Consider the following 232,301-nt stretch of genomic DNA (forward strand, 5'->3'; position numbering starts at 1 on the left):
ATGATCAGTATCATGTCAGTATCATGGTCAGTATCATGTCAGTATCATGGTCAGTATCATGGCAGTATCATGGTCAGTATCATGTCAGTATCATGTTCAGTATCATGGTCAGTATCATGTCAGTATCATGGTCAGTATCATGGTCAATATCATGGTCAGTATCATTTCTGTATCATGGCAGTATCATGGTCAATATCATGGTCAGTATCAGTTCTGTATCATGTCAGTATCATGGTCAGTATCATAGTCAGTATCATGGTCAGTATCATGTCAGTATCATGGTCAGTATCATGGTCAGTATCATGGTCAGTATCATGGTCAGTATCATGGCAGTATCATGGTCAGTATCATGTCAGTATCATGTCAGTATCATGTCAGTATCATGTCAGTATCATGTCAGTATATCATGGTCAGTATCATGGTCAGTATCATTGTCAGTATCATGGTCAGTATCATGTCAGTATCATGGTCAGTATCATGGTCAATATCATGGTCAGTATCATTTCTGTATCATGTCAGTATCATGGTCAATATCATGGTCAGTATCATTTCTGTATCATGTCAGTATCATGGTCAGTATCATAGTCAGTATCATGGTCAGTATCATGGTCAGTATCATTGTCAGTATCATGGTCAGTATCATGTCAGTATCATGGTCAGTATCATGGTCAATATCATGGTCAGTATCATTTCTGTATCATGTCAGTATCATGGTCAATATCATGGTCAGTATCATTTCTGTATCATGTCAGTATCATGGTCAGTATCATAGTCAGTATCATGGTCAGTATCATGTCAGTATCATGGTAAGTATCATGGTCAGTATCATGGCCACTGGCCAGTATCATGGCCAGTATCATGTCAGTATATCATGGTCAGTATCATGTAGGGATGGGTATCGTTCACCTTTGAATCGATACGATACCTTTTTCGATACCTGGGAATCGATACGATACCCTTTTCGATACCATTTTCGATACTTTTGAGGTGATGATGATGATCACACAGTGTGGCGGAGCGGAGAGTATGGACGTTGGATAATCATCATAATAATGAACATTATAGGCTATTGTCGGCTATTTTCCACAGTAACGAGTGTAGCCTACTAAAGCAGTCATTAAACTCTCAGTAGCCCAACTGTTACAGATGCGACCGGCCAGGGGTGCGTTCCAGAGTATCGAAACGAGGTATCGTTCGTTTTTACGTGAACCGATACCCGATAGTATCGACGTCATGCGATCGATACCATTAAAAGTATCGCAGCCGATACCCATCCCTAGTATCATGTCAGTATCATGGTCAGTATCATGTCAGTATCATGATCAGTATCATGTCAGTATCATGGTCAGTATCATGTCAGTATCATGGTCAGTATCATGGCAGTATCATGGTCAGTATCATGTCAGTATCATGGTCAGTATCATGGTCAGTATCATGGTCAGTATCATGTCAGTATCATGGTCAGTATCATGGTCAATATCATGGTCAGTATCATTTCTGTATCATGTCAGTATCATGGTCAATATCATGGTCAGTATCAGTTCTGTATCATGTCAGTATCATGGTCAGTATCATAGTCAGTATCATGCTAAAAAATGATGGGTTGTTTTGGCTGGGTTAAGCCTATTGGGTTATTTAATTGGGTTGTTTTCATGCAAATGGGTATTCTGATAACCCAATTCGCTGAGTTATTTCTGTTGGGTATGGTGTTATTAGCTGTTGGGTTGTAATTTCCATAGAATTTGTTGAGTTATTTTGGACTACCCAACACGTTGGGTAAATACGTTGGTCACCATTGCTTTGCATAACAATGCAAAGCATGCTGGGTAAAGCATTTCCAGTGGCATTTTAAGCTTTTAGGAGCAAAAAATGCTAAATGTGTCAATGACACTGTGTGGATATGACACAGTGTCATATCCAAGTGTCTGCCAAGGCAAGCTGACTGACATTATGTCAGAATTTGATTTGTCAGTATTTGAGCTTCAACCATAAGCTAAAGTGCTAGGGTGCTAGGTTAGGGTTGAGCTCCCTCCCCCTAGAGGTGAAATTGGATGCAGAACCTTTGAGGACTCTTGAAGGTATGGCCTCTGAGACCATGCTATTCTTCCATGTATTGTCTCATTTTGGTAATGTCAATAAATTAGTTAATATTGTAACTTAACAGGGAAGATTAGCATAGGCCGAATCGCTTCGCCCATGCTTTGTGATAATGTGATTGTTTAATTAAATTGACAACTATCAGTTGTTCCGATGAAATTTCAATTTAAAAAAGGAACCACCAACATAATAGTAATATATAATAATGAGGAAATATAATACATTTTAAATAACCCAACACATTGGGTTATATGAATAACCCAACATGTTAGGTTAAATTAACCCAGCGATGGGTCGGTCCAATATTTAACCAGTGTTGGGTTGGGAAACAACCCAAATTGGGTTGTTTTTAACCCAGTGTTTTTCTGTGTATCATGGTCAGTATCATGGTCAGTATCATGGTCAGTATCATGGCAGTATCATGGTCAGTATCATGTCAGTATTATGGTCAGTATCATGTCAGTATCATGTCAGTATCATGTCAGTATCATGTCAGTATATCATGGTCAGTATCATGGTCAGTATCATTGTCAGTATCATGGTCAGTATCATGTCAGTATCATGGTCAGTATCATGGTCAATATCATGGTCAGTATCATTTCTGTATCATGTCAGTATCATGGTCAATATCATGGTCAGTATCATTTCTGTATCATGTCAGTATCATGGTCAGTATCATAGTCAGTATCATGGTCAGTATCATGTCAGTATCATGGTCAGTATCATGGTCAGTATCATGGCAGTATCATGTCAGTATCATGGTCAGTATCATGGTCAGTATCATGGTCAGTATCACGTCAGTATCATGGTCAGTATCATAGTCAGTATCATGTCAGTATCATGGTCAGTATCATGTCAGTATCATGGTCAGTATCATGGTCAGTATCATGGTCAGTATCATGGCAGTATCATGTCAGTATCATGGTCAGTATCATGGTCAGTATCATGGTCAATATCATGGTCAGTATCATTTCTGTATCATGTCAGTATCATGGTCAGTATCATGGTCAGTATCATGGTCAGTATCATTTCTGTATCATGTCAGTATCATGGTCAGTATCATGGTCAGTATCATGGTCAGTATCATGGTCAGTATCATTTCAGTATCGTGTCAGTATCGTGTCAGTATCATGGTCAGTATCATGTCAGTATCATGGCAGTATCATGGTCAGTATCATGGTCAGTATCATGGCCAGTATCATGGCAGTATCATGTTCAGTATCATGGTCAGTATCATGGCAGTATCATGGCAGTATCATGGTCAGTATCATGGTCAGTATCATTTCTGTATCATGTCAGTATCATGGTCAGTATCATGGTCAATATCATGGTCAGTATCATTTCTGTATCATGTCAGTATCATGGTCAGTATCATGGTCAGTATCATGTCAGTATCATGGTCAGTATCATTTCAGTATCATGTCAGTATCGTGTCAGTATCGTGTCAGTATCATGGTCAGTATCATGTCAGTATCATGGTCAGTATCATGGTCAGTATCATGTCAGTATCATGGTCAGTATCATGTCAGTATCATGTCAGTATCATGGACAATATCATGTTCAGTATCATGGACAGTATCATGTTCAGTATCATGTCAGTATCAATGTTTTTTTATGATACTAACATGATATCTGTATTTAACTAAAACTAAAATGTAAGATCAAAATTATGTTATGTATGTAATGTTGTCATTGTCAGTTGTGAGAGGGAATTCATTTTACACTGATGTGTTAAACACACACACACACACACACACACACACACACACACACACACACACACACACACACGCACACACACACACACATGCACGCAAACACCAGGTGATAAAATGTACAATTCTTTTTTTATTTAATTTGATTAGATTTGAATTTCTCTCTCTTTTTTTCAAAATCAAATAAATGACATTCACAACGTAAATAATATATTTGAAAAGTGCAAATAGATCAACAGTACACGGTGCATGCTAAGTTGTGGACTTGTCCAACATTATGTAAAAAATATGAAAAATAGGATGGACTTTATCCAAAGGGTTTAAAAATATATGATCAGCATGTAAGTGTCTGACACATCGTTGCTGTCAGGACATACATGGTTTCCACCCGACAGTGAGAATATAATGAATTTTAGATACACATTAAGTCAGACATGGTTACACAGTGGACATACTGTAGTTATCTTTACTGACCACTTACACCTGAGGAAATGCAATTTATAAAGAGCTGCTCTGTTATGCGGAGTCCATTGACCAGGGCTCACGTTACACTGGCATTACTCATGACCGCCATTTCACAAAGCATAGTTTGATTGATTTACCAGGAAACCATTGGATTCAATTCATTTCGGCACGCTGTGAATATGAACAAATATTACTTAAACTAGCTGTTGTAGATCTGAAATTGATCACGATTGAGCAACTGTATGGCATGTTTCGTACATATAAAATGTAATCAAAATGTGTTTTGGTTGGACAATACAGTTGTTCATTTTCTAGACTTCAGCATGAGCGTTTTTCCCCATAACCTGGAGGGACGATTGCCATTTGGCTAATCTGTTGTTTAGGCCAACTGAGGACAGACAACATCCCATGGCCTGGAGGGAATATTGTTCTGTGATTGGCTAGTTGGTTAAGCGAACCGGCTGACCGATGGTGCAATGGGAGGATTCTGATGTCTCATTACTTTGACTACGTGGCTACGTGTGCTGTTAGGGTTAGAGATTGGGTTAAAAATGAGGCGAGTCCGGGGTCACGGTGACGCAGTCGGTAACGCTGGAGCCTCACAGCTACAGTTTAAGGTCTAGGGTTCGATTCCCGCCGGGGTTGCTGTGGGCGCTGGGGGAGTGTTCCCTCCTCCGCGTCATCAGTGCCCACACCCTAGGTGGGGTTGGCAAAAGGGCCTTTCTGTGTGGAGTTTGCATGTTCTCCCCATGTCTCCTTTAGGGTAGATACCCTCACAAAAACATGCAGTAATCCTGGTCTCTATAATGCCTCTTCCTGGCCAGCCAGGGCGCCTGATGGAGGGGAAAGGAACTGGTTGGAATAACGCGTTCCTTCCACGCGCTGTCCAACCAGGGAAGCTCCACCCTGTCAGTTGAAAAGAAGCGGCCTGCTCACTCCACATGCACTGCAGGAAGCATGAGCTCAGTTCGGGGCTCTCCCCAGGTTGGCAGAGGGAGAGCAGCGCCCAGGATTACAGCTTAGGCAATTGGCACTGGGTGAAAAATGGGTAACAAAATCGTGGGTTCAAAACATTTAGTAAAAAACAAATGAGGAGTCAGACGAACACAACAGAGTATCGTGTGTCGGAACAACGCTACACACTCTGGTGCAACAGTAATCAGTCATTGACTCTGTGACATTCTCATCGATAGGGCTGGTCCTGTGGTCCAGACAAAGCTATCAACAGGTATTGTTCCAAAATCAAACAAATGGCGGTATACTTAAATCCCGTTCAATGGGCTAAACATGGTACATGCCACTTTGGTCCCTTAAATCAAGGGTTCCCAAACCTTTCAGGCCACGACCCCCCAAAAGAATCATATTTGACCCAGGGACCCCCCAGCCTGAAAAGCACTTGGAATTGGAGGCATTACATTTAGTTTGACTCGGTTCCACAGTTAAATATTGTAAATAACTGAACTACAAGCTCACAACTCCTCGCCTCTTTCTTGCGTACAGTAATATTTGACAATAATGGTCAAAAGGTCTTTTGACCCCTCACAAAATAATTTGGGGACCCCTCTGGAGGTTCTGACCCACAGTTTGGGAACCACTGCCTTAAATCACTGTTTATCAACATGGGGTCCATGCAGGGACCACCAGGTGTCCAAATGGATGGAACTTTATGGTTCTGCTACTCTGAGAATGCACGCCAGTGGAGTGTAGTCCCACTCCCAGAGTTAAAAAGGTTGAGAATCACACATTGTTAACCCATTTAGGCCTAGAATTATTGAATGCTTTAACCATTGAAAAATAGCAGATATACAAGCTCACAGCGCTGCGAGCTTGTAGATCTGCTATTTTGGGAAAAAGTCGTGAAAATGTGTGCAAATCTTTGAATATACTGTATGTATTTTCAAAGCGAACGTTTGTAACTCAAAATTTTCTTCTGGGTGGTCCTTGGAACTAAATATTTTGAGATGGGGGTCCGTTGCCAAATACATATCATTTTGGGGGTCCTTCACATGAAAAGGCTTGAGCACCACTGACTTATTAGTCTCTCAAGAACAGACTAACTGAGCTCCAGTTAAGTGAAAAGGACCTTTTCTTTGACAATAGCTAGCCAGATTGCTGACATAGAAACATAGGGTTTTTCCACACTTATAGAATCGGGTCAAAATTCTAATTGTCACGATTTTTCAAAAATAGCAGATCTACAAGCTCGCAGCGCAGCACTCGGTGCCGCACTGTGAGCTTGTATATCTGCATTTTTTCAATAGTTAAAGCATAAAATAATGATACACAATAATGTGTACCCGTTCTAAATATTAAGTCACGTTCCAATTACACGCAGCTCCAGAACGGTCCCAGGCACAGCGATACATTTCTCCTGTATCAGGTGGTCTCAATGGAGTTGTGTAGCATTTGGTCCCATTGGAGTTGTAGTTGATATCAAGTGGTCCCTTTGGAGCAGGGACGTGCTGGCCATTGGGAAAAGCGGGACAACTCCCGAACGGCCGGTTCATTCCCGGCCGGTCCAGGCCGGCCATTAGGAAAAAAATTAAATAAAATGTCGGCCTTCGTTCCATTTTGGGGGCTGGGCGGCCAACAAAGTCAATTGTCACTGTCGGGCAGAAACCTTGTATCTCCAAGTTTCAAATTCGTACATTTTTTCGCAAAGCAAAGCCCTGCTTCATCATACAAGGCCGTCGCACAAAAGTAGTGAAAACAGCAGATCTACAAGCACACAACACCTCGCACCGCGAGGCGTTGTGTGCTTGTAGATAGTTTAAATCATTTTTAAAATGATAAATACAAAACAAACGGTTTTGGACTTACAAGTTTTCCACCCGACAACGACGAAATATAACTCATGTAATTGGCCCACTGGCTTGTCACTTGTCATGATCTGAAATGGCAAATCTTTGAGTAGCAGCAGCACTATAGAGAGATCTCTCTCTATAGCGCGCAATGAGGGCCTCTCCAACTCTTTTTCCTGGGCTGAATCAGGGGCCCAGCACGTCCCTGGTTGTGTAGCATTTGGTCCCATTGAAGTTGTATTTGATATCAAGTGGTCCCATTTGGAGTCGTGTGTGATATCAAGTGGTCCCATTTGGAGTCGTGTGTGATATCAAGTGGTCCCATTGGAGTTGTCAGGGCCATGTGTTGTGGGTTTGGCCACGGTGGCACTGTGTCTCCTCTGGGAAGGGATGGCGGGGAGCACCTGGACACTTCTCAAGGGCTCCAGGAAGAACCCCCCCGACTGACTGTGGGTCAAACTTGACCTCTGGGACTTGGAGTTCATCACAGGTGGCGGGAGCGCTCCTACACTCGGTCCAAGGGAATGCAGACGAAGGGATTTGGACTTCTTGACTCCTTTAGAAACCTGGTCCGGCGGCAGAGAGACTGCAGAGAGGCGGGCGAGACAAACATAATGGACGTTCATGTTGGAGACCCATCGCAGCAGTGTCCCAGTAAAGCTCTGTACAGACCGGCGAATTAGCGAAAGCGACGTGAATAAGCGAACCAAAAAAGCGAAGTATTCGCGATTCGCCTTTTTCCATACACACCAAAAAGCGACGCGAATATGCGTCTAATATTCGCTTAAAGTAACTAAAACTAGATTTACTTGAGTAGCCTGTACTTGTAGGTATTTGTACTTGAGTCCAATTCCCAGTACTTTCCTTCTACTCCACTACATTTCTGATCCTATTGTATTTAATACCAAGCGATTTATTTTAAAACATTAGTCTTTTTGCAGATATAAATTAACAATAAAACATACATAAACCATGCTTTTACAAGTAGACATTCGAGTACTTTTTCCAAGCAGCCACACAGACGAGAGACACGGAAAAGAAACACTGTTCCCCTCGGCCTCAATGCAAAGGGAAGGTCCCTCGACCATGCTCTCTCTCTCTCTTTAAGTAGGATAGAGTGAGCTTGATTTAATACATAAAGAGAGAGGAGTTCACCAGCGAATGTTCGCTAAATTCGACACAAGGGCGAATAAAAAACAGACGCCTTTTCGCTTTTTCTAAATTTGCGTTTGGTGTGGACGCTTCCATTGACTTTATAAGGTTTTAAAAAAAAGCAAATTATACGGTAATTCGCTATTCGCCAATTCGCCGGCGGTGTGTACGGAGCTTAACACATGCATGTATGCGTGGCCACTTATAATTTACAATTCATGCTCTTAATCCAGAAAGATTCATAGTAAGCATGGACAACACACAAGGTAGTGCATAGCTCAGATCATAAGCCAAGAACCTATCATCAGTCAGTAGAGTATCCAAACAAATCAATAATCTGTACATTGAAACTATCCACACTATAGCATGCCAGGTCAACAATGACCTAGCATCACAATGACATAACATGCTGTCTAAACGACATCTTAGCCTTTGCTAGGGCATTCACCAAATATTCGAATATTCGAATATCAAAGTCACTATTCGACGTTGTTCATCGAAGTTGAATATTCGCTTATTTAATTTTTTTATTGTTTTCTCTTTAAAAAATATATAGTTTATAAAGCTTGGCTAGATAGGAAGTTATAAGAATGAGTTGTCAATGCCCCTGGTGGATGAATTTCTTAATGCTCTACCCCAGGGCTTTTTTAGGCCGTGACACCCAAAATAAACATATTTGAACTGGGGACCCGCACACTGAGAAGCACTTGGAATTGTAGGTATTAATGTGACTCGGTTCCACAGATAAATATTGTGAAAATAGCAGATCTACATGCTCACAACGCCTCGCAACGCGAGGCGTTGTGAGCATGTAGATCGGCAATTTTCACAATGTTTTGCCTCTTGCTTACTTAATATTTGACAGTTTGGCCAGTCCTGTGGAATATTCGACTATTCGAATACTTTGAGGTCGAATAATTTGAATACTAAAAATCACTAGTCGTGAATGCCCTAATTGCGTCGAGGCTAGGGCGAAGGTGGAGTCAGGGGAGGTGAGCCTTCAGATTGCGGCTGAGTCTTGGGAGTGAGTCTGCACTTACATCGGTGCGTGCAGTGGTCTCTAATGGGAGCCAAGCAGTTCCTCGTTAACGAGGTGTCTCTGGTCTTTATCCTCTCTAGAGGTTGCAGCTGTGTGTTCGGGGCTGGAATTCACAAAGAGCTGAAATGACTGAGGTGCAAGACATGCATGAACTGCAATGCAATGAGTGGAGATTTAGGTGCCGGCTACACGAATCTGGATATTTCTGAAGCTAGACATTTCTTTGTGCGATTGGGGCTTGCAGCCACACGAAGCTGGATATTTCAGCCGCGAAACTGGATACTTTTGAAACCGGATAAATAAGTGAAGATATTGAAACATATCCGATTCACTGGATCCGTGTAGGCACGGAACACGGAACACGGATATCGCTGAATACTCTACTGTGTGTGTGCTTGTCCCCCTAGTGGAGGTCTGGGGACTCCGATTATGTTAGACCTAGATATCTTTGTCGTGTGGACCTAGATATTTTTCTATGTGGATATCTGAAAATCTGGGATATATGAAATATCCAGATTCGTCTGGCCTAGGCCTTAATGTAGACCGGCTGAGATTTGGTATATAGTTTTTTTTATTGGCCGAAAATATTGTCTATATACATACAGTCATGAATCCACCTGCTGACCACCTGTCAGCATTGAGCAATTTATTTTATAGGAAAAAAATACCCCCAAAAATCTGCTTTAAGTAGCATGTAGCAAGTAGCAACACTCTTCACCAAAAATAGCAGATCTACAAGCTCACAACACGTCACAATGTGACACGGTGTGAGCTTGTAGATCGGCACATTACACGGTATATACTGTATAGCTAAAATCTAAAATGACACTGATGCTTTTAAATAGGATAAGTTAATTCACGTTATGTCTGGAAGCGTTGCTTACCTGCGTCGTTCTTCTGGCAGAGTCCCCGTGCATGGCAGAGTAGTCCATGCACGGGGACGGAGGCCTCGGGCGTGGCGGGCGGCACCCACGGCCTGTGACCCGGAACCGACTTGTCGGGGTGTGTCTGCCAGGCGTCGCCCGCCAAGGCCCGCCCCTCCAGCTGTCCGTCAAACAAATCATGCTGGCTCTTGCTCCGCATGGACTGCTGGGCGCCCGTCTTGTGACACTGCTGCACCGCGGCATTCTGGGAGCAGGCCAGCAAGGCGTTCCCCAGGGTTATAGGCGGAAGACTTTGCGTCCGGATGGGCGGCAGCCCCTTACAGTGCTTGGCGGGCTGATTGTGCGGTTCGCTCGGTTGCGCGTTGGCCTTGAGGCCGTCTTTAAGGCGGTCCTTAAGGTCGTCCCTGAGCCCCTCCTCTCCCGGCTCTTTGGCGGCGGCGGAGGAGGCGTCCATGACGGCACCGTCAAACATGGCGATGATGTCGTCCACCTCAGACGTCTCGTCGGCGCAGCTCCCGTCGCAGCTCGCGTCTCCCTTGCGGCCGTCGGCGCGATCCTTTTTCCTCTTGCAGGAGAAGATCTGGTTGAGGGAGCGGAACTTTCCCTCGCTCCTCTGGCCCTGCTCGCTCCCCTGGGAGGGTGTCTGGCGTCGGGCCGAGTCTAATCTGTGGAGAGCAGTGGTGGGAAAAGTACTCCATTGCTTTGTTGTCCAGACATCAATATCTATACTGCAATGTAGAAATACTGTTACAAGTAAACGTCCGGAATTTAAACTCTAATGTTACTGCCGTCGAATTAGTTACATTATCGCCAGAAACAGTAACAGAATAAAAAAATACTAAAAATAAAAATACTATACATGTGGCGGAGAGAGTTGCAGCCCCAGCCTGAAGCCTCAAAAGTCTAGTATCTGCCCTCATTCCATAAGGATATCCCTTTGGAGTAATGGTTAAGATATTGGACTTTCACGTGGGAGACCTGGGTTCGAAGCCGGGTGGGGAGGTTCGGATCACCTCCGTTACATTGGTGCCGTGACCCGGATTCGGGCTTCCCCGTAGGAGGAGGTCAAAGGGGGGTGAGTGTGGCGGAGAGAGTCGCAGCCCCAGCCTTAAACCTCAAAGTCTAGTATCTGCCCTCATTCCATAGGGATATCCCTTTGGAGTAATGGTTAAGATATTGGACTTTCTCGCGGGAGACCTGGGTTCGAAGCCGGGTGGGGAGGTTCGGATCACCTCCGTTACATACAGAGCCACCTCTCCGACAATGTCGCAATAGTTTTCCGACCACAACACTTTGCTACTCTATACTGTCTATATCATGCTTGCACATTGGCCCGTGGCTTGACACACCTACGAAAACTGAACACACTCATCAATGTGTTTGGTGCCGTGGCATGCCATGTTCTTTAACCTGAACTGGAAAGCAAACTGGTGTCCCCCAGCGGTCTATACTTTCCCCTTCCACAACCAAAAGTAATCTACAAGCTCACAATGTGTCATGTTGTGATGCCATCCATGTGTCCCCAAGAACAGGGACACTGGTGTGTGAAAGTGGTTAAAGGTGAATCAAAGAACCATTGAAATGTGTTCTTTGACTGAGGCATAATTTCTGGTGCCTCAAAGAACTTTGAGGCACCATATAGCCTTTTAAACATACCATTATGTTTGTGTGTCTACCTGTTGACATCGGAGAGCAGCTTGATGCAGGCAGTGTGGCCGCAGTACATTGCATATGTGAGCGGAGTGTTTTCATTGATGTCTCTTGGCGTCGTTTCCACTCCCAGCTGCAGTAGAGCCTGAACACACTCCTGTTTCCCCGCTGCTGCCGCCCAGTGGAGAGGAGTCCTATAGCAACCATGGAGCACATGCACAGAACATGAGTTATAGACAGTAGGACAGTAAACAATACTACTGTACACAGCTTGGTTGTAGTGTTGATTTCGTTGAGTAAAACTAGCCTATGACAAAAAATGTTAGTCGACTACCTTTTTTTACTGATGAAAAATAAATAAAAACTACATACAAATAAGCTGTTGTTGATTAAAACTATGACAAAATATACTGTACATTTTGTCATCAAATGACACTAGACTAAAATGTTAAGGAGGGACCACTGTCTGCCTGACTGTGCTGCTTGGAATTTATGCTGTATCCAACACACGACAGCCATGTAAACAAACACACAATGTCATTTACAACGAAATCTTGCTCTCAAGAATGTTTTTGGAAACGAGAAATTTTCTGATTTCTCATTCTCGCTCCCTATGGGCTGAAGTGCAGACTGATACCGTGGAGGAACGTGAGAGTGAATCCATGTTATCAGTCTGGCTATTGATTTTCTCAACAATCAGCACCCCAAGACACCTGTGTTTTACACCTTACCTAAACTCCACAAAAATTTCGATAAACCCCCAGGCCGCCCCATTGTATCAGGAATTGACTCGGTGACTTCACCACTTTCCTCATTTGTAGATTATTTTATTAAACCGTTTAATGAACGTCTTCCCTCATATGTGAAAGACACGGGCCACATGATAACCATTGTTGAAGCCCTTGAACCAATTACTGCAGATACCATTTTGGTCACCCTGGATGTAGAGTCGCTGTACACTAATGTGCCCCATGAAGGCGGCATCCAAGCCCTGGAACATTTTCTACTAGAGCGTTCTACCTCAGCCAGACCCTCTAATACATGCATTGTCACACTGGCTGAGCTAGTCCTGACACACAATTATTTTTTGTTCCAGGATGACTATTTCCTACAAAAGAGGGGAGTAGCGATGGGTTCTCCTAACTATGCAGGCCTTTATGTTGGGTTCTTAGAGAAAACCAAGATTCTTAACTTTAATCAAAATCCTTTTTTGTCAAACATTGTTCTTTGGAAAAGGTATATTGATGATGTATTTCTTTTATTTCGTGGCACAAGAGAACAACTCAATAACTTTTTCTTGTTTGTCAATTCATGCTCAGATCATTTGAAATTTACCATGTCCTTTGATTTTCACTCATTGAGCTTTTTGGATCTGTTGATCACCAGGGGAGAAGATGATGTGCTGTATACTGACCTTTACAAAAAACCCACTGATCGAAATAGCCCATTGAGGGCAGATAGTTGTCATCCACTGCCTCTAAAAAACAGCCTTCCGTATAGCCAATTCTGTAGAGTTAAACGCATATGCAGCAAACCTGATGATTTGAATCTGCACTTAACTAGCATGCAGGCCAAATTTAAAGAACGGGGCTACTCCAATACCCAGATTGATAACGCCTTAGACAAAATGAATGAAAAACCTAGGTCAGAACTATTTCATAGACGGTCAGAAAACAAAGAACAGTCTACCATCTTCTCCACCTGTTATTCTAAAGTGTCTGAAACCTTCAAGCAGATTATCCATAAACACTGGCATATTTTGAGATCTGACACACAGCTAAATAACACCTTCTCCAAACCTCCCCTGATTGTGTTTTCCCGTGGTCAGAACCTCAGAAATCATTTGGTCAAGTCGGATTTACCCCCTATTATAGCCCCCACTCAACGCTTATCGGCACCCATTCCTAATGGTAACTATAAATGCGGCTCCTGTGCTCAATGTAACAGTACTCATAAATGTCAACAGTTTAAACATCCTCACACTGGTAAAAAGATCCCCATTAGAGGTGTAATTACCTGTACTACAAAAGGAGTCATTTATTTACTAACTTGCCCTTGTGGCAAAGCATATGTGGGTATGACGTCACGTGAACTTAAATCACGTATAGCAGAGCATCGCAGCACCATTAGGTGCAAGAACCTTAACTATCCTGTTGCCGCTCACTTTGTGGAATCCAATCACTCTGTCTCATCTTTGCAGTACATAGGCATAGAAAAAGTAGCTGTGCCTAGGAGAGGAGGAGAGATAGATAAGTTACTGCTAAAACGCGAGGCTTTCTGGATTCAGTCTCTAAAAACTTTAACCCCGTTTGGCCTAAATATAGATTTCGATCTTAAACCATTTTTATAACAAAAAACATTTTGGTAACTCTTTTAAAATAATGGTCTAATCCTGACATTTCTTTCCCCTCTCTGATTCGCAGGCTGCCCACCTACCTCAGAGGCTCCTACTCAGATTATTCAGGGGAACAGCTAAATTCAGGACATTAATAGTTCATTTCGTGATCGTATTTAATTGCTATTGTATGTATTCAAATATTTTCACTGTTTTCTTTTTGAATGATATTGTATTGTATTAATGTAATTTTAAAAAATAATTTTGAGTTGTCATAATGACAAGGAATTATATTTCCAGATTATCTCTCTCACCATGGGCTTATTCATGAGGTATAACTCCTCCCTAATCAGCAGCTGATGTGAGGCAAGATAACACCTGATCCCCATTGCCCTTATCACAGGGACAGGTCCCATTAGAACCCGTGTTCTTTTAGATGAATGTGATTGGTTGTATCTATTGCAGGCACCCTATTTATGTGTAACTTGTAATGTGCTCTGTATACCCTGAAGAAGGCAGTTGTACTGCCGAAACGTTGGTAATTAATCTCTGTGTCCAAACAATAAAACTTTGGCACTTTGGCTACGGTGTGTGCGGCTACTTTTCTGTCTTTTTAAGACACTCTCTGAGATGATTCTGCCGTGAGCCGGCACCACCACAAGGACCTGGTGTGCGTAGCATTCCCTTGCATCAGTCTGGCTATTACCTAGCCACCGAACAAAGCTATAATCAGTTTGGATTCCAGGCTACTTTCAAATCCTGCAAATCAAATGCCACGGTGTCTTGTACTACAGCAGACAAAATGACACAATAGGGGTGTCGTACTCGTACCTATACTGTTTCAAAGTATATTGTCTTCAGGTCTAAATTAAGTCATATTGTGTAACATTATTTTTAATAGTCTTTTCGGAAATACCTTTCACAGCTTTTTTATCATTACGGCATATGGCAATAGAGCCTGATGGAATGTAACAGAATGTTGTCGGAAACGTAATTTATTATCGTTAAAATTGGTTAAATATTACATTTCCAGGGTCGGGGCAGATATTTTTTTTACTTAAGAGGGTGTTTAGTAGTGTTAAGACAAGTTCCACATTCATGTGGAATGGTTATAGTGGAAGATTACATTAAAACATTTTATTTTTTTGGGTACCGTTCGTCCACGTCCAGGGCTTGCAGGTTGGTCTCGCTGAATCTGGCCAGCTCAAACAGGATGTCGCTGTAACCGGCCGCTGCGGCGATGTGAACGCAGGTCTTGCCATTTTCGTCGTCGTAGTTGATGACCGAGGCGCCCAGCGGGTGATCCAGGATCAGTGAACACATGTACCTGCTGCCGCTCTGGTGAAAGACAGTGACTAAATGCATTTAACTCAAGTACTGAACAGAACAATGTGAAGTACTTTTACTTTACTTATGTTCATTCTTCTAAACTTTGTCATTACAGTCTGTCACATGTCAGGGGCCAATATTGTACCTTTTATTCTAAAACGTTGGTTGCTAGTTGCTTTGTATTTTGTTGCCAGTACTGCCCGTTCACTCATTTAATCACATTAATTAATTACAGTTGGCCTTTCAACTTGGCATCCCTTTTGGTCATGTAGGCGAACATTTTCAAACGTTTTCAAAGATTTTCCCACGGCCACTGTTATGCCCTATAGACTCAGAGCATCGCAGTTTAAGCCCCGCCCGCCCTCACTCCGGCGTCGGAAGCGTTTTCCCCCATGCATTTCATCCGTAGACATTTCATAAAGTATTTATTTAAACGTCTTTTAAGCCTCTGACAAAGCCACCCCGGCTGGTGAGGAATCATGACAATAAACACTATTTTTTGCATGCAACGATTAATTAGAAAGCTGAAAAAAAAAGAACGAGGATAGAAGTTGTTGTGGGAAAAAGCTTCCGACACCGGAGTGAGGGCGGGCGGGGCTTAAACTGCGATGCTCTACCACCCAGCTGGTAAATGGTTTCAAAACAGCAACGCGGTACCTGCACGGCCCAGTGGAGGGCGCTCTTGAAGTCCTTGTCCACCAGCGTGGGATCCGCCCCCTTCTGCAGGAGCGCTTGCACGTGTTCAGGGCGATTATGGAAGGACGCCCAGTGTAGAGCCGTCATCCCCTGCACCCAACACAATGTCCCCGCGACATCACTTGTCCATTAATCTGTCCCTGGCTGGCACAATGTCATGCCCTGCCCCTACACGACAAGCTGCCATACGCTGCCATCAAACACACTCATTCTCATCACTCTGTCCCCAACACAATGCCAGCGTCCCTCCTTCATTCCTCGTAGAATGAGTCAGGATGTTTTCAGAGGCGTCAATTGGGTATAGCTTACGGGTGGGCGATATGGAAAAATACGATATACCGATATTTTCCCAAGCTGTGTCGCGATACACGATATTATCACGATTCTTTTATGGTATTTTTTCAAGTTACTTAACAGTACAACCACCTACAAGGTAACAAAAACAAAGGTAAAGGAGTAACAGACCATTTAGACCAGTGGTCCTCAAAATGGGGTCCAGGGACTATCTGGATTCCTTTTGCAAGGTCTAAATTTGACCCTTACAAGTCTGTAAATCTGACAAATGAAACCGATTTGTAAACTGTCAGAGTTAAGGGGAGACCTTGACATTTTAAAGATTGAGAAGCACTGATTTAGACTCAAATGCAGGTTTAAATGAATTCTGCAAATTAATCTCTGTATTAACAATTCAACAGGATTTTTTATAAGGCTCCCTCATCGTATCACAATATATACGATGTCTCTGAAAAGGCATATCATGGAGACATTGTATCGTCTCAATGATATTTATCACCATATCGCCCACCCCTAGTATAGCTGCCATATCTTGGCTTCAGGAGAATAGCATAAATAAATAAATGTACTTCTTAATAAAGTAAATTCACAAATGTCTCTATGACTATCTGCGTTGATTATTCTGTTATTACATCACTTTGACTAACCACAATGCAAATTAGAACTATATTATCACTTTCACCAGGTATTATATTCTCCACACAACACTTCCCCCATCTTTTTTTAAATAATTTGAGTACCAGAGGGTTTTTAGCCAATTATTTTACCCCTTTTTTGCCCCCAGTTTAGTCGTTATACCAATTGATTCCTCCCCACACATTTCTGTGTTGTCACTGCTGTTGTATCCTACTGACTCACCTGCCAGTGAGGAGCACCCACCAGGAGGACGTAGAGCCTTCGTTCTACTCCTCCCATCCAACACTCCCTGCTGACAGGTGCCGCCCCAGCCCGTAGGAATACATGCAATGACCAGTATCACCCTCCCTGTCCGGCTTCCCTCCCCCGAACACGGACCAATTGTGATCGCACAGAAGCCCGACATAGCCGGTTGCACCACAGGGGATTCAAACCCACAACCTTCCGTGGTGGTGGGCAGGGACTTTACCACTGTGCCCCCCTATCTTGACTAATGGTTTATTCCCCCCGGTTCAGTAGGTCAGCACAGGTGCAAAGTATTATTGTTGTTATTAGCAGCAGCGGCTGATAGTAATCAGCATCATGCCTGTTGCTAAGGTATGGTAGCATGACGGTGCACACGTGCCTTTCATGCGTGTGCAAAACTCAATGTTTTGAATGTTTTGGAGTGTGTTGTGAACGTTCCTACCTCGTTGTCCTGGTGGTTGATCTCACACGCCATGGACTGCTGCAACAGCACCGACATCAATCTGGGAATTATAGTATATCGTCACTGTCGGGTTGAAACCTCGTAGCCTATCTCCAAGTTTCAAATCCTGCTTCATCATACTTTTGCTTCATCATACAAAAGTGAGTACACCCCTCTAATTTCTGCAAATATTTACTTATATCTCTTCATGGCACAACACTGAAGAAATGACACTTTGATACAATGTAAAGTAGTCAGTCTACAGCTTGGATAACAGTGTACTTTTATTGTCACCTCGAAATAACCCGACATACAGCTATTAATGTCTAAACTGCTGACAACAAAAGTGAGTACACCCCTAAGTGAAAATGTCCAAATTGGGCCCAAGTGTCAATATTTTGTGTGGCAACCATTACTTCTCAACACTGCTATAACCCTCTTGGGCATGGAGTTCACGAGAGCTTCACAGGTTGCCACTGGAACCCTCTTCCACTCCTCCATGACAACATCACGGAGCTGGTGGATGTTAGAGACCTTGCACTCCTCCACCTTCAATGTGAGGATGCTTCACAGATGCTCAATAGGATTTAGGTCTGGAGATATGCTTTATACCTTTACCCTCAGCTCTTTTATTAAGGCAGTGGTCGTCTTGGAGGTGTGTTTGGGGCTGGTGTCGTGTCATGTTGGAATACTGCCCTGTGGCCCAGTTTCCAAGGGAGGGGATCATGATACCAACATGATAACGGCCCTAAACACACCTCCAAGACGACCACTGCCTTAATAAAGGAGCTGAGGGTAAAGGTGATGGACTGGCCAAGCATGTCCCTGGGTCTAAAACCTATTGAGCATCTGTGACGAATCCTCAAACGGAAGGTGGAGGAGCGCAAGGTCTCTAACATCCACCAGGTTCATCCTGAGTGTTCCAGTCGTAAGCTCTGAAGCTCTGATGGAATCCGTGCCCAAGAGGGTTAAGGCACTGCTGGAAAGTAATGTTGGCCACACATAATATTGACACTTGGGCCCAATTTGGAAATATTCACTACCGTGTACTCACTTTTGTTGCCAGCAGTTTAGACAATAATGGTTGTTTGTCAAGTTATTTTGAGGGGACAATGAAATTACACTGTTATCCAAGCTGTACAATGACTACTTTACATTGCATCAAAGTGTCATTTCTTCACTGTTGTCCCATGAAGAGATAACATTAAACATTTGCAGAAATGAGAGGGGTGTACTCACTTTATGCCAATAAAGCTCCTTTGAATTGTATTGAGACATATCAGCACCATGGACAGCATCATGTAGTTAGTGTTAGTACTGAGACATATCAGCACCATGGACAGCATCATGTAGTTAGTGTCAGTACTGAAACATATCAACACCATGGACAGCATCATGTAGTTAGTGTTAGTACTGAAACATATCAACACCATGGACAGCATCATGTAGTTAGTGTTAGTACTGAGACATATCAACACCATGGACAGCATCATGTAGTTAGTGTCAGTACTGAGACATATCAACACCATGGACAGCATCATGTAGTTAGTGTTAGTACTGAGACATATCAACACCATGGACAGCATCATGTAGTTAGTGTTAGTACTGAGACATATCAACACCATGGACAGCATCATGTAGTTAGTGTCAGTACTGAAACATATCAGCAACATGGACAGCATCATTTAGTTAGTGTCAGTACTGAAACATATCAGCAACATGGCCAGTGCCATGTTGTTAGTATCAATGCAGTGGTTATCAATTTGGGTTCCGGGGAGGGGTCCCCAGCTAAATTAGTAATTAATAAAGTCAGTTTAACCTCTTTAAACCCATAGATAGACAAATCTTGTGTCGGGGTTCCCTGGCACAAAATATTTACGGGAAGTCTGTGTCCAAATACATATTCATTTGAGGGTCCTTCTTTGACATGAAAAAGTTTGCAGAACCACTGCAGTAGACACCTCAGCACCTCTGGCTGGGTACGCTGGTAGGAAATGACTAATGGTATCAGTCCATATCTCATATTACATATCTCAGAAACCCACGCATGGACTGATTTGCAAAGGAAATTACAGTCTGTGCCCCTTCATGCTCCCAAGTGGAAGGAGATTATTTACTTTTGGCGACGCCATGTACTTTCCATGCCAGGCCTTTGTTTGAGGAAACTGGGGAGATTTATAACCTTGGCAAAGGTCTTTTTTCTGTATTAATTGCTTTCATTGCATTTCATTTGCATTTAATTTTTTAACATTTTCAAATATTAATTTACTCGGATGCTATCAAGTTTTACATATTACTCATTTTAATCTAATGTTGATTATATAAATTCTTCTTAGATTATGTTTCAGTGAATATACTTCTTTGGACGATATGTAGAGATCTCTAAACCTCTTGCAAATTACAACAAAGCTATGGATGACAGATATAAATACGGTACTATATAATTATGATAGATTTGTTGTGTGTTTTTTGTCTTATTAGTTACTGTCACTGATGTAACTACAGTCCAGGTATGTTCCAGATCAGTGGTTGTCAAATTGGGGTCAGGGGACCCTCAGTTGTGTGAAAGGGAGTTCCTCGGGGTCCCCAGCAGAATGACTTAGCATCAAAATCTGTTTAACCCTACGTCATACTTTGGCTATTCGGAAAACTACAGATCTACAAGCCCAAAACAAATCGCATCAGGACATGTGAGCTTGTCTGCAATTTTCCGAAAAGTCTGAAACTGTTTAGGCATAATTTTCTCATATGGGGATCCCTACCGCGAGGGGGGATCCCACCGCGAGTTGTGTGTATTTTTTTAAATTATAAATATAAAACAAACGGTTTTGGACATACAAGGTTTCCACCCGACAAGGACGATATCTATTTGACATGGGAGTGCGTGAGTGTTTACTTGAGGTCGGTCTCAGCGGTGGCCGCGTGGAGAGGCAGCCGTCCGTTCTTATCAGGAATGCTTTGTTTGGCTCCGTTACGTAACAGACACACGCAGCCTTCCAGCCAGCCCTGCATGGGAAAGACACAGAGCAAACACATCAATACTATGACAACGAGAAAGGCTGGAAGAGGTAGCCTATACTCAGATTTAGTATTTAGTTTTTAACTCTTAAATGGGAGAACCACCCATTTTCAACATTGAACTATGTCATTAATATACCTTTGAGTTGTTGTGTGGAAATAAGTTGCCAAGAACTAGACGATTGATTGTGGGGTTTGGCTTTGCAAAGTACACCGGGATGATCACGGTGTAGGCCTACTTTGCAAGCCAAACCACACAATCTGCAAAAAAAAAGGGCAGGGCCATTAATAGGAACAGCAGGCTCAACGAGAACCCAGAAATATGCTTCAATTCCAGCCAAACAAAGCTAGCTCCATGGTCTACTCTATTTGCTTGTCCATGCATTTTTTGTTGTGAACACGCTGTCACTCGACTAGCCTCAGGATCCAGGCATTTCATTCAAGAACTCACTAACGAACGCTTGACACTTTTATGGCCCAATCAATTACCTCAGTGCACAACCCCTTTGAAGTTCAAAGGGAGCAATTAAGAGCTCTGGCCAGCTCCCGAAAACAAACAAGAGATCTGCTTTTGGCCGGAGAGATTCTCCGGCAAGTGTCTGTGTCAAAGAATGGCCGCTCTCTATCAGGCTATCACCGGACTAACTCACCAGGTAGGTGGCGAGCGACAGGGCGGTCCGCCCACAGGCATCCTGGGTGTTGATGGAGGCGCCCATCTTGAGCAGCAGCTTGACCGTGTCCACCTGTCTGCCCGACACCGCGTGCATCAGAGGGGTGGAGCCTGGAGGCGTGCGCACAAGGCACGTGCACGAGAGATGGTCAGAAAAAGAAAAAAACGTGGATAAGTCATGACGTCCTGTCAAACTGGGACATGCAGGAAAATTCCTCAGTGTTAAAGAGGCGGTGCCATAGTTTTGTACTTTTTCTGGTTTTCTAGGAGGTTGACAGTATTTCATTAGATGCCCTGGTGTGGTTCCCTTTGTATTTGAGGTTTCTTTCTGGAGGCTGACACCTTGTGGGTCAATCCAAAAACACAGATAAAATGACATCATAATAATCATCCCCTCCCCTTTTACCATTCACCCAACACTGTGGGTGTGGCTCACTTCAGCTGGGTCACCACCAACCATGACAACCAGGGATACTTAATGAACTGGTGGGTGTGGCCACATAAAAACCTAATTTTAACTCTTTCTGTACACTTTTGTGGAGGGGGGGGGGGGGATCATGGCACTTCATCTTTAATGTAAACCATTTGTAACTTTGTGAGTGTGTGTGCAAATGTAACCAACTGGACCCGTAACAGTCCCTTTAGTTACATGTAACCAAAGCAGCAATAGGCCGGACTGCAGACCGTAGCACTTCACTCCCCCTCTACCCATGCTGGGCTAGGCCTGTTGAGTGTCTAAACGGAAGTACCGGACTTTGGCCTAAGTAGTCTACCGCCCAAGACCATGGCGTTGACGCTTTACACATTCTCTGTGAATGAAATATTGTTTAGACTGCTGATGCCTACTGTACCTGTGATCCTAGTTTACACTAGGCACTCAGCGCTCACTTTCTCTGTGCATCATGTGTGTGATTACTTGGCTTATTGTATGTTTGTATGTATGTTTTTCAATTCTTTCACTGGTATAATTGATTCCATATAATGTTAATGTTTTCAGCAACTTTTCTAAACACTACTAAAAACCTCCGGCACCCGAGCCAAAATGATGCAGGCACCCAAATGTCTTTAATTATTTTACAGTTAATAAATACAATTTCTGATATTCCTGTTTCTCAGTATTCAAGTAAATGCCCTTTGTTTCGTGTCCACTACTGATCGTTATTACTTCACCTTCCCCATCGCAGCACTCCAGAATGGAGGGATCTTCTCGTATGATTGATGTGAGCGTGTTGACGTCCCCGCTGGCGGCTACTTGAAACACGACGTTCAGGTCCATCTCCTCAACACAATCTGAACACATTGAGACACAAGGTTCAGGTCCATCTAGGGCTGTCACGATATGACATTTTACATGACGATTAATTGTCACTCAAATAATTGGCGATTAACGTGTGTATTTGTCGTTGATAATTACATTTCTGTTTGGCTTTTAGGCTTTGAAGTTGCATATGGTAGATATGACACATAACCTAAATATACAAATACATTACTGACATATTTGACAACTTACTACTTAAAAAATAACATTGATAGTGGAAATAGCCGATCTACAAGCTCACAACGCGCCGCATCGCGACGCGTTGTGAGCTTGTAGATCTGCTATTTCCATTATTTTTTACATTAAAAAAATATATATGAACATTTTTCAACATGGAAACGATTATGACGATTATGAAAAATAATCACGATTATGTCAAAAAATCACGATTAGACGATTATGTAATAATTGTGACAGCCCTAGGTCCATCTCCTCAACATAATCTGAACACATTGAGACACAAGGTTCAAGTCCATCTCAACACAATAATAATTAACTCTCTTTTATTTTTGTTTTAATTAACAATATTGTATCCACTGATTTTACTCTTGCTGCTGTTTTTAACTCGTGTAAAGCACTACTGCATGTGACTCCATCTGGAAAAGTGTTTTACCAATAAATTCATTATCATTATCAATGTAATTATCATTCACCTCCTGGAAAGTTTGCACGCTGACACATAGAAGCCATTTTTCTTGCATCAATCATGAAAGAAAAAAATCTAGTTTGAAACGACCAAACTTGTCTACGGATGGTGTTGTTGGGATAGGCATGTTTCTTTCAGTCGTGGTTAAACGTATTGGCACCCAAGCATTTGTAAAACAGAAAAAAACGATCTTCCAGAAGTTTGACAAATGAAAACATATTTTGCATCATCATACAGTATTTGGTTTGCAGGGGAACACAACATAAAACTAGAATAAATACAGAATCCAAGCTCATTCTACACAGACATTTGCATAAATACACTGTACTTGAATTTCAAGCAGGCTATTCACCTGGAACTAGCCTGGGATCGCTTCCAATTTCGGGCTTTTGATCCGGTCGGGAGCGGATGACGTCCCACGTCATTTTGTATTCAAAACGGACTACAATTTGGCCGGAACTACTGACCGGAATCAGTTTTAACCTGGTTTTGCACATGCGCTAACTTGGATAAAACTGATTCCGGTCGGTAGTTCCGGCCAAAGTGTAGTCCGCTTTGAATACAAAATGACGTAAGATATCATCCGGTCTAGACCGGATCAGACGACCTGTTTAGTAAACGAATACCAGGCTTTCTCTCAGGAAAGCCTGGTGAGGCGAGGTTACCTGGAACTCACATGTGGTGTGTCCAAGTTGACTTTAATCTTTAGTAACCACTAATCCACCCAGTTTAAATGGAGTAAATCCCTCATTCTGCTGTTTTTGTGTCACACACTGAGCATGGAGCAAACAAAAAAGGACAGAATTGTCAGGAGGTCAGAGGTCAGATTGTAGCCAAGCATGGACAATCTGAAGGCTCCAAGTCCATCTCCAGAGACCTTGATGTTCCTTCACTGTGCGCAATCTAGACGATTGTGTGTTGTGTTTAACAAATGCAAGGGTGCCAATACTTTAGTAGAAGAGAACCAGTCGGGATTGTTCACCTCATCATAACATATCAACTAGAACTGCCCTTTGTCGAGGTGCCAGCTTGTTCCTTTTGCAAACAAGTAGGCCATACATGGCCAATATGTGCGCCAGCAGAGCGCGCCATGAGGTGCGCTCACCACTGGCATCATCACTGGCGATGCCAGTGACATCACCACTGGCATCGCCGGGAATGTTGGTCCCTCATTGGATTTCTTTTCTCTCTTTTTTTTTATGGAACGGTATTGGACATACAAGGTACTTCCGAATGTTCAAGGTTGGCAGCAAAATATAGCAGCCTGCCTACTACAGTTAATTCACTTTTCTTTTTCTTAATATGTATTATTATTATTATTATGTATCATTCTGTATGTCGTTGCTTTGCCAAAATAAGAATGCTTGTCATGCCAATAAACCGTTTGAATTGAATTGAAACGGTAGACTTGGCGTATAGAGGGGGAGAACAAGAAAGAAAGGAGGGGCCTAGCACACAGCCCTGGGGGACTCCCAATAAGGCTAAATGAATTATGTCACCATTACAGCGGCTTCGAGGGGTTAAAGATCGAATGAACCAAACAACAAGCCTCTCCTCTCCGCTCACCAGGTACCAGAGGCTAAAGTACACAGGGTTCCCATAGCAACAGGAGGCAACTCCATCCCCCACCCCCTGCCCATATGTGTTGCTTTGTGCCGTGCCTGGGTCCATAATATGGTGTGTGTGTGTGTGTGTGTGTGTGTGTGTGTGTGTGTGTGTGTGTGTGTGCGTGTGCGTGTGCGTGTGCATGTGTGTGCGTGTGTGTGTGTGTGTGTGTGCGTGTGTGTGCTGGTTGAGGGTGTGGGCAGGGTTCTCTTTTTTTAAGGCTCTTACCTTTGTGGTGGTCGAACACAGACGAGGTGCTGAGCTCCATCCCCGGCGGCGTCGTGAGCAGAACATGCAGCGACGAATGTTACACCGAGACGCTCTGTCTAAGAGGCTGCCGGACGCTATGCGTCACTCTGACAGACATCCTTGGTCCTTCTCTCTTCTCTTCTCTTCTCTTCTCTTCTCTTCTCTTAGTCTTCTCTCTCTCTCTCTCTCTCTCTCTCTCTCTCTCTCTCTCTCTCTCTCTCTCTCTCCCTCCCTCCCTCCCCTCCTGTCTGCTTTCACCACTGGCTTGAATGAATACTCATCCATTGTAACACATCACAACACAAAAGAGGAGGGAGGGGAGAGAGGGAGAGAGAGAGGGGGGGTGGACAATGAGAGAGACAGACAGACAGACAGACAGACAGACAGACAGACAGACAGACAGACAGGAGAGGAGAGAGAGACAGAGTGTGCGTGAGAGAGAAAAGCAACAGTTTGAAGCACAGATAGAGAAAGAGAGACAGACAGACAGAGAGGGATGCAGGAAGACATGGAGAGGAGGAGAGAGACAGCGTGAGTGCAGTGAGAGATAGAGAGAGAGAGAGAGAGATGCTGGTATGTTTGTCAGAATGTTTCAATGGAAGCTGCCCGCCTCCCCATGTGCGTTTTTGAGCGGTGCAAACCGCTCCTGTATACGTGGCTGTGCGTGTGTCCGTAGCCTTTTTCCTCAGCGTTTTGCGATAGCAAAATGTGTGTGCGTAGCATCATGTTTGTCAAGTGATGTCATATGTCGTATGTCTGTAGCCTTTTTCCTCAGCGTTTTGCCATAGCAAAACGAGCGGTGCAAACCGCTCCTATACGTGGCAAACCGCTCCTATACGTGGCTGTGCATGTGTCCGTAGCCTTTTTCCTCAGCGTTTTGCCATAGCAAAATGTGTGTGCGTAGCATCATGTTTGTCTAGTAGTAGTGATGTCATATGTCGTATGTCTGTAGCCTTTTTCCTCAGCGTTTTGCCATAGCAAAACGTGTGTGTGTAGCATAGCCTGTATATCCTAGACTCAAATCCTAGTCTGAAGACGTTATGCAAGCACGACCACCGCTCACTTCACATTGGGAGTGATTTTTATTTTTTAATAGGCCTACCACAGATCATTGACATGGTGAGATGGAGGAAGAGAGTGACCCCCAAATGATGTCCTGCACTGTGTCGATGTGCCAACTTGAGTCTTGTGCACTCGTAGCCAAATAGGTTTGGCTACGTTAAAGTTAAAAGGCCCTGCTCCCTCATTGTCTAATTGTGCCAATGCTTCTCCCGCATTGTCTAATTGGTGCAGCTTACAGGCAATTGGTGCAGCATACAGACAGTGCTGAGCACCCTACTTAGTCGGGGGCCTTAGGGCATGCTCTATTGATTTAGCTAGGGCGCCCGAGTCGGCGACCTTCGGGGTCGCCACAGCGGCCAAATCAAGTTGGGCTCCCATCGACTTTCTATACAGGTGGAAAATACCCAGACAAAAATCTGCTTTAAAGGAGTAGTTCACCCCCAAAATGACTTTTTTTCTATTGATTACTCATGCCATGGAGACTAGAGTTCGATAATATTTTTTGGTTTTTGTCACATTCCTAAGACAAAAATTCGATTTGAGTAAGTTTACCCCCATTGATTCCAGATAGGGACCCGTTTCGAAACGGGTCCCCATCCGGAACGAATGGGGGTAAATTTATTGTTATCACATTTTTGTCTTAGGAATGCGACAAAAAACTAAACATATTATTGAACTCTAGTCTCCATGGCGTGACTAATCAATAGAAAAAAAATCATTTTGGGGGTGGACTACTCCTTTAAGTAGGATGTGAGGGTCTAACTAGGGGTTTGTCATGATTCTGAATCCATTGCAAGCATTTGTTTTGCACATAAAACATGGCCCCAGAAAACGCCTACAAAACTGTGAAAAGTGATGACTCATCCCTAAACCATCGTTTTGTGGGGCCATGCAATGGATTCAGAATCACGACAAACCCCCTAGTTAGACCCCTCACATCCTACTTAAAGCGGATTTATTTTCCTCCTGTAGTATGGTGTATAGAAAGTCAAGCCCAACTTGCTTTGGCCGCTGTGGCGACCCCGAAGGTCACCGACTCGGGCGCCCTATAGCTAAATCATTAGAGCATGCCCTGGGCTACATTTGTGCAAAATTTGGTGCTTTTAGACTGATTAGCACGAAATTACCACTCTATCTCCCTAAGGCCCCCAACTACAGAGTCCGTCAAAAGGAAAGAAGAAATCACTTGGACGCCTGACACTGGTTACTGGTGTATATATTTGGGGAGTATAATAGGTACGGGGCTTCTGGTGACCTTGAACTCCTCGATGTAAGAAAGAAGCTCCAGAAAGTTGGAGTGTTTGTGGATTATGAGGAGGGTCTGGTCTCCTTTTATGATGTGGAGACCAGAGTTCATCTCTACTCTTTCACTTTATACTTAAAGGAGTGGTGACACCGGCCGAAATTTAACATTATGGTACAGTAGGTCACGTGGTCTTTGTTGAAACGGTTTGGAAAGGGGGTGGAGCTCAAAGTATGCAGTACAATCAACAGCCTATTCTCTCTGTGTTGCTGCCGACACGCCCATACAGCTACTGTAGCTGTATGGGCGTGTCGGCAGCATCATTTGATTGGATAATTTAACATGGGGGTACATGACATTCATTAAAAAAAATGCTAATTTGTTAGCCATAATTAGCTGTTTTGGCTGTGACACGCCCCCTTTAAGCTATTTTTAAATGGCACGTCTACAAGCTCACAATGTGCCATTTGTGAGCTTGTACTGTAGATCTGCTATTTTTGAATCATGGAGGAAAATGTCAAATGATTTTTTTATTGTATTTATTTATTTATTTTTGCCTATAATAACTTGCCTAAAATAAGATCACCAGCTTAAGTGGTTAAAATGTATTTTCTGTACGTGATACTGTTGATATTTATCTCTTGGTACAGTAACTTGATTGTATTTGATTTTATGTAATTCAAGTTTAAAGCAAACTCAACATTTAGTTCCTTAAAGGAGTAGTTCACCCCCAAAAATACTTTTTTTCTATTGATTACTCATGCCATGGAGAGTAGAGTTCAATAATATTTTTTGTTTTTTGTCACATTCCTAAGACAAAAAATGTATTTGAGTAAATTTACCCCCATTGATTCCGGATGGGGACCCGTTTCGAAACGGGTCCCCATCCGGAACGAATGGGGGTAAATTTATTGTTATCACATTTTTGTCTTAGGAATGTGACAAAAACCTAAAAATATTATTGAACTCTACTCTCCATGGCATGAGTAATCAATAGAAAAAAAGTCATTTTGGGGGTGAACTACTCCTTTAACGAGCAGCAATAATGCCTAACCGTATAAGAATATTTACTTGAATAATGACTATAGAAGAGTTAATTGAAAATAGGAAATGATTGTGATGTTAATGATTAGTTATTTCATGTAGCTGCATGTTCTTTAATAGAACTCATTTATGCCTGTTAACTGCTTCAATTTAACTCATTAGCGCAACAATAAACTTTAACCCATTTAGGCCTGATCACATTATGACGCAATATTTTATGCTTTAACTGTAAAAAAATAGCAGATATACAAGCTCACAGCGCGGCACCGAGTGCCGCGCTGCGAGCTTGTAGATCTGCTATTTTTGAAAAATCGTGAAAATTAGAATTTTGACCCGATTACATAAGTGTCTTTTGAATCCTTCTAAGATTTTTTGAAAAACCGATGTTTGTATGTCAACAATCTGGCCAGCCATCGTCAAAGAAAAGGTCCTTTTCACTTAACTGGAGCTCAGTTAGTCTGTTCTTGACTACTATGTCAGTGGTGCTCAAACCTTTTCATGTGAAGGACCCCCAAAATGATATTTATTTGGCCACGGACCCCCATCTCAAAATATTTTGTTCCAGGGACCACCCAGAAGCAAAATTTGAGTTACAAACGTTCGCTTTGAAAATACATATATTCAAAGATTTGCACACATTTTCACGACTTTTTCAAAAATAGCAGATCTACAAGCTCGCAGCGCGGCACTCGCGCTGTGAGCTTGTATATCTGCTATTTTTCACTGGTTAAAGCATTCAACAATTCTAGGCCTAAATGGGTTAAAGGATGAAAGGTATTAGTTGTATTTATTTATTCCTAGTGTGTAAATATCATTTTATCATATTTCAAACATGTTCACGACACGCTGTCTAAAGTCTCTCAGTGGTAAATGTGTTACGGTGACAATATTCAGTCATCAAACTGGTTCAGCGTTACCTGTTTCTACCACAATGTAGTAACACTGTTGCAAGTAAAAGTCTAGATTAAAAATCTTATGTAAAAGTATATTGATTATATTGTAATTAAATAATATAAAAGATGAGTTTAAAATTATTTCATTTACTTGTTTCTATTGTTTTTAAGAGATTCTTATTTCAGTGGTTGGGGGCATGCGTACAAGTGGCTAAATATGTCATTTTACTCAGAATAAGCCCATTCCCAAGATACAACGCAACCTTTCATGGTTGGATGTGACTTATAGGGGCTAGAAGTGTTACTGTAAATAGCAATAAAGAAACTGCTGGCTTATTGTGTCTAAAAAGACATATTTAGCCACTTGTACGCATGCCCCCATGCGTACGCATGCCCCACATTTTAGCACGGTAAACACAATAAAACAATAGAACAAAGCAAATGAAAACATTTTAACACTCACTTTTTCTTTTCTCTAACTACAATCTAAAATATGAACCCTTGTTGTAAAAAAACAAAGTTGTCCTTTAAGCAGGACCCTAATAATATTAGTTTGTTTTGGGCTGCCTTGTTTTTAGGGCCTTTGAGGTGTCGCATTACCATACATGGACTCCATAGTCATAGAGGGGCTGAATGAGTGCACTTGCTAGAGTCTTCCGTGTATTGTTATTGACCAAAGGGGTGATCCTCTGTAAAACCAACACGAGTTCATTGATTTCTTAACTGGAAAGATTAGCCTCTAGAATGCAACCAAAGTAGGTACTTAAGTTTTTTCGTGTTATTACATCGGCACCCACTTCGACTGTGAAGTTATCGACCTTGCTAAGGTTATGATTTGATCCAAAGAAGATGCATTCGGTTTTACCCGTGTGTATTGAAAGTTTGTTGTCATTGAGCCAGGTGCAGATCTTATCAGAGCCAAGGGCCTTTTCAACCTGCAATATGTCCCTGTCCGAGATGAGGAGAGCCGAGTCATCTGCGAACTGGAACAGGTTGCAGTCACAAGCAGATGCCATGTTGTTTACATTGTGTAGCCTATATTAGGAACAATAGAGGCCCTAGTATACTTTTGAGGGTATCAGGTCACTTCGCCAAAAATCCAACTCGCCAATGCTCATTGGCAGGCTTGCCAATGCTCCTGGATTTGCAAGGATGATTGGCATTTCTCCTGATTTCTCCTGGATTTGGTATCAAACTCCCAAAATTCACCAGAACACAGGAAATTACATCTGTACACCTATAGGCATTTTAACTCTTATTGTGCCAATCCCGAACTAGTTCGGCTTTATTTGGACCTTATTAACGTTCAGGGTGCCGATCCCGAACTAGTTCGGCTTTAAAAAAAAAAATAATAATAATTATAATTTATTATTATAATTATTTATTTTTTCGAGCCGGGCCGCCGACCGTCATCTGTTTACACGGCCCGCGAGAGCGTCGCGCCGCCGATATTTACCATCCACTCCAATGCAATCCAGGATCTTCAGAGCTCATTTTCTCTGTTCCATGCATATCCATGAGGTGTGCAAGGTTTAATCATGGCTAAATCGCCGAAAATAGGGCTTCTAAAATGCTTGGTGGCCAATAGCTAACTTCAAGCTAACTTCATCCTGTTCCTGTTCATGCACAAAGGAAAGTGTTCAGGCGCGTCATGGCTGCGCACGGCTTGTACATATACAGCGCTTGTCTATGGTGGATTCTATGGCCATTGGGCGCCCTCTAGTGGTGAAAAGGTGGCACTGAAAGGGTTAAGGCTGAAATTGTACGCATGCCAGTAAAGCAAGCCTGATAAAAGTATCAAACATGCACAAAATTCACCAGAACACAGGAAATTAAATGTACTATGTTCAAATGTTTCTGGGGGAGGACCCCCAGACCCCGCTTTAGGGGTGGGGGCAATGCGTGCAAGATCATATAGATGAAGTCATTATTAAAGATGTCTTACTTTGCTTCAGTCATCAAATCCGTACACCTATATTTGGCATTTTAAGGCTGAAATTGTACTCATGCTCAACAGAACACAGGAAAATATATATCTGTTAAGAAGTTTTGGGGGGAGGACCACCAGACCGGGGAGTTCCACGCACCCCCTAAAAAATAAATCTCCTGGATTCTGACAGTCCAATGTTGGCAACCCTGCTCATTGGCAGGTGACCTAGCAAGTTGATTTGGCGAGTTGGATTTTTGGCGAAGTGACCACACCAGTATTCTTTTTGAGAACATTCATAGGTCCTACCAGGCTACCACAGGTTCATTTAATACAAAGAAGTCCTGTGAAGAGCTCTAAAGTATCAGGTAAACTGACCTACAGCTGAGAGCCATGTTATTACTGTAACAGATCAAGCAATGGTTACAAGTCAATCAATAACTGAGGAGAAGATGGACCAGATCCTAGCTCTACAGGTCACATACTGCCACCGTGTGTCAGTATGGTGTAACTACAGTCATGCCAATAGTCATTAACCTCCATAGATTTTTAGGTCACATTATATACCACTGGTTTCTCAAAGGCGGTCCGGGGACCACTCTCAGAGTTATAACAACACATGACAGTGTAGATTGGGGTTTCCAGGGAACAAATATGATATCAAATGCCAGACTGTGTTCTAATGCACCTCACTGGGGGTTGTTAAAATAAAATAAAAAAAGTCTAGAATCAGTGCTGTAGGTGCAGTCATCTATCTATTCATGGGTTGCATTTGTAGTCCTACACCAGCCATTTTGAGGACCAACACAGGTGTTTTGATTAACGTAGAGCATTGGTTCTATGCCAATCAGACATGTAGACAGTGTAGGCTTACACTGTCACACCTGTGTTGATCCTCAATATGGCCGGTTTAGGACTACAAATGCAACCCATGAATTGTTTTTTATTTTTGCAGATCAAATATCATTGCTAAACATCGTTCTTCAACGTGTACAGTAACTGCTTTGCTTTTCTTATGATAATTTCAACTTGGTTGTTTTATTGTGATGCTCATTAATGCTTGTTTTATTTTGTTAATCTTCATCATTGTGATGGCTATTCATGTACAAAAGCGTTGCTGAAAATGAGGGTAACTTATTTTTATTTTATTTATTTTTTTGATCGATTGAACACTAAAGGCTGCTCACTCTACAACGCTGTTAGTTTAACGATGAAGACTAGAGTTATAAAACAATTTCTGGTGAACTTTGATAAGAACAACGTGGTTGACCAACGACAACACGCACAAAAAAGATCACATCTTTAAAGTGACGTGAAAGCATGACCACCCAGGAAATAAACTAATTAAAGAACTCTTCGGTTCTTCTCAGACATTCTATCCACCTGTGGACAACAATAATAAAATACAAATAGAATATCAATAACTAGTAAGACACCTGAGGGTGGAATGCGACCTCAAGGTGACATGCAACCTCACCCTAAAGGGCGAGGTTGCGCCAATTCTTGACCATCTGGCCAACCACAGCGTTTCTCTGACGATTCTAGTTGTTGTCATTCTGGGGGGAGTTTGTTCATGTTTTTGTGAGGGTATCAACCCTAGGAGACACGGGGAGAACATGCAAACTCCACACAGAAAGGCCCTATCGCTCACACCCTAGGTTGGGTTGGCGATAGGGCCTTTCTGTGTGGAGTTTGCCTAAACATGGAGATGTGGTACAGAAGGACTCATATATGGGCATAAAAAGTATGTCATGTGACATCACTTCCTGTACAGACAGTCAGACAGACAGCCATTGACTCCGACCTAACAATGGCTACTGTCTATGACGGTAGTTCCATATGACATATTGGACTAGACTATCTCCATATATAGTGTTATCCACATCTCCATGTTAGGACTCATATATGGGCATAAAAAGTATGTCATGTGACATCACTTCCTGTACAGACAGTCAGCCATTGACTCCGGATTAACAATGGCTACTGTCTATGACGGTAGTCCCATCTAATACATACAATTCAGCAAACACAAAGTGGTGGCAATTCTCAAACAGAATGTTTAGCTCCATTCTCTCACAACACCTCTCACAAACATAGCCACCACGTCGAACAAGCGTGAAAATGTTGCACTGTCCACATTTTAAACATGCCACTCTTTGAACCGCATTTATTTCAATTTAACAAAGTTTCACCTTTCGCCTCACGCAGAGCAGCCAGTCCTGAAGGAGTATCTTGACAGTGCTCATAAACTGGTCACCAGAGTATCAAGTTACAGAGGAGGGGGGAGGGGAGCTGAGCGGAGGAGAGAGAGAGAGAGAGAGAGAGAGAGAGAGAGAGAGAAAGACGGGGAAGGGCCCGGGGAGCTGAGCGTCCGTATACACCACGTCATCGCATCACCAATACCTTTCACAAAACTTTTTTTTTTTTCAAAAACATTTTTTTTCCAAAACTTTTTTTTTTTCTCAAAAAACTTTTCTTTTTCAAAAACTGAACTCTAGACTTTTGCGGCCCGAAGGGCCGCAAACTTCTAGTATGACATATTGGACTAGACTATCTCCATATATAGTGTTATCCACATATCCATGTTTAGACAGCCATTGACTCCGGCCTAACAATGGCTACTTTCTATGACGGTAGTCCCATATGACATGATGGACTGGACTATCTCCATATATAGTGTTATCCACATTTCGTGTAGCCGCCCTGTACAGGAAGTGATGTCACAACTCACTGACATCACACTGACATCACAGAGGATACGGAAGGACGGTCACGAGGATACGGAAGGAAGGTCACTCAAGCGACACGGTTCTTCAGAGTATATGCGACCTTCGGTCGCAATAATGTTATGAATTTATATTTTGTTAATTTGTTTTGAACCTGCTCACAGCATAAAATGACTCCAGTGAAACATTAACTTTTAAAGCTGACTAATACTGTATCTACAGTAAAACACACCTACAGCAGCGTGACAGCTGAGATCATACTGTGTAAACCTCACGTCTCTTCCCCCCTGCTCAGTTGTCTCCCAGGCGGACCCCCTGACCCCAGTTATGGGCCTGTCTCCTTCCGGGCGGAGCCCCGAAGCCCGACCCGCCGGCCGCTCTACTGCCGGGCAGCAGCCGTTGCAGGAACGCCGGCGTGGAGAGGAGGGAGCGCCCGCCCTGCTCCACGGGGTAGCGGAACATCAGGAACCAGTAGAGGTGGCCCACCAGGTTCCCCATCAGCTCGTTGACGACGGAGCCGTCCACGATGTAGTTGAACACCAGGATGACCCACGGCAGGTAGCAGGCCTTGAAGCGCGTGCCGAACCAGAAGGAGACGATGGTGTCCTTGTTGAGCTGCGCCCAGACGTAGAGCGCCGACATGACCAGCGGGATCATCAGCATCTGCATGTTGATGAGCGCGCCGATGCCGGCGATGCAGGCCCAGTTGAAGAGCAGCATGAAGGCGTAGTCGGCCGGCCTGCCGCCGAACTGGCCCGTCTCCAGCCGGGTGGAGTACTGGTAGAGGAAGTACAGGTTGACCAGGTAGCGGAAGCTCATCGGTAAGTACAGGGCGGCCGTCAGCGGCCTCCAGATGTGAAAGCTGCCGAAGATCTTCTCTCGCCATAGTATGAGGTTCAAGGGGCTGATCAGCCCCAGCCTCGCCGCCAACGGGAGGGCCACGGAGCCGGAGAACCAGCATCGGGTGATCCAGGGGATTCCTTTGAACCAGTCCACGAACTCTGACATTTTGAAAGAAGCTGGGAATTGGATGTACACCTGAAGAGAATAAGTACTGTCCAACACTAAAACTGGGCACCTCTCGTCTCGTATGTGTCTCTCTTGCTTCTGTGCTCTGTTCTCACTCCTCTCTGTCCTTCGGGGTAGGTCTGAAACAACAGAAATGCACTCTGGAGGCTGCCCGCAATGCCTCATATAGGCCAGCCAGAGCTCTGGTCTGATGTCATCAGGTAGTATGTGATGTCATCAGGCAGCATGTGATATCATGGTGACACATGTGATGAATCTGTGTTTCCTGACTTCCATTTATTCTACCTTACCTGGAGAACAAGGTTTACCACAGAATGTGTGTTCAGTTATTAATTGCACCAGCAGAGCGTGCAAGTACTCCGTTCAGCTGCGTATGGAGGTACACTCTAAAAACTGCTGGGTCAAAAACAACTCAACTTGGGTCATTTTTGATCCAACTCACGGGTCAAATAGGGACCGATGCCCAGTTTGGTTATTTTAACGCAAGACATTTGGTTATGAATGTTGACCCATAAATTGGGTCAAATAAATAACCAAATTATTTGTTTAAAATGACCCAAGATTGTAGTCAATATAACGCAAGTTTTGGGTTGAGTGGGCTAAATGAATACAACCTACTATTATGCATAGTCTGGAGAATGACAATGCCAATATTATCTGACATTAACATAATATCAGAAATGTTTCAGGGTTTCTTCACAGACGATCTGTTCAAAGTTTAGTAATATCAACATAAAAGTGCATAATTATATATATATGCAATAATGTTGATAATACAACAATCAGAATAGTTTAGAGAAAATAAACAAGAGAATCCCAAAATTACCATGAGTTCTTCTCATTCAGACAAGCTGGGGGAGGGAGCTCAACCCTAAGCTAGCAGCCAAGCACTTACGGCTATGGTTTAGAGTTTAGACTCAAATACTGACAAATCAAATTCAGACATATGACAGTCAGCTTGCAGAGACAGACACATGGATATGACATATTTAGCATGTTTAGCTCCCAAAAGCTTAGAAAATGTCTCTGGAAACCCAGACAAATGCTTTTCCCAGCATGCTTTGCAAACAGGTTTATGGTGCCTGTCCCCTGATTGGCCCAAAGCTAGACCACTGACCCAAGTATATGTGTTACCACTAACCCCCAAAACGGGTCACCCCCAGATAAATATTACCTACCTCGAACAACCCTGGAATTGGGTCAAAATAATATCCCAATAACTCAAGGAAGGGTTGTGGCTCTGAGAAATGACCCATGATTTGGGTCAAGAAATGACCCATGAGTTTTTAGTGTGTAGGTAGCTGTGTGTGTTTAAGCCGGTAGCACAATCAGGGACCAGCATTCCTGGTGATGCAAGTGATGTCACAAGCCGCAAGTTGGCACTTTGACAGAGTGCAGTTCTAGTTTATTTATTTATTTACATTCAAACTGTGATTGATGAGACACCATTTCAGTTACGTCTACAGGACTTCCAAATGGATTACAACAAATAATCAGGTTGGTGTGTATTGACATTTTACTATAGGCCGATGTCCATTGGGAATGAATACCCCCCCATTGTACCATTATACCCGTTGTCAGAGTAGCCTACTTATTACACGACACATTATCATAGTACTTCGAGGCCACACTACAGTGCTACACTACAGTATGACATCATATTGATGACATCAGGGATATCCATATAGGGGCATGACGTGGATATAGACAGACTGCAGACAGACATGCAGATACAAACATCTCCATCACGCAGTGAGTGAGTGAGTGAGTGAGTGAGCGAGTGAGTGAGTGAGTGAGTGAGTGAGTGAGGGAGGGAGGGAGGGCGGGCTAGGTTGGGAATGGGATGGCTAGAATGTAATAGGCTACAACAATACAATGCTTGACAACATGTTGACATCAGGGTTGCATTTTCGTGGAGCAGCAGAAAGTTTGTTTGTCTCTCAAGTCTCATCACATTGTGCTATGTATATAAACAATGATTGATTGATTGATTGATTGATTGATTGATTGATTGATTGATTGATTGACATTATTAGTAGTTTGCATAGTAAAAGGTACAGTTTCATGACAGTACAGTTCACTCGTACAAGGTCAACTAAAACTAAGGAGATACACCCAAGAAATCATATGGCTTGTTTGCGATCCTTTTTTTAAAAGTCATACAACATTGAATGACAGACAGATAGGACACAGTACTAAACCAGAAGTTGTCATACAAATTTAAAACAAAACAGAATGCAAAATAAAATGTATTTATAATAGAAGGTTCAGGGGGCAGTAAGGACAGGTAGGGATTTATACTCCTGTAAGGCCTTTGGTAGGGCGTTTCACATTTTAGCAGCATAGCAGGAGAACACATGTTCCAGAGCAGTGGTTCCTAAACTTTAGGGTCAAGAAAGACCCAAAAGAGAGAGCCCGGGACCCAAACAAGTGAAAACAGCAGATCTACAAGCACACAGCACGTCACATAATCACGCTGCTGCGTTGTGAGCTTGTAGGTCAGAACCGCCCAGAAGATCATGGGCTGGCCCCTCCCCTCCCTGGCCGACCTGTACAGGAAGACCCACAGCATCCTCAAAGACCTATCCCACCCCTGCATGGTGGGATAGGAGACCCTCTGGAACCCCCTCATGGACCCCTGGAGGTCCCCAGACCTCACTTTGAGAACCACTGCTTTACATGATGACCTACAGTAGTTCAGTTGAATTCATGCTCCATGTGTTCACACTTTACGAATATCCTAATAATGTTGGACTGTTTTTTATACCAATAATCTGCTGACAGTTGTGTGTTTCAGTGACAGTGATTTACAGACCTTTTTCCAGAGCACTGCCGTGTAGCTGCGGTGTCGGTGTACATAGCCGCACACACATTAGTGCTCGACACCACAATTATGGTTACCGCTCTGAGAAAAGTGCATGGCTTTAAGATGAAAAGTCTTCTGTGTATTATTGACCAAAGGGGTGATCCTCTCGTTGATTTCTTCACTGGGAAAGATTAGCCTCTAGAATGCAACCAAAGTAGGTAATTCAAAGTAGGTAATTTAGTTTTTTCATGTTATTACATCGGCACCCACTTTGACTGTGAAGTTATCAACCTTGCTATTATGATTTGATCCAAAGAAGATTTATTTGGTTTTACCCACGTGTATTGAAAGTTTGTTGCCAGGTGCAGATCTTATCTAGTTCAGAGCCAAGGGCCTTTTCAACCTGCAATATGTCCCTGTCCAAGATGAGGAGAGCCGAGTCATCTGCCAACTGGAACAGGTTGCAATCAAAAGCAGATGCTGTTTACATACTGTAGCCTATAGTAGGAACAATAGAGGCCCTAGTATACTTTTGAGAGTATCAGGTCACTTCGCCAAAAATCCAACTCGCCAAATTGTCCATGCTCATTGGCAGGCTCGCCAATTCTCCTGGATTTGCTAGGATGATTGGCATTTCTCCTGGATTTCTCCTAGATTTGGTATCAAACTCCCAAAATTCACCAGAACACAGGAAATTACATCTGTACACCTATAGGCATTTTAAGGCTGAAATTGTATGCATGCCATGTAAAGCAAGCCTGATAAAAGTATCAAACATGCACAAAATTCACCAGAACACATGAAATTAAATGTACTATGTTCAAATGTTTCTGGGGGAGGACCCCTGCAGACCCCCGCTTTAGGGGTGGGGGCAATGCGTGCAAGATCATACAGATATTCACTTAAGTAATGACTTAAAGATGAGAAGTCATTATTAAAGATGTCTTACTTTGCTTCAGTCATCAAATCTGTACACCTACATTTGGCATTTTAAGGCTGAAATTGTACCCATGCTCAACAGAACACAGGAAAATATATATCTGTTAAGAGGTTTTGGGGGGTGGGTGGACCACCAGAGCCGGGGAGTTCCGCGCACCCCCTAAAAAATAAATCTCCCGGATTCTGACGGTCCAATGTTGGCAACCCTGCTCATTGGCAGGTGTCCTAGCAAATTGGATTTCTGGTGAAGTGACCACACCAGTATTCCTTTTGAGAACATTCATAGGTCCTACCAGGCGACCACAGGTTCATTTAATAAGTCCAGTGAAGAGCTCTAAAGTATCAGGTAAACTGACCTACAGCTGAGAGCCATGTTATTAACAGATCAAGCAACATTACAAGTCAATCAATAAGTGAGGAGAAGATGGACCAGATCCTAGCTCTACAGGTCACATACTGCTACCGTGTGTCAGTATGGTGTAACTACAGTCATGCCAATAGTCATTAACCTCCATCGATTTTTAGGTCACATTATGCCACTGGTTTCTCAAAGGCGGGTCCGGGGACCACTCTCAGAGTTATAACAACACTGAGGATTTTACAGTGTAGATTGGGGTTTCCAGGGATCAAATATGATATCAAATGCCAGCAGGGACGTGCTGGGCCCGATTCAGCCCGGGAAAAAGAGTTTGAGAGGCCCTCATTGCGCGCTATAGAGAGAGAGAGAGCGATCTCTCTATAGCGCTGCTGCTACTCAAAGATTTGCCATTTCAGATCATGACAAGTGACAAGCCAGTGGGCCAATTACAAGAGTTAAATTTCGTCGTTGTCGGATGGAAACCTTGTATGTCCAAAACCGTTTGTTTTGTATTTATCATTTAAAAAATTATCTACAAGCACACAACGCCTCGCACCGCGAGGCGTTGTGTGCTTGTAGATCAACGGCCAAGGCAGATCAACTTGTAGATCAACGACCAAGGCAACGGCCTTGTATGATGAAGCAGGGCTTTGCTTTGCAAAATAATTTACAAATTTGAAACTTGGAGATACAAGGTTTCTGCCCGACACAGTGACGATTTACTTTGTTGGCCGCCCAGCCCCCAAAATGGAACGAAGGCTGACATTTTATTTTTTATTTTTTCCTAATGGCCGGCCTGGACCGGCCAGGAATGAACCGGCCGTTCGGGAGTTGTCCCGCTTTTCCCAATTGCCAGCACGTCCCTGAATGCCAGTGGACAATAATAAAATACAAATAGAATATAAATAATAATGCCATGAATGTATATTTTGTTTCTGCACCTTTGAACCTGCTCACAGCATAAAATGACTCCAGTGAAACATTAACTTTTACAAGGAGTGAAGCAAGCTGACTAATACTGTATCTACAGTAAAACACACCTACAGCAGCGTGACAGCTGAGATCATACTGTGTAGAAAAACCTCACAACAGGATTCTATCATAAGAAGTCTTTAGAGACATAGACAGGTGAGTAGGCCTACGATATGGATATGATTTACAGTACAAATGATCACCATTTGTCTATTCATATAAACGAGTAATTTCAATGAATTAAGAGCCATCTACACCAAGAATAATAAGTACAGTATTGATAATTTAATTTAAGCTTAACTTGATGCCTTGTGAATTCAGATAGAATACACACACACACACACACACACACACACACACACACACACACACACACACACACACACACACACACACACACAACATTTTATACTTAAAACTTTGTTCTCAGTGTGCAGAAATGGCATCCGCCAGCATTCTCCATGCTGAAGAGGAGTTCCTGTGTTCTATCTGTCTGGATGTGTTCACTGATCCAATCACCACTCCATGTGGACACAACTACTGCAACACCTGTATCACACACCACTGGGACTTTACTGATGTGTGTAAATGCCCAATATGTAACAAAACCTTCTACAGGAGACCAGAATTCTCAGTTAATAAAGCTCTCTCAGAGATGGCTGATCAGTTCAGGAAGTCAAAGCAGCAGAAACAAGCTTCCAGCCCAAACCAAGAACCTGCTAAACCACATGAAGTCTCCTGTGACGTCTGTACCGAGAACAAGCTCAAATCCCTGAAGACCTGCCTGGTGTGTCTGATCTCCTACTGTGAGACTCACCTGGAGCCTCATCAGAGACTCACAGCGTTAAAACGACACAAACTAATCGACCCTGTAAAGAACCTGGAAGACTACATGTGTAAGAAACATGACAAACCTCTGGAGCTGTTCTGTAAGACTGACCACATGTGTGTTTGTCAGTTCTGCACCGTGTTAGACCACAAGTCACATCAGATTGTTTCTTTGAAAGAAGAATGTGAAGCAAAGAAGGCTGAGCTGGGAAAGACAGAGGCTGAAGTTCAGCAAATGATCCAGGAGAGACAAGTGAAGATTCATGAGGTCAAACACTCAGTAGAGCTCAGCAAGAAACATGCAGATAGAGAGATAGCAGGCAGTGTGCCGGTCTTCACTGCTATGATCAGTTATATTGAGAGAAGCCAGGCTGAGTTCATTGGTGTGATTGAAAATAAGGTGAAAACAACAGAGAAACAGGCTGGAGTCTTCATTAAAAAGATGCAACAGGAAATCATTAAGTTAAAAAAGAGAAGCTCTGAGCTGAAGCAGCTCTCAAACACTGAAGATCACCTCCACCTCCTCCAGAACTTCACTTCTATCAACACCCCTCCACCCACCAAGGACTGGACAAAGGTCAAAGTCCTTCAGTCTTCATGTGGGGAGACGGTGAGGACAGCAGTGGCTCAACTGGAGAAGACACTCAGTCAAGAGATGAAGAAGCTGTGTGATGAGCTGAGGAGGATCCAGCAATATGCAGCGAATATAACTCTGGACCCTGATACGGCACATCATAATCTCATCCTGTCTGAGGATGGAAAACAAATGTGTTATGGAAATATAGCTAAATACTTCCCAGACAACACAGTGAGATTCACTGGTTGTTTTTCAGTCTTAGGAAAACAAAGTTTCTCCTCAGGAAGGTTTTACTATGAGGTTCAGGTTAAAGATAAGACTGATTGGTTTTTAGGAGTGGCCAGAGAGTCTGTCAACAGAAAGGAAGGCATCACACCGAAAGGTTACTGGACTCTAAGGTTGAGGAATGGATTTGAGTACCTTGCTCTTTCTGACCCCAATGTCTCGGTCCCTGTAAGAAAGAAGCTCCAGAAAGTTGGAGTGTTCGTGGATTATGAGGAGGGTCTTGTATCCTTTTATGATGTGGAGACCAATGTTCATCTCTACTCTTTCACTGGATGCACCTTCACTGAGAAACTCTATCCATTCTTTAGTCCATGTTGGAATGACTCTGCTCCTCTGATCATCTCACATATCAATCTCACAGATTAGACTCATTTAATCCTCAGCTTTACATGAACATTTTAATTTCATTTCAACCACATGAACCCTAGCATCCCTATTCTGGGGGTGAACATTCATCGGAAAATAACAGATCAACAAGCTCACAACGTGTGGTGTGTTGTTAGCTTGTACATCAGCTATTTTCGTCTTAGATATTTGATGTAATAGGAAATTCTATTTGTCCTATTCTAGAGCCCTGGGGGACCCGGTTATCCAAGTTTATATATTTGAACCCCAGGGGGGTCCAGGGGAAAAATACATACCCAAATTGGAACAGTTGTCGACACAAAACTACAATGATTCTGGCTACTCTTGACCCACCAAATGTAAGCTAACGGCTGAAAATTCACAAATGCAGTGTAAAACATCACATTCTCTTACCAAATTGTCCTGCTGTGATCACTTACCAATGAAAAGAGTATTGAAAAAGACCTCCGCCTATGGAAAATTTGCATTCTGAATAGTGAAAAAGACTTAAGACCTCATTGGAGACATATATAGTGAATAGAGAAATTGTCCATCAAGGTGTCATCAATTGATAGGTCAGTCAGTCATAGGCCTCCGTCGGTCAGGGTTGACCATGGTTTGCACATCCTACGGGTCTGGTCTGGAACAGGCTCTCTTATGACTGAACAGCCCTATGCGGGAGTGGCAGTCTCGGTCACAGAGATCGCATATGTATGTAGTTGTTGGTCTGTCTGTGTTGTCATGCTGTTTTCTTCCGGTCCTCTTTTCTTCCGCTGCGTCTGACAGTTTCTTTTCCCCTGTCACGAGGTGTTGGTGTATGGTGTTTCTCCACCTTGTGCGGTCAGATGCAAGAGCTTCCCAGGACGTGATGTTGATGTCAAGGGCCTTCATGTCTCTCTTGCAGACATCTCTGTAGCGCAGGTGGGGTGGGGACGACCTGTTGTTCTCTTCCCTCGTGCCAGTTCTCCATAGAGGAGGTCTTTGGGGATGCGACCATCCTCCATGCGATGGACATGTCCCAGCCAGCGCAGCCTGCGCTGTCTGAGCTGTGTGTACATGCTGGGGAGGCCAGCACGTGTCAGAACATCAGTGTTGCACACTTTGTCTTGCCAGGATATGCCCAGGATGCGGCGGAGGCTTCTCAGATGGAATGAGTTGAGTCTTCTCTCTTGCCTGGCATAGGTCGTCCACGTCTCGCTGCCATACAGTAGCGTGCTGACTACGCAGGCGTTGTACACTGCCATCTTGGTATTAACTGTCAGCTTGGAGTTTTCCCACACTCGCTTGGTGAGGCGGGAGAGTGTTGTTGCTGCTATCCCAATCCTCTTGTTGATTTCAATGTCCAAGGTGAGGTCATCACTGATAGTTGACCCAAGGTAGGTGAACTGATGAACGGCCTCCAGCTGGTAGTTGTCGATGGTGATGACTGGTGGGGCCTCAGTGTTTTGACCGAGGACATTTGTCTTTTTCAGGCTGATGGTCAGTCCAAAGTCTTTGCAGGCCTGGGAAAAGTGGTCCATCAGTTTCTGAAGTCCTTGCTGAGTGTGGGACACAACAGCTGCATCATCTGCGAAGAGCATGTCTCTTATTAGAGCTGTGCGAACTTTAGTCTTTGCTCTGAGTCGGGTGAGATTGAAAAGGCTGCCATCTGATCTGGTGTGGATGTAGACACCTTCTGTTGCATCACCAAAGGCATGCTTCAGGAGCAGAGCGAAAAGGATGCCAAAGAGTGTGGGAGCCAGGACACAGCCTTGTTTGACTCCGCTGTGTATGCCAAAGGGCTCGGAGGAGCTTCCGTTGAACTGCACTGTCCCCTTCATGTTGTTGTGGAAGGATTGGATCAGGCTGAGCAGTTTTGGTGGGCATCCTATCTTTGGAAGAATCTGAAAAAGCCCTTCCCTACTGACCAGATCGAAAGCCTTTGTTAGGTCAATAAAAGCAAGAAACAGAGGCATCTGTTGTTCTCTGCACTTCTCCTGAAGTTGGCGAAGGGAGAAGATCATGTCTGCTGTTGACCTACCAGCTCGGAAGCCGCACTGTGACTCTGGATAGACACGTTCGGCAAGCTTCTGTAGGCGAGACAAGATAACTCTGGCGTAGACTTTTCCCACGATACTGAGGAGGGAGATGCCTCTGTAATTGTTACAGTCACTTCGCTCACCCTTGTTCTTATACAGGGTGATGATCTTTGCATCTCTCATATCCTGTGGTACACCTCCTTCTTTCCAGCACTGACACAGGACCTCATACAGTGGAGGCAGTAGGGTGGTCTTACAGCGTTTTATCAGGTCCGGCGGGATGGCGTCGCTGCCTGGAGCCTTCCCTGCGGCCAAGCTGTCTATGGCCTTGCTGAGATCCTCTAGGGTTGGTTCTGCATCTAGCTCCTCCATAGTTGGTAGGGATGTTTTAGTGAGAGCAGTGCTGTAATATTTGTAATGTTAAAGTATAGGGTGAAAAATGTATAGGGTACAAAACATTTCAAAACGAAAAATACAAGCACACGTGTCCTCAGTAAGCTGAACACATAACCATTTGAATGGTGTTGAAAGGTCACAAGGTGTAAGCGTGTAGGAGATGAATCGCACCAAAGTTTTGAGGAGATACTGACTAGTATAGTATAGTATAGTATAGTATATAAATAAATAAATAATGAAGATAACATACGTGTGCTGCTGTGCTCGCCTTCCAGGCGAGCCCACAATAAAATAATATGTCTACGCCTGTCTGTCATGACTGTTGTTGTCGGCTTTTTGTCACAAGGGGGAGACAAAACTGTGATAGAATAAAAGGCAAACAAGGAAATGAATTCAGTGTGACACAAGAGAGTGCAGCCTCACAAGCCTCATCCTTGTTAGTCAAAGTACAAGAACTGAAGCTGTCGGATTTAGCTATTTACCTATATTTTTCTGAACTGAAATGCTTGCTGCTGTAGCATTCTGTTTTTGTTAAAAAGAATATACTAGTAAGATGCCTATAAGGGAGAAAAGCAACCATCTGTCTTGGTCATATATGGGAGAACGGGAGATTTACAACCAATCCATATATGGAGATCCATGACATCAGGGATATGGGCAGGTCAGCCATGGAGGCCAGTTCCAGAACAATGACGATTCCCAAGCTGTGATGCATAAAAGGGATGATGATGATGAAGATGATGCTGCATAGAGAATGTCTATGATTATTGTCTACAGTAAAGTCTTGCGGAAACAGGTGGATAGAATGTCAATGGGAGCCCAACTTGATTTGGCCGCTGTGGCGACCGCGAAGGTCGGTGACTCCGCACCCTAGCTAAATAATTAGAGCTTACCCTGAGCTACATCTGTGCAAAATTTGGCACTTTTAGACTGATTATTAGCATATAATTACTATTATATCTCCCTAAGGCCCCCGACTATTAGACAATAACCTTTCCAAAAATGTATAGTTTTGCAAATCCTCACAAATATCCAACAAAAGAAGCATAAGGGACCTGACTAAAATGATGAATGACTACGTTTAAATGTAGTCTATGTATTTACGTACATTTTTCCAGAAAAAATAAATATGGTTCTTATGTTTATTTATAGGGCCCTCTACAGGGTGTCGCTCAGAAAGGTATCTGCAGGTCACCTCGGTGCGTCGGCCGGGGTGACGTCACTCGCCGGTGGGGGTCTGGCCCCGCCCGCCGCACGTATCGCAGGCGTGACGTCACGTCGTTGAAGTGAACCCGTACGACGGCGGACGGCGTCATGGCGGAGGCCGGTGGTAGCAGCTAGCTTCTGTCTGCTCTCTGTTTATTACCGCTTTACGGGAAACGACAAACAACACGGAATACACGGGCCGATCGTCGCTTATCATCGGTGATCGGAGGGAAGAGCCCAACAAAACGCCGAGGGGGAGAGGAGCGGGGGATCCCGCTGCTCTGCATTGCTTCTCGGGTCGGTGTGTGTGTGTGTGTGTGTGAGTGTGTGTGCACTGTGCGCCCGGAGGAGTCCCGGGTCAAAGCTAGCTCACTTAGCCTGTTTAGCCGCTAAAGTGAGAAGAAGAAGAAGAGATCAAAGGAATAATCACTGATCCACTCGGAGGAAGTGGAACAAAACAAACGACACAGGTAAACAACGATGGTTAGACGCGACACACAAGTATGAGCAATAACAGAATGACCGGATCGGTGCCGAATATCGACGATCGGCCGGTTATAAATGGACCTCTGGGTTCCAGATCGGAGGAGATCTGGAGCCCTCTGGGTCTCCATGGAGCTCCGTTTACTGATCGCTACTGAGTGGCTTCCCCCGCCACCCCACACACACGAATCCACCGGGGTTGTTCCATCTTGTTCAACCCGGTTAGAGATGTCTCTGATCGGTCCTGCTGGATCGATCCACCCGCCCTCTCCCCGGTTCCGATCGATTCTGATCTGATCCACACTCAAAACACGACCCCCCTCCCCTCCCGTGATGCTAATGCTACCTGGCTAACTCAAAACACACGAGATGCTAACGGAGATGCTACCCCGCCAATATAGCCTCCTCATTAGCTTCGGCTAGCGCGCTAGCGTTAGCCCGATGCTAACATGCTATATGGGTTAGCCGCTAAAAAAAATAAACAAAACACGGGCCATCCCGTCGATGTAAACAAACGGATCGGCGTGCGCGAGGGCGGCGCGGGGAGGGTCGTGCGTGCGCTCGGCGGGGTTTGCGGGTCGGTGCTTGTGCGGGGCCGTTAAAGAGTAATGTGTGTGCGTGTGGGGTTTTATTGTTGTTGTTGTCGTTGCGGTGCTGCTGCTGCTGCGGGGAACGGGATGGATGGATGGATGGAAGGGGGTCCACGCAGCGCTTGCCGTGGCCGCGCTGGGCTGCGTGGATGCGGGGCATTGTCTACCGAGAGAGCGCGTGGGGTGACACGCAGGCCTGCGGGGCCTCTGCGGTCATAATAATACACACATACATGAGTTATGCGTGGACAGTACACATACACACCATGCCATGCCGAGATAGGCTATATAACACACAGTAGTAAAGTAACAGGGTATTTGTACTTTACTTGAGTATTTCCGATGTCCAATACTTTGACTTCTACTCCACTACATCTCGGATCCAAATATTGTGCTTTTTCTCCACTGCATTTATTTGAAAGCTTTAGTTACTTTGCAGATATACATTATAATATTATAAAAAAATACATAAACCACTTTATTTGAAATTAGGCTTATCTACAAGCTCATAATGCGTCGCATTACGAGCTTGTAGATCAGCTACTTTTCTAATATTTTGTACTTTGGTACTTAAAGTACATTTTGATGCCAGCACTTACATACTTTTACTCAAGTACATTTTGAATTACTTTTACTTGTAACAGAGTATTTCTACATTGCCGTATTGATACTTTTAATTATGTTTAGGCTAATATGTGAGTACTTTTTACACCAATGTAAAGTGATGGGAGAAGTAGCCTACTCAGTTCAGTTTCAGTTTAGTTTTATTTATAGTGCAATCATCACCCCAAGGGGTCTCTGTGCACTTCACAACAATTCACAACAAGTCATTAAAAACAGTCAGGCAGAAACATCAAAAACAATGATACCGCAAAACATTAGTTGCAAAACAACAAAAACAATACAATAAAATAAAATGTGCTACTCCCATTTGGTTAAGTGAAAGTAAAGGTGCTCTGTACAAGTAAACCAGTAAGACTCCCTAATCGGGAGATAAGCGACCGTAGGTCACTTATCTCCACAAATAGGGCAAATAATTGTTTTTCCAAAAACTTCCGGATCCATGTTGATGACATGAGTGTAGACATACTGTGTAGTGATTTCCGTGATTTGAGGGCCAAAACTGTAGGAGCAGTGGCCAAAAATGTGTTTTAAAAATCGGCCTGTAGGTGGCGCTAGAAGAGGGCCATGTGAGAAATGAGGGGTGGGGTGTCCGCGTTGCCTTGGCGGACGATTAGGTACCGGCCCCGGCTCTCCCGGACGCTCCTAGCCCGAGTTACGGCATTTTATGTGAGCTGCAGTGGCAGGGGGTCCTCCACTGGGGGCGCCACCACTTTTGCATCCGTTCTGGAGCACCAGGAGTGGGTGGTCCCCGGGAATTCCCCGTGAGCAGCCCCGTTGGGGTGGTCATTTGGTAATTTTTGCACATTTGGTATTTTTTTTACACCTGGGGGTCCCCCAGGGACCTGGGGGTCTTGGAGGTTGTAGTTTGGCAGGCAAGGAGTTTGTGTGGAAATTTTGGCATGGATCGGGCCAACGGTGGCCGAGATATGAGCAGGGCAAAAGTGTGACGTGTGAGGTGTGACTGACTGACGGACGCACGGACACCTCGAGCAGCTTTCTGTAGTAAGTGCGACCTACGGTCGCAATTACTTGTTCAATGCACAGCGGTGGAAGATGTACTTGTCTTTATTTACTTGAGTAAAAGTAACACAATGTGGAAAATCTGCTTTCTCACATTTAAAAGTAGGATACTCGCTCTTTGTTTATTTAGGTCAAATACTGAAACGTACTCCTTAAATATAGTATTTACTTGAGTAAAAGTAACAATAAAACAACATGTTGCTCTCTTTCTTACCAAGTAAACTTTGAGTAAACTACTTTTAAAAGGTACAAAGGTGTTGGCATCAAAGTATCGTCAGGGTACCAAATGTAAAAGTACTCATTATGCAGAATGGTCCATTTCACAAGCATGTAATTGGATTGTAATTAGTGAAGCATTAATCATTTATGAGTTAATCTCTTCAAGTGTCTTGCAGCTGGTCAAGGTGGGGCTGATTTGAATGGCTAAACTATGGATAATACATTGTTATGTTGTTACTTAATGTAGGTTTTGTATTAGTAACCTAAATTAACAATGTAATTAGTAACTAATGCTGTCAAAATAACTTAGTGGAGTCAAGTGATGGTCTATGTTGATGTGTGTGTGTGTTCTAAATCTGGTTTATTGACAAATTGTGTTCTTATGTGCAAGAGATTTCACCAGACTTGGCGCATTACTCTCAGACACATACATAATTCAATTAAATTAATACAATAGTAGTAAAAAGGTACAAGCACGCATGCATGTATGTATAGTCTCACAGTATATGTATATACATTCAAGAGGTTCATATTGACCTGCACCAAGCTTGTACTGACCCTGTAAAAAAGAATATATAAGCCACATTTCTTTACACACACATTGTTATATATCACTTACATTTTTTCATCTGTCTCAGAGCAATGCACCCGTATCCTTTTATGCGAAAATAACTGGCCATTAAACAGACTCAATGTGATGCTTGTCAGTATCAGTAACATCACATCACTGCTTTAGTGACTTATATTTATGTCGATGAATGTATGATGAATATACAGCAATGCGAAAGTACGCAACCAGTGTTTTCTTCAAAATGCTCAGAAAACATTGAACAGCGGCACCTTGGATAAGATTTCTCAACACTACGTTCATTGTTAGGCTTGTCATAATTAAGACATAATTGCCTAATCAATTATTTTGTGCGTATTTTAATCATAATCATTCCCATGTTGAAAAATGTTAATATATTTTCAAACATTTGCAAAAATAGTGGGAATAGCAGATCTATACGCTCAAAGCGCTTCACAGCTTGTAGATCAGCTATATCCACTGGGGCAGTATGGATTTTTAGTTATCGTGGTAATACATCACTCTTTATTTTAAATGTTTTTTATCCCACGATTTTTGCAACCCATTTTTCTCACCCGGTGACTACCTAACCTGTAGTCCTGGTTTCCGCTCTCCCCCTGCCGCGCCAGGGGACATTGGGGAGCACCCGGCTGGCTAGGGGTAGTATAGAAACCAGGACTACTGCATGTTTTTTGTGAGGGCCTATGCCCAAGGAGACACAGGGAGAACATGCAAACTCACCACAGAGAGGCCCCATCGCCAACCCCACCTAGGGTGTGGGCGCAATACATCACTCTTTACCTACAGCAGGGGTGGGCAACTTTGATGATGGCGAGGGCTACTATATTTCCACCTTCACTCCAGAGGGCCACATAGCATATTGCTACATCCTATTTTGTCATTCTAGTATCTCATTCAAAAGAAGCAAAAAAAATAGCCGATCTACAAGCTCAAAATGCATCGCAGTTTGAATAGGAATCCTGAATAATTCTTTGTTATTTTTTTTATTGGAATCCTGAAATGTAACATTTTGATTTAATTTCAAACACGTTTAATTATATACTCATGTTAACTTTATGAACTTGAATACAAATACATTGGACATAAAAAAAATATGAATACTAATATACTAGTCATTAAGCTACTAATATAGACTGAAGGAATTAAAGCAGGTCATGTTTGGAATTGTAACAGCTGAAATCAATAATATATCAGTTTTCCAGTATTAACCACATCAAGTGAAGGTGGGGGCCGCATGTGGCCCCCGGGCCGCCAGTTGCCCATGTATGACCTACAGCATAGCGGTATCTCCCCAAAGAAGTTTTGAATGGTAATAAATAAATAAAAAAGCACGGTATGCATTATCTTCACCCAGCATATCTACCCTGTGCACCCTTTGTTTACAAAGCCTAAAAGCTAAACAGATTTTATTTGATTTTATTCATAATGTTCCAATGTTCCATGACGGAAACACAATGAAATCGTTAATTGCAAACATCTGAGCAATTGATCTGCAAGTATTCATTGTGTTGAATCGTATGTACAACTACAGGGCATGTGTGACCAGGTCGTCGCATTACAAGCGTGCACTGACTGCTATTTTCATGTGTGTGTTATCTCTTTTACAGGGGTCACGTTGTACACCCTAAAGATACACCCAGCTATTGTGCTGAGGCTTTTCTTGGGGTCTTGAACATGGCTGGCCGCAGTGAGGATGAAAGCGTCAGCAACAGCAGTGGGGAGTCCAGGTAAAAAGATATATACATATATGTCTTATGTAACCACTTCTTAAACCATGCGTCTTCAACAGGGTATCCATGACCCCTAGGGGGTCTTTGTCGGTTAGGGTCTTTGTGGGTTAGGAACTTTTTTATTTTATTAATAGTTTAATACTTTGAATGCCATCATTTTGCCATAAGCAATGTAGATCAGCTGCCAAGGACTTTCCTATTGCATTTACCTGATTTTTGGCAGCTCCGTGCACGCAGCGCGTGCACATTGTGTTGCGCAAGGGTTCCGATTCACGGCCGCCGAAAGGCTCTTCCTTCACATGGAGATTAAGACAAAATACAACCGCGATGAACCGTGTGTAAGTTATGGTCCATGGAAAACGGCCCGTTTTGACCAAATGTGCGATATGGGAAAATAAGGCCAAGCACCAAAGCATTCCTTTTCTGAGGGGAACTTATAGGCCGAAAAATAGCACATCTACGGATGCAGCGTTCTTTGTTTCAGAGGTCGAGATTTTATTATTGTATGTAAACCAGGGCTTGACATTAAGACATTAAGAAAAATGTACTTGTCCAGTTGGACAAGTGGCTCTTGGTTTAACTCTTTCTGTGACGCTCCTAGCAGCTTTGTGTTGTAATCAGACTATGGACTGGCGCTACTATGGAGTGGAGGGAGCAAGGGTGATCGTTAGCAGTCCTTTTGTTATTTATTCTATTTCATTGTCTAACTCCTACACATGCATTTAAGATTACTGTCAAAGGTCCCATTTTTATCCCGACAAGTGTCTTTAGTGCCCGGACAAGTGCCTCAAAAAGTTATTGTCAAGCCCTGTCCTGATACTTTGGAAACGTTGACATGACCGTATTCTTGTTTTTTACTTGACTGTCCTTCATGCTTCATGTTATAATATTAAAGCCATACTGTGTAAGATGCCCAACTAGTGGTCATTAGCCCTATAGCAAACCGCGGTCGCGTCCGCGTCTTTCGGACGTTTTTCGTACCTTCAGACCCCCGCGTCTGCCTCCACCTCGCTGAGATCTATCTTTTAAGGGGTCCCTTGTTCCTGTGCGTTCAGTAATTCCAGAGATACGGACTCCTTCACCCTGCCTGGTAGGCGAAATTACCTAGAGAAGGGATGGTACAAACGGGCGACAACAAATATGGCTGCCATAGCGACCCCACTTCAAGATGCGCTGTGATTGGCCGGCAGTTGTATAACCCTCGCTGTGATTGGCCGGTAGTGTGATGACGCAATTTTGGCGCGAGATCCGGTCCACGGCAAGGATCTCAGTTTACATACAGAGAAGGCTTTACAGGCTGAAATTCACGGCGCGGATCTTCTAAAACTTTTGTGATTTAATAGTTAGGAGAATTTTAAGATTTGTTTTATAAAAAAAGTTACATAGTACAACTTTAAGCCTAAACCCAAGTTCTCCAGCATGACAAAAATCACCAGGTCACCGATATTGTTGTAATGCCGCTCAGTTAGCAAAATTGCGGTACATCGAATAAGATACCAGGAGTCAGGATTATTTTTCCATGAGTCTTCTAAATGTATTTTAGAGTCACGTGATAGATATATAGGGAATGCGCATGCATAAAGTACATGGCAAATTGAGTGGCAAAATGAGTGGCAAAGTGAGTTTAACATTGTTTAATACAATCAGATAGGACTTTTCCGTTTGGATGTATGGGCTGTCAAGGACAGAAAGTATTTTTTTGCCACTCAGTACGTGTTCCCGCATAACTTCCGGGTATGATGATGTCACGCGCATACCCTCTATATATCATAATAAAATCATAGTCGTACACTCGTACTCATAGATTAATTTTTTGTGATCGTTTTACCGTATAATACAATTTTGGTGGTACTTGCGTTGATGCATTGGAACTGATACCATCAATTAGCAGGTGATAGATTTGATCAATTCATCAGTACACCCACCCGCCCATCACTTGCTGCTTATATATTACTTGCTGCTTATATGATTCCTTTTAGAAATAAAAGGAACCGTATATTCATTAACGTTTTTACATTTCAATCCCCACCCTTATTGTTCTAAATCAGCCCGTGCACTGGCTATGGTTTGAATGGTGATTGGAGGCAGCATAGTAGAAAGTTAACATGTTCAATACAATTGGGGGTAGCAGCGGTGACTGCTCTCCATTCCGACATGTCTCCACTCCGACAGTTAAACCAGGGGTTGACACTAAGGTCTAAGAGGCACTTGCCCGTCGGGCAAGTACAGGTCATGTTCTACTTGCCCAAAGGTCATGTACACTTGCCCAAAAAGTAAATAATCCATTATAAAATGATAGGTAAGATTTTAATTACTACTCAATTTAACTCAATAACAATTTGTAATCATACCTCAATACCTCCAAATCCAAATACCTAGGTAGTTATGATTGCTATGGTTTCATACTTTGTCATTTTATATCTTTTTTTATGGCCACGTTCAGGTGTTTAGACAGATATCTTGTGTTGTTTATAGACGGTCGTGTCCCCTCTCAAATGAGAAATTGCCCAGTCGGGCAACCTGAATGCAAACTTCACCTGCCCCAAAGTTTCATTTACCTGCCGGGGGCAGGTGGGCAAGCCTTAGTGTCAATGCCTGAGTTACTTCTTATTGTCGGAGTGGCAGCACTTCCATAGAGGGTTAGGGTTAGAGATAGGGTTAGTGTCAGAATGGAGAAATGTCAGAAAGGAGACATGTCTACCCCTGTGTGTCGAAGTGTCCTTGAGCAAGATGCTGAGCTCCCGATGAGCAGGTTGGCCTTGCATGACTTCCTCTGTCATCGCTGTGTGTGAATGCGTTAATGTGTGTGTGTGTGTGTGTGTGTGTGTGTGTGTGTGTGTGTGTGTGTGTGTGGGTGAATGAGTGTGTGTGAATGGGTGAATGAGTGTGTGTGAATGGGTGAATGTGAAACACTCTGGAGAAAGTTATACAAATGGTAGTTCATTTACAAACGTTCTATGAGCTTGTTCTTTTGTTGGAACAAGAGATTAATGCATGGGCGTGAAAATCACATTTGCATTGAGGAATCACATTATCTTTAATACACATTTGATAAACATTAGGAGTACAGGGGATCAATGTAGCAGGACGTTATATTTGTTTAACTTTAAACCTGTATCCACACTGACTTCATATTCATTTCGTTATTGACATTTTTAGCACAGAGTTGAATGTTGAAGATGGCGAAAGAACATATATTTGTTTTGAAAAGCAGACTAAAGTCACTTTGTTAATGCACGGGGATTGTTGGAGAACGCCTCTGTAATTACAGGCAAAATGTGAGCAGTAAACTAACGTGTGTCGGGTGGAAACCGCACGTCCAAAACCTTTCTTACATTTCAGGATTTCAAATTCAAAGAGAGTCGAGTCTCAGGTAGACTTGAACTGCTTTAACCGTTATTTTATGCTTTAGCTATTACAAATAGCTGATATACAAGCTCGCAGCAGTGCCGCGCTGCGATCTGCTATTTTTCTGGGGGTCCCTGGAACAACATATTTTGAAATGGTGTTCCCCCGCCAAATACATGTAATTTTGGGGGTCCTTGACATGAAAAAGTTTGAGAACCACTGATTCAGGAGAAGGGTTTAAAATAGATATACAGAATGGGGTCGATATATTCAAAGACTTGCTCAAATTGTCGTGATTTTTCAAAAATGGCAGATCTACAAGCTTGTATATCTGCTTTTTTTTTTAAATAGCTGAAGCATAAAATATGGTTAAAGTTGTTCAAGTCTAACAACACAGATGGGTTCCAGGTTAAAACAATATTAAAGTACTGGAAACCGCCGATCTACACTCAGGCATGCGTTGTGTGCTTGTAGGCTATGTTCGCTATTTCATCGTATGGCAAAGTGTATATTGGGCTTAAAGTTGAGGATACCAAGTCGAATCTTTCATTACGGATAGAGTTAAACAGATCAAACATTTTGAGACTCCCTCAAGTCTAACTCGGCTCATGTTCAAGTGATTTGGGTTCTGGCGTCCCGCATCTCTGTCCCGGTACTGTTCTGAGAGAGTATGTGGTCAATGAAAGTTGTAAAAGTTGTTCTTACAGATCAATAGGCCATTTGTGGAATAAGACTTAGATGATGGATTGACTTTTTAAAGAATCTTGAACATATTTTCAAACATTTTGGTGTTGAAGTGTGAGGCCTGTGTTGGTATACAATAAAAACAACACCAGAAAATGTTTAGAAAACTGCTAAAAAAAAACACCCTGGCTGTCTTGTGCCTAGGGATGGGGACGATATGAAAATGTCATATCACCGTTTTTGTGACCAAAGAAATCGCGATTTACGATATTTTCAGGATAATCAAAATAGCCCCAACATCCATTATCCTGGGGCAGAACATTTGCAATGCGCCGCGTTGTGAGCTTGTAGATCAGCTATTTTTGGGCAAAGACATTTGATAGTGAAAAAAAGACTCTCTGTCTCAAGTACATACTGTATATTATAAGTACCGTTTACCAATTATAGAGGGTTTGAGTGGTACCGGATATGCAGCTAGGCAAATAAAAGGCGAACTGATCCCAGTGCATGACAGAGGACGATATCTCGATGAATTAAATCTCCACCATACGATTATCGTGAGTGTTTTTTATCATGATAAAGTATAATGACGCTTATGGTCCCATCCCTATCCCTAATCACGTAATTCTATGTTTGCAGCAATTCCGATGATGAGTCCAACTCCGGCTCGGGGTCGGGCTCCGGCTCCAACTCCAGCTCCTCCAGCAGCAGCAGCCAATCAGGGAGCAGCGGCTCAGGCAGTGGTTCCGACTCCGGCAGCCAATCAGATTCCGACTCTGGGAAATCCAAGGAGAAGGTGGAGCCGCCCAACAAGTCCAACATCGATGGTGCCGAGGTGAGACGGCAGCACAGGAGTATGACCAGAGATTACCAACCTGTGGGCCGCAAGGCCATTGCTTGTGGGCCCCCAAATAATTCACCCTTTGGTAGCCTTCTGGTTACCAAACCAACCAGCAGGCTCTATCGGTCCCACCCTAATATAAAGCCATAATAAGAAATAATGTGTTTGTAATTAGAAATATGTTCATTAGACAGAAACAAACACAGTTATACCTTAATTATCCCTACATTATGTTCTAATCAGAAATCGAGGGCTCGAACACACTGCATGACTTTTTGAGCCGACCATTTTTGGCGCTCACCGTCAAAAACGTCGATCTGACGCAAGATCAGGCTGCTCGCCGAGGTTTTGCTTGTTGTGTGTGAAAAGCATTGCGAGAAGATCTGGTTTGCGATTTATTCCTGAGCGTTTCTAGATATCTAGCAATTGATATTTGGCTCTGTCGCAAACTGGACATATAGTATGAAAGAGGTTGCACACCCTGAGAAGATCCGTGTTAAATGATTAGGCTTTATTATGACTTTATTCTGTCTTATTCTGTACTGTAAATTAGGGTGGGACCGCTCTATCTGCCTTATCCCACCCTGGTTACGCCTTTTATGTTGAATTTGCTAAAACGTAATTTTGTGGAGAAATAAAAACATGCGGAGTTGCTATACCGCCAGTGAGCAGCCCCATTTAACTGAAACCAAGTTTGAAATTAGAAACAGAATAACAATATGAAGCAACTGAATTAAAATGGTAGTGGATGGAGTGTCCCACCGAGTGTCCCACCAAGACACAGCAACCAATGGGTGTGAAGAGGCCAGAGTGGGACAACGGGCGGGACTTGACAAAGGGTGAATTGGCAAACACTGAAGATGAATTTGTCCAAAGGAGTAGTTAATAATTACTTATTTCTTTCTATCAATTACACACCCCATTAAGTCTTGAATTCAGGAGACCTTTTTTGTGTTGGGCGCATTCCTAAGCCAATAATTGGATTATTTAAAGCAGCAATAATGTGATGACCGGTGTCATTGATTGCGCCGGTCATCAAAAACAAATCTCCATGAATTCAAGACTCGAACCACTCCAAACCCTGTATACCTGACATTTTGACATATTTTGATTGTCAGGACGTTGTTATAATGATCATTAGGCTCAATCAGCTATCTCCCTTACTCCCTCCCCAGTCAGAATTATGTGCAGGATGTAATTTGCTGCAAATCAGGTGACTTCATTTAATTGACCGTGTTTAAAATAATATTTGATTTTAAAATAAATAATAATAATAATAAATAAATAAATCCTCTCTCACACTTCTGCCAGGGTGCCAGTGATCACCCTCCCCTGTGTCAATGTTGGCACCCGTGCCTAAGGGGTTGGCCTACCTCTGCTATATACAATGGCGTTTTGAAAATAGCTGATCTACAATCTCACGTCACGTCACGATGTGATGTGTTGTCAGCTTTTAGATTTGAAATGAAGTAAACGATAAGTGTTGTCTTTTTCCTTGTGTCCTGTGCAGTTCTGGAAGTCCAACCCCAGCATTCTGGCGGTGCAGAGGTCGGCCATGCTCAGGAAGCAGCAGCAGCTGCAGCAGCAGCAGCAGAGCTCTTCAGACAGCGGATCTGATGACGTGAGGAGGAGCTCGACCTTGTTCAGTTGCACCATTAACTCACTTAGCGCCGAGCGAGCCAGATTTCAATATGAATCTGCGCTTATAACGCCAGGAAATAGCTATATTGAATCCCCAAAATCACATTACATAACCAGGTACACGTGCCTGCGAATGCCACAAGATGACCACTAGAGTGAGCCATAGCCCATAGACTTTCCATGGTCCCATGTTAAGTCAGAATAAAAAACGAGGTTCAGGACATAACAGGATGGTACAATGACATGCTCTCCATTGACATTCAATGGACAGGCCGCGGGCCGCCATTTGAGCTCAATACTGCTCAATTCGTGCTTGATCGTCTCAAACCACCATTGGTATGGGCATCGGAACGTATATAGATGCCACACAGAAAGTTTCCGAATCAAAATCCGACCTAGTGAAGCTACGTGAGGGTCGGATGGTTTGCATTGAGCCTAGCGGCTAACAGAGGCCTACGTAAACAGGAAGCTATGGCTTAAAGGTGACGTCATAATCGTATCCTTTTTTTTCACGGTTTTCATCTGTATGCTAGTCGAAGGTAAGCTAACCGTTCCGCTCCGTCTATCAACCCAAATTAAAAGCTTAAACAATGCTTTTATATAAAAGTCGCTCCGAGTCGCTCGGCACTAAACGCCATCATTAGTTAGTCGCCCCGAAAGTCGCTCGGCGCTAACCCATTAAAACTGTCATTTTAGATTTTAGCTATGTCGTAAGCCCGACCTCGAATAGTCGACTAATCCAGTGGTTCTCAACCTGTGGGTCGGGGACCACCAGGTGTGGGTCCTCAAAAATAGCCGATCTACATGCTCACATGTAAATTGGCTATTTTCACAATAGAAGCGTGTTACAAAATGTAATGCCCCAACTCTTAGTGCTTGTCAGAGTGGGGGGGGGGGGGGGGGGGGGGGTCCCCGGGGTCCCCAGTTAAAATATGAAAAGTTTGAGAACCACTGGACTAATCGATCGAGGAAGGCTTAGTCGAAAAAGGATATATACAGTATCATGATTTTTTTTGGCAGCCGTGTTTGTTTACATTTGAAGAAAACATAATGGCTGCTATCTCATGAATGCCTTGACGGTCGGATTTCCTAGCAGATTCTTTTGTTTGAAAGCTGTGAACAGCGTGCATGATACGTGCACTATGAATTACATGGAAGTCTATGGAGACTTGGCAGCGTGGAACTTCAAAGAGAGTAACAAATGTGTTAAATTGTCATTTTAGAAATGTGCAGCTACCTTCTACACACTTTGTTTACTGTTGAGTAGTCTCTCAAGAACAGACTCTGAGGAACAAAACAGAGAGGGTGCTGTTTTTCCATTTTATTTGACAATGTTTAGCCAGATTGACTGTTGAGTGAGAAAACAATGTTGCACATTATTAAGTTAATTTTCTGGGGACCCCCCAAAATAATTTGGGGACCCCCAGGGGGGTCCCGAACCACAGGTTGAGAACCACTGATATAGAGTATTCTAAGGGAGTATCCGACTGTTGTTTCACCTCCACAGGCCAACTGTGGCTGCCTAGTTCAGGGTTGCATTACTCCATTCCATACTATAAAAATTTAAATTCTCTGCAAATGTTTTCCAGGACTCGTCGAGTAGTGACGATTCTGACTCCTCGAGCAGCTCCAAAAAGAGAAGAAATTCAGCCTCCTCAGATTCCGGCTCTGGTTCCAAGAGCGGCTCGGGCTCCGACAACAGCGAGAACAGCGCCGAGACGGCGTCCGACTATGAACCCAGTCAAAAAGTCAAAAGCAGAAAACCTCCAACCAAGTAAGGCGATGGGTTGTTATTATCGTTGGGATGTTGTCTTTGAAACTTCAGGATTTTCTTGCAAATTGAGAAAATGGTTAACCACATCCGTAGTGATATGTTCAAACAGTCAAAGGTCAGGGTTACCGTATTTTCCGGACTATAAGGCGCACTTAAAAGCCTTTAATATTCTCAAAAAACTACAGTGCGCCTTATAGTCCAGTGCGCCTTATATATGGATCATTCATTGACATTGACATTCCCTTTAGCACAGCTCCATCTGTTGGATGCATAACGCAACGGTAGCGTCTATTATGTGCGCCTTATAGTCAGGTGCGCCTTATATATGAAAACAGTTTGAAAATAGACCATTCATTGACAGTGCGCCTTATAGTCAGGTGCGCCTTATAGTCCAGAAAATACTGTAATCAAGATTAAGACGATACAGTACTTGAGTAAATGTACTTTGTTTGCTTTACACCAGGGGTCTTCAACAGGGGGTCCAGGACCCCTAGGGGGTCCTCAGAGTTACTACAGGGGGCCCTTCAAATCTTTGTTTGATAGAAACCTTTTTTCTCCTTTTTTATATTAACCACTTGAACCCCACCGCCATATTCTGAGAACTTTAGCCAAAAATAGCAGATTTGCAAGCTCACAAGGCGTTGTAAGCTTGCAGATCGGCTGTTTTCGGCAAAGAGGTTTGGTGTAGAGGGGAAAAAGACCAGACTAATTACGGAGTGAAAGGTCAAGTTTATTAAGTATCGACGGCTGAAGTGGTTACATATCCGATAACGCAAATTGACATGAATCCAAAACACACTGATGATTGTGCCGTCAAACAATGAAACTATATGGAATCTGGGGGTCCCTGCTTCATCCCTCTCTCAGCTAAGGGGTTGGCCTGAAAACGTTGAAGACCCCTGCTTTTACTGTTGAGTGAGAAAACAATGTTGCACATTAAGCTAATCATCTGGGGAGTCCCCAAAATAATTTGGGGACCCTCCTGAGGGTCCCGCCCCACAGGTTGAGAACCACCGCTTTAACACCACTGGCTGTGTCTCCTCCTCTCAGGGTGAACTCGCGCAACGGGAAGAAGGCCGGCGGCGGCACCGGCGCCCACCGGAAGAAGCAGCGCGCGCGGCGCTCGTCGGACTCTGACTCGGACGCCGACGGCTACCAGAAGGCGGCACTGGCGAGCCTGCGGCGCCAGGCCACGCAGAACGTCTCCTACAAGGAGGACGAGGACGCAAAGACGGACTCGGACGACCTGGTGGAGATGGTGGGCGAGGACGTCCCGCCACCCGAGGAGGACGAGTTCGAGACGCTGGAGCGCGTGATGGAGAGCCGCCACGGCAGGAAAGGAGGTCTGTACGCTGGCGTTTTATACCCGGAACGCATTATTACTTAAACCATTATTTTACGCTTTAACTATTAAAAAATAGCAGATTGTGCTTAACACTTTCACAGCCTGCCCAGAATGGCTGTTGGTGGACTAGCCGGAAATTTCTATTATTGCATTATGATCTGAGACAGCATTCATTTTATAAGACCATCAGCGAGATCCAACGTAACCTCATTCTTTTTACCGCATCAACATCGGCCGTTGTTTACTTACCAGCGAATTGGCTCAGCTCTGCATTGGCATATAGTGGGGCATCTCCCCCCCCCCTTGCGCTTCGCGTGCACGATCCGTGCACATCGAGGTAAGCGGTGGTTCTCAAACTGATATGTATTTGGCCTAAATTGTATATATATTATTGTAATAATCAATTACTAAAAGTAACTAGTAACTCAAGTTTTCAAATGAATGTAGTGGATAGGGCTGTATGGATTTTTAGATGTTGCGGTAATAAGTCACTGTTTACCAACGGTATTGCGGTATCTCCCCCAAAAAGTTGTCATAGCACGGATATCCATCCGTACTATCACAGATCTGTACTAATACACACAAAGTACGTATGAGTGGTTTGCACTGCTCAAAAATGTAATTTAAATTAAAAAAAACTATCGCGGTTATGAACTCGACACTGCGTTATGCAATTATAATATATCGTTTTTTGTATTGTCCTTGTCAAATAAACACTTTTGGAACCACTGACATGTAATTGTGCCGGTGTTTTGCCCACGCAGCGACGGGGGGAACCACCACGGTGTACTCCGTGGAGGCGGAGGGCGACCCCAACGCCAACTTCAACCCCGCCAAGGAGGCGGGCGAGACGCAGTACCTGATCAAGTGGAAGAACTGGTCGCACATCCACAACACCTGGGAGACGGAGGACTCGCTCAAGCTGCAGAACGTCAAGGGCATGAAGAAGCTGGAGAACTTCATGAAGAAGGAGCAGGAGAAGAAGAAGTGGTGAGTTAGGGACGGGACGATGCGCGATCTTATCGTTTATTATCGCGATAAAAAAAACACTCGCGATAATCGCGTCGTGGAGATTTAATTTATCGTGATATCGTCCTCCGTCATGCACTGGCGCAATTCACCTTTTATTTGCTGTGCTGCATATCAGGTACCACTTAAACCCTCTATAATTGGTAAAAGTAAGCCATTTACCATGAGAGGGAGTGGGTTGTTGGCTGATTTACCACTGTCTCATGGTTGTGGCACGAGGCGAAGCCACGACCCTCGAATGGTAAATTGCTTTTCTACCACTTCTACCTTATAAATGAAAGAAAACACAGTTGTAACTTGCAAGGTTATTTAGTTACAATCATTAATTGTCTGCAACACAACAGTGGGCGGGGTCCATGATCCAACTCAAGGTTGTTGACTGATTTACCACTCTTTTATTAAGCCAATCAGAATCCAGTATCTGAACATTTGACCACAAAAAGTGGTAGAAGGTACTTTTGATTTGCGAGAATTTACTGTAGCATTATCTGTGGGACACTTCCGGAGAACAGCAGACATACAAGTTCGCGTTGCAGATGCAACCGCTGTGAGCTTGTAGATCACACTCGGCTGACTCACACCTTCTGCGCAATGCACGATGGGATGTTGGAAAGTTGTGGATTTTTTTTTTTTTTTAATAACTTTTGGTCATTTTAACATCTAATCTAATCTAATCTAAAAAATATGGATAGTTAAGTCCTTAAATTGTCACTTTAGAAATGTTCATATACCCTAGTCCAGTGGTTCTCAAACTTTTTGGGCTTCAGTACCCCCTTTTTCCCCGATTGCTGAATGCAAGTACCCCCTTTAATCGACAACAACATTTTGACTAGAAAATACTGACGTCAAAAGTCCAGTTTTTATGTCAATATATTGAAAATAAAAGTAAGTAGCCCGTTTTCTATTCATTAAGAGTAAAATTCTTACTTAATTTGGTTTAAAGGAGCTATAGTCAACTTTTTGTCAGGCTGACACTTTGTTTACATTCTAGTCTATTCTTTGATAGTGTTAGACTAGGATGTAAACAAAGTGTCAGCCTGACAATGGCCAAAATGATTATTTTATCATTATTTTACGCTTTTTGTGGTCATTTTTGAATAGAAACACATTATATGAAGCTTATTTTTTTATAAAATATTTTCGAAACATTATTTTTATTTTAGCATCCGTTTTTCAAGAAAAAGTTGACTATAGCTCCTTTAAAGCTATACAGAGCAGCACGTTCACATACATTTGCCAACGTTTTATCATTAAACATAACAGTACAATACATTTTTCTATTTTCCATGTTCTTTCAAGTACCCCCTGTAGTACCTTTGCGTACCCCTAGGGGTACACGTACCCCCATTTGAGAAACACTGCCCTAGTCTACTGCATTGCCTACAGAAATCCATGCTATAGAATTATCTTCTTTGACGCCATTCTGATCATCACAGGATGAAGAGCGCGTCGCCGGAGGACATCGAGTACTTGAACTGTCAAGAGGAGCTGATGGACGACCTGCACCTCCAGTACCAACTGGTAGAGAGGATCATAGGTGAGCAGGCCTGTCACCAGTATTACATCTTCCTCTTAATCGCAATTATTTGACATAATCACGATTATTTTGTCATAATCGTCATAATCGTTTCCATTTTGATAAATGTTTATATATGTTCCAGGGTTCCCACTGTCATGAAATTCCTGGAACTTTTCCAGTACTGGAAACGTTTTGGAATTGATCAAGGGTCCTGGAAAGTCATGGAAAATATTTAGCTATGCATAGTTTTTGGCTATTGATCTTGTTAAAAACATTTTCTAAAACATGTATAACATTACAAGAAATATGTAACATAAGTAGTTTTTCGCCGAACAGCCTGCGTGATTGTAGCCTAATGTATGCAATGGCACCCAGCTGGGTGCCTCTCAATGTATTGGACAAAAAGAACAGATCTACAAGCTCACAAAGTTCTGCAGCATGACGCGTAGTTAGCTTGTACTGTAGATCTGTTCCTTTGTCACGTCACGTGACACATAACATGTGCTTTGCTGTGCAACCTATCTAATTTGAACTAGTATCCACAATGCCTGGGAAATGCGCTTTTAATAATTTGTGGCTTACAAAGCTATAAAGACTGGCTAAAGCTAGAAGTGGACCCGAATCAAGCCGGCTACCATTCTATGCTTTATTTGTGCTACACTGCCTGTCTTTGGGCATTACTCATAGGAGTAAGAGACTCATTATTGCGCTGAATGACTTATATAGGCCTGGAAATTGTTTTAAATATTGTGGAAAAGTTTTGAAAAGGTTTTGGAAATGCATTGGTAAAAATGTGTGGGAACCCTGATGTTCAAACATAAAAAAAAAAAAAAATAGTGGAAATAGCAGATCTACAAGCTCTTGTAGATCTGCTATTTCACATTACAAAGCGATGAGTTGTGAGCTTGTAGACGGGCAAATGTCTAATCTCTGTTTTGGGTCTCCACCCGAGAAGTTTTGGGAGCCATCGTTTCTATATAACATCCGTTGCTTGCTTTGGTATCAGGACATTCGAACCAGAAGTCGGCGGCGGGGTTTCCCGACTACCTGTGCAAGTGGCAGGGGCTGCCCTACTCGGAATGCAGCTGGGAGGACGGAGCGCTGCTCTCCAGAAAGTTCCAGAAGTGTATAGACGACTACATGAGCCGGAACCAGTCCAAGAACATCCCCTCCAGAGACTGCAAGGTACCCGAGCACAACCGTACCGTTGGATGAAGGCGCTATAGCAGGGGTCTTCAACGGTTTCAGGCCAAGGACGTCTTAGTTGAGAGACGGATGAAGCAGGGACCCCCACAACCTTTTCATAGATTCCATATAGTTTCATCGTTTGACAGCACAATCATTAGTGTATTTTGAATTGGTGTCAATTGGTGTTTCAGATATTGAACTGTCGAAACGTAATAGATTTGACCTTTCACTCTGTACTTAGTCTGCTCTTTTTCCCCTCTACACCAAAGCTCTTTGCCAAAAATAGCTGATCTACAAGCTCACAGCGCGAGGCGTTGTGAGCTTGTAGATCAGCTATTTTTGGCTAAAGTTCTCCGAATATGGACGCATCAAGTGGTTCAAGTGGTTAATATAAAAAAGAGAAAAAAAAAGTTTCTATCACTCATAGACTTCACCATTTAACCACTAGTTAACCACTGGTAAATCTGGGAACCCTTTCTGTAAAAAGAAGAAAAAAAAAACATACCAGTGTGAACTGAGCGGTGGTGTCCATTAATTTCAAGGCTGTGTGTGTGTGTGTGTGTGCGTGCGCGTGCATGCATGTACATTTCAAGGTTGCTCAACAGCACCTCTCTGGTCACCCCGCGAAGATAGCCACATTTTTCTACATGGCCTTTGAAGAATCGTCCTCAGGTCTCAGTGGATAAAATATTGTAATGGTGACAGCCCCACCCCTGACCATCTTTATCAATGCTAATGTGTTCCTACCAGGTGCTGAAGCAGAGGCCGCGGTTCGTCCCCGTGAAGAAACAGCCGGCGTACATCGGCGGAGGAGCAGAGGGCCTGGAGCTACGAGACTATCAGCTGGACAGTCTGAACTACCTGGCTCACTCCTGGTGCAAGTACGTCCAAACCCCCACTCCTCCCATGGCCCCATGTCTAACCCAGTGTTTCTCAGCCACTGTGCCTGGGGACCTTTGGTGTGCCCCTGAGAAGGGTCAAGTGTGCCCCTTGAAACTGCTTGGAAGCCAGTATTGTATTTATCATTTTAAAAATGAACCTGTCAAAAATGAAACTTGGAGATACAAGGTTTCTTTCCGACAGTGACGATATTTACACACCCGTATCATGTTGGTGTGCCCATGGATTCTTGAGACATTAAAGGTGTTGCCCATGCAGAAAAAAGGTTGAGAAACACTGGTCTAACCCCATAAGACCGGGAACGCTTCTTTGTTACCTAAGCAATTTAACATTTATTTTTTAAAATCTTTGGCTATTGAAAAATAGCAGATATACAAGCTCATATGAAAATAGCGGAGCTTCTATTTTCGGGCACACAACACTGTCGTATGATGAAGTCTAAATCGGCCTTATAGAGAGCTAGTTCTTCTATGGTTTAATGGCATTTATATAACACCTTTTTCCAGAGCACTTTAATGTGCATTAAATTCACACACATTCATTCACCGACGCCAGGAGAAACCATGTATTAATCATGTTAACTCATTTACTGCCCCGACACGAGAATCCTGAGGAAAAGCGGTTGGTCCAGGCTGCTCTGCCCGAGAAACCAAATAATTTAAAGTTGTACCATGTAACTTTTTTTATAAAACAAATCTTAAAATTGTCCTAACTCTTAAATCGCTAAAGTTTTAGAACACCCACTCCGTTATTTTCAGCTTCTGAAGCCTTCTCTTTATATGTTTTCTATGATCCTGACCGGGGTCCGGTTTTCACGCAAAAATTACGTCATCATACACTATCGGCCAATCACAGCGAGGGTTATACACTGCCGGCCAATCACAGCGCATCTTGAAGTGGGGTCGCTAGCTATCACAATAGGGCGGCCATATTTGTAGGCGCCCGTGTGTCTCTATCTATACTCGGGTGAAACACTCCGTTTCTCCGGAATGCCTGAACGCACAGGAACCAGGGACCCCTCTAAAGATAGATCTCGGCGAGGTGGAGGCAGACGCGGGGGTGACGCGGGGGTGTGAGGCCCGGTCCGCGGCGAAAAACGGCCGAAAGACGCGGACGCTACTGACCACTAGTTGAGCAACTTACACAGTATAGCTTTAATTTGATTTAATAATTTTTCCCCTCCCCTCAGAGGTAACAGTTGCATCCTGGCAGACGAGATGGGTTTGGGCAAGACCATCCAGACCATCTGCTTCCTGGACCTGCTCTTCCACGACCACCAGCTGTACGGGCCCTTCATGGTGGTGGTCCCGCTGTCCACGCTCACCTCCTGGCAGAGGGAGTTCCAGCTGTGGGCGCCTCAGATGAACGTGGTGGTCTACCTGGGGGACATCAGCAGCAGGACCATGGTACGTTAGCCATGGTCTCTATAGCTCTATAGCTCTTTACAGGGTTCCCACGGTCATGAAATTCCTGGAAATATTTTGAAATTAGAAGAAAAAAAAAATCATTACTGGAAAAGTTTTGGAATTTATCAAGGGTCCTGGAAGGTCCTGGAAAAAATAGCTGTGCGTTGTCTTTGGTTATTGATTTTGTTAATACCTCTGAAATGACAAATTAAACATGGGCCAAATTGTCAAATGTTAGAGGCAGAAATTGTGAAAATAGCCGATCTACATGCTCACAACGCCTCGCAATCGCGAGGCGTTGTGAGCATGTAGATCTGCTATTTTCACAATAGAAACGTGTTATACAAAATTCCTAAACTCTTAGTGCTCGTCAGGGTGGAGGGTCCCCAGTTAAAATATGATTGTTTCGGGGGCCACGGCCTGAAAAGGTTGAGAACCACTGGCATACACTACCTGTCTTTGGGCATTGCGCATAGTAGTAAGCGACCTGTTATTGAGCTGAATTATTGTTATATAGTCCTGGAAATTGGGTTAAATATTCTGGAAAAGTTTTGGAAAGGTTTTGGAAATGAATTGGTAAAAATGTGTGGGAACCCTGTCTTTAGTATACAGGACATTTTCAGGTCGGGATGCCAACTTTATCCACCCAGGAGGGGGACTGACAACAAGTGAAATTGTTAGTGATCAAACAAAGAAATGATCCTGTACCTCATCCGACACAATTGGAGCTGTAACACTGTCAAATTGAAGCTGGTAAATGGGTTTGACATTTAAGGCCTAATGTCTCAACCGGTTGCAACAAAACTTGTGGATCTCCAGTCATCATGGGCTTTAACACGATGGTCCTAGAATGATTCATCGTGCATGTTCAAATCGCGTATATTTTACATTATTTCAGAGCAAGAAAATAAAATTCCGAGTGAAAACATTTTGCTCATTTCATATTGAGGTGCCCACTCTTCCTGTAGCCTATGTGACATATTATGACTGTAGAGCTTACATTTTATATTTTTCAACATTTTTGCAAGGAGCAGAGCTTATCGTTTTATTTTATTTTACATTTTAGCTGCTCATCGTATGACAAAAGTATATACTGTAAGGAGTTAGGTTTTGTTCACAGTTGGCTTATTTATTTCTGTAATTGGAATATTCACACATTGCCATGTTTCCTCTTCTTTAATTTCAGATCAGAACACATGAGTGGCTACACGTGCACAACAAGAGACTAAAGTTCAACGTTCTTCTGACGACGTATGAAATCCTCCTCAAAGACAAGGTGAGCATGGCTGCTCCGCTGGCTGTCTGGTCTGGGAGTCAGAGTGCCAGTGTGTGTGTGTGTGCTGTGACTGTTTCACAGGTCACACATTAAGATCTGGAGTTATTTTATGCTTTTGCTATTGAAAAATAGCAAATATACAAGCTCACAGCCTGCAAGCTTGTAGATCTGCCATTTTTGTAAAATCTTGAATCTTTGAATATATATTTTTCAAAGCAAACTTTTGTAACGCAACTCTCTGCTTCCAGTGGTCCCTAGAACAACATATTCTGAAATGGGGGTCTGTGGCCAAATACATATCATTTTGGGGGGTCCTTGACATGAAAAGGTTTGAGAACCACTGACATAGAAACATGCGTTTTTCAAAAACCTTACAAGGATTTAGAGGACATTTTCAGAATCGGATCAAAATTCTTGAAATACAAATTTTCAAGATTTTTCAAAAATGGTAGATCTACAAGCTCGCAGTGCGGCACTCTGTGCTGCGAGCTTGTATATCCGCTGTTTTTCACTAGTTAAAGGACAACTTTGTTTTTTTGAGCGGTGGTCACAACGCTCCTATACGTGGCCGTGTGTGTGGGTCTGTCTGTCTGTCTGTCTCCGTCCGTGTCTGTCTGTCTGTCTGTCTGTAGCCTGCAGTAACCTTTTCTGACCACACATGTTAAGGGAGGGGCGCTGTCGCACACACACACACACACACACACACACACACACACACACACACACACACACACACACCACCGCTCAGTTCACACGAGTGTGATTTTTTCAACAAGGGTTCATTTTTTAGATTGTAATTAGAGAAAAGAAAAAGTGAGTGTTAAAGTGTTTTAATTTGCTTTGTTGTTTTATCGCGTTTACTGTGCTAAAATGTGGGGCATGCGTACGCATGGGGGCATGCGTACAAGTGGCTAAATATGTATTTTTAGACACAATGAAGCCAGCAGTTTCTTTATTGCTATTTACAGTAACACTTCTAGCCCCCATAAGTCACATCCAACCATGAAAGGTTACATATTTAGCCACTTGTACGCATGCCCCAACCACGGAAATAAGAATTTCTAAAACAATAGAAAGAAGTAAATGAAATAATTTGAACCCTCATCTTTTATACTCTATAAAACTAAAGTTGTCCTTTAAAGCACAACATAATGGTTAAAGCAGTTAAAATCGAACGTGAAACAAATGCGTTCCAGGTCTAAATGGGTTCAATCTCGTCCTTTTCCCCGGTTTGTCTCTCTCTCTCTCTCTCTCTCTCTCTCTCTCTCTCTCTCTCTCTCTCTCTCTCTCTCTGTACAGTCATTCCTGGGCAATGTGAACTGGGCGTTCATCGGCGTGGACGAGGCCCACCGGCTGAAGAACGACGACTCGCTGCTCTACAAGACCATGATGGACTTCAAGTCCAACCACCGGCTGCTGATCACCGGCACGCCCCTGCAGAACTCCCTGAAGGAGCTGTGGTCCCTGCTGCACTTCATCATGCCCGAGAAGTACGTTCTTGACAGTAGGGCTGTCACAATTATTACATAATCGTCTAATCGCGATTATTTGACATTATCGCAATTATTTTGTCATAATCGTCATAATCGTGAATGTTGAAAAATGTCAGAAATAGTGGAAATGGCAGATCTACAAGCTCACAACGCGTCGCGACGCGTTGTGAGCTTGTAGATCGGCTATTTCCACTTTACTTGTAGATCGGCTATTTCCACTTTACTTTACTTCCACAACTTACTACTTTTTAAGTATAAAGTTGTCAAATATGTCAGTCATTTCTTTGTATATTTAGGTTATGTGTCATATCTACCATATGCAACTTCAAAGCCTAAAAGCCAAACAGAAATGTAATTATCAACGACAAATACACAATTAAATCGTTAATCGCCAATTATTTGAGTGACAATTAATCGTCATGTAAAATGTCATATCGTGACAGCAAGTTTTAGTCATAACCTGTTTCCTCGTCTCACCGTCCAATCTCTGCGAAAACCTGAAAAGTTTTAGTTTTAGTCTAGTTTTAGTCGACTAAATGTCATAAGATTTTAGGCGACTAAATCTACAGTTGATTTAGTGGACTAAAGCGCGACGCGTGGTGAGCTTGTAGATCGCCTATTTTCAGCACGCAACACCTGAGAGCAACCAAAGATAAAATTACTCTCTTCTCCACTAGTCCCTCCCTAACGTTTTAGTCTAGTTTTTATTTTGTTGACGAAATTTTCAATATATTTAGTCTTAGTTTTAGTCGCCACAGCTTAGTTTTCATTTAGTTTTCGTCAGTGAAAAAAACACGGTCGACAAACATTTTTCGTCATAGTTTTAGTCGACGAAATCAACACTGACACACACGGCATATAGATTGTTCATCTTAAAATCGTCTCGTATACGAATCGTAGTCCAAAAATAAACAAACTGTATTGTCGGGGAGGTAGCTCTCTCTTACGATAGTCAGTCACTCTTATTTGATACAGTCTGTTTCTGGCGAGAATCTAACTTAATTCTGCTGTGTTTTCTCACCGTCAGTTGATTCTTCATATACATATGAGTCGAACCACCAAGACCATTTAGTTTATTTTTGGAACACAATTCTTATACAACGCGATATATATAAAAAAAAGTCTCCAGCCGACAAAATGTCAAATTAGACTTTTGAACAACCCGTGCAGTTGTAAACAATGTCCTGGTGGGGGTGCCGTTTCCCAGGTTCCACTCGTGGGATATCTTCGAGGAGGACCACGCCAAAGGCCGGGACACGGGCTACTCCAGCCTGCACAAGGAGCTGGAGCCCTTCCTGCTGCGCCGGGTCAAGAAGGACGTGGAGAAGAGTCTCCCGGCCAAGGTGGAGCAGATCCTCCGCGTGGAGATGAGCGCCATCCAGAAACAGTACTACAAGTAAGAGCCACACTACCCCGGGTCCGCAGTGCTTTCGAGGCCGGACCTGACCGGACGCCGCCAGGCCAATGTATTTCCCACATGCACGCGCAGGAGCGGCACGGAACAGTGCATGCTAGGGCATTCACGAATAGTGATTTTTAGTATTCGAATTATTCAGCCTCAAAGTATTCGAATAGTCGAATATTCGACAGGACTGTCCAAACTGTCAAATATTAACTAAGCAAGAGGCGAACATTGTGAAAATAGCCGATCTACATGCTCACAACGCCTCGCGTTGCGAGGCGTTGTGAGCATGTAGATCTGCTATTTTCACAATATTTATCTGCAGAACAGTCACATTAAATGTAATACCTACAATTCCAAGTGCTTGTCAGGGTGGGGGTCCCCAGTTCAAATATGTTTATTTTGGGGGTCACGGCCTAAAAAGGTTTGAGAACCCCTGGTATAGAGCATTAACAAATTCATCCACCAGGGGAACTCATTATTATGACTTCCTAGCTAGCCAAGCTTTATAAACTATATCTTTTTTAAAGAGAAAACAATAAAATAAAATAAGCGAATATTCGACTTCGGTGAACAACGTCGAATAGTGACTTTGATGTTCGAATGTTCGAATATTTGGTGAATGTCCTAGTGCAGGGGTCTTCAACAGGGGGTCCGCGACCCTCAGGGGGTCCGCGGAGGTACTGCAGGGGGTCCGCGAAATTATTGCTTAAAAAAATAAAATAAAATAAAAAGATTCCAAAAAATGTTTTTTTTTCTTTTCAATTTTCACATTTATGTTAAAAAATAAATCATGATTCTATCCATTTTGAATAGCTTGAATACATGATTAACATGCAATTGACAGATTGTTGATATTATTATATTCTCAGTTAATAAGTAGTAGGCCTAGGCTATGTTAAGAAATGGTAGTGGTACGGCCCACCCTGCTCGCTGTAACTTGTACATGTTTAAAATAAAAAATATGTCGTAGCCCCGACCCCCCCACCCTACGAGGTGGTAGGGGGTCCCTGCTCCATCTCCCCATCAGTTTGGGGGTCCCCGGCCTGAAAACGTTGAAGACCCCTGCCCTAGTGCATGCTAGAACCATAGAGTTATAGGCTATAGGAGTGACGATGCGCTATAGCCTATCTAATCAAATGGCTATTTGCATAACAAGTTTAGCAGTGAGTGGTGGGCTTGCGCTGCACATCCTCCATAGATTCACAGGCCCTAGTAGGCTACCCTATTCATATGGATAGGCTACTTTCCCTGGAACCAAATATTTCGAGATGGGGTTCCGTGGCCAAATGCATATCATTTTGAGGTCTTTGCCATGAGAAAGTTTGAGAACCACTGACATAGAAAGGTAGGTTTTTCAGAAACCTACCCTTGCGATTTTTCAAAAATGGCCGCGCTAGATCTGCTATTTTCTAATAGTTAAAGCATAGAGGAGAAGGCCTTATGCACACCTACAGGGACAGGTGCGTTGGAACGGTGACAATGATGAATGGAAAAGAAGAGTCCCGCACACTGTCTTCACTCACAATAGATTTAATACAACGTTTCGGTCGTTCAGATGCCTGATGAAGGTCTGAACGACCGAAACGTTGTATTAAATCTATTGTGAGTGAAGACAGTGTGCGGGACTCTTCTTTTCCATTCATAATAGTTAAAGCATAAAATAATGGTTAAAGTGGTGAAAATCGAACGTAACAAAGATGCGTTTCCTGGTCCTAATGGGGGTGTGTGTTCCAGGTGGATTCTGACCAGGAACTACAAGGCTCTCAGTAAAGGGAAAGGCAGCACCTCAGGCTTCCTCAACATCATGATGGAGCTGAAGAAGTGCTGCAATCACTGTTACCTCATCAAACCGCCCGAGGACCAGGAGTTCTACAGCCGGGCAGAGGCTCTACAGGTCTGTCAAGTCAAATTAACCCTCTAAGGCCCACTGTTGTAATATTACAACGTTTGTATTTTATCCAAAAAAAGGTTTAAATCATTTTATTTTAGCTCCCCCTACCACCTAAACATCACCATTGGATTCTATTGTTTAGTATTACAATGCCATTGGCCACGATATTTGCATATAAATACCCCCCACAGGGACTGACATTCACACCCGCCACACCCGCTGACATTCCAGAGTTTTGACGAACAACATCACACTTTTTCATGGAAGCTATTCCTCACAAAAACATAAGTAAAATGCCTGTACTATTTTTTTTGGTGATCATTAGAATGTCTAGAATATGTACATATGTTATTATTGTGAAAAATATCCCCCATATGTCAATTAGAGCATGATTTATGATTTATGATTTATGGCTATAAAACCTTACAAAAACATTTTTTTGAAAAAAACATTACATTTTCCTCTTATTAGGACTCCTACAACACCAACTGATTTTTTTCAATTTTTTATTTCAAGTATTTCTATATTTGGGCCTTAGAGGGTTAAAATGATAGTGATCATGGAAAAGCACAATAGAATCCGGACAGATTCGCTCCGTTCCCACGACTCTTTAAAATCCTCCTCAGCCATGATTCGGAGCGTTTTTTTCACCTACCTTTCTGCGTCGCTCTGATCCACGCACGTGTTGTGGCGTTAATTTACCGCATCTGATTCATGGCAGTGGGAATCTGGGTTTAAATGTGTTCTATCGGTTTTTACAGCATTTTATCCGTAGCAGTTGGACATAGGGATGGGACGATACGAACATTTCATATCACGATTATTGTGACTAAAGAAATCGAGATTTGCGGCTATTTTTTTGGCAAAGAGATTTGGTAGAGAGTGAAAAAAAGACTGTATCAAGTACGTATATTATAAGTACGTTTTACCAATAGAGGGTTTACTTTAAATGGTACCAGATATGCAGCTCGGCAAATAAAAGGTGAATTGATCCCAGTGCATGACCCAGGACGATTTCACGATAAATTAAATCTCAGCGATACGATTACCGTGAGGTCCCATCCCTAGTTGGACTGCTGGTTTTAAATGTGTTGCGTTGTGTTTTGGCAGCATCTGATCCGTAGCAGCGGGAAGCTGGTGCTGCTGGACAAGCTGCTGGTGCGTCTGAGGGAGCGCGGACACCGCGTCCTCATCTTCTCCCAGATGGTCCGCATGCTGGACATCCTGGCCGACTACCTCAGGAGCAGGCAGTTCCTATTCCAGGTTGGTATAGCTCGCTGTCGAGTCCTCAAGACAACCCTGAGCTCGAGTCTTTCTTTCTCGGGCCGCGTACACACATTTAAAACCCATTTAGAACGGGTACACTATGTTGTGTATTATTATGTTATGCTTTAACTATTGAAAAATAGCAGATATACAAGCTCACAGCGCGGCACCGAGTGCCGCGCTGCGAGCTTGTAGATCTGCTATTTTTGAAAAATGTCTTTTGAATCCTTCTAAGGTTTTTTTTTTGAAAAACCTATGTTTCTATGTCAGCAATCTGGCCAGCCATCGTCAAAGAAAAGGTCCTTTTTCACTTAAATGGAGCTCAGTTAGTCTGTTCTTGAGAGACTACTATGTCAGTGGTTCTCAAACCTTTTCATGTGAAGGACCCCCAAAATTATATTTATTTGGTTACAGACCCGCATCTGAAAATATTTGGTCCCAGGGACCCCCCAGAAGCAAAATTTGAGTTGCAATCATTCGCTTTGAAAATACATATATTCAAAGATTTGCACGCATTTTCACGACTTTTTCAAAAATAGCAGATCTACCAGCTCGCAGCGCGGCACTCTGCGAGCTTGTATATCTGCTATTTTTCACTGGTTAAAGCATTCAATAATTCTAGGCCTAAATGGGCTAAGGCACATGCTTTATTGCGACCATCAGGTCGCAGTTACTGTGGAAACCTACACCTGCTGTCTGTCAGTCAGTCCCTCTGTCTGTCCGCCACGTCACGGACCCCACCGAACCAGTGATGTAATTGTTGTCTTCTCTCTCGCAGAGATTGGACGGCGGCATCAAGGGTGAGATGAGGAAACAGGCGCTGGATCATTTCAACGCCGAGGGCTCCGAGGTAAGAGGCACACACATCTTTTTCAATTAAAAAAAAATCACTGCTGTTATATCCTACTGGCTCACCTGCCAGGGAGGATTCCCTGATATCTTTTTATTTGATTTGAGGTGTGAGACCTGAGGCCGATTCTACAAATGCCTTCCAAAACCAGTAGTTCTTTTAAGATTTTTTCAAAAACATGTTCAAAAACATTTTCAGAGCATGTCACTTCGTGAATAACCAAAACACTGAACTCTATAACAGTGGTTCTCAACCTGTGGGTCGGGACCCCCAGGGGGTTCCCCAAATTATTTTGGGGGGTTCCCAGATGATTAACTTGATGTGCAACATTGTTTTCTCACTCAACATACAGTATGAGTGTATCGAGGCTATCTGCACATTTCTAAAGTGACAATTTAAGGACTTTTTAATACCTTTTAAAATTACAAATTAAACATTGGCCAAAATGTTAGAGGCAGAAATTGTGAAAATAGCCGATCTACATGCTCACAACGCCTCGCAACGCGAGGCGTTGTGAGCATGTAGATCTGCTATTTTCACAACAGAACCGTGTTATACAATTGTAATGCCTCAAATCTTAGTGCTTGTCAGGGTGAGGGCGTCTCCTGTTAAAATATGATTATTTTGGGGGTTGCGGCCTGAAAAGGTTGAGAACCACTGCTCTGTAATGACAGAGATGCTTTCCCTGTTCTAACTGGGTTAACTGGCCTGTCCCTCCTCCTCTTGCCCGTCACAGGATTTCTGCTTCCTGCTGTCGACGCGGGCGGGCGGTCTGGGCATCAACTTGGCGTCGGCCGACACGGTGGTGATCTTCGACTCGGACTGGAACCCCCAGAACGACCTGCAGGCTCAGGCCCGGGCCCACCGCATCGGACAGAAGAGACAGGTACGCATGCACGCACGCACATCCAGGGACTAACCACTTAACAAGCTCACAGCGTGCCGCGCTGCAAGCTTGTAGATCTGCTATTTTTGAAAAATCCTGTTTTTTTTGCAAGTCTTTGAATATATCTACTTGAAAGCTAACATTTGTAACTTTAATATTTGCTTCTGGGTGGTCCCTGGAACAACATATTTTGAGATGGGGGTCCGTGGCCAAATACATGTAATTTTGGGGGTCCTTGACATGAAAAAGTTTGAGAACAGCATGATTTAGAAGAAGGATTTGGAAGTCAGGTCAAAGATCGGGTCAAATATATTCAAAGACTTGCACTCATTTTCATGATTTTTCAAAAATAGCAGATCTACAAGCTCGCAGCACGGCACTTGGTTGGTGCCTCGCTGTGAGCTTGTATATCTGCTATTTTTCTAAACTTAAAGCATAAAATAATGGTTAAAGTGGTTAAAATCTAACACGACTCAGGCGCGTTCCAGGTATTTGAGAGTTAAAAGGAATAGCGCGTTCCAGGTCTAAACGGGGTTTATGGACTAACATCGAGGGTTTGAATATCTCCAGGTGAACATCTACCGGCTGGTGACCAAGGGCTCTGTGGAGGAGGAGATCATCGAGAGGGCCAAGAAGAAGATGGTGCTGGACCACCTGGTCATCCAGAGGATGGACACCACGGGCAAGACCGTGCTGCACACGGGAGCCGCTCCCTCCAGGTAGTCACCTGACACATGACCATTCATTGTGTTTTTTAGTTTTTGACATTGAAATGTCTTAAAGGGGCCCCACCATGCTTTTAAAAATATATATTTTATATAAATATTGGTCCATAATACGGTTTTATACATGTTTTAGCCTAAACAACCACTTGGATATTAAAATGTCATCTGTCTCTGTCTCTAATTCCAAGCCATTTTAGATGCAATACCAAAATATCCTTTGTTGGCAACGGGGCACTGTCTTTGGGCTAAAATTGGAACGATACAGCGAATATAAGAGAACCACAATGAGAACCATGTAGAGTCACACACACATTCACTCACACTTTAACACACACATTCACCCATTCACTCACACATGCACACACGCCAACGGCAGATGAAACCATGGAAGCACCAACCTGCTCGTCAGGAGCAGTTAGGGGTTCTGTGTCTTGCTCAAGGACACTTACATGGCGAGCTGGTGGGGACCTCTGCCGAAATAAAACAATCTGAGTATGCATATCTGACGGGGGGGGGGGGGGGGGGGGGGTGTTAATTAAATACAGTGACCATGTCATGTTTTCATGTTACCTCTGTCTCTCCTAATAGTTCAACGCCATTCAACAAGGAGGAGTTGTCGGCCATTCTGAAGTTTGGAGCGGAGGAACTCTTCAAAGAGCCAGAGGGGGAGGAGCAGGAACCGCAGGTTAGAAAACCATCATATATGTTGATACATCTTGCCTCATGTTATTGAGGTGTGTTAGACATCCACATTTAATCACGTGTATCTGTGTTTTTGACTGTGACAATTCTCTGCAATGAAAATATTCCTGTGGCATAAGCCCAATTCATATTTGGCTGCACAACAAAAATCACACTCGTGTGAACTGAGCGTGTGTGTGTGTGTGTGTGTGTGTGTGTGTGTGTGTGTGTGTGTGTGTGTGTGTGTGTGTGTGTGTGTGTGTGTGTGTGTGTGTGTGTGTGTGTGTGTGTGTGTGTGTGTGTGTGTGTGTGTGTGTGCAACAGCGCCCCTCCCTTAACATGTGTGGTCAGAAAAGGTTACTGCAGGCTACGGAGACAGACATACAGACAGACAGACAGACCCACACACACGGCCACGTATAGGAGCGTTGTGACCACCGCTCAAAAATAGCCAACCTATAAGTTCACAAGTCGTTGAGCTATACAGTATGTGTATAATTATGTACTTATAATTTTATTATTTCTTTCATTCTGTGACTAATAACGACTTGACATGATATGCAACAGTCAATACATTAAGTGACGAATGCGTCGCGTGGGGAGCTTGTCGAGCGTCTGTTTTTGTTGTGAGATGAATGAATGACTTGGGCCTACCGTAATACATTTGTACATCTCACCTGCAGGAAATGGATATCGACGAGATTCTGAAACGAGCAGAGACCAGGGAGAACGACCCAGGACCTTCCACCGTGGGAGAGGAACTGCTGTCTCAGTTCAAGGTAAAAAAGGTTATTGAATGCTTTAAACCAGTGAAAAATAGCAGATATACAAGCTCACAGCGCGGCACCGAGTGCCGCGCTGCGAGCTAGTAGATCTGCTATTTTTGAAAAAGTCGTGAAAATGCGTGCAAATCTTTGAATATATATGTATTTTCAAAGCGAACGTTTGTTACTGAAATTTTGCTTCTGGGTGGTCCCTGGAACTAAATATTTTGAGATGGGTGTCCGTGGCCAAATAAATATCATTTTGGGGGTCCTTCACATGAAAAGGTTTGAGAACCACTGACATAGTAGTCTCTCAAGAACAGACTAACTGAGCTCCAGTTAAGTGAAAAGGACCTTTTCTTTAAAAAAGAAAACGTTTGTTTCCCCACTAGTTTCCCACATTGCAGGTTCCTCCAAACACAAGTGTTTCTAATAAAGACACTGTTATGGGGGCGTGTCCACCAAGACGTTATTTTCTTCTCGGCCAAAACAAAAAAAACGCTTCTAAGCGCCCGAGGTGAAAATATTTCGGCTTTGGCAAGCACGTGAAACAAGAACAAAAGAAACCTCGTCACGCTTTTGGGGTGGTCTCTGACTGAAAAGTTATGCTATTCTGTAAAAGAATGGCAGTCAAACATTGATATGACCGTGTGTGGATAGGGATGGGATGATTTGAACATTTCATATCACCATTGTGATCAAAGAAATTGTGATTTACGATATTATCGCGATAATCAAAATATCCCCAACATCCATTGTCCTGGGGAACATTTTCCAAAGAAATAGCAGATCTACAAGCTCACAACCCGACACTTTTGTGAGCTTGTAGATCGGCTATTTTTTGGCAAAGAGATTTGGTAGAGAGTGATATGCAGCTCGGCAAATAAAATGTGAATTAATCCCAGTGCATGACGGAGGATAATTTCACGATAAATGTAAATCTCCACGATACGATTTATTGTGAGTGTTTTTTTTTATCACAATAAACGATGATAATAGGGCATTCACGAATAGTGATTTTTAGTATTCGAATTATTCGACGTCAAAGTATTCGAATAGTCGAATATTCGACAGGACTGGCCAAACTGTCAAATATTAAGTAAGCAAGAGGCGAACATTGTGAAAATAGCCGATCTACATGCTCACAACGCCGAGTTTCCAAGTGCTTGTCAGGGTGGGGGTCCCCAGTTCATATATGTTTATTTTGGGGGTCACGGCCTAAAAAGGTTTGAGAAGCCCTGGTATTAATGCGTTTCTGGTCCACGTAACACTGATAAGAACTAGATGCGTGCGCAGGGTCGGTACCAAAATTAGCCAATGAAACCAGCGCTCCCCAAAACAACAGGTTTGGGGATTGGACGGAATTGATTACATGATACAGTCAGCTGTGCATTTAGTCTCAATGTTTGTAAACAATAAACCCGTCTATAGAGCATTAACAAATTCATCCACCAGGGGCATTGACAACTCATTCTTATGACTTCCTATCTAGCCACGCTTTATAATAACCTATATTTATTTTTAAAGAGAAAACAATAGAGCATCGCAGCGGAAGTGGATTCCTGGGGTCACTTAATATTCCCCATTCATTTTCGCCATAGACTTTTACAAAAATATTTATAACAATTATGTTAAGCCTCGAACCAAGCCATCCAGGATGGAGGTGAATCATGATCATATAACCTTTTTTGCTATGAAAAGAACATTTTGAAAATCGCTAAACAAAGGGTAGTTATTAAATGTAGTATATCAAATAATGTAATATTAAAATATGTTTTCACATAGGATCAAAGGTTATATGATCATGATTCACCTCCATCCTGGATGGCTTGGTTCGAGGCTTAACATAATTGTTATAAATATATTTGTAAAAGTCTATGGTGAAAATGAATGGGGAATATTAAGTGACCCCAGGAATCCACTTCCGCTGCGACGCTCTATAAAAATAAGCTAATATTCGACTTCAGTGAACAACATCGAATAGTGACTTTGATATTCAAATATTCGGTGAATGCCCTAGTGCATGACGGAGGATAATTTCACGATAAACGTAAATCTCCGCGATACGATTATGGTGAGTGTTTTTTTATCACGATGAACGATAATAACGATTATTCTCCCATCCCTGCAGGTGGCCAACTTCACCATGATGGAGGAGGAGGACATGGACTCTGAGCACAACCACCGAGGCTGGGACGACATCATCCCCGAGGAGCAGAGGATGAGGATGGAGGAGGAGGAGAGGCAGAAAGAGCTGGAGGAGATCTACCTGCTGCCCCGCATGAGGAACTGTGCCAAACAGGTACTATGCTAGATCTACCTGCTGCCTCGCATGAGGAACTGTGCCAAACAGGTACTATGCTAGATCTACCTGCTGCCTCGCATGAGGAACTGTGCCAAACAGGTACTATGCTAGATCTACCTGCTGCCCCGCATGAGGAACTGTGCCAAACAGGTACTATGCTAGATCTACCTGCTGCCTCGCATGAGGAACTGTGCCAAACAGGTACTATGCTAGATCTACCTGCTGCCCCGCATGAGGAACTGTGCCAAACAGGTACTATGCTAGATCTACCTGCTGCCTCGCATGAGGAACTGTGCCAAACAGGTACTATGCTAGATCTACCTGCTGCCTCGCATGAGGAACTGTGCCAAACAGGTACTATGCTAGATCTACCTGCTGCCCCGCATGAGGAACTGTGCCAAACAGGTACTATGCTAGATCTACCTGCTGCCTCGCATGAGGAACTGTGCCAAACGGGTACTATGCTAGATCTACCTGCTGCCTCGCATGAGGAACTGTGCCAAACAGGTACTATGCTAGATCTACCTGCTGCCCCGCATGAGGAACTGTGCCAAACAGGTACTATGCTAGATCTACCTGCTGCCTCGCATGAGGAACTGTGCCAAACAGGTACTATGCTAGATCTACCTGCTGCCTCGCATGAGGAACTGTGCCAAACAGGTACTATGCTAGATCTACCTGCTGCCTCGCATGAGGAACTGTGCCAAACAGGTACTATGCTAGATCTACCTGCTGCCTCGCATGAGGAACTGTGCCAAACAGGTACTATGCTAGATCTACCTGCTGCCTCGCATGAGGAACTGTGCCAAACAGGTACTATACTAGATGTACCTGCTGCCTCGCATGAGGAACTGTGCCAAACAGGTACTATACTAGATCTACCTGCTGCCTCGCATGAGGAACTGTGCCAAACAGGTACTATACTAGATGTACCTGCTGCCTCGCATGAGGAACTGTGCCAAACAGGTACTATACTAGATCTACCTGCTGCCTCGCATGAGGAACTGTGCCAAACAGGTACTATACTAGATCTACCTGCTGCCTCGCATGAGGAACTGTGCCAAACAGGTACTATGCTAGATCTACCTGCTGCCTCGCATGAGGAACTGTGCCAAACAGGTACTATGCTAGATCTACCTGCTGCCTCGCATGAGGAACTGTGCCAAACAGGTACTATACTAGATCTACCTGCTGCCTCGCATGAGGAACTGTGCCAAACAGGTACTATGCTAGATCTACCTGCTGCCTCGCATGAGGAACTGTGCCAAACAGGTACTATACTAGATCTACCTGCTGCCTCGCATGAGGAACTGTGCCAAACAGGTACTATGCTAGATCTACCTGCTGCCTCGCATGAGGAACTGTGCCAAACAGGTACTATGCTAGATCTACCTGCTGCCTCGCATGAGGAACTGTGCCAAACAGGTACTATACTAGATGTACCTGCTGCCCCGCATGAGGAACTGTGCCAAACAGGTACTATACTAGATCTACCTGCTGCCTCGCATGAGGAACTGTGCCAAACAGGTACTATACTAGATCTACCTGCTGCCCCGCATGAGGAACTGTGCCAAACAGGTACTATACTAGATCTACCTGCTGCCTCGCATGAGGAACTGTGCCAAACAGGTACTATGCTAGATCTACCTGCTGCCTCGCATGAGGAACTGTGCCAAACAGGTACTATGCTAGATCTACCTGCTGCCTCGCATGAGGAACTGTGCCAAACAGGTACTATACTAGATCTACCTGCTGCCTCGCATGAGGAACTGTGCCAAACAGGTACTATGCTAGATCTACCTGCTGCCTCGCATGAGGAACTGTGCCAAACAGGTACTATACTAGATGTACCTGCTGCCTCGCATGAGGAACTGTGCCAAACAGGTACTATACTAGATGTACCTGCTGCCCCGCATGAGGAACTGTGCCAAACAAGTACTAGGGCATTAACGAAAATGTCGACAAGTCGACTTAATTACACAAGTCGGCTCCCACCAGAGAAAGTCGAAGTTGAATAAAAATAAAAAAAATACTTTCTATTGTAAAAATAGCCGATCTAAATAGCAGATAAAACAGACAATCTACCTACCGTATTTTCCGGACTATAAGGCGCACTTAAAAGCCTTTAATTTTCTCAAAAAACTACAGTGCGCCTTATAGTCCAGTGCGCCTTATATATGGATCATTCATTGACATTGACATTCCCTTTAGCACAGCTCCATCTGTTGGATGCATAACGCAACGGTAGCGTCTATTATGTGCGCCTTATAGTCAGGTGCGCCTTATATATGAAAACAGTTTGAAAATAGACCATTCATTGACAGTGCGCCTTATAGTCAGGTGCGCCTTATAGTCCAGAAAATACTGTACTCACAGCATGCATGATGAAGCAGAGCTTTGCTTTACCAAAAGACGCACACATTTGACACTTGGAGATACAAGGTTTCTGCCCGACAGTGATGATATTTTAGTGATTATGTTGCAAGGAAAACGTTCAGATAATAGCCATTTTGGTTAGAACTGACTGAAAATAACTTTGCACTTCAAGTCTAAAATTATACAAAAAAAATGTAAGTGTCCAAATAAATTCCAAATATTATCAAATTATCTCGCGGCACCCCTGGACTGCCGTCACGGCACCCCAGGGTGCCCCGTCACCCACGTTGAAAACCCCTGCCATAGAGGACCACAATGCTGATGACGGGACCCTAGATTAATTGTGTATTTTTCCCCCCCACAGAGCTTTAACGGTAACGAGAGCAGGCGGAGCAGGAACAGGCGGTACTCGGGGTCCGACAGCGACTCCATCTCGGACCGCAAGAGGCCCAAAAAGCGAGGAAGGCCGCGGACCATCCCACGAGAGAACATTAAGGGCTTCAGCGACGCGGAGATCAGGAGGTAGTCTTTCAGGTTATCAGTGGATGCTATAGAGACCAGCATGTGCTATAAACCAGGCATCACCCTAAAGCCCTTTGCACACAGGCGCGTTTATCCGCACGGATAAAACGGACAATTTCACTTTTTAAAAAGAAAACAATGATTCTCTACGACCTCATGCACACCGGATCCGAATTAGCCGTGCGACGAGTGTCTGCCGCCGTGCGTCTTTTTCTCGATCGAACCCAGTTCGATTTGTGCGTCTTGTCGCATGCGGTAAAAAACTCATCACTCCTTTTATGACTACTTTTGGGATCCGCAGCGCCGATTCCACACAGCATTGCACACCAAATCCAATGCGTTTTATTCATGCAGCAAACGAAAAAAACGCAACTGTCCTGTGTGCAAAGGGCTTAACTCAACTTGGGTTGGTTTAAAGGTGTATTCAGTGATAATGAAAGTGGCCGGGGGTCATCTTGTCCCTTACTGGCCTTACAGCGTGGAAATGTTTAGTTTTTTTATAGATTTTTTACACCATTATAATGTTCTCGTTTTGATCATTAGACCCAATCACTGGATATCGGTAGGCCTACGTCTCCAGCTTCAGGATATGTATGATACTGGTTTACTACGAGACTGGCATTTTATGAGTTCAGTAGTTTACAATCTAGGCATTTAGCAGACGTTCTTAATTCAGAGCGACTGTGGTTCTCGAAACCTTTATTTTGACCATCATAACTAAACATCATAACATAACTACGGCCATACTCTACCCTGATTGGTCGAGGACTGGCTGGCCACCTCTGAAACCCGAATCTAGCTATGCTCGTAACACGAGCCATGGTGGAAGTCCTTATATGGTCAGCACACATTCTAGTGAGGAGAATGAATGGAAAATGTACCAATTATATTTTTATTTGAATGAAATACAATCACTGAATATACCTTTAAGTAAAACCCTTCAATAATAATAGATATTTAAGTTATTTTAAAGGACAACTTTGTTTTTTTATAATTAGATTCAATTAAACTAATTTACTGTTTTCTATCGTTTTAGCCATTTTAGCGATTTTTGATGCGTACAAGTTGCTAAATATGTCTTTTTAGACACAATAAGCCGGCGATTTCTTTATTACTATTTACAGTAACACTACTTGCCCCCCCATAAGTCACATCTGCCCATGGTGCATCTTGGGCAGTGCAATTTAACATTTCTTGATCTCTCACCAGATTTGTTAAAAGCTACAAGAAGTTTGGCGGGCCTCTTGAACGGTAAGTCCTCACAGCCTATTTGAACCAAATGGTTAAGAATCTCACGCGATCCGCTTGGCCGATACGTTGCTAAGGGTCTCTTCCCAGTGTTGTTGTTTTACAGCAAATTTTGATTTAGTTTTAGTCATAGTCTTTTGAATAAAATGTAATTTCGTTTTAGTCATAATTTAGTCACCTGAAAAGTATTAGTTTTAGTCTAATTTTAGTCGACTAAATATAAGATTTTCTACAGTTGATTTAGTCGACTAAAATGTATTTTGGCAGGCCTTGATGGCATCCTAATGACTGATTTTACACTTGGTTGTGTGATATATTGTGTGATAAAATAGCCGATCTACAAGCTACGAGCTTGTAGATCGGCTATTTTCAGCACGCAACACCTGAGAGCAACCAAACATAAAATGACTCTCTTCTCCACTAGTCCCTCCCTAAAGTTTTAGTCTAGTTTTTAGTTTGTTGACGAAATTGTCAATATATTTAGTCTTGGTTTTAGTCACCACAGCTTAGTTTTTGTTTAGTTTTTATTTCGTTTTCGTCAGTGAAAAAAAAACACAGTCGACAAACATTTTTCGTCATAGTTTCAGTCGACAAAATCAACGCTGCTCTCTCCCCTTGGGTTCTCAGGTTGGATGCCATCGCTCGCGACGCAGAGCTGGTGGACAAGTCGGAGCACGACCTGAAGCGGCTGGCAGAGACGGTTCACAACGGCTGCCTGAGAACGTTGCGGGAAAACCCCTGTGGCGCGGAGAAGACGTCAGGTCAGCAGAAACGCCTTTACACACTGTAGACTAGAGCAGTGGTTCTCAACCTTTTCAGGCCGCGACCCCCAAAAAAATCATATTTTAACTGGGGACCCCCCACCCTGACGAGCACTAAGAGTTGCGGCATTTCATTTTGCATAACACGGTTCTATTGTGAAAATAGCGGATCTATTGTGAAAATAGAGATCGGATATTTTCACAATTTCTGCTTCTAATATTTGATCATTTGACCAATGTTTAATTTGTCATTTTAGAGGTATTAAAAAAGTCCCTAAAGGAGTAGTTCACCCCCAAAATGACCTTTTTTCTATTGATTAGTCACGCCATGGAGAGTAGAGTTCAATAATACTTTTTGGTTTTTGTCACATTCCTAAGACAAAAATTTGATTCGAGTAATCAATAGAAAAAAAGTCATTTTGAGGGTGAACTACTCCTTTAAATTGTCACTTTAGAAATGTGCAGATACCCTCTATACACTTAAACCTTAGGTTGGTTTGTTGAGTAGGTATTTCATTTCATTACTGTTGAGTGAGAAAACAATGTTGCACATTAAGTTAATCATCTGGGGGACCCCCCAAAATCATGTGGGGACCCCCAGGGGGGTCCCGACCCACAGGTTGAGAACCACTAGCCTAGAGCAGTGGTTTCCAAACACCGGGTCGGGGACCCATACGTGGGTCGCCGACACATTTTTACGGGTCCCTTAATTTTTTGGTTTCCTGCTTTGTTTTGAATTATTATTTCAAAATATTTTCTAAAAACCTCCCCCAAAAAGCTACGCTTTTCATGAATTAAAGTAATTAGTAAACCCAAGTGAAGACGTAAAGTCAAAATGTTGCAATGCCGTTGCCTAAAATAAGTGTTTCTATAAGTGTTTCTATAAGTCAGGGGTGCCCAAACTTTTTTGACGTGAGATCTACTTTTAAAATGACTAGCTCAACATGATCTACCCATCCAAAATGTTTTAGCTGAGGGCCTGAGGGGGTCTTTGGAATAGCAGCACTGGTATTACTTTTTAGACAAACACACATACTGTAAGGTGGAAATAAATGGGAAATACTGGGAGAAATGTCTTCATCCCATTCTGTTTGGAAGTGGTAGGTTTTGGGGTTCTTTGTAATGCTACTGACTCCTGAACAAAGCATTGCATTGGAGGTTTGCCTACTTTAGAAGCCATGAAGGGAGCTGACAGGCCCTTCTTGATGTCATATTGACATATTCTTTTTATATTGTAATTATATATTTTTAGAGGCATGTCATGTGGTCTACCTGCCCACCCTTGGTGATCTACTGGTAGATCACGATCTACCTTTTGGGCACCCCTGCTATAAGTGTTTCTCTTTGGAGTATATAAACAGTGCTGCGGGCGTTCCTCTCCTTCCATTGTGGCTCCTGGCCTGAATATAGGCTTGAGATGTGCACACAATTCTGTCTGTATAAACCCAAGCGGAACCATCTCATGGTGGGTTTTAATTATTTTTTCTTGAATTGTGAAACTTTATTTTTTTGCTCCATATTCTCTCTCCAGGCGGGAGAAGAGGGAAGGTGAAAGGTCCCACGTTCAGGATTTCGGGCGTGCAGGTGAACGCCAAGCTGGTGATCTCTCACGAGGAGGAGCTGGCTCCGTTGCATAAAGCTATCCCCTCCGACCCAGAGGAGAGGAAGAGGTAACCGTTACACCCATTAACTCTTTTACTGCTGCGGCCGTTCCCGTTCGCCCCAACTTTGACCCAAGCGCACTGCCAATACACAGGGTTCCCACGGTCATGAACTTCCTGGAAATATTTTGAAATTAGAAAAATATTTTTCCAGTACTGGAAAAGTTCTGGAATTGATCAAGGGTCCTGGAAGGTCCTGGTCTTTGGTTATTGATTTTGTTAATACCTCTCAAATGACAAATTAAACTTTGGCCAAATTGTCAAATATTAGAGGCAGAAGTTGTGAAAATAGCCGCGAGGCGTTGTGAGCATGTAGATCTGCTATTTTCACAATAGAAACGTGTTATACAAAATTCCTCAACTCTTAGTGCTCGTCAGGGTGCCGGGTCCCCAGTTAAAATATGATTATTTCGGGGGTCACGGCCTAAAAAGGTTGAGAACCACTGCCGTACACTACCTTTCTTTGGGCATTGCACATAGGAGTAAGCGACCTGTTATTGAGCTGAATTATTGTTACTAGCCCTTACCCGTTCAAAGATATGAGCTCCAAAATGATGTGCAGTGTGTGGGTTATGGGATGTGCACTGTGCATACAGTATATGAGGGATGGAAAGTAACTTTAACTGGTGCTTGCATGATAATATGTAGGAGCATCAATGTAAGAAATACCCATTTCGTTTAATGGCTACCCCCCCCCCAGCCCGCCCGCCCACGCACACACCCGCCTGCCTGCACACACACACACACACACACACACACACACACACACACACACACACACACACAGAGAGAGAGCTGGTTAAACATGTTGCCTCATGCTAGATGCAGAATAGATGAGCCTCAAGCTAGATGCAGAATAGATATAGATACAGCATAAAAATGCTAATATACAGCATACGATTTGTGAAAGTGACAAACGGGCTTCACAGTTATGTCAGGTGTGTTCATATGGTAATGGTGATGCGATTTCAGATCAATTGCTCCAGCCACTGAGGAGAAACGCTGTGACAGACACTCACTCACTCAGACAGACATTCGCAAAATTATAGTATAGACTAGCCCTTACCCGTTCAAAGATATGAGCTCCGAAATGATGTGCAGTGTGTGGGTTATGGGATGTGCACTGTGCACACAGTATATGAGGGATGGAAAGTAACTTTAACTGGTGCTTGCATGCTAATATGTAGGAGCATCAATGTAAGAAATACCCGTTCCATGTAACGGCTACATAGATACTGTGTACCGATCTGCATGATTTTTGGACAACATCTGTAACAGGGCCAGAACCCCCCCCCCGCCCGCCCGCCTGCCTGCACCCCCCCCCCCCCCCCCCCCTGTGTGTGTGTGTGTGTGGGTTTGTGTGTGATTGTGCATGGCCTGAACAACAGCGCCCCTCCCTTAACATGTGTGGTCACAAAAGGTACTGTAGGCTAAATAGATATAGATACACCATAAAACTGCTAATATACAGCATACGATTTGTGAAAGTGACAAACGGGCTTCACAGTTATGTCAGGTGTGTTCATATGGTAATGGTGATGCGATTTCAGATCAATTGCTCCAGCCACTGAGGAGAAACGCGGTTTCAGACACTCACTCAGACATCTCCAAAATTATAGTATAGATATAGTCCTCGAAATTGGGTTAAATATTCTGGAAAAGTTTGGGAAAAGTTTGGGAAATGAATTGGTCCAAATGTGTGGGAACCCTGGAAAGATGACCGTTAACATGTTTTCATTTACTTCTTTCTATCATTTTAGTGATTTTAATGATTTTTTTTGATTTGGTTGGTTGTTCCAGGCAGTGATGCAAAGTACATTTACTCAAGTACTGTACTTAAGTACACTTTTGAAGTATTTGTACATTACTTGAGTATTTCCAATTTCCAATACTTTTACTTCTACTCCTCTACGTCTTGGATTCAAACATTGTACTTTTACTCCACTACATTTATTTGAAAACGTTAGTTATTAGTTACTTTGCAGGTGTAAATTATAATATTATAAAACACACATTAACCCACTATAGCCCTATTTTATACCGTGGCAATTTGAAAATAGCAGGTCTACAAGCTCACAGCGCGTCGCATCGCGACGCGCTGTGAGCTTGTAGACCTGCTATTTTCAAAACATTAGTACTTTTACTTTTGGTACTTTATGTACACTTTGATGCCAATACGTTCATACTTTTACTCAAGTACATTTTGAATTCTCGACATTTAAGGGCTTTGCACACAGCACCGTTGCGTTTCTTTCCGTTTGCTGCTTGATTAACTCATTGAGTGCCTATCCCGAATTAGTTCGGGATATACATCGCATCCCAGAGTGCCTATCCCGAACTAGTTCGGGATATAAAAAAAAAAAAAAAAAAAAAAAAAAATTGAAACAATTTTTTTAGAATTTTTTTTTTGGACCCCATCAAATCTAGTGAACATGATTTCAATCGCGATTTTGCATGTTCCACCCCCATACAAGCCCATCTAACATACAGGGCAGCCATGTTTGTTTACATAACATGTAAAACATAATGGCGATTATCTCAAGAATGCCTGAACGGATTTCCAATCGGATTTTTTTTGTTTGAAAGCTGTGAACAAACTGCACAAATCCACTCCAATGCAATCCAGGATTGCATTGGATTTTTTAGAGCTCATTCTTCTCTGTTTTTTTCCCATGCATGAGGTGTGCAAGGTTTAATCATGGCTAAGTTGACGAAAATAAGGCTTCTAAAATGCTTGGTAGCCAATAGCTAACTTCAAGCTAACTTCATCCTCTTCCTGTACATGCACAAAGGAAAGTGTTCAGGCAAGTCATGGCTGCAGGGCTTCTGCATATACCAGCATATCTCTATGGGATTTTCTATGGCCACTGGGCGCCCTCTAGTGGTGAAAGGGTGGCACTAAATGAGTTAAAAACGCATTGGATTTGGTGTGCAAGGCTGTGCGGAATCCGCACTGCGGATCCGAAAAGAAGTCATAAAATGAGCCAATGAGTTTTCACAGCAAGACGCACGAATCGAACTGAGTTCGATCGGGGGGAAAAAAAACGCACAGCCGCAGCCACCTGCCGCATGGCAAATTCGGAGCCGGTGTGCATGAGGTCATAGAGAATCATTGTTTTCTTTTAAAAAAAAAAAGAATTGTCCGCTTTTTCCGTGCGAAAAAAACGCGTCTGTGTGCAAAGAGTATTGATACTTACATTACATTTTGTACTTAAAGTACAAAATGTGAGTAATTTTTCCACCTTTGTCTCCAGGTACATGATTCCCTGCCACTCCAAGGCGGCCCACTTTGACATCGACTGGGGGAAAGAGGACGACTCCAGTCTACTAATAGGAATCTATGAGTACGGCTACGGCAGCTGGGAGATGATCAAGATGGACCCCGACCTCAACCTCACACACAAGGTTTGATCGTCTTTCCTGTTCGTATAATGATGTCCAAGACGCGTGTTTCCTAAACCCACCAGGCTTGAGTTAACACTTAAGTTGCAATCAATTAAATCTCTTTGAAGGTCCAAGATGCCATGGTTTCCATAGACTTCCATGTAATTCATAGTGCACGGATCGTGCACGCCCATGCCTAGATCATGCACCACGTGTGTGGTGCATTTTTTTCAAACAAAAAAATCCGCTTGGAAATCCGTTCAGGCATTCATGATATAGCAGCCATTATGTTTTCTTCAGATGTAAACAAACAGGTTGGAAAGAATGGGTTGGTATGGGGGTTAAACATGCAATTTCGCGATCGCGATCATGCCTAATACATTTCTGGAGGTCCAAAAAATAGCCATTTCAAACATAATAATGGCTGCCATCTCATGAATGCCTGAACGGATTTCCAAGCGGATTTTAGGCATGGGCGTGCACGATCCGTGCACTATGAATTACATGGAAGTCTATGGAGACCATGGCATCAGGGACCTCCAAAGAGATGTAATAGATTGCAACAAGTTAAAATGATATTAAATATTTTTTCAAGTGTCCAAATAAATTCCAAATATTATCAGATTACCTCGCGGCCACCCCTGGACTGCCGTCACGGCACCCCAGGGTGCCCCGTCACCCACTTTGAAAAACCCCTGGTTTAGGGTAACGCGTTGACGTCACGTTGCTCCCTCAGCTCCTCCCGGACGACCCGGACAAGAAGCCTCAGGCCAAGCAGCTGCAGACCAGAGCAGACTACCTCATCAAGTTACTCAGCAGGGATCTGGCCAAGAAGGAAGCTCAGAGACAAGCAGGGACTGTGAGTACCGTGTCTCTGTCTTTATTTGTAAACTGAACTCGGAATTAGTGGCCTTAACCCATTCAGAACGGGTGCACATTATTGTGTATCATTATTGTGTGCTTTAACTATTGAAAAACAGCAGATATACAAGCTCACAGCGCGGCACCTCGGTGCCGCGCTGTGAGCTTGTAGATCTGCTATTTTTGAAAAATCGTGAAAATTAGAATTTTGACCCCGATTCTATAAGTGTCTTTTGAATCCTTATAAGATTTTTTTTGAAAAACCTATGTTTTTATGTCAGCAATCTGGCCAGCCATCGTCAAAGAAAAGGTCCTTTTCACTTACAGGCATGCAAACGTGTAGCTTTTCGGCGAAAATCGCCGTTTTGAATCCAAATTGGTCATTTGTGTGAATCGTGCAGATTCGTTAAAAAAACTGTTTAGGGGGGTGGGGGGGTGTCGTATCGTCAGAGCAGCAGTGAGAAGAGGAGCGTTTATTTCTTATTCTCTACTCCGTCCGTTTTGTCAGTACAATTTTGTTGAAGGTGGATGGGGAAGTGGGTCGTTTTATTTTTTAACAAATCAAGCGCTCCCTTCTCTTGCACGCAACGTCAACTGCAGGCAGCGCTCAGTCAGAATGAGCCCAGCCAGCCACTGTACTGCGAGCCACAGAGCAGAGCGCTCAAACTCAAAGCTTGCAAAGTTGCTGTAGTGTGGTCGTGTAGTACTGTAGTTGTAGAGTGACTGTGGACTTATGGTTTTTGATTCGCTTCCATCGCGGTTGTGCGCTATTCTGCATCGATGTGTGACGTTATATAATCGATTGTAGCCTTGTTAATTTTACTCGACGATGATGCGCTAGCTACATGCTAACGCTAGTGCCGTGACTTGGGAGCGTTTCGCTGTTATGCCTCCGTTCATTCTGCCTACAGAATGACGCTGAGACTAGTCACAAAAAGTCTCTCAAGAACAGACTGAGCTCGAGTTACAAGTGAAAAGGATCAACCTTTTCTTTGACTTTGACGATGGCTAGATTGCAAAAAGTCAGCCAGCAGAATCCACTAAATAAATCATCTGTGATTTACAACACTGTTTCCCAAACCCTGGGTCGGGACCCATTTGTGGGTCGTTGACACATTTTTATGGGTACCTTCATTTTTGGTTTTCTACATTTCGTTTTGAATTACAAAAAAACAATTACAAAACATTCCCTCCCCAAAAAGGCAAAAGCTAAACATTTCATGATTAAAAAAAATTAAATTATTTTTCTAATTTCATGAATAAATAAAATACAAATGATCAAAGAAATGATCTTAGAAAACAAATAGGCCTTTTTAAGTAGTGAAAATAGCCGATCTACAAGCTCACAGTGTGCATTGTGTCTGTCTATGCCTATAGACAAGTCCCTAAATATTACGATACTCTATAACTATATCTGTAGGCTATATTATATTCTTATTGTAGATTTAATTTTCTTTATTATATCTAGAACAATCGGTGGGAGGCAACAAGTCCAATTTTTCTTCGTGCAAATTCACTCGACCCATTCCGAAAAGGTCAAAAGATTTCGCACCACGCTGCGCGCGGCGCACATTTTAACCCCTGAACTTTTGTCACCTTTTTCACCTTGGGGCTGTTTGCATGTCTGCACTTAACTGGAGCTCAGTCAGTCTGTTCTTGAGACTACTATGTCAGTGGCCATTTGTTGTTAAAAAAAAGGTTAATTATTTAGTGATAATTACTTTCAAATCACACGCAAGTTCAAGTCATGTGTCAACAGAGTGTGTCAGCCGTTGGTTTTAAAAAAACAAGGTTCATTATTTAGTGATAATTACTTTCAACCCGCCGAATTGCAGACTGCAGCTTTAAACGCGAACGCGCGTGCGCATCTTTCCCCTCTCAGGTGAGTTTGCGGAAGCGGAAGCCACGCAGCAAGAAGACCAAAACGGCGAAGCCCGCGAAGACGGACGAGGTGACGAAGAGTCCGTCGTCGGACACCCCCTCCGACAAGAGGTCAGAGGAAGAGGAGGATCTGGAGAAAGAAAAGGTACGCCAAAGCATCCGTTGGATCCCAGAGCGCGACTTAGGGCTGTCACAATTATTACATAATAATAATCGCCTAATCGCGATTATTTGACATAATCGCGATTATTTTTCATTATCGTCATAATCGTTTCCATGTTGAAAAACGTTCATATATTTAAAAAAAAAAGAAAAACTAAATTACATTTTATTCAAAAAACTATGACTAAAACTAAATCAAAATGTGCTGTCAAAAACAACACTGCAGTTGATTCCTGTTGACAAACTAGTAACTAGCTAGAAGCCAGATTTAGTTAAAAAAAAACTAAAAAAAAAACGTTGTGACCCTGGAACAAATCACACGCAAATTACACAAGTCATGTGTCAGAGTAAAAAAAAAAAAGTGGAAATAGCCGATCTATAAGCTCACAACGCGTCGCGATGCGACACGCTATTTCCGCTATCAATGTTCTTTTTTTAAGTACAATAAAGTTGTCAAATATGTCAGTAATTTCTTTGTATCTTTAGGTTATGTGTCATATCTGCCATGTGCAACTTCAAAGCCTAAAAGCCAAACAGAAATGTAACTGTCAACGACAAAAACACAATTAAACCGTTAATCGCAATTATTTGAGTGACACATAATCGTCATGTAAAACGTCATAATCGTGGGAACTGTCAGTAACTGTCAGTAACTGTCTTGGCATTCATGGAATTGAATATTCAAATATTTTTGGAGGATAAGTAATTAAGGGCAGGGCTCTACACAGAGTATCTCTCACACACACACACACAATAGAAATAATTGATGTGGTCCATGGTGTGTTGTTTTCAATGAGCAGCACGTGAAATATCCGTGCTGTCCGTCAGTATGTTTGCACAAAACGAGTTACTGTAGGTCATGGGTGTTCAACTGGCGGCCCGCTGGGACGAGACCTTCCTTGTGGCCCCTGGAGCAAGTTAGAAAAAAAAATGAAGCAGGGACCCCCACAACCTTTTCAGAGATTCCATGTAGTTTCATCGTTTGACAGCACAATCATCAGTGTATTTTGGATTCACGTCAATTTGTGTTTTCAGATATTTAACCACTTGAACCGTCAATACTTGATAAACTTGAACTTTTCACTCATTTTTTCTTCCCCTATACACCAAACCTCTTTGCCGAAAGTGAGCTTGTAGATCTGCCATTTCTGGCTAAAGTTCTCAGAATATGGACACCAGGGTTCAAGTGGTTAATATATAAAAAAAAAAAGGAGAAAAAAAAACGTTGTCACTCAAAGATTTGGAGGATCCCCCAAGGGGTCCCGGACCCCCTGTCGAAGACCTCTGCATTGGAGTAACTAGGCTGAGAGTGACTGAATGTGCACGCCCCTCGCACGGAGGCGCCGTCCTTGGCGCTGCACTCGGCCTCTGTTCCCACGTGTCGCCTCGCCAGCGTGCTATAGACAGCAGTCCGCAGCGTGCAAGACCTTTAACTGTGCGCTTCAGTCTGTGCGGGCCGCAGCGCGTCGTCCGCGCTCCCATCGCGCCTCCGTCGACGGACTCGACGCGTTCGTCTCCAGCATCCCGACTCTCCTCAGAGCCTCGTCCACGCCGGGGACCAGCCTCTCGCGGAAATGCCACAGCCTGGTGTCCCTGCGCGGCTGCGCCTCGCAGGTCGGGTCGGGGTCCGTCGGGTTGGAGCAACCCCGGTGATGAATAACACGGGCCACGTCCGGGTCGACGTCCAAAACATTCCCGCTAAATTTCGCCGGACCGTGCACTGATAACTCTTCGACGAACTTTGGTCGAACTATCATTTTGTAACCGCCACCGGCGTCGCCTCTTACTTGGTTTCTTCTGTAGACGTGTTCCAAGATGTTTGTTCCCTGCGCGCGGTCCCACTTGCGAGGCCGCGCGTCATGTCCTCCCGGGTCGTCCGTCCCGTCGATTGCAAAGAGGTCCATCCGAAAGCGGAACACCCCTGCGTCCGGGTCCTCCTTTTGGAGCGCGGCCATCAGCGCCGCCAGGTTGCCGTGGCGGTACGGCGTTATGATTTCGTCGATGTCGTGCAGCAACACATAGCGAGAGCGCTCCATGTTCCTGTACAGGCAGTCGTTGAGAGTCGCCATTTGCCCAAAATAATGGATCTCTCCGCCGTGTTCCGGATATCGGCAACCCCTTGAAGGAGCGATGTGGCGGTCGATAGGCCAGGGGATCATCTCGACGTAGCCCTCCTCAGCGTAACTGTGAAGCAAGCGGTCTAGGTCTGGACCACAGCTGGTGTTGTACACCTGGACCTTGTCGACACCCAATATTCGATACATTTCCAAGGCCTGTGTGAACTGCAGGACGTTGTTGTAGCCACCATAAAGGGTCGAGATGCACACAGTGAAATTGAAGCGGGGCTGCCCCGTTGCCTCTGTCCCGCCCGTCTTTCGATTCTGTATAGGGAGATAACTCTGCTGCTGCTTTGTCTCCCCGCTCTCCGGGAAGACTGATAGGACGACCCCGGTTGCGTCTCTGCAAGATGACGGGACGGTGCAGATTGCAAATTTGGCAGCGTAGGGGAACCCCCAGCCCATGTCTCCTTCGAATCTAGCCGGAGTGCTGATGGGGTGGTGGTGGGACGGGGAGGCGGCATCGCCGCCACAGCGGAAAATGCATTGCAGAGGCACCCCAATGGCGTCCTCTTTTACTATGGAAATGATGCGCACACTCTGGCCGTCGGCCCCGTTCCTCCTGTTATCCAGATACGCCGACACCATAAAATGCTTGGTGTCATTGATACTGTCTCTCTGGGGAGCACGGTCATTCCCCCCGCCGGAATCCGGAGTCTGTCGTCCATTGTCCGTCAGCAGCATCAGCATTAGGATTATAAAAATGGCTGCTGTAGCACACAGGAAAGCTATGAAAGTTCTCCTCATCCTCATTGTTGAGGAGACCCCGAATGCCAAGATCTGAATTGAAAGTCACGTGTAAAATACAGCTGTGGTAGTCGCTCTAAGGATCCCAAACTAGACAAATGATCTTTGAAATACGCTTACATACACTTGTGGTATGATGTAACAGCGCCGTCATTTCGCGCCGTCCTATTATGGCATCTGGACTAGACTCGCTCTGCCCTTTTGATGTACAACCATTGTAGCTGCCAGTGTGTCCGTTTTATTTCTTATTTTGGTCCTTATTTCTGTTCTTTGCGTCTTAATTTGGTTCTCTTATGTTTACTAGAGGTTTGCGCCCGCTATTATGATGTCGCGTGAAACCCGACCAATCGCGGAAATTGGTCCCGGTTGACCAAAATGTCACGCGAAGCGCACCAATCCAACACACCTCGAGATTTTCGGACATATGCCCATTTGTTCAGATTTGCTACGGGCATAGGCGGCCCGTCGGCCCCTCTTGTGGCCCTTAGATGTGCCTCGATATTATGACGTCACCCTTTTCCCCTTCTCTGATTGGCTACGGGCATAGACAGGCCCTCTCGTGGCCCTTGTATGCCAATGTTACGATGTCACCCTTTGCCCCTCTCTGTTTGGCTATGGGCCCATGGCATGCCATGGACGCAGATAGCCTTCACCAGTGTTTCTCAATCTTTTTTGGCTTGAGTACCGCCTTTCCCAGATTTTTGAGCCGTGCAAACCGCTCCTATACGTAACTGTGCGTGTGTCCGTAGCCTTTTTCCTCAGCGTTTTGCCATAGTAAAATGTGTGTGCGTAGCATCATGGTTGTCTAGTGATGTCATATGTCGTATGTCTGTAGCCTTTTTCCTCAGCGTTTTGCCATAGCAAAACGTGTGTGTGTGGCATAGCCTGTACATCCTAGACTTAAATCCTAGTCTGAAGATGTTATGCAAGCACGACCACCGCTCACTTCACATTGGGTGTGATTTTTTAAAATCCAAGTACCCCCTTTATTACCCAATAATAGGGATGGGACGATACGCGATATTATCGTTTATCGTGATAAAAACACTTATCTCACTTAGCTCACTCACCATGATCGTATCGTTTTATTACTTTTTGAAGCGGTGAAAGCCGCTGTCCCGTACCTGTCCTGTGCATCTCCGCGCTGTGATTGGTTAGCTTTGTCTGTCCCGTACATGTCCCGTGCATGTCCAGAATGAATAATTGAGGATTGGCCAAGCTTCACATGACAATTTGGCTCTCCAGACCAAATCATTCGTTCATTCAGAACTAGAACTAAAGCACACAGAATGTATAGATCTAGAACACAGAATGTATAGATCTAGAACACATAGAATGCAAATTCACCGCTTCACTTCGAACCGAGGTTCGATTTTTTCAGATGTCTCGCGTGACGCGTTGTCGATCATTGTTTACGTTTCGGACCAAGAAATAGTTCCGGGTGAATTTGAACATCGTCAAGTAGGAATTGTGAGCTCGATCTACTTCCGGCCTTCAAAGTAAGAGACTGGCCGCGGACGGAGAAAGCGACCGGCACCCCGGACAATTAACCATTTCATGTCGGCAGCACGAAATCGGTTTTAATAAGTGTCCAAATAAATTCCAAATATTATCGAATGATCTCACGGCACCCCAGGGTGCCCCGTCACCCCGTCGCCCCGTCACCCAAAACCTAGGGGTCCTAAGGGTAGACGTACCCCCATTTGAGAAACACTGGCATACACGGACATAGTGGAATCTATATATGGTCCGTAGGGCCTATTTATGCGCCAGCAGAGCTCGCCTTGTTATTTATATCGGATCGCACTTGTTGATGGCAACGTCACCAACAATGCTGGTCCCTCATTGGCTGTTGATGGTGATGGTGGTGACGTCATCACCCTGTTGATGAAGTCACTCAGTGTTATTTCAAGTTTTCTGGATGACGTTGTCACCATGTGTCCTTTCAAGGGTTTTCCCATTGGATGCTGTAAGCGCAGAGAGGGCTGTCACAATTATTACATAATAATCGCCTAATCGCAATTATTTGACATAATCACAATGATTTTGTGATAATCGTCATAATCGTTTACATGTTGAAAAATGTTTATATATGTTCAAACATTTAAAAAGTAGTGGAAATAGCAGATCTACAAGCTTGTAGATCGGCTATTTCCACTATCAATGTTCTTTTTTAAGTATAAAGTTGTCAAATATGACAATAGTTGCCAGACCCATGAAATGGGTAGGCCTACATAAGCAAATGTCGGTCTGTCCCTTTTCTATATAAAGGGTATATATGATGATGACATGATGATGACATGCCTACAAAAGGCATGATGTCATAAATGATGATGACAGACAGGGGGTCTGGCACAACCAGGTTGACCTGGTCTAGTTCTTTGTATATTTAGGTTATGTGTCATATCTGCCATGTGCAACTTTGAAGCCTACAAGCCAAACAGGAATGTAATTGTCGACAAAAACACAATTAAATCGTTAATCGCGATTTTTGAGTGACAATTAATCGTCGTTTAAAATGTCATAATCGTGACAGCCCTACTCCTCCCCTTTAACCAATTTAGAATGGGTACACATTATTGTGTATCATTATTTTATGCTTTAACTGTTGAAAAATATCAGATCTACAAGCTCACAGCGCAGCACCGAACTTGTAGATCTGCTATTTTTTTGTAATCAGGAAAATTAACATTTTAACCCAATTCTAATAAGTGTCTTTTGAATCGTTCTAAGATCTTTTGAAAAACCTGTGATTCTATGTCAGCAATCTGGCCAGCCATCGTCAAAGAAAAGGTCCTTTTCACTTAACTGGAGCTCAGTTAGTCTGTTCTTGAGAGTACTACTATGTCAGTGGTTCTCAAACTTTTTCATGTGAAGGACCCCCAAAATGATATGTATTTGGCCAAGGACCCCCGGCCCCCATGTCAAAATATTTAGTTTCAGGGATCCCCCAGAAGCAAAATCTGAGTTACAAACGTTCACATTAAAAATACATAATATTCAAAGATTTGCACACATTTTCACGACTTTTTCAAAAATAGCAGATCTAAGTGCCGCGCTGCGAGCTTGTACATCTGCTATTTTCCACTGGTTAACCCATTTAGAACGGGTACACATTTTGTGTATCATTATTTCATGCTTTAACTATTGAAAAATAGCAGATATACAAGCTCACAGCGCGGCACCGAGTGCCGCGCTGCGAGCTTGTAGATCTGCTATTTTTGAAAAGTCGTGAACATTAGAATTTTGACCCGATTCTATAAGTGTCTTTTGAATCCTTGTAATTCTAGGCCTAAATGGGTTAAAGCATTCAATAATTCTGGATGTCCTGCTCTCTCTCTCTCCTGCCCAGGAGGTGGCGCCAGCGGTCAGGCTGCCGCCCAGGAGGGCGGCGCGGGCGGAGCGGCCACCGGCCGAGCGGGAGGAGGAGGAGGAGGAGGAGGAGCGAGGCGGCGAGGAAGACTCGGCCTCCTCGCCGCTGCCCGAGGAGCGCAGCGAGCTCAAGGAGGTGAAGAAGGAGAAGAAAGAGGAGGGGGGAGGAGGAGGACGGGAGACCAAGGAGAGGAAGGAGACCAAGGAGAGGAGAGACGCCAAGCCCCCCGAGCTGCCCGCCGTCAAACAGGAGGACGTCTTCGACAAGGTAAAGATTAGGGCTGTCACAAGTGAGTACCTGAGATGAATAACAGTATAACTCCATATTTGAATTTTTTTTGAATATATGTATTTTTTTGGTTTACTAGACTGTAAACCACAAACTAGTCATTTTTAATCTGTTAACTCATATAGTGCCAATCCCGAGTATACTCGTGAAAAATACTCGAGTATCACATGGTGCCAATCCCGAGTATACTCGTGAAAAGTAATATATTACTGTAACGGCGGTTATATTACCGAGTACAATGGCGGAATGTCCGGAGCCGAAATCCGTCGCTGATTTCTCATCATCACGGCTCCACGAGCACAAAATAGTCATCCCATAACATTGAGGTGGACGGGGGATCTCATCTTTAATGTCCATTATCTCAAAACTACACTTTAGAAGCGAAGATGGAGGCAGATGCTCGCTTATAAAGCACATGGAGAAAAGCTCCGAGCCGATCCGCCATGACACCACGTAAACAACGATCGGTTCCGGCGCAGGACGCGATGACGTCAGACCGGAAGTGTTTACGCTGTGGACTTCTGGCCTTCAAAATAAGATAACGGGAGTGAATGCAGCCTGAAGGTGGCATCGTGGACTTTATAATCCGTTAATTTCAGGAGCACTAAATGAGTTAAATTGTTAATGCACTCCCCCCTCATTTTGTTTAATTGTCGGTTTTAATGTTATCTGCTCCCTTTGTCTGCTGAATATTGCTTGTACGGACTTGGACTGTTGTTCCACAAACTGCTGGAGATATACTGTTTTTACACTTTCCATAAGTATTATGTCTTATAATTCATAATATATATGAGTTAAGTAAAAAAAAATCTAACTCAACAAAATGAGGGGGGAGTACATTAAGACTTTAAGAGATTAAAAACTTCTAGTTTGTGGTTTACAGTCTGGTAAATCAAAAAATATATATATTTTTTTAAATATGGGCTTAGACTGTTATTCGTCTCAGGTACTCAATTATTGCATAATCGTCTAATCGCAATGATTTGACATAATCCCAATTATTTTGTCATAGTTATAATCGTTTACATGTTGTTTTCCCCCAAAAAATGTGGAAATAGCTGATCTACAAGCTCACAACGCGTCACTTTGCGACGCGTTGTGAGCTTGTTGCTCGGCTATTTCCACTATCAATGTTCTTTTTCAAGTGTAAAGTTGTCAAATATGCAAGTCATTTCTTCGTATATTTAGGTTATGTGTCATATCTGCCATGTGCAACTTCAAAGTCTACAAGCCAAACAGGAAGGTAATTGTCAACGACAGAAACACAAATCGTTAATCGCAATTATTTGATTGCCAATTAATCGGCATATAAAATCTCATAATCGTGACAGCCCAAGGTATCGGGGATGGGACCCTTAATAGTTGTTATCGTTTATCGTGATGATTAAAAAAATCACACTCGTGTGAACTGAGCGGTGGGGGGGGGGGGGGGGGGGTGCGTGTGTGTGTGTGTGTGTGTGTGTTGCAGTTGATGCACAGGCCAGGCTAGACTCAACAGCACCTCTCTGGTCACCCACGGTACTCAGGCTACATACACCAGAGGCTACAGACAGACACACACACACACACGGACGGATACACACACGGCCACGCTATGGAGACGGTGTGACCACCGCTCAAAAAACACTCACAATAATCGTATCGTGGAGGTTAAAATTCATCGTGAAATTATCCACCGTCACGCACTGAGATCAATTCTCCTTTTGTTTACAGTGCTGCATATCCCGTACCATTTAACCCATTTAGGCCTAGGATTATTGACTGCTTTAACTATTGAAAAATAGCAGATATACAAGCTCACAGCCGCGCTGCGAGCTTGTAGATCTGCTATTTTTGAAAAATCATGATTTTTCTTTTCAAGTCTTTGAATATATCTATTTAAAAGCGAACATTTGTAACTCAAATATTTGCTTCTGGGGGGTCCCCGGAACAGCATATTTTGAGATGGGGGTCCGTGGCTAAATACCCTTAATTCTGGGGGTCCTTGACATGAAAAAGTTTAAGAACCACTGATTTAGAGGAAGGATTTAGAAGTCGGGTCAAAGATCGGGTCAAAGATATTCAAAGACTTGCACACATTTTCAAGTTTTTTTCAAAAATAGCAGATCTACAAGCTCGCAGCGCGGCACTCGGTGCCGCGCTGTGAGCTTGTATATCTGCTATTTTTCAATGGTTAAGGCATAAAATAGTGGTTAAAGTGGTATTTGAGAGTTAAAACTCTATAATTGGCTAAACAGACCCGTGAATGACATACTTGATACAGCCTTTTTCTTTTTTTGTCTACCCAAGAGCGTCACGTCGCGATGCGCTGTGAGCTTGTAGATCTGCTATTTTTGACAAACGCTCTGCCCCAGAATAACGGATGTTTGGAATATTTTGATTACGGTGATAATATTGCAAATGGCAATTATGCTTGTACTGTAGGTGGTGCTTGTAGATCGGCTATTTTCACAGGGACGGCCCCATAGGTCGAACTCCCGTTAGGGCGAACAGCGTCGGCAGGTTAGATAATCACCCGGCGTCACGGTTACTGAGGTTAGGGTTAGAGTTAGGGTTAGGGTTAGGCATAGTTTTACTGAGGTTAGGGTTAGGGTTAGGGTTAGAGTTAGGCATAGTTTTACTGAGGTTAGGATTAGGGTTTGGGTTAGAGCAGTGTTCCCCAATAGGCCCCCACCAACCCCAGTAATAATGGTATAAGAGCAGCAACAACACTAGTATATCATCGTTGTCAGGTGGAAACCTTGTATCTCCAAATTTGTACGTTCTTTCGCAAAGTAAAGCCCTGCTTCATCTTTCAAGGCCGTCTCAAAAAAGTAGTGAAAACAGCAGATCTACAAGCACACAACGCCTCGCACCGCGAGGCGTTGTGTGCTTGTAGATCGGCTGTTAGGTTGCTTGTAGAGGTGCTTGTAGATCGGCTGTTAGGTTTCAATCATTTTTTAAATGATAAATGCATTTAAAAACGTACGGTTTTTGGACATACAAGATTTCCACCCGTCAACGACGATATCTGAACTGTCGCTGGAGTAGCGGGAACGCCACCGTCATCCCCTGCAATGCTGTGGCCCTCGGCTTGGTACCCTGGACATGATTCGGCCCTTGGGGGAAAACTAATTGGGGAACCCTGGGTTAGAGTTTGGTGGTCGATCCAAAGGGTGTTCGGCCTAATGACATGTTACCGTTTTCACTAGTTTTGTGTGACAGTCTTGTACAGTACGATGAAGCAGGGCTTTACTTAAATGTATGTGTTTCTCTGTCAGATGGAGGCCAAGACGGAGACGCGGGACAAAACCAAGAAGGCGTCGGACGGGCCGCCGGTCCTCGTCAGCGCCGTGGGCGAGAACTCCACCGTATCGGAAGAGTCTGAAGAACTGGACCAGAAGACCTTCAGCGTGGTGCGTAGGGCATTAGCCACTTGTGATTTTTGCAAGTCGACTTGACTCGCTGAAGTCGACTTTATCGTTTGATGACGTCATCATAGAATAGCCTAAAGCGATTCTTTCTCCCTTAACTCATTCGTAGTTTACGGCCGTAGAGCCCGAAGATTTCTCTATGTCTTTCACTGCCGGCTTCTCCTACCTGTTAACGCGGGCGCTCATCCAGTTCCCATCGTGCGTGATCGGACACTGCTATGCATCGTGTGTTTGCGTATTCCATCAGCTTCTTAAATCCGTTGAAATTTTTTCAATTGATCAATCCGTTCTCCATCTGTAAGCCGCGGAGTTTATACAGAAAGCTAACGGGCCAAAATAGACGACGGACCATCCGCTTCCGGTTCACGGCCTCAATGATAAGTGGTCCGCTCAATAATGTGTCCGTGTAGAAACCGATCACGGAGCATTAGTTCCGGCCTATTTTAGTTCCATTTCGATAAAAAAAAATGTTTTAATTAAAGCTTATTAAATCTCCGGGTTCTACGGGCATGGCAGAGAAGGGGTACAAAGGGCTATTTTTTTGGCAGAGGTTGAGTTAATGTGATCCCTAGAATTGCTATTTTGCTTTTGGAACTATAAGTACATTTTGACGGGTTATAACATGCAAATATGTCTTCCCTGTGAATTTTTTATTTCTTCCTGAAAGCTGAAAGCCTCCGAGTCAAAAGGCCCAATTGAACTACACTGATATATTGACATCATAATGTCATCCCCTTCCCTTTTGCCATATGCCCAACACCACCCACCTGACAACCAGGCATACTTAATGGGTGTGGCCACATAAAAACGGGCGTCAATTGGGTATGGCAGGGGTATGCAGCTGCCATACCCTGGGTCCAGGGGGGAGAATAAAAGTTACTTTTAAATATAAATCCATGAATATCTATCTGTGCTCTTTATTATGTTGTTAAATAACATTAAAATGACTACAAATGCAAAATTTAACAAATTGGTCACTTTAACAAGGTATTATAATTATATTCTCCACACTTGTATTCTCCCCATCTTGACAAAATGGTATATTCCCAGGTTCCGCAGGTCAGCTGCACAGATGCAATGCATTATTGTTAATTGTGGCACGTTTAGCTGCACTTGAACAAGCGTTCCAGGCTGCCATATCCAGCCCAAGAAACATGTACTTCTTAAAATAAATGTATCATGCCTGTTGCTAACATGACTGGTGTCCGACACCACCATACCTTAGCCTTTTCTGAATTGACGCCACTGCATAAACACTTTTCTTTTCTTTTTGGAAAAAAACTCTAGTACAGGGTTCGCACGGTCATGAAATTCCTGGAAATATTTTGAAATTAGAAAAATATTTTCCCAGTACTGGAAAAGTTTTGGAATTTATCAAGGGTCCTGGAAGGTCCTGGAAAAAATAACTATGCATTGTCTTTGGTTATTGATTTTGTTAATACCTCTGAAATGACACATTAAACATGGGCCAAATTGTCAAATATTAGAGGAAGAAATTGTGAAAATAGCCGATCTACATGCTCACAACGCCTCGCAACGTGAGCATGTATATCGGCTATTTTCACAATAGAACCGTGTTATACAAAATTCCTCAACTCTGAGTGCTCGTCAGGGTGCCGGGGTCCCCAGTTAAAATATGATTATTTCCACTGGCATACACTACCTGTCTTTGGGCATTGCGCATAGGAGTAAGCGACTTGTTATTGAGCTGAATTATTGTTATATAGTCCTGGAAATTGGGTTAAATATTCTGGAAAAGTTTTGGAAAAGTTTTGGAAATTGATTGGTAAAATGTTTGGGAACCCTGCTAGTATAACCCATTTAGGCCTGAACACATTATGACGCAATATTTTATGCTTTAAATATAAAAAAAATAGCAGATATACAAGCTCACAGCGCGGCACCGAGTGCCGCGCTGCGAGCTTGTAGATCTGCTATTTTTGAAAAATCGTGAAAATTAGAATTTTGACCCAATTCTATAAGTGTCTTTTGAATCCTTCTAAGATTTTTTGAAAAACCCAATGTTTCTATGTCAGCAATCTGGCCAGCCATCGTCAAAGAAAAGGTCCTTTTCACTTAACTGGAGCTCAGTTAGTCTGTTCTCGAGAGACTACTATGTCAGTGGTTCTCAAACCTTTTCAGGTGAAGGACCCCCAAAATGATATTTATTTGGCCACGGACCCCCATTTCAAAATATCTAGTTCCAGGGACCACCCAGAAGCAAAATTTGAGTTACAAAACGTTCGCTTTGAAAATACATACATTCAAAGATTTGCACAAATTTTCACGACACTTTTTAAAAAATAGCAGATCTACAAGCTCGCAGCACGGCACTCGGTGCCGCGCTGTGAGCTTGTATATCTGCTATTTTTCACTGGTTAAAGCATTCAATAATTCTAGGCCTAAATGGGATAATACCTGATCATCATGTTTTTTTTGGGGGGGGGGGGGATCATGGTACTTTATCCGCCGCGGCCATGGCTGCGGCACCTCTAACAGTGTTCTCCGTTGTGGTTTCCTCAGTGCAAGGAGCGCATGCGTCCGGTGAAGGCGGCCCTGAAGCAGCTGGACCGGCCGGAGAAGGGCCTGTCGGAGCGCGAGCAGCTGGAGCACACGCGCCAGTGTCTGATCAAGATCGGAGACCACATCACCGAGTGTCTGAAGGAGTACGCCAACCCCGAGCAGATCAAGCAGTGGAGGAAGTATGTACCTACCGCGTACCTACCGCTCTACCCAGCTAGCTTGTAGATCTGCTATTTTTGAAGAATTTTGAGAATTCGTGCAAATCTTTCTATGTGTCTTCTAAATCCTTCTAAGGTTTTTTTCTTTTTTTTTAACTACCTGTATGTTTCTGTCAGTGGTTCTCAAAATGATTCATGCCAAGGACCCCCAAAACTACATGTATTTGGCCACGGACCCCCGTCTCAAAATATTGTATCAGGGACCCCCCCCCCAGAAGCAAATATTTGAGTTACAAATGTTCGCTTTAAAAAAGATATATTCAAAGACCTGTCTTCATATAATAGGTCCTCACTAATGTTCATGATAAAATAGCACAATTGTTTTTCTACTCGGTCTGGGTGAAAAGTGCTGACGTCTTCCTTTAATTGTCACAGAAATAATGGCGATTAACGATTTAATTGGGATTTGGTCGCTGATCACTGGAGCATACAGTATGAACAGAAATGACATTTCTTCAGGGGGCACGGTGGCGCAGTCGGTCCTGGGTTCGATTCCTGCCGGGGGGGCGCTGGGGTCGTGTTCTCTCCTCCGCGTCATCAGCGCCCGCACCGTAGGTGGGGTTGGCGAACGGGCATTTCTGTGTGGAGTTTGCATGTTCTCCCCGTGTCACCTAGGGTAAAGATTTTCCCTCACAAAAACATGGCAGTAATCCTGGTCTCTATACTGCCTCCCCCTGGCCAGCCCCGGCGCCTGATGGAGGGGGAAGGAACCGGTTGGAATAACGTGTTCCTTCCACGTGCTACGTCCAGCCAGGGAAACTCCCCCCTGTCAGGTGAAAAGAAGCGGTTTGGACTCCTCATGCATAGAAGGAAGCATGAGGTCAGTCCGTTGCTCTCCCCATGTTGGCAAAGGGAGTGTAATAATTGGCACTGGGTGAAAAATTTAAGATAAAAAAAAAAGAAATTACATTTCTGTTTGTCTTTGAAGTTGCACAGGGCAGATATGACAAGTAACCTAAATATGCACAAGGCAATATGACACAAATAACCTAAACATACCAAGGAATGAATGCCATATTTAACACATTTATTCTTTAGACATTTATAGTGGAAATAGACGATCTACAACAGTGGTGCCCAAAAGGTAGATTGTGATCTACCAGTGGATTTCAAAGGCTGTGCAGGTAGACCTCATGACATGCCCCTAAAAAGATATCGCCGTTGTCGGGTGGAAACCTCGTATCTCCAAGTTTCAAATGTGTACAATATACACTATATAGTTTTTACATTTAACTCTAGGGACCAAATGGACCCCTTTCCATTTGTACACTCTCTGAGTTAGACCCATAAGGTTCCATATGGTTCCCAACTATCATTTAGCTGGGGACCCCCTGGAACTCCCTCAAGGACGCCCAGTCTTACTGAATTCAAATTTGTTTTACAAAATCAAAATGGTATCCTTCCCAAAAGACAAATTGTCTTTGAATTACTGAACCGTGAATCAAATGGCCGTGAAGCCAATGTCTGACGCCCATGAACAGCCGCCTTAGCTAAGATGTAGCCTCACGTAGCCAGGCTTACTCATCTGACAAGCGAAAAGCCTGGTTACGACGTGAGGCTGATACGGCATAGAACGGTGCTACTTCCACCGGGAGAGTTTCACCGGATGTTATTGTTTTTTCACACTAAAAGACTTCTCCCGACCCTTTCGTTGCGCTCGTAATGAACAATATCCCAACAAAAACATGGATTCTGACAAAGTTACACCTAGTATTAAGAGCGAGTTAAGAGCTACAGTCTATTTAGGTTTGTTTCGCTGGTGGAAGTAAACGGACCTGCACTGCGTGACGTAACTTCCCTTAACCTCTTCAGTTATGCAGCCCACAGCGGATATTGTGGCCATGGTACCTATAAGATTCCATGTCTTCGTCGACTCAACATGCAGCTCTCTTGTCTTTCCCAGAAACCTCTGGATCTTCGTCTCGAAATTCACCGAGTTCGACGCCAGGAAGCTGCATAAGCTGTACAAGCACGCCATCAAGAAGCGGCAAGAGAGCGCCCAGGTACGCAAGCCACAAACCCCGAGAGAGTTGGTGAACTGTAATGTAATTAATTCTGTCGCATCTTGGTTTTACGGCAGTGTTTTTCTTACCTTTTTTTTTTCCTTGGGTCCTCCTTACATCTGGCAAAAAACGAGACACCCCAAACGCACGCATGCACACGAGGGCATTAACGAAAAAGTCGACAAGTCGACTTAATTACACAAGTCGACTCCCACCGGAGAAAGTTGAAAGTCGAAGTAGAAAATATATATATATATATATATATATATATTTTTTTTTTTTTCTATTGTGAAAATAGCCGATCTACATGCTCACAACGCCTCGCAGCATGTAGATCGGCTATTTTCACAATTTCTGCCTCTATATATTTGACAATTTGGACAATGTTTAATTTGCCATTTTAGAGGTATTAAAAAGTCCTTAAATTGGCACTTTAGAAATGTGAAGATACCCTCTATACACTTAAACGTTATGTTGGTTTGTTCACTGTTGAGTGAGAAAACAATGTTTCACATTCAGTTAATCATCTGGGGACCCCCCAAAATTATTGGGGGGTCGTGTGTGATGTGATGACGTCATCAAACGATAAAGTCCACTTCAACTTTTTACTGAGTTGAGTCGACTTGGAAAAATCACAAGTCATTAATTCACTAATGCACACACATGCGTTTTTCTCACGACAAATAGCAGATCTACAAGCTCTCAACCCTTCGCAAAAGCGACCTGTTGTGAGCTTGTAGATCTGCTATTTTTGTTAGTGGATCGGCTATTTTGTATGATGAATATAACGCCAAAATTGTGGACTACCGCCGAACAGACAAGATTTTTGGCAACGTCTAACCCTGGACCCAAGGATAGGAAACACTGGTTTATGGGCTCAGCTTTTATAAACCCATTTAGACCTGGAACTGATTATTATGCATTATTACTTTAACCATTATGTTATGCTTTAACTATTGAAAAATAGCAGACATACAAGCTCACAGCGCGGCACAGAGTCCCGGGTTGCGAGCTTGTAGATCTGCTGTTTGTGAAAAATTTAGAAAAAAGTCTTTGAATATTTTAACCTGATTCCATAAATGTTCTTCCAAATCGTTCTTCTGAATCAGTGGTTCTCAAACTTCTTCATGTCAAGGACAAAAAATGAAGATGTATTTGGCCGCAGACCCCGTCTCAAAATATATTGTTCCAGGGACCACCAAGAAGCAAATATTTGAGTGACAAATGTTCGCTTTTAAAAATATATCAAGATTTTTGCGCTGCAAGCTTGTATATCTGCTATTTCTTTTATTTTTTATAGTTATAGCATAAAAGAATGGTTAAAGTGGTTCCAGGTCTAAATGTTTTCAAATGTTCTTTTGTTTTCCTGTAGCCGGCGGACCAGAATGCAAGCTCCATGAACACCCAAGGCTGCAAACACGCAGGTACGACGCATGACCCATGCATGACTTGTTGTTGACAAAACCAGTGTTGTTTTTGACAGCAAATTTATACCCTGTATAGTGAGTGTATACACTTATATTGTATGTTGGTCTGTTTTCTGCTGAGTGAGAAAATAATGTTAACATTCAGCTAAACATCTGGGGACCCCTCCCCAGACCCACAGGTTGAGAACCACTGTATTAGGCCATATCCTCACTTTTCCAGTCAGTCTTTTATATGAATTAAAAATACAATTTAGTTATTTTCTGTCATTTCATGAAGAAATCAAAGAAATCCCATGAATTACAACAGACATGTGAAGAAGTAGTGAAAATTGCCTATCTACAAGCTCACAACACGGCGCTTTTGTCAGCTTGTAGATCTGCTATTTTCACTAGTTTGGGTCGCCGTCCAAACGTCTAATGTCTCTTTTGGGTCACTGGCTAGTAGGGATGGGACGATACGCGATATTATCGTTTATCGTGATAAAGAACCCTCACGAAAATCGTGGAGATTTAATTTATTGTGATATCGTCCTCAGTCAATTCACCTTTTATTTGCAGAGCTGCATATCCGATACCACTTAAACCCTCTATAATTGGTAAAAGGTACTTATAATTAGGCGTGGGGCGGTATCGACATTTTGTTACCGCGATTACCGTCTTCCCATTTACCGTCGGTATTGCGGTAATTACCGCACCCCCGTATCTATTAATAAAAGGTTCGGCGATAAGCCAAAATATTGCAATCGTCTTCCCAAAAGTCGCCTCTCCACAGCCTGACTGCCCGAGTTATACTTCCCCGTACAGCACAGCAGGTTTGGCTTTGAAAGGAGCAGATCTACAAGCTCACAACACGTCGCATCCGCGAGGCGTTCTGAGCTTTTAGATCTGCACTGTCGGCCAGTGTCGGGTTACCATAGTAACGGTAGCTACTTGGGCTTTTAAGACACAGACTGCTGTGTGAACAAACCAGAAGAGAGACGGAGACGGGTAATCAGATCGTGTACAGTGATTAAACTCACGTGCACGTCTGAAATCGCAGCGATTGAGTGCTGATATATACAGGTTTTAGTGACAAGACTTGACAGAAAAGGTTATAAAATCGGCGACGGGGCACAACGGGCGAGTCGGCGCGACGCAGTGGGAAAAGTAAAAGATAGTTTCATTTTCGCTTTTAGTCCACGCGGTCCGCGCTCCGCCTGTAATCCGTATGAATAAAAAACAAAATGCCACAAGGTACTACTGCCACAACACAAGGTATGTATTAACATACTTGTGTTGTGTGGATTACAGTCAGAGAAATACGCTTCTCCGTGCTCCCTACTACGAGGCTGCTGCTGTGTCTGTGTAGACTCGAGTGACGTATGTGGCTTCCAAACCATAGACGTTCCAAACCTGTGGTACGCGGCCCAGAGCAGAGCGGCATGGAGCGCATGCGGTCCTCGCCTCTCCCCCGTTTTAAAACTCGCTTGTTTTCAATAAAAAATAGACTATTTTGACCGCGGTAAGGACCCTGACACCGCGGTAGGCCTCGGTATACCGCGGTACGGCGGTACGGCGGTTACCGCCCCCAACCCTACTTATAATATACGTACTTGATACGTCTTTTTTCCCCCCTCTATCAAATGTCTTTGCCAAAAATGTGCCGATCTACAAGCTCACAACGCGTCGCGTTGCGATGCGTTGTGAGCTTGTAGATCTGCTATTTTTTGGCAAATGTTCAGCCCCAGGATAATGGATTTTGATTATTGCAATAATATCGTAAATCGCGATTTCTTTTGTCACAATAACCGTGATATGACATTTTCATATCGTCCCAACCCTACTGGCTAGAAAGGTTTGGGAACCACTGGGCTAAAAGGATCCCGTATTTCAGTAACAGACCTCTGTCCTCTTCTCCTCAGACATAGAGAGGCTAAAGGACGGCTCCCATCAGGACGACAGCAGCCGGGACAGCTACAGCTCGGAGCGCCACCACCCGCCGTCCCGCTACAACGAGCACGGCGGCGCCCCCGGTGGCGGCGGAGGGAAGGACCGCCACGGCTCGGAGCCTCGCAGGAACCCAGGGGGCGGTGGCGTCGGGGGAGGAGGAGGAGGAGGAGGGGACGGCAGGGACGGCAGCAGGAAAAGACCCTACTCGTCGTTCAGCAACGGAAAAGACCACCGAGACAGAGACCACTACAGACCCGACAGCCGGGACAGGGAACGGCAGGACAGGTGAGCTTCCGACGTAGCTCTAAGGAGACGATTAGGCCTGTCGCAATTGTTACACAATCGTCTATTTGTAGTTATTTGACATGATCGCAATTATTTTGTCAAGTTGAAAAATTTTCATATGTTTTCAAACATTGATAGTACTATCGATGTTCTTTTTTAAGTTGTCAAATATGGGAGTAATTTCTTTGTATATTTAGGTTATATGTCATGTCTGCCATGTGCAACTTCAAAGCCTACAAGCCAAACAGAAACGTAATTGTCAACGACAAAAGAACACGATTAAATTGTTAATTTAATCGTTATTATTTGAGTGACAATTAATTGTCATGTAAAATGTAATAAGTGTGGGCCCTAGAGACGATAACCGCTATTACAACCTAACAAGATATCAGTCATTACTTGATGTTTTTTTATGTCAGTAGTGGCAATAGGCTCTATGCACAGTAGCCGTCTGGGAAAGAATTTGGGCCGCTTCCTATAAAAAATCTACGATATATTCTAGAAAGAAGAAATTCTGGGAAAATGCAAGCGTGGTTGCTGTGTTTTGCATTTTCCCATTCAAGTCAATGGGGAAAATGTATTCAAAATTACCTCAGCAATGTATCTCTTATCAAAATGCAAGCACACGATTCCCGATGAAGCCGGTCAATTTGACTTTCTAACGGTAGTTCTTCTCGCGTTCTTTTTTCTCCTCCCAGATACTACAGCGACGGCAAGCACCGGAAGCTGGACGACCACCACCGCTCGGGCAGCAGAGACCGCCGCTCGGACCGCGACGTCAAGGAGCACTCCCACTCGGACCACCGCTCCGGGTCGGACTCCTACCACAAGCCGCCGGGGCCGCCCCGCGACTCCTACCGCTACCACTCGGACTGGCCCCCCCCGGAGCACCGGGGGGGCAGCGGCGGCGGGCCCCCCCGCTCGCCCCGGGAGCGGGAGCAGCAGCAACAGCAGCGCTCCTCGCCCTACGACTCGCGCTCGCCTTTCGAGTACTCGTCGGACCACCGGAGCACGCCGGAGCCCATCTGGAGCAGCCGCAAGACATAACAGGAGGCCAACCCCGGAGCCCCCCGCCGCCCCCCCGACAACACCACCACCAACCGCTAGAGCAGTGGATCTCAAAGGGAGGCCCCTTTCCACCGGCAAAAGAACCGGTTCGGGTTCTTTCTTTTTCCGCCTATGGGATGAACCAGAGGTGAGCTTTTTCCACAGAGGACCGAATTGGTTTCCGAACCGTAAAAAGCTGGTTCCGCGGGCCGGTTCGCAAGAACGAACCCAAGGTTCCCAAGAAAGTTGCCATCCCATAGGCGGGGAGAAAGAAACTAACCGGTTCTTTTTTGCCGGTGGAAAAGGCCTCATAGTGTGGTCCAGGGACCCTTCCTTTGGGGGTTCCGAATGACCCCTTTAAAAGGTGTGTAACTCTGGCGAGTGTACAAATGGAACCAAATGGACCCTTACGGGTCCATTTGGTTCCATCTGTACACTCTCAGAGTTATGGGCGTCCTTGAAATAAAAGGTTTTTTGAGAACTACTGCACTAGAAGGCGAGGCGTAGATCTGGACTCGGCCCCCACAACCACAGAAGGGCGGGGCTTAGGTCTGGACCCAGCCCCCCCTCCCCAGAGGCGGGACTTACCTTTTTTTTCCCTTTTTTTTTTTTTTTTTGGACCCAGGCGGTGGTAGTAGCCATAGACATTGAAACACAGGAAATGCCTTACGGGGGGAACTTGTAGACCAGAGTTGTACTAAAAGCACTGTTTCTCAAAATGTCGCTGTCGGGCGGAAACCTCGCGTTGTCCGGAGGCTGTTCACTTTTTCAGGAAGCGGAAGGAAAACCCTCCCGCGTTGCAGTGGCTCCGATGTGTAGTTTCCGATTTTAGTCGTTGGTTCATTGTATCAAAGGCTGAAAGAAGCCCAAACACACTTTTTGCCACTTTCACATTCAAACGTTTTCATAATTAGAGAGAAAATAGCCGATTTGCAAGCTCACAACGCGTCGCTTTGAACGTGACGAAACGGGGCATTACATTTTACGGAAACGAAATACGGAGAGACGGTTTCCGCCCATCAACGACGATCCGCTAGCTCGGTAGAAAGTGGGGTCGGCTTTAATCCAATGGTGCGCAACATATCCTGGAGGACCGTGCCGAGGATTTTTGGGGGGGGGGGGAGTGGAAAAGTGCATATTTTTGTATCTTAAAGAGTCTAAAAATAAGCTGCATCGTGCTTTAGAAGTTCACAGGATGTGGCGTAATTTCTTTGATTATTTTTATAAAGTGTACATTTTTTTCTTTTCTTCTCTTTTTCTTTTGTTTTTATTAACGGATACGATAAACCCGGGAGTGCTGTCTTGGTGTTCTCATCACCCATACCCACCCCTCTCCCACGACACTGGATCCCGTGCGCGGCGGCTCTCTCTCTCTCTCTCTCTCCCGTCGCGCTTTGGTTCTCGAGTTTTGATTTGAGCAAGTGTTATGTCGATGACGTTGTATTATATATGAATCATGCTGAAATGTAAAGGGTTTCAAAGGCTGGCCATCGGACGTACCTCGTTTACACTGCTTCTCTTTCTCTCTCTCTCTCTCATCTGGTTTCTTAAATTTCTTTTACCTCTCAAGCTTGAAATTATTTAATTTTCCTGTCTTAGTCTGTAAAAAGGAACGTTGTTTTTTTTTTCTTTCTTTTTTTTTGTGAACAACCTGATCTCTTTTTCCATGAAATTACACAAAAAACTGTAAATTAATGTAATATAGGAAGTCAGTGATTTTTTTCCACTCAGGCGGATTTTACTATAACCCCCCCTCCCCCATCGAACTCAGGCATTTTTTTGGGGCAGTTATATGAAAGAGTTTTTTCGTACCACAGTTATTAATGATAATAATGCTATTCAGAATGTAACTTTTTTTCTTTTTCTTTTTTTTCTTTCTTTTTTTTTTAGGTAATGGGGAATCTCATTGGTTATGTTTTGTGAGCGTTATTCCTTTTTCTTTTTTTGTCAGTTATATTATGTCTGAAAAAAATGATTTCTAAGTAATGAACATTTCAGTCTGGAAATCGAGAGTGTTGTTCGAAATATGACGTGCCCGCTAGATTTCGAATAAACTAGATTTTTTTTTTCTTACATAAACTTTTTATTTTCCCCTCGCCGTTGACTTTTTATTTGTTTCTATGTAGGCAATAATGTCCAGATCGTTCTATGCAGCCATGTATTATTACATAATTCTACATAATTATTATTATTATGTACTATTATGTCACCAAACAACAGCTCAGTCGAGTGAAGCCCCCTGTTACAGGCTGTTGTAACACAACACTGTTGTACATAGAATTTTTTTCCTCTATATTTCAAAGTTAATTTACACTGAAAAATGCATGAATTTTTAAGGTAATTGTTTTATACAGGTTGTCTATGAAGCCATTAAACTCGAATCTCTGTACTCACTTGTACGACACAGTCTGCAGTCGCTGGACTGGTTTCATCCTTTTGTTGACTGGGATTACAGTCGTGGTTAAAAGTATCGGCACCCTTGCATTTGTAAAACAGAAAAAACAAAAAGAATCTTCCAGAAGCTTGGCAAATGAAAACATATTTTGCATCAACATACAGTATTTGGTTTGCAGAGGAACACAACATGAAACTAGAATAAATACAGAATCCTAGCTCATTCTACACAGAAACTTGCATACATACTTAAATACACAGTAATTGAATTTCAAGCAGGCTATTCACCTGGAACTCACATGTGGTGAGTCCAAGTTGACTTTAATCTCTAGTAACCACTAATCCACCCAATGGAGTAAAGCCCTCATTCTGCTGTTTTTGTGTCACACACTGAGCATGGACCAAATAAAAAAGAGAATTGTCAGGAGGTCAGAGGTCAGATTGCAGCCAAACATGGACAATCTGAAGGCTCCAAGTCCATCTCCAGAGACCTTGATGTTCCTTCACTGTGCACATGCACAATCTAGACGATTGTGTGTTTTTTTTTAAAACAAATGCAAGGGTGCCAATACTTTTAGCCACAACTGTACATGTGGATCCACACGATGCAGTGATCATTTTAATGATTACCACCTCGAATGTTTTGTTGTCTTCGTTGATACTCCTGATGCTGCATTCACACTCAGTTGGAGTGAGAATGAATAATACACTTATTGAAATCATCAAGCTCACGTCAGACGAGCGAAAAGCATAAAGCAGGGGTCTTCCCACGGGGGTCCGTCCAAATCTTTGAGTGATAGAACGTTTTCTTCTCTCGTTTTTTAATGTTAACCACTTGAACCCTAGTGTCCATATTCTGAGGACTTTAGCAAAAAAAATAGCAGATCTACAAGCTCACAACACCTCGGACTGCGAGGCGTTGTGAGCTTGTAGATCTGCTATTTTTAGCAAAGAGGTTTGGTGTAGAGGTGAAAAAGAGCAGACTAAGAACAGCGAGAAAAGTCAAGTTTATTAAGTATTGACGGTTCAAGTGGTCAAATATCTGAAAACACAAATTGACATGAATCCAAAATACACTGACGATCGTGCTGTCAAACGATGAAACTATATGGAATCTATGATAAGATTGTGGGGGTCCCTGCTTCATCTTTCTCTCATCTAAAGGGTCCTTGGCCTGAAAACATTCAAGACCCCTGGCTTAAAGGCTTGGTTTAAAAAGAACAGGGAACTTTGGCTGATGGAAAGAATTTCGGCTAGGTTCCGTTCCGTTCAAATAGTCAGGGTGTCGATATTGTGCATTTTGGCTGACTGGAAACACTCTGCTACACCGCATCTTTCTGGGAATGGGCTTCATTAAAAAGATGCTGCTACACCTGTGGGTCTCAAAGTGGGGTCCAGATACCCTCATTGAACCATAAAGGTCCATTTGATTCTATTTGTACACTTAGAGATATGGGGGTTCTTGAAATTAAAACGAGTTTGAGAACCACTGTGCTACCCTAAATGGATGTCTTAATTAGTATAATTGGAAAGACCTGTGAAGGAAGTAAGGAAAGAGGCCCAATTCCGTTCCAGTGGAGAGGGTTTTTTAGCTGTATTTGCTAGTGTGAAGTGGAAGCCAAGCTCAACTTGTATTTTGTAGCCATAAAAGCTACAAGTGTTAATTGTATCTTTGCCACGGGTCATCAATATGTCTATACTTATGTATATTTTATTTTTATTATAACATTTTTATTATAATGTTCTTATTTTGATCATAAGACCCATAGTATGTTACTATGGGTATGTACGTAGTATGTTACTACTACGTCACACTTTTGGCCCTACTCTAGCACTGTTGCCCCTATCCATGCCAAACTTACACTCCTTGGCAGGCAAACCACAACCTCTGCCCCTGATTTCTCACATGCCCCTCTTCTAGCGCCACCATGAGGTTGCTTTTTGCAGACAACATTAATGGACACTGCTACTACAGATGTTGCCTAAAAATCATGCATGCGACCTGGCGGTCGCTTATCTCCCGATTAGGGAGTCTTACTGGTTTATTGTCGAGTGAGAAAACAATGTTGCACATTAAGTTAATCATCTGGGGACCCTCCAAAATAATTTCGGGACCCCCTTGGGTCTTCTTCCAGGGGGTCACCAGCCAATTTAACAGAACAGCTGAGCCTTATTTTGTATTAAGCTGTTTAAAAATAGCCGATCTCTACAACAAACTCCTTACAGATGGGCGTCTTCTGTGGCCAAATGCATATTAATTTGGAGAAAATATTTGAGAACCATTGTTATATAAAGACCAGATGGAAGGGTTATATCTCCACACTGGCCAGGGAACGCCTCGGGTATGCTACCGGAAGGAGTGGAGGAAGTTGCTCAGGATAGGGAACTCTGTTACCCCCGCGACCCGATTCCGGACAAGCAGTTGAAGATGGATGGATGGATATACCAACTCAGCTCCTAGTGGGTTGAAGACATTCATAGAAACAGTTTGCCCAAAATGATTTTTACATCTTCAGCAGCGTTGTGCACCGTTCCATCCCAGGTTAAGTTTAATAATGGTCTCCATTTATATACTGTAGCATCTTTATTTTATCCAAAGCACTTTTCAATGTGCTTTCACCCATTCACAATCATAACACGTTCAGACTGCTTCGTGTTATAATTCTCCTACAGAGACTGCTGTGTGTACTGTGTAATGCCTCATTCACATACAGAAAAGCCAAGCTAATGGTTTGCTTGGTAATTCAATAAAATTTCCAAGCTGGAAAAAAAGCTTGGAAATTTTAAAAGCTGGTTTACATAGAGAATACATTGCTTTTCTCAGTGTGAATGCAGCATTAGTGTAAAATACGCGTTGCAATTAGGCCTACTTAAACCACTATCCTGAATCCAGTAAATCAATTCCATAACAGGGCTGTAAGTGACATATTGTGCTGAAACTTAGTGTTCTTTTGTTAAAAACAGTCATAATTATAGTGTTTGTTCAGTAACAGAGGCCTCCCTGTCTCTCCAGCTCTTAAACAGAATATACAAGTGTAGGTGCTACAAATTTCAGTTTCAATAGGCCTAGTGTAGTTTTCCATTTCCAATATTGTCTGTAATTGTCTTTTGTTGCACCCTTCCAGTTCCGCTTGTTTGTCCTGTATTGTGAATGCATTCTAGTAACCCGACCTGAAAATACATGTTCTGTTTACTAAAGCACCGGAGAGACCATGGCCTCGGTAACCAGGCTTTTATTTTGTATTCACATTCAGAGAGACAGGGACACTAACCCCATATAGCAATCATTACTATCGCACTATATCTATTTTAACAATATGAATCACTTACACCACCTTTAACTAATAGTCAAGTTCCAAATAGTTGTGCATCATCACCATGCAAACACCACAAGGAGCCACTGAACCATAGCACTGAACAGTAAATGACCCTTCTATTTTTGTCCTATTCCGCCACCTACTGTTCATAATTGGAATCAGTTCATCTACTGTAGTTTATGTTATTTAGTGTTACTAGGGTTTAAATTAGCTATAGTAACCAATGTTGCTATTCTGCGCTTGTCCTAACAAGCAAATATTCTGTGAAAAGGCTCAAAAGCTACTGGTTGTGAACTTTTAGATCGGCAATTTGCTGTATAGAGATTTGGTGCATCTATTGTAGCTGTTAAGTGGTTAAGCAAGGGATACAACTATACATTGATATAGGCCTACAACTAATAACTTATGCTCCCTGATGCATATGTTATTGTCACTGTCGGGTGGAAACCATGTACATCCAAAACCATTACTTTTCATTAAATGGAAAAAGGATCCTAGAGTTATTTGGTCTTAAGCTCTTGTTAATAATTTTCATTGTATGGATAAACCCACAGATAGGTGGCCACTTTTCATTTTCACTTCAAGCATTTTTCAAATAGCCGAAAATAGCAAAAAGAAATTGCAGCTCTACAAGCTTGCATTGCATTGTAAATTGGCTGTGTTTGCTACTTTTGTGACACATTTGTGGGTGAAGAAGTAGGACAGGTCATTCATTTACAAAGAAAACGTAAAAATGTCAATATGGAGATACAGTACAAGGTTTCTTCCCGACAGGTGTATGATGTAAAATGTAGGTTATTGTACACAGCGGAGTAAAGTAACTAGTTACATTTACTTAAGTAGTATTGGAGATTTCCAATCTCCAATACATCTACAATCCAAATATCGTACTTTTAATCTTATGCAATTACTTGAAAACTTCAGTTACTAGTTACTTTGCAGAACTAAATAAACTGTAATATAGAACATACAATAGCCAGTTTAGCCCTTTTTTATACCTAGGCTATTTGAAAACACATTTTAAATTCCCGACTTTTACTAGCGAACGAGTGTCCATTGCAGTATTGATACTTTTGTTTAAGTAAAAAAAAAATACTACTTTTTCCACCACTGTACACATTTTCATACCACAACGGAACGCATCAAGGATATACAGCACTCCAATGTTACCATAACAGCTCTGTTTAAAAGTGCTCCATTGGATTACGATACAGATTAAGTACGGCACATGATAAATTAAGCTTGAAAATAAGTCATTGTTTGCATTCAACAGTCGCACAAAAAACACCATCCAAGTGGCAACACAAAATGGGCAAACAAGTCTGTATTTGTGTATAAAGCAAAACGGCAATACATTACAGTCAGTTTCATAGGGCAGCATAAAGGTACAATATGCAAAGTTTTAAGGTCTAAAAGCTTGTCAAGAGGGGAACAAAAGGCCAACTTCACTTTCAAAATGGCACGATTTTCTTCTTTTTTTTTCCTTTTACCACCGTGTAAATCATTTATGGACAGTGTGGAAGATTACATACTACTGAATTTAGAAAATGAAAACATCTGAAAGGCAACATTTATTGAGCTGTGGGATTGACTCTCCGCTCCGAGGGGGGGGGGGGGTATAAACGGGACGTCTGTCTTTTAGGTGGACTTCTTCTCTTCAAACATGATGTTGGCTGTCGCTCTTTTGGCTGTGGGACAAAGAGCGAAGGAACAGTCAGTGATCTGAACATAACGCGTTATAAGCACCAATAAAAATACATATATATTTTTTTATCTTGTTTGTTAGTGGTTCCCAGGCTTGGGATCTGGAATCGGAGGAACTGGATCCAACATTGATTAACATTGAGGAACCGTTTTCCTTTTTTCTTTTTTTTCACACTGTCGTGTGGTCAATACCAATACCAGTGGTTCTCATACTTCTACATTTCAAGGACCACATTAACTGTGAGAGTGTACAAATGTAACCATGAAGCTTATTTGAAAATAGGAAGAAAATTATCAGAAATTTGCAAAAAGACGAAGCGAATTTAGCCTGTTTCCATTAAACTAATGCGATTCTTGAGAGACCCTGGGTGGGTCTGTCTGACCGACCTGTTGCGTTTCCATTAAAGGATTTATGCGCAAAAGCCTTAATGCGCAAAAAAACGGCTTTATGGAAACGCAACTAGTGGTGGCACCCGCTGTGCCTACGGTTGCCTAGCCCTGATATGCAGTTCTCTCTTCTGTGAAGCATGTTTTAGAATCCGTCCGTACCTTCGTCTTTAATCTTGTCTGCAGCCTCTGACGCCTTGTCTGTGAGGTTCTTCACCACGTCGTCGATCCTGCCTTCATTTCGGAGGAAGAAGGGGCGAATGATCCGCGTGTAGATCAGCACGGAGCCGTTGCTCGACATGGGAGCCATGCACCACACCAAGAACGCCCCCTGGAGGCAGGGAAAGGGAGAGACAGAGGAGAGGGGGTGTTCAATTAGTCCCACACAACGTAATACTCATATATAAATAATTGATTATTTGATGAATGGGGTGTGCACGCAAGGGCTCGAAAGTCCTTCTAACGCTATGGACCAGAGCTATCATTGGCTCAGTAACAATACTTTTGATTCAGCAAAGCAGCAGGAGCTAAATCGCACTGTGGTGAAGAAAAAAAGAGTTGAGCTTGGAAGGCAAAGCTCTCTATCTACTGAGCAATCTTCCTTCCTACTCTCACCTATGGTCATGAAGTGTGGGTCATCATGACCGAAAGTATAAGGTCAGGGGTGCAAGCAGACGAAATGGGTTTCCTCAGACAGGTGGCTGGTATCTCCCTTAGAGATAGGGTGAGAAGTTCAGACACCCGGGAGAGACTTGGAGTAGAACCGCTGCTCCTACACTCAGAGGCGTAATTTGACCAATATCTAGGGTGTTGCAAGGAACGCTCACAGGGCACATGCGAACATTTTCGGGTTTTAAAATCTTTTGGTTTATCTGGTTTTGGGTGATTTTTATTACAGTTTCAGGTGTTTATTCCCCACACAACAGTCAAGGAGCTGCAGATAGCTGTATAGTTACTATTTAGCACACACACACACACACACACACATTACAAAAGGGATAACGTTTACGGGTGTTTTTCTTTTTTTTTAAGTAAAGTTTTGTTGATTCTACTGTATGCACTGCCCTGACTGCAAACAAACAATAGCCTACTCCACAGGTTAGGTAGCCTAATAATGCGCCAGTATGAATAAGAGAGTAAACTTAATGAAATAATTAATTGAAAGACTAAACACTGTCAAAATGAGTAAGTGAGAGAGAGAGAGAGAATGTCTGTGTGATTAGGCTTGTTGAATGGACATGACGTTGCACACCAAAAATAGACAACCTACTGTCTTGTTTCTACACAGATGGTAGGCCTAATTCATCTATGTACTGTCCTGCAAACGTTCATGGTGGAGAAAAAAACACATTATTGACTAAATTATATTTTTTATGAAAATACTAGGGTGTTGCCCCTGATGCCCAAATGACGCCCCTGCCTACACTTGGAAAGGACGGAGTCAGCTTAGGTGGTTCGGGCATCTAGTACGGATGCCCCCCGAGCGCCTTCCTAGGAAGGTCCTCGATGCACTGGGAGGAGACCCCGTGGCAGACCAAAGACCAGATGGAGGGATTAGATCTCCAAACTGGCTTGGGAACGCCTCGGTATACTCCCTGAGGGAGTGGAGGAAGTTGCTCGGGATAAGGACATCTGGAAATCTCAGTTGGAACTGTTACCCCCGCGACCCGATTCCGGATAAGCGGTTGAAGATGGATGGATGAATAGACCCCCAAAATGAAGTCAGAACATATTGTCATATTTGTGGAAGCATGCATGCATCTCACATTGACCTGACATAGCCCCAAATAACTGTTTTCTGCCTCTTAAAGCGATATTCCACTTTCAACAGGGAAATGGCTTATGGGCTTTTCTCCACACACACACACCTTCAACTTCAAACTTCATTTTAACCATAGTAGATTCATTAAAAACACCCATTATTTTTTCTGGTGACTCATTTTACCCTCCTAATATGTGAGCAGGCCGTGTTTTTTCGATAACTTCCTTCTTGAAGTTACAATGGGTGTGTGTGGGGAGAGGCCCTGGGCCTGGAGGGCCTGGTAACATTTACATCAAATATCTAAATATTGAATCAAGCAAATTTAAAACTGTTCAGGGTGTTCCTAAAAGCCTGATTAGACGATACAATTAACAAAAGTTTTTTTGAAAGTGAAATATCCCTTTAACATGTGTGACGGGTTGTCATGATCAGACACTTTCAGCGCACAATTATTATCCCTATTCTGGAGCAAAGTTGTGAGCTTGTAGATTTGCTATTTTTACGCACGCACACAGTGTTTCCCTGCTTCTGCTAAGCCTAAAACGCATGCAGGAAAAACAGATTTGTTTACAAAACAGAGCTTCTTATGTTGTGGGCTACTATGGAGTACCATAGAAGCACTTGTTTCATCAGACCAGTGGTTTGACGGTCTACGGTAGCTTACACACATGCAAATGAATGAGTCACAGGGAAGAAGGAAAAAAAGCAAACGTATCATTAGTTTCATGGCCGCGTGTCTGAGGATTCAAAGAACAGTCCTGGGTTTCGACACACCGTTACACAATAGACTGTTACATTACTGTTACATTTCTGAATGTCATGTCCTCATGCTGACTCCTGTTGCCTAATCCATTAAGACCTGGCTGGAACGCATTCATACTTAAACCATTATTTTATACTTTAAAAAATAGCAGATCTATAAGCTCACAGCGTGGCAAAGAGTGCCACACTGCAAGCTTGTAGATCTGCCAATTTATGAAAAATCAAAAATCATGACAATTTGAGCAAGTCTTTGAATATATTGACCCGATTCTATGTGTCTCCTAAATCCTAACAGGTTTCTGAAAAACCTATGTTTCCATGTCAGTGGTGCTCAAACTTCTTCATTTCAAGGACCCCCAAAATGATATGTATTTGGCCATGGACCCCCATCTCAAAATATTTAGTTCCAGGGACCCCTGGAAGCATTTATCTGTGGAACCGAGTCAAATTAAATGTAAATTCTTCAGTTTCAGAACTGGTCTAATACGGTGATTTACTCAGGGATCCCCCAAATTAACTCATTCGTAGTTTACGGCCGTAAAGCCCGTTAATTTCTCTATGTCTTTCACTGCCGGCTTCTCCAAGTCCTACCTGTTAACGTGGGCGCTCGTCCAGTTCCCATCGTGCGTGATCGGACACTGCTCGTGTGTTCGCGTATTCCATCAGCTTCTCAAATCCGTTGAAACTTTTTCAATTGATCAATAACTTCTCCATCTGTAAGCCGCGGAGCTCAGACAGTAAGCTGGGCCAAAATAGAGGACGGACTTCCGCTTCCGGTTCAGGGACTCCAATGTTAAAGTGGTCCGCTCAATAATGTGTCCGTGTAGAAACCGATCACGGAGCATTAGTTCCGGCCTATTTTAGTTGCGCTTCGATAAAAAAATGTTTTTTAATTAATTTTTATTACATTTACGGGTTCTACGGGCATGGCAGAGAAGGGGTACAAAGGGGTATTTTGATGGCAGAGTTTGTGTTAATATGTAATTGGCCGCAGACCCCTCCATCGGAAAATATTTGTGTGCCCGGGATTCTGTGGTTTGGGCAGTAAATGAGTTAATAACACTTTTATTTCTGAAAAACTTAACTTTAACTTTTTGAAATTATATATATATATATATATATAATATATATATATATATATATATATATATATATCGTCATTGTCGGGCAGAAACCTCGTATCTCCAAGTTTCAAATATGTACGTTCTTTCACCAAGTAAAGCCCTGCTTCATCATACAAGGCCGTCGCACAAAAGTAGTGAAAACAGCAGATCTACAAGCACACAACGCCTCGCGGTGCGAGGCGTTGTGTGCTTGTAGATCGGCTGTTTTCACTAGTTTAAATCATTTTTAAAATGTTAAATGCAAAACGAACGGTTTTGGACATACAAGGTTTTCACCCGACAACGACTATATATATATATATATATATATATTAGGGCTGGGATGCGATTAAAAGTTTTAATCTAATTAATTACAGGCTCTGTGATTAATTAATCGCAATTAATCACATTTTAATCGCACATCGATATTTGACCTGAGAAGCATTGTTTTCAAGTAAAACACTTTTTGTTGTACGAGTGAATCAACGAGTGAGTTTTTTTAATCTAAATTTTGCATCCACTGGGCCAAGCAAAGCGCTCTGATCGGCTACTTCTCCCTTTGCGTTTGTTGTCTCTTCTTGGTTGGTGCATCGCTATGATCGGTATGCCCGAAACTGAAGGTTCTGTGGTGCAAAAACTAAGTGCGATTAAAATGCGTTAATATTTTTTATCGCGTTAATTTTCTGTAATTAATTAATCGCAATTAATCAGTTAAAGTCCCAGCCTTAATATATATATATATATATATATATATTTATTTTTCAAACTATTATTATGAAATGAAAAGGATGATTTACTCGTGAGTCGTGACCCATACCATTCTGGGGGAAACAGTGCTGTAGGCTACGCTGCCTGACGACGGAGTGGAGGTGAGTCATGTTGTTTATGCAAAGCAGGTTGCCTAGCAACCATCTGTTGTTACGTAGCCTACACACAGCAATCTGCTGAGGCAGCTGTTAACCACTTCAACCCTCTATTGTTAGTAAAACAATGACCTGAGTTACGCTTGCGACTTGTACTTGGTACAACTTTCTCTCTATAGCAAATGTCTTCGGCAAAAAAAATAGACGATCTACAAGCTCAGTCACCAGGACAGAGATCACACAAACGTGTATGAGTGATTCTCAACCTTAAGATTTCCACGGACCCCCAGTTTGATATTCAATATTCATCAAGCCCATTTGATACCATTTTTGTCACCAAGCTAGGCTGGAGAGTATGATTTCGCTCCTGAGTCTGTGTGTGTGTGTGTGTGTGTGTGTGTGTGTGTGTGTGTGTGTGTGTGTGTGTGTGTGTGTGTGTGTGTGTGTGTGTGTTGCGTGTGGGGCCTGGAATGGAACCTGGGACAACCAGGGGCTCCGGTTCTTCAGGCGGGCTCCCTAACCATTCAGCTATGCCGCAAGCTATGGTGGCGCGATAGGTGACTGCTTCACGCTTTAACTCTTGAACCGTAGAAGGTCAAGCAATGAAAATATTCCTCCCTGGATTCCTTGAATTATGGCGCAACATACCATACACTACATTTGTGACAAGGATTTAGCATTTTCTTCATTTTGTTTTGCTTTGAGTCATGTGGTGATCAGGGGGTATAAAACATTTGACCACAAAACAACAAGAAACTCACGACACTGCATGCTGTTTTTCCTGTTTTGCATCTCTTAAGGGCTTTGCACGCTGGCCCGCAGCGTTTTTTCCGTTTGCTTAAAACGCATTGGATTTGGTGCACAATACTGTGCGGAATCCACACTGAGGATCCGAAAACGAGTCATAAACGGAGTCAATGAGATTTTACCGCATGCGAAAAGACACACAAATCGAACTGGGTTCGATCGGGGAAAAAACGCAGAGCCACAGCCACTTGCCGCACAGCAAATTCGGAGCCGGTGTGCATGAGGTCATTGAGAATCATTGGTTTCTTAAAAAAAAAAGAAATTGTCTGTTTTTTCTGTGCAAAAATCACGCCTGTCTGGCCTTTATTTGAACAGCATTTTATGGTCTAATTTAATCACATACAACAACAATAATAATAAGTAATACTACTACTAACAATAATACCATTACTAATAATAAAAATAATAAAACTATTAATAGATTAAGATTGCACCCCTATGCTCAACTTTCAAGTATACAATTACAAGATAACGGAAATCCTTAAAATAGCGATCATTTATATGATTCTATTATGTTTATACTCATGATCGGAATCTGTGCTTTGCAGTGAAGCTCAACAGAGAAAGCTCAACATTGATCAACAGGAGCAGGACATTTCTAAAGACGTTCATCCTTCCTTGCAGGCTCAAACCGCAGCGTTGTGACACATGTGCTACTGTAGGGCCTGGCAAGGTGCCAGCAGCATGACACAACTTAGCAGGAACTAGGAAATGCCCCTGCCTTAAACAAACAAGCCAGGCCAGTGTAATGTTTTTTTTTTGTGCCGTTTGTCATTTTTTTACCCTTGCAAGGGTTAAAGTGACGCCCCGGATTGTGTCCACATGTGATTAACGGTTAAGTGTCAATTCTGTCGACTAAAACTATGACAAAGAATTCACTGACGAAAACTAAATAAAAAGGAAATACAAACTAAGATATAATGACAATACTGACAGTTTTGACAACAAATAAAAATGACGGAAATGCTAGAAAGGGTCTAGCGAAGCCAAGTAGAACTAGGACAAGTCATTTCACACAAAATAGACGATCTACAAGCTGTGAGCTTGTACTGGGACTGAGCTTGTGGGACTGAGTTACCAGGGCCCAAGGTGGAGGGGCCTTAATTATTTTATACTTCAGCTATTGAAAAATAGCATATATACAAGCTCACAGCACAGCACCGAGTGCCACGCTGCGAGCTTGTAGATCTGCTATTTTTGAAAAAAACAAAGTTTGCTTCTGGGGGGGTCCCTGGAACAAAATATTTTGAGATGGGGGTCCGTGGCCAAATACGCATCATTGACATAGACACAGGTTTTTCAAGAAACCTTAGAAGGATTTGAAATATTCAAAGACCTGCACAAATGTTCACGATTTTTCAAAAATAGCAGATCTACTAGCTCGCAGCGCGGCACTCGGTGCCGCGCTGTGAGCTTGTATATCTGCTATTTTTCAACAGTTAAAGCAAAGAATGTGAGTGAATCCTTGTACCCAGGGCCCAGAATTTGGTGCGACACCCCTGCTTACTAGTACACTATTATTATAGCATCATCATCATTACTACTACTATAGTATTGTTATTGTTATTACAACTGGGGGGGGCTTTCAGGTCAGCTGACTTGCCAGGAAACATTCCACACATAGCTCCACACTGGCTCCATTGTTCAGCGTTAATTCCAACCAGCAACATGTTAGCTAGCACTGTTCCCTTTGGTTCTCTGTATGGAACTACTATTCCCAGCATGCATCTTGCAGCCAGCCAACACAGAGCAGTGGTTCTGAAACGTTGTCATGTCAAGGAGCCCCCGAATGAATATGCATCTGGCCACGGACCCCGATCTGAAAAGATGTTTGGAGCTTGCGCTCTCCATCAGACTGAGTCGAGTGCAGCAGTGTTGATTTTGACAGCAAAATTTGATTTAGTTTTAGTCTTTTGAATAAAATCCCATGTAGTTTTTGAGTATTTCCAATGTCCAATACTTTAACTTCTACTCCACTACATCTCGGATCCAAATATTGTACTTTTACTCCACATTTATTTGAAAACTTTAGTCACTAGTTACTTTGCAGATTTAAATTATAATACTATTATAAAACATGCACTTAGCCCTATTTTATGCCTAAGCTATTTTCAAACACTTTGTACTTTTACTTTTAGTACTTTAAGTACATTTTGATGCCATACTTCCAGGCGACTGATTTCCACCATTGGGATAATAAAGGTATCTATCTATCTGTCTGTCTGTCTATCTATCTATCTATCTATACTTTTACTCGAGTACATTTTGAATTCCGGACTTTTACTTGTTAGGCTGCCCCCACACCAAAGTACCTATGAGGGTGGATTCACCATCCCGCATGCATTTCAATGAGAATGGAGCGGTTTCAAGCCAGTATATTTCTCTGCAAAAAAAAAAATTGCTCCATTCTCACTGAAATGCATTGGCGGAATGGGGAATCCACTGTCATAGGTATTTTGGGGTGCAGTATAGAGTATATTCTACAGTATATTGCAGTATTGATACTTTTATTCAAGTAAAAAAAAAATGCAGTACTTTTTCCACTGGAGTCCTTTAGCTCAGGACCACCCTTGAACCCTCACAAAGACCCCTGGGGGGTCCTCGGACCCTGCTTTGAAAACCACCGACAGGAATGAAATAAGTCTTAGGACTTAATTGCGTTCGTCCTGAATACTGCCGCGGCCCTTTTGCTTTTATTGCATTTCAAATAAATCAAATCAGATCAAATGACTGGCACGCAGGACATTACCTTTCCTATGTAGTAGAAGGACATTACCTTTCCTATGTAGTAGAAGGACATTACCTTTCCTATGTAGTAGAAGGACATTACCTTTCCTATGTAGTAGAAGGGGAACCACGAGAGGAAGATGTCAGCGAAGAACTCGGCCACGCTGAACACTCCGTACACCACCCAGTAGGTCAGCCATTTTGTGTCATCGTCCTTGGTCGCACTCTCCACTGCTTTTATCCTGCGGGGAGTTAAAGAGAGACCATCACTTACTGCAACGTTTTCAGGCCAAGGACCCCCTTAGTTGAGGGAGAGATGAAGCAGGGACCCCCTCATAGATTACATCGTTTGACAGCACAATCATCAGTGTATTTTGGATTCATGTCAATTTGTGTTTTCAGATATTTAACCACTTAAACAGTCAATACTTAATAAACATACCTTTCACTCTGTACTTAGTCTGCTCTTTTTCCCCTCTACACTGAAGCTCTTTGCCGAAAATAGCCGATCTACAAGCTCACAACGCCTCGCAGTAGATCTGCTATTTTTGGGCTAAAGTTCTCAGAATAAGGACACCACGGTTCAAGTAAAGAGAAAAAGGTGGACCCCCTGTAGTAACTCTGAGCTCTGAGGACCCCCTGTTGAAGACCCTTGACTTACTGTATATGACCTGGCACATTGTAAAGAGCTTGGTTGGTTTGGTTTAGTTTATTAGCACATTGTGACATTAAATAGAAAAATTCATGTATCAAAAAGAGACGTTATTGTGCAAGAAAAGGAAGAAGCTAATAGGCCTATTTGGAATCCTTTCCTCAGTGGAAGGGGTCATTAAATAGCATACGTTAAAAGTTCAATAAGAACAGTACAAAAGAAGAAGTGAAAACACAAGAAAGACTGCACAGGAAAAGAAAAAGACAGAAGAATGAGTAAGAATCACACATCAGAACTGAATCATATGGCTTCAGTGAAGAAGAAATAAATAAGATATACGTTTTTAATGTTGCAAAGGAAAGTGATGACTTTAGCGATGCGTCTAGAGAGTTCCACAATTAAGGGCCTCCATATCTATGAAAAATCTATGTTTTGAAGTACGACAGAACAGATTAATACAATTTATGTATCTCAGTACAAGTTTTAAGATTGTCTTCATGCCTTCTGACTTTATTAGTCCATGGGCCCGACGGGTTGTCGGTATCAAAAAGGTGGCAAAGGTTACCATGCATTTTTGAAAAGCTCTATATCTGTAGATTATATTTTGGTATGATAACCCTTTCTTAGACCCAGCTAAATTGGTGTTATCAGCCTCTAGAGTTGGTGTCCCATTAACATTACATTACAGGACAAAAGGTAAAAATATTAATCTGCTTTTAGTAGCATAAGAGGGGTCAAACTAGGGAGTTTTCATGATGCCGAATCCATTGCAAGCATCTGTTTTGCACAAAAAACATTCCTTGGGCTATAAATGGCCTCAGAAGACAATGCATCTATGGGTGTGCATTCATGTTATTCGGAGGCATTAGGGTTTTATTTCTCATGCTAATCAGTCTAAAAGCGCCACATTTTGCACAGATGTAGCCCAGGGCATGATCTAATGATTTAGCTAGGGCGCCCGAGTCGGTGACCTTCGGGCTCCAGAAAACATCCACAAAACTCAGAAAAGTGATGACTCATCACTTTTCATCACTAAACCATTGTTTTTCTGGAGCTGTGGCGACCCCAAAGGTCGCCGACTCGGGCGCCCTAGCTAAATCATTAGAGCATGCCCTGGGCTACATCTGTGCAAAATTTGGCGCTTTTAGACTGATTAGCATGAGAAATAAAACCCTAAGGCCTCTGACTAACATGAATGCACACCCATACATGCATCGTATTCTGAGGCCATGTATAGCCCAAGGAATGTTTTTTGTGCAAAACAAATGCTTGCAATGGATTCGGCATCATGACAAACCCCTAGTTTGACCCCTCTTATGCTACTAAAAGCAGATAATGTTTTTGCTTTTTTTCCCTGTAATGTAAAGTTAATGGGACACCAACTCCAGCGGCTGATAACACCAATTTAGCTGGGTCTAAGAAAGGGTTATCATACCAAAATATAATCTACAGATATAGAGCTTTTCAAAAATGCATGGTAACCTTTGCCACCTTTTTGATACCGACAACCCGTCGGGCCCATGGACTATATCCCCTCTCCATGTGTCCGGCAAGGATTTCAGCCACTCCTGGACGTTCTCGCGTTTCCGCGAGGCGGGTCTTAACTCAAGCCTGGTGGGTTTAGGAAACACGCTCTTTAACTCATACCCTGCAAAAAAAAGACGTTTTCTATAATAAAAACGTCTTTTTAACTATGGACCTCCCTGCCAGACGTCTTCTGGACGTCTTTTAAAAAAAAAAAAAAAAAAAAAAAGAATTTGGACCTCCAACAGTGTACTAGCCATGATCGCGATCGCGAAATTGCATGTTTAACCCCCATACCAACCCCATCTTTCAAACATGGCAGCCATGTTTGTTTACATTTGAAGAAAACATAAGGGCTGCCTTCTCCTGAATGCCTGAACGGATTTCCAAGCGGATTCTTTTGTTTGAAAGCTGTGAAAAGCATGCACATGCATAGTGCATGATCTGTGCATGAATGTGTGCACCAGCGTGCACACTATTTTTTTAACCCTTTGTTGGCGAACCGGCAATATAAGAGGTCCCACTTTAAATATGGCACCGAAGAAGTTAAACATGCAGGCAGCACAACAAGTTAAAAAAAAACACACCGCAGGCATGCAACAAAATGCCACGGGGCTTGTTTTCATCGACGTCCATTAAACATTCAACACTCCAAACAACAAGACAAAGCAACCGTGCCAACAACTACAGATACTGTAGTAGTTATGGTAGATAGTAGATAGTGTCACTCATGGGAAGTGAGCCTCCAGGGAACACATTTGGCCAATTTGAATAGAGTATTATCCTAGGCCTAGGATTATTGACTGCTTTAACTATTGAAAAATAGCAGATATACAAGCTCACAGCGCGGCACCGAGTGCCGCGCTGCGAACTTGTAGATCTGCTATTTTTGAAAAAAGTCGTGAAAATGTGTGCAAATCTCTGGATCTATGTATTTTCAAAGCGAACGCTTGTAACTCAAATTTTGCTTCTGGGGGGTCCCTGGAACTAAATATTTTGAGATGGGTGTCCGTGGCCAAATAAATATAATTTTGGGGGTCCTTCACTTGAAAAGGTTTGAGAACCACTGACATAGTAGTCTCTCAAGAACAGACTAACTGAGCTCCAGTTAAGTGAAAAAGACCTTTTCTTTGACGATGGCTATAGCCAGATTGTTGACATAGAAACATAGGTTTTTCAAAAAAATCTTAGAAGGATTCAAAAGACACTTATAGAATCGGGTCAAAATTCTAATGTTCACGATTTTTCAAAAATAGCAGATCTACAAGCTCACAGCGCGCTTGTATATCTGCTATTTTTCACTGGTTAAAACATTCAATAATTCTAGGCCTATTAAAGCACAATAACACATTTGTAGATGTTTGGATTGCGTTGTTACCATGGCATGATGACCAATCAGAGACATATCTACCCCCGTTGCGCCACAAAATGAATCCAAAAATAGTCTCCTTGTTGATTTGCATTGCACAGCACAGTGAAAATGCCAGAAAAGTGCTGGCAGCTAGCTTTTTTTAGGATTTTGCTAAAAGAGTGACTTTGAGAGCTGATTCACCGTGCAATGTAAGACAATGAGGAGACTATTTTTGGAATATCAATTTCTAATCAATGGCGCAAGATATACCCCACCAGTTGGCCTACATCATGACAAGGCAACTACACAACCCAGACCTCTAACAAAGTGTTTTAAGACTAGTTCAGGCCAAAGATTTGCCACTAGACTGAAATGGTAAGTGACCCTCTGCTATGGGGAACTACAGTCATGCACAGAGTTGATTACCCGATATCAAAGATTCTTAATATAGAAGATATGGCATCCTGGTTGGAGCCACTAGAGTGCGATGGGAGAGTTATCAAAAAACAACAGGGTTAAGGCAGCGGAAGCTTGTGATTGGCTGCGCGGAGGTGACGAAAGTCTGGGGGACGGACTAAACCTAACCTTAACCTCAGTAAAACTAACACTGGTGAATGCTAACCTGGTGAAATGCTAACCTGCCGACGCTGGTGAATGCTAACCTGGTGAATGTTAAACTGGTCGGACCAACGGTGCTTAACCCAGTTGCTTTTTTGATACACTCGTCTCGGACTGAAAGACCTGCAAAAAATACTCTCCCAGAGTGCGACATGGTACACAAAGTCTACAAATAGCCTCCTAAGTGGGCGCTGGCATCTGACGGCGGGAAAATCTCGCGCACGTCCCATGTATACTGCCGCTGGGTCCCGCGAGAGTGTGTTGCTGGGACAGAGAAAAGTCGATAATAAAGTTCATTTTCTCTTGGTCTGTCTCTCCGAAAAAAGCCATTTTTAGTATGAACATTTTGGGAATATTGTGTGGCTTGTGACGATCCCGTTCAATATTTAGTTCGGTGACCATGGAGCTAAAGAATGGTTCAGAAGCTGTGTTCACGTTCACTCTCCCATTGGAAATTAATCAGTATCAGAAACACTTTATTGCCAAATGCGTCACAAGGACAATTGACTCCAACCTGCTTCCCGCCTCCTAAAAAAGGTATCAGCCTACTAGGGATTGGACGATACGCGATATTATCGTTTATCGTGATAAAAAACACTCACGATAATCGTATCGTGGAGATTTAATTCATCATGATATCATCCTCCGTCTTGCACTGGGATCAATTCGCGATTTCTTTCGTCACAATAATCGTGATATGAAATGTTCATATCGTCCCATCCCTACCGCATACGTCACGCAGATACGGGAAGTAAACCGGAAATGCCACGTCCTGCTATTTCCGTCTTGGCCGATATTCAACACGTTTGACGTGCCGGGTTCCTTCGCCCTGCGGGGAGGATACCAAGTGGCAACACATCAGCATGTCGGCCGGCATTGACCGCATTTCAACTTGCGCTAATCGGTTGGCTCCGCGGCCGGTTCGCCTTAGTTATTATCAGCCACTTTTATCATTTTATCACACCCCGCACTGTGATAACAGCCTGCACACAGAGTGTACATTGTGACCATGCCTGCTATGGAACACCATGTACCACACTGTACATCCAACACTTCATATAGTTGTTGTCGGGTGGAAACCTTCTATGTCCAAAACCGTTTGTTTTGTACTCATCATTTAAAGGACAACTTTGTTTGGATTCGTATTTTAGATTGTAATTAGAGAAAATATGAGATGAGTGTTATAATGTTTTCATTTACTGCTTTCTATCGTTTTAGCCGTTTTAATGATGTTGATTTCAGTTGTTGGGGGCATGTGTACAAGTGTCTGAAAATAGCTGATCTACAAGCACACAACGCCTCGCGGTGCAAGGCGTTGTGTGCTTGTAGATCTGCTATTTTCACTACTTTCGCGCGACAGTCTTGTATGGTGAAGCAGGGCTTTGCTTTACGAAAGAAACGTACGCATTTGAAACTTGGAGATACGAGGTTTCTGCCCGACAGTGACGTTATACGGTATACGTGCACGGCTAACCTCCGGTAATGAGATAAACCTACAGTACACACACACACACCTCGCCCTGTCTACACTGTGCAATAAAAGCTCATTTTGTAATCAGACCAACACCCTGTAAACGCAGTGTTGTGAATTCCCTAAACACTGCACACTGCACACAGCAGCTAGACAACAGATGGTATTCGATAGATAGATAGATAGATAGATAGATAGATAGATAGATAGATAGATAGATAGATAGATAGATAGATAGATAGATAGATAGATAGATAGATAGATAGTGCACATACAGGCATTTGAGGGTGTGGCCGTGTCGGCCATTGACTGTCTTGTCTTCGTAAACGATGATAAATATTTTATGTCCCAGCGCAAACCTGTTCTCAAAATATTGTAGCCTGGGGAACATAATATCACAATGAGAATTATTTTCAGCTTTTCTTTTGTTGGAGATTAGAATACAACCTTAAGACCCTTGATGCCTGTAGTTAGAGGTAGGGATGCATTGTTTTGTGTGAATAGTTGGCAGTTATAGTGAGTCTTTACTTGAAATTTATGGAAGTATTGAGTTCTAAACAAAAGGACCATCTTTGGTAATTGGCATAATATGAAACAAAGATTGTTCTTGGCACACATTTGCACTTGGGAAAGCAATCCCTAGAAGACCAGGGAACTGTAACTGAAGTTCTGGGATTTTTGTTTTGTTTTATTTTTATTTTTCAAACCGTAACGAGTCACAAAAAGAAGCCAAATCCACGCAAGAAGCAGCTTTTGTTTGAACCTCCTCAGACACACTCAAGTAATTCCCTTCCCATATACACATGTAGTCACTGTAGCAAAAAATACTCTCTAAACAATGCTCATACTATGCTGGCCACGATGGTTAACTCTTAATTATAATGTCTCCTAAACGTGCCAGAGCCGTCAATTGGATATGGCTAGGTACTGTATGGCAGCTGCCATACATTGGCTACAGGGGGGGGGGGGGGGGGGATGTACTTCTTGTATATTCATCATGCCTGTTGCTAAGGTATGGCAACATGACCGGTGTCATAGACACCGGTCATGTTGCCATACCTTAACCTTTGCTGAACTGATGCCACTGAAACGTGCTCTGAAAATGCCCACGGCTCACACACCCCCCCGTCTGAACACTGGAGAAAGGAAAGTGGGCACAGTGCCCAGTATGGGCTGCAGTGACTCCTCACTATGGTCGTTGTTACGAAAGCGGAAGTCAAACCCCACATGTAGTCCTAGTGGAAACATCCTAACTAGACGCATTGAGGCTGACATCATGGCTAGATATACAGATCCTTCTCGAAAAATTAGAATATTGCAGATGCCATAGCACCCCAAATCATAACTGACTTCGGAAACTTCCCAGTGTTTTCAAACATCTCTGACTTCAGAAGGTTGACATTTCGCTATTATAAATCCTTGTTTTGAGTGGTTTCGTGTAATAGTGTAATATTTTGAAATATGGACTTTTGAAATTCATGAGATGTATGCCATAAAAATTCAAAATTTTAACAAAAAAAGGGTTGGAATAATTCACTGAATGTCCAATGTATCTAGAATATATGAAAGTTTCAAGAAATTGACAGTTTCAAGAAAATGTAGGCTACTTTTACACAATATTCTAATTTTTCGAGAAGGATCTGTATATGCATCATCAACATCATCACTGCCACAGTCACCTAACTACCTGTGTGTGTGTGTGTGTGTGTGTGTGTGTGTGTGTGTGTGTGTGTGTGTGTGTGTGTGTGTGTGTGTGTGTGTGTGTGTGTGTGTGCGTGCGTGCGTGCACTTACGATATGTACGCCGGATACACAAAGCCGATGAGGTTGCATAGCAGGGAGGCGCCATATCCGATCACCAGATATATGGCCACGAACCCTATGACAGCTGAAAGATGGAGAAACCGTTTAAATGGACACGTTATTCACAACAAAATAACGCACACATAAAAAAATAGACATTATTCACAACAAAACAACAAGAATAGAACACTGTCCACTACAAGCAACATAACAAAAAAATGACATCCACTACTAATTCTGTGAAACTGTTACATTGTTACTCCTAATGCGTTGGTTCCCTTCCTCTTTAACTGGTGTGATATCAATCTGATTCTGACCGGAGATCAGCCGCTATACATCTATTTCCCTATAAGTGAATTATGCCTTGTCATAGGCCTACCATGGTAATCGCTCGCCGAAAAAGAAAAATGGCAGATATTATATGGCAGATATATCTGCCATTTTTCTTTTTTCGGCGAGCGACAGCGTCTTTAATCAAGAGATCATAGATCAGTCGCTTTTAGTATTTCCAAAAAACGTCATGCGACGGTACATAGGCTGCCGTAGCTCGCCGAAAAGTGGCAAGTTTTTACCATCTCACACAACGCTTCACAATTCATCATCTGCGATTTATAAATGGCAGATGATGTAACCGATCCGCAGCGGTAGGTAGGCTGTTGTTCTTTGTATCGTTGTTTACCCAGCGCTATGTAGGAGCGGTTCACGCCCGTCCTGGCCTCGATCTTGGCCAGAACGTCCGTCATCAGGTTCTTCTCCTGGAGGAAGGCGTCAAATCTCGCCTTCAGCCCCTGGTTCGTCATGGTTGTGTGGATGATCGGTGGCCTGCTATAGGATGTCTGTCTGGATGGTGGATAGATATAGATCCACACAGAGATACGACTGTTTTAGTCAGGCAGGGAGCGTGTGTAGGTCTGCCTGGGTGTTGGAGTGTGCGTGTTGTGTTGTTGATGAGTGAAGAACTGCGACAGCCACCACCACCATGCAGCAAGGGAGGAGCGTCGCTTCTCTGCAGCCATGACGTCACCGAGTACCAGCAAGTTACCACCCCCCATCCTTGGTCCAAAGTGTAAATGTAAATATCACAATTGAAATACATAAATATATACATTTCTGTGATTTTTTTTTTAAATGTCTTTTGAATTGTTTAAAATTAATTGTATTTATTTTTATTTTATTTATTTATTTAGCCTATTTTTTTTTATTATTATTTTTTTTTTTTTGGGGGGGGGACTAATGGACAATGGTTGAAAAGTACTCACGTTTTCTACATACTGCATTGTAGAAATACTCTGTAACAAGTAAAAGTCCAGAATTCAAAATGTACACACAAAAGTATTGGTATCAAAATGTACCAAAAGTAAAAGTACAGAATGTTTGAAAATATAGCCGATCTGCTATTTTCAAACAGCCTACGTTTAAGGTTTGGCTAAATCGGTTAATGCATGTTTTAGTGCAAAGCAGTTTGTTTTGGGCTGAACGGTTATAATTGTGTTTTAGGCATAAAAAGATTGGTATTTTTAACTTATTTTGCTGGGGACCCCCTGGAACGCCCTCAATGACCCCTGGGGGTCCCTGGCACACACATGGAGAACCACTGGGTTATACACAGAATATAATAGGCCTAAAAGCAGCACAAATGCTTCATATTCTTTTGTAAAATAAAAATAAAGTATTTAAATAGACCTTCTGACCATCCATTCTTATTGTTTTGGGATGTAAGTGCCTAAGATTTGAACACGGCTGGGTCTCCCGCATGAAAGTCAAAACATCCTAACCATCATCAGACCAGAGGGATGTCCCTGTGGGCCGGGGGAGATAGCCTACTAGATTTTAGAGGCCATCAGGCTGAGGTAGTGAGTCACTCTGCTACATAGGGACAGCAGGCAAGTGCACACATAGACATCAAAGGGGGCTTGAGCCCCTGCCCTTTTATCCGTATGTAAAAAGTGCCCTCTCCAGACCATGCTTGCAGTTTCTACTATGGTGAAAGAAATGCAAATGCCCTGTTTCCATTCTATACCTGAAGGCAGCATTCCAGAGAATTGCCTTGTCCAAACTCTCCTGAACTTGAATGCGAGTGTTTTATGTTGAAAGAATTGCCCTCCCTGTGTAGAAATCCATGCCGTTACGCCAAATCTCAGGTATTGACTTGATTATGCTTAGTTTAGTGTGGTATCAAGTACTGAAAATAGCTGACCTCCAAGCTCACAACACGTCGCAGCACAACACGTTGTAAGATTTCAATATCTTCACCAAAAGGCCCTTTTAGAAATGTCAGCCCCTGCCTCTCTAACATTCTCTGCATGTCCCTGAGGGACACTACCAGTAAACTATATCTGTGCAAGATGTAAAAACAACCAGAAGGTAGAACATTACAAAGAAAGGATTGACTTGGACTCCATCTTTCGGGGTAGGCTTCTTTTTGGAGCTGTGTGGAACACAAGCTCCCTATACGTGGCCGTGTGTGTAGGTATGTTTGTAGGTATGTTTGTGGGTGGGTGGGTCTGTATGTAGCCTGTATGTAGTACCCTGGGTGACCAGAGAGGTGCTGTTGAGTCTAGCCTGCCCTGAGCATCAACTGCAATACACACACACACACACACACACACACACACACACACACACACACACACACACACACACACACACACACACACACACACACACAGCTCCACTTCGAACAGAGGTTCGATTTTTCTTTTCTTTTCTCTTTTTTGCCTATGTGTGGTGAGTCACTTCATGGATCAGTTTCATGACTTTTGCAGTAAAAGTAAAACTCGGGACGATCCATTGTCCCGTTTTGTTCTACCCCGGGGAGGGGTATCTCAAAAACCAAGGCTCTTTTTAAGGGCTTGTTCCTGCACACATACAGTATGCAGTACTAAATTAATCAGAATAAATGTAGTGACAGCAGGGGGCAATGTTACCCTTTGATCTCACCACCTGTTTCTGTCCTCTGTGTGCACTGTGCGTGCACGTGTCTGTGTCTGTGTCTGTGTCTGTGTCTGTGTGTGCGTGCGTGCGAGCAAGCGCATGTGTGCGGTTGCATGTGTTTGTGTGCGTCTCAGTGACCCAGTCTTAGCCTAGCTGAGCTAGACATCCCAGCCATGTTAAAACAATTAGTTAGCTGCATTAGTATATAGGCTGGCCCCAGGCTAACCCAGTCTGGCTTCATCACTCTGTCTGTGGCCTTGTTCCCCCTGGCCCCCCTCTGGCTGGCACTCATCACATCATGGAGGTCAGGGTGGATTCCTGGAAGTTCACCACCCAGTTCACCTCCGAGGCCCACAGCACCGCAGCCTGAGCCCAGTTCCTCAACGGACGGCCGTCCTGTCCGTGGTCACCAACGGAGTGGGGATTCACACCAGGCTTGAGTGTAAAATGAAACCAAATGGACCCCTACTTGATTTACAAGAAGTCTACACAACTAGAGAATGTAGAAGAATTGTTAGTTTGATCAAGGTTTACCTGTTATCTCTCCTATACATCATGGATGGAATTGTGGACAAAATCTTATCCAACGATCACAAAATATTCTACGTTTTGGGTCTGAGAGGCAAAGAAAATCTCAACGAAAAGTGGTCTGTGGCTCAAATGCCGAATAAATAATGGAGGACCTTGATATGAAAACGGTTGGAAACCACTGGTTTAGACATTAGAAGGAGTTCTCCTGAACGCTATGGTACCGATGATGATTATTCCCATTTTTAGAGCCTAGTACATACATGGTCAACTGGCGGCCCAGGGGCCACATGTGGCTTCCACCTTCACTTCATGCAGCCCGCAGGTTAATATCAGAATACTGATATATTATTGATTTCAGCTGTTACAATTCCAAACATGCAAACATAACCCGCTTTAATTACTTCAGTGTATATTAGTAGCTTCATGACTAGAATTGTATTTGTATTTATGTTCATAAAGTTTACATAATATAAACGCAATTGAAATGAAATAAAAACGTTACTTTTCAGGATTCAAATAAAAAAATAGTAAAAAATATTCAGGATTCCAATTCAAAAATCAAACCTCGGTTCGAAGTGAAGCGGTGAATTTGTATTCTATGTGTTCTAGATCTATACATTCTGTGATCTATACTTTCTATGTGCTTTAGTTCTAGTTCTGAATGAATGAATGATTTTGTCTGGAGAGCCAAATTGTCATGTGAAGCTTGGCAAATCCTCAATTCTGTCCCGGTACATGTAAGGGACAGACAAAACTAACCAATCGCAGCGCAGAGATGCACGGGACAGGTACGGGACACACAAAGCCACTTCAAAAATTGCAAAAATAGCAGATCTACAAGCTTGTAAATCTGCTATTTGTGCTATTTTTGACTGTATATGCATTGAGGCCCTCTGGAGTGAGTGTGAAAACATAATGGCCTTCTCCATCATCAAAGTTGCCCACCACTGCTCTAGTATGACCCGACCAGGAATCAAACCCTGACCTCCCAGTCGTCAGGCTGACACTCTTACCACATGGCCACTGAGCTGCTTGTCCTAACTTATTTGTTTGTTATTATTCCCAGGCGTTCATTGTGATGTTCACGTTAGACATGATTCATCGGCTGGTGAACATGTACAGTACGCCTACCAGCCTCACGGGGACCACGACATGAGCAGGTACATTAACAACAGTCTGTCTGTCTTCAACATCTCTGAGATTCTGGACGCAAACCGACCAGACAAGGAGGAGAAACCAGCCTGGTTCGATGGCTCTGTTATCACCACCTGCAGGTCTGTCTGTCTGTCTGTCTGTGCTCTCTGGAACGCCCTTGGCTATTTTCACTACTTCTTAGACATTTGTTTTCTAATTGATGGAATTTTATAGATTTATTTTATTTATTAATGAAATTACTTTGAGAAATCATTGAAATTGCTTTTAATTCATGAAAATCTTAAGCTTTTTTTGGGAATGCTTTTTGAAAATGTTTTGAAATAAGAATAATTGAAACTAAAAGTAGGAAACAAAAAATTAGGGGACCCATAAAAATGTGTCTGCTGCGACCCACAAATGGGTCCCGACCCAGTGTTTGGGAACCAGTGATCTATTCTAGACAGATGCCAGGTACGGTTGTTGGCCTGCAATCCTATCTATACTGCACTACAAAGCCAAGGTGCAGAAACTAAATTTTTGGACATGCACAACTAATTTGTGTATAGGTCAAATTAGACTTAGTGATTTTATGGGATAAACAATTACCTCAAGATCAGATACACGATCAGTGTCCATCCATCCATCCATCTTCAACCGCTTATCCGGAATCGGGTCGCGGGGGTAACAATTCCAACTGAGACCTCCAGATTTCCTTATCCCGAGCAACTTCCTCCACTCCCTCAGGGAGTATACCGAGGCGTTCCCAAGCCAGTTTGGAGATATAATCCCTCCATCTGGTCTTTGGTCTGCCACGGGGTCTCCTCCCAGTGGGACGCGCATCGAAGACCCTCCTAGGAAGGCGCTCGGGGGCATCCGTAGATGCCCGAACCACCTAAGCTGACTCCTTTGTCATATCACTTATATCATATGCCTACTGCAGTATATCTCATTTGGCTGACCAGTTGAAAATCTTTTAACCCGAATTTTCAGTCAAAAGTGTGTTCGTAGTTACTGCACTATGGCTTTGCAGGGCAGTATAGTGTGTATAATTTCATTGTAGAGATTTCCTTTTTATAATTCTGTTTAGACTGATGCCAGGTTATTGGTGTGTGGTTTGGTGTGCGTCTACAATCAGTAAGTAAGTAAGCATCGTGCAGAGAGGTACTGGAGGCCTGTGAATGCGTGGCTGGCAGCTGGCCTGTGTTTGACGAGAGGCTGACAGATCTCTTTTTAATGAGTGTGGAAATATAGTCGGATAAGTACTATAGTCTGGTTGTTGCCCTGCCGGGGCCACACAAATTAAACTTCTCCCAAATATGGGGATGTCTGACATCATAAACCACATGAGACTGACCCAGTATGACCATACAGTATATGGGCATTCCAAAATATGGGCTTAATATTGATGACATCAAGATCTCCATATATGGACATAAATGTATTAGTGAATTAATTTATCCAGTGGTGTAAAGTAACTAAGTACATTTACTTAAGTACTGTACTTAAGTACAGTTTTGAGGTATTTGTACTTTACTTGAGTAGTACCAGTTTTCAGTACTTTTAAAACTTTAGTTACTAGTTACTTTGCAGATATAAATGATTATATAATAAAACATACATTAATCCACTTTAGCCCTATTTTATACGTAGGCTATTTGAAAATAGCCGATCTACAAGCTCACAACGCGTCGCGGTTGTGAGCTTGTAGATCTGCTATTTTCAAACATTTTGTACTTTTACTTTTGGTACTTTAGTACACTTTGATCCCAATACTTTCGTACTTTTACTCAAGTGCATTTTGAATTACAGACTTTTACTTGTAAGGGTGCCCTCACACCAAAATACCTATGAGAGTGGAATCCGCGTTCCGCCAATGCATTTCATTAGCCCCGTTTACATGCACGCATCTAATCGTATTAAAAACAAGATTTTAGATAAACCCGATCTAATTCTGCATGTATACACCTAAATAAACCCGATCAAAACCAACACGATTTAAATTCTGATCGGATGCAGAGGGGTGGTCTAGACTTTTTTACGACCCGATCAAAAGGAAAATCCTTCCATGTAAACACCTAACCCGATTAGAATGTGACATGTTCTTTCAGCGCAGGCTTCCTGGCCATTTATTGTGGCACTTTTTGTGATGTTTCACCACATCTATTTAGTTTATAAACACATTTTTTAATCAATCTATAAATGTGCAGACTATCTGTGTAGCCTGCCTACGTTAGTGTGCGTGTTTGCGTGCGCTCACGCGAGTCCCAACTAAGACTCCTGTCTCAATTGAGAAGAACCGTAGGCTAGAGATCTTCACAGGTCCAAAGAATGGTCCCGAAAACTAAATGGACCGTCAAATTTTGACCGATTCCGACCTGTTATGAAACAATAATCAAATTACAAAACCAAACCTGAGTGGCCCCGTAACGGTCTCGTCCGATTCCGTCCCGTTCCGACGTTCATTCTTTTTTTACAGACCGAAACCCGTGACATGTTGTCCCGAAATCCTTTTATTTCCAAGGTTCCGAGGGTTCCGAGAGACCAGAAAGACCATTTAATCATTATTAAAATCCTCTTTTATGTAACTCATTGCAGCCGTGCAGCGTGCTGTTAACTGATTGACAGGCAGAAGAAGGCTGCCAAGGAATCTATAATATTAAGATCGAAACAAAAGTCAGGGATAAAGGAATACAATAGGCTACCTTCTAACTACAGAGGTAAGTCATTTTCGGTTTGTTTAACTTGTACGCGGTCGCGGGTGCCTTCTCATCAAAAAATAGCCGATCTACAAGCTCACAACGCGTCTCAAATCCTGGCAGCAGGCTACGCATCACGTTAAACTGATCCTAGACCAGCATTATCATCTCACTTACACAGCCATTCATTCATCTCGCGGCCTCACGGCTAACAGACCTGATCCTAGGTCAGCCTAAACACAGCACACACGAAACAGAACTCCAGTAGTTCGGTGAGAGAAAGATATTCTAGCGCGAATGGACGCTACGTCCTCGTTCATCTATCCTCCTGTGCGTCTTTGCCCAGGTCAGATTGATCTGGCCACTAACTAATTGTCTTCTTGCGATCATAAATAGCCTAAGAAACCACCAGCAAAACATCCTATATTCTTCATCAGATAAATAATATTTAAAGGGGCCTGGGGTAAGTGGATATAGCTAAGAGAGTCAATTTTAAAAGTATTACAGACTTTTTGTTTATTATCGTGAATGCACTTGTCCATGAAGCCATATGTTCTATGGGCCGTTGCCCGTCGGGAGCAAATATGGATTGTGACGTGATGATGATGATGATGATGATGATGATTATAATGATAATATAGGCCTAATACATACAGAACAACCCCAATAATCTAATTAAAAGAGCATTGCAGCTTATTTTTTCACTTTGGTGGGGCTGTGTATTTGCTTAGGCTCCATTATTATTACTATTATTATTAATGGATACAGGGAAATGCGATCTATTTAATCATTTGCGTCACAACACGATTTAAAAGTGGGCACATGTAAACACCAGATCGGATTGATCTCACCCCATGTATACACTTGATCCAATACCTTCAATCGGGTTTATTTAGATCAGATTGGAATGAGGCTGTCATGTATACACAGCTAATGAGAAGGGAGCGTTTTTCGCAGAAATCCTCTGCTGGCATGAAACCGCTTCACTCTCATTGAAATGCATTGGCGGAACGCGGATTCCACTCTCATAGGTATTTTGGTGTGAGGGCACCCTTACAGAGTATTTCTATTTTGCAGTGTTGATACTTTTACTTAAGTAAAACATCTGAGTACTTTTTCCACCACTGAATTTATCCCAATTAACTTTATATGGGGAAAATTCAAATGGTAAGACGGAACTCATTTGCAAGTGTGACTCACATCACGGCAACCACACTTGCTATTTCCAATTGCATCTTTCAACAAATGGAACCAAATGGACCTGTCAGGGTCCATTTGGTTCCATTTATTCACCCTCTGAGATAACATGAGGGCGAGGTGTTCCCTCGCCTGAGTCATGGTGACTGTTCACATAACAGATGGGCTGTAGATATTCAATATTTGTTCATACTAGTGGCAGCAGACATGGCTGCTTCACTGGGCTTCAGCACAGACTTAGAACTGACCACTGACCGGTCGCGTTGGTCTGATGAGGAGGCTACAGGCTCCCAAAGTCACGTCCAATGATGCTGTAAAAAGGAACCGAATAACAATTTTAAGTTTTGGAGTATGACCCACAGTGTGTGGATTTTATTCTTTATGGATTCTGATCTCAACCCAGCAGCACCTGGTTGTTAGTGGATGTGCATGGTCTCTTGCTTTTGTTTTCACTGACCAGTTGAGTTGAACCATGGGCAACACTCCGGTTCAGGTAGGCTCCTACACCACACACAGAGCTGGGTTTAAATTTAGCTTCATTTGAGCTTTTATTAGAATCAGAATCAACTTTATTGTCACAGGTGGTGTTGTTTACAGCAGTGGTTCTCAACCTTTTCAGGCCATGACCCCCCAAATAATCATATTTTAACTGGGGATCCCCCACCCTGTCGAGCACTAAGAGTTGAGGCATTACATTTTGTATAACACGGTTCTATAGTGAAAATAGCAGATTGCTCACAATGCCTCGCATATCTATTTTCACAATTTCTGCCTCTAATATTTGACAATTTGGACAATGTTTAATTTGTCTTTTTAGAGGTATTAAAAAAGTCCTGGCTTAAATTGTCACTTTAGAAATGTGTAGATACCCTCTATGTACACTTAAAATGTATGTTGGTTTGTTTACTGTTGAGTGAGAAAACAACATTGCACATTAAGTTAATCATCTGGGGACCCCCCAAAATAATTTGGGGACCCTCCTGTGGGTCCCGACCCATAGGTTGAGAACCACTAGTTTACAGGGGTAAAAGAAGTGGGTGAAATTCATTTTGATTGCTTTCCAAAAAAGGAGAAGGAACATTAAATAAGCATATTGAATTTTATAACCTTATAACCTGGCATCCTTACATTTTGGGCATGTCTTTATAGGCAACATGTGTTCGTAAGTTGTTCAAAATTGTTAAAATGTTTCCATCATTTTCCAAATGTTTTCGGAAATAGTGAAAATAGCAGCTCACAACCCGCCACATTGCGACGTGAGCTTGTAGAGCTACTATTTTTGCTATGTTCAATGTAAGAATGAATTAAAGAATTAAATAAGAAGATTAAAATGGTGTGTAAAATATTAAATCTAAAATTTGCCACGGACACATTTGTCCGTGTATGGACATATTGATGACCCCTGGTCCATTTGGTACCATTTGTACACTCTCAGAGTTACAGACCTGTAAGGGTCCATTTGGTTCCATTTTGTACACTCTCAGAGTTACTGACCTGTAAGGGTCCACTATTTTGGTTCCATTTGTACACTCTCAGAGTTACAGACCTGTAAGGGTCCATTTGGTTCCATTTTGTACACTCTCAGAGTTACTGACCTGTAAGGGTCCATTTGGTTCCATTTGTACACTCTCAGAGTTACTGACCTGTAAGGGTCCATTTGGTTCCATTTGTACACTCTCAGAGTTACTGACCTGTAAGGGTCCATTTGGTTCCATTTGTACACTCTTAGAGTTATTGACCTGTAAGGGCCCATTTGATTCCATTTGTACACTCAGAGTTATTGACCTGTAAGGGTCCATTTGGTTCCTTATGTACACTCTCAGAGTTACAGACCTGTAAGGGTCCATTTGGTTCCTTATGTACACTCTCAGAGTTACAGACCTGTAAGGGTCCATTTGGTTCCATTTGTACACTCTCAGAGTTACAGACCTGTTATGGCCACTCAGTTTGTCAAAAACTGTCCACCACAAGCCAACATGGCGAAGACACTGGTTACGGGTCAAACCGTGCCCTATCCACAAGTTTCCAACATCCCATCGTGCATTGCGCAAAAGGTGTGTGACAGTTTCCGGCGTGGCAGCCGAGTGTGATCTACAAGCTCACAACGGTTGCATCTGCGACGTGACGTGAGCTTGTATGTCTGCTGTTCTCCGGAAGTGTCCCACAGATAATGCTACAGTAGATTCTCACGGAAACAGGTGGATAGACAGTAATGGGGAACTTTGCATGAACACACACACTGCACAGCTGCTTCTCATAGCATTCACCACAGCTGCTTCCCAGAAAGAAAAGAAACAATTGTGGTATAGACACCATGAACTGGTGTTCCGTTTTTGGAGCCTTGGCCAATCGGTCAACCTTTTCACACTCTTCCCTGAATGTGTGTGTGTGGATGGCTGAGTTAAAGGGATATTTCACTTTAAAAAATCAAAAAAACACGGCCTGCTCACATATTCGGAGGGTGGCAGGATTCACCAGAAAAAGGACAGTTGTTTTCATTGAATCTATCATGGTTAAAATGGAGTTTGAAGTTATAATGGGTTTGTATAGGAAGGTCCTAGAATGGGGGAAATGGGGGCAAATGAATATCAAATATCTAAATACTGAATGAAGAAAATTCAAAAACTGTCCTGGGTGTTCCTAAAAGACTGATTAGACGATACTATGACAAAAAGTTTTTTTGAAAGTGAAATATCCCTTTAACTGTTCTTTGACCAAAATACCTCGATTATCGAAAGTGAGATGAAAATGTGCTCTCACCATTTCTACAATGAAACAATAATCAGTAATAAGAATAAGCAAAACAGCTAGAACTGTCAGGTTAGTTCAGAATATTACATCATTTCACGATACGCAACCAGGAAAGGTCACCATATCCCAATATGATGATATCATTGTAATGTTGCCCAGAGCTACCTAAGTAACTTACTACTACAGTTAAAGAGCTGTGTTGATACAGTGAAGCTCAGGGAAAGGTTAACTTCCTGGTAACAGGAGGATCTTGTTGACACGGTTCTGTGTGTTTGAGCAACAGTTCTACCTCTTAGGTCCTTCTATAGTGACAAGTCGTGGTTAAAAACACGTTTGCGTCATCCGCTTGACCTGAAAGAATTCCCCCGTCATGTCACGTCACGTCTCAACACGCCCGGCAGTCCCTTCTGCAATGTCCACATCTGTTGGCACCGTTGGAGTTGCACACCGACATATACATGTAACATGATAACTGTAAAAATCCCACTTACTGTTTGGCTGATCACTTCACTTAGTGCACACATGGGCAACATACGGCCCGGGGGCCGGACCCGGCCCCTCGACCATCTCCATACGGCCCTCAAAGTCCTCAAGAAAAACAAAATGACCCCCATAAAATCTACATCTTAAAAGGCAACATCATCTTTTTAGGGAATTCAATTTAACTCAACTCCAGTTAATTATTAGTAATTCATACGTAGGCCTATGTACCATTTGAGTATATTCCATCCATATGTACTCAAATGTTAAATGTTTATAATGTAACTGTGAGACAGTCTGCCATGGATCCATATTTATGAAATAATTCATAAGCCTTAAAGACACCACTTAAATAGCCAATATGTTTGTTGTGTCTATCAAATTCATGCAGTGTTAACTTAATTCAGCACTATGTGTTTCAAGTTTCAATTGTACAATATGTGTGGCCCTTCACTCACTTTATCAAAGTCAGTATGGCCCCCTGTAAAGAGATGTTGCCCACCCCTGACTTAGTGGATGGTGGGGCCCAATCTGATCATGATCTGTGGTGAGCCTATATACAGTAGGCCCAGGTGGCACTTGAAGAGTTTCACTACAGCAGTGGTTCTCAAACGTCTTTGGCTGCAGTACCCCCTTCTACTGATTTCTGAAACCAAGTACCCCTTCCTCTGACTATATATACTTATATATTATTCGCCTATCTATCTATCTATCTCTTGACTACAGCCTTTTGCTTACAAAATATTGACATCAAAAGTGCCAATATGCCAATATGTTCAAAATAAAACAGCACAATGGCAAATAAGCATTGCTTTCTATTGAATAACAGTTGCATTAGTCAAGTTAGTGATTTAATTTGGTTTAGCAATTTACAGATGAGCGGGTTCACACAAAGTCTGACAATGTTTCATCCATAACAGTACATATTCCCATTTTCTGGTTCTTCTCATGTACCCCCTGGGCAGTACCCCCATGTACCCCTACGGGGTACACGTACCCCCATTTGAGAAACACTGCACTACAGGAACCCCATTGCTATGTGTTCTACTTATGTATAAGTATGTTTTTTCCAGTTTATTAGTCTTGACGCCGTCCAAAGCCGTCACCTGTACCACCTTGCGAGTGAGAATGTCAAACAGTCAACGAATTGGTCAAACCCCACGCCAACTCGAACGTGTCAGATCATCAGATCTTAAAGTGTGTCTCACCTTCACAGCCTCCGCAGCAGGCCTTCTGTCTGGACCAGCAGCCGGACCGCGAGGGCCTGCGGGTGGTCCAGCGATACCTGATGCCGGCCTTCTTCCTGGGCGTGCTGACGCTGGGCCTGCCCCTCAACCTGCTCTCCCTGTGGGTGTTCTCCCAGCGGCTGCGGCGCTGGCGCCGCTCCACCGTGCTGCTGCTCAGCCTCACGCTGGCCGACACCTCCTGGCTGCTGGCGCTGCCCTTCCTGGTGGCCTTCCACCTGGACGGCCTGCACTGGCGCCTGGGCCAGCCGCTGTGCCAGGCCGTGAGGCTGCTCTACCACAACTACTTCTACCTCAGGTGAACGCTCGCCTTCCAGGCTTTCTGGGGGAAAGCCTGGTGTTCGTTCACTACAGGCCGTTTGGTTTCCGCCTAAAGCGCAGAAACCACAAGAAGAAGCGGCGTCGCTTTGATTTGGTTCCCCCCGTTTGTTTCCCCAATCCCTATTAAAATGCTCGAGTGGCCTAGTGTTGTCTTGCCAGTCGCTAAAAGTTGGACTAAAAGATGCATAATACCAAACGAGTTTTTCAAAAGCAAAACTACTCCGCATCAAGGAGTTTATTAGGTAGGCCCTAAAAGTATGTCCTTGAGCGCAGGGGAATATTTCGGGTTAAAACTGAATCCGGTTTGATCTTTCCGGCAAATTGTAGTCCTTTGAGTACTACAACATGACGTGTTGTGGTTTCCGCTCCAGAACGGTTACAACCCCGAAAAGTGAAGTGATCCCAGACTAACCTCAGGTAGAACAGCACTGCCAGTGTGAGCGGGGCTGTGCAGCTGAAACAAAAGAAGAACGGCTTGTATGAGAGCATGTTTCTCACCCACGTATCGTCGTTGTCGGGTGGAAACCTCGTGCAGTATCTCCAACTTTCAAATTTGTACATTTTTTCGCAAAGCAAAGCCCTGCTTCATCATACAAGGCCGTCGCACAAAAGTATTGAAAACAGACGATCTACAAGGACACAACGCGTGTTGTGTGCTTGTAGATCGTCTGTTTTCACTAGCTTAAATCATTTTTAAAATAATAAATGCAAAACTAACGGTTTTGGACATACAAGGTGTCCACCCGACAACAACGATATGGTACTCTCTCTTTCTCCATCCCTTTAAAAACTGTGGTTCACTGGCTCCCTTTAGAATGACCCTGAAAATTCACCTTTCAGCCAGGAGGCCAAAAGGGGAGTTAATTTTCACTTCTCCCTTAAGGCCTCTCCATACTTTGACCGAAATGTTCGGCGAGTTGGACTTTCAGACGTGCAAATTTCCGAACTCTCATTCGGTCTAATGCTTTTCAGACGTCACGAGTGATGTCATTTTGTAGTCGAACCTTACCTTTTGACCGAAAACGCCGGTTTCGGTCAAAGTATGGACAGGCCTTTAGACAGCCGACCCCCCTTTCTATACCCCATCCCCCCTCTCCCCCCCCCCCTTCTACTCTGTACATGTTTTATATTTGTGAGGATTTTTGGTGTTAATACTTGCGCCAGCAGAGTGCGCAAGTACTACATTCAGAGACGTCTTTTTCCGGCCGACAGAATAAAGGCAGAGCCTTTAGCTAATGTGCGACCTGACAAATAACAAGGCAAAGTTGGCACCTCGACAGAGTGCCACCTAGGCCTAAAGAGACAGCACCAAGCAGCACTGGAAGTAGAACTTGCGTGCTCTGCTCCTGCACAATTAGGCCATATATGGCCACGTGTGCGCAAAGCCCAAGTTGTCACCTCGACAGAGTGCAGTCTAGTTTGTTATATGTTGATGAATTGAATCATAATATAGGACCCCAATGGAAACAAGATCGCTTGCAAGGACCTTTTGTTGTTGTAGGCCTATAATCCTTTAAAACAAAGTGCTTGACTGTACGCTTGCTGTTTTTACATTTCTGTCTAACAAAATGCTCAATCAACCCATCCAAAGCATCCTGTTCGTGGCGTGCATCAGCGTGGACCGCTACGTGGCCATCGTGCACCCGCTGCGCTCGCTGGCGCTGCTGGGTCCGCGCCCCGCCTGCCTGCTGTGCGCCGTCATCTGGGCACTCACGCTGGTGCTCAGCGTGCCCGTGGCGGGCATGAGCGTCACCCAGCGCTGCCCGGGCACCAACCGCACCGTGTGCACGCTCTACATGATGATGCAGGTGAGTGGAGACGTCGCTCCTTGCAGGCAAGACGTCTCTAGTAGTAGTAGCTCTGCAGTTCACTTTTCTGTTCTCTTCTGACCTTAATTACTTGCGCCAGCAGAGAGCAAAGTACTGCGTTCGGCTGCGTACGTATGGACTGTATGTATGTTTGGTGTCTTTGTGTGTTTAAGCCTGTAGCCCAATCGGGGACCAGCATTTCTGGTAATGTCATAACAGCCAATGAGGGACCAGCATTCCTGGTGATGCCTGTGGTGATGCCAGTGGTGAGCGCACCTCATGGCACGCTCTGCTGGCGCACAAGTCGCAAGTTGGCACCTCGACAGAGTGCAGTTCTATTTCTTTCTGCTGTGAATCGTAACCTCTGGTTAGGCTCGGCATATCTTATGGAGTCATATGTTTTCTTTGTATGTAGTGGATTAGTCTTATTGTTTTTCTTGACGTTGTATTGCTGTATAATGACATAGAGTATAGCCTTGCGTGGCCAGAGTGTTGCCGCCTACAAATTTCAAAGGTTTCCGGTCATATACTTTCCTTACTCTGTAAAGGCCCATTCCCACTGGGCCAGATAAACAGATAAAAAATATCTGTCACATTTATTCTTTATCTGTATCTTACCATCCACTTGAATGGAGACAGATATTTTGTATCTGTTTATCTGACCCAGTGGGAATGGGCCTTAAAGGAGTAGTTCACCCCCAAAATGACTTTTTTTCTATTGATTAGTCACGCCATGGAGACTAGAGTTCAATAATATTTTTAGTTTTTTGTCGCATTCCTAAGACAAAAATGTGACAACAATGGTAAATTTACTCAAATCAAATTTTTGTCTTAGGAATATGACAAAACCCCAAAAAATATTATTGAACTCTACTCTCCATGGCGTGACTAATCAATAGAAAAAAAAGTCATTTTGGGGGTGAACTACTCCTTTAACTCTGTAACTTTAACTGCTGTGCTGCCTCTGGGCGACTAAAATTCAGGCTCAATAAAAGTTCTCTCTGTCTGTCTGTCTGTCTGTCTGTCTGTCTGTCTGTCTGTCTGTCTACCAGGACACGAGGGAGAGCCTGCCCTACTCTCTGTTCTGCTCGGTCAGTGGCTTCCTGCTCCCCCTGGTGTCCATCTGCTACTGCTACTGCCACAGCGTTCGGGCGCTGCGGCGGCGCGGCGCCAGCCTGCCCCGCCCGCCGCACCCGGACCGCGTGCGGCGGCTGACGCGCGTCCTGACGGCCGTGCTGCTCCTGTTCACGTCGCTCTACCTGCCCTACCACCTGGTGCGCAACGCCACCATCCTCATGCGCACGCTCTACCCGGGGGACCGGCCCGGCCCGCACGCCTGGGGCCGCGTGGACCTGGCCTTCACCGTGGAGATGTGCCTGTGCAGCCTGAACACCTGCATCAACCCGCTGTTCACCTGCCTGGTGGGCCGCCAGCTCCGCAGGGAGGTCCGCTGCGTCCTCCTCGCGCTCCTCTGCCTCCGCTGCACCGCTGTGCAGGCGCGGCCTGCCAACGCGCCGCTCACACCCAAGCGGAGGGATGCGCAACAGCGGCGGCAGGGCAGGCATCACGGTGTCAATACTGTCACACCTCTGTAACTGTAATAGGGTCCACGCATAGAGTTATAAGAAGAATACAGAGGACACCAGACCAGATATCCCCGCCCGTCCACTTTTATTGAGTTGCTCACCCAGCGCATGAGGTGTTTTCACCCCTTCTTCCGGGTAGTAAAACCGTGACGTAGTGGGGCCTATGTGACGCATTTTGCGTCATAGTTTGTGTTCATGGACGCGCTGTGGCTCCAATTCATGAACGAGCACTTCCGGTATGAACCTAACCTTAACCCTAACCTCAGTAAAACTATTGCTGGTGAATGCTAACCTGGTGAAATGCTAAACTGCCGTCACTGGTGAATGCTAACCTGGTTAACCAATGCTCAGTCCCCACAGTAATGTGTTATATTATTGTTGTTATATTATTACATGCCCGGAGCAGACGCATCACAGCTGCCAGTCCCCTCAGTGATGCTTCTGAACAGCAGGTCAAATATCAGTTCTAATATCATGGATGATTGATTATTTATTCAACTTTTATAACAGGAGCTCTCATTGAGAATCTTGGGGTGTCGTCGGTTCTACAAACACAGACCTGGTTGAGACGGAAGACACACAGTGAGGATCATTGTTTAATGATCGGAGGAATCAAATGAACTCTTTAACTGTAAACATTATCTTATATAATTATTGTCACGTTTATTAGTTTATAGACACTAGCTCTTACCCGTTCAAAGATATGAGCTCCAAAATGATGTGCAGTGTGTGGGTTATGGGATGTGCACTGTGCTCACAGTATATGAAGGATGGAAAGTAACTTTAACTGGTGCTTGCATGATAATATGTAGGAGCATCAATGGCTATGGAGATACTGTGTAGGCTACCGATCTGCATGATTTTTGGACAACATCTGTAACAGGGCCAGACAACCCCCAAAAATAGCTGATCTACAAGCAAGCTCACAACGCCTCTGTTGCGAATTTGAATCCTGATATTTCCGCTCAACAGCGACAATTTGAAGAAAGGTTGGAATCTAACCCAAGTTCCTAATAACTCTGATTAAATAAAAATATGTAGGTCTATTTATTATTATTATTATTATTATTACCCTCACCTGTTTCTTGTTTACAAACATTGAGACTAAATGCACAGGTGACTCTATCATGTAATCAATTCACCGTTTGTCAGCCTTCTGATTGGTCCCTGAGACTCTCTGACTGGCCAACCAGAAAAAACCATTCACTTTTTGCTATCGGGGGTGGAGTTTGTGCAGTGGAGAATGTTGAATGTGTCTTTCAACAACTGTCCGCACTGCGCGACACGGAGATCGCCCGGTACGGCCGCGGGAGGTGATAGCGACGGCAAGCGATCTCGCTCATCATAACGAATAAGCTTCAACAAACTAGTTCACATGGACCTTATCAATGGTCTAAGAGTCACGATTGGGTACATATAATTTAAATGGGCAGAATTACGAAAAGCCAGCCTATTATGTGAGGAGAACTATAATCTGCCTGTCCTCTTCCTACCCAAGATGCAATGCAATTCTCTTTCTATTTCTATTCTATCTCTGATCCAGAGGATTAAACTAATTAAAACATATATTTTTGGGGGAAAACTACTGTTTTGCTATGTAATTACTGTACCTTTTCTTCCCTTTTTATTAATATCACGTAGATGTGTTTTTTTGGTACTTTATATAGCTGTAATGAGGCTATGAAAACAATAAAAAATCCCATTCACTGCCACTATAAAATAATCTGCAATGGGTGATTCTGTCCCACTGGGATTAAACAAATTAAAACATATATTTTCGGGGAAACCCCCTGTTTTGCAATGTAACTACTGTACCTTTGTCTTCCCTTTTTATTAATATCACCTAGATGTTTTTCCTTTGGTACTTTATATAGCTGTAATGAGGCTATGAAAATCCCATTCACTGCCACTATAAAAACAATCTGCCCAGGGTCAAATGTCCCATCATAGTAACAGGGCAGAATGGGGCGGGATTTGCAAACTAGTGAATTCCCACCAATCCCCAAACCTGTTGTTTTGGGGAGCGCTGGTTTCATTAGCTCATTTGGTACCGACCTGCGCGCGTATCTAGGTCGTGGACCAGAAATGCACATTTTCCCTCAAGGTACCATTTTTGCATTCTTGTATTCATAGCCTGGATTCAGATGCTCCGTTTATATAGTAAGGGCTCCATCTAGTGGTTATACTGGAGGATTTCAGAAGCACGTGTGTAAAGCTGCTTTCTATTTGCTGCTCGGTGTTCTGATCCGGTCTAGAGCCCACCTACTGTATCCGGTAATTAGCACTCACACATACATCGACGCATTGTTTCCGCATCCGTTGAGCGGATGAACATGAAAAGTGAATTGATACCAGTCTAGCTACTTCCCGAAGTTAATTACTTCTTTAGACTTATTATTAGTTTCGATTTTGACTGCTGCGATCTTTTGTCAAAACTCCTCACTTCTTTTACGACGACTTTCATTTTAATCAATGTGCCAAGTTTTTTTTTTATTTCCAGAAGACCCTCAGTTGAAGGTAGGCCTAAATGTTTTTTTCTTACAGCCTATGTTGCCTAGCCTAGAGTGAGTCACTATGTGAACTGAATCAAAAACGGGTTTGATAACATTATTAAGGAGTAGCGCGAATATTCAGAAGGCCATAGCCTACATTACAAAGCCAGAGTGCAGTAACTAGGCTGAACAAAAAATTGACTGAAAATTTGGTTTAAAAGTGTTCCAACTGGCCAGCCAAATAAGATACCGGTATCAACATAATAGTCTAAGTGATAGGCTACTGATTGTAGGCCTATATCTGTTCTTGAGGTAATTGTTTATCCCCAAAATCAAGGCTAATTTGACCTTTGGGATACACAAATAAGGTGGTGCTTATTTGCTCCCACTGGACTTCAAGCAACTCTGACTTCAGAAGGTTGACATTTCTCTATTATAAATCCTTGTTTTGAGTGGGCTTGTGTAATATTGTAATATTTTGAAATGTGGGCTTTTGATATTCATGAGCAGAATGCTAACAATTTAAACAAAAAAAGGTTGAATGATTTATCTAGAATAGGCTATTTGAAAGTTTCAAGAAATATATATCCACAAGTTTCCGCGGGAGTTTACTGGAGACTATCGGGACCAAACTTCCGGGTTTAACAGCAGACATACAAGCTCACGTCGCGTCGCAGATGCAACCTGTTGTGAGCTTGTAAATCGGCGTTGGAAGCTCGGTGCAGACGTCTGCGCAATGCACTATGGGGCGTTGGAAACTCGTGGATAGGCCTAGGTCTAAGTTTCAAGAAAATGAGTAAGGTGGGGTAAAAGGCCCCCCCTAAGGAAAATGTCTATTTTATGACCAATTAAAATACATTTTGATATTAATTCAGTATGTACATGTTAACAATGCTTTACCCAATACACCTATATGGGCACCATGTTGAAAAATTAGATACATTTGATTTTATAGTACAAAAAGAAAAACATGTAAAAAGGGCCTATTGCCCCACTACTGGGGTAATAGGCCCCCCTCTATGGGGTAATAGGCCCCCTTCTATGTCCTGGAGCAGAATAAGTGCTACAATCATGAAAATTGCCATGAGCATTTTCCATGGGTCACTTGACAAGATAATTGTCAGAGGAATTTGAATTTTCAAGATGGTGGCCATTTTTCAAGATGGCTGACACCTTAGTGGAGCAGTTATGTGATATAATAGTTTATTTGGTGATATAAGTATGAAAATTGGCATGAGCAGTCTCTGTGGGTCACTTGACAATTAGCCACCCACAGCTACTTGAAATTTCAAGATGGCGGACATTTTTCAAGATGGCCGACACCTTGTGGAGCAGTTAAGTGATATAATGGTTTATTTGGTGCTCCACTAAGGTGGTGGCCATCTTGAAAAATGGCTGCCATGTTGAAATTTCAAGTAACTGTGGGTGGCTAATTGCCAAGTAAGTCTGGGTTTCCGAGGCTAATTGCCAAGTGACCCACAGAGACTACTCATGCCAATTTTCAGGCTTGTATCACCAAAATACCTAGGGGGCAAAGGAAGGTGTGCTGCATTTGCCCCGACATAAAAGGTTGTCCACCAGAAATATTATCTATGACCCAGTAGGATCACAACCTATATGGACAACCCGGTCAATTTGTACAACAAAGTCCAATATGGCCGCCTCAATATTAGCCCCTATTAGTTTTAATGGGGGGTGAATAGGGCAAAATTTTAAACTGAGGGATATTTCCACGAAACTTCACAGGTTGATCAATGGTATACATATGAACATTTTTTTGTATTGCAAGTTTCTATGAAATCCAATATGGCCGCCACAATATGGCCGCCATAATGTAAGGACCCAGAAAATAGGTTTTGCCTCTAACTTCTGAACCAGATGAGCTAGAAACGCAAACTTGGTGTCTATTTCATGGTGTCTGACCATGGGAGACTCAATGGAATAGCTAATTTTATTATTGGGTGTGTCTGGACCTTTATTGTGCATATTTGCAAGATGGTGGACTCCCAAAATAGAGCTTTAACATAATTTCTACCATTATCGTTGACTGCTTTTGCAAATACAAGCAATATGAATCCATTTGCTAAGATTTATGGCACAGAAGGGACTTATACCTGTATTATTCTTGAGTTTGCATGTTGTCAAAATGGCTGTAAACGAGATATTATATTTCCTGTCCGATTCTACTGTATGTAGTTGTAGCAAAGACTTCAGATAAAATCAGAGACCAAAACAATGTATCTTAGAATTTTTTTTTTTATTTAAAAAAAAAAGAAAAAAAGAGAGAGATTATCTCAATGAAATGAATGCAACTGCCTTTTTGGTTCTTTCACACATAGACATGCACATGCTTTCCAACAACTTCAGCTTCAGGGAAATTATAATGAACACATGATTAAAACAGGCTGCATTATAATGCAAATAATTGCTAGTCACTCTCACTGTCATGTGTACCTATCCTGCTGCATCTTGTCTCCAGTCCTTGGCAACGACACCCCAAGTAGCATGCAATTCCCTTCTTCGCACATGAAGTTCAATCACCCGAGAGAGACTTGGAGTAGAACCGCTGCTCCTTCACTTGGAAAGGAGTCAGCTTAGGTGGTTCGGGCATCTAGTACGGATGCCCCCAGAGCGCCTTCCTAGGAAGGTCCTCGATGCACGTCCCACTGGGAGGAGACCCCGTGGCAGACCTAAGACCAGATGGAAGGATTATATATCCAGACTGGCCTGGGAACGCCTCGGTATACTCCCAGAGGGAATGTAGGAAGTTGCGCAGGATAAGGAAATCTGGAAGTCTCAGTTGGAACTGTTACCCCCGCGACCCGATTCCGGATAAGCGGTTGAAGATGGATGGATGGATGGATGGCACATGAACAGTTTTTCTGGCAGCCTTTGATACAGCTACATGATATTGCCTTGTCCATTGATATAGGCCAGGCTGGCTCTGTAGATGTACAGGGGACTGCCTTCCCATCACTGAGAGACCATCCATATTCAGTGAAGCAAGGGATGTCTGGCTTCGCGATGTGTGCAGTTTTATCTAATATGGCTGCAAGAGCAGCTCTTTTCAGGTGCAGGCCAAAGGCATTTTCTGTAGGTGGCAGCAGCTTCAACAGGGTTGATCCATAGCCGCGGGAACTAATTTGAGGCAGGAGGGGGCGAAAAATTGCGGTTATTTGCGGATTTTAATTGTGTTTTATAACCTTTTTTGCATGTTTTATTCGGGTTTCCGCGGTTTATTTTTTAGCTAAATGTAACACAATTGGGAACTGCACACTAAACTTTCCCTTTGCCTCTCCAAACGGGCTGTGGACAGTGCGGAGACATATAAAAAATGCGCACACAGTGGCCATATGCCACTGATCTGATTGCAGCCAGCAGGATATTATTAGATGCTATATTGTCCGCCGCATCGGTCCAGACCCCAGTGTTAGGAAACAGCTGGTCAACTTCTGGTACACCATAGCCATTAGCCACTAGCTAGCCCAAACATTAGCCTAGCCAGGCAGCACAGCAGCATAACATAGCATTCATCATTACAAGTCTTTAGCCACGACTCACCAGTGAGGACGCCAGGGCTAGCAGAGGGCGATGTGTAATGCCTTCATAGCCTAGGTTGTGTTGTCTTGGTGTTCTGTATATTCCTTTTATGCCCGTATTGTTATAATTCACCCGATACGTCCATGACGCATATGTTACGCACGGAGAGACAGACGCTTAGACAAGTTAAAAGGGAAGTCCTTTGAAAGCCATTTCCTGTCTAAACAGTGCCCAGAAGCACATTTCAAAACAAGAGCCTTTCTTTTTTTTTTGTCTATACAATCGATCATTCAACACATGTTTATTTTGAAATTGTACTGGAAATAGAAGTAGCCAATAGCTCCTACTTCACGCCACTGATGTCAGAGCCTCTACTTGCCGATCGGCAATATTTTTCCCCCAACCCCCCTTTAGGGGGTGCGGTGGGGGGTGCGGTGGGACGTTCCCTCGGCACTGGGTTGATCGGTTATTTAGGAACTTGTACACTCTCAGCTTTGCCAGGTCAAAGTCCTCCGAATGGTCAGCTTTTGATGCATATACAGCTATTGTGAGGTCTCTAGCCTGATTCTTGACATCCTCTGAGAGGGAATAAGAGGAATTTTCACCAAACTCCTGAAGTGCAGGGAGATCTAGACCCATGCTGGTCTTGAACCATGCCTTCTTTCCAGTGAAAAAGGGGTAGCTGGTGGTATCTCTGCCACTCGGGCTGTGAATAAAGGGCAGGGCACGACACTGTGTGAGTCCAAGGGCTGAGACCATGTGATGGATAGGAAGATATGCATCCTGCTCTGTTCTCACCCACAGCTCTGGAAGGTCTAGGAGGTGGGTGGCAGCATGATATAGATGCCTATATCATGCTGCCGCCATGGGAAGGCAGTCCCCTGTCCATCTACAGAGCCAGCCTGGCCTATATCAATGGACAAGGCAATATCATGTAGCTGTATCAAAGGCTGCCAGAAAAACTGTTCATGTGCGAAGAAGGGATTTGCATGCTACTTGGGGTGTCGTTGCCAAGGACTGGAGACAAGATGCAGCAGGATAGGTACACATGACAGTGATAGTGACTAGCAATTATTTGCATTATAATGCAGCCTGTTTTAATCATGTGTTCATTATAATTTCCCTGAAGCTGAAGTTGTTGGAAAGCATGTGCATGTCTATGTGTGAAAGAACCAAAAAGGCAGTTGCATTCATTTCATTGAGATAATCTCTCTCTTTTTTTATATTTTTTTTAATAAAAAAATAATTTCTAAGATACATTGTTTTGGTCTCTGATTTTATCTGAAGTCATTGCTACAACTACATACAGTAGAATCGGACAGGAAATATAATATCTCGTTTACAGCCATTTTGACAACATGCAAACTCAAGAATAATACAGGTATAAGTCCCTTCTGTGCCATAAATCTTAGCAAATGGATTCATATTGCTTGTATTTGCAAAAGCAGTCAACAATCATGGTAGAAATTATGTTAAAGCTCTATTTTGGGAATCCACCATCTTGCAAATATGCACAATAAAGGTCCAGACACACCCAATAATAAAATTAGCTATTCCATTGAGTCTCCCATGGTCAGACACCATGAAATAGACACCAAGTTTGCGTTTCTAGCTCATCTGGTTCAGAAGATAGAGGCAAAACCTATTTTCTGGGTCCTTACATTATGGCGGCCATATTGTGGCGGCCATATTGGATTTCATGGAAACTTGCAATACAAAAAATGTATACCATTGATCAACCTGTGAAGTTTCGTGGAAATATCCCTCAGTTTAAAATGTTGCCCTATTCACCCCCCATTAAAACTAATAGGGGCTAATATTGAGGCGGCCATATTGGACTTTGTTGTACAAATTGACCGGGTTGTCCATATAGGTTGTGATCCTACTGGGTCATAGATAATATTTCTGGTGGACAACTTTTGATGTTGGGGCAAATGCAGGTTTCCCAAAAAAAGGCTGGTTTGCCCCCTGGGTAAAATAACCCTTTATATCACATAACTGCTCCAATTAGGTGTCAGCCATCTTGAAAAATGTCTGTCATCTTGAAAGTGTCCATTTCAAAGTGACCCATGGAAACTGCTAATGCCAATTTTCACGTTTGTATCATTAACTGAACGATTCTGCCAAAAATAAGCAGTTATTCTCTCCATGGGGCAAAAAGCCTCCGGGGGCTTCTTACCCCACACGAGGGGGGGGGGGCCTATTACCCCAACGCTGTCATTGCAAAGAGTGTCATCTTAAATCTTAAACCTTTTTTATTTTTTTATTTTTTTAAGTTGATAATTTATCATAAGGCCTTCCTAATGATATACAAAAAATAAGTGAAGAGGTTCAACTTATTTACACCGAGTTTGGAACATTTTCACAGTGACAAAGAATTAGATCAGTTTATCTTAAATGTGTTTGATTGAGAAAGTTATGACCTGGATTAAGGTGAGACAATGAAATGTTGTATCCATGAAGAGCTAAGGATGCCAGGAATGTGCTGAAATCAAATAGTTTGCCACCTTGTAGTTCTGTAGAGAAATACAGCTGGGGGGCTTATTACCCCAAGGGGGCCTTTTCCCCCACTCTACCCTACTGTTACACAATATTCTAATTCTTCGAGATGGATCTGTACTGCAGGCTATTTGTCAACCTTCAGATTAATTTGGTGTTTTTTATTTTATTTTTCCTAATGGTTGTCTTGGTGTGTGTGTTGACACATGTGCCTACAGATAGATGCAGATCAACTTCATTAAACTTGTGTAAGGGTAGTGTCTATAGGCAGGCAATACTAGGCATAGAGATTTTCTTCCAGGGGGATATGCAGAAGTGACTATTTAAAACTTCACACATCCTGACGGTTTCTTGCCACAAGGCTATACTGACTTCGATGAAGTGAGTGAAGGGCACCTGAAAGTTTGAAACACATAGTGCTGACTGCTGAACTATGTTAAAACTAGGCCTACATAAATTTGGAATAGGCTACACGCCAGACAATACAATAAGATATTTGCTTTCAACAACAAGAATTTTCAGTTACAAAATGTTGTAACTGAAAATTGTTCAGTAATTTATTCAATTGTACATTAACATTTTCAGCTTTACTGTATCAATCTTATGGTGTAGGCTCTGACCTTACAATATTTCTTGCATGAAATAATCCAAGTCAATGCTGTAGCCTTAGACTCACGTAGCGGGAAAAAAAAGATAATCTAAAAAGTGCGCTAGGAGTGTCTTAATCTAAGGCTATCAATGCCGTATCAATTTACAAGCTTCAATTTAAATTTCGACACGCAAAAGAAATGCAAATGCCCTCTTTCCATGCCATACCTGAAGGCAGCATTCAAGAAAATTGCCTTGTCCACACTCTCCTGAACTTGAATGCAGCATTCAGAAAGAATTGCCCTCTCTGTGTAGGAATCCATAAGTCACATGCTTAAGTTTAGTGTGATCAGTGTTGGGAAAGTTCACTTTAAAAATGAACTAGTTCAAGTTCAAGTTCAGAACTTCTAAAATGAACTAGTTCATTTTTAGTTCATAATTCCCCATTATGAACTAAAGTTCATGGTTCCCCAAAATGAACTACATAGTTCTTTTTTAGTTCTTTTTTTAACCATATTTTTTTTATACTTTTGGCAATTCCAAAAAAAAGGGGAAAAAAATATATAAAGGTCTATATATATATAAATGTTTAGACGTTTCTGCATGCTATTATTTGTCAAAATTATTGACTCAGCCCATATTATATAGAACCACACACAGCAATAATTTCATCCAACTTAACATTGAGGTGCCCACAATATCAGTCTTCCTGCACCCTTATTGTGAAGGACTGCATGTAATAACCATGTTATTGTCTCATTGTGTGAAATATCATAATATTCAAAAACAAATATTTGACTCCAATTGATTCCCCACACAGTATTGACTTGATATAGCAATAAAAAATAATATAGATATATATTACACAGCAGTTGTGGGAAAACTAAGACATTGTTCAAAAAACACAATTCCGATTTTGGTCATTTTGGAAATAGGGCAAAACATATATTTTTCTTCAATCTACTGTCTTGACACTCTAACCAAAATTGTGCTATAGTCTAGACCATAATCTACAAATTGGAAGTGAAAGAAACTTTAACACACATTTGAAATGAAAACAAAAAATTACATGTACAGGGAACCCCACTAGAAAAAAAACAAAAAGTTACATGTACAAGGAACCCCACTAGAAGGCAGACGTTTCTAAACCGTGCACAGCATGATCCGCGTTGGTTAAAATAGCTGATCTACAAGCTCACGTTGTCTCGTGGATGCGACGCGTTGTGAGCTTGCAGATCAGATATTTTCGCCGTGCAACACACATAGGACAAAGTATAGTCAGTCAGGCTTGCGAGACGAGGAGGAGATTCACAGTGCAGGAGCAGAGTGCAGAGTAGACAGCACCGCATATCAACGGAGCCTCCGACGAACGTTCACGAGGCACTGCTGCGTGCAGTGCCTACTATTGGAGCACGTGAATGAAAAGAGAGACGAGAGGAGCAGAGGACAGACGACCGCGGAGGCGCGGACCGCCGCATGAACGGCCGACGAACGCCGACGAACGTCGTTCACGGGCGTCAGAATGACCGCGTTCGACAATATCGTTCATCAAGCGAAAACAATTACGTTCAGTTCACGTTCGCCCAAAATATGAACGTGTTCATGAACGATCGTTCTTTGAACGCGTTCGGGTACAACACTGAGTGTGATATCAAGTACCGAAAGTAGCCGACCTCCAAGTTCACAAAGTGTTGCAGTGTGACACGTTGTGAGCTTGGAGGTCTGCTGTCTATTAATAATTTCAGCCCCTGCCTCTCTAACATTCTCTGCACGTTCCTGCGGGTTACATTGTAAATGCAGGTGATACTCACAATATAAATTATTACGTAATTTATGTTGAACAACTCACTTTAGGATATAGGCTTAAAATTCACTTTGTCTGGTTAATTCAATTCAATTCTTTGAATTTGCATTTTACATTTCCTGTATTTGAAATGCACATGCTGCGCACGTGACATAAGGCAGTATTTCTGATCAGTAAGAGAAATGTTTCCGAGAAATGATGTGTACGTGACATATCTGTCTATTTCCTTTTCGGTATATTTCCACTTCTGGTTTTTGTGTGTGGGTGGCTGTTGAAAAAGCCGTACGCACACACACACACACACACACACACACACACACACACACACACACACACACACACGCGCACACGCACACGCACACACACACACACACACACACACACACAGATGTGTGGGCACACCTACTATACGTGCACACACATACTCACACTCATGTCTGGGGAACTTCCTTGAGACCGTGCTACTGACATCTTAAAACCCAGCTTTTTGGGGTTTTCTTTGTGGGGGTATTTTGGAGCCTACTTCAATAGTTACTCTTTTTAATCGGTGTGCCAAGTTTTCCTTGTCCAGAAGACCCTCAGTTGAAGGTAAATGTAGTTTTTTTCTTATAGATGTTGCAGCCTACAGAACTTACTGTAAGAACAAAATGTTACTGAAAATTTGGTTTAAAAGTGTTCCACCTGGTTAGCCAAATAAGATATCAACATGTGATATTACACTGCTTGTATATCTGTTCTTGAGGTAGGCTATATCCCCAACATCACAAAGGCTAATTTGACCTTTGGGAAACACAAATAAGTTGGTGTGCCCAAAAAATGTAGTTGCTGCACTTTGGCATTGTAGGGCAGCTTAGGCCTAACAGTTTCAGCCATGACTTTTTGTTGCAGTTGACAATGACATACTGTATTTGTCAACCCTCAGGTTAATTTGGTGTTTTTTATTTTATTTTTCCTAATATTTATCTTGCTGTGTGTGTGTGTACTGAAAGTTCTTAAAAGGGGTGAAATAATAGTCCAAAAATATGTTCAAGACAAAGTTTACTGAATTTCTGAAAAATGCGAACAAAGAAAAAGATACAAAAATGGCTTTTGGTTTACAGCAGCGTTAGCTGGGCGGCTCTTGCACAATCATCACAACAACACTGTTGCAAGCGGAAGTATAGTTTTTTCCCGGCTTATTCAGGTTGTCACATGACACAATGTCAAACGAAAACGTAACTTCCTGTTGTTCTCTTCAGAGTAAAACGTCTAAGTGGTTCCAAGTAAATAACAAATACAATAAACATGCATGCATTGAATGTGTTTTTAAAGCATTTCTTTTTAACTGTTTACTATTTATTAACTCAATGTTTTTATCACCAATGAAATTATACCTTTTAACCACAAATCAATATGATTATGAAATAAATCACAACATTGTGTACGTGTGTGTGTGTGTGTGTGTGTGTGTGTGTGTGTGTGTGTGTGTGTGTGTGTGTGTGTGTGTGTGTGTGTGTGTGTGTGTGTGTGTGTGTTATTGTGTTGAGACGACACATAGGCCTACAGTAGATAGATGCTTGTGTAAGGGTAGTGTCTAGGTAGGATTAGAGATTTCTTTCCAGGGCTACAGTATATGCAGCTGTGACATTTTAAAACTACACATGTCCTGACGGTCCTGCCATTGGCAAGGCTACTGACTTTGATAAAGTGAGTGAAGGGCACCTGAAAGTTTGAAACACATAGGGCGGCTTGCACCAAGAGGGATTAAATAAATCTTAGTTTAGGGTTAATCATGGTTTTGTTGATCTATGATTTATTATAAATCGAGGTGTGTTGCACCACTTAAATTTAAGCATTGCTTAAAGGTCCTACACCATGCATTTAAAAATAATTTATATAACACTGTTTGTGTCCCAAAAACGTTTTTGAAAAGGTTTGAGGCTAAATTACGACTCCTGAATACAGAGCCCCTGTCATTTCTGCCTGGCTTTCAGAGCATTTTCAGCTGCAGTACCACCTTGTCCTGAGTGGGAGGACTGCGCTATTGAGCCAGTTTTGGCCCCACACTCCTCCCCACCTCCTGCTCAGCAGGCCTGCCCACCCCTCCCCAACCCTCTCCCAGCTCCTCCTGCCTCCTTCTCAGGCCTGCCCACCCCTCCCCAACCCTCTCCCAGCTCCTCCTGCCTCCTTCTCAGGCCTTGTGACATCACAAATCTGACCTTTCGCAATCAGGGCCGTTCTGAGACATGCTAACATAGATCTGCCCATAAACTGAGAAAGACACAATGGTCAGAAATAGGACTTTGTGAGGATAGAAGTTGCTGGTGGGACACCAAGAAAATACATAAAAATTGGAAAAATGTAAATTCATGGTGTAGTCCCTTTAACAAATCTGTGATTAAACCCTTAACCTCACCTGTGATTAAAACTATAACCTGCGATTAATTCATGGATTAAATGTCCTCCATCTTGGATTTGCGATGTAAACACACTGGAATAAACTATTCTCTTGAGCCTAATATCATTAACGTTACTTTTATATTTACTTCGGGGAGAATGTGGGCAGGCCTATCACCTTCTATGTTAAGAAGAGCGCCTGTTGCCAAAAACATATTTAATTTTATAACGCTCCGTCATACTACGGTGGCGCTCGCTACAGCGCGGTGCGGCGCTGCGATGCGCGGCTATCTAGGAACTAGGAAGCAAAGAAATACACCACAGTTTGATAGTTTTGTCAATTATGAAGCGATTTCGAAAATTAAAAAAAACTAAAAACATTAAAAAAAAACGTCTGCATATTGGTTGGGAAGTCCACTTCCATGACAACTGACTGTATTATGTCCCTGTAAATATTTAAGTGTTCGCTATTTTAAAATAGCCGATGTACAAGGATATTGAAAACAACAATATGATGAGATTTTTGTTTTCAACTGTGAAACGCTGTCCGCAGCTTCAGCTTTCAGTTGCAAGCCTGTAGGGCTTGCTGTGAGGCTTCCCTCACAGGAGGGGGACCCTCATTCATGTCAATGGCATGTTTGCATTTAAACCACCTCTACAGCAAATTTAAAATTAATCCCTTATTGATGTTTAAATCGAAGTTTAAAGTAGTGGTGCAACAGGATTAACATTAATCCAGGTTTAGAATGAAAAGTAAAACCAAGATTAAACGGATGGTTTAAAACTAAACATGATTAATGAAAACTAGGTTTAAAGTTTGGTGCAACTGGATTAAAAGATAAACCTTGATTTAAACCAGGTTAAGGCTTAATCCGTGTTGGTGCAAGCCGCCCATAGTGCTGAACTATGTTAAAACTACATGAATTTGGTATACACTCCAGACTACTTTACAATAAGCTACTTGCTTTCCTTTCAACAACAAGAGTTTTCAGTTACAAAATGTTGTAACTGAAAATTGTTGTATACTCTGACCTTACAATATTTATTGCATAAAATAATCCAAGTCAATGCTGTAGCCTTAGACTCACGTAGCGGGGCTTCCGCATTTGTGACGTTTACGACGGTACAAAAAATTACTAATAATAATTTTGAAAAAAATCTAAAAAGTGCACAAGGAGTGTCTTAATCAATGCTGTATCAATTTACAAGCCTATACATTTTATATATATTTTGTTCTTTGAAGACTTGATGGGCCGGATTGAGATGGGCAAGGTCTAGGCCTATTACAATTATTACATAATAATCGTCTAATCGCAATTATTTCAGATAATCACAATTATTTTTGAAAAATCATCATAAATAGTTTCCATGTTGAAAAATAAAAAAATTGCAGAAATAGCAGATCTACAAACTTGTAGATCATCCATTTCCGCTATTTTCAAGAAATGTTTTGAAAGTATAAAATGATCAAACTGCCCTGTGCAGTTTGTGATTATGAAGCCTAAATGGCAAACAGAAATTATGTTTGTATTCAAATGTACCAGTCTACAATGCCAAAAACACTATTAAATCGTTAATCGCAATTATCCGTGTGACAATTAATCTTCAATTTAAATTTGTAATCATGAGAGCTCCGGGCAGTATGCTTCTGTCAGGGGCGTTTTCAGGAATTAGATTCAGGGGAGGCGAAATGCCATCCCCCCTGAAATTCGAAAGAAATACAAATGCCCTCTTTCCATGCTATACCTGAAGACAGCATTCAAGAGAATTGTCTTGTCCAAACTCTCCTGAACTTGAATGCAGCATCTTATGTTGAAAGAATTGCCCTCACTGTGTAGTAGAGGTGTAACGACATAGTAACTGTATCGATATATCGTTTTTAACTTAAAGAATCAAAGTATATCGAAATGAAAACAGCTAAAATCGAATTGTATCGTTTTATTTTGTATCGTATCGAATCAGGCAGTGCAAAGAATCGATTGTATCGATACTACCCACTTGGGCATTGTATTTAGCATTTTTAAGAAAAAAATGTAAAAGGAGGGGTTTAATTACTTTTCCTTTCCATATAGCTACACTGGTCTATCGATACATGTGTGTAATCTCTGGGTTCATGTCAAGGTGCAGGTTTGTGAATATACAATGTCCATGTATTTGGCAGATAATCACTGTGTTTACTTATTTATATCCATAATGTTTCCCTTAAAAAACTGCACTATCCACACCTTTCACACAGATTTTTATTTTTTTTGTTAAATAGTTACTATATTGATTTTAAATCATTGAATCGAATCGAATCGTATCGTATCACCATGAATGAACCAATATCGTCCATGTATCGTATCGTCAACCATGTATCATGATATGTATCGAATCGCTATTAAAATGTATCGTTACACCCCTACTGTGTAGGAATCCATAAGCCACATCTCCAGTATGGCCTTTTTTATGTTTAAGTTTAGTGTGATATCAAGTGCAAAAATAGCCGACCTCCAGGCTCACAACGCGTTGCAGCGTGACACGTTGTGAGCTTGGAGGTCTACTATTGTCTATATTTTCACCAAAATGCATTTTTAATAATTTCAGCCCCTGCCTCTCTAACATTCTCTGCACATCCCTGCGGGTTACATTATAAATGCAGGTGATACTCACAATATAAACTATTACGTAATTTATGTTGAACAACTCACTTTAGGATATAGGCTTAAAATTATATTATCACTTTGTCTGGTTAATTCAGTTAAATTCTTTGAATTTGCTTCTTTTTTTTTTACATTTCCTGTATTTGAACTGCACATGCTGCGTACGTGACATACAGCCAGTATTTCTGATACCTTTTCAGAGAAATTATGCGTACGTGACATTTCTGTCTATTTCCACTTCTGATCAGGTTTGTTGTGTGTGTGGGTAGCTGTTGAAAAACCCACATGACGGCACGCACAAACTCACACACACACACACACACACACACACACACACACACACACACACACACAGACAGACAGACGTGTGGGCACACCTGCTGTACGTGCACACACATACACACACTCATGTCTGGGGAACTTCCCTGAGAACCGTGCTACCGCTTTTTGGGGTTTTGTGGGGGGTATTTTGGAGCCTCCTTCTATGGTTTAGATTTTGACTGCACGATTTTGGCATTGTAGGGCAGTGTGTGTGTGTGTGTGTGTGTGTGTGTGTGTGTGTGTGTGTGTGTGTGTGTGTGTGTGTGTGTTGAGATGAAACATAGGCCTACAGTAGATAGATGCTTGTGTAAAGGTAGTGTCTAGGTAGGATTAGAGATTTCTTTCCATGGCTATATGCAGATGTGACATTTTAAAATTTCACGTCCTGACAGTCCTGCCATTGGCAAGGCTACTGACTTCGATATAGTGAGTGAAGGGCCCCTGAAAGTTTGAAACACAGTGCTGAACTATGTTAAAACTACATGAATTTGGTATACATACAACGGCCAAAAAAGCTTGCGCAGCATAGAAACCAATGGCTTTCCACTGTCCATATTTTTGGGGTGGGTCGGTAAAGTAATCTGACTCTGAGAATGGGTTGGGTAGTGCTGAGTATGGGGGAGGAGTGGATGATAATTTGTCCAATTAGACGGTGAGCCTGGGGGGTTGGTCGGTATCAACTGAAGGGTTAATGCTCATAGTGATTTATTACAAGGTATACATGTCTAGAGAAAATATCCTAACCCCAAAGACTCCCAAAAAACTGACCCACAAAAGGATGGTTTATTGATGAGTCATCACTTTTCACAGTTTTTGTGAATGTTTTTAGCCCAAGGAATGTTTTTCGTGCAAAACAAGTGCTTGCAATGGATTCAGAATAATTAAAGACACCTAGTTAGACCCCTCAAATCCAGCAGATTATTTGGGAGTCTTTTTTTCCTTTAGTGTATAGTAAGTGAATGAGACCCAAACTAAAATGCATGATAGCACCCATAAAGCTACCACTGATGCGAGGCTATCACATTTTTCCTAACACTAGTATACCTACTCTGTCTGCAAAACTGGCATTTCTGTGACCATCACATGGAGACTTGAGTTCAATAATATTTTTTGTTTTTATAAATGTACCCTCATTGATTGAATTGATTGAATCAATGGGCCTACAAAGAGTCTCCTAAAATTATTGGATTTGGAATGCGACAAAAAACTAAAAATATTATTGAACTCAAGTCTCCATGGGGTGAGTAATCGATAAAAAGGGGCGTTTTTCAGGAATTAGATTCAAGGAAGGCGAAATGCCATCCCCCCAAAAATGTAAAAGAAATGCAAAAGCCCCCTTTCCATGCCATACCTGAAGGCAGCATTTGGAGTTTGTCCAAACTCTCCTGAACTTGAATGCTGCATCATCTTATGTTGAAAGATTGTCCTCACTGTGTAGAAATCCATGCCGTTACGCCACATCTCCAGTATGGCCTTTTTTATGCTTAAGTTTAGTGTGATATCAAGTACCGAAAATAGCCGACCTTCAAGTTCACAACACGTCACAGCATGATGTGTTGTGAGCTTGGAGGTCTACCATTTTCTATATTTTAACCAAAATGCCCTTTTAATAATGTCAGCACCTGCCTCTCTGCATGTCCCTGCGGGTTACATTATGAATGCGGGGAATACTCACAATATAAATTATTACGTAATTTATGTTGAACAACTCACTTTAGGATATAGGCTTAAAATTATATTAACACTTTGTCTGGTTAATTCAATTCAATTCGTTGAATTTGCATTTTGCATTTCCTGTATTTGAACTGCACATGCTGCATATGTCTGATCATTAAGATACCTTTTCAGAGAAATGATGTGTATATGAGATATCTGTATATTTCCATTTCTGATCAGTTCTAAGGTTTTGTGTGTCTGTGGGTGGATGTTGAAAAACCCGCACGCACGCATTTGAGGATCATCTTTTCACATTAGGCCAATGTGAAAAGAGTGGCATTTGTTCCTTGACCTAGTTGGAATGTGCGTGCAGAATTACTCTGTAATCACAAGCTGCGTTCATGATTTAAGTCATTTTGTTCAAAATGGGCCAATCTTGCAAACTTTGGAAGCCAATGTTGGCCAATTAGGATGGAATATGAAATATCGGACAGATCCGTCTTGATCACATGACTATAGAGATACGGTGTACTGATTTGCATGATTTTTTGATCAAATCTCAAGGAATAATTGGAAAAATGTGTTTTACATAAGTCGGCCTCCTGGTGGCGCTATAAAAGGCAGATATGAAAAATGCAGGGCAAAGGTTTTTCCTTGGCCTCTAGGGAGTACATATACAAAGTTGTACCCTGATCAGTGGAGTTATACAGTAGGTAAAAAACACGAATTGGCCTGCTATAGCGCCACCATGAGGCTGATTTGATTTTTTTTTTTACGTGGCATTTATTCCTCTGCCTATTCGAAATGTGCATGCACAATTTCACCAAAACCACACACTGCGTTCTTGATTTCATGCATTTTATTCAACATGGACCAATCCTGTAAACTTTAGAAGACAGTTTTAGGATGGAATATGGAAAATCGGACAGATCCATGTCGATCACATGACTGTGGACAAAATCTGTAGGGGTACTGGCAAAAGTTGGTTTTGCAAAAAATGGCCTCCTGGTGGCGCTAGAACAGGCCCATGTGAAGAATTTGGGGCAGAGGTTCTGAATTGATATCCAGGGAGTGTGTGCACAGTTTGGCAGTGACCGGGCCAACGGCGTCGGAGATTAGCTGGTAACAGACGGACGGACGCGCACACACACTCACACGGACGGACGGACGCACGGACGGACAGGGGTGAAAACATACTCTCCCCCATGCCTTCGGCTGGTGGAGACAATTATTACGTAATTTATGTTGAACAACTCACTTTAGGATATAGGCTTAAAAGTATATTATCACTTTGTCTGGTTAATTCAATTCAATTCTTTGAATTTGCATTTTACATTTCCTGTATTTGAACTGCACACGCTGCGTACGTGACATACCTTTTTCAGAGAAATGATGCGTACGTGACATTTCTGTATATTTCCATTTCTATTTCCACTCCTGATCAGTTCTAAGGTTTTTAGTGTGTGTGGGTGGCTGTTGAAAACCCCACATGCACACACACACACACACACACACACACACACACACACACACACACACACACACACACACACACACACACACACACACACGCGCGCGTGGGCACACCTACTATACGTGCACACACATACACACACTCATGTCTGGGGAACTTCCCTGAGACCGTGCTACCGTATATAAATGCTCTCACAAGAGCATCTTATCTTTTGGGGGTTTTGTGGGGGGTATTTTGGAGCTTACTTCTATAGTTTCGATTTTGACTGCTGCGATTTTGGCATTGTAGTGCAGCGTAGGCCTAACAGTTTCAGCCTTGACTTTTTGTTGTTGTTGACACACTGTATTTGTCAACCCTCAGGTTCATTTGGTGACTTTGTCTCCACCAGCTGAAGGCATGGGGGAGAGTTTATGTTTTCGCCCCTGTCCGTCCGTCCGTGCGTCCGTCCGTCCGTCCGTCCGTGCGTCCATCCAGTTTGTTACCAGCTAATCTCCGGCGCCGTTGGCCCGGTCGCTGCCAAAATGAGCACACACACTCCCAGGATGCCAAGTCAGAACCTCTGCCCCACATTTTTCAAATGGCCCTGTTCTAGCGCCACCATGAGGCCGATGTTTGCAAAACACATTTCTGTACACTACTCTTTAGAGATTTTGTCCACAAATCCTACAAATCGCTAGACAGTATCTCTACAGTCATGTGATCGACGTGTATCTGTCCGATTTTCCATATTCCATGGCTACAATTGGCTTCCAAAGTTTGCAGGATTGCTCCGTTTTGAACAAAATGCCTCAAATCATGAACACAGCGTGCAATCTTGTTGAAAATGGGCATGAATGTTCCCACTAGTCTGAGGAAGAAATGCCACTTCAAATTTCTCAAATCAGCCTCATGGTAGCGCTATAACAGGGCAATTTGTGTTTTTACCTTTAACTCCACTGATAAGTGGAAAACTTTGTATGCGCACTACCTAGAGCCCACATGGGCAACATAGGGCCCGGGGGCCGGACCCGGCCCTTCGACCATCTCAATACAGCCCTCGAATCCTCAAGAAAAACAAAATTACCCCCATACAATCTACATGTTAAAAGGCAGCATTAGGTTCTTTTAAGGAAATCAATTCAACGCAACTCCTATTCATTATTAGTAATTAATACGTAGACCTATGTACCATTTAAAGTAGTACTGCATTCAATATTCCATCCGTATGTACTCAAATGTTAAATGTTTATAATGTAACAGTGAAACAGTCTGCCATGGATCCATAATTATAAAATAATTCATAAGCCTTAAAGACACGACACAAAATAGGCAATACGATTGTCTGTCGTGTCATCAAATTCATACAGTTTTAACTTAATTCAGCACTATGTGTTTCAAGTTTCCATTGTCCAACGTGTGGCCCTTCACTCACTTTATGAAAGTCAGTATGGCCCCCTGGAAAGAGATGTTGCCCACCCCTGCCCTAGATGCTAAGTATAAACCTTCGCCCTACATTTTTCACATTTGTCTTTTATAGCGCCACCAGGAGGACAACTTAGTCATGTGATCAAGTCCGATCCATCTGATATTTCACATTCCATCCTAATTGGCTTCCAAAGTTTGCAGGATTGCTCTGTTTTTGAACAAAATGCCTCAAATCATCAACGCAGCTTGTGATTACCGTGAAATTTGCCACACATATTCCCACTACGTCAAGGAACAAATGCTACTCTTTTCACATTGGCCTGTTATAGCGCCACCAGCAGGTAGACTTTAGCAAAACAAATTTTTGGAACACAATGCCTCAAATCATGCATGCAGCCTCCAACTGCCATTAAAGGTCTAAGATTGGCGAAGAACACATGCCACTCTTTACATGGGCCTATTATTGCGCCACCAGGATGCCTGGCCTGGTGGAGACCTGTGCTCGGAAGAGCACTGCTTCTAGTTCATTTTATTTTAGAGAAATGATGTGTACGTGACATTCTGGTATTTCCATTTCTGATCAGTTCTAAAGTTTTTTGTGTGTGTGGGTAGCTGTTGAAAAACCCACATGCACGCGTGCGCACGCGCACACACACAAACACAAACACACACACTCACACACACACACACACACACACACACACACACACACACACACACACACACACACACACACACACACACACTCATGTCTGGGGAACTTCCTTGAGAGAGAGAGAGAGAGAGAGAGAGAGAGAGAGAGAGAGAGAGCAGATAGCTTTTTGGGGTTTTGTGGGAGGTATTTTGGAGCCTCCTTCTATAGTTTAGATTTTGTCTGCTGCGATTTTTCGTCAAAACCTCTGACTTCTTTTATGACGATTCTCTTTTTAATCGGTGTGCCAACTTTTCCTTGTCCAGAAGACCCTCAGTTGAAGGTAAATGTAGTTTTTTCTTACAGATGTTGCTGCCTACAGAACTACAAACAAAAAAATGTACTGAAAACTTGGTTTAAAAGTGTTCCACCTGGTTAGCCAAATAAGATATCAACATATAAGTGATATTACACTGATTGTATATCTGTTCTTGAGGTAGGCTATATCCCCAACATCACAAAGGCTAATTTGACCTTTGGGAAACACAAATAAGTTGGTGTGCCCAAAAAATGTAGTTGCTGCACTTTGGCATTGTAGGGCAGCGTAGGCCTAACAGTTTCAGCCATGACTTTTTGTTGCAGTTGACAATGACATACTGTATTTGTCAACCCTCAGGTTAATTTGGTGTTTTGTATTTGTCCTAATAGTTATCTTTGTGTGTGTGTGTGTGTGTGTGTGTGTGTGTGTGTGTGTGTGTGTGTGTGTGTGTGTGTGTGTGTGTGTGTGTGTGTGTGTGTGTGTGTGTGTGTGTGTGTGTTGTGTTGAGACGACACATAGGCCTACAGTAGATAGATGCTTGTGTAAGGGTAGTGTCTAGGTAGGATTAGAGATTTCTTTCCAGGGCTACAGTATATGCAGCTGTGACATTTTAAAACTTCACATGTCCTGACGGTCCTGCCATTGGCAAGGCTACTGACTTTGATAAAGTGAGTGAAGGGCACCTGAAAGTTTGAAACACAGTGCTGAACTATGTTAAAACTACATTGAATTTGGTATACACTCCACACTACTTTACAATAAGCTACTTGCTTTCAACAACAAGAGTTTTCAGTTACAAAATGTAAACTGTTCAGTTATTTATTCATTTGTTAATTTAAATTTTCAGCTTTAGTGTACTGTATCACTCTTATACTCTGGGCTTACAATATTTATTGCATAAAATAATCCAAGTCAATGCCGTAGCCTTAGACTCACGTAGCGGGGCTTCCGCATTTGTGACGTTTACGACGGTACAAAAAATTACTAATAATAATTTTGAAAAAAATCTAAAAAGTGCACAAGGAGTGTCTTAATCAATGCTGTATCAATTTACAAGCATATACATTTTATACATATTTTGTTCTTTGAAGACTTGATGGGCGGATTGAGATGGGCAAAGTCTAGGCCTATTACAATTATTACATAATAATCTCCTAATTGCAATTATTTCAGATAATCGCAATTATTTTTGAAAAATCATCATAAATAGTTTCCATGTTGAAAAATAAAAAAAATTGCAGAAATAGCAGATCTACAAACTTGTAGATCATCCATTTCCGCTATTTTCAAGAAATGTTTTGAAAGTATAAAATGATCAAACTGCCCTGTGCAGTTTGTGATTATGAAGCCTAAATGGCAAACAGAAATTATGTTCGTATTCAAATGTACCAGTCTACAATGCCAAAAACACTATTAAATCGTTAATCTCAATTATTCGTGTGACAATTAATCTTCAATTTAAATTTGTAATCATGACTGCTCCGGGCAGTATGCTTATGTCAGGGGCGTTTTCAGGAATTAGATTCAGGGGAGGCGAAATTCCATCCCCCTGAAATTCGAAAGAAATGCAAACGTCCTCTTTCCATGCCATACCTGAAGGCAGCATTCAAGAGAATTGTCTTGTCCAAACTCCCCTGAACTTGAATGCAGTCTTATGTTGAAAGAATTACCCTCTCTGTATAGGAATCCATAAGCCGCATCTCCAGTATGGCCTTTTTATGTTTAAGTTTAGTGTGATATCAAGTACAAAAATAGCCGACCTCCAGGCTCACAACGCGTCGCAGCGTGACACGTTGTGAGCTTGGAGGTCGACTACTATTGTCTATATTTTCACCAAAATGCATTTTTAATAATTTCAGCCCCTGCCTCTCTAACATTCTCTGCAAATCCCTGCGGGTTACATTATAAATGCAGGTGATACTCACAATATAAATGATGATTACGTAATTTATGTTGAACAACTCACTTTATAGTCCAGTAGCCAGCCCATAGAGCCCAATTGTGAACCCGGACATTTTGAGTACCCTAAAGTTTTATGTTAGAAATGTTGAGTATGGGTCCCCAGCATGTAGAAACTGCCGGATGCTAACTTGCATATGTTGGGCAATTTTCATAATTAGCATAATTAGCTTAAATTAGCATAATCACCTATAATAATGGAAAATATGTCAAAAACTGATTGGACGATTTGAACAATATTGGAGTGGTTTTGGGGGTTATTGAGGATGCTGAATCCATTTCTGACATTTTCTAAATTCAAAATGGCCGTTTTAAACCGGAAATGGCCATATACCAACTTAAATTGGGATGATTTTGATACTTTTTTGTTGATTTTGATTATGAATTAAATTATAAATGTGGTTATTTATATGCTTATAGATTATCTGCATTTCAAAAGCAAAATATAGACAATCCACACAAATTATTAGAACAATGACTGCCACAATAGCCTATCAAAAATAGTCACTTCATCATTTGGAAAATCAACAAAAAAGTATCAATCCTAGTATCATCCCAATTTAAGTTGGTATATGGCCATTTCCGGTTTAAAACGGCCATTTTGAATTTAGAAAATGTCAGAAATGGATTCAGCATCCTCAATAACCCCCAAAACCACACCAATATTGTTCAAATCGGCCAATCAGTTTTTGACATATTTTTCATTATTATAGGTGATTATGCTAATTTAATCTAACTAGAAGCTGGGCCGCCCTTCGGGCGGCCCAGCGTCTAGTCGGCGACCTGGCCAACTCGGGAACGATGTAAATAGGGAATGAATGCCCCGCCCTTTAATGCAAACCCCATTGACCATCTGTTTGCCTGTGTCCATTTATGCCCATATATGGAGATATCTGTATCTATCTGTCGGCGTCCATTTTATGTCCATATATAGAGATCACTGCAGTTATAGTTCTGGGTCCATTTTATGCCCAGATATGGAGATATCTGTCTATCTGCGTCCATTTTATGCCCATATATGGATTATCTGTCTGTGCTTCCAACTGTGTTGCAGACACAGTGCCGGTTCCCCCTTTAATGCAAACCTCATTATACCTGTTGTCATAGGACCCGTTTTGAACATCTGTTTGCCTGTGTCCATTTATGCCCATATATGGAGATATCTGTATCTGTCTGTCTGCGTCCATTTTATGCCCATATATGGAGATCTTTGACCATCTGTTTGCCTCTGTCCATTTATGTCCATATATGGAGATATCTGTATCTGTCTGTCTGCAATCCATTTTATGCCCATATATGGGGGCATTCATTTTATGCCCATATATGGAGAACGCGCGTGCCCGTGGGACGAACGGTTCTCGAGATACGCGGATTACATACATACATACACACGCACAGAGATTTTTTGTTGACTCATGTGGCGTACGTGATGTCAGAGCCTTTTATGAAGTGATGTCACAATGAGTCAGAGCTTTCGCCGATTTCCTCCGGAACAGCCTGATGTCAACAATCAACCCCGCATAAGGAGATTCCGAACGTTTCGCGCCGGTTCGGGAAAACCGCGCGTCGGGTCGGGTCGAGACCCGGCACTGCACTCCGTGCCGCGGCGGGGAACGCGCGTGCCGAATCTGAAGCCGGTGGGACGAACGGTTCTCGAGATACGCGGATTACAGACACACAGACACACAGACAGACAGACAGAGACTTCTCGCATTTATAGATAGATTATGCTAATTATGAAAATTGCCCAACATATGCAAGTTAGCATCCGGCAGTTTTTAACTGCTGGGGACCCATACTCAACATTTCTAACATAAAACTTTAGGGTACTCAAAATGTCCGGGTTCACTTTCTGGCTACTAGACTATTAGGATATAGGCTTAAAATTATATTATCACTTTGTCTGGTTAATTCAATTCAATTCTTGAATTTGCTTCTTTTTTTTTTTTACATTTCCTGTATTTGAACTGCACACGCTGCGTACGTGACATACAGCCAGTATTTCTGATCAGACCTTTTTCAGAGAATTGATGCGTACGTGACATTTCTGGTATTTCCATTTCTGATCAGTTCTAAGGTTTTTTGTGTGTGTGGGTGGCTGTTGAAAAACACACATGCACGCACACGCACACGCACACACACGCACACACACACACACACACACACACACACACACACACACACACACACACACACACACACACACACACACACACACACACACGTGTGGGCACACCTGCTGTACGTGCACACACATACACACACACACACACACACTCATGTCTGGGGAACTTCCCTGAGACCGTGCTACCGTATATAAATGCTCTCACAAGAGCATCTTATCTTTTTGGGGTTTTGTGGGGGGTATTTTGGAGCTTACTTCTATAGTTTCGATTTTGACTGCTGCGATTTTGGCTTTGTAGGGCAGCGTAGGCCTAACAGTTTCAGCCATGACTTTTTGTTGCAGTTGACACACTGTATTTGTCAACCCTCAGGTTCATTTGAGGTTTTTTAATTTATTTTTCCTAATAGTTATCTTGGTGAGTGTGTGTTATTGTGTTGAGATGAAACATAGGCCTACAGTAGATAGATGCTTGTGTAAGGGTAGTGTCTAGGTAGGATTAGAGATTTCTTTCCATGAGGATATGTAGCTGTGACATTTTAAAACTTCACATGTCCTGATGGTCCTGCCATTGGCACGGCTACTGACTTCGATAAAGTGAGTGAAGGGCACCTGAAAGTTTGAAACACAGTGCTGAACTATGTTAAAACTACATGAATTTGGTAGAAATGCCGTCCCCCCCCCAAATGCAAAAGAAGTGCAAATGCCCCCTTTCCATGCCAAACTTGAAGGCAGCATTCAAGAGAATTGCCTTGTCCAAACTCTCCTGAACTTGATTGCTGAAAGAATTGCCCTCACTGTAGGAATACATACCGTACGCCACATCACTAGTATGGCCTTTTTTATGCTTAGGTTTAGAGTGATATCAAGTACCGAAAATAGCCGACCTCCAAGCTCACAACGTGTTGCAAGACTTGCAACGTGACGCGTTGTGAGCTTGGAGGTATACTATTTTCTATATTTTCACCAAAATGCCCTTTTAATAATTTCAGCCCCTGCCTCTCTAACATTCTCTGCACGTCCCTGCGGGTTACATTATACATGTGGGGGATACTCATAATAAAGCAATAAGCCACAAGAGGCAAGTGGTTACCGGGGTAGTAGCCTATACACCGGCTGAGAGACGTTTCCGACCCTCTCAGCCGGTGTATACTACCCCGGTAACTACAAGGCAAGCCTCGCGTGGCTTATTGCTTTTCTAAAACGGTCACAATAATGCAACATGAAAATTATAGCATTCCATTAGTTAAAGAAAAAAGTACACTTCTCTGCCAACAGGAAGAGACATTTCCTTGTTTACCAGCCACATCCAGGAACGGAACTTACGGAAGCCAGTGTGTGTTTATAAAGTCACGTCATTCTTTTTGCCCAAAAATAGGGAAACAACACTTATGTGTTAGATCAGTCTAATGTTAAGAACCATATTCGATCCATACACATGTTTATTTTCATCCAGATTTAGCTGCTATATGTGGGTGAACATCACATCAAAAACGCTAGCATAGCAACCTAAACTAACAGCCGAGTGGTGCCTGGAGAATAGAGGGCGCTTGTTGCCTTTACTAGCCCCAGCATGCGGGCGGTGCTTAGAAGCACCCGCACGGCAGGATTTGAGAGAAAATCAAACGCTCGCTTCTCTAGTTCAGCCTCACGGCACATTGGAAAGAAATAACGCACCTGGCTTTGATATAAACTGATTCAAGGTGTGGGTTATAGTTTCATATACCACGGCAACCAGCCAATCAGAATCAAGGAATGGAACTAGCCGTTTTAGAATATAAATTATACGCTGGGCGTGTTGTGATGTCATGAATCATATTAGTTCATTTGATAGCCTGATTTCCATTTTTGTTTGCGTACATTACACAGCGAACATTACACAACACTGAATAGTAAAGGAAGCCATCTATGAAATCAATTCAAAAGTTTGATCTGCAACACAATTGTATACAATGTAGTGGGGGTCCCTGCTTCATCTCTCTCTCTCTCTCTGCTAAGGGGTCCTTGACCTGAAAATGTTGAACACCCCTGGGCCATAGATTTGTTTTAATCAACTTTAGAACCAGATGGCACTGGTTACATGGAATGGATTGTGACTTGACTGAGGTTGGAGGTGGATATCATCCTGCCATATTAAACATTGTTTTTGTTTATATTGTTGAACATAGTGAAATGTAAGCGTAATTTATGTTGAACAACTCACTTGAGGATATAGGCATAACATTATATTATCACTTTGTCTAATTCAATTGAATTCTTTGAATTTGCATTTTACATTTCCTGTATTTGAACTGCACACGCTGCGTATGTGACATACAGCCAGTATTTCTGATCAGTAAGATACCTTTTTCAGAGAAATTATGCCTGTCTATTTCCATTTCTGATCAGTGAGATACCGTATATGGCCATGCTGATGATGTCTGAAAAAGGTGCAAAGTAAGGTTTTTTGTGTGTGTGGGTGGCTGTTGACAAAGCTGCACGCACACACACACACACACACACACACACACACACACACACACACACCGTGCTACTGTATATAGGAAGACTCTCACCGTCTCACGAGAGCATCTTAGCTTTTTGGGGGGGACTTTTGGAGGGTATTTTGGACGGCTAGGTTTTTTGGGGTCTTTTAATGTTGCCTGGCGGTGCCAGCCTCTATCACACACTTTATTTTGGGAAGAGAGTCTGGGATTGCAGGGAGATATTCCATTTCTGGGGGGGGGGGGGGTAATTGGTAATTGATTGAGCCATACATTTTACAAGTGTCAATAGCTCGTTAGTAAATGAAAGCATCAAAGACTACGACCTGTTTGATGTCTGTAATGAGAGTGGAGGGGGGGGGGGGGGGGGGGGGGGTGTTTGTATGCACACAGACTCGCCTGATTGGCTGAATGGTTTTGAACCAGGCCACCACCCAACACGTGCCCCAAGCCTACAGCCCTGATTGGCTAGCCCTCTCATCGGGCTAGTGAAAAAAGCTTAGTTAATGTGGAGGGCCAGACTTCGCTACAACACCACTACCGCCAGGGTGTGGTGTTGAGTGCAGTCTGGTTTATTAACCAGGCAACTTTTAATGGGCCCTAATTTGGGCTCTTTTTGGTGCTTCTTCTCTTGCACTGTAGTAAGATGTCAAAATTGCCTTCCCTGTGTATTTTTGTTTATTCCTGAAAGCTGAAAGCCTTGTGAAAAACATTGAGTTAATGACATCATAAAATCATCCCCTCCCCTTTACCAAACATCCAACACTGTGTGTGTGGCTAACTTCAGCTTGGTCACCACCCACCTGACAACTAGGCATACTAAGGGTGCGTTTGGAAATGTGCACCCAGCGCACTGGTGTGCCTTGTTGTCGTATTCAGTGCACTTGGTGCGTTGTCGTTCGAAAATCCAGTGCGCTGCGCACCGGGTGCGCGCACTGAACGACCCTACTAAGAATTTGGGGTTTGGCAGTATGGTGCGTCAGTACGGTGTTTTGATCAGGGCCGCCGATGGGCGGGCAAAGGGTACTGTTGTCCCCCCTCCCGGAAAGGGGGGGCCCTGCGGTGGGGGGCCCCCCGTTGAACGTGACTCGGGAGCAGTCTAGTTTGTGTAGGAAAGATTTAAGTGACTGTGAAAGAACTTTATCCCAAGGTAAGATTAAGACATCATGCCCACTGCACTCATTACACTGAGCACACACCCGGTGCGCATTTCCAAACGTACCCTTAATTAACTGATGGGTGTGGCCACATAGAAACATTATTTTAACTCTTTCTGTACACTTTGTGGTACAAAATCTTCCTCCTAGTACAATCGTGGCACCCCATCTTTAAATTAAAAAAGTAAATTCCTCTATTTTGTGATTATTTGCCTTAGAGGTCTAAGGCAAATCTTCTTGAGGATGATGGTTGGCTGAGTGAATTGGGGTTGTTTGTGACTGCCGTATGTGGGCAGACTGGCGCTGGTCTGTGCATATTCCTTCTTGGCACTAAAAGTCTCCCTTCAACCTAGGTAGGTTTAGTATTTGTAAATTCTTGGAACTACCAAACTACCAAATCGTTTTTTGAACAAGCCTTAATTAAGGCATCGAAAAATCTGACCAGACATGATGAAACCTTCCTAGATTTTATTTCTATTTCGTATTTTGCATTTTAAATTGGTAAATACACATTTGTAATTCCACTATGAACTGAGCAAATAAAGGGAAGCTTATAAACTTCGGTGAGCATCTGAATACCATGGCTGACACATTTATGATACATTTCACAATTCACATCACATATATATTGAAATACTTTATTTAGGAATAACCCCTTGAGATGAACTATCTTGTTTTCAAGGAGCTCCGCTATTTACGAAATACACTTTTTTCACATTTAGACAAGAAGTGTACAGACAATTCGATCAACAACAAACAGAACAGTAAACAAAACAGTAAACAAAACAAAACCAAACATAACATACACCAACACAACAAACAGCCACAAAAGTACACATATATAATCATTACGTTATAGATCTATTATAGTGATGAATGAGCAAAACATGATGATTAGTTAAAACATGAACAGGCGGTATCAAAGTGAGAGGACAGTGTGGTTTTAAACAGTTGAAAAGATGTTATTGAACGAATATAAACAGGTAGGTTGTTCCAATCTGAAGGAGCTTTGAACATAAATGATTTTTTAGCAACTGATGTCGACACAGCCGGAACTTCAAAATAAATCTGTGAACAATGTCTTAGCTGATGTGTGGTAGTCAAACGTTCGAAATATTGTTTTAAGTACTGTGGATAATGAAAATGATAACATTTAAAAATGAACTGCAGCCAGTGCTGCTGTCTTCTTGATGTGGGCAGGGCCGGACTAACCATTGGACTAACCTGTGCTTAAGCGCCAGGGCCCGCCGCCTGGAAGGCCCTGTGTAAATCAAATAAAAAATAAAACATATTTTTTCGCATCGTTATTTCTATGAAGACGTCTATGAAGACGTGGTGAGTCACAGTGAGCGTTAAATGCACGCACACACTCTCTCTCTCATTATGGTTCATGCTCTCTCTCTCTCCCTTTCTCTCTCCCCCTCTCTCTCTCTGGCCAAGTGTTCTGCTATGCTCCACTATGCAGAGAGAGGCGATACGATTCGATGAATGTGAGAGAGCGCACTTTCTCCCAAACAGGGTTAGTATAGGGCTAGTACTGGGGGGGCCCTTTGATTTGGAGAAGCGCCAGGGCCCGTGGATTCTTAAATCGTCACTGGATGTGGGAGATGGTAGATTGAGAGTTTCATAGAGGGTGCAGTGGTGGGTCATACCGTATATGGAGAATCATACAGGTAGCGCATGTAATTGATGGACTTGGTGTATGCGGTGATCCATGGCTGTGATCTTGCGAATGTATGTGGAGGTTGTGTTGGCTCATTATGCTGTGTATTTTGCTGTGGATGTTGAGGTAGAGTCATTGAGCCCTTGATTAACAGTGGTGGAAGGCATTTATTTAAGTTCTGCACTTCCAATTTTTTTTGATACTTTGACTTTACTGGAGTAATATTATTCAGTATTTTAATTTTACTTCACTCTGTCTATTTGGAAATCCTACATAAACCACTTAGCCCTATTTTGCATCTAGGCTATTGGAGGACATTAAATCTATAAGCTCACAACGCGACACGTTGTGAGCTTGCGGATCGGCTGTTTTCACAGGTTGGTACTTTTACTGTCGGTAATTTGAGTGCATTTTGATACCAGCACTTTAACTGTAACTGAGTATTTTCTGCATTGCAGTACTAGTATTTTCACTTAAAGTGGAAAACCACTCATTTTCAATATTGAACTATGTCATTAATATAGCTTAGAGCAGGGGTCTTCAATGTTTTCAGGCAAAGGACCCCTTAGCTGAGAGAGAGATGAAGCAGGGACCCCCCACAACCCATAGATACTACATAGTTTCATCGTTTGACAGCACAATCATCAGTGTATTTTGGGTTCATGTAAATGTGTGTTTCCAGATATTTAACCACTTGAACTGTCAATACTTAATAAACTTGACCTTTCACTCTGTACTTAGTCTGCTCCTTTTCCCCTCTACACCAAACCTCTTTGCCAAAAATAGACGATCAGATATGCTATTTTTGGCTAAGGTTCTCAGGATATGGACACATGGGTACAAGTGGTTAATATAGAAAAGGAGAAAAAAAGCTTCTATCACACAAAGATTTGGAGGACCCCCTGTAGTAACTCTGAGGACCCCCTAGGGGTCCCGGACCCCCTGTTGAACTCACAATCTCTTGGTTATGAGACCTATACGCTATCACTGCTCCACAGACACTGATACAATTTACAATGCATTCTAGCCCTATAAGTACGTGACATACTGTTAGCCTCCGTTAATGAACAACATGATACAAATGTAAAAATATGTTATGGTCTAAAAATAGTTTTCAGCCAAACGTTGATATATCGTTCAACTGGAAACGTCAAATGCCAGCTAAAACTAAACTAGACTATATAGTGATCATTAGCTCTTAAAATTACTTTAGTCCAATATTTGAAAAGCAGGTAAAGCAAGTATGGAATAATGGATTAAATGCAATCGGCTAGAATCAGTCTATATAAAGACGGAATCTAGCCCTTTGAAATTCCGGCTAAGCATAAACCAGACATCTAGATTGGGTCTTGTGCTCAGTGGGTATGAGACTGATTTCTGTCATTTTCATGAGATTAAAGAGTATTAGAATGGATCAAACTAGCAATAAATCCCTGTTTTACTGTTGAAGTGTCCTTGAGCAAGACACTGAACTGCTCCCAATAAGCAGAATGAGCCACTGGTGTGTGTTAATGGCTGAATGTAATGCACATTGTAAAGCACTTTGGATAAAAGTGCTATAAATGCACCGTATTATATAGAACAGTATTTGGGGCATGTCTGTGTAGCTATTTTTTATAGCTACAATAGCCGATCTACAAGTTCACAACATGTCCCATTGTGATGCATTGTGTATTGTGAGCTTGAAGATCTGCATTTTTTTCACAGCACTGCCATGTATAAATGTATGACAATCAGAAGATTCAAGGTCTAAGCATTCTGCCAGACAGCGACAATATGCAAGTGTAAATCGTGTGTGTGTGTGTGTGCGTGCGTGCGTGCGCGTGCGTGTGTGTGTGTGTGTGTGTGTGTGTGTGTGTGTGTGTGCGCGCACGCGCGCGCGAGAGAAATAGATAAATCAAATCACCGATAATTTCCGTTCTTTTTTTATTGATTTGTACAGAGACTCATCCATCCATCCATCCATCCATCCATCCATCCAGCCATCCATCTTCAATCGCTTATCTGAAAGGGGGGTAACTGAGATTTCCAGTGTTCCCTCTCCTGAGCAACTTTATCCACTTCCTCCGGGGGGAGCCCCAGGTGCTCCCAGCTGTTTGTTGTCTGGATCTGAACTTCAATCAGCAGCACAGACATAGAACACAACCAGACACAAACGTAATGAAATAGGAATGGAAGAAACATTTTAATTAACACTATTAACAGTTTCTAGCTTATTGACTCAGGGTAGTATAGGCTAAAAATATATATTAAGAATAAAGTGACATGGCGTGTACAGGACAGTCAGCGGAGGAATACATCAACAATGCCAGACCCCTCCTGGTGGGGGGATTACAGAATCTTTCACTAATTTTGGAGAATCTGCTTCAGCAAGAAGTGTTCACTAAGGAGGCGGTCAGTAAAATAGAGTCAGAGAAAGATGACTTTGATAAAACAAGAAAAATACTGGATTCGGTCACAGACAAAGGGGAGCTAGCCTGCTATGAATTACTAAAGATCATTGACATAACTAAGGAGAGGACCTTCTCGTCTGAGGACAACCTAGAGAGAGAGCTACACCGATGGATCAGCTGCTTTCCTTTCAAAGATGATGGGGAAATCCAATATTGTAAAGGTACGGTTTACAGGATAAAGGAAAACATTTGTAACACTGATATTGTGGTTACATGTTGCCTTGTGAATATAGAGTTGTGAGAATGTTAAATCTTGAACTCATAATCTGTTCAAGAATAATCTTGTAGGCATTTCAGTCAGTTAACACATGATTTATCCAATTGCTATTATTTTTGATTTTTAGGTTCAAAGCCATGCCACAGATACCAGGGACAATTAAAGAAAAAAGCTTGTAAGCTATCAGAAGCTGTATGGAAACAAACCAACACTTTTCTACCAAAGTACAAGTATAAACATCTATCTTACACTCCTCTGGTATTAGACACACATGGAAATACACCATCTGAAAGCATGATATTAAAGATTAAAAAAAAGAAAAGCAAGAAGCCCCGTCCTAAAAAAATGATGACCTACATTCCTGTGGATGAGCAGGAAATAGCTGTAGATCTCTTACTCAAAACACAAGAGAACAAAATTCTCCTGGTTGGTAAGACTGGAATTGGAAAGACAACAGCTGCATGTGAAATGCTGAAACTCTGGGGAGGAAGTGACAGCAATGACCTAGATTACATGTTCTATTTTGATATGAGAAAAATCACAAATCCCACAAGCTTGGAGGATCTTCTCTTCAACATGTTTAGTGAACCAGATGAAAAAAAAGAAGAGGTCTTGGAGGACATAAGGAGGAATTCTGAAAATGTTACCATCATTTTTGATGGACTCACAGATCTCTCCTCCTCAGTGATAGAGAGACTTGTGGATGGGGACCTGCTTCCTGAAGCAAAGATTGTGATCACATGCAGACCAGAGGTTGAATCAGAAGAATTCCTATCAGACTGGGCGTCTCTCAGAGTGGAGGTGAAAGGCTTCAGCACAAAGTCCATCAAAGTATACTTGGCTAGGATGTTGAACCCTGAGCAGTTGAACAATGTTGAGAACAACCTGGAATTGTTCAGTCTTTGCCATGTCCCAGTATATGCATTGATGGTGGTTGCCTGCTTTTCTTTTACGAACCCTTTGGCTCCTCAAAAACCATGCACAGTATCCGAAATATACATCAACATTCTTTGCGGTTGCATTCAAAAGCACAGTGGCAAGGCAATAACAAAAACTAGTTTAAACAACTATATCAGAGACCACATTGAAGAAATATTTTCTTTGGCAAAGGATGCTGTTCAAGCAACTCAATGGAAAACTGTGAACCTAACACCACTGTCTTGTGAAGAAAGCTGTGTTCATTCAGCTTTTCTGAGTACACTTAATTTCAACGTTTCACCTGCGGTAATGAAACCTAGCTCTGCATTTCTCCACTACACCATACAGGAGTTTTTTGCAGCATTGTGGTTTTTGAAGAATCCTGACAAAATAGCTGATCTTTTGCAACAGTGCTGCGCTGAAAAGACAAGACACATGAGACATTTGATCCCTTTCTTGTGTGGTTTCTGTAGCGAGAATAATCTTGAAATAATGAAATGTCTGACTCTAGATCAGCAGGCGAAGGCCATTTCTAATGCTTTCATCAAGGATGTAGTAACCACATTTCTCTCGTCTCCACTAGAAGATCACAATGCCACTGATGACAGCAACATACTGTTCTTATGCCAATGCTTGTATGAATCTCAGTCCACTGAGGCCTGTCTTCACTTTCTGGACAAACTGGACTACTGCCTTGATTTGAGCGAAGATAGTCTTGATCCTCACCATTATTGTGCTGTGTCTTATGTAATCAGTCAGTCCCCCCAAAAAATAGAGCTAAAACTTGAAGACACTCCACAGAGATACAACATCCTGCTTGATCTTTGCCTGCATGTCAGCAGTAAAGGAGAACATGTTCTTCCCATTCTGAAGCCACTTCATCCACCAGCTCCTACAGTCTGGTCCATTGACCTCTCAGAGAGAAAGGCGTCTGTCCTCCTAGAATGCTTGAAACTTCAATCAGAGAAGCTACCAGTAGAGCTGACAGGCTGGTCAGATCAAGAGAATGAAGTGAAGCGTTTCCTTCAGTGTCTGCCCTACATCTCAAAGCTCAGGTAACTGAGATTTTACTTTGTTAGCTACAGTATATATTTCTAGCTGTATTGACTTTCATGAAGGCAATTTATTTATTGATTATTTCTCTTTTTTCATATCTATAGGTTTACGTCTCAGAATCAAACAGGACATAGATTTCTGATGAATCTGTGTTTGCAAGCAGCTCTCCATGAGAGGTTAAACACACAAACAATAGAGGAAGTGTTTTCACTGTCAGAATATTGGGATGACGACTGGGACTTCCTTCTGGACCTGTACTCCCATTTCAAAGACTATGAGACTCGAACAAGAACGATTGTTCTTCCAGCATTAAAACCAATTTATCTGGCAGCTCCTACAGTCTGGTCTATAGACCTCACAGAGAGAAAGGCCTCTGTCCTCCTAGAAATACTGAAACTCCAACCAGAAAAGAAACCAGTAGAGCTGAGAGGCTGGTCAGATGAAGAGAGTGAAGTGATGATCTTCCTTCAGTGTCTACCCTACATCTCAAGACTCAGGTAACTGGGATTAGGTTAATCATCTTCTTTTAATATTCATAGATATAAAAGCCAGAGACCAGTAGTAAAAAGAAATAACATTTCATATTTAATATAAAATAGTCCACCTATTTCTAGCTCTGTGTGTGTGTGTGTGTGTGTGTGTGTGTGTGTGTGTGTGTGTGTGTGTGTGTGTGTGTGTGTGTGCGTGCGTGCGTGCGTGCGTGCGTGCGTGCGTGCGTGCGTGCGTGCGTGCGTGCGTGCGTGCGTGCGCGCACACGTTCGTGTGCGTGTGTGCGTGAGTTTGTTGGGGGGAATGGGGGTTTGCCAGCAGAATGAGCAGATTAAATTAATTTTCCATATTTATTTAAATCTGTTTATGATGCAGAGATCAATATTTAATATATTCATGAGTTTTTTATGTTGGTGTGTTTCCATTTTAACTGTTGCAGTTTTGAAGAAGGATGGTCAGGAATGTCAGAACAAGCCAAGTTCCTGGGGAAGCTCTGCTGTGAAGCCTCAGAACTGAACAAAAACACTGGAGAGAATATTCTGGAATTGTTGTGTTCTGTGTGTAATTACAAAACATTCCCCTTAGTTTATCGGGTTGACAGGAAGTATCAAAGTGATGTACTATTGGGCCTATACTCCTATGTGAAGAACTATGAAACGCAAACAGGCAGACGTGTTCTTCCAGCATTAAAACCAGTCTACCAGTCACTTCCTGCAGTCTGGTCCATAGACCTCTCAAAGAGAAAGACCTCCCTCCTCCTAGAGGTGCTGAAACTCCAACCAGAGAAGAAACCAGTAGAGCTGAGAGGATTGTCAGATGAAGAGAGTGAAGTGAGGATCTTCCTTCAGTGTCTACCCTACATCTCACAACTCAGGTTAATGTGTTTCCTTTCATTGTCTCCGCCAGTCCGAAAGGCATGGGGAGACTATGTTTTGCACCCTGTCCGTCCTTGTGTGTGTCCGTCTGTCCTTCCGTCTGTGAACAGCTAATCTCTGGCATCGTTGGCACGATGGCAGCGAAACTGTGCACGCACACTCCCTGGGTGCCAGAGCAGAACCTCTGCCCCAAATTATTCATATGGGCCTGTTATGGCGCCACCAGGAGGTGGATTTGTGCAAAACATATTTTTGGAAATCGGTACACACACAGTATGTTTATAGATAATATAGGGTCAAACAGGTCTTTTGGATTTTTCATATTCATTCCTGATTGGGTAAGATTGGCTTCCAAATTTTGCAGGATTTGAGGCATTTTGAACAAAATGCCTCAAATCATGAACACAGTGTGCAATATTGGTGAAACCTGCACGCACATTCCCAATAGGAATGATGGAGATACCTCATTGACCGCTGCAGTTCATTGGCCATTTCATATTGTCCATAATGTCCAATAAAGGCCTCTATCCACTACAAGACTTCACATACAATCCAATTTCATCATTATTTCATCGGATCGCCTTAGGGAGATAGAATGGTAATTTCGGGTCCATGCTCAAGCTCCCTCAGCCCTATGTTCCCTCAGCCTTATGTTCCCTCAGCCTTATGTTCCCTCAGCCTTATGTTCCCTCAGCCCTATGTTCCCTCAGCCCTATGTTCCCTCAGCCCTATGTTCCCTCATCCCAAAATAGGACCCTATGTTCCCTCAGCCCTATGTTCCCTCAGACCAAAAATCTCAGTCCCCCATGTCATTGTTTCCGACGTCTCATTGTTCTGACGCCCCATTCGTCCGATGCTGGTGATTGCTAACCTGGTGAATGCTAACCTGCCGACGCTATTGAATGCTAACCTGGTGAATACTAACCTGGTGAATGCTGACCTGCCAACGCTGGTGAATGCTAACCCGTGAATGCTGACCTGCCGACACTGGTGAATGCTAACCTTTTGAATGCTGGCGAATGCTAACCTTGTGAATGCTGACCTGCCGATGCTGGTGAATGCTAACCTGGTCAATGTTAACCTGAAGAATGCTAACCTGATGACACTGGTGAATGCTAACCTGGTTAATGTTAACCTGGTGAATGATAACCCTAACGTCAGTAAAACTATGCCTAAACCTAACCCTGCAGGACTAAAGAGATGTCAGACTTATGGGCAGTCCCCTAATAATATGTTCCCTCAGCCCACACATTTTTCTTTACACTTGTGTTGATGGTAACCACAACATCAAATTATACGTGCACTGTTGAAAGCACATGTTCTGGGGATACTTACACGTGTACATCATGTTGCAAGGGATTATCCGTTTTGGAGAAAAGAAGGAAAGAAAGAAGGCTAATAGCGACCGTCAGGTCGCAGTTACTATCAAAACCTCCACTGGCTATCTGTTAGTCCATCAGTCAGTCAGCCAGTGTGGCTGGTTCTACAGGCAGGGTTCATATATGGACATAAAATGGATTGTATGTGGCCGGTGTGGTCTCCAAATATGGGTATTCCCAGATGATGCCCTGTTAGGGGAACCACACCAACAGAATCCATATATGGCCAAGACTGGTGGCCAAGACAGATGGCGCGACCTTGCCCAGTAAGACGCCCTTAATGGGACATCGGAACAATGAGATGTCGGACCAATGCCATGGCACCGTCTATTTTGGGCTGAGGGAACATAGGGCTGAGGGAACATAGGGTCTATTTTTGGGTTGAGGGAACATAGGGCTGAGGGAACATAGGGTCTATTTTGGAATTGAGGGAACATAGGGCTGGGGGAAACATAGGGTTGAGGGAACATAGGGTATAATAAATTGTTAGGGAGTGAGGGAACATAGGGCTGAGGGAACATAGGGCTGAGGGAACATAGGGCTGAGGAAACATAGAGCTGAGGGAGCTTGAGCATGACCCCGTAATTTCGTGCGAGGGCGCTCTCCATTCCGACATATCGCCACTCCGACAGTGACTTCTTATTGTCGGAGTGGCAACACTTCCATAGAGGTTAAGGTTAGGGTTAGGGTAAGAGATAGGGTTAGTGTCGGAATGGAGACATGTTGGAAAGGAGACTTGTCGGAATGGAGAGATGCACTCATTTCATGCTAATCAGTCTAAAAGCGCCAAATTTTGCACAGATGTAGCCCAGGGAATGCTCTAATGATTTTGCTAGGGCACCCGAGTTTGCGATCTTCGGAGTCGCCACAGCGGCCAAATCAAGGTGGGCTCCCATCGACTTTCTATACAGGAGGTATTCTGTATAGTATTTCTGGGTATAAGTAGGATGTGAGGGGTCTAACAAGGGGTTTGTCATGATGCTGAATCCATTGCAAGCATTTGTTTTGCACAAAAAAACATTCCTTGGGCTAAAAATGGCTGAAGAAAACAATGGTTTAGTGGGACAGTTTTGTGGGCGTTTTCTGGGGCAATTTCTAGCCCAACGAATATTTTTTGTGCAAAACAAATGCTTGCAATGGATTCAGCATCATGACAAACCCCTAGTTAGACCCCTCACATCCTTAATTACCCAGAAAGAAAATGTTTTTCGAGGTATTTTCCTCCTGTATAGAAAGTCGATGGGAGCCCAACTTGATTTGGCCGCTGTGGCAAGCCCAAAGATGCGCACTAGCTAAATCATTAGAGCATTCCCTGGGCTACATCTTTGCAAAATGTAGCGCTTTTAGACTGATTAGCATGAAAAAACCCTAAGGCCTCCGACTATGAGCATTTACACTACACAATCCTCTTTCTTGAAGATTATTGGGTTGTGTGTCCCGCTGTGCGAGTAGACTGTTCACACTACAAGACTTCTTCACCAACAGCCCTGTGGTGAAATCTGACGAGGAGAGGAGAGAGAGAGGGAAGGAGGGGCTGCTGTGTCTCTGTTTGTGTTCGCGTCTGTGATGATGATCCATGCTCCCTTAATTTAGGGCTCTCTCTCTCTCTGCCAAATCGATGTGCTTTTTGCACAGAGCAGAGAGAGAAAGGGAGAGAGAGACATTCAACTGCTCTGCATAAATATATACCGGTATATATAAGCTGTATGTTTATTGCAGGATTTTGCGAGTCCTGCCCATAGAGTATTATATATAATAGAGAGCGGACAGCCCCGCCCCCAGCCATTCACTTCAATGCAAGTGCTCAGTGGCGTTTTGAAGCATGCGGAAGTAGCTGAATCCAGGTGCATTCTGGGGGAAATTGGAACCAGATTTGGTTCCAAAATGTTTGACGTTGAGACGTAATGACGTCACGAACGACGTCGACGTCCATTGAACCCTATTGTAGACCCCAGCAGTGAGCTCTTATGCTCGTGCATGTATGTTTCACCCCGCCTGAAATTCTAGCTTTGGCCAGTATGGCGGCCGCTTCAATGTTTACAAGCCGTTCTGGGGGCTTGGTACTGCAACTGTTTTAATTATTTTGGCCGCCCGTTATTACCAACTGCAGCAATGTATTTAAATACCACCGCACCCGATGCAGGGCTGCGGGTTGAAGAATTTAACACGAGGAGAGCTGGAGAGGGCATTATTACGCAGCGGTCCAGCTGATAGATGACCCGTAGACAGACATGGTCTAATTGCGGTTGACAAAGTGCAGTGTGAGCTCAATCGCATTAATTAAATATGTAAGAATGTTGCAAGAATGTCCCAATGGCACCGACTATACCGAATTATAGGAGAGAATGCGCCCTGAGTGAGTGTGGGACAAGGTTCCAGACACTGAGGTCCTCCACAGGGCCGAGATGGAAAGCATCTATGCCATGCTCAAGCGCTCCCAGCTGAGATGGGCTGGCCATGTCTGCCGCATGCCAGATGAACGCCTACCAAAAAGGCTGCTGTACGGCGAACTACACCACGGCAAGCGCTCACGTGGCGGCCAGCGGAAACGCTATAAGGACACCCTAAAGGCCAGTCTCAAAAGCTGTGGTCTGGATCCAGAGACCTGGGAGGCCGATGCCCAACAACGCTCCAACTGGCACTCAGCAGTCAAGCATGGTGTAGCAGAGTATGAAAAGCGCCGCATTCAGGAAGCCGAACTGAAGCGACAGCTCCGCAAGACCAGAGCCCGTTCCTCCCTCTCACCCAGCCGTCCCCCAACCATAATATGCCCTCACTGCAACCGGACATTCACTGCGAGGATCGGCCTCATCAGCCATCTTCGCACACACAAGACAACGTGTAGTCGCTTGGTCATCTTCGCATGCGAAGGACGAACATGATGGGGTGTGTGTGTGTGCGTATGTGTGTGCGTGGTTGCGTGCAGCGAGAGAGAAAAATCATTAGCACCTGCTCTCGTGCACAATTAGAGTAAAAACAAATGTAATATTGGCTATGTATCGGGGATGCATCCTGGTGAAATGTCTGGCAGTCAGTGTGTGACCCCTTGTCGGTGATCTGTCGGTGATCAATCTTGTCGACGAAAAACCACAACGAGACGATTTCAAGAAAGTCACTTGTTCAGTGTGAAATACTCTAGTCTAATGATCTGATGACTCGCCGACCACGCAATATCCTACAGTGTGTTCGAGCCCTTACTGGGACGGTGGATAGAAGTTTCTGTTAGTAAAATCCATCTATTTACCATGAGGCCAACTTGAGAATCTTTGGCCTACTGGGAATGTGCATGCAAAAGTTCATGCTGATTGGTTTAGTGATTGCTGAGATTACCTATATGGACAGACGGACAGGGGCAACAACATAATCTCCACCTCCTTGTCCTAGCCCTAACCGGCCTGACTGAGATAACAAGTCAGTACTAGAATAAACTTTCCAAAATAACTACACATTGACGGCACACACATTTTCTTTAATGATAACATCCTTATTCGCAATTTCCATGACACTATTTGGTATCAATATTAAAGAGTCAGATTTTATAAAAATGAATTTTGGATATATTTTTTTATTCTTCTTTTTCTACATAATCTATAAGTATATTAAAGAGTCAGATTTTATGTTTCCTATCGCCAAAATAAAAGTCTGGGTTTCCGAGGCTAGATTTTATGAATAAATCTAGTTTCCAAATGATTTTTGGATTTTTAATTTTTATGTTGATTCCTCTTTTTCTACATAATCTACAGATTTACTTCTCAGAATCAAACAGGATACAGATTTCTAATGAATCTGTGTGTGCAAGCAGCTCTCCATGAGAGGTTGAACACGCAGACAATAGAGGAAGTATTTTCATTGTCTGAATATTGGCTTCACAAATGGGACTTCCTTCTAGACCTGTACTCCTATGTCAAAGACTATGAGAATCAAACACACAAGAGTGTTCTTCCAGCATTAAAACCAGTTTATCTGGCAGCTCCTACAGTCTGGTCCATAGACCTCTCAGAGAGAAAGGCATCTGTCCTCCTAAAATGCTTGAAACTCCAACAAGAAAAGAAACCAATAGAGCTGAGAGGCTGGTCAGATGAAGAGCGTGAAGTAAGGATCTTCCTTCAGTGTCTACCCTACATCTCACAACTCAGGTAACTGGGATTATTTGTAGCCTGGAGCCAGCCTGTTCGCTCCGTTCCACATTTTGTATTGTCTCTACAAAATGTGGAACGGAGCGAACAGGCTGGCTCCAGGCTAGATTATTTGATCTATTGAATATTTGTTCCTCATTACAATTAAACTTTAAATTATTACATTATATTTAAAGAATGTCCCTGTAGCTCTCACAAAGGTTCAACAGTTCTTTTTTTTAATCTGTATCATTAGCTTTTTTTTACTTGAGAAAAATAATGTTTTAGGTTCATGGATCAAGTTTTTAATGTTGATTCCTCCTTTTTAACAATCTACAGGTTTACTTCTCAGAATCAAACAGGAAACAGATTTCTGATGAATCTGTGTGTGCAAGCAGCTCTCCATGAGAGGTTAAACACACAAACAATAGAGGAAGTGTTTTCACTGTCTGAATACTGGCAGCACAAATGGGACTTCCTTCTAGACCTGTACTCCCATGTCAAAGACTATGAGACTCAAACACACAAGAGTGTTCTTCCTGCATTACAACCAGTCTACCAGGCAGCACCTACAGTCTGGTCCATAGACCTCTCAGAGAGAAAGGTCTCTCTCCTCCTAGAATGCTTGAAACTCCAGCCAGAGGAGAAACCAATAGAGTTGAGAGGCTGGTCAGATGAAGAGAGTGAAGCGAGGATCTTCCTTCAGTGTCTACCCTACATCTCACAACTCAGGTAACTGGGATTATTTGATCTATTGAAAATGTGTTCCATTTAAACATTCAATTATAACTTTCTATTTAAAGAGCTCTCACAAAGGTGTATTTGAATAATGAACATGGATGTTCATGACAGGAATTAACATTTCAAACATTTTGGTCAATTGTATTGACAGAATATTAAAATTCTCATTCTCTGTCTATGCATTAAAGACTAATTTAGGGTTCAAACTGAATTTTGGTATTTTTAGCTACACATAACATTTTTAACATGTTAACAGAGTTTTAGGTTCATGAGCAGTTGTTATGAGAATGTTATTCCTCTTATCTTTTCATGCTCTACAGGTTTATTTCTCAGGATCAATCAGGACACAGATTTCTAATGAATCTGTGTGTAAAAGCAGCTCTCCATGAGAGGTTAAACACACAAACAATAGGTAAAGTGTTTTCACTGTCTGGATACTGGCTTCACAAATGGGACTTCCTTCTAGACCTGTACTCCCATGTCAAAGACTATGAGACTCAAACACACAAGAGTGTTCTTCCAGCATTACAACCAGTTTTCCTGGAGACTTATACAGTCTGGTCCATAGACCTCTCAGAGAGAAAGGCATCTGTCCTCCTTAAGGTGCTGAAACTCCAACCAGAGAAGACACCAGTAGAGCTGAGAGGCTGGTCAGATGAAGAGAGTGAAGTAAGGATCTTCCTTCAGTGTCTGCCCTACATATCAAAACTCAGGTAACTGGAATTATGTATGTATGTTACCATATTATGTTTAAATTGAAATAAACACAATTCTGAGACTGTTTAGAGATTACTGTAACTGACAAAGCTTTATGACAATTGTTTATAGTATTAGTGAAATTACAGAGCCATCGTTATTTACAGACATGGCTTTCTAAAAAATATATAGCCTACATTTTAAAAAGCCCATCTCATAGAGAGGATATTTAACTTTACGGTATAAGAGTGATAGTTTTCTCTTTAAAGATTATTTCAATATATCAGCATAGACCTAACAAAATAGGAATAATCCAGTTTGTTGTTAATGTAACGCCCGGGATTGGAATCCGGGTCTCCCACATGGAAGTCCAATATTTTAACCACTTGACGAAAGGGATGTCCCTGTGAGTTGGGGGAGCTATTAAACCTTTGAGGCCATCAAGCTGGGGTAGTGAGTCAATCTGCTACACTAGTAACATGCTGACCTACAGTAGTTGTTTATGATTTATTTGCAGTTCAGTTTAAATATAAGTATGTCTTAGGTAATTTGTTGTTTTGGCTTGTATACATGAATAATGTTTTATGTTCATTGATCAAGTTTTTTATCATGATTTATTTTATTTTTTCATTATATACAGGTTTACTTCTAAAAATCAATCAGGACACAGATTTCTGATGAATCTGTGTGTGCAAGCAGCTCTCCATGGGAGGTTAAACACACAAACAATAGAGGAAGTGTTTTCACTGTCTGAATACTGGCAGCACAAATGTGACTTCCTTCTAGACCTGTACTCACATTTCAAAGACTTTGAGACTCAAACACACAAGAGTGTTCTTCCAGCATTACAACTATTCTACCAGGCAGCACCTGCAGTCTGGTCCATTGACCTCTCAAAGATAGAGGTCCCTCTTTTCCTAGAGGTAGTGAAACTCCAACCAGAGAGGAAACCAGTAGAGCTGACAGGCTGGTCAGATGATGACAGTGAAGTGAGGATCTTCCTTCAGTGTCTACCCTACATCTCACAACTCAGGTTAATGTGTTTTTATTTTCTATCATTAATATTTGTCACAAAAGCTGTCTACCTTTTCTAAAGATAATGAGGAGTTAGTAGTTCACTTGATTTAAAGCTGCACTACTGTATGTAACTTTCCTCTACTACCTCAGATTTGAACCTGGGTTCCTGCCCGAGTGCTGACATCTTTACCATTGAGCAACAAAAAAAAGCCAGCCTACTTACTTGCTTAGGGCACTGGCTCCCAAACCTTTCAATGCTCTGGCCCCCCAAAATAATCTAAAACTAGTAAACCCCCACCCTGAAAATAGCTATTTTCACAAAGTGTTCTTCTTTCTTTTGTAATGTCTTACAATTTGGCAATTTGGTATTTAAAAGGTCTCAAAAGTCATTACATGTTTACATTTGAAGTTTGCAGATACAATACCATGTATACACTTGTACTTTATGTTGGTTTGTTTACTTCTGAGTGAGAAAACAATATAATAAATAATGTGGGGACTGGTTGAGGATAAACCACTGGCTTAGAGGATAAAGTGAATCGGGTCAAAACTTCAGATCCTGTGTCTAGGTGAGACATGAAGTTTGACACCATATAAATGTCTCATTAGAAGAGCAGGAAGAAAAATACAACCACCCTATTAAAGTTATGTATTGTATTAACATACTACACATTGGACAAAATCAAACGTATTAATTGAAAAATGTAAAGGGCCGCTTTAATTAGGAACTGGTTATTTGTCTTACTGTATGTGTTATTCATGCACTGAATTTATACAAATACCAATCAGTATATTTATCCCACTATAAATCCTGAAGAAAATCAGACAATACATGAATCACTCAGAGAATATTTGATCTCTGGATGATAATAGTGTATACATGAGTCATTGCTGAGTTATCAGAACAGAGTGCTGTGGTATTTTCCTGGAACAATGGCTAGACTACCACTAGTCAACATGAGTGCAGACAAATAAAGTTGAAACATTAAGATTTTACACACACATTTAGATATTCTAGTCTCCATATATCAAATGTATTCATGTCTGACTTGGCCATGGTCATATTACAGATGTAACACATTGTGAGCTTTCGGGCTGCTTCTGTTGTTTAAGTTAAAGTGATTTAACTGTTACTGTGGTCTTTATAAATATTGAATCAATGAAAAGTGTTAACAATTGAGCTTTTGACTAAATAATACATCAATTAAATTAATTCATTAAAAAATACAGGTTCCTTTTTATTTGTTAAATAACATTTTTGTATATAAGATTTCCACCTGACATCAACTGTATGTTTTCCTACATTTTACATTGACCGTTTCACCTAAAATTGGATAGAGTCCATCATTGTTTGGTTCTGTTTATAATCAGAGATTCATATTTCATGTTGGTTTTCATTTTAAACTGTTGCAGTGTTGATGCTGGCGGTCCAGAAGCATCCAGGTTCCTGGGGAAGCTCTTCTGTAAAGCAGCAGAACAGGAAGAAGAAACAGGAGAGAAGATTCTAGAATTGTTGTCTTCTGTGTGTAATTACCAAACATTCCCCCTTTTTGGGGAACGTGACCAGTGGTATCAATGTGAAGTACTACTGGACCTGTACTCCCATGTGAAGAACTATGAGACTCAAACACACAGAAGTGTTCTTCCAGCATTACAACCAGTTTACCAGTCACTTCCTGCAGTCTGGTACATAGACCTCTCAAAGATAGAGGTCTCTGTCCTCCTAGAGGTGCTGAAACTCCAACCAGAGAAGAAACCAGTACAGCTAAGAGGCTGGTCAGATTTTGAAGAGAATGAAGTGAGGATCTTCCTTCAGTGTCTACCCTACATATCAAAGCTCAGGTAACTGGAATTATGTTGTATATTGTAGACATTACCATATTGTATTTATATTGAAAGATACACAATTCTATTTAGAGATTACTGTAACTGACAAGGTTTTATAGACATAGCTCTCTAAAAAAATAAATTAAAAAAATAAACCCTTAGAGGATCTTGAATAAAAGCATTGATTGTTTGCTCTTGAAAGATTATTTCAATATATCAGCATGCAATAATTATATTAATAATTATGTATGTTGCTAATAACATGCTGACCTAGCTAGTTCTTGAATATTTATTTTTTGTTCAGTTTGAATACATTATTTTCATGTGGCATTTTATTTTTAACTATGTAATTTGTTTTTTTGCTTGTATAAACAAATAATGTTTTACATTCACGGATCAAGTTTTTAATCTTGATTTCTCTTATTTGTTTATAATCTACAGCTTTACTTCTAAGAAACAAACTGGACACCGATTTCTATTGAATCTGTGTGTGCAAGCAGCTCTCCATGAGACGTTAAACACACAAACAATAGAGGAAGTGTTTTCACTGTCTACATATTGGCTTCACAAATGGGACTTCCTTCTAGACCTGTACTCCCATGTCAAAGACTATGAGTCTCAAACACACAAGAGTGTTCTTCCAGCATTGCAACCACTATACCTGGCAGCTCCTAAGGTCCGAACCATAGACCTCTCAAGGAGAAAGGCCTCTGTCCTCCTAGAGGTGCTGAAACTCCAACCAGAGAAGGAACCAATAGAGATGACAGGCTGGTCTGATGAAGAGAGTGAAGTGATGATCTTCCTTCAGTGTCTACCCTACATATCAAAGCTCAGGTAACTGGAATTATGTACCGTATGTTACCATATTATGTTTAAATTGAAATAAACACAATTCTGAGACTGTTTAAAGATTACTGTAACTGACAAAGCTTTATGACAATTGTTTATAGTGTTAGTGAAATTACGGAGCCATCGTTATTTACAGACATGGCTTTCTAAAAAATATATAGCCTACATTTTAAAAAGCCCATCTCATAGGAGAGGATATTTAACTTTACGGTATAAGAGCATTGATAGTTTTCTCTTTAAAGATTATTTCAATATATCAGCATACACCTAACAAAATAGGAATAATTCAGTTTGTTGTTAATGTAACGCCCGGGATTCGAACCCGGGTTTCCCACATGGAAGTCCAATATTTTAACCACTTGACTAAAGGGATGTCGCTGTTGGTTGGGGGAGCTATTAAACCTTTGATGTCATCAGGCTGGTGGTGAGTCAATCTGCTACACTAGTAACATGCTGACCTACAGTAGTTGTTTATGATTTATTTGCAGTTCAGTTTAATTGTTTATGATTTATTTGCAGTTCAGTTTAAATATAAGTATGTCGGTAGGCCTAATTCGTTTTTTGGCTTGTGTACATGAATAATGTTTTATGTTCATTGATCAAGTTTTTTATCATGATTTATTTTATTTTTTCATTATCTACAGGTTTACTTCTAAAAATCAATCAAGACACAGATTTCTAATGAATCTGTGTGTGCAAGCAGCTCTCCATGAGAGGTTAAACACACAAACAATAGAGGAAGTGTTTTCACTGTCTGAATACTGGCAGCACAAAAGTGATTTCCTTCTAGACCTGTACTCCCATTTCAAAGACTATGAGACTCAAACACACAAGAGTGTTCTTCCAGCATTACAACCAGTCTACCAGGCAGCACCTCCAGGCTGGTCCATTGACCTCTCAGAGATCAAGGTCTCCCTTTTCCTAGAGGTGCTGAAACTCCAACGAGAGAAGAAACCAGTAGAACTGACAGGCTGGTCAGATAATGAGAGTAAAGTGAGGATCTTCCTTAAGTGTCTACCCTACATCTCACAACTCAGGTTAATGTGTTTTTAATTTCTATCATTATTATTTGTCACAAAAGCTGTCTACCTTTTCTAAAGATAATAAGGAGTTAGTAGTGCACTTGATTTAAAGCTGCACTATGTAACCTTCCTCTACTACCTCACCTGGGGTCCTGCCCAAGTGCTGACATCTTTAGAATTGAGCAAAAAAACACAAAAAAAAGCCAGCAATGGCTCCTAAACCTTTCAGTGCTGTGGCCCCCCAAAATAATCATATTTGAATGAGTAAACCTCCACCCTAAAAATAGCCGAGCTTTTATACCGGCTATTTTCACAAAGTTTTCTTCTTTCTTTTGTAATTTTTTACATTTTGACAATTTGGTATCTAAAATGTCTTGTGATGTGACATACAGACAGACAGACAGACAGACAGACAGACAGACAGACAGACAGACAGACAGACAGACAGACAGACAGGCAGAGACAGACAAAGGGAGGGAGGGAGGGGGGAGGAGGGGGGGACAGCCGGTGGAGAATGGCATAGGCAGGAATCATCAAAGCATATTTTCCCCAAATCTTAGCAATGTATTAATTACCATTATTGGCACACCGATAGGATCTGTACACAGTGAAGTTTAATTTTGATTTCACTCTGAGAATGTACTAATTTAACCAATTAATTGTAAAGTATCAAATTTGACTACATTTTGTTTTAAACTTAAATTGATTGAACTTATAAATATTCAACCGGTATTGCAATTGAGCTTTTGACAAAACAATAACCACATTAAATTCATTAGAAGACAGGTTCCTTTTTATTTTTTAAATAACGGTTTTATACGTATAAGGTTTCCACCTGACATCAACTATATATATTTTTTGATTCCTATACATATTGCATTGACTGTTTCACCTAAAATTGGATAGATACAGTGTCCATCATCAATTGAGCTTTTGACAAAACAATAACCACATTAAATTCATTAAAAGACGGGTTCCTTTTCATTGTTATTGATGCCAGCTGGTTTTAGTGTCCATCATTGTTTGGTTCTGTTTATGATCAGAGATTCATATTTCATGTTGGTTTTAATTTTAAACTTTTGCAGTGTTGACACTGACAGTGCAGAAGCATCCATGTTCCTGGGGAAGCTCTTCTGTAAAGCAGCAGAACTGGAAGAAGAAACAGGAGAGAAGATTCTAGAATTGTTGTCTTCTGTGTGTAATTACAAAACATTCCTCTTCATTGACCGGGGTGATGTATTTAAAGAAGAGAAGGATCAATGTGATCGACTACTGTACCTCTACTCCTATGTGAAGAACTATGAAACTCAAACAGGCAGAAGTGTTCTTCCAGCATTACAACCAGTCTACCAGTCAGCTCCTGCATCCTGGTCCATAGTCCTCTCAGAGATCGAGGTCTCCCTTTTCCTAGAGGTGCTGAAACACCAAACAGAGAAGAAACCAGTAGAGCTGAGAGGCTGGTCAGATGATGAAAGTAAAGTGAGGATCTTCCTTCAGTGTCTACCCTACATCTCACAACTCAGGTTAATGTGTTTTTAATTTCTATCGTTAATATTTGTCACAAAAGCTGTCTACCTTTTCTAAAGATAATGAGGAGTTAGTAGTGCACTTGATTTAAAGCTGCACTATGTAACTTTCCTCTACTACCTCAGATTTGAACCTGGGTTCCTGCCCAAGTGCTGACATCTTTACCATTGAGCAAAAACAAAAAGCCAGCCTACTTACTTGCTTAGGGCAATGGCTCCCAAACTTTTCAGTGAAGTGAAATCAAATGTATTAATTAAAACATGTAAAGTTGCATAGGGCCGCTTTAATTAAGAACTGGTTATTTGTCTTATGTGTTATTCGTGCACTGAATTTACAGTATAGAAAATTACAAATATCAATCAGTATATAAATCCCACTATAAATCCTGGAGAAAAGGAGAAAACACTGTCAGTCCATCCCTCAGTCCATTTATCTCCTCAGTGAATGGATTTTTTTTACACAGGCATTGAACAATGGCATATCCAGAAATCAACAAAGCGGATTTTGCATGTTTCCCAAATTTAAGCAATTCATGAATTAACATTATTGGCACTCCTATTGAATCTGTATACATTACTGTTTATTTTTGAGCGGTGGTCACACCTTCTCCTATACGCGGCCGTGTGTGTGGGTATGCGTGCGTGCGTGTCTGTCTGTATGTAGCCTGCAATACCTTTTCTGACCACACATGTTAAGGGAGGGGCGCTGTTGTTCAGGCCAGGCACACTCACACTCACATTCACACACACACACATACACAGTACACACACACACACACACACACACGCATGCACGCGCACACACACACACAGCCTCCACCGCTCAGTTCACACGAGTGTGATTTTTTATTTGACTCTGAGAATGTACAGATGTAACCAATTAATTGTAATGTACCAATAAGGTTACATGTGGCTATATGTGTACACTCTCAGGGTTATATTTACACTCAGGATGTTACTGTACATGTACAGTACTCGTGGTCACAATCCTAAGTCTACATGTGTGCACCTCTGTGTATGGAGTGACTAGTATAGAATTATATTTCAAAGAGAGACAGTTGTCTTTCTTTATTCACGGGCTACTGCAGTATATCCAGGATAGCAGCAATGTGCAGAGAGAACAAGAGAAATGCATGATACAACCAATCATAAGCAGGAATACAATCAGACAATACATGAATCACTCAGAGAATATTTGATCTCTGGATGATACTAGTGTAAACATGAGTCACTGCTGAGTTATCAGAACAGCAGAGAGCTGTGGTATTTTCCTGGGACAATGGCTACACTACCACTAGTCAACATGAGTGCAGAGAGTACAGACAAATAAAGTTGGAACATTAAGATTCAACACACATATTTAGAAATATTCTGTCTCCATATATCAACTTTTATTCATGCCCGACTTGGCCATATTACAGATGTAACACATTGTGAGCTTGTAGGTCTGCTTCTGTTGTTTAAGTTAAAGTGATTTAACTGTTACTGGGGGCTTTATACATATTGAATCAATGAAAAGTGTAACAGTTGAGCTTTTGACTAAATAATAACTTCATTAAATTAATTAGAAGACAGTTTCCTTTTTATTTATTAAATAACAGTTTTGTACATATAAGGTTTCCACCTGACATCAACTGTATGTTTTGATTCTGAACTGATTCCTACATTTTCCATTGACCGTTTCACCTAAAATCGGATAGAGTCCTTGATTGTTTGGTTCTGTTTGTGATCAGAGATCCATATTTCATGTTGATTTTCATTTTAAACTGTTGCAGTGTTGACGGTCCAGAACCATCCAGTGTCCTGGGGAACCTCTTCTGTAAAGCAGCAGAACAGGAAGAAGAAACAGGAGAGAAGATTCTAGAATTGTTGTCTTCTGTGTGTAATTACAAAACATTCCCCTTTTTGTGGGAACCCAGCGACGAGTGTTGTGTACTTCTGGACCTCTACTCCTATGTGAAGAACTATGAAACTCAAACAGGCAGAAGTGTTCTTCCATCATTACAACCAGTCTACCAGGCAGCACCTGCAGTCTGGTCCATAGACCTCTCAAAGATAGAGGTCTCACTCCTCCTAGAGGTGCTGAAACTCCAACCAGAGAAGAAACCAGTAGAGCTGACAGGCTGGTCAGATGATGAGAGTAAAGTGAGGATCTTCCTTCAGTGTCTACCCTACATCTCACAACTCAGGTTAATGTGTTTTTAATTTCTATCATTAATATTTGTCACAAAAGCTGTCTACCTTTTCTAAAGATAATGAGGAGTTAGTAGTGCACTTGATTTAAAGCTGCACTATGTAACTTTCCTCTACTACCACAGATTTGAACCTGGGGTTCCTGCCCAAGTGCTGACATATTTAGAATTGAGCAAAAAAAAAAAAAAAAAAAAAAAAGACAGCATACTTACTAGCTTAGGGCAATGGCTCCTAAACCTTTCAGTGCTGTGGCCCCCCAAAATAATCATATTTGAACTAGTAAACCTCCACCCTAAAAATAGCCGAGCTATTTTCACAAAGTTTTCTTCTTTCTTTTGTAATTTTTTACAATTTGACAATTTGGTATCTAAAAGGTCTCGTGACGTGACATACAGACAGACAGACAGACAGACAGACAGACAGACAGACAGACAGGCAGAGACAGACAAAGGGAGGGAGGGAGGGGGGAGGGGGGGGGGACAGCCGGTGGAGAATGGCATAGGCAGGAATCATCAAAGCATATTTTCCCCAAATCTTAGCAATGTATTAATTACCATTATTGGCACACCGATAGGATCTGTACACAGTGAAGTTTAATTTTGATTTCACTCTGAGAATGTACTAATTTAACCAATTAATTGTAAAGTATCAATAAGGGCACATTTGACTACATTTTGTTTTAAACTTAAATTGATTGAACTTATAAATATTCAACCGGTATTACAATTGAGCTTTTGACAAAACAATAACCACATTAAATTAATTAGAAGACAGGTTCCTTTTTATTTTTTAAATAACGGTTTTATACGTATAAGGTTTCCACCTGACATCAACTATATATATTTTTTGATTCCTATACATATTGCATTGACTGTTTCACCTAAAATTGGATAGATACAGTGTCCATCATCAATTGAGCTTTTGACAAAACAATAACCACATTAAATTAATTAAAAGACGGGTCTTTTCATTGTTATTGATGCCAGCTGGTTTCAGTGTCCATCATTGTTTGGTTCTGTTTATGATCAGAGATTCATTTTTCATGTTGGTTTTAATTTTAAACTTTTGCAGTGTTGACACTGACAGTGCAGAAGCATCCATGTTCCTGGGGAAGCTCTTCTGTAAAGCAGCAGAACTGGAAGAAGAAACAGGAGAGAAGATTCTAGAATTGTTGTCTTCTGTGTGTAATTACAAAACATTCCTCTTCAGTGACCACGGTTATGTGTTTAAAGAGGAGAAGAATCAATGTGATCGACTACTGTACCTCTACTCCTATGTGAAGAACTATGAAACTCAAACAGGCAGAAGTGTTCTTCCAGCATTACAACCAGTCTACCAGTCAGCACCTGCAGTCTGGTCCATAGACCTCTCAGAGATCGAGGTCTCCCTTTTCCTAGAGGTGCTGAAACTCCAACCAGAGAAGAAACCAGTAGAGCTGAGAGGCTGGTCAGATGATGAAAGTAAAGTGAGGATCTTCCTTCAGTGTCTACCCTACATCTCACAACTCAGGTTAATGTGTTTTTAATTTCTATCATTAATATTTGTCACAAAAGCTGTCTACCTTTTCTAAAGATAATGAGGTGTTAGTAGTGCACTTGATTTAAAGCTGCACTGTGTAACTTTCCTCTACTACCACAGATTTGAACCTGGGTTCCTGCCCAAGTGCTGACATCTTTACCTTTGAGCAAAAACAAAAATCCAGCCTACTTACTTGCTTAGGGCAATGGCCCCAAACCTTTCAGTGAAGTGAAATCAAATGTATTAATTAAAAAATCACACTCGTGTGAACTGAGCGGTGGAGGCTGCGTGTGTGTGTGTGTGTGTGTGTGTGTGTGTGTGTGTGTGTGTGTGTGTGTGTGTGTGTGTGTGTGTGTGTGTGTGTGTGTGTGTGAATGTGAATGTGTGTGAGTGTGCCTGGCCTCAGTGGCCTGAACAACAGCGCCCCTCCCTTAACATGTGTGGTCAAAAAAGGTACTTCAGGCTACAGACAGACAGACAGACAGACAGACACACACACACACACGCACGGATACACACACGGCCACGCTATGGAGACGGTGTGACCACCGCTCAAAAATGTAAAGTTGCATAGGGCCGCTTTAATTAGGAACTGGTTATTGTGGGCTCGCCTGGAAGGCGAGCACACGTATGTTATCTTCATTATTTATTTCTATATTTATATACTAGTCAGTATCTCCTCAATACTTTGGCGCGCTTCATCTCTTAAACGCTTACACCTTTCAACACCATTCAAATTTTTATGTGTTCAGCTTACTGAGGACAAGTGTGCTTGTATTTTTGGTTTTGAAATGTTTTGTAGTATAAATATAAAAAAATAAAAATGTTTAACTTTAAGCACCCAATGCATTTCCAATGGGTTTAGTGAGTGGGGACAGAGTGGAGAGAAGGATAATAGACCCATGTTTATGTTAAGGCGCTGTGGCTGCAGTGTTCACACTTCAGATATGCTATCTATATCATTGCGTTCACACAGGTCTGCTCTCTGATTTGATCCAAATGTCTAAGCTGTGTGATGTATAAAACTATAGTTATAGTTAAAACTATAAATAAATGTCCCTCTCCACTCTACTGATTACACAGCTGTGATCAAGAATCAAGTCCGGGCGATGGGATGTAAATCCCATAGCCATATATCCTAGAGCCCGCAGGGACAGTCAGCCATATTAGTGGTTGTTGTTGGTTGTCAGGGAGATATCAAAACCAATGCATTTCCAAGTCAGATCCACAAACACAATAAAAGCCATGCTCCACTCCTCAGTCTGGAGTGGCCACATAGAAGAACACCTTGGTTATAGACATAGTGGAGGACATATGTGATCTGGGATTGTTAGCCTACAGTATATGCACTCAATATACTCCACTACAGTTGGAGTCCATTTGACAGTTGCTGGTTCCCAAACACAGAATCAAAAATGTAGATCTAGAACACATAGAATATGTACAGTACAGTAAGGTTCAGTAGAGTACAGTAAAAGTACAGTAAGGTTCAGTAGAGTACAGTAAAGTACAGTAAGGTACAGAAAGGTACAGTACAGAAAGGTACAGTAGAGTACAGTACAGTAAGGTACAGTAAAGTACAATACAGTACAGTAAGGTACAGTAGAGTACAGTAAAGTACAATAAAGTACAGTAAAGTAGAATAAAGTACAGTAAGGTACAGTGGAGTACAGTAAAGTACAGTAGAGTACAGTAAAGTACAGTATAGTAAGGTACAGTAGAGTACAGTACAGTAAGGTACAGTACGGTACAGTAGAGTACAGTATAGTATAGTACAGTAAGGTACAGTACAGTACAGTAAGGTACAGTAGAGTACAGTACAGTAAGGTACAGTAGAGTACAGTAAAGTACAGTAAGTTACAGTAGAATACAGTAAAGTACAGTACAGTAGAGTACAGTAAAGTACAGTAAGTTACAGTACAGTACAGTACAGTACAGTACAGTACAGTACAGTAAGGTGCAGTACAGTATAGTAAGGTACAGTACAATACTGTAAGGTACTGTACCTTACAGTACCTTAAAGTATCCTATTTGTTGGGTTGGAACCGAGCCCACACTGTTTCGAAGGAACAGTATTTCTAGTTTGTCTTATGTGTTATTCGTGCACTGAATTTACAGTATACAAATATCAATCAGTATATTTATCCAACTATAAATCCTGGAGAAAAGGAGAAAACAAAATGTCAGTCCATCCCTCAGTCCATTTATCTCCTCGGTGAATGGATTTTTTTTACACAGGCATTGATCAATGGCATATCCAGAAATCAACAAAGCGGATTTTGCATGTTTCCCAAATTTAAGCAATTCATGAATTAACATTATTGGCACTCCTATTGGATCTGTATACATTACAGTTTATTTTTGAGCGGTGGTCACACCGTCTCCTATACGTGGCCGTGTGTGTGGGTATGCGTGCGTGTCTGTCTGTATGTAGCCTGCAATACCTTTTCTGACCACACATGTTAAGGGAGGGGCGCTGTTGTTCAGGCCAGGCACACTCACACTCACATTCACACACACACATACACACACACACATGCTCGCACGCACGCACGCACGCACGCACGCACACACACACACACACACACACACACACACACACACACACACACACACACACACACACACAGCCTCCACCGCTCAGTTCACACGAGTGTGATTTTTTATTTGACTCTGAGAATGTACAGATGTAACCAATTAATTGTAATGTACCAATAAGGGTACATGTGGCTATATGTGTACACTCTCAGGGTAGGGTTATATTTACACTCAGGATGTTGCTGTACATGTACAGTAGTCGTGGTCACAATCCTAAGTCTACATGTGTGCATCTCTGTGTATGGAGTGACTAGTAAAAAATTATAATTCAAAGAGAGACAGTTGTCTTTCTTTATTCACGGGCTACTGCAGTATATCCAGGATAGCAGCAATGTGCAGAGAGAACAAGAGAAATGCACAATACAACCAATCATAAACAGGAATACAATCAGACAATACATGAATCACACTATTTGATCTCTGTATGATACTAGTGTAAACATGAGTCACTGCTGAGTTATCAGAACAGCAGAGTGCTGTGGTATTTTCCTGGGACAATGGCTACACTACCACTAGTCAACATGAGTGCAGAGAGTACAGACAAATAAAGTTGGAACATTAACATTCAACACACATATTTAGAAATATTCTGTCTCCATATATCAACTTTTATTCATGCCCAACTTGGCCATATTACAGATGTAACACATTGTGAGCTTGTAGGTCTGCTTCTGTTGTTTAAGTTAAAGTGATTTAACTGTTACTGGGGGCTTCATAAATATTGAAATAATGAAAAGTGTAACAGTTGAGCTTTTGACCAAATAATAACTTCATTAAAATAATTAGAAGACAGGTTCCTTTTTATTTATTAAATAACAGTTTTGTATACCGGAATATGGTTTCCACCTGACATCAACTATATGTTTTGATTCTGAACTGATTCCTACATTTTCCATTGACCGTTTCAGCTAAAATCGGATAGAGTCCTTGATTGTTTGGTTCTGTTTATGATCAGAGATCAATATTTCATGTTGATTTTCATTTTAAACTGTTGCAGTGTTGGCACTGACGGTCCAGAAACATCCAGGTTCCTGGGGAAGCTCTTCTGTAAAGCAGCAGAACAGGAAGAAGAAACAGGAGAGAAGATTCTAGAATTGTTGTCTTCTGTGTGTAATTACACAACATTCCCCTTTTTGTGGGAACCCAGCGACGAGTGTTGTGTACTTCTGGACCTCTACTCCTGTGTGAAGAACTATGAAACTCAAACAGGCAGAAGTGTTCTTCCAGCATTACAACCAGTCTACCAGGCAGCACCTGCAGTCTGGTCCATAGACCTCTCAAAGATAGAGGTCTCACTCCTCCTAGAGGTGATGAAACTCCAACCAGAGAAAAAACCAGTAGAGCTGAGAGGCTGGTCAGACGATGAAAGTAAAGTGAGGATTTTCATTCAGTGTCTACCCTACATCTCACAACTCAGGTAACTGGAATTATGTTGTATGTTGTAGAAATTACCATATTGTATTTATATTGATTGAAACACAATTCTATTCAGAGATTACTGTAACTTACTGTAAGTTGTATGACAATTGTTTTAAAAACGCATTGAAGTATGAATTAACTTAAAGATTTGTAGTTATTTATAGACATGCACTCTCTAAAAAAAATACATTAAAAAAGAAACCCATCTCATATAGAGGATCTTAAATAAAAGCATTGATCGTTTGCTCTTGAAAGATTATTTTAATATATCAGCATACACCTAACAAATTATTAATAATTTCTAATAACATGCTGACCTAGTTCTTGAAGATTTATTTGCAGTTCATTTTGAATAAAATGTTGTCATTTGACATTTGTTTGTTGGTTTTGTTGGTTTTAACTATGTCATTTGTCTTTTGGCTTGTATAAACGAATAATGTTTTACGTTCACAGATCAAGTTTTTAATCTTGATTTCTCTGATTTATTTATAATCTACAGGTTTACTTCTCAGAATCAAACAGGACACAGATTTCTGATGAATCTGTGTGTGCAAGCAGCTCTCCATGAGAAATTAAACACACAAACAATAGAGGAAGTGTTTTCACTGTCTGAATACTGGCATCATAAATGGGACTTCCTTCTAGACCTGTACTCCCATGTCAAAGACTACGAGACTCAAACAAACAAGAGTGTTCTTCCAGCATTACAACCTGTTTACCTGGCAGCTCCTACAGTCTGGTCCGTAGATCTCTCAGAGAGAAAGGTCTCCTTCCTCCTAGAATGCTTGAAACTCCAACCAGAAAAGAAACCAGTAAAGCTGACAGGCTGGTCAGATGAAGAGAGTGAAGCAAGGATCTTCCTTCAGTGTCTACCCTACATCTCACAACTCAGGTTAATATTTTTATTGCGACCGTAGATCGCAGTTACTTGCACTCCTATACTATCCAAACCTCCACCGGCTGTCAGTCCGTCCTTCCGTCCGTCAGTCAGTCTGTCACAAGTCACACGTCACACTTTTGCCCTGCTCATATCTCCGCAACCGTTGCCCCGATCCATGCCAAATTTTGCACACACACTCCTTACCTGCCAAACTACAACCTCCAATGACCCCCGGAGCTCCAGGACAGGGGACACCCAGGTGTAAAAAATGACCAAATGTGCAAAAATGACCAAATGACCACCCCAACGGGGCTGCTCACGGGGAATTCCCGGGGACCACCGACTCCTGGTGCTCCAGAACGGATGCAAAAGTGGTGACGCCCCCAGTGGAGGACCCCCTCCACTGCAGCTCACATGAAATGCCGTAACTCGGGCTAGGAGCGTCCGGGAGAGCCGGGGCCGGTACCTATTCGTCCGCCAAGGCGGCGTGGAGACCCCACCCCTCATTTCTCACATGGCCCTCTTCTAGCGCCACCATGAGGCCGATTCTTGCAAAGCACATTTTTGGACACTGCTCCTACAATTTTTGCCCTAAAATCACGCAAATCGGTACACAGTATGTCTACACTCATTTCATCAACTTGGATCTGTCCCATATTGCGCCACCTTCAGGCCGATTTTTAAAACAATTTTTTGGCCACTGCTCCTAAAAGTTTTGCCCTAAAATCACACAAATCGCTACACAGTATGTCTACGCTCATCTCATCAACATGAATCTGTCCCATATAGCGCCACCTTCAGGCCGATTTTTACAAACACATTTTTGGACACTGCTCCTACAGATTTTGCCCTAAAATCACGAAAATCACTACACAGTATGTCTACACTCATGTCATCAACATGGATCTGTCCCATATAGCGCCACCATCAGGCCGATTTTTTCAAACACATTTTTGGACACTGCTCCTACAGATTTTGCCCTAAAATCACGCAAATCAGTACACAGTATGTCTACACTCATCTCATCAACATGGATCTGTCCCATTTAGCGCCACCTGCAGGCCGATTTTTTAAAACACATTTGTGGACACTGCTCCTACAGATTTTGCCCTAAAATCACGCAAATCGCACAGTATCTCTACAGTCATGTAATCAAAACGCATCTGTCCCATCTAACGCCACCATCAGGAAGATTTTGGAAAAACAAATTTTTGCCCTATTTGTGGAGATAAGCGACCGTTACTGGTTTTATTTTCTATCATTAATATTTGTCACAAAAGCTGTCTACCTTTTCTAAAGACAATGAAGAGTTTGTAGTGCACTTGATTTAAAGCTGCACTATCTAACTTTCCTCTACTACCACAGATTTAATTCAGCAAAAAAGAGCCTGCCTGCTTGCTTAGGGCAACGGATCCAAAACCTTTCAGTGCCACAACATCAAATACAAATGTAATCAATTCATTGTAATGAACCAATAAGGGTACATGTGGCTACATACATGTGTACACTCTCAGGGTTACATTTACACTCAGGATATTAGATCTCTGAATGATACTAGTAACCAGTAAGACTCCCTAATTGGGAGATAAGCGACCGTCACGTCGCATACTCAAACTTTAGAAGGCAATCGTAGCCAATCAGGAAGGAATATGGGAAATGGGTCAGATCCATGTTGATGACATGACTTTAGAGATAACAGTACTGTGTACCGCTTTGCGTGATTTTAGGCCAGAATCTGATGTATCGGGGCAACGGTGGCAGAGATATGAGATGGGCAAAAGTGTGACGTGTGATGTGTGACAGACTGACAGACAGACTGACTGACAGACAGACAACCGGTGGAGGTTTTGATAGTAACTCTGCGACCCGATGGTTGCAATAACTACATTAAATTCATCAGGTTCTTTTTAATTTTTTAAATAACGGTTTTGTACATATAAGGTTTCCACCTGACATCAACTATATGTTTTCTGATTCCTACATATTACATTGACTGTTTCACCTAAAATCAGATTTTTATTTTCATTTTAAACTGTTGCAGTGTTACGGGCGCTCACGGTCAAGAAGCATCCAGGTTCCTGGGGAAGCTCTTCTCTGAAGCAGCCGAACAGGAGGAAGAAACAGGAGAGAAGATTCTAAAATTGTTGTCTACTGTATGTAATTACAAAAGATTCCCCTTTGTTGACTGGGGTGATGATGACGATTATGATGATGAAAGGAAGTATCAATGTGATGTGCTACTGGGCATATACTCCCATGTGAAGAACTATGAGACTCAAACAGGCAGAAATGTTCTTTCAGCATTAAAACCAGTTTACCAGTCACTTCTTGCAGTCTGGTCCATAGACCTCTCAAAGAGAAAGGCCTCCCTCCTCCTAGAGGTGCTGAAACTCCAACCAGAGAAGAAATCAGTAGAGCTGACAGGCTGGTCAGATGAAGAAGGGGAAGTGAGGATCTTCCTTCAGTGTCTGCCATACATCTCACAACTCAGGTTAATGGTTTACTTTGATTTTTTTTGTATATCTTACATTAATTTCATCTACATATGATTTATTTTGTATATCTTAAATTAATTACTTATTTTTTTGGCAAAAACAGATAACTCCAACAGTCGTTTTTTATCAAAAACAGATAACTCCACAATTGATGTTTCACCATTGAATTTTGCCATATCGAGGACGCAAAAAAGATTTCCAGAATTTTACAGGAGAGCAAAAACAAAGTTTTGACAACATACTTAAAGGAGTGGCGACACCGGCCGAAAATTAACATTATGATACAGTAGGTCACGTGGTGTTTCTTCAAACAGTCTGAAAAGGAGGCGGGCCGTATCAGTTAGTAGTGAATGTATACTTCGTCCGTCGTGCGGTGCCGCGCAATGTATACTTCGTCCGTTGTGCGGTGCCGCGCACAACCTTGTTGTTAGCGTGTAGCGTGGCTAGCGCTGCACCGCACGGCTATTTGCGAGAGCTATTGTGTGTGTACACACACACACGCGCGCGAAAGCACACACACACACAGGCTACACACCAGAGGCGTCAGAGCCTCTTAGAGAGTGGGGGGGATGACATGGGGGGGGGGCTTCGCGCGCGCGAAAAATGGCGGTTTTTCGCGGATTTGAACGCGTTTTATTCGGATTTCCGCGGTTTATTTCTTTGCAAGCTGTATACCATTTTAAAGCTAAGATTCTTGTGATTCCGAATCCGCAAACCATTTGATTATAGCACCAAAACTCACGCCGCAAACAAAGCAGAAGTCCGACATAAACAATAAAGGTTTCCGCGGTTTATTTTTTTGCTAAACAATCAGGAACGGCACACTACACTTTCCCTTTGCCTCTCTCCACAAGCACCAGCCAGCAAGATAGTCTATATAGTTATAGTAGATGTAATTCTTGGTACCAACACTCCAACAGACAGACAACACCAGTATAATATAATCATTCAGTTCCAAAAGCTTTCAGTTAATCTACATAATTTTACACCACTGTCTACTACTACAGCAACTTGCACGCATCGATCCAGACCCCAGTGTTAGGAAACAGTGGTTCTGGTTCACATAGCCACTAGCCCACAACACGACAACAGTGTACATTAGCCAGCAGGCAGCATAGCATTAGCATCCATTCCATCATCATTACTCTAACTCTAATATAGCCACGAGTCACGACTCACCAAGTGTTGAGTTGTTAGGATGAGAGGAGCAGAGGACGATGTTTAATGCCTTTATAGCCCATGGTCTTGTCTTGATGTTATTCCTTTATGCCTGTAGTGTGTTGTTCATTTCACCATGAGTCCATAATACGCACGGAAGACAGAGAGGTAAAGGGACTTCCTATGAAAGCCATTTCCTCTCTGCACAGAAGCGCATTTCAAAACAAGAGCCTTTATTTTATTTTTTTCATATACAATCGATCATTCAACATGTTTATTTTGAAATTGTCCTGGAAATATAAGTAGCCATAGCCCCTACTACGCGTTTGTGTTGATGAGAGCCAGCTTGCAGCGCAGGGGAGGAAAAAAAAAAAAAAAAAAGCACCCCGGCCGGCCAAAAAGGTGGGGGGGATGAGATCACGGTTTTATGAAAGTGGGGGTGTCGCGTCGTACTCACAATGAATGGGCGTGACGCGCCTGCTACACACACACACAGAGTGTATGAGCCGCGGACCTCCTCTGCGGAGGAGGAGGAGGAGGAGGAGATCGCTGGTCCCGAGCTCGTCTACGGTTGCTCCGGTGTTTCCCCCAGTGCGCCTAGAGTTTAGAAACTCGCCTCCCTACCTCCAGTTCAGCCAATCACAAGCTTCAAAAATGAGTGCGGGCGCGGTTTTCCCCCAGTGCGCCTAGAATTTAGAAACTCGCGTCCCGGCCAGGTCCTCCAGTCAGGTTTAGCAGAAGACACAGCAGGGTATGGCCGACAAAACCGTCCCTTAGACGGGGAGAAGCGTGTTGACCCTCGTAACGAATCTCTGACACCTTTTTTGAAGAAGACATGTACTTTTTTACCGGTCTAATGGTGAATGGTGTATCATTTTTACCCCTAGAACTGATAGTTTTAAAGTTGGTTTAGAAAGTCGGAAACACGCCTCGGACAGCTTTTTTTGGGGCAGTTTCAAAAGATAATGATATGGATACTCGACTCCGCGAGTCTCCGCCCCTCCCCCCATATTAGCCCAATCAAATTAATGTATTGCCGTTACTGTACAGAAAGTACTACTTTCAGTACAGTAACTACAATAAATTAATTTGATTGGGTAATTTAACATGGGGGTACATGACATCATTAAAAAAAATTGGCTAATTTGATAGCCATAATTAGCTGTTTTGGCCGTGTCACGCCCCCTTTAAGTAGTCTGTACTTTTATAGGGGCCACATGTAGCCACCAGGGGGCACAATAGGGGACAACTCAGGGGCCCCTGGGGTGCTAAAGGTGCACCGTTGCTCCAATTTGCACCAAACTTGGCACAACCACTGTTCAGGGGTCTACCATGACAATAGTCACACCAGGGGCCACCTCACAGGCCACACCAGGGGCCCCAGTGTACCATATCAAGGGCCCCCGGGGGCCCCAGGGTGCCAAAGTCACACCATTGCTCCAATCTGCATCAAACTTAGCATGAACACTGTTTAAGGGTCTGCCATGACAATAGTCACACAAAGGCCTAAACCAGGGGCCCCAGTGTACCATATCAGGGGCCCCCGGGGTGCCAAAGGCACACCATTGCTCCAATCTGCATCAAACTTAGCATGAACACTGTTTAAGGGTCTGCCATGACAATAGTCACACAAAGGGCTAAACCAGGGGCCCCAGTGTGCGATATCAGTGGCCCCTGGGGTCCCCAGGTGCCAAAGGCGCACTGCTGCTCTGATCTGCACCAAATATGGCACAAACACTGTCCATGGGTCTACCATGACAATAGTCACACCAGGGGCCACCTCACAGGCCTCATCAGGGGCCCCTGTATATCAGGGGCCACTGGGAGCCACAGGCCACATGGGGCCACATGGTAGACCCCTGAACATTGTTTGAGAAAATGTTGGTGCATAATAGGGCAACAGTGCGTCTATGGCACCCAGAGGCCCATGGGGGCCACACATGGCCCCTGAGAGCCACACATGGCCCCTGGTGTGACTTTCCTCATGGCAGACCCCTGGACAGTGTTTGAGACACTTTTGGTGCATAATGGGGCAACAGTGTGCATAATGGGGCAACAGTGTGCATAATGGGGCAACAGTGCGCCTATGGCACCCAGAGGCCCCTGGGGGCCACACATGGCCCCTGGGAGCCACACATGGCCCATGGTGTGACTTTCCTCATGGCAGACCCCTGAACAGTGTTTGAGACACATTTGGTGCATAATGGGGCAACAGTGCACATAATGGGGCAACAGTGCGCCTATGGCACCCAGAGGCCCCTGGGGGCCACACATGGCCCCTGGGAGCCACACATGGTCCCTGGTGTGACTATCTTCATGGCAGACCCCTGGAACAGTGTTTGAGACAAGTTTGGTGCATAATGAGGCAACAGTGTGCCTATGGCACCCAGAGGCCCCTGGGGGCCACACATGGCCCCTGGGAGCCACACATGGCCCCTGGTGTGACTATCCTCATGGCAGACCCCTGAACAGTGTTTGAGACACTTTTGGTGCATAATGGTGGCAACAGTGTGCATAATGGGGCAACAGTGCGCCTATGGCACCCAGAGGCCCCTGGGGGCCACACATGCCCCCTCGGAGCCACACATGGCCCCTGGTGTGACTATCTTCATGACAGACCCCTGGAACAGTCTTTGAGAGAAGTTTGGTGCAAAACGGGGCAACAGTGCGCCTGTGGCACCCAGAGGCACCTGGGGGCCACACATGGCCCCTGGTTTGACTATCCTCATGGCAGACCCCTGAACAATGTTTGAGACAAGTTTGGTGCATAATGGGGCACCATCTTGGATCACATGGTCTAAACACGCTGCCCAATGGATTTATCTGTTTCTGCAAACAAAGAGCTATGTCACTTGTCTGTTTTTGCTACAAAACCTGATCTTTGAGGGTGTTTAGAATGGGATATATCTGCCTTAACAACAAAATTGATTTTATATTCTAATAAAACTCTAACTTAAAGGATTAGTTCACCCAAAGGGTTAAACTTTATTCTGTCGTTTACTTACCCTGTTATGTTTATGACCCATGGAGAATTTTTGTTTAAAAACCTTCCTTAATGGTAAATCCAGAACCGGGGGAAAAAATATAGTGGAATCAATCAGTGACCCGTTTCTGTGGCAAATAAACTATATCAAAAATCCTTCCATTAAAAAAAAAACACAGCTCCAGGTGTTTATCAAAGCCTGTAGTACCATACACCGTTGAAACTGGTCAAAAGCGTGCACTGTAGACTGAGAAAATTAACTTTAAAATGCTTCAGGTAAAAACAAAGTCGTGCACGACACGGGAGCGCGCTTGGCCAGGCGTGTGCATTCTCAACCTTGCTCGTACGTTGGACTCGTGTCGCGCCTCCCGGCTCAATCACTGTCGTAACTGCCGTAAACCGGTGCTTGGAAAAAACCAAAACAAATGCGCGCAGCAGTGGAGAGTGGAGACAGTGGACAGACGCAGTGGAGCTGAAGAAGATTGTTTCTCGTCTTCAACTCACTCACAATCTTCTTCAGCTCCACTGCGTCTGTCCACTGTCTCCACTCGAGTATATATCCACTCCACTCTCCACTGCTGCGCGCATTTGTTTTGGTTTTTTCCAAGCACCGGTTTACGGCAGTTACGACAGTGACTGAGCCGGGAGGTGCGACACGAGTCCAACGTACGAGCAAGGTTGAGAATGCACACGCCTGGCCAAGCGCGCTCCCGTGTCGTGCACGACTTTGTTTTTACCTGAAGCATTTTAAAGTTAATTTTCTCAGTCTACAGTGCACGCTTTTGACCAGTTTCAACGGTGTATGGTACTACAGGCTTTGATAAACACCTGGAGCTGTGTTTTTAATTGAAGGATTTTTGATATAGTTTATTTGCCACAGAAACGGGTCACTGATTGATTCCACTATATTTTTTCCCCCCGGTTCTGGATTTACCATTAAGGAAGGTTTTTAAACAAAACTTCTCCATGGGTCATAAACATAACAGGGTAAGTAAACGACAGAATAAAGTTTAACCCTTTGGGTGAACTAATCCTTTAACTGTTATTTACAATAGTCATCTCATTTTTTTCCAAAATGGCTTTTATCTGTTTTTGCAAATGAACTCTTGATATATATATATATATATATATATATATATATATATATATATATATATATATCAGCACAAAAAGAAAGGAAACATATGAATAATTAATTATACCTCCCCTTTAATAATACCAAATTGTATTGTGTTTTATATCATTTTTATCGTTGATTTGTCGAGGTATAGCTTGTAAGCATCGGGCATTCGAGGCATGAGCTACACAGCCAAACGTGTGGGTAGCGCCGATCAGAATTTTGCCAAAATGGCTTGCAATGCTGCTGGCATTTACTCTCTGTTTTTGCTTCCATGACACTGAGCTTAACATTAACATTAAGTGTAAAAATGGCCATTATGTGTTGTTTTTTCTTTCCTTATTACCGTGGGAGAGTGCAATCATTCAATGCCCCAATTAACAAGGGTGAACACCAAAAGAACAGTATTGCAAGCTTGACAGTCCATTTTGACCATTTTTGGAGGGGCGCTACCCTCACGTTTGGCTGTGTTGCTCATTCCACGAATACCAGATCCTTACAAGCTGTACCTTGTTGTAAAGGGGACGAATCAACGATAACACAATACCATTTGGCATAATTAAAGGGGGGATATAACGGACCGAATGTTGGCAAATTTTGCATTGAAAGCCATTTTGGCAAAATTCTGGTCTGCGCTACCCACACGTTTGGCTGTGGGATTGCATTGGATTGCATTGGATTTTTTAGAGCTCATTCTTCTCTGTTTTTTTCCCATGCATGAGGTGTGCAAGGTTTAATCGTGGCTAAATTGCAGAAAATAGATCTTCTAAAATGCTTGGTAGCCAATAGCTAACTTCAAGCTAACTTCATCCTCTTCCTGTACATGCACAAAGGAAAGTGTTCAGGCATGTCATGGCTGCAGGGCTTGTGCATATACCAGCACTGTCTAAGTAGAATTCTCTGGTCATTGGGGCCCTCTAGTGGTGAAAAAGGGGGCACTCAAAGAGTTAATAAGAGAGAGAGAGAGAGAGAGAGAGAGAGAGAGAGCGAGAGAGAGAGAGAGAGAGAGAACAAGAGAAATGCATGATACAACCAATAATAAGCAGGAATACAATCAGACAATACATGAATCACTCAGATAATATTTGCTCTTGATGATACTAGTGTAGGGGTGTAACAATATTGTAACTGAATTGAAACATCGATTTTAATTTGCAATGATCTACTATATCGTTTGCAAAAGCAAAATATTGTACCGTTTTGGTTTTGTATCATATCGTATCGTATCGCTTTAAAATTTGGTAATAGGTATCGAATCATTTTGCAATGCAAATAATTGATTGTATGGAAACTAAGTATTGTGACTTGTATTTGGCAATTTGGTAAAATGAAAAAGAGGGGTGTAATTACCTTTCCATTCCATATAGCTACTCTTGGGGCGGCTTGCACCAACACGGTTTAAGCCTTAAACTGGTTTAAATCAAGGATATCTTTTAATCAGCTTGCACCAAACCTTAAATATAGTTTTCATTAATCAGGTTTAGTTTTAAACCATCCTTTTAATCTTGGTTTGAATTTTCACTGTAAACCTGGATTACTGTTAATCCTGTTGCACCACTACTTTAAACTTTGATTTAAACATCAGTAAGGATTAATTTTAAACCTGCTGTAGAGGTGGTTTAAATGCAAACATGCCATTGACATGAATGGGGGTCCCCCTCCTGTAAGGGAAGCCCCACAGCAAGTAAGCTGCAGACAGCGTTTCACAGCTGAAAACAAACATCTCATCACATCCTTGTATACTGTACATCGGCTATTTTAAATTAGCGAACATTTAAATATTTACAGGGACATACAGACATTTGTCATGGAAGCTTGTGGACTTCCCAAGCAACATGGAGACGTTTTAATTTTTTAAATCGCTTCATAATTGACTCAAATGTGAATGTGATCAAAACTGTGGTCTTTTCTTGCTTCTAGCCGCGCATCGCCGCGCCGCACCGCACTGCAGCCTCCGAGCGTCACCGTCGTATGACGGGGAGCGTTATATTTTTGTTTTGTTTTGGCTGCAGGCGCTCTTCTTAACATAGGCCTGCCCACATTCTCCTAGAAGTGAATAAAAGAGTAACGCTAATGATATTAGGCTCAAGAGAATAGCATATCCCAGTTTGTTTATATCGAAATCCAAGATGGAGGACATTTAATCCATGAATTAATCACAGTTTATGGTTTTAATCACAGGTTAAGGGTTTAATCACAGATTTGTTAAGAAATGCTTAAATTTAAGTGGTGCAACGCACCTCGATTTAAAATAAAACCTAGATCAACAAACCCTTGATTAACCCTAAACTAAGATTTATTTAATCCCTCTTGGTGCAAGCCGCCCTTGGTCTATCGATATATGTGTGTAACCTCTGTGTTCATGTATGTGCGGGTTTGTCCATATGTGTTGAAATATAATGTCCATGTATTTGCTAGATAATCAGCGTTTACATCCATAATAATAGATTTTTTACACGTTTTACACAGATTTAATTTCTTTGCAAAATAGTTACTATATCGATTGGAAATCATTGAATCGAATCGTATTGTAACACCATGAATGAACCAATATTGTCCATGTATCGTATCGTTAAGAGCAGGGAGACAAAATACAACCACCCTATTAAAGTTATGTAGTTATGTGTAACAATATAGTAACTGTATCGAAATATCGTTTTTAACTTAAAAAAAATCAAAGTATATCGAAATGAAAACAGCTAAAATTGAATCGTATCGTTTTATTTTGTATCGTATCAAATCGGCAGTGCAAAGAATCGATTGTATCGATATTACCTACTTGTGCATTGTATTTAGCATTTTTATGAAGAGAAAATTAAAAGGAGGGGTTTAATTACTTTTTCATTCCATATAGCTACACTGGTCTATCGATAAATGTGTGTAATCTCTGGGTTCATGTCAATGTGCAGGTTTGTCAATATACTATGTCCATGTATTTGGCAGATAATCACTGTGTTTACTTATTTACCGGTATATCCATAATATTACATGTTTCCCTTAAAAACCTGCACTATCCACACCTTTGACACAGATTACATTTATTTTCTAAATAGTTACTATATGGATTTTAAATAATTAAATCAAATCGTATCGTATCGCCATGAATAAACCAATATCGTCCATGTATCGTATCATCAACCATGTATCGTGATATGTATCAAATCACTATTAAAATGTATCATTATACCCCTAGTATTAACATACTACAGATTGGACAAAATCAAATGTATTAACAGGGCCGGAGGAGCCAGAAGTGCCGTTCTATTCAAGCTCTGTCAGAGCTTTTCTTCCTCCCTCCCTCCCTCTCTCTCTCTCTCCCTCTTTTTTCCACACATTTTCACCGCCTCTATGAAGTGCCGATCTAAGCAGAATCATTCCTTTATAGGCACGTGCCGGCCCTGTGTATTAATTAAAAAATGTAAAGTTGCATAGGGCCGCTTTAATTAGGAACTGGTTATTTGTCTTATTGGTGCACTGAATTTACACAAATATCAATCAGTATATTTATCCCACTATGAAAAAAAAGAAGAAAACACAGTGTCAGTCCATCCCTCAGTCCATTTATCTCCTCAGTGGGTTGATATTTCTTTACACAGGCATTGACCAATGGCATATACAGGAATCAACTAAGCAGATTGTTCACGTTTCCCAAATTTAAGCTATTTATGAATTAACATTATTGGCACTCCTATGGGATCTGTACACAGTACAGTTTATTTTTTATTTGACTCTGAGAATGTACAAATGTAACCAATGAATTGTAATGTATCAATAAGGGTACATGTGGCTATATGTGTACACTCTCAGGGGTATAATTACAATCAGGATGTTGCTGTGTTGTCACGGTCACAGCCCCGAGTCTACACATGTAGACCTCTTTGTATGGACTAGTCAAGAATTATAATTCATAGAGAGACAGTTGTCTTTCTTAATGCATGGGCTACTGTGCACTTGTGTGCAGCATATGCAGGATAGCAGCAATGTGCAGAGAGAGCAAGAGAACTGCATGATCCAACCAATCATAAGCAGGAATACAATCAGACAATACATGAATCACTCAGAGAATATTTGATCTCTGGATGATACTAGTGTAAACATGAGTCACTGCTGAGTATCAGAACAGCAGAATGCTGTGGTCTTTTCCTGTGAGGCCATGACATTGGTTACACTGACATTGGTTACACTGCCATGAGTGCATGAGAGTACAGACAAACAAAGTTGGAACATTAAGATTTAACACACATATTTAGAAATATTCTCCATATCAACTTTTATTCGTGCCTTACTTGGCCATATTACAGATGTAACACATTGTGAGCTTGTAGGTCTGCTTCTGTTGTTTAAGTTAAAGTGATTTAACTGTTACTGTGGGCTTTATAAATATTGAATAACTGAAAAGTGTTAACAATTGAGCTTTTGACTAAATAATAACTTAATTAAATTAATTAGAAGACAAGTTCCTTTTTATTTATTAAATAACAGTTTTGTACATATATGAGGTTTCCACCTGACATCAACTGTATGTTTTCTGTTTCCTACAATTTACATATTACTGTTTCACCTAAAATCAGATTGATACAGTGTCCATCATTGTTTGGTTCTGTTTATGATCAGAGATTCACATTTCATGTTGGTTTTCATTTTAAACTGTTGCAGTGTTGACGCTGGCAGTCCAGAACCATCCAGGTTCCTGGGGAAGCTCTTCTGTAAAGCAGCAGAACAGGAAGAAGAAACAGGAGAGAAGATTCTAGAATTGTTGTCTGCTGTGTGTAATTACAAAACATTCCCCTGTTTTGTGGAACCAAATGACGAGCACGACGACTGGTATCAATGTGATGTACTACTGGACCTATACTCCCATGTGAAGAACTATGAAACTCAAACAGGCAGAAGTGTTCTTCCAGCATTACAACCAGTTTACCAGGCAGCACCTGCAGTCTGGTTCATAGACCACTCAAAGATTGAGGTCTCCCTTTTCCTAGAGGTGCTGAAACTCCAACAAGAGAAGAAACCAGTAGAGCTGACAGGCTGGTCAGATGAAGAGAGTGAAGTGAGGATCTTCCTTCAGTGTCTACCCTACATCTCACAACTCAGGTAAATGTGTTTTTATTTTCTATCATTAATATTTGTCACAAAAGCTGTCTAGCTTTTCTAAAGATAAAGAGGAGTTAATAGTGCACTTGATTTAAAACTGCACTATGTAACTCTCCTCGACTACCACAGATTTGAACCTGGGTTCCTGCCCAATTGTGACATCTTTACCATTGAGCAAAAAACAAAAAAAGAAAGAAAGAAAACAGCCTACTTACTTGCTTAGGGCAATGGCTCCCCAACTTTTCAGTGCTGTGGCCCCCCAAAATAATCAGATTTTAACTAGTAAACCCCCACCCTAAAAATTGCCGAGCTTGTAGATCGTCTATTTTCACAAAGTTTTCTTCTTTCTTTTGTAATGTTTTACAATTTGGTATTTAAAAGGTATCAACAGTCATTACATTTTTACCTTTGAAGTTTGCAGATACAATACCATGTATATGTTACAGTTTGTTTGAGGTACCAGTAAGATTGGGAACGGAGCGCTTGTTTTAGTTCACAGTCCCTGGAAGAAGCCAATGGCATTGGGGAGCTCAGTGGTAGAGAATTTGACTGCATTAGTCCCACGCAGGTGAATGTTAACCTGGTGAATGCTACTATGCCTAAACCTAACCCTAACCCTAACCTCAGTATAAAACTATGCCTAAACCCAAACCTAACCCTAATCCTAACCCTAACCTCAGTAAAACTATGCCTTGATAAACCTAACCCTAATCCTAACCCTAACCTCAGTAAAACTATTCCTAAATCTATAACCTTGTAGGACTAATTATGGGTAGTTCCCTGAAGGAGGCACCGCTTGCTCCACCTTGTGCATAAAAATGAGTGCTCCTGGTCTCAATCTTACTGAATCTCAAAAAGAGAAATGCATGATACAACCAATCATGAGCAGGAATACAATCAGACAATACATGAATCACTCAGAGAATATTTGATCTCTGGATGATACTAGTGTAAACATGAGTCACTGCTGAGTGGTATTTTCCTGGGACAATGGCTACACTACCACTAGTCAACATGAGTGCATGAGAGTACAGACAAATAAAGTTGGAACATTAAGATTTAACACACATATTTAGAAATATTCTGTCTTCATATATCAACTTTTATTCATGCCTGACTTGGCCATATTACAGATGTAACACATTGTTGTGAGCTTGTAGGTCTGCTTCTGATGTTTAAGTTAAAGTGATTTTACTGTTACTGTGGGCTTTATAAATATTGAATAACTGAAAAGTGTTAACAATTGAGCTTTTGACTAAATAATAGCTTCATTAAATTAATTAGAAGACGAGTTCCTTTTTTATTTATTAAATAACAGTTTTGTACATATAAGGTTTCCACCTGACATCAACTGTATGTCTTCTGATTCCTATATTTTCCGTTATTTTGACCATTTCACCTAAAATCGGATAGAGACCATCATTGTTTGGTTCTGTTTATGATCAGAGATTAATATTTCATGCTGATTTTCATTTTATACTGTTTCAGTGTTGATGCTTACGGTCCAGAAGCATCCAGGTTCCTGGGGAAGCTCTTCTGTAAAGCAGCAGAACAGGAAGAAGAAACAGGAGAGAAGATTCTAGAATTGTTGTCTTCTGTGTGTAATTACAAAACATTCCCCTTTCCGTGCGAACGCAGCGACAAGTGTTGTGTACTACTGGACCTATACTCCTATGTGAAGAACTATGAAACTCAAACAGGCAGAAGTGTTCTTCCAGCATTACAACCAGTCTACCAGGCAGCTCCTGCAGTCTGGACCATAGACCTCTCAGAGAGAAAGGCCTCCCTCCTTCTAGAGGTGCTGAAACTCCAACAGGAGAAGAAACCAGTAGAGCTGAGAGGCAGGTCAGATGCAGAGAGTGAAGTGAGGATCTTCCTTCAGTGTCTTCCCTACATCTCACAGCTGAGGTTAATGTTATTTTTTCTCCCAATCAATAACAATAATTATAAAAAATATAATTATTATAAGAGTTATACACTTTATTTTTATAGCACCTTTCATGACATCTCACGGATCAGATTAATGTTTATTTCATTTGTGTGTGTGTGTGTGTGTGTGTGTGTGTGTGTGTGTGTGTGTGTGTGTGTGCGTGCGTGCGTGCGTGCGTGCGTGCGTGCGTGCGTGCGTGCGTGCGTGCGTGCGTGCGTGTGTGTGTGTGTGTGTGTTTATCATATGTTTCTACATAAAAGCCATCTCACTATTTTTTAAAGATAACAATATGATTAATTATACACTCTTAATTTTTTAATAAGATCTGGTAATTTTTAACTATTGAGACTTTATCCCAGCATTAACTCAGCATGTAGCTTGATTATTGTTTATAATAGATTTATGGATTAAATAATTCCTACACATTGACTTCTTATCTAACCTGTAGTCATTGATGAAAAACATTATATTGTTGGTATTTTTTCAGCAATAAGCAGAGGTATTCACACTTTATTACATTATTTAAAGTCAGGATTTAAAGCCATAGAGTAAAGCCATGTATTGCAACATCAATTGTGTCTATTTTACAATAGTATGCTGCTCTTTGGAGTGGATCACCAAAACAGTTTATTGTATTCTAAATGCAATGACATTAAAGTCACTGCTGAGTATCAGAACAGCAGAGTGTTGTGGTATTTTCCTGGGACAATGGTTACACTACCACTAGTCAACATGAGTGCATGAGGGTACAGACAAATAAAGTTGGAACATTAAGATTTAACTCACATATTTAGAAATATTCTGTGTCCATATATCAACTTTTATTCATGCCTGACTTGGCCATATTACAGATGTAACACATTGTTGTGAGCTTGTAGGTCTGCTTCTGATGTTTAAGATAAAGTGATTTTACTGTTACTGTGGGCTTGATAAATATTGAATAACTGAAAAGTGTTAACAATTGAGCATTTGACTAAATAATAGCTTCATTAAATTAATTAGAAGACGAGTTCCTTTTTATTTATTAAATAACAGTTTTGTACATAATAAGGTTTCCACCTGACATCTACTGTATGTCTTCTGATTCCTATATTTTCCGTTATTTTGACCATTTCACCTAAAATCGGATAGAGACCATCATTGTTTGGTTCTGTTTATGATCAGAGATCAATATTTCATGCTGATTTTCATTTTATACTGTTTCAGTGTTGATGCTTACGGTCCAGAACCATCCAGGTTCCTGGGGAAGCTCTTCTGTAAAGCAGCAGAACAGGAAGAAGAAACAGGAGAGAAGATTCTAGAATTGTTGTCTTCTGTGTGTAATTACAAAACATTCCCCTTTTCGTGCGAACGCAGCAACAAGTGTTGTGTACTACTGGACCTATGCTCCTATGTGAAGAACTATGAAACTCAAACAGGCAGAAGTGTTCTTCCAGCATTACATCCAGTCTACCAGTCAGCTCCTGCAGTCTGGACCATAGACCTCTCAAAGAGAAAGGCCTCCCTCCTTCTAGAGGTGCTGAAACTCCAACAGGAGAAGAAACCAGTAGAGCTGAGAGGCAGGTCAGATGAAGAGAGTGAAGTGAGGATCTTCCTTCAGTGTCTTCCCTACATCTCACAGCTGAGGTTAATGTTATTTTTTCTTCCTATCAATAACAATAATTATAAAAAATATAATTATTATAAGAGTTATACACTTTATTTTTATAGCACCTTTCATGACATCTCACGGATCAGATTAATGTTTATTTCATTTACATACATATTGTAGGTAACATTATATGCAGAGGTATTCACACTTTATTACATTATTTAAAGTCATGATTCAAAGCCATACAGTAAAGCCATGTATTGCAACATCAAACCTAACCCTAATCCTAACCCTAACCTCAGTAAAACTATGCCTAAACTTAAACCTAACCCTAATCCTAACCCTAACCTCAGTAAAACGATGCCTTGCTAAACCTAACCCTAATCCTAACCCTAACCTCAGTAAAACGATGCCTTGCTAAACCTAACCCTAATCCTAACCCTAACCTCAGTAAAACTATGCCTAAACTTAAACCTAACCCTAATCCTAACCCTAACCTCAGTAAAACGATGCCTTGCTAAACCTAACCCTAATCCTAACCCTAACCTCAGTAAAACTATGCCTAAACTTAAAACCTAACCCTAATCCTAACCCTAACCTCAGTAAAACTATGCCTAAACTTAAACCTAACCCTAATCCTAACCCTAACCTCAGTAAAACTATGCCTAAACTTAAACCTAACCCTAATCCTAACCCTAACCTCAGTAAAACTATGCCTAAACTTAAACCTAACCCTAATCCTAATCCTAACCTCTGTAAAACTATGCCTTGCTAAACCTAACCCTAATCCTAACCCTAACCTCAGTAAAACTATTCCTAAATCTATAACCCTGTATGACTAATTATGGGTAGTTCCCCGAAGGAGGCACCGCTTGCTCCACCTTGTGCTCAAAAACGAGCGCTCCTGGTCTCAATCTTACTGAATCTCAAAAAGAGAAAAGCATGATACAACCAATAATAAGCAGGAATACAATCAGACAATACATGAATCACTCAGAGAATATTGATCTATGGATGATACTAGTGTAAACATGATCACTGCTGAGTATCAGAACAGCAGAGTGCTGTGGTATTTTCCTGTGACATTGGTTACACTGCCACTAGTCAACATGAGTGCAGAGAGTACAGACAAATAAAGTTGGAACACAAGATTTAACTCACATATTTAGAAATATTCTGTCTCCATATATCAACTTTTATTCATGCCTGACTTGGCCATATTACAGATGTAACACATTGTGAGCTTCTAGGTCTGCTTCTGATGTTTAAGTTAAAGTGATTTTACTGTTACTGTGGGCTTTATAAATATTGAATCACTGAAAAGTGTTAACAATTGGGCTTTTGACTAAATAATAGCTTCATTAAATTAATTAGAAGACGAGTTCCTTTTTATTTATTAAATAACGGTTTTGTACATATAAGGTTTCCATCTGACATCAACTGTATGTCTTCTGATTCCTACATTTTCCGTTGACCGTTTCACCTAAAATCGGATAGAATCCATCATTGTTTGGTTCTGTTTATGATCAGAGATTAATATTTCATGCTGATTTTCATTTTAAACTGTTTCAGTGTTGTCGCTGGCGGTCCAAAACCATCCAGGTTCCTGGGGAAGCTCTTCTGTAAAGCAGCAGAACAGGAAGAAGAAACAGGAGAGAAGATTCTAGAATTGTTGTCTTCTGTGTGTAATTACAAAACATTCCCCTTTTCGTGCGAACGCAGCAACAAGTGTTGTGTACTACTGGACCTTTACTCCTATGTGAAGAACTATGAAACTCAAAGAGGCAGAAGTGTCCTTCCAGCATTACAACCAGTCTACCAGTCAGCTCCTGCAGTCTGGATCATAGACCTCTCAAAGAGAAAGGCCTCCCTCCTTCTAGAGGTGCTGAAACTCCAACCAGAGAAGAAACCAGTAGAGCTGAGAGGCTGGTCAGATAAAGAGAGTGAAGTGAGGATCTTCCTTCAGTGTCTTCCCTACATCTCACAACTCAGGTTAATGTGTTTTTATTTTCTATCATTAATATTTGTCACAAAAGCTGTCTACCTTTTCTAAAGATAATGAGTTAGTAGTGCACTTGATTTAAAGCTGCACTATGTAACTTTCCTCTACTACCACAGATTTGAACCTGGGTTCCTGCCCAAGTGCTGACATCTTTACCATTGAGCAAAAAAAAAACCCAGCCTACTTACTTGCTTAGGGCAATGGCCCAAACTTTTCAGTGCTTTGGCCCCCCAAATAATCATATTTGAACTATTAAACCCCCACACTGAAAATAGCCTAGCTTGTACAACGGCTATTTTCACAACGTTTTCTTCTTTCTTTTTTAATGTTTTACAATTTGTCAATTTGGTATTCAAAAGGTCTCAAAAGTCATTACATTTTTACCTTTGAAGTTTGCAGATACAATACCATGTATATGTTACAGTTGATTTCGAATTTAACAACAAGTATTATCTCCAGATAAAGGGCACGGCTATGGGTAAAAGATTTGCCCCCAGTTTTGCCAACATTTATATGAGCCTTTGGGAGCACACAGCTCTACAAAAATGCAGGCAACAACCAAGCCACTATTATAGATTCCTGGATGACATTTTTGGGATTTGGCCTTATAGTGAAGAGGACTTCAAAGAGTTTATCAACACTTTGAACACACACCACAGGTCAATCACAATCAAGTACGTACTGAGTGCAGAGAAAATAGATTTCTTGGACGTAACAGTGTTCAAGGGACCAGAGTTTGGAACTAGCCAAAAGCTGGATCTGAAAGTCTTTTTTAAACCCACAGACACACATGCACTCTTACACAAGACATTCTTTCATCCGGCTCATTGTTACACAGGAATAGTAAAGTCACAACTCTTAAGATTTAAAAGGATCTGTACTCAGGTCAGTGACTTTAAAATAGCCTGTAAAACACTTTTTAGCGCATTGAGACACAGGGGATACTCACGAACCTTTCTGAGAAAAGCATATGATACCTTCCAACAGATAAGAGAGAGGGACGAAAGGCCAAAAATTGCCCTCGTAACAACCTTCTCTACACAGAGTAGAATAGCAAACACCAGATTGAAAAGAAACTTCGAGAACAGAGCAGAGGGCCTATTGGAGGGCTTTACAATCATATCTGCCTTCAGAAAGAACAAAAATCTCAAGGATTATTTGGTTAAAAGCAGACTGGCGGATTCAAACAGACCACCACGCGTACCAGAATATTTTCAACCCAAAAGGCTGGTGAAAAGTAAAACTACAAAAATAGTATATGAAATAAAGCAGAACATACACCAGAACACAACCAACTCGGTCTACCTGATCACATGCAGCAAATGCAACCTACAATATGTAGGAGAGACAGGTAATACGATAGCAGATAGAATTAACCAACACAAGTACAATATTAATAATGACAAACAAAACACATTAGTGATTGTACGACACTTTAGGACACATGGGATAGAAGCCCTTTCTGTGACCGGGCTAGAACAACCCACATTGGACAATGGGTCAAAGGAGATTCCATGAGAGACGGTGGATAGACAAATTAGACACAATGTTCCCAGCGGGACTGAACATGAAGGGGAGACTAATGTCCCTAGAGCAGTAGGCAGATAGAAACTCAGCAGAATCATCAACACATCTCACACCTGGGGGGAACAATAGGACAAGTGTCCTGATGGGCCATCAGAGGTCTTTCTCACCCAAGGTGTGATAAGTCAGGACCACTATGCTTAGTCTCCAAGGAGATCTATTGAAATGTAAAGTGAATAGCTGTTGCTGTTGTTGAATAGCTATTGCTACTGTTGAATTGCTGTTGATGTACTGACACATTATCTGGTTTATTATTGTGATGTTTTATCTGCTTATTGTAAGTAAGTAAATTATCATGGCGTTTATCGTGCATAAATAGAACGATTACATTCACCACGGCTTCGTAACTCGCGCGGCGCTCCGCCGGCCGCGCGGCCCTGGCCCGCTCTTCGCGGGCACTCGCGCCAGCGGCGCTCGGGCGCGAAGAGCAGGACCAAGGTCCGCTGGCCTTCGCGCCGCTTGCAATGTCGTGGACAATAACTGTAATCTATTATTGGGGGAGAATAGGGTTGTTAGTTATGAACAATGTATAAATCTGAAAGCCATTGGTATGCGGTCAGAAATAAGAACACTTCTGGCTCACGAAATTTGACCATCGTGCCATGCACAGTCTCACACATAAAACCCACAGGACATAAACTACAAGATGACCTGTAGGATTTTATGAACTAGGGGAACCAGCCCAATTTAAAATTGCAACATTCTTTCTTTTTAAAAACAAGATGGCGAAAGCACTTTTCTCTATACTGCATCTTAGGCATTGACTTGGCCTAGGACAATATATTGAAGTCTTCACTCCCTAACCTAACCTCAGTAAAACGATGCCTTGCTAAACCTAACCCTAATCCTAACCCTAACCTCAGT

General features: G+C 42.3%; 7 protein-coding genes across 7 annotated transcripts; 4 read left to right on the plus strand and 3 right to left on the minus strand.

The window, feature by feature from the left end:
* Positions 1-7,389: 7,389 nt before the first annotated feature.
* On the minus strand, positions 7,390-25,306 carry ankrd55 (ankyrin repeat domain 55; the record flags this gene model as incomplete). The annotated part of the gene is made up of 11 exons (XM_080743711.1): positions 7,390-7,664; positions 9,271-9,372; positions 10,154-10,818; positions 11,830-11,997; positions 15,292-15,476; positions 16,125-16,253; positions 17,782-17,842; positions 20,678-20,787; positions 21,450-21,580; positions 22,640-22,759; positions 25,267-25,306. 11 exons carry the CDS (start codon positions 25,304-25,306, stop codon positions 7,390-7,392), a joined length of 1,986 nt encoding a protein of 661 aa, XP_080599837.1.
* Positions 25,307-34,473: 9,167 nt separating this feature from the next.
* Positions 34,474-35,190, minus strand: LOC308299936 (derlin-1-like; the record flags this gene model as incomplete). The annotated part of the gene is made up of 1 exon (XM_080743712.1): positions 34,474-35,190. One exon carries the CDS (start codon positions 35,188-35,190, stop codon positions 34,474-34,476), a length of 717 nt encoding a protein of 238 aa, XP_080599838.1.
* A 5,535-nt stretch (positions 35,191-40,725) lies between these two features.
* On the plus strand, positions 40,726-42,342 carry LOC308299937 (E3 ubiquitin-protein ligase TRIM39-like; the record flags this gene model as incomplete). The annotated part of the gene is made up of 1 exon (XM_080743713.1): positions 40,726-42,342. One exon carries the CDS (start codon positions 40,726-40,728, stop codon positions 42,340-42,342), a length of 1,617 nt encoding a protein of 538 aa, XP_080599839.1.
* A 3,924-nt stretch (positions 42,343-46,266) lies between these two features.
* chd1 (chromodomain helicase DNA binding protein 1) lies at positions 46,267-112,986 on the plus strand. Its single transcript, XM_080743714.1, has 36 exons — positions 46,267-46,411; positions 51,074-51,193; positions 55,868-56,063; positions 57,580-57,690; positions 59,300-59,484; positions 60,535-60,827; positions 61,594-61,819; positions 63,295-63,395; positions 64,384-64,562; positions 65,316-65,446; positions 66,655-66,871; positions 68,058-68,147; positions 69,447-69,637; positions 70,848-71,036; positions 72,780-72,939; positions 74,047-74,199; positions 74,981-75,052; positions 75,789-75,938; positions 76,509-76,657; positions 77,252-77,348; positions 78,028-78,123; positions 80,240-80,410; positions 83,154-83,311; positions 84,521-84,562; positions 85,187-85,320; positions 86,852-86,990; positions 90,236-90,386; positions 91,102-91,224; positions 93,109-93,252; positions 99,486-99,773; positions 103,055-103,189; positions 105,731-105,909; positions 107,852-107,951; positions 109,324-109,375; positions 111,280-111,592; positions 112,291-112,986. Exons 2-36 carry the CDS (start codon positions 51,141-51,143, stop codon positions 112,637-112,639), a joined length of 5,517 nt encoding a protein of 1,838 aa, XP_080599840.1. The 5' UTR covers positions 46,267-46,411; positions 51,074-51,140; the 3' UTR covers positions 112,640-112,986.
* A 6,670-nt stretch (positions 112,987-119,656) lies between these two features.
* Positions 119,657-136,871, minus strand: reep5 (receptor accessory protein 5). Its single transcript, XM_080743776.1, has 5 exons — positions 136,563-136,871; positions 135,875-135,968; positions 128,569-128,707; positions 120,604-120,772; positions 119,657-120,038 (listed from the first exon to the last, which is right to left on the minus strand). Exons 1-5 carry the CDS (start codon positions 136,681-136,683, stop codon positions 119,989-119,991), a joined length of 573 nt encoding a protein of 190 aa, XP_080599902.1. The 5' UTR covers positions 136,684-136,871; the 3' UTR covers positions 119,657-119,988.
* Positions 136,872-148,882: 12,011 nt separating this feature from the next.
* LOC308299939 (proteinase-activated receptor 4-like) lies at positions 148,883-152,574 on the plus strand (the record flags this gene model as incomplete). The annotated part of the gene is made up of 3 exons (XM_080743715.1): positions 148,883-149,148; positions 150,763-150,979; positions 152,032-152,574. Exons 1-3 carry the CDS (start codon positions 148,895-148,897, stop codon positions 152,572-152,574), a joined length of 1,014 nt encoding a protein of 337 aa, XP_080599841.1. The 5' UTR covers positions 148,883-148,894.
* Positions 152,575-186,710: 34,136 nt separating this feature from the next.
* LOC308299940 (protein NLRC5-like) lies at positions 186,711-189,344 on the plus strand (the record flags this gene model as incomplete). The annotated part of the gene is made up of 3 exons (XM_080743716.1): positions 186,711-188,338; positions 188,444-188,787; positions 189,268-189,344. 3 exons carry the CDS (start codon positions 186,711-186,713, stop codon positions 189,342-189,344), a joined length of 2,049 nt encoding a protein of 682 aa, XP_080599842.1.
* Between the last annotated feature and the right edge of the window lie 42,957 nt (positions 189,345-232,301).

Source organism: Nannobrachium achirus, assembly GCF_963921795.1.
Source record: "Nannobrachium achirus genome assembly, chromosome: 15".
Classification (NCBI taxonomy): Eukaryota; Metazoa; Chordata; class Actinopteri; order Myctophiformes; family Myctophidae; genus Nannobrachium; species Nannobrachium achirus.

Bases quoted from the DNA above. Each gene is read 5' to 3' on its own strand.
- chd1 (XM_080743714.1), top strand. From the start codon at position 51,141: ATGGCTGGCCGCAGTGAGGATGAAAGCGTCAGCAACAGCAGTGGGGAG. The intron at 83,312-84,520 runs GTAGTCTTTCAG...ATCTCTCACCAG, and splicing joins AGCGACGCGGAGATCAGGAG to ATTTGTTAAAAGCTACAAGA. The intron at 90,387-91,101 runs GTTTGATCGTCT...TTGCTCCCTCAG, and splicing joins ACCTCAACCTCACACACAAG to CTCCTCCCGGACGACCCGGA.
- reep5 (XM_080743776.1), bottom strand. From the start codon at position 136,683: ATGACGAACCAGGGGCTGAAGGCGAGATTTGACGCCTTCCTCCAGGAG. The intron at 128,708-135,874 runs GTAAGTGCACGC...AACTCCCCGCAG, and splicing joins GTGTATCCGGCGTACATATC to GATAAAAGCAGTGGAGAGTG. The intron at 120,773-128,568 runs GTAATGTCCTTC...CCCTGCCTCCAG, and splicing joins CCTTCTACTACATAGGAAAG to GGGGCGTTCTTGGTGTGGTG.